Source organism: Amphiura filiformis, chromosome 13, assembly GCF_039555335.1.
Source record: "Amphiura filiformis chromosome 13, Afil_fr2py, whole genome shotgun sequence".
NCBI classification, from domain to species: domain Eukaryota; kingdom Metazoa; phylum Echinodermata; class Ophiuroidea; order Amphilepidida; family Amphiuridae; genus Amphiura; species Amphiura filiformis.
In genome coordinates this window covers 59,735,315-59,986,927 of record NC_092640.1, presented here as the reverse complement: position 1 = coordinate 59,986,927, position 251,613 = coordinate 59,735,315, and the positions used below count along the sequence as shown (strand labels likewise).

At 37.0% G+C, this 251,613-nt stretch overlaps 3 protein-coding genes across 5 annotated transcripts; 1 reads left to right on the top strand and 2 right to left on the bottom strand.

Moving 5' to 3' along the window:
- Nucleotides 1-2,666: 2,666 nt before the first annotated feature.
- Nucleotides 2,667-4,324, bottom strand: LOC140167347 (histamine H2 receptor-like). Its single transcript, XM_072190663.1, has one exon. It carries the CDS (start codon nucleotides 4,322-4,324, stop codon nucleotides 3,356-3,358), a length of 969 nt encoding a protein of 322 aa, XP_072046764.1. The 3' UTR covers nucleotides 2,667-3,355.
- A 3,982-nt stretch (nucleotides 4,325-8,306) lies between these two features.
- Nucleotides 8,307-197,639, bottom strand: LOC140168593 (epsilon-sarcoglycan-like). 3 transcript variants are annotated; one of them, XM_072191996.1, is made up of 13 exons: nucleotides 197,335-197,639; nucleotides 196,648-196,767; nucleotides 196,034-196,185; nucleotides 194,896-194,968; nucleotides 190,758-190,956; nucleotides 186,495-186,624; nucleotides 179,608-179,813; nucleotides 175,074-175,100; nucleotides 45,204-45,371; nucleotides 26,330-26,449; nucleotides 22,198-22,340; nucleotides 17,174-17,237; nucleotides 8,307-12,421 (listed from the first exon to the last, which is right to left on the bottom strand). In XM_072191996.1, the coding sequence occupies exons 1-12, from the start codon at nucleotides 197,351-197,353 to the stop codon at nucleotides 17,194-17,196; spliced, it is 1,401 nt and encodes a 466-aa protein (XP_072048097.1). In that variant the 5' UTR covers nucleotides 197,354-197,639; the 3' UTR covers nucleotides 8,307-12,421; nucleotides 17,174-17,193. The 3 variants fall into 3 exon arrangements, with proteins under 3 accessions (XP_072048097.1, XP_072048096.1, XP_072048095.1); XM_072191995.1 differs by lacking the exons at nucleotides 17,174-17,237; nucleotides 175,074-175,100 and adding an exon at nucleotides 175,170-175,196; XM_072191994.1 differs by lacking the exon at nucleotides 17,174-17,237.
- Nucleotides 197,640-206,993: 9,354 nt separating this feature from the next.
- On the top strand, nucleotides 206,994-231,945 carry LOC140168592 (uncharacterized). The gene is made up of 2 exons (XM_072191993.1): nucleotides 206,994-207,199; nucleotides 230,673-231,945. Exon 2 carries the CDS (start codon nucleotides 230,698-230,700, stop codon nucleotides 231,814-231,816), a length of 1,119 nt encoding a protein of 372 aa, XP_072048094.1. The 5' UTR covers nucleotides 206,994-207,199; nucleotides 230,673-230,697; the 3' UTR covers nucleotides 231,817-231,945.
- Nucleotides 231,946-251,613: the final 19,668 nt, after the last annotated feature.

Here is a 251,613-nt window from a genome sequence, read left to right as displayed (position 1 = left end):
AAGTCCAAAAACACGTACGTTTCAAAACAATAAAAACTATTACTAATCTAGAGACAGAGGTCTGGTTACCACTCTCTCAATTTTTTACACAGGTCTGAAATGTTTTATGGCCAAAAATATCCCAACTAAAAAATGAAAATATATGCATATTTTAACCTATTTCGGTCATTATTTTGAAAAATAAGCAAAATTTTACAAATTTGATAAAGTAGTAACTAGATTGGTTAATTATAGACAATAATATGCAATATTTATAATAATATTTTTCTTTGTTAAATTGTAATAAAAGACCATCGTTCCAAACCAGTTGATCATATGCCAAATTCGGGATACACATACGACGCGACACCTTGTTTGTTGCAATGGTCTAATATTGATTTCGCAGCATACATTTAAATGAAAGTAACCCAAGATTTGACAATTGCAGCAAATTCCTATTGCATTGTATTCAGTATCGATGAAAAGAAATGTTTTCGGCTCTCGTTGGATTATTGGCCGGGATTATTCTTGATTCGTGAATTTGGAGGAGGTCAAAACATGTGAAAAGGAATTATTCACATCAGTGATCATTGTTTACTTAATTCCATATTAAAATATGACAAGTTCAATGTTTTCTGGGATTAAGGTCACAAGAAGTGGTAGACTAAGGGTTACATCTGTTACACCTCCCAATCAGGTCATTTTGAATCTAGCTTTCCCTCTGAAACAACCATTTGTAAGTATTATACCTTGTTGGTCAGAAAAAAATATTGAAATCTTCATGTTTCAATTTGAAATTACGTGAATAATGATCTCTAATGTGAATAATGACAATTTTTATTGATTATCATATGTTTTGATCCCCTCAAAATGCATGAAACAAACATGGTAATCCAGTGAGAGCTGAACAGATTTCCTTCGATGGTTACTGAATACAAGGCAATAGAATTTTACTGCAAATTTCAAATCTGGGTTACATTCATTTAAATGTATGCTGTGGCATCAATATTGGGACCATTGCAACAAATGGGGTTTCACAAAGCGCAGAAATAAATTTTACTTCGACTGCATATTCCTTCCAAATCTGGTATACCATCAACCGTTTTGAAACAATGGTTATTTACTTTAGGTGTTTATATGTGACAGAATTATGAAAGTTATCATTTTTATTCATTATACCAATACGTGAAATTGTTTTTTTTTGATATCGTCTGCTTCGATACTCCCCGAAAGGTTTTGTTTTTGCTACACGCTCAAGCATTATGGGGCATCTGGAATTGCATCAAATATGTTCATTGTTGTAAAGCAGAATATTATGTGGTGTGATCAAGCAAAATGAGTCTGAAGTCGGGCATATTTAAGTTTCGGTTTGATATATGATGGTATCAATCTCTGGTATCAATCATTAGTAAAGCAACATTTTGCAGAAAACCCCATTGAAATTTAGCTCCAAAGATATGAACAGTTGAAGTGTTTCCAAAACAATTTAGGCAACAAAAGAAATTATTTCCTTTGTTTGGCTATATCTGAAAATCAATATTTCCGACTTCCGATTGATTTTGCTTGATCACATCACATATATTGGTCATTATCATTTGTTTACTGGAGTTAAACCTACGTTATGTGACACAAAACACTGACAAATAAAAGTTTAGCTTTGTGAAGAAACTTTTATATAGTAATGACGGAGATAATAACATGAATAATACAAACTTTTCGCCTTATCCTTAAGGGCTGGGGTATGAACGTTTGGACAGTATTTATTTTGGGACATTAGAGCACATCAGACATATCGAATTGCATTCTGAATACGAAGAATGTCATTCTGATATCAAATAATTTTGATTTTTGAAATTCGCAATTTAATACACATTTTATGGCAAATCATTAAAATTGATATTTTTGATATTTAACAGTACTTGAAGTAAACTTTATAAATCTGATGATTTATACTTAAAGTGTATGTAGGTGGGATGAAAAGCCGACGATCAATTGAAAATTTTGACCTTTCGTATTGAAGATATGGATTTTTTCCCCAAAACACCAAAAAAAAATTAGGTCTTTTTGGGAAAAAAAAATCCATATCTTCAATATGAAAGGTCAAAATTTTCAATTGACCGTCGGTTTTTCCTCCCTGCTACATACACTTTAAGAATATATCATTAGATTTAGATAATTTACTTCGAGGACTGTTATATATCAAAAATTTGAAAAATATCAAATTTTTATAATTTGTCATAAAATTTGTATTATATTGTGATTTTCAAAAATGAAAATTATTTGATATCAGAAAGACATGCTTCGTATTCAGAATGCAATTCGATAGGTCTGGGGTGCTTTCATGTCCCACAAAAAATACTGTCGAAACGCAATAAACGCTTATTTTAGATCCCTTAATACAGCTAGAGAATCTACAACTGACGGGTAATGACGGAGATAATAACATGAATAATACAAACTTTTCGCTGAACAAGGAATGATCTTTGACCTGACCTACGGTCAGGTCAACACTAATTTAATTAGTCTTAGACCTCCAGTCGTTTTGTTAACCTAACTACAGTGAGTTTTGGAAAGCCCATTAGCATCAAGTTTGTATTGCTGGCATTAACGAATAAAACAGACTTCTGTGAGTTCTGTATTAGTCAGACTTATTTGACTACTTCATATATCTTTGTAAGAGAACAAAGTGGTGTCGGCGGCATATCAAATAAATTGCAATACATGTGAAGTATAACAATATCATTATAATAGAAAACGTAGAGGTCTCAACATTGACCCTTGCAGAACACCACATGCTTTAAGATCATTTTTGAGTTGTAGTTTATATATTGTTTCTATTCTATAGTTAGCTTTGAAACTAGTCATGAACAACACCCTAGGGTGCCACACTTCCTGGGGGAGACGGTCAAACCCGGGACGCAAATAGAGAAGAAGGACCCCTAAATGGAAAACACAAGTGAAGATCAACTTCAAACAGTTCTCATGAAACTTTCATTAAACATATAGGTTACTGTATGACCTACATTATCTTGCACGTGTAATGCTCCATCAAATTCAAGAGCTCTCGCCCCATTATCAATATTTGAACATACTTGATATCAATCTATGATACTCAACATTCATCATCACTTAACCACTAACCCCCTATCAGTATATGATGTTAAATCCTAGATTGTAGAAGAGAAATGCACAAACTGATTCGGTGTCCAGCACACTACGAAAGATACAAACATAAGAAGAAGCGTCTTAAAAGTATTTCTTGTTTTCTTCGAGATCGTTTGATGCCTTCTTGAGGAGTTTCTGAGCGCAAGGTGTTCGATCTATTTTAATTTGAGCGGGTGCTTTTGTTCAAGAAGTGTCTAAAAAGTATACCTATTTAAGTTATTGAGTTTTGCATCGCTGATCCTGAGTGAGGTTCTATTGACATCGCACATCCAAATAATCGTCTTAAACCTCTTCTAAACTGTCTATATTTGAATCCATAAACAAAAACGTTGATAGCTGAATTACTTTGAGCCATTATGACCGTAATTGTATAACCAATGCTCCCGTATGTGATGTTAAATCCTAGATTGTAGAAGAGAAATGCGAACTGATTCGGTGTCCAACACACTACGAAAGCTAAAAACACAAGAAGCAGTGTCTTGAAAGTATTTCTTCGAGCTCGTTTAAGACCTTCTTGAAGAGTTTCTGGACGCAAGGTGTTTGATTCATTTTCCGTTGAGCAGGTATTTTGGTTATCGATGGATGTGTCATTGTTACTTTTTGATAGAACAAAGATGATATGTCCATATGCGAATAACATCACTGAAATTGGCAGAAAATATTGCACGGAAAATTGAATAAAGCCAAGAACTTTTGACCACTTTAGTTCTTTTATTATGCAGATAGTATCTTTCACGTCGTGACGTCGCATGTCGAGAAGTTTATAAGAGAAAGCCAAAATCCAGATACAACAAATAAGAACGACAGTCTTTGTCCGAGTGAACAGTTTAATGTAGTGAAAAGGGAATATTATAGCCACATATCTTTCTAATGTTATAACAACAAGACTGAATGTAGAAGCTACGAGTAGCGCAAATAAAGCTATCGGCGTGTCCCACAATTGGCAGAATAGGTGTCCGGCTATACCTGACGATGGCGGTCCAGAGTCTGGTATGTTAGAATGGAGAAATATGAAGATACAAGATAAGAAATCTATAACAGCTTGATTAAATATCAAAGCATTGGTAAGAGTGTGCATTTCGTGGTTGTGGTGTATGACTAAACAGACCAGCGTATTTCCAATCATGCCAAAAAATCCAATGATGCTTTTTGCTATCCTCAAGTAAAGAACCGACTCCATTGTGGATTTTCAACAAATTCTACACAACTAAAATGCTTTTTAACGTTTCGGACAAAATGATGAAACTATTGAGCGCGTATAGAGCTCATCAGCTTTTATCATGATTGATATGACGCATTTATCATTGTCAACTTACGATTGACATCTTGTCGCTTGCGACGACCAATTTATGACCAACCATGCTCATCGATATTTCAAAAGTAACTAAAAATAGTATGCCTCATTAGTCAGATTGTAATCGCTCATCGTATAGCGAGTATTGTAGCGACATAAGTGTAAATGAATTCAGAAATTTCGGCTCAATGCTACGGTCAAATACAATGAGCAAACAAAATAGGAGTGGCTCAATTTACTTTCCAGACTAAACACATAATATCTATTGGTCAAAGACAACAAACGGACCTGATCACACATTAAGAGGAACCAATCGAGCTAATTGTATTTGCTCTCTCTGCCGATTCTGAAGTAGCCCAGAGATGAGTTTTTCCCGGACGATTTGCACAATCACAACTCGGCATTCTCGACATTTCCATGTCTATTAGTTTCATTACAACGAATGAAACAATCTAGAATCTGACCAACACCGCTCCACATGTTAATACAAAAATGTACCGGAGTGAAGACCCACCAACTAAAATTCTTGACAGATTATGCCCTTTCTGTTTATGGGAAGAGGAAACCAGGAAGACCACCCACACTGTATTTGCAGTATGTTCAGCACCTCCTATGAGGAACTGGGGGGACGCGGCAGCCAAACAAATTGCTTTGCTTATAGCTCAAGATCGCAGCAGTTGAAGAAAGCTTGTAGTCCTCTGCTCCGCAGCCGAAACTTGCAATAAATAATACGTGTATTTACATTGAAGTGTATATAACGCTAAATGATAAATCTTACCTTTATATTGAATTTTTATTTTACACGAATGCGCCTCGCAATCTTACTAGTATTTAATAGGACGACCAGGGCACGGGCATATAGTTCTGAAGCTATAGGCGTATTCATAACGGTCGTATAACTTTTAGTGAAGTCTTTTACCTGAAATGACACTTTCTACGGTAACGACGGCCACGTTATGGAAATCTAAATTTCCATATGCATAGGACAGCGTATGAGCAGTCAATTATTGGTGTTTTGAGAACCTCGTTGTGCAGATGTATGATAAAAGAAGATTAATTCTAAGTCTGGCTGATACAGATGCTTGAAAAAACTTTCCAAACTTTTGTTGAGGAGTTTATCTGTCTGTATCTCAAATTATTTGTGACATATTCATATCGTGTTGCATATCAATGGATAGCTACAATACTCCGCTTTACAATGACACCCCATTTGAAACAATTACATTTTTCACGGCTGAGTACACGCCTTGTGAATGTAGTGGAGTCTCATACAGAATTTGCCAAATTGACCATTATTCTGTGCTCAAACAACGCTAGCCACTAATCTCAATAGCGGGTGGAAAACCACAGGCAGCCACAATAGTCAGTCACCTTCTACTCATGCTGCTCACCGACCTGGTTACACGTTACTGTGGGATGGAATTCCATTCTTTTGCAAGGATTCGTCGCAGGTCATTCAATGTGATTGCATATGGGCTTCTCTGGCACGCACAGCACGATCAAGCTGGTTCCACAAGTGCTCAATCGGGTTAAGTCTGGCCCCCGAGTCTGGCCTGATGGCAGGCCATTTTGGATCGAACTCCCATACTCTGAAGGTAGTCGTTGACTACCGTGGCTCTGTGGGGCGAGCGTTGTCATCTTGGAGGATTGCATTAGGTCCCAGATTGTGAAGATATGGGATTGCAGCTTGCGGCATAGAATAATGGTCAATTTGGCAAATTCTGTTTGAGACCTCACTACATTCACAAGGCGTGTACTCAGCCGTGAAAACTGTTGTTTCAAATGGGCTGTCATTGTAAAGCGGAATATTGTAGCTATCCATTGATATGCAACACGATATGAATATGTCACAAATAATTTGAGATACAGATGCTTGAAAACACTTTCCAAACTTTTGTTGAGGAGTTTATCAGCTATGAAGTTTCAGTATTGGGGGTGTTGAAAGTTTTGGTGCCCAGCAAACACAAAAACGTTAAAACGTTTTAAACAGGATTTTGGGCAGTATCGTAGCCAGGGGGGTCACATTGAATGACCTCCCCTGACAAAAATGAAAGAAAGGGTGCCCTCTGACAAAAATTGAAAGAGAAAATCAGGAGGGCAAAGGAAAAGAAAAAGGGCAAGGAGCCCCTTTTCTAGCAAAATTCAGGGCCAAAATGGTGTAAAATACAAAAAAAATTTGCGCACATTGTAAAAATAAAGCCCTTTTCAGCCGGATAATGGGCGAAAATAGTGTAAAATACCATTTGCGAGAAGAGAGAGCATTATTTGTCAGTAAAGCATGCTCGAAAATATAGTCTCTTTGTATTGTATGATGCAACTGCAATTTTTTTCTCCTGTGCCCCAAAAATTTTATTTTGACCCCCTGACCAAGAAAGCTAGCTACGCCCCTGATTTTGGGTTTTGGTTAGATAAAAACGTTTAAATAACAATAAATGTTGGGAAAGTAATGAAAACGTTTAAAAACGTTCTGTATAAAAACACACTACAATAATATTTTTAAATGTTTTCAAAATGTTATCTATATAATAATACGCATCGTCTGTCTGTCTGTGTCTGTCCGCCTATTTTCTCGGAGACTAGGGGTCGCACGTTCCTCAAACTTGGCGGATGGGTGCTTCTTGACCTGAGACAGAACAAGTTTGTATTGGTTAGTGGATCAAGGTCACCCAGGGTCATCCAGGGGTCATCTGAGGTCAAATTAGTAAAACTGTTTTTCTCGGAAACTAGGGGTCGCACGTTCCTCAAACTTGATGGGTGAGTGCGTCTTGACCCGAGGCAGAACAAGTTTGTATTGGTTAGTGGGTCAAGGTCACCAGAGGTCATCTAGGGGTCATTTGAGGTCAAATTAGTAAAAACTGTCATATGGGCATGCAACTTGGTGGGTGGGTGCATCTTGACCTAAGACGGAACAAGTTTGTATTGGTTAGTGGGTCAAGGTCACCCAGGGGTCATCTGAGGTCAAATTAGTAAAAAACTGTTTTGGCCAAATATTTTATCAACACTTATATAACATTATGTTAGGATATTTTGCAGTAGGTTATCAACAAATGTTTTTGAATGTTATTAAAACTTTTTGTACTCTTTATATGCCCTTTATATAACCCGACATTTCAAACGTTTTCTGGCAACCTTTTCTAACCTTTTGCGAATGATGTCCAAAACATTTGGTGCGTTTACTGGGTGGGTACGGAATTTTCAAAATATGGACCATTTTCCAAAAAAACATTGCATGCAAACAAGCCTCCCTAACATGTTTAGTGCTACAGTAAGCCAAAGAATTAAGGTACCAGTTATGTTCACCCCTGTATATCCTAAACAAAGATAGGTATGTCAAAATTAAAACCAGCAGCCAATACCTGTAGCTTTTAGCTAAAACCTCACTTGTTTAAATTGGTTGAGAATGAAAGAAACAGTGATCTAAAACACGAGGAAGTAATGAAATCAAAAGTTGCACTTTCTTGTTCTAATCAATGGAAAACATGCAGCTAGTTTAATGTGCTAATCAATGGAAGCACGGCGTTGTGAACAAATCAATAGGGCATGCAATGGAGCAAAACTGCAACCGATTTTAATGAATGAGGTCTTAAATCCGAGCTAAATTATGCAGCTACTGGCTTCTGTTCTAATTATGACATATCTGCTTTTGTTCAAGATATGCAGGGGTAAAAATAACTGGTACCTTAATTGTTTTGCAGACTGTATTTTGAACAGTTTGACTCTTTGTTAAATTTCTTTGTAATTTGTACCATCTTGGGTACATTTAACATGATATTTATTCAGGAAAAGTGGATATTTTTGTCCAGGGGGCGAGGTGTACCCTCTTACCACCTGCAAACAAACCTGTAAAATTGTAATATTTTGACGGATATCTTTAATTTCATATAAACCTTTCAAATTATATCATTTTCTAAACTGATATTAAAATTAACGTCATTAGAAGACAAATGATACAAAAACTTTTTTCTCAATAATTTCATCACCACATTTATTGCACGACACATACAAATATCAAATAACTATTTCATACAATGCTCATCCTATAGCTAACATTATCCCAAACGACAACAGTATTCTATACTATTTTAAAAGGGCATTTTGTGATCCACAGCCTCATCAACCCACTTTTCTCAAAAAAAGTTAAGATTTTTATACTACTGGAAACCTCTAACGTTTATGTACAAAAAATCTTCCAGATTAATTCATTTAGCAAAAATATTATCAAATTTGATTTACGTTCTGGTATACCAGAAGGAAATTACAACACTGGCCTATGGAGCAGTGTAATACACAAAATCGTGCATAACTTACAAATGCAAAATTGGGATCAACTGAAATTTCGGGAATAAGCTTTTTTCGTTGATATCTACTGAAAAATGTCATAAAAGAGGATGCTAGGATCACAAATACTCCTTTAAGATCAAAGATATTTAAAAGTGGTTGATTCAATTCCTTGTTTGTTTTTTATTCTTCTTTAACCTGGATTTCTCATTCAGTGGATAATACACATAATCCTCCCGTCTTCCATGAGGCCAAGGGAACATTGTAACATCACATTATTAAAGGCCCATAACCCAAACATTCTTATTCCACATTATGAGTTAAATTGCTCCAGTGGCAGAAGCAAAAATGTGTATCACAGTGACCTATAAACAGTATATGTATGACTTCCTGGGTGATGTATTTGTTCATGCCCCGGGGTTCATGCCGGCTTAAAGAAATATATTTCAGTCCTATAAATAATAAGCTTTCATCTGAACTGCATTTTAATGGTCGAGGTAAAGTAGGGGATGTGGCTGTCATGCGGGCCACCAACCCATAACTTCCTTTTGGATCACCAACCCTTAACCTCCTTTCTTCAAAGTTAAAGCTGCTGCTGACCCCTGTCCTCCTTTCCCTGAAAAATGGGCTATTCCAGTTGAAATCCATACACCCCTCTTTGAAAGACATAACCTTAATCTCCCACACAGGAGGTGTAGATTTCAAATGGAGTCACCTATTCAGGTAACCATTTTTGAAATTCACACTTCCTGTATGGAAGATTAAGGTCATGTCTTCCATGGGGGTGTATGGATTTCAACTGGAATATCCCAATAATGCTTCTTCTTTCATTGTGGAGATTCGATTAATCAAAGGTGTGGGGTGATCATCCACTGCCATAATAGCTGAAGGTAAGAAAAATTGCTACAAATACTCTGTTCTGCCAAAAATATTAATTTGCAGAATGGAAACTCCATCTTGCAAAGTAAAGCTACATCAGCAGATGGCTTTAAACCCAGCCAGAATGACATCCAGTCATCTCTTTGTTTTAGGGGACACCAGTTGGTTTTGTCTGCTAAAAGTAGTAGTGCCAGGAGGGAGGGGCAATGAGGGGGGGGGGGGCAAAATGACAAATGGCGGGCGAGAGGCCCCTATCTGAGCATTTGCCTATTTTGCTCAAAATAAAGGTTTCAAACTTGATACCTTTTAAATCTCTAAATATTCTAAACTTAATATAAACACAAATTCAGTCTTTTTAAGACTGAATTTTATTTAAATTTTTTACCCATTCCTGATATATCTCAAGAACAAGTTTGTTTGACAATATTTTCTCAATTTTCATAAATATTATACCACATGATCAGGCTAATGAAAGTCAATTCCTTGTTTCCTGTTACCCTACTCCGCTCAAAACAATTTGCTGGCTAAATATTTCATTATTTGGAATAAAATGTTGATTTCTAACAAACTTTAACATACAAATAAATAATTGTGGCTTTAAATATATCATAAATCTCTTTCTGTTGATTTTCATGGATTTTCTTTGCAGTAGGAGCATGGTATATGGTTAATAATGAATTAATAATGAATACCTACTCAATTCTCTTTCCCGCATTTTTTGATCTGCTCTAATCTCATCCCATAAAAAATATTGTGAAACTTTTGATAATAGTTATACAATCACCTTCATGTGGTTGTACTAAACTACAAACTGTGATTTATCACATATATACATAGGTAGTTATTGGTTTACACCTGTAACAGATGCAATAATGAATGGTATAAAATAATGAATAATGAATAATGAAATGGTCACCTACACAGTCATGAAAAATTATGTAATGGGAAACTAGGAATTGACTTTCATAAGCCTCATATAACAGTCACACAGAAAATTTACTTAAGGTTTCAAACTTGATCTCTAAATATTCTAAACTTAATATAAACACAAATTCAGTCTTTTTAAGACTGAATTTTATTCTATTTTTTACCCATTCCTGATATATCTCAGGAACAAGTTTGTTTAACAATATTATCAATTTTCATATAAATCACATGATCATATAACAATCACACAGAAAATTTACTTAACGTTTCAAACTTGATCTCTACATATTCTAAACTTAATACAAACACAAATTCAGTCTTTTAAAGAGTCCAATATGAGAACCCAATACTGCATTTTCCAATAATATTGCACTTCTTTCAATATGTACAAAACCATGTATTCTGAAAAAGTAGAAAGATTTAAAACTTTCATCTGTACTCACCATATATTTTGAGTAAATCAGGGGTAGAGGTATGCCGTAACACCTGCTGCACATCGCAGGTGGGGGGTACTAATTTTTTTTACAGGGTGTGCACCGCCTGAGATTCAAAACCCTACCCCATTTCTAAGGATAATTTTAACTAAAAAACATGCTTAATTGTGCTTAGGACAATCGTTTCAACACTTGGTCTTTTTTGTTGTAAAAATCTACCCCATTTTGCCATTTTTTAATGATTTTTCAAAAACATGGAACAATGTCTATGGATTTTCTGTGAAAAACCTACCCCCGATCTAGGTATCATTTTATTTTGAAAAAGAGACCCATTCGGGCAACATGTCCCTGTATACTTCAACATGAAAGTACCCCCTCCCAAGCAGGTAACTTTGCTCTAAGAGCTTGTAGGTAAAAGCCCAAGCAAAAAAATATTTTTAAACAGTCCAGTCCAGCTGCCTGCCCAGGAAACACTGCCATACTAGGTAGCATGTTGCCTTCGCAAGCTATATATGCATTTGTAACTCTTCCAAATTCGACAGAGTAAGCCCTGTATTGTTCATGGTGACCTTATCAAAGATCAGGGAAAATATTACTTTTAGACACATGAATTACATCTAATTTGACCATTTTCCACCAAACAAATATCACCTGATAAATAAGAAAACAATGTCTAACACTTTTTAGAAAATTTGATTTAAATATGCAAATTACCTTTACTTTAATTAAATAAAGAAATAATGATCTGTTAAAGGATACTCTATTTGAATTAGAGCATTGCATTATGGGATACCATGTTGCCTGCACAGGCAACATGCTACCTGGTCAGGAAGTGTTTCCTGGCTAGGCAGTCTGACCGGACTGCTAAAAGGTGCTTTTTGTTGTTGGTCAAAATGTCAGGTTATATGTTTTGTGTGAAAATAAAACACTACAATGTTTTTTAAATGTTGTAAAATGTAATTGTAGAATAAAATATTTTTGCAAATGTTTAAACAAATTTGTTTGTCAACACTTACATTAGAATATGCTTTGCAGCAACTTTTAAAATATCCATTCGTATAACTTTTAAAAATGTTTTTAAAATGTTATTTTACATTTTATACCCTTTATATAACCTGACATTTAAACATTTTCTGGAAAAAACCTGTTAACCTGATACAATAAAGTTTGTGATAATGCATTTCCAAAGCTGTTTAGGCATGCCAGTCACAAGTACTGCACATGACCAATCTATTCAAGCATCTATCCCCTTTGCATCATTGTGACATTCAAGCAAAGCCAGACAGCCCATTGGCTAATAATATCTATTTTGATGGTCCCCTGCATTCTTTTCTTGCTTCACATCTCTACTAGAGTCCAGAATACTGAGAATATGTGCTCTCCCTGACTGGTATGGTTCCTCCCCCATAGCCATAGGTGCTACGTATGAACGGCGGTGGGGGTGGTTGCAGAGTGGACGATACCTCTGTAAGAAATAGTAGTGATAGCAATTAATACCAGGAAATTCTGGAAAATAATAGCATGATTTAAAATAGAATCTTGTTTTTAATAAACACCAATTGCAGCATACATATATATATTCTCATATTTTACATACCCGCTTCTCATTTCCAAATATAACCATCAAAATCAACAAAAAGAGTGAATTTTAAACAGTTCTAGATTATTACATGTTTGGACATGGGCAAAATTTCCTTTTTGTTCTGGTCATTGTAATAAAACATGCATAATTCCTAGATGTTTTGACCATGCTTGACCACATTAACCAAATATGAAACATTTATTTGCAATTATGTCTCTAACTACAGGGTATCTATTCCATTGGAAATAGAATTTCTGTCATTTTTATTCCTTTAAATTTTGGGGAAATATACTTTGGACTCACAACTAATATTATGCACATCACCTTTAAAAAGCCCCACCAACAATTCAATGTAAATCTATTGGTCCCTTGCACATTACTACAGAATAATTCCTTCTGCCCTTTTCCAATGATGTCTATACCATTTTTAAACCTTAGTGAGGCAGTGATGTCAGTGCGTATATTATTGGGCACAGCTCCAAATGGCCAGCATTCACTCAAATCGCTGGCATACACACGCATGCATTTCAAGACACTACATAGATACATGCAGGCAAGAGCCGCCTCAATGTCACTGCCTTGCCAAGACAAAAAATGGTATACATGTATAAGAAAATAAGAACAGTTAACCAACCCAAAGTGTTACAATTAAACAAGACTGCAAATACAACCAACCCAAAGTGTTACAATTAAACAAGACTGCAAATACACACAAATTCCAACCGGCATACAACCCAACTTGGAAAAAACAAAACAAGGGTACAATGTTTGTGATGGCTATAAGGTAACTTTGAAGGTTCTGAGGGTTTGAAAAACTGTAGAATACTACAAAAACATCTTTAAAGTTCCGTAATTCATGTTGCTTAAGCTCATGCTGCTTAATTGCTAGAGCTCTATTATTTTGTTTATATTAGCTTAAATAAAATATGTGCCTACCTGCCCCATCAATTGATCAATAAGCACCAATACATTAACTTGAAGATATATACCATAGAATTATGTGCCTCTAAATGAGGGTTTTGTTGATAAAAAAAGACGATAGGCAGACACCCTCCCAAAAAAATTATTTCGAGTTTGAGCAACTATACTACTGATACAGGTGACAGTACAAATATGTATTATTATAAGACCAATCTATTGTAATGTTTTGTGGAGGGTTTCTGCCTTAAGTTTCTTTTGTCAACAAAAGCCTCATTTAGAAGCATAGTAGACAGAGTACATAGATCATGCCCAGTGTCCAATGATTTGTGCAGAAAAATAAGTTGCAAATTGCGTGGGAAAAAAGTTGCACATTGCACAGAGAAAAATAGCCAATAGTGCGGGAACTTGGTACTCTCTCAGGGAATTGTAGAAAATGGCTAATTTTGTGTGGAGTTTTGACCACATCACAGGTTTGAACAACAGTGCAAGATTTACATCAAGGTTGTCAGAATATTTTAGTGAGCAAAATGGTAAAAAGCAAGTAGAAAACCCTGTATTTTGCTGAAATTTGGCATGAAATTTAGTGTATTACGCAGAAAAAGTCAAATTGCATGGACCAAATCTTATTTCGAGAAGGGTAATTTGCAGAGGCTTGCAGAAATTTGCACCCTGATCTGTCTCCATTTGGTTCAATGCATGATACACAAACATCAATGTTAATTTATTTTACATGTATACCACATCAACAATATTATGTATACAGTAACAATTAAGTCAGTTAGCCATTCATTGTTTTCATCAACTAGAAGCAAAAATAGATCATCATTCTGCCACCATTGTAAACAAGCTAAAAAAGAATAACACACATAGGTTTTAGCAAAGTTTTTAAACCCAAACTCTAACAGTAACATGAAATGCACATACTTACTTGCACACCCCACCACAGCTATCACACACCCAAACAAACACCCTGACACACCCCATGCAAACACACCCCAACAGACACATGCATAATCCAATCCATAAATTAGATTTTGATGTGACAATACGACAGCAAATTAATAGCACCCTTTCCCATAATACGCAATCCCTATGGAACTACTTTGTGCCATTTTACCATATCAATCAATTAATGTTTTTATAGTATAGACACATTTTGCATATATTGTATTCAACCCCCCCAAAAAAATAAATAGGGTGGTTGAAGTCAAAATCATCAAACTCCAGAAGGGTTAGAAGGTATTTTATTTAGACATTTGACAGAACTACATGTAAATTCTGTCAAATGTCTAAATAAAATACCTTCTAACCCTTCTGGATTTTGATGATTTTGACGTCAACCACCCTAATTTTGTTTTGATTAGACATTCCTTTCATCATTTAATAAGCACCCCTGAAAGTGACAAACTTAAGTACCTGTCTAATTGGGCTGAATACAAAATGTGTCTATAAAAACATTAATTGATTGATATGTAAAGCCTGATTCACACCTCAGACATTTTCCACATCAAAATATTCAAGATGACCTTATCACAAAATCAAATGTAACTTACACTCAACATATTCTATGCCAAATATTTACCCAACTTAAATCACTTTGTGAGGTTGGCATTTCCTTAGCACTGCCTCTAAGCAACCAATCAAAAACATTTATGGCAAGAGTACTCAAGTTGAAGAAAACTCAACTTGCATGAATTACTTGTGCCAAAAGCATTTTATCGTAGAGGTTGAAAAATTTTAGTTTGAGGTCTTGTGGCAAAACACTCATATCCGTACATCTAAGAATGAATTGGGCTTAAACAGCTCAAGACAAAAAAACATCAAAAATTAATATAAAGACTGCACAAAAAGTAACACAGCCCTTATAAATATGCTTATTCACTACTTGCACTTGAACTATTAATCACATTCACAATATGTTAACATAGAAAGGGTGGTTTGTTTATGTGCATTTTGATACCCCATTTGTCAAATATTGTTCAATATTAACAACACAGTAGTACTTTTGGTAAAATACCCAAATTTAAAAGTTGTAGTTTACAGGGATCAATGGTTATTACGCAAGCATTGTGGCACATAAAATCCGCCATTATCTTCACGCTAACAATCCAAATAGCTGCAACTTTTAAATTCTGGTATTTTTCTTTAAACACACTGCAGTGCTGTTAATATTAAATGAAATTGGATGAATGGGGTGTCAAAATACGGGTAAAAAAATCGTCCTTCTTTGTATGTTGCAATATTGTGAAAACAATTATTAGTTCTGAAGCTATAGGTTTATTTATAACAGCTGCATTACTTTTTTTGCAGTCTTTATATTGCTATGATGAGCAATGTGAGTGGCCTTGTACATTCAGGTTAAAGCATTATATTGCACAATACAGATACACAAATGAACATACAAAAGAAATTTGACCCACATTCCAATTTACCAAATTATAATTATATATTAAAAAATGAGCAAAAAATCTACATTTGAAAACGGATGAAGGGATGACATGTGGATGAGGCTACTTACTATCAGAAAAAGTGAAATACAAGAAACACATGCAAACCAAAAAAGTATCAGATTTGTGGAAAACGTTAGAGAAACATATTTTGTTCGGAAAGGATTGGCATAATTCTCATTCAATGAAAAAATATAGGGTCTCCAAGAAAAAGTAGGTCCCAACAAAGAAATTAGAATGGCAGAACACAGGCTCCATTTAGCTCTGTGGACAAGCCCATTGCCAGGATTTATTCTGAGGGGTGCAGGACCTCCAAAATGCTTGCATCTAAAATGTGGACTTTTTAAATAAACTCCCAAAGTTATTTTTTTCATTTTCATCACTGAAGAAAGTGAAGTTCGTACAGGGTACAGATGGTACATCGGGAGGTGGTTTTCCATTTTTTACTCCAATTTTGACAATGATTTTTTTCAGTTTTCCGTAAAACAGAAAACTTGCCACTTTATGCTAGGTGCCATGAAGAAAAGATCTTTTGGTACAAGTACAGAGAAGATATCTTACCCTTCCCAGAATCCTTTGCAACATGATACATCCCCTCATCAAATACCTCTCCAATTACTTTGTAAAGATTCCTTTTGTTTTCATTTTGAGGATAGACTGGCTAAACATGAGTCGATAGTAAAGAAGTAAACATAATTTGCCAGATCTGGATGTCATTAAGGTACATTTTGTCACTATCGACCCATGTTTCACTACATAGCAGATCAGTACACAAAATTGAAATGGATGAAATGCATTATGGGAAGTGTAAGGTATCTTCTCTCATACAAGGGGTTCAAGGGCACAGCAGCTGAAAGGAGTATCCCATCATGCATTGCAGTTCATCTGCTTGCTCCATAGCAAATGTATACAAACTATAAACAAGAGCCGCTTAGATATTGAGAGCTATTAATAGATTCACAATACTCTATGGGTGATATTTTTTCAAACAAAAGTCTAAGCTTCCCTGATTTAAGAGATTAATTGAAAGTTTAAGTGTGGGATTTTGTGTACATTTTCTATGGCACAATCAGTTCTATAATGGTACTGCAAAGCATAATGGGATACTCCTTTCAGCTACTGTGGTTCAAGGGTGTACTCCACAAATTTGACACAAAATACTTAATTAATTCAAAATAAATAGTTGGTGTTAGTAGAAAACAATGTGAAACAGAACAAGCAAGATGCAAAACAAAAAAATCTGAAGAGTTAATATTTGGATACTGACCAGTGGGTGAAGACAATGGATTAGTTATATCGTGGTGATGATGAAGAGAGTTTGGGGCTACGTCCTTGACAAAGGAAAGGAAAGAAAGAAAGAACAAGATAAAAGAGCCAATTTTCATGGTATTGCAAGCTATCATAATAGCAACAGCTGCTGCATGATGAGAACAAATTACAGCCACACCTGTTTATCTGACTTGTCATTGCCATTATTTACCACAACAATGCTGGTTAACAATATGTAGACTATTGTTCTCATTTGGGAATCAAAGGCCTCACACATATTGTTACTGTGCGTCCATCCACGGTTTGCTTTGTAATGGTGCATCCAACTGAAGTTATAATACCTATAGCATCACAACCCATAGCGATATCGCACAGGTAAATCAGACACATGTGTTTGTGGACTTAAAGCCATATTATAACATTTCTGTAAAAATAGATTAGTATTCATTTTCCATAAAATGGTAGCTTTTACTGTCAGATATATCCCCTTATAATTTTGAGCCGAACAAGTGAGGTAAAGCATAGAAAATTGTAATCTACTACTAGCGCCCATGCATGTTAATCCCACGGTTGTTTTACGGTACGATCCTCTGGGTGTGTATGTACGCCGTGTACGTACTGTGCATACATGTTTGACTAATATTTCCATCGTAATAATAAAACACCGGTTCCATCGTTTTATTCAAAATCTCGGATTTTGACAAAACTACAGCACCTAAAGTCTTGATTTTTGCAGAGTATCTTTATTGACTAAAGTACATTACAATCGTGTAAAAACCAAAATGTTGAGGGCATTCTCCTCAGCAAATGTTATAATATGGCTTTAACACAGTTTGGAAGTAAGCTCTTCATTTACTGCATTTTACATATTTGTATTGTTCTAATTTAAGTAAAACTGTTGAATTCAGAAACCATGGTATAAATGGGATAGTACAAACAATTTGACTGTGCATGTAGCAGCTGTTCTATACAACTTCTTGCAATCACATGACTGGTCACATGACCAGATGAGAAAAAACAAACAAACAAAAACAGTGAAATAGTGAGTAGTAAATCAAAAATCAAAATAGTGAAGCAATTATTTATAATTCAAAATAGCGAAGACATATTGAACAGTAGAGTAACTAGTAAAATAAAATTAACCAGTGTTATAAGATCTTAAGATAATTAAAGACATACTTAGTAGAAGTAACATTTTTTAAAACAGTAAATTCAAGTTGTTTTATTGTGTTTTGTATTGTTATTTTATTTTTATCTGTTTTATTTGATTTGTCTTGCAATAAAGAATAAAAGACACAAGTAAAAGGTCACACCCTGTTATTCCATCTTACTGTTTGAAAGGCAACATATATGTGACCGTTCACGACGAATGAGCCGTAAATTCCTCCCCCGGTCAATTTTGTTTTATTTCGTGTTTAAAAAATAAACATCATAAAAATGGTATATCATTTGACTTCAAACGATATCCAGAAGTGGGGTTATGGTTTGTTAAACTTTGCTCCTTCAACAAAATTATAGCTTTTTACGTTTTTACATGTGTCTCTTTTTCCACATTGCTGGCAATAAATATCAAACAGTCATAATTGCCGGTCATTTCAAATCATCCCCAAGTCAACAAGGTTTAAGAAAGTTCTCTCATTGTTAATTGTTGGTTATGCATACCTGTACAAAATACAATGCCTGGTAACCCACCACTTGAACAGGATTTAGCAAAAGCAAACAAAGACCAGAGCTATTAAAAGCTCTGTAGCCATCTAAGGTAGAAGCTTATTATCCACTTCAACAATAGGATTATTGATTAGTTTTTGACTATCAAAATGAGACAGATGTCGGGCCAGCTTAAGTTACCGATGAATACGACCTTCGTACACATTTTACACCGTAACTCAGAATACAATTTAGGGAATTTACGGCTCATTTGTGCTGCCGGGTCACATATAGCATTTTTAGGGAATCTTGAAATAGCTGGACAAAGCATGGCAGTAAGTGTACTCTGTAAGCCTCCCAATTTGTCGTGTTCACATTTTGAGTTACACCCAGCGTAAATTTACGCTAACAGCAATAAATATTTCACAAATATTTTCCATACTCCTACCATGTGTCCACACCAAGCCTACTCCAAACACTATGCCGACCAGTTCCTCCAATCATTCACTTCTGGTCGGCGTAAACATCAGCTACCACTTCCTGTGTTTCAGTGACCTTTTTCAACTATGTGAATGCAATTTCTTAGCTTCCGAACAAACAAAAAGGGTCCCACTTACACCGGATACTAGGTGTAGCAGCATTCACATTGCAAAATATGTCTGGTGGAGATTACACCTAGCTCGCTACTCCTGACCTTTGTCACCACCACCGGTTTTACGCTTGGCGGAACATAAGCTGATCATCGTTCACACTGCTACTACACCTGGCTGCACCTACCACTACTCCTAGCAACTTGCACTGACCAAGTTCTACCAGGCGTACATCCAACAATGTGAATGCAACCTTTGTCATTTAGCAAAATGTCAGTGCAAACCACAAGACCAGTATTTTGAACTAACAGATTTATCATTTCCTAATCCAAAAAAAGGAATAAAAGTTTTCTATTAAAGTTGACGCACCGGAATGCAACCTCCAGGGACCTCAATATTGCAAAGTGACTGTCCTAACTACTATAGTTCACCAAGGGGCACAAGATATTGATAATCCAGAAACTTTATTGAACGATTAAGTGTTATTATTATAATACAGCTACCCCAGGGGGTCTTGATTTTGGATTGGGTGGGGACGTTGAGCTGGGATTCTGGAAACTTACCTGAAAATATACACAATTTTAACCAAAAAAACCCCAAATATTATACTAATTTTCTGAAAATTCTGGTAATTTGCCAAATTCTGAATCCTCACAAATTTGGTTAAAAACCAATGAAAAACTAGCCACTTTTTCAGACTTCTGGATTTCTTTTTGTAAAGGCACCCCTCCTCTAAACCAGGCTATTGAAATTTACATGCCAATTTTGAACCAAAGAGCCTCCAAATGCACTCATGAAGTATATCACGTTCCCACATTTCCACAAAGACCCCTAATACAGGGATGCTTCACCATGTTTGGCTATTAAATAGAACATATCTATCCCATGGCTTAAATTTTAATTTCAAAATAACCATATACCACTTTGCTTGATTAATTTACCTTTTTTCAACGGACCTATGTGTAATTTGCATTAAAAGAAAACTTCCATTCATTGTGTGTTTCCTATTTTAGTGCAGCACCTCTACAATTCATTACTTCCAGATGGAAATCAAACCGCATGACCGTCACGGGAAAAAATTCAGGAAGACTCAATTTGCATCATGTTTCTTTAATGTTACGTTCAAGATTAGTGACACGTATGTTGACTTTATCAATTGTGTATGTGTGTTTGTGTGGAGAGGGATGAATTGCATAAGGCAAGAAAAAATAGTACCGTATTCATTCCATTAAAAGGGCATTTCATGATCCACAGCATCATCCCTCCACTTTTCTCACAAAAAGTTGATATATTTATACCACTGGAAACCTCTGACTATACATACATGCAGATTAATTCGTTCAGCAAAAATACTGTGAAACACATTGTCTATGGAGCAGTGTAATACGCATAATCATGCATAACTCGCAAACGCAAAAATCAGAATCAACTGAAATTTTAGGAATAAGCTTTTTTTGTGGATATCTACAGACATATGTCATAAAAAGAGGATGCTGGGATCACGAAATACTTCTCAGGGGTGTGAGAGGCCACAGACCAGAAACGAGGAAAAGCACTAAAAACAGCGTAAAATCAGGGTAAAAACGCCAAATATGGGCTGAAAATAAAAGAAAAACACATAAATTTTGGCAACAAAAAAAGAGGAAATCATCTGAAAAGAGGAACTCTCACATCCCTGACTTCTTTAACTGCCTAGGACACTTAACAAAGTCATTTTGGATGAGTGCTTATTTTTTACATTGTTTAGGCCTACAATACGTAAAAAAGGGCAAAATATTCATCCATCATCATTGGGTGGGCGCTTATAGGGGCATGGGCGGTTACTGGAATGAATATGGTAATATGTGTACATCCATATCTAAACGATGCACTTGTCGGCTGCTACATGTGTCTCATTTCACATAATAGCTAGGAATAAATACCAGACTCATCACAAGTGGAGGTCACTTCAAATCATCCCCAAGTCACATGCTTAAAGAATGTTATCTGTTTTCCTAAACCATGTGACATGGGGATGATTTGAAGTGACCTCCACTTGAGATGAGTCTGGTATTCATTCCTAGCTATTATATGAAATGAGACACATGTAGCAGCCGACAAGTGCATCGTTTTGATATGGATGTACACATATATGCTTTCTCAAGCTTGTAAAGATTTTCAAATCCACTCCTGACTCAAACCCGTCCAAAACAAGTATGAGATACTTGAAATTGACCTTCTTATACACATAATGAAAATTTGTCACTAATTTAAATTGGAATCGCACAATCTTCCAACAAAATGCTTTCATATTGTTTACCGAAATATAGAGGTAAATGCACATCGCAAAGTGAACATGTATGGCAGATTTGAGGCATACTATAATTTTACCTTAGCATTATCCAAGGTAGGTTTAGAATTCCAAGGGTAAATATTTTCCTCTGAGGGTACCAATTTCTTCATTGGTGCTGTGTTTTTCTGAATTTTCTTTCTTTTTTGTGTTTTTTTCACCACAAGGAGGATTCTTGCAAATAATTTTGGCTAAGAACTTTCTGTTGCAGATCCAAACAGGAATTCATCAAGTTTGGTTCCTTTGGTTCCTCTCAAATCATATATATTTTCAAGCTAAATGGGCCACTTGTACCAGAAATCCTCCTTTAGGATCTCTGCTTGGAGTTGCCCAGTTGCCCTTTGTGTGTTGTTTATGTTGGATTTGTTTAATGCGTTTGTAGGTGTGTGTGCGTGTGTGGGGTGTGTGGAGGGAGGGGGTATGTTTGCACACACACTTAATTTAAACACTTTGTACCTCTTGCAGGCTGTCCTGGAGATTGATACCCCCTTGCCGGCTGACCTGGAGACTGATACCCTCTTGAATGTTGTCCAGGAGACTGATACCCCCTTGCAGGTCGTATTGGAGATTGATAACGCCCACTGCCTGGAGAATCATGACTGAAAATAGACACAAACCAGACCATAATAATAGCAAGATAAATTTGACTATGAGCCAATGGCCTCAATGCCAGTGGCAAAGTTCTGCTACTTATATTAAAACGAGTACCGTCGGATCCGTAGCGGTCGCTGCGGGACAAGGAATTCAATTTTGCAGTGTTGGTGTCTTTGAAGCAGGTTCAAGTTTGACCCCTATTTTGACCTGTAACCCCTCTGTGAGCTTAACCTTTGAGGGCGCTCATCTTAAAATAATGCCAGAAAGGGTATTTCCATCCACACCAAAAAAAATCAAAATTGAGTTGAAAAATTGTGTTCGGAAACCAAATTTGGAAACTTTTGATGTCCAAACGATTTTCGGGAAAAAAGCGTCCTGACATCAAAAGTGTTCGGAAACTGATTTCGGACACTTTAGATTTCCAAACAATTTTCGGGAAAATGCGTCTTGACATCGAAAGTGTTCGGACACCGATTCCGGACACTTTTGATGTCCAAAAGATTTTCGGGAAAAAAGCGTCTTGACATCAAAAGTGTTCGAAACTGATTTCAGACACTTTTTGATGTCCAAACGATTTTCGGAAAAAGCGTCTTGACATCAAAAGTGTTCGAAACCGATTTCGGACACGTTTGATGTCCAAACGATTTTCGAAAGAAAGCGTCTTGACATCGAAAGTGTTCGAAACCGATTTCGGACACGCTTGATGTCCAAACGATTTTCGGAAAAAAGCGTCTTGACATCGAAGTGTTCGAAACCGATTTCGGACACTTTTGATGTCCAAACGATTTTCGGGAAAAAGCGTCTTGACATCGAAAGTGTTCGAAACCGATTTCGGACACTTTTGATGTCCAAACGATTTTCGGGAAAAAGCGTCTTGACATCGAAAGTGTTCGAAACCGATTTCGGACACTTTTGATGTCCACACGATTTTCGGGAAAAAAGCGCCTTGACATCAAGTGTTAAATCCCTAATTTCCTTAATTCTTGTCAATTTCCTTAATTCACCAGAATTTCCCTTAATTCTCTTCAATTTCCCTTAACTTCCCTCAATGTTCCCAATTTCCCCTCATTTTCCCTCTATTTTCCCAAATTTTCCTTAATTCACCTGAATTTCCCTCAATTTCCCTTAATTCTCCTCAATTTCCCCAAATTTCCCTCAATTTCCCCCAATTCCCCTCAATTTCCCTTAATTGCCCACAAGATCAATTAATTCACCTGAATTTCCCTCAATTTCCATTAATTCCCCCAAAATTGCCCTGAATTTCCCCCATTCCCCCCAATTTCATGTTCCCCACTTTTCCCAAATTTCCCTTAATTGCCCTATTGGCCCTCTCCCTCACCAAGTAGTACCATAGCCATGCGACAAACGATGTTGACGTAACAGCATTTTTTAGAAATTGTTGAAAATCGTGTAATGCCCCTTTAATGACCTAATTAGCATATTTCAGGACTAAACTCTTTTCCAGTATGGGGCCGGTACCTGCCTTCCCCTCACCAAGTACCATAGCCATGCGACAAACGATGTTGACGTAACAGCATTTTTTAGAAATTGTTGAAAATCGTGTAATGCCCCTTTAATGACCTAATTAGCATATTTCGGGACGAAACTCTTTTCCAGTATGGGGCGGTATAGGCCCTCCCCTCACCAAGTACCAAACTCTTTTCCAGTATGGGGCGGTATAGGCCCTCCCCTCACCAAGTACCATAGCCATGCGACAAACGATGTTGATGTAACAGCATCTTTTAGCGTTTGTTACTAACGGACGGACGGACGGACGGACTAACAGACTAACGGACTAACGGAGAGACATGGTGACTTATAGAGCTGCTACCCGCAGCTAAAAACATTGACCTCAAATTGTGGAGTATGAGTTTTTTGAACCCAACATAAGCAAAGTTCAATGGTTGAATGTGCAAACATATTGAAGTGGAAGAACTTTGTCCTCACAGATGAGCTTGTTACAGATGAAGGTCTGTATATAAGATATGATTGAAAACCAGTCTGACGTATGACAACGCACAAAAATGGCGGCCTTGTCTAGGTGTGATTCTTAATTTCTTATGTATACAAAACCCCACCCTGATGTAACCTGGTATGATTCATAAAAATATCCGACTTGCCTACAATAAGGGAGTTCTCAGAATATTCAATTGAACTTACAAGGCTTGAACTTATCCCTAGACAAGTAACAGTTGTGTCAAAACATCTTGACCGACACATTAACAAATTAAAGATTGGAGACCCAATTGACAGCCTCATCCCTCACTTTACAATGTACACCATCAGAATGCCAATTTTGGTATCAGATGAATTTTTCTTATAACCCAATTGAAATATTTATAGGCCTAAAATAATTATGCATCATTTTACAGTAAGAAACAAAACATAGTTTGGTGGCTAATCACCCTGGAAGTCAAAATTATTTGATATCAGAAGGACATCATTCCTCATATTCAGAATGCTATTTGGTGTGTCTGATATGCTCTCATATACATATCCCACAACACACAAAATACTGGGCAAAAGTGAGCCTTTCAAGATAGTGAATATGGAATAAAATTCACACTCAACATTCTTGAAGTGAGTGTTCCATTGGTATGATCACTGTAAGCGACCAATAAAATAGTGGAATCTCACTATTTTACCCTATGAGAGTAGTCCCTACAATTCGCTAGTCTGAAAGGTCCATGAAAAAATGAAAAGGAGTTGCTAGTCCAAAGGTAAGGGTTAGGATTAGGGTTATAGTTATAGTTATATGTATTAGCAAACTTTCGGATTATAGTGAATCTTAGCACTGACCAGCCTTCGAATTACAGAGGACCTTAGAACTTGAACCTTGACAAATTTAGGCTCTAATGATGCAACAGGGTTTTTTTTTTTTTTTGAACCCTGTCATCATCTCAGAATTGCCTGTAGTTCCTCAAGTCATGTGACAGTTCTTATCTTGAGGGTACGGTAATTGAACACAACTGCATCTTGTTGGTACCGCCCCGGGGGCACCGCTCCCACGGGTGAGAAGGGAACTTGTTATCCAGGTTTCACAACAACTGAACCTGATCTAAAACGTATTTCTCTTTCTCCGAGTACCCAAGGAGAAGAGACAGAGATTATTGTTCAAGGGTTGGGCAACTGAATCATATCAGACACTTGTTCTCAGTTTCCCTTGGGTGAGGGGAATAGGGCAACAAAGGATGGGGATGATTGAAATTTACCTGATCTAAAATTTCATTATCTTTCTCCGAGTCCTGAAAGTGAGGATGCACCCCGTGACGGGGATGTGCAGCCACATTGACCCCCATTTTTCAACTCGCTCTCACCCAATGACCCCCTTTTTTGTTTTACTGAACTCCTTCTCACCCAATGACCCCCTTGTTTGTTTTCCTTTCACCAAGAGGACCCCCTTTTTTCAAAACTTTATGAGGAAATTCTGATAATCTCTCACTGAATGACCCCATTTTTTCATTATTTTTCAAAAAATTTCACATTTTTTCAAATTTTTGAAATTTTTTTATCAACTTTTATACCTTGACCCAAAATTTTTCCCAGTCTCACTGAATGACTCCCTTTTTTGGTCAGAATTTCGCCAGTCTCACGGAGAGACCCCTTTTTTGGAACCTTCTCACTGAAAGACCCCCCTTTTTTGGTGTCTAGGCTCTCACCGATAGACCCCTAGTTTCGAACTGCTGTCCGCACATCCCGTCACTTCCAAAGTCGAGTGCCCTCGGAGGATGCAGAGATTGTTGTTAGTGGCTTGGTGTTCTGTGGTCCATTGATGGGCAGCTGAACCATGTTTTTACCTTTCCCTGGGTGAGGGGAATGGGGCGACGTGGGGTGAGAATGATTGAAACTTGCCTGATCTCAACTTGTTTCTCATTCCCTGAGTCCCGAAGATGGAGATGCTGAGATTGTCATTATAGAGTTGGGCAACTAAATCGGTATCAAAACCTGCTCTGGTTTTCCACTAGGTGGGGGGGATAGGGTGATTAAAACTTACCTGAAGCTTGTTTCCTGCAGGCCCCCTGGGTGTGGGGGTAGACGATATCCCGGGGGTGGCACCATCCTGGGATGGCTGGTTGGGGTACTACTTGCTGACCATGACGATGTGTCTCCAAACCTATTAAACATACAAAACAATGAGAAATACCAGGTTTTATTTATTAAGGAGAGTACTTAGTATACGTTAACAACACCTCAGCTAGAAATAGAAAGTTGCCCATCATTCATGATGTGAAATGGAATAGTGAGCCCTGTGCATTTAGTAACGACACAGACACATGATCCATAAGCGCATATATTTATGTGCCACACTCAGAATATTTGCATGTGGCAAATTTTCTGTGTAGCTATGTGGCAAGATTAATTCCCTGTTAGGTTTTTAAGGCCACTATAATTATTAAAGTCCAAAATTTAAAAAAAACTATAGGTCTCCTCTGACATTCCTGTCAATCAAACTCCAAGTGGCCTATGATTGGTTCATACCATAGTGTAGGCACCTACCTGGGGCACCACCTTAGTTACCTTATTTTAAAATTAACATGGATGTTTTTCTGACTTTGGTTATATGGGAGTTACTGGTTGTTGTTTGACATTTTAAGCATTTGAACCACTTTTATCAATGAGCATATTACTGATGGATATGATGTTTTTGATGTTCAAATGACATTATATCAACACATTTGCAGTTTAATTTTGGTGTTTTATCTCATTGCCCTCTAATTTCATGGCCATTCATTGTTCCGCTAAAATAAAACTGTGCATGCATTGATATGTGTCATTCAAATCACATCCAAATCTTACCTATTTATTAAACCATCTAGTTCATTACTTCAAGTTAGAAAAAATACTCTAAAACACATATTTTCACTGCGCATTAAAATTTCGTGTTTTGGAGAGAACCCACGTTTCTGCGATAAGAAATGTTCGCAAATTCATATAAATTCCTTTGCAAGCCCTATATAGAACGAACCAATTTATATTTGCATGCATAACAAATTTGTGAATCAACTGTGCTTGCGACATTCGCGAGATTTTTCATGCATGAAATATTTCATGCTTTACGGATTGGAATCCGGAGTATTGATGACCTTTCATCCAACTGTCCCATATGTATGGCCAATCTTGCCATGGGCTATAATAGATACAGAACTGACCCTCACACATACATAGGCGGCACAAGGGCTGACCACCATGTCATGCTTCACTAAGCATGAACTTGACTTAGTATAGAGCCGCCAGCTGCTGACTCATGACATCATGGGGGAAATCTTAAGCCTAAGACTCTTGTGTTAATTGAATCAAAGTAATGACAACTTTGACACCTAAATAGATAGATATTTTTAATTTAAGGTGGTACTACACCCATTGATAAATTTGTGACTATTTTTGCATTTTTCTCAAAACATAACAACACGCTGGTAACAAAAGTTATGTATATCATAGGGGCAAGGAATCCAGATACTACACTGGAATTTCAGTGACTCAAGACAAGTGGTATTTTATTTATGATAAGAAAAGAGGTACTGCTAGAATATACCTCATTTCATAACATATATGTGTACATCCATATCAAAACGATGCACTTGTCGGCTGCTACATGTGTCTCATTTCACATAATAGCTAGGAATAAATACCAGACTCATATCAAGTGTAGGTCACTTCAAATCATCCCTAATTCAAATTGTATAAGGAATGTTCTCTGTATTCCTAAACCATGTGACTTGGGATGATTTGAAGTGACCTCCACTTTGAAGACGAGTCTGGTTTTTATTCCTAACTATTATGTGAAATGAGACACATGTAGCAGCCGACAAGTGCATCGTTTTGATATGGATGTACACATATTATAATGAACCACTTGTCTTGACTCACGGAAATTTCAGTGAAGTAATTGGATTCCTAATATACATAACTTTTGTTACCAGTGTGAAGCTATTTTTTGGGAAAACGCAAAATTAGTCATAAAATATATCACGGGGTGTATAGTACCACCTTAAGGAGATACTGACCATTTCAAAAAATAGTTTAATCAATTTTCAAATATTGTGGTTTAATTTTTCATTTTCCAAAAGCCATGAAACAATTGGCTATTCCGGATAAAATCATACACCCCCTATGGAAGACATGACCTTAACTCCCACACAGGGGGAGTGGATTTCAATTGGTGTCACCTGTTCAGGTAACCCCATTTGAAATTCACATGATAAAGGTCTTCCTTTAGAGGGTGTATGGATTTAGACTGGAATACAGTGTATATAGCCAATTGCTTGTGCAATTGGAAATTATAAGTGAATGATGTTTTGAGAATATGGGTTCACTTTCCCACAATATAGGTCTATTTCTGAAAGTACATAGCTGCCATGCAATTCCAAACATTTTCGACTGTTTTTCCAATAAATGTTCAATTTTGCTTTTTCTTACATAGTTCAACCTCTTCCCATAATTATGTTCGATTTTCCTTGCTTTTTAAAATTTTGATTGTAGCAGCAAGGTTTTACAGCCAAACCGATACTTATGTCTCAGCACTACCTTAATCTAACATCCAAGTAAATTTGCATCAAACTTATAACAAGATCCATAGTTCACTTTGAGAGCTAGGAAAGCATGGTCTTAACATGCTCTATGATATCGATCATGTTAAATGACTTACATGTATGAATATGACACATGCCTCAATGAATTTGCAAGTATGGAGAAGTACACACATTTTCTCCTATATTGTGACATCGCCATTGTATTCCAGTTGAAATTCATACACTCTCTATGGAAGACATGGCCTTAATCTTTCACACAGTGACACAGGGAGTGTGAATTTCAAATAGGGATACCTGAATGAGTGATTCCATTTGAAGTATGCACCCCCTGTGTGGGAGATTAAGATCATGTCTGCCATAAAGGGATGTTTGGATTTCAAATGTAATAGCCCAATGATGACATATAATTTGCACAGTCCATATATTTTGTATGAAACCTTGCTCCATTTTGTAAAGAGACTGACTCAGTATGCATGATCCTTATCAAGGGCTGATCGAGGGGGTGTTCGCCTGCCCCATCCTCCCCCTAAAAATGGGTGTAAAATTTCCACCCCCTGAGTAGCCAATAGAATCACATTTGCCATCAAATTTGGGCATGTAAAGAGAGCTGGATCCACCCTTGATGCTTATACATTCTGTAGGGACCCATGCATTTTGCATGAAACATGCACTTTTTACAGGTTACAAATAATATGCTAAACCTATTGTGTTGTGCCTTAAGAAATTATAAAACTGCATGTACAATCAAGGAAATATGTTATTAACATCAATTGCTTACCCCCCCCATACAATGTTGAATGTTCAGTATAGCCATATTGACACCAGACATGCAAGACCCCTCAATATTGATTGATGGGGTGGAGAATGGAAGTCCTGCATAAAAAGGAGGTGTCATGGGTGTGATGTCTGCTTCAAATTCATGACAATATTACTCAACTGCACAGTTGTGATATAGTATCCTCATTTGAAACATATTATATTTAAGTGTGCCAACTATTTTTCCTTGGGATTGTAGGAAAGTCTGCACACAGCCATGTTTGCATGTTCCCTTGATAAGGAGGGGAATTAAACTAGTGCACCTCAGATTATTTGTGCCAAGTGCTAAGGCCAAAAAAAGGGTCTGTCTCTACTTCCCACACATAGGTTTTAAAATTAGCACGAATGCTTTTTTCTTCATGTTTTTATGGGTTTTTTTTAAATTGGGGAACAATTGTAAAAAGGTTGGCCAAAAATACAATGAAAACAAAATTGTGTGTGTGTGGGGGTGTGTGTGTATAACCTTATTTTACTAAAAAAAACCAAGAAAAACACATAGCACTTGAGAGTTTTTGGCTGAAGGAAGGACAAACCATTTTTTTTGCCTTGGCAAACTTTGAAAATGCATTTGTTTGGCATATATGCAAGTAATGCATATAGGCATATTGATCAGGGGGCAAGTGGCAGGGGAGGAGCAAGTTGCCACTGTCTGTGGCTCAAAATACCAAGACAAAATTTTGATGTGCCCTTCCCTTCAGCCTGTTTTATGCCAAAATTAATCTAATTCGACCAGTTTAAGATTAAAATTTGCAAATTTTCATGTGCTTGTCCCGTTAAAATCATTTTGGTAGCAGGTCATCATCAAAGTCATTTTGGTAGCTGATCATCGAAACAATTTTGTAATCATGCCCCGCACACTCACTTGTATTGCTTATATGTCCGAGGACCTGCAAAAAATGGTGACATTTTTAAAAGTCAAAATGTCCTCATTTCATTTCATTTTAATTTAATTTATACACGGGAAAGCCCAGATCAGCCCTTGAGCTGGTCTTCCGTGGGGCTGTGTTGCTCAGTGTGTCGGCGTGTTGTCATGTTCTCAAAAAGTCAATAATACTGAACAAGAGTTAAAAAACCGTTAATGGTTTGAGGATGTGAGCTACAGAGAGGGGTTAGGGTATATAACCTCATTTTTCAACATTTTCTGAAGATATACATTGTAAGGGGCTGTGCAATAATTATGAGCCCCATGGGGGGAAATTTTCGAACGGCTCGCCAAGAATCGCTTGCCCCCCCCCTCTCGGCCTGCCAAAAATCGCTTTCCCCCCCCCCCTTACACATGCCAAATTTTGGGATCCCAATTTGCAAACCTTAAATGGTCTAGATATATGTTGCAGCGAGCGAAGCAGGAACATTTGCATAGGCCTATTAAAGCGCTTCCGTGCTGTTTTCCTAGAGTGTTTTATTTAAAAGGCGCCCCATGAATGTGTGCCAAATATTGCTTGCCTCCCCTCTCGGCTGGCCAAAAATTGCTTCCCCCCTTTCAGCTCGCCAAAAATTCTTGCCCCCCCAATTTTACCCTCCCCAGGGCTCATAATTATTGCACAGCCCCTTAGAAGGAGGCACATCAGATACGCACATCTCTATATGCACAAACCTATGTAATGTTATAAATGGTTTAAATAAGGTCCCAAATAGTTTTTGCTTTCAGGGCATTAATTTCCAAAAAGTGCTGGATGTACATTATTTTATAGTCACATATTCACAACATTGAATGTGTCACATCATTACACACTATCAATCACACACAAAAACATCCTTGCCCTTTACGTTTTTTCAAGTGACAAGGAAAGAAATCAGGTCTCACTGGAAATTGTTTTAAATATTATATAAAGTTCTGAATAGTTATCAACCTTGGAAAAGTTATACAACATGAATGTCTAAGCATGTTAGGGACGCACCATTAGACTTCAAGGGGGGGGTGGAGGAATTTGGGGTCGGGGCAAGATTTTTTTTTTCGCCGCCAAAGGCGGCGAAGTTTTTTTTTTTTTCGCCAAAGGCGACAAGTTTTTTTTTTTTTAATTTTCATGCATTTATAAAGTTTGGTGAGGAAAGGTTTTTTTTTTTTTTTTTTAGTGTTGGTAGGGAAAGTTTTTTTTTTTTGCTCATGTAGTGGGGGAAGTTTTTTTTTTTTCAAAAACTTCCTCCCCACCCCCTTGAAGTCTAATGGTGCGTCCCTTATAAAAGACATAATACAGGTGCACCAACTCTGACAGCAACTACTGTAAAGAATGAAATGTTCGCACATTTGAAAATTTCACGAATATCGCCAATGCAGCTGATTCCCGAAATTTGCATGCACACAAATATGTTTTCTTCCTATTAGACCTCTCAGGAAATGTAGAAAATCACAAAAATTTCATGTTGAAGAAACATGGATTTTCTCCAAAATGTGAATTTTTTTAAAAATATCACACTTTACAGAATAAAGTTTATGTGACAATTAGGACATAAAAATGCTGACTTCATGCATATTGCAATGTTATATCATCTGTCATGTTACTGGAAAAACTGCATAAGATTGAGTAAGAATGACATATGCTACATTCTATAAATGTCGACATCATAACCTAAACTGTTTTCTTAAGCAACTAAAACCCAACTATAAGCCAAAGATTTAAGCTGAAGATACATGTATCATGACTCTCTGTATACAGGACCAATTTGGCCCTGTAAAGTCCCCTCCAAATGATGGAGTACTTTCATGATTCATTTGTATATTGGGCTATTCCAGTTGAAATCCATACACCCCCTACGGAAGACATGACTTTAACCTACACGGATGTAGATTTCAAATGGATTCACTCATTCAGGTAACCCCATTTGAAATACACCACACTCCCTGTGTGGAAGATTAAGAACATGACTCCCACAGGTGGTGTATGGATTTCAACTGGAATAGCTAGCCTACTGCTTAAGGGCTGGGGTATGAATTTGGACAGTATTTATTTTGGGACATCAGAGCACATCAGACATATCGAATTGCATTCTGAATACGAAGAATGTCATTCTGATATCAAATAATTTTGATTTTTTGAAATTCGCAATTTAATACACATTTTATGGCAAATCATTAAAAATTGATATTTTGATATTTAACAGTACTTGAAGTAAACTTTATAAATCTGATGATTTATACTTAAAGTGTATGTAGGTGGGATGAAAAGCCGACGATCAATTGAAAATTTTGACCTTTCGTATTGAAGATATGGATTTTTTCCCAAAACACCAAAAAAATTAGGTCTTTTGGGAAAAAAATCCATATCTTCAATATGAAAGGTCAAAATTTTCAATTGACCGTCGGCTTTTCCTCCCTGCTACATACACTTTAAGAATATATCATTAGATTTATATAATTTACTTCGAGGACTGTTATATATCAAAATTTGAAAAATATCAAATTTTTATAATTTGTCATAAAATTTGTATTATATTGTGATTTTTAAAAATGAAAATTATTTGATATCAGAAAGACATGCTTCAGATTCAGAATGCAATTCGATAGGTCTGAGGTGCTCTCATGTCCCACAAAAATACTGTCGAAACGCAATAAACGCTCATTTTGGATCCCTTAAAGGGTGACTTGGGCAATCACAACATTTATGCCTTACATGTTAGAAAAACAATTATCAAGCACAAATCACTAGGTTTGTTTGTAACAAACTCATATTGACCATAAAAACGAATAACCAGCCGGCTCTCAACACGCGATATTCAAAATTCCCACGCCAAAATTGTCCAGTGCAATGACGTCATGGTTACTTGTGTTCAATTGTTATCAGCCTTCATTGTATTACTAGGACGTCATTGCTCTGGATAATTTTGGCACTCTGGAATTTTGAATATCGCGTGTTGAGAGACGGCTGTATTAATTCGTTTTAAATAAAAACATGTGATTTGTGCTTGATAATTAATTTTCTACCATATAAGGCATAATGTTGTGATGGCCAGAGACATCCTTCAATGTACCATGGGGAGAGCAAAAGTCTGCTCAATCAATAGTCAGTTAATAATATAAATCTGTTACCATTTGAATTTGAACTTTATTTCCTAGCCAATGTGTACCTCAGCAAGTCGCTACTACCCGGAATTGAACCCAGGACTTCATGCACATGAGAGAGGAGTACCCTACACATACTCACACTTTCAACATGTTTAGTTTAAGAAACCGGGTTAACCAATCTTACACATGGAGGGCATGGCAGCTATCACTTCTCTACAGTTGCATCATTGTTGCTCCGACTCCACAAGATAATTATACAACAAATGCCAAGGACTTCCTGGACGTACTCATGACATAATATCATTCTGACAAGATATAAATATACAAAAATGCTACTTTTGAATGTCAAGGACTTATCATACCTCATACCATAGTAGCACTCGCAGCACATGATTTAAAAACATTGGGCTGTTCCATTTAAAATCCACACTACCCCTGTTGAAGATTATGGAAATATCTTTCACAGGGGGAGTATGAATTTCAAATGGAATAAACATGTTAGCAGCTTTATTTGAAACTCACACTCTCTTTGTAGAAGATTCCAGTTTAATCTTTAACAGAAATGAAATTCAAACGGAGCTGCCCAATGTGTTCATTCCATTGGTAATTAATACTCCCCCTGTGGTAGATATTTCCAAAATCTTCCACAGGGATTGTGGAATTTAAATGTCCTGGCTAGCGATGTAATGTCAATGTTGCCTTGAAGTCTACTGTTTGTGACTTAAATCCTATGGCATGCAAGCAACTTATCGATCAGATATCGACAATCACTTTTCCCATAAGGGATGGAAGTTACATCTCACACGAAACTACGCTTCTTACGATTGCTTAGTAGTGTATGATGCTGTAGTACTCCCCATTACATAATTCTAGCTCAGTGTGACAGGATACAACTTGAAAGTCAAGGTCTTACTCAGCCCACATAATTCCATTAACAGGAAAACAACATTTCATGTATAGACTCTATTGAATACTCATCTTCATTTAAATAAAATTGTGTCCACCAAAAGGCCTCCTTGGAGCAATTTGCATGATAACAAAATAAAACAGGTATGAATGGATGTTGAAGAGAACTAGAGACCTGTCCCTCTGACACTTAGAGGGCTGCCATTTCAATTGATATACCATTCCACTTGGTTTATTTGATAGGGTCTATAAAAGTATACCATCAAGCATAGCCAAGTGTAGCAAACAATCGGGCTTGTTACCCTGATTGGAACCCGAGGTCTTTTATCATGGGTCATCTGCCCTGCCTTTACCAGATGAGCCACGGGGAGAGCGGAAGATTATTTTTTTTGGTCCTGCGAGGAATTGAACCCAGGACCTCTTGCACCCAAGGCAAAGACCTTAACCAGTGTGCCACGCTGCTCCCCCATTGGCAACGATTTCTAGGAGCTTGGTTATTTTCACATTTAAATGCACACAGAATGATCTTATAAACAATTCTTTGTTTTACTGGTAACCAGCGGAGAGACAGCAAGAGGCCATCAGAAGACTGATCCAGCAAATTCTCATCACTCCAATATCTTCAAATACAAAAAATATGGGGTCTTTGGGGGTGCCAGATAAAAATATAGGAGTCTAAAGCCAGAACCGCAAATAATGCAAACCTAAATATTGAGAAGCCCCTCTCGGTTCATTCAATACAGGTCAAATTAGCCTTGGGGTTCGGACATTTAACACAAATCTACATGAAATCTCTCATTTCCTTGAATACCTCGATGCAAATAATCCAGGTTTTGCAGAGAAAATCAATTTATAAAAGTAAATTACAAAAGCTTTAAATTTGGGTGGGTAAATCTAAATTAAATTGAATTTTCTGACGCTTGGACCTTTTTGTTAACGAATTATGTCCTTTTTGATTAAGCCATTTTATAATATTCACCTAGTGGTCATTTCCTCTATTGCAGTGTCGGCATACCTGTGAACAGCATTGATTTTGTATATAGCCATTAACACTTTAACCCTAACTCCCCCATGTGTTTTTTTACTATTGGAAAGAACAAACAAAAAGGAGAGAAGATGAACAAAAAAGTCACTTGGTACCCCAGGGGTCCATTTCACTAAACTTTACGAAGCTTCGTAAGTCTCAAAATCATTCGTAACTTACGACGATTCGTAAGTTCCATTTCATAAAACATACTTACGAATGGTACCCTTCGTAAGTAATAGGGGTTTACTACAGAGACCCTTCGTAAAGTTACGCCTAGTATTGTGTATTCGTAACTTTATGAATGGTTACTTGAGTTACGAATGGTTAAAAGTTTAGTGAAATGGTCCCCAGGACTTAGAACCTTAGACCCCTCGTGTGCAAACCAAAGGATCAGCGGCCTCTAGCTACGAGGGTTTTGCTGGCTGGGCCAGCGACTCCGTGATATATGACTTAGAGTGATTGCTTGACGGCATCACGTAAGATGCATGTATGTGCAACAGTTTTTCCTTGTTGGATTTGTACGTGTTAGGGTTATTAATATTTATAAATATATATAACCCTAACTCCTCCACATGTTTTTGTATGATATCCACCTCAGAAAACAAGTGGCCCACCTGCCTAAAACTTCAATGTACAGAATGAGTCAAAAAATGAAGATTTGGTTGTTTTGTAACATGAATGTACTACATGTACATGGTATTGATTCAGATTTGGTTTTTGGGTGGTTTTTTTTTGTGGATAAGCAGTTTCCAACAGTGTAAAAATGTAAACTTAGGGACCGTTCATTATTTCTACCGGAGGGGGGGCCGGAGCAGACAGAAAGTCACTGCCGAAAACTATATGACCCCCCCTTCTCTGATAATAAAAACCATATGACCCCCCCTCCGAGCTACATGAAAATCATATGACCCCCCCCCCAACCAAAATAGAAAGTATTGCTGCGGAGGAGTCATGGGGTCTTTGTAATTTTGGTTACAGGGATGTGCCACACAGACCTTTGAATTCTGACTTTCTCGCATCTGTACCATTTTTCATCACCATGTAGCAGTAATGTCAGTGTGCATTTCATTTAATAGGCACAGCTTCAAGTAGCTAGTGGACACTTGAAGCGCTGACGTATGCACACGCGCAATGACGCGCAATAGATGAGCGCATGGTTCAGCTGCCTCAACGCATCACGTCACTGCCACATATCAGGCTGAACAATTATGCCTTTACTGTTTTTGCCACCCGGCTATCAGTATACCAATTTTTTTTTTTTTTCTCCTAAAATTGACCATAATTGCAGTAATTGGGCACTTTTCTCCAAATATTGGTCTTTAATGAATAGCCACCCATCAATATACCAAAATCGCTGAAAAGGACCCCAAAATCGTGGCACATCCTCATATACCTTCAACTAGGTAGAACCCCACAGGGTATTTTAACTTGTTTTATTTATTTTTCTAAAATATTATTTATTTCACATGCATGTACACAGTTTTTGGTTCAAACTGCCACCCTGTGCTCCAGCTACATATACATGTACATGTATTTCAATACCACAGGTCCCTGAACAAACCACAGTGATATTATCCATACAACTACAGTTTTTTGTGACATCTTAACATAAATCAGTGATGTACAGTGGCGTAGATTTCTTTTTGATATTGGGGGGGATGGGGTTGGAAAAAGGAAAAAATTCTTGAAGTATAGTGAATCCAGCACCTTTTGGTGACAAAATAAGTTTATGGTACAAATGCGCGCGAAGCGCGCTAAAAATTATGATATATTCCTGATAAAATATGGTGCAAAAGTGGAATAAATGCGCGCAAAGCGCGCGGAAATTTGCACTTTTAGGGCTAAAAAGTGGCAGTCACTGCACATTTGTCCGGAACATTTGTCCATCACACAACCATAATATAATTTCTGAAAGGGTGAATTTCTATTAGTATTATGATAATGATGATGATGATGATGATGATGATGATGATGATGATGATGATGATGAACAAAGAAGAGTCTGACCACAGCATTACTGTGCAGCAGTTTGATTATTCTTAATTCTCTATTACGAAAATGGCAGTGTACATGTATATTTAATATTTAATATGGTTCAAAATTCTCTTATTTCAGCAAATTTGTATTGTTACATTTGGCAAATTAGTAGCAAAATCTAGAATTTTTCTGCATTTTTTTTTTGTTTTTACCCAATGACCCATTTTTTCAAAATGTTATAATAAATTACTTTTGGTGCAAATTTCTGTCAATTCACACCGTGGCAGGTGAAAAACAGGTGAGGCCCGACTTAAGTCCGGACTAGGACCAAAGTGTCGGCCGACATGCAAAGCACAAATCTAATGGGCAGGGGTCCAGGGGCAATGTTCCAGATGGGGGTCCAGGGAGCGAAGCCCCCGGAAGCTCCAGGATTTTTGAGATGAAAACCATCTGACCCCCCTTTCAATAACTAAAAACCATCTGACCCCCCCTTTTGCCTGACAAAACCATCTGACCCCCATGTATTCTCCTGCCCCCCCTCCGGTGGAAATAATGAACGGTCCCTTAAGGAATTTTGATTTTTCTCAGAAAATAACTACACACTGGTAACAAAAGTTATGTATATTATAGGAACAAGGAATCCAATTACTTCACTGAAATTTCAGTGATTCAAGACAAGTGGTTCATTATATATGTTTTAAGAAATGAGGTACATTCTAGTACCTCTTTTCTTATCATAAATAACATACCGCTTGTCTTGAGTCACTGACATTCCATTGTAGTAACTGGATTCCTTGCCCCTATAATATACATAACTTTTGTTACCATTGTGTTATTATTTTTTGAGAAAAATGCAGAAGTAGTCACAAATTTATTAAGTGGTGTAATACCACCTTAAGAACTGGGAAAATTATTCCATAGAATGTCATGGTCATGTTATACATACAGGCTGCATCAAAATGGCTGTTCTCCATCAATTTCCAGTTGTGGACTAGACTGCCACACCCAAATTCAAGATAATGCTATATGGTTTCATGTCATATCATTTGCAAGCAATATATATAATTATTATTATTATAAAGCACAGAACAGGACATACCAAATAACCACAAACTACAAAGGTTTAGGCTATATGAGGTTTTGTAAAAACTAATTTTCAAAAAAAAGGTACATACTGCTCTCATTGTCCAAATTCACATTGAAAATTAAACATTAAATAAAAGTACAGCAATTTAATAATTGTTTTATTAATCAGCTGATTTTAGTTTCTTTTTTGCTATTTTTAAATAGTTGAGACACAAAAATAGATGCTATTTTATAGACAGGAAATTGGCCTTCAGTCATATTGATATGAACACTGTAATGTGTTAAGGAAAACATAGTCCCATTTACTCATCTCCTTTATGGCCAAACTCTAAAATCAACATGACATTTGATATTTAAAATTCTCCCCCTATGTGTGTTTCATTTAGCAGGCAAATTAGCTTTAAATAGGATCAAATGATCCTGTGCCAAGTGCGGTGATATCCCATGGGATGAGAGAAAACCCCGACATATGGAAGCTTGTTGTAAGGGTGACTTCTTGTGACTCATTGCACACAAATATTGACAAAGTTGAAGCTTTTAACTTCTGTATGCCAGATGTCAAAACTTACTCAACTTGTTGGGGAATGAGCGGGGATGGCTAGTCAGGTGTCTATAACCTTGCCCCCAAGTTGGGGGAGGGATAGGCAGTTGTCAGAAATTGCCCCAGGTTGGGGATGGATAGGCAGGCGTCAGAACTTGCCCTAGGTTGGGGAGGGATAGACAGGTGTCAGAACTTACCCCAGGTTGGGGAAGGTATAGTCAGTCATCAGAACTTGCCCCCCAAGTTGGGGAGGGATAGGCAGTTGTCAGAACTTGCCGCATGTTGGGGATGGATAGGCAGGGGATAGTCAAGTGTCAGACTTTTTCCCAGGTTGGGGTAGTGACAGTAAAGTGTCAGACCTTACCCCAGGTTGAGGAGAGCAATCATACCCCCAGGTTGAGGGATGGGTAGTCAAGTGTCAGACCTTACCCAAGGTTGAGGAGAGCAATCATATCCCAGGTTGAGGGATGGGTAGTCAAGTATCAGACCTTACCCCAGGTTGAGGAGAGCAATCATACCCCAGGTTGAGGGATGGATAGCCAGGTGTCAGATCTACCCCATATTGGGGTAGTGATAGTCAAATGTCAGACCTTACCCCATGTTGAGGGGAGCAATCATACCTTAGGTTGTGGGATGGATAGCCACATGTGAGACCTTACCCCATATTGGGGTAGTGATAGTCAAATGTCAGACCTTACCCAAGGTTGAGGGGAGCAATCATACCCCAGGTTGAGGGATGGGTAGCCAAGTGTCAGACCTTACGCCATGTTGAGGAGAGCAATTATATCCCAGGTTGAGGGATGGATAGCCAGGTGTCAGATCTACCCCATATTGGGGTAGTGATAGTCAAATGTCAGACCTTACCCCATGTTGAGGGGAGCAATCATACCTTAGGTTGTGGGATGGATAGCCACATGTGAGACCTTACCCCATATTGGGGTAGTGATAGTCAAATGTCAGACCTTACCCAAGGTTGAGGGGAGCAATCATACCCCAGGTTGAGGGATGGGTAGTCAAGTGTCAGACCTTACCCTAGGTTGAGGAGAGCAATTATATCCCAGGTTGAGGGATGGATAGCCAGGTGTCAGATCTACCCCATATTGGGGTAGTGATAGTCAAATGTCAGACCTTACCCCATGTTGAGGGGAGCAATCATACCTTAGGTTGTGGGATGGATAGCCACATGTGAGACCTTACCCCATATTGGGGTAGTGATAGTCAAATGTCAGATCTTACCCAAGGTTGAGGGGAGCAATCATACCCCAGGTTGAGGGATGGGTAGTCAGGTGTCAGACCTTACCCCATATGTGCCCATCCACCACAAACTGGTCGTAAAGTCGGCATTTTCCATTTTGAGATACAATCAAAAACAGTATATGGATTTCTATGTAAAGTATATTAGGAATTTGACCTCTGATGAACCATAACTTCACTTCCAGATGTCCGATGAAGCTGGTTGAGGTGTCATTTTAAAGCTAAAAGCGCATTCTTTTAAAATCTGCAATAAACAGAAAATGACTTAGAGCCGACTTTACTACCACTTCGTGGTGGATGGTCACATATTGGGGTAGTGATAGCCAAGTGTCAGACCTTACCCCATGTTGAGGGGAGCAATCATACCCCAGGTTAAGGGATGGATAGCCAGGTGTCAGGTCTGAACCTGGGTTAGGAGCACTTATACATGAGAGTGGCATTTGTGTATGAGAGTACGCTCATATTATGACTAAATTTCTAAAAAAAAAAGAGGTTATATTAAACCCACAGCTTGTAATTCTCAGGAAATAATCCCCTGTAATGAACAAAATAAAATTACCTGCATGCTTATAATAAAATATAATCCAGGAACCACCTGTCTAAGTAATTGGTCAGGTATGCCTACCTGGTTTTAACTTCATTATTTACAGAAATAGAGTGGTCAGAAAGACTTACACTCTAAGGGTCAATGGGAGACTTTCTGTAATAAAATAGTTTGGCCAACTGCTTACCTGCAATGTGACTGAATGATCTGCAAGCATAAATGGGTCTATTTGATCTTATCCCCTGGACACTACTGGTCATCTAAAAGCAGTTCTGATTGGTTGATAACTGGAAATGGTCATTTCAATTGCCAATTATGACTAGGCTTTAAAAACTATTTATGGTCAGACTTGCATTTGAGGATGATCTTATTAATACCCTCCTTGATTGGTTCAAAATTGGACACAATATTTATTTTGTCCAATCGGCAGGTAGTTCTCATCGGGTTAAAACCACAGATTGCTATTTCTTGTTTCCCAGGAAAGTGGCAAGAGAGTAACATGAGTAGGTGTTCACCTTGAGCACATAGATAGTCTTATAATTTAGGGTCTGATTTCCCCCTAGGCCCTAAACAAGTATTTTTCAGGGGTTTCCATAATACCCTAAATACATATTTTGGTCACATACCCTAAAATGGCGGAAAACAGTAATTATTGTGCAATATTCCATGTTTCAAGCTTGATGTTCTTTCAAACATACCTTGAACGATGTACACACGTACATCGCTTGTTCATGAACTTGTTTTTTGCAAGAGTATAATATCCACCTTGGAATACAATACAAGTCCCCCCCAAAAAAAAAAACCGGTTTAGGTTAAAAGACTAACAGGGTGAAATCTAATAGATTTTCATTTCAAGCTTTGTGGTAAATTGGATGTTTGACATACTTTTATTTGAATGACAGGCAACCCTCAATTTCTGACCAAGACGCCGGTCAAGACCAAACAAAATACTGGTCAACTGCTCTCAATCTGCTGCTAAAAGACCATGTCCAAAGACGTGTGAAGTTATTAACCATCTGGTGGACTAGAAACATCTTGTCAAATTTCCTCCTACAAGATAGATGGAGTGATAACATCAACATCACTTACAGAAAGTCAGATGATATTTGGTTCAACAGTATCAGTACTATCAGCATGAATGACAGGGTTTTCTTTGTGGAGTCTACATCAGATTTCAAGGTACCATATTCTACCTAATTTGTGTCTTGGATACTTAAGTAATGTCTGAGATGTCTGAATGACACATTTGAAAGTCAACTGCTCAGTGACAAAAGTGGGCAAGTGCAATAGCTGCCCTGTGAACATTTGGCAATTTACACACAGCATATTGCACTCATCTACACATAGCAGCTACATATGGTACCATTTTGCACTTACCCACTTCTGGCACTGATCAGTCGATGTGTCCACATGGCATAAACATCCAAGTTCTCTGATCTGAGTGCATTTGGAGGACAGGTTCACTGAAACACCCTTAAATAGGGGTTTGTGGTAGGTCAAACCTCTCAATTTCCCGGCCATGACAAAACTGTTATTATGCTGGAGTCAACATTAAACCATGAGGTATCACATAGACATGCTGCCAACACCTATCTGCAAAATGTCATTGAAATCATTCACAAACAGGTAGTCAAATCCTAACCCATAATTTCCTCTTCCATTAACCCTCATTATGGACCACAATGGCTTCATCCTAATGGCATAGTCCAATAACCTCAATTTATAAACAATCATAGTCCAAAATTTGACAACAAGTTGCAGAGTATGAGTTTTTGTACCCAAATTTCCAAAGGTCATTCAATGAATGTACAAATGTATTGGGGTTAAAGAACTGTGCACTATTAGATGAGAATGTTTTGGACCCTAGTGCCTAGGCACATTTCTATGCTTGCATGTTATAAGGTTGTAAGTGCTTTCTGACTGCATTGAACTGATGAGTTCTGATTCACTGCAAAACCCAAATGGCTGAACTTAGACAACTAGAAAATGTGTTGCTCATATTACTCATGCCTATACATGTAGGTCACAGTAGCACATGCATGCATAATGGTGAACAATAGCATTCACTTTGAGTTGGGGATGATGTTGTAGCTGAGAGTATGCTATGATCATGATAGTACAGGAACAAACATTAGGCTATTGCAGTTAAAATCCATACACCCCCTGTGGAAGTAATGATCTTAATTTTCTACACAGAGAGTGTGAATTTTGAATGGGGGTTCTCTGAATGAGTGACTCCATATGAAATTTACACCCCTGTGTGGGAGATTTAAGTTGTGTCTTTCAAAGGGGGTGTATGTATTTCAACTAGAATAGCCCATAACAAGTCAAAATGGTCTCACTCCAATGGCATAGTTCAACAACCTCCATTAAACAGTATATGACCTAAAAGTTGACCTGGAGTTGAAGAGAATGAGTTTTCATACCCAATACATTATAAAGGTCATGCTTTGAATGTATAAGCATTGGGTTTAAAAAGAACTGCGCACTGACAGATGAGCTTAATTCTGATCCTAGCCAAAGGAGTGACAAATTATTCAGCACTTAGCATGACCTTGTTACAGATTAAAAACTTTTACAAGAAAGTTCAACAAGAGCTTAAGAAGACTTAATAGATAGTACGAACAGAACTAGATAATTCTGCATCCTTTCTTGCTTGACTGCAATACTGTTAACATCAAAACTTAAAAATATAGACCACAAGATATTTTAGTCACCGCTAAAAATGGGATCTTGAGGCAAATACTGGCTCATGCATGGAGTGTATTTGTATCTCTGATAGACAGTGACGTTATTGTTATTGTCAAACGACGTCAACTGAATCTGTTTTCTTGCATTCAGCAATGAACTTGTGCTGCTACTCAAGGGAGAAGCCAAAAAAAAACCCTACTCATTCCAGGAATATAAGATTGGCTGTGCAAAGTGGAGGTCTTAAACCATTGACTATTGCCTTTTGGAAGTTAATGCTGACAAATATTATTGTACATGTATACAGTAGAGTTTTGCTCTCACTTCTGTAAAGTGTTACATTACAATTTAACTGTGCGATGAAAACTCATGGGAATGTGTGACTAAACAGTATATACTTGCTGCCACCTCATAAGGCTCCGATGACCATCTTATAAAAAGTATCTGGGAACATAACTGTGCTACACTGGACTGGAGAACTCCTTCTTCTAGCCTCCATGGAAGTTGCTACCTTGCAAGGAAATTCTTAGGGAAGTTTTATCACAATTGGGATGAGTTGTTTTATGCAACGGAAGAATTGTGTTGAGCGTCTTCGATCTGATGAAAGTTGTTATGTCACAAGGATTGTCAATGATGTTACAGAGAAACTTCTGACAATTAAAAGTTTTATGCCACACAAGAATAGGAGAGCTTCTTCTACCAATTATCTGAAAGTTGTTGTGTTACAACGATCTTCTTTATTGACATTTCATTAAAGTTATCACAGAAACCAGAAAGTTTTATCACTCCTACAACAAGTTTTATGCTACGGCAAGCGAAATACATCCATGCAACTCATGCTAAACTGTCACCCGAACACTTTAATGAATGTTCTGCCACCTTGCAAAGGACATATCATGTTTCTTCAATTGGCTCATTACAAATTGTCACTGGAAATTACTACATGATACATGTCACCACCTGCACACATTTACATGGTGGATTAAAGCTAAGCTCAACACTTTTAGTGAAGTTATATGAACCATGCTTCAAAGTTTTGCCACTGCACATGAAAACTTCTGAGAATGTGAGATTAAACTTTCTATTTAGCGAAGATAAAACAGGAATCATATGGTGTATAAATAAGCCGACTTTAACATTTTAGATACAAGTGTAACATGGAAGATTCACTACAGGTACCAAAGGTCATTAATAGCTGAAAGCTCAACATACAGGAATTTTAAGTTTACCAAACTTGTTAGGAATAACCCACGGATCACAAGTTAAGTGCTAAGCCAATAAAGTTATTAAAAATAAACTTTTGAAGGATTTCTTGATAGTAATCTTACTGCAGACCGGCCGAGATTGAAGGCGGCCTAGTCATTGCAATCTGAATTGCTGTTCAGCCGAGTGCAATACTGTTAACACAGGAACTAGGAGGAAATCCATGAGTGCCTGAATTCAAGCTAACTCGCAAGCTACGGCTGCCATGCATTTATTGCTATTAGTACTACTACTACCTTGTTCTGTGCCGTGGAGAAGGACCTCCGCTACTGCTACTGGCCACTGATTCTCCCGGTCCGGGATTTACCCTACGGCTCACCGGAGTGGCCGGGTCTCGTCGAGTGGAAAGTTCACGTAAGTCTCGGCTGGCGTGCCGGATTTCGAGGTGATGGGTCAACTGCAATCTGTACGAGTGGAGGAAGGAGAGAGGAAAGAGGAACAAATTAAAAAATGGATTCAAAAGTAAGTCACATGAAAACATTCTACTGATATTAATATTTAATTCAACTTTATGTGAAAATAACCATTAAACAAAATTACACTTGCTTGGAATTTTTTGTTGTTGGAAGTGGTGACTTTTATTCCGACTTAGGTTAACTGGGGCACAAAGTCAAAATTTTGGGGGAAAATGCCCCCTCAGGTGTTACGACCTGTTGAGGTGCACTGAAGCACATCAGCAAATTTATATAATCATCAAAACAGCTCTAAATAGCATTTTTACACAATTTGCGACCTGTTGCACCTAACCGGAAACTGAGGACATCTGTGGCTTAGTGTCTATCCACAGTTGTGATCAAAGTATCATAAAATGTCCTCCTTTGGAAATGCTTACATATGAACAGGTGCTGACATAGGCATAAGAACATTAAAGTGTTACAAGATCTTCAAGCGTTAATAATCATGAAAATTGTATAAGTCATGCAATTAAAACCAGCATCTAGTCCAGATCAGCATATTATGTAAGTTAATCTTCTTTAAGCCATAGCTAATCCCATAATTACTAAATTAATGTGTGTTTAATGTTGAATCATTTTAAGATGTAAAGAAGTAAAATGAAAGAAAAAGAACTCATTTATCTACAGTGTCTTCCACATACTGTAAAATATAACTAAAATGAAGACAGAAACATTACTGTGCAACTTTTCCAGGCAGGGTTTTCACTCAGATGTTGCCATGAGGGGAACGGAGGATGCAACCCCCCCCCCCCCAACCCCCAACCCCCCCATTCAAATGCAAGAAAAAAGTCCACTTTGTTCTGTAAAAAAACACTGAAAAGCAACCCTTTTATGAAGGAAAATTTACAAAAAGGTCCCCCTTTTTCAGAAAAAAACATTGCAATTAGCCCTTTTTTGAAGGAAAAATTCACCAAACATCAACTTCTTAGCACCCTGCACCCCCAAAATAAATCTTGGCTACTGGCCTACTTTCACTCCTTATTTTACATTTGTTTTGTAGTGCCTCAAGACATATGGGTCCATTTCACTGCAACATGGCTTCATTTTTAACTCATGATAGTTGAGCTATATATTTTAACTCATGATAGTTCAGTCCACTTTTTTTCAGGAAAAACATTGAAGTTAGCCCATTTTTTGAAGAAAAATTCACCAAACATCAACTTTTAGCTAGCTGCTCCCCGAAATAAATCCTGGCTACTGGCCTACTTTCACTCCTTATTTTACATTGGCTTTGTAGTGCTTTAAGACATATGGGTCCATTTCACTGCAACATGGCTTCATTTTTAACTCATGATAGTTGAGCTATATATTTTAACTCATGATAGTTCAGTCCACTTTTTTTCAGAAAAAACATTGAAGTTAGCCCATTTTTTGAAGAAAAATTCACCAAACATCAACTTTTAGCTAGCTGCTCCCCCGAAATAAATCCTGGCTACTGGCCTACTTTCACTCCTTATTTTACATTGGCTTTGTAGTGCTTTAAGACATATGGGTCCATTTCACTGCAACATGGCTTCATTTTTAACTCATGATAGTTGAGCTATATATTTTAACTCATGATAGTTCAGTCCACTTTTTTTCAGGAAAAACATTGAAGTTAGCCCATTTTTTGAAGAAAAATTCACCAAACATCAACTTTTAGCTAGCTGCTCCCCCGAAATAAATCCTGGCTACTGGCCTACTTTCACTCCTTATTTTACATTGGCTTTGTAGTGCTTTAAGACATATGGGTCCATTTCACTGCAACATGGCTTCATTTTTAACTGAAAGTTCAGCTATATTTGTTCATAAACACAATGAAATGCTTTACTCCAAAAGAATTCCATTAAAAACTTCCAAAACTGTGTTTTCCCTTCAGACTTTTTTCTCAAAATACCATGAAAAAAGTCGGGAATAAAAAAATAATAAAACAAAAAATCGCATTTCGTATTTGTTTTTAAATTTCTTGTGAGCTTTGAGACAAACCTTTTTTTTTTGGCCTTACCAGACAGAAATAAATGGTACTGTTCTTGAATGACTTAGTTAAAATTTAAGAAAAACATAGCGCATTGGTGACAAGTAAGATATAGGGGCAAGGACTACAACTACAGCACTGGAAATTTTATTTCAGCACAGACAACAGTTGTGGAGTTACAGTCAAAAATGAGGGAAAACCAGTATTTGATCAATAAATCAATAACTACTTGCCTTGAGTTGCTGAATTTTCAATGCAGTAGTTTTAGTCCTTGCCCCTATAATATACATATCTTACTTGTCACCAATGCATTAAAATTTTGGAGAAAAATGCAAAAATATGCACAAAATTGGGCAGGGGTGTAGTACCCCCTTAACAAAGTAGATAGCTTACACGTTGTGTAAAATGTGTCCCTAGCTGCGAGAAGAGTAGTTTTTATATAAGTCATCAGAAAAAAATAAAACAATTTTGGCCATGAAGCAACAACAAAGGCCCAAACTTTTACAAAAAATAGGTAAATAATTAAGGTTATTCAATCAAGCCTCTGCCCCAAAATTATTGATGGGGATGATCCCCCCAGCCTACTGGTTCCTAAGCCTATGATGTCATTTCAAAGCATTTCAATCCATCATTCATAATCATATGAACACAACAACTAAGCCCATGATTTGATTTGATTTGATTTGATTTGATATCGTTATAAACAATTAAATGTTGTTTAACTGCATCACTGCTGGCAAATATATGCATTAAACTTAAAAAAGGCAGGGTGGAAGCATGACCTAATGGTGTTTGCAAACATTGCAAACTCAAACATTGATACATATAAAGCTGACACACAAGAGGAAGGAATGGTATGGGTTTTATATGTAAAGGAAATACCAAGGTGCATATAAGGAGTATCATTTCTGCCCAATATTCATAATCATTCTCATGGAGGAAAGCCCAAAACCTTTGTTTTGATATATTATTGGCCTTAACTCAAGAACCGCAAGACCTATGGATATAAATGCAATTAGTAGCTTCTTAGGCTTATTCAGTATACAATGCATTAACCCTAACATGGCTAGAGACCACAGAATACCATAAGGATAACCACTGCGCATGCATGAATCCAACATGATACCATGACGCAATCACTCTTAGTGCTATATGCTCAAGGAATCACTGGCCGGGGCAGCGAAACCCCTGTGGTTACCGTTTGGCACACAAGGGGTCTAAGGTTTGAATCCTTTTGTTTTATATTGTTTTCAGCGATTGATAAATTGACGTAACTTCGCAAAGAAAAGTCATATCAACATGGGGTTTTCAGTTTCTGAAAGCTCTAAATGTCCTCTTTAAAAACATAAGTAAAATTCATTTTCGACCAGGGTTAGACATGTGACTCGTTCCCTTGATCATGTCATATATAAGTACACATTGATGTGCATTAACCCTAACATGGCTAGAGACCACAGAATACCATAAGGATAACCACTGCGCATGCATGAATCCCACATGATACCATGACGCAATCACTCTTAGTGCTATATGCTCAAGGAATCGCTGGCCGGGCCAGCGAAACACCTCTAGCTACTGGTCGTTGATCCTGTGCTTGGCACACAAGGGGTCTATAAGGTTCGAATCCTGGGGTGCCAAGTGACTTCTTTGTTCATCTTTTCTCCTTTTTTGTTTCTTCTTTAACTTCCTATAGCAAAAAGCAATGTTCAGTATTACGGTTAATATTACCGTAATAAGCAATGTTCAGTATTACGGTTAATATTACCGTAATATTAAGAAGTATACTGCCATTTCTTAAATGGCTAAAACTAGAAAAATATTGTCCTTGCCATCCCACTCGCCTTAAGATCAATTAAATCACACAGCACAGGAACAGTATGTTAAGTAAACATGAAGGTCAATTTGGTATCAACAAGATCTACATGTAGAAGGGAAGTGACAAAGGGGAAAACAAAAATGTGAACCAAGGTGACAATTAACGGTGTATAACAGTTTAGTTTGGTCAAATTTATTAGTTCAGTGCATGTGAAATCTTTGGTTTAACCAATTCTGATGAAAAATGGAAAGTTTGACTCATATTTGTGAGGTATATTGGTGCTGTTTTGAACCAATATTGACTTAATTGTGACTCTTGAATAACTCTAATATATGTACAAAAAATACATAAGGTGTATGTTTAAAATGTTTTTAGCCCACTTGTGGTCCTCAAATAAATGGAGAACCCAATTTGTTACCCCTACACATGCCCTAACCCTAAGAACATCCTTAAACTTAACCCTTTCACAGATCCTACACCCTAACACTACACCCTAACCCTAAACCGCACATGACCTGTGACCTTGGATACCACCAATACATCGAAGCATAGACTCTAAATAAATAATCTAAGCAAGCTGTGAACCATGCACCTTTGGTTGCATCTTTATATAAACTGTTCATATGAGACCAAATTTTATCCAAAAGTCTTAATGGTATTTTACAAGTTGCCCTCAAATGACCTTTGACCTCAGTATATGACCTTGAACACCACCAATAGATGAGGGTTCCTATAGTGCAGCTATGACACAAGTTTGGTCGCAATAGGATTTGAACACCACCCAAAAAAAAGTTTCTGACCACAGCCCATATCTTGACAATCTAAAGTCAATCCGCCTACCCATTCACAAGATGCAGCAGCCGGAGGGATTGATTGTCACAGCATTACAAAAAATTCCCTAAAAACTTCATGCTAGCCCTAAGCCCTAAAAACTATATTTTCAAAAATTGATGCAATATTAAAATTCTATTTCAGTGTTACCAATACATCTCTTAAAATTCTATAGAACATTTATTAGGTAAAACAAAGGTAAAGGGTTTGAACCTGTGTTCACCATGTTCACAGACAAGAGCGTCTATCTCTCAATTGAAGCAACTAGACTCCTCAATATAAAGTTGCTGCTGGGGGATCGCTGCACATCCTCCATAGCGAGTCTTGTACCACTGGACCACCATGCCGGGCTAAGGATGTGAATTATTGAGGTCAAATAAAGCATGCTTGCTTTTGGTTTTTTATTTCAAGTTAAAGAAAACTTAAAGATTCACCAAGTGAACTGTCACCTTCATTATATGTCCTGTACATGAACCATGTACAGAAAATTTAATAAAAATATCATAATTTTGATCTTAATTTTTATGACATGTGAATGGTCAGCTGAGTCTTGAGAAGATGGTGAGGTCAAATGGGGGCTGCAGCAACACAGAATTGTCACTATATTAAAATTGGGCTGTTCCAGTTGAAATCCATCACTCCCTATGGAAGACATGACCTTAATCTCCCACACAGCTACAGGGGGTGTGAATTTCAAATGGAGTCACACATTCAGGATATACCCCACACCAAAGTATTTATCACATATTTGGTTATTTGATCATCCCGAGGATTGCAAAAATCATCAAATTTGATCATCCTGAGGATTGCAAAAATCATAAAAATTTCATCTGCCTGCTAGTGGTTAGGCCCTTCACAATTAATTCTTAGTTTCCTGTTTCATGGTTGAACACCAGGGATGAGGCGACTTTTAATTATTAATTGTCTTTTTTTTTTTTTTTTTTTAAATAAGTGGTCGCAACCTACATCAAGCCATTTTGACAAGGAGCATGCATTTAATTATTTTACTTCTATGTTTGATTTTATACATAAGTAATGGTACAATTAAGTTCTATGTTTATTCATCATTATAGATGATATGATCAAAGTCAGAAAGTAGCAATTGGTAGTCATTAAAAGTTATTTTTAAAGAGAAAATCCAAAATATAAATAAAATAATTAAATATTTTGCAATTCTCTACTTTGGAAGCGGGCGGGAAACAGGAAACTAAGAATCAATTGTAATTGGCCTTATAATCCAAAAGCCATTTATTAAAGGCAAAATAATACATTTTACATGAATCTGTAATGCTACATGTATTTGAATGGGGCTTCAACTTTGTCAATACTACTGTGTTTTTTTGCCCTTTTTTTCCAAATACCTAATTCGACGTTTTCGACGTAATAATTACGATGGGAAATATTAGTCGAAAGTGTACGCATTTTTCATAACCTAGTACATACATGGCGTGCGGAACAGTCATCATACACACATCAAACTCAAGGTATCGTACTGTAGCATGACCGACAGTGTGACACACATTGGCCACATCAGTGCTGGTAGTAAATTACAATTTTCATTGCTTTAAACTCAGTTGTTTGGCTCAAAATTAAAAGGGGGCATATCTGATAATAAAAGCTAACATTGCAAACAAATACTAATCTATTTTGTATGAAAATGTTACAATATGGCTTTAAGTAGGTGCTATTACCAGATCTAGCAAAGAAGTCAGAATCTTTGACCTTCTCTCGTAGCTCGATATCTATGATAAAGTCAAAAATCTGTGACTTTTCCATGATTTTTTGCAATTTTTAAAATAGTTTTGCAATTTTTAAAATAGTTCTACGATTTTTACAGGAAGGGGTTTCGCAAAAACCTGGGTACCCAGGTAATTATACATCTTTGACCTATACGGGACCTAAACTCCCTCGTGAACTCTGTGCAGTTAAAGGTTTCCGGATTAACGATTGACTGTTTTGGTACTATTCATGATCCATATCCTGCATGAATATCCATAAATGTGCCAAGAGTTGATGCTAATGTTGATAAATAATCACATGGAATTGATGTAACTGATTTATTGCAACAGTCTGTTGAATTTCAAAACAGTTATCGAAAACTGTCATATTGAAAGAGGTTCCGCAAGGTGACAGTGTCACATAGTTTTATATGACAATACTGAATTTACATATATATATTTAACTGTATGGGGGTTTCACTGTATTTCTTACTATATTTACATATTTATTAAAATCTACTGAGTTGACAGATGATGATTATGATGATGATCATGACTACAGCACAGCCGTTTAATATGACCAATTTTATCTAGGGCATCCTCAATTTTTAAGGCTCACTGATATAACAGCCATATAGGGGCTTTCACCACAGCAAAGGTATAAACCAAGGGGGTGGGGCAAAGGGGGCAGCTGCGGTCCCCTATATCATATGACATCTTGCCCTCACTTTCCCCCAGAAAAGAAATAAAAAAGTTTGGATCAGGGTTTTTTTTTGGGGGGTTAATAATCAAACATTTTTTTAAAGTAAGGCCTGAATGGCAACGCTTCAAGCTTGACAGCAGCCATTAGATCTAGGCCTATATGCAATCAACTGAGATTATTTTGTCAATCAATCAGCAGCGACTTGTCACTCAAATGCTGTGACTTTAAGATATGACGCCATTATCGTAATAATAATAAAAAGATAAAACAATATATATTTTGGCTAAGTTTTAAGTTGATGCAACAGTCTTGGGCAACAGTTGCAACAATTAACAACTTTCCAGAAGTCAACCATTTTCAGTGCATCTCAATTTTGATGGAAATATTCGCAAGCTTCAAATAGGCTATATGCCAGTTGAAATCATACTATGGAAGACATGACATTAATAATCTCCTGCACAGCGGTGTACAGATTTCAAATGGGGTCACCCATTCAGGTAATCCCATTTCAAATTCAAACCCCCTGTGTGGAAGATTAAGGTCATGTCTTCCATAGGGGCTGTATGGATTGCAACTGGAAAATCTGAATCCCTGCAGAAATGGGACATATTTGGATGACTAAAATGGGTTGGGGTCACAGTGTTCCCCATCGTGGAAGTCATCACTGTAATGGGGATATAATCACAATGCAAGTTTACTCAGAGACATATCCTAAAGTATTAACCCTGCTCCATCACTATATAAAAGACTTCCGACATATGCTTTTGAATAACTTCTCAAAATCCAGAAAGAAGGTACTCTTTTCAATTGAAAACTTGAAATTGAAAAAAATTTTGTCCAGGTTTGTTTGTCAGAAACCATCGTAATTATACAATCTTGGTAACATTTCTTCATATTCACATATTTGTTAGGTCTTAAGGCAGACATTTCAAAAATAAAAGAAATTTTGCCTACAAATATTTGTTACCATGGTAACGCCAAAAACAAATTTTAGCCCATTTGCCAGAGCTATAAAAATCCCCCAAAAGGCCAAATTCAACAGGATGTCCCGGATATAAGGGACCTATATTTTTGTAGTGAGTAATATACCTCAAAGGGATGCTCTTTACACTGTAATTGCAAGTTGCCCAAGATGCAAATTCATATAGGGATTTACCAAGGACCAATATACATAATATCGTATTATTGTAACTGACTCACTATCATAGCTGTTGTATGCCATCAAAGTTAGGCATAAACAACCATTTTTGAAAATCTGCCAACATAGCCTTCCATTTCATGGTCTATCATTGGCAACAGAACTAGCAACCCAATGATTGGCAGCATAATGTGTAGTGCAAAGACCACCCCTTTGAGGTATATTACCCAGTACAAAAATATAGGTCCCTTATATCCAGGACGACCTATTGAATTTGACCATTTTTTTTAAATTTTCACAGCTGGAAAATGGGCGAAAATTGAAAAACTGTTTTTGGCCGCAAATATTTTAGGCAAATTTTTTTTTTTAATGTCGGCCCAACACCTAACAAATATGAAAATACAAAGATTTTTTTTTTATTCTGGACACGACCAGGTGATATTACCACAAACTCAGTCTTAATCATAAATGTCAATTTTTTTAAATAATTTGTCATAAAATTTGTTTTATATCACAAATTTCAAAATATCAAAATAATTTGATATCATCAGGATATTCCTCATATTGGGAATGCAATTTGGTGTATATCTGATGTGCTCTCAGGTCCCCCCAAAAAATAAAGGTGGGTGACCGAGCCCTTAAAGGAATCTGGAATGAGCGTTTTGAGCGTTTCAACAGTATTTTTTGTTGGACATGAGAGCACATCAGACATATCGAATTGCATTCTGAATACGAAGAATGTCTTTCTGATATCAAGTAATTTTCATTTTTTGAAATTCCCAATATAATACAAATTGTATGACAAATTATTAAATTTGATATTTTTCACATTTTTGATATATAACAGTCCTCGAAGTAAATTTTATAAATCTAATGATATATTCTTAAAGTGTTTGTAGCTGGGAGGAAAAGCCGACAATCATTTGAAAATTTTGACCTTTCATATTGAAGGACACGACCATATTGAAGATATGGATTTTTTTCCCCAAAAAGACCTAATTTTTTTTTGGTGTTTTGGGGAAAAAATCCATATCTTCAATACAAAAGGTCAAAATTTTCAATTGATCATCGGCTTTTCATCCCAACTACATTCACAGTAAGTATAAATCATCAGATTTATAAAGTTTACTTCGAGGACTGTTAAATATCAAAATATCAATTTTAATCATTTGCCATAAAATGGCTATTACATTGCGAATGTCAACAAATCAAAATTATTTGATATCAGAAGGACATTCTTTGTATTCAGAATGCAATTTGATGCCTGATGTGCTCTAATGTCCCACAATAAATACTGTCCAAACGTTCATACCCCATCCCTTAAGGAGATCAAATTTGTTATTAAAACCGTTCTAAATCCTGGGGTGCTATTTGCTCAAAATGGCAAATCCTGTTTAGGGTATGTTTAGTACACTATGAAACTTGAACAGCCCTTCACAGGATTATTTGCCTACTACCTGCAACATGCAGTTTGTAAACACAACGACACTTCTACTACTAGTACTAGCCAACAATTTGGAGGAAATATTATAAATAATTTCAATCCAAAATCAACAATAAAAACTTGACCATTTATAGACAATAATACGCATTTAGTCGATGATTTCATCCATTTGAGGCATTCAACAAGTACAAAAATGACAAATCCTATGCTGCTTCCTGCTGAAATTTCAAATTTGAGGCCAACTGCACGGATTTCTCTTGTCGTCGCATTAAGGGCTGGGGTATGAACGTTTGGACAGTATTTATTTTGGGAAATTAGAGCACATCAGACATACCGATTGCATTCTGAATACGAAGAATGTCATTCTGATATCAAATAATTTTGATTTTTGAAATTAGCAATTTAATACACATTTTATGGCAAATCATTAAAATTGATATTTTTGATATTTAACAGTACTTAAAGTAAACTTTATAAATCTGATGATTTATACTTAAAGTGTATTTAGGTGGGATGAAAAGCCGACGATCAATTGAAAATTTTGACCTTTGGTATTGAAGATATGGATTTTTTTCCCAAAACACCAAAAAAATTAGGTCTTTTTGGGAAAAAATCCATATCTTCAATATGAAAGGTCAAAATTTTCAATTGACCGTCGGCTTTTCCTCCCTGCTACATACACTTTAAGAATATATCATTAGATTTATATAATTTACTTCGAGGACTGTATTATATCAAAAATTTGAAAAATATCAAATTTTTATAATTTGTCATAAAATATTATATTATATCGTGAATTTCAAAAAATGAAAATTATTTGATATCAGAAAGACATGCTTCGTATTCAGAATACAATTCGATAGGTCTGAGGTGCTCTCAGGTCCCACAAAAAATACTGTCGAAACGCAAATAAACGCTCATTTTAGATCCCTTAAATATATCCAGGAGAAATAAACTGACACCAATATCACTCATTGAATAACAAGGCGGTTACAAACGTGTCTCCATGAAGCGTGTCGTACTTAATAGTTCACGGCAAAAATAGCACATTTCTTAGGAAGTTATTACTATTAATTAGAAGGAAGCAGGTTATACAAATCAAAAATATTATTGATCTTTTAGTCGTTGAGCTACATAAGGCAAAAAAAAAGTTGTTTGCTTGCCCTCAACCGACCGACCCTAATTTTGGAAATCAGAAAAAAGGTGTTTTTTTTATTTACTGTACAAAAGAATACCGACCCTATTTTTGGAAATTCCTGAAAAAGTTTTTTTTTTCTTTTCAAATTTTTGCATTCTGGAGATGTAAACAAAAATGTATTTTAGAGCTTATGTTCAACATTTTGGTTGTTTTGTAATGTTAGTTGATTCATTTTAACAACAAAATTGTCTGATTTGTCATATTTTGAGCCTTAATTAATACAACAGTAGAGTTTGCTAGTGATTTAAAAAAAGAAAAAATAAAAATAAATACAGACGGACCGACCCAATTGTTAAAATTCATTTGAGGGCAAGCAAACAATTTTTTTTCTTGGCCTAACTATAACTTCCTTTATGTCCATAGTTGAGGACTCTTGTTCAGGAATTACTATGCTGGTAACTAATGTTTAATGTTCTGCATGCTGATAGCCATATACTTCAACATGAAAAGTCCCAAGATTTGACATATTTTCTCAAAATATCAAGAGCTATCTCAAAAACCACTGAACCAATACTAGGCTTGTTTGTACTCATTTTAATGTATTTTTCATGCTGATTCCCAATATGGTCATGAAAATGGTCAATTCTGACATTTTAAAATTTCTACAGAAAATTTGGGACTTATCGTCTGCATTTGACACCCATGAGCAGAGAGTTAGCATTTCAATATATGGATATTGGTGAGGATATGAGCCAATCAGGCCAAAGGAGGCAAGTTTGAAAATTGGTTTATTATTTATCATCAACTTGTCCAGTAAAACAAATGTATACAAATAAATTTTAATCTTTCCCGAAAGCAGCCAGTGCACATAAATATTATCAAACAGTCTAAACTTCCTAAACTTGTCCGATGGCAGCGGACCCGCTAAAAACTTACTAATTGTTATGAACTCCTGTTGTAAAAGCCTTCTCACAATAAACATTAAAAAACACAAGTACATCTGGTTGATTCAAGCCAGCAACAGTGGCGTACCGTGGCCGTTCCTACCCCGGGGGCTGGAGAAAATTCAAAATTCAAAAAAAATTTCGCCCTTATTTCTTTACTAATTCTTTTTGCTGCCCCCTTCGTTTTTGCCGTCCCTGTTTTTGCCGCCCCTTCTTCTTCTGCCGCCCCTTTGTTATGGCCGCCCCCCTGCTTTTACCGCGGGGGGCTCCTGCCACCAAAGCCCCCCAAAATACGCGCATGAGCAACCTCTTGCACCAATCATGATTCACAGCCATAATTATTGATCATGGCTAAGCATCTGAAATGCATGCACAACTTTTTAAAGTTGTTAATGCCTGTAGACACACATCCATTGTTCGGAATTTTGGTTGTCCGTTCGCCCAGGACAACCAAAACATGCACCGGACAACTGAAAATAATGCTCTAGTTGTCCGGTGGACAACCAAAGATATACAGCCAAAAGTCACTTTTTCAGCATGTTATTTTGCTCAAACCTGACACAACTGATGAATTGTTAAATATTTAAGAGTAATTGTTCATAAATTGACTACACTCACTCCACTTTATTGATCACATGTAGTTGTTTCAGATTGTGGCAGCTTACGGACAACCAAAAACTTTGGTGGACAACCAGAAATTACAACCTGGTTGTCCGTGGGACAACCCTTTTATTTTCTTAATTCGGACACTGCACACATCCAAACTCCAATTCCAGTAGTGAAATTGCCAATTCATGAGTTGACATTAATATGACTGAATTCCTTCCTCTATAGCTCTGCTTTTAGATCCATCTTATCTTATAGCTGTTCAAGTCCATTGGTGCATTCACTTACGACATTAATCACTGACTGACTAAAGAATGTATCTACTGCAGAAAAATGATAACTTTTCAACTTTAATTTAAACGGGTCACATAAGAACTATTTCCTCATTGGGAACATAAATTACTGTACTGATTTTTTTCTGAATACGAAGCAAAAACAGAAAATCTTGTTAAAGTCATTCTTTCAAACAAATCCAAATTTGAACAATCTCTTTGCTGGCTGCTTCTGACCTGCAGCTGTTTTTTGTGTTTATTGATCCCTGAATTTATAAATTTGATATTTTTAGAAGAAATTTGTACATGTGTAACACATAATTATTTAAATTTTTCCTTGCAATTCTCATTCTTTTCTTTTGTTTTTCCTTACTCCCTTTCCTTTATATGCCAGGCTAACTATCACTGTCAATCAAATTCCCCATATCCCTTGATTGGTTAGTAGCGTCTAAAAGGAAGGTTGATTCATCTGGTGCCGACTGCTGAAAAGGAATCGTAGAAAATTGGCGAAAATGACAATACTTTTACAAAGCAAAAAGCAACATTTCTAGGCATTGTTGTTCCATTAGTAAGTCCTCACTTTTGAGATGATTTGTATACTTGAAGATGCAAAATGAACCACAAGGCACACTGTTTTACCACTGCATTCAGAAACTCAATAATCAAGATACTTGTAATCAAACCGTGTCCAAGTTTGATTGACAGATGATGGCAGACGCAAATTAGTTTTTAAAATTCTGTTTTTGATTATAGCCCTGACTTAAACAATAACACAGTACACGCATTTTTCAAGCTTACACATATTTCAAAAACCTTTCAGAAGGAGGGCACATTCCGCATTGGATTTTTTTAATCTTCACAAGCTTCAATTTTTAGACATACTGTACTCTAATTAGTTGATTGACCCCTAAATTATTGAACAGTCCCATATGTACTATTGCATACTTACTCTAATTTTGTTTGTAGACAAGATAAATAGTGGTGGTGCTACGTTGGGGGCAAAAGGGCATTCCCCAAAAATTGTATTGCCCCCCACACTTTTGAGGCAAACCCCCAAAATTATGTAAATTTCAGTTTTTGTGACAATTTTGCTCAAAATTTGTAAATTTTGCCCCCCCCCCATCCTGAAATTCACTTTTCCCCCCCTGAAAAAAATTCCTGTTGCCGCCACTGAAGACAAAACGGAAATGTACTGAATCTATTCGCTCTGTACCAATAGTTACATAAAATAATTGCCGACTTATCAACACCTCTCTTAAATCTTGGTCATACAAACATGAAACTAGTTCACTGGGAAATCTTTCATAACATTATTGGATATTGCAGATGAATTGCTTTGATATACAAAGCAAACTAGTTATTTGAGAAAACTAATCTTGATAACCTTTTCGATTATATTTCCGCTAAAGTATACTTTTTACTGTGCATGTATGAAATAGATCACAAATGAAGTTATAATCACAACATAAAGACCTGCGTGCATATTCAAGTTCAAGTTAAATTAGTCATATAACGTGTTTCTATTTAGCTCGTTCACGTAGCGTTTTCGTTGTCCCACTGGCCTACTACAACTTAGATTGCCTGGCGATCGGAGTGTTATCGTCAGAGCACCTCGGACTAGTTTCTATTGGGACCCATTTTCTGGAATAAACCAACTAAGAGATTAATTTTGCCGAATAGAAATTAACGTTCTCCACCATTAGTGTTTGGAGATGAGCTAAAGAAAATGATTGTTATTAATAATTTTAATATTAAGCATCACACAAAAGTTACAAAACCTTATCATATTCAATTTATACATCATTATCAAATCATGAAGAATTCAACAATCACAAACAATGATAAGTCATTCTATCTAAAAATAACAACCTTAGTGATTCTTGGCCATATTTAAATTCCTCTCACAGGAAATGGATGTAACATACAAACCTGCTATCCTAAACCTGTTTGAAAAGTTATTTTTGGAAAGAAAATTCCTCAGGGGAGGAGAAAACAAGCATGCATGTTGGAATTGACTGGATGAAGCCATTAAATTGTTTATCACTTTAATCAATTTTGAGCTAATTGCCAAAAAACTGGTCATTATTCTTCTAAACTTCATTTATAGTCCGGCTGCCAAACTCTATTTTGCCACAGAAGCTTGTTTTGGTGTCCATAGTTTTGTTTTTGATGGATATTGCTTCTCAAGACCACCAACTTCAAAAATAAGTTTACTGCACTTCTGCCAGCATTGAGCATTTTGAGATATGGCTGGTCAAAGTTCACACAGATGTCAAAATTCAAACTGCTCAAATATGTTCAAAAGTTCCCCAATTATTCCTCTTGTCATGGCAATCCAGAAAAAATAAACCTTTACCTATCTGTGACATACACTTCTGGAATTAAAGCCATATTATAACATTTGCTGAGGAGAACGCCCTCCAAAAAAATTCAAGTTCTGATTTTTACACGATTGTAATGTACTTTAGTCAATAAAGATATTCTGCAAAAATTTAGGTGCTGTAGTTTTGTCAAAATCCAAGATTTTGAATAAAACGATGGAACCGGCGTTTTATTATTACGATGGAAATATTAGTCGAACACGTATGCACAGTACGTACACAGCGTCGGGATATACATACACACACATCCCGAGGATCGCATCAGTATTACAACCTTGGGAGTAACATGCATGGGCGCTAGTAGTAAATTCCAATTTTCTTTGCTTTACCTCCCTTGTTCGGCTCAAAATTAAAAGAGGACATATCTGACCGTAAAAGCTAACATTTTATGGAAAATAAATACTAATCTATTTTTACAGAAATGTTATAATATGGCTTTACGCAAAAAGGTCAAAGGTTGATTTCTCAAATGCTCAATGCTGACAGAGGTAAACTTATTTTTCTGGTTGGTGGTCTTGAGAAGCAAAATCCATCAAAAACAAAACTATGGACTATTGGTTTTGTCAGCAACATGATAATAATATCAATAAAAAAGTACATTTCCTGTAGGTTGGGCACAATTCATTTTTGGAGCAATTTCCAATTTGAAATTTTAGGCAAAATGAAAAAGAATAAATCAACCCTTATAATTTGTTATTTATAGAACCTACTTACCTAGTTTACACTTGACATCATTGGGTTATTCCATTTTAAATCCACACTACCCCTGTGTAAGATTTTGAAAATAGCTTCCACAGAGGGAGTATAGATTTCAAATAGAATGAACCCATTAGGCAGCTCCGTTTTAATTTCATACATTCTCCAAGGAAGATTCAACTTGAATGTTTCACAGATGGAGGATGAGTTTCAAATAGAGTTGGTTAATGTGCTAATTCCATTTGAAATTCATACTCCCTCTGTGGAAGAATTTTCTTGAATCTTCCACAAGGTTACTGCAGATTTTAAACGGAATAGCCCAATATTTAGGAATATATCCAGAGGGGGGGGGGCACTCAATAAAATGGGTGACCGGGATGTGCAGCCATATTGACCCTCACTTTTCACCTCGCTCTCACCCAATGAACCCCTTTTTTGGTAAGATTTTCCCCAGTCTTGTGAAAAGACCCCCTTTTTTGGTAAGATTTTCCTCAGTCTCACTGAAAGACCCCACATCCCCATCACTTCCAAAGTCAAGTGACACCCCCCCTGATATATCCCTACTGAAATTTTTGTACCCCAGATTTCACTTTCACCAACTGCCCTCTGAAATCAGTAGGCTGTAATGTTTTGTAGTGTGCAGTGAGGTTAGGGTTAATGGGAAAATATGCTTTGCAAATAAAAGCACTGTCATGCAAGAAATGTTATTCTTTCAAATATTTAGCTATCTGACCTAGAGTGTGTGGCAATGGCCCAGGGGCAATGGGGACTTTGCCTTTTAAAATTAGGTTATATTGATCAAATTGATTCAAATGTAGGAATGCCTTTAAGCCTCCTCTGCTGACCTAGAATTCCCCCCAAATGTTATTTTGGTTTTCTCTCAACAAAAGCATATATCAGTAACTTATTCTTAGCAACATTACTCATTTCATGTTCGGATTTTACTTCTACCATCACTTTTTGAGAAATTTGTTATGTTTTTCTTTATATCTTTATTTCAATTTGGTCATATATTTGTATTTTGGCTGCCCCACATTTGTTATGGCCGCCCCACATTTTACAACCTTGCTACGGCCCTGACAGTATGTTATGTTCTGTATTCATAATACAATTTGTTTAATGTTAGCAGTATTCATTTTAACCGTGACATACAAAAATCTTGCAAAATCTTACAAAGCAAAGCCAGTAGCCACTGTACATGCAAGCATCCCATGTGATGAGATGACGCAATCAGCCCAAGTCATCCCAGTTGCATAGGCTTGAGAGCATACCAAAACACTCATGGCTAATGGTCTCTGATGGAAAGCTTGGTATTAAGATTTTGCCATAATTCAATTCAATCAATCCATGGAAAGGTGATTTTTTATTATTTTTTTTAAGAACCATGCAAAGTCAAATGTCATCAACCTAACCATTACCGGTATTACTTTGGGGCTTTGCAATAATTTTGAGCCCTGAGGGGGTCAGTAATACTTGGTTGGGGATGTTTTTTGGCAGGCTGAGAGGGGGGGGCAAGGAATTATTGGCACACAAAGCTATTTTCAGCATGCAGTTAGAGCCCTTGTAATAAGACAGAAGTCCAGTTTAGTGACTAGGGCACAAACCCTCTGATCACCACAGGTCCTGAGACTGCCCCTTCTCTCTGATCTCGAAATATTTAATGACCACCCTACTGCCAGCCAATTCACTGGCACATCTACATCAGTTCAGAGAGGGTAGGTCATGGTTTTCACATTCTGTTTTTAACATAACACTTTAGTGAAGGACTCACATCAAGGCTCAGAATCTGAGCTAGACAACTTTACAAGTTATATCCCAAACCAAATCAAATCTTTTGCCACGTCTCTATATATATTAGTATTTATACATAATTAATTAATAAACACTAACACCCACAAATGACACTTTGGATAACTGGGCAGGATACTAGCATATTAAGAGGTATTACGTTTGGCTGTGTTTCAAATACCTCCAAGGTCTCCCATTTCCCCCTCTCTAATAACCTCTCAGAGTAGGCCATGAAGTCCAAACAGAAACACTAGGATCTTTTCAGGACACAGTTCCTAAACCCCAATATGCTTTTACACTCAAAGAATGACCCTTGGATGTCTTGAGGTCAAAATTTGCCCAAAATAATGCAGTGCTATAGTTTTTCAACAGGGAGCTATAGAAATAGTATAATATTAATTTATTCCTTATTTATTCAAAAATGTACTGTTTTTCATGGAAGATCTGATATATGTATGGTCTTTTTCAGGGTTCGTTTCAAAAATTAAATGTCCATCCAGTGGGGGATCATTGAGCTATGCTAATGGGAATGTATTCATTATGGCACAGAGTGAGATGTAAAAGTTTGGTGTGGTTGATTTGTGATACTTAGTGTGTTTTTAGTTTCTACTGGTAGTTGATTTGTGATACTTAGTCTGTTTCTAGTTTCTACTGGTGGTTGATTTGTGATACTGGTATGTTTATTTGTGTGTTTCTAGTTTCTACTGGTGGTTTATTTGTGATATTCAGTGTGTTTCTAGTTTCTACTGGTGGTTAATTTGTGATACTCAGTGTTTCTAGTTTATACTGGTGGGTGATTTCTGATACTCAAGTGTATTTCTAGTTTCTACTGGTTAGTGGTGTCCGCAGGTTTTCTCAAGTGGGGCCACACGTCTCAATTCCGCCGACTGTTCAGAAACTTTTGGCTCGCTTCACTGGCCGTAATTGGTAACCCCAAAATTACCCCCGACTGGGTGCATTTTAACCAACTGACTGACAAAAATACCCCTACCCCACTGCTACTAGTGATACATGATTATGTAAGCATGCATATGACTAATATCAAGCAAAAATAAGTCATATTTTTTAGACAGGATAGAATCTACAGATCTAAGTTTTCATCCTACACTTCTTGTGCATCTGTAAATAAGACCAAGTTTCTTAATGGTCAAGGGTTGTTAAGGGTTGTTTTTAATCAACCAACCCTCAATCCATATTATATAACCTTGTTTTTTCAAGAATCATCATTGTTAAACATATAATCTTGTTGATGGCAGCTTTCTGAAGTATAAAATAGAAATCCTGACTACTTTTTTGTACATGAGTGGCTTCCACCTGATACCACACCTTTTATTTCAATAGACAAGAATTACTATAGACTACTACTACTACTAAGGTGGGTGGTTTACCCAAATCATAATGGCTCTCCACAGGTTTCTGTCCAGCATCATCTACCTATATTGACTAGTTATACACCAGGCACAAAAAGAAACTTGTCAGTTATATTCATCCTTGCTGTTCAATAACTTGATACTTTTGGATTATTCTGAAATATACATCTTATCAATTGGACTTTGCTTTCTCATTTGACACCCTGTTCGTGAAAAACGAACAAGAATTTACCAAGATATGCGCCTCCAAAGCCTCAAACCCCAAAATCAAAAGTTGCATTTTCAACGATTTTCAATGGGAACGTGTCATTGTATTGCACACAAGCACCACGGGCCAATCAATAAAACACACAGTGTAACAGGCACAATTGAATCGTTAAAATTGCAACTTTACATTTTGGGGTTTGAGAGTTTGGAGGCGCATATCTTGCTCAATTCTTGCTCAATGTTCACGGACAGAGTGTCAAATGAGAAAGAAAAGTCCAATTAACAAAATGTATATTTCAGAATAATCCAAAATTATCAAGTTATTGTACAGCAAGGATAAATATAACTGACGAGTTTCTTTTTGTGCCTGGTGTATGCTGGTTTTCAGCATGTTTCTACTGAGCAATGGGTTGACGGATAATGCAGGGTGATGCCAGGTAATAGCCTCAGTGGGTCCACGGTAGCGTGCCCAGTAGAAACAGTACAAGTGACGATTTAGTGGGTGGCACTATACTGCAGGCACTCTGTCCACTTCGCACAAAATTTAAAGCATGCGTGCAACACAATCTGTGTTTCTACACAGAAAGGTTGCCTGGTTGCTGGGGAAAGGTTGCCAGGTAATGCGATTAAGTTTATAGTGTTGCCAGTTGTTACAGTGGATTAAAAGATCGGTTTGGACACCTGACAACCATTAACCACCTCATAGACCATGCTGTGTGACATCTGGTATTTTTGCCATTACAAACACAACAGGTTTACATTTGCTAGGTGTTGCACTGTATAATTTATATCCATTTTATGTATCCCATCATGACCTTAACAGCAGCTTGGGGGTCAAGAAAACATTTTCAGTACGTCCAGTACACACCACAACCCTTATTTTACGCATCAGTACAAACAGTTGTTGGTGAATCGGATTGTGGGCTACCAGGTGAATAATTGGAACCCAGCAAAAGCAATCTGTTGGGCTGTGAATGTGGTCCAGGAAGGTGTTCCAAGTCAGTGCATTTTGCGTTTTGTTACTGACCAGTGTTTAGAGTAGAGTATTGAAGTAATCCTGTGTGCAATTTTTGTTCATTTTTTGGAGAGGATTTTAAGATATGACCTTGTGAAAAATTATAAGTTTCTTTTTGAGGCCAGTTTATGTATGAAGGTTGAAGGACTATTTAACTACATGTAATTATCAACCTAAATAACTTGTCAGATCTCCTTGTTAGAGATGACTGCAATTTCCTCTTTTAATTTTCTGACATGTTTAAACAAAATGTTATTATGTACGGTACTTGTGCGATATGTTATGTAAGTTTAGGAACAATTTGTGTTCGTATCCTGGTATGATCAGTGGCAGCGCCACGGGGGGAGGGGAGGCATGGGGGAAAATGCCCCCAGACAGAAGCTCTGCCTCCCCGATTTCCGCCCAGAAAAATTGAAGAGGGGTGAAAAGCCACTTTTTAGCCAAAATTAGGTGAAAATGCCCCCCCACAAGTCGGAGGCTCTGCCCCCTTTTGCTCCCCCAGCCACTGGTATGATACAATCAGATAATCTGTCAAAATTATGTGGAGAATTTACTTCTCTTCAAGATTAATTTAACTTTAACATCCAGTATTATGTGTGCTTGCAAAAACTCTTCTAAGCTATTCAATGGCTTCCTATAGTTAAAGACAGAATTAAAAAGACTAGTTTGCATCTGACATCACTGTCAATCAAACACCCTACGACTCTTGATTGGTGAGTAGCGTGTAAAAGGAAACTTGATTCATCTGGTACTGATCAGAGAAAAAAGTAATGCAGCTGTTGTAAATATGCAACTTTCAAATTTGGGTATTTTACTTTAAAGACGCTGTTGTCTTGTTAATATTGAACAACATTGGACGAATGTGGCATAAAAATGTGCGCAAATAAACCATCTATCTATGTTAAAATATTGTGAATATGATTAATAGTTATACACACATTTATAATGACTGCATTACTTTTTGTGAAGTCTTTAGTACCTATAAAAGAATAAAATTCTAATTTGTGTGGAGTGCTGATTATACCTAACCCCCCCCAAGGAAATCCAACCAAGTTCTATGATTTGCTACTTTTTCACAAAACTATTTTCACATAAATCACAGATTTTTCTTTGTGCCTTCATTAAGTGACAAAGGTGATGTATTCGTTCCAAAAAGCTCACGCAGACAAATGATAATTCCTGGGATTTTGCGGGGGATTTTGATTGTAATTCCAATTGCTATATAGTTACAACTTACAATCAAAGTCTGCATGGCTCTGCAAATTATAAGTATTACTTTGTAATAGTTTACTAGAAAATACTTGTTGTTAAATGGATATCCTTGTCACAAAGAAAAACTTGCTCACAAATATTTCTAAAAACTACTACAAAGTATGGACAAAATGTCATAATGATGCCCTGTGATTTCAAACCACATGAAATGTTGCACTCCGATCAGTATCATCAAACCCAAACTGTATGGATAAAAATGGAATTTTAATTGGACCCTGTGGACCAGTCCAATTACTATCACCATGATTAGACAAAATCAAGTTTATTTTTACACTTTTTTGACAATTGGAACTTAATAATGGCCTAGTAACATTAATTCTTCTAGTTGTCATGGCAACGATGAAAATATTGTATAATTATCTGGAAATAAGCATTTCCATAATTTGGAAAGCAAACTTTATTGTTGAGATTTCCCCCGTTTTTGATTGATTTTGAAAAAAAAATATTGAAGGTTGCCAAATCATGTCCCTGAGGAGTAAATATTTCCAGAGTGAACCTGACACATATGGACAACTAACTCTCTATGCAATTAGTCACCAATTGGGCAATTAGCCACCTCTCATTTGTGCTCAGATATTTGAAGTTATTAACCATTGTGTTATCAATTTCTGTAGCGAATCTTAAGTTAAGGTATAGGAGATGAATCTGTTTTCACAGGCAGGAGTGCTCATCTCTCTTTCAAAGTGATTGGGCCAGACTCCACCATGTAATGTTGCTGTGTGTGTGTGTGTGGGGGGGGGTAACTATACCATCTCCATGGCGAGTCTGTTACCTTTCCAGCATTGAATAAAGCCAGTACACATTTGTGCACCTGCACGGGGAGAGGCGATAGGTGTAAAGAGCCTTGCCTTACACACTAAAAACTACGGGGTTATATTTTCCGTGGTCATTTTGAATTGACCACGTTTGGGGTTGTTTTGACCCTTCAAGGGGGTTGTACTGTTTTTATTCTACCACATTCACGAGGTCATTTTAGCCACGACGAACGTGGTCAAAAACTTAGTGGTCATTTTGCCGATACCGTCGCACATTGATATCAGTTTCAATCTTCCGCTTTGAAAATCTCAATTCATAAATGAGTTTAAACATGAGCTGCAATTAATGTTTGTTGATTAATAAATAAAACTAATTTTTTGACCGAAGTTACCCAATTTGTCAACTTTATAATGACTTGTATTTCGGAACTATTTGCACACATGGTGTGCATCGGCTCACATGGTCACATCAGCGCCATATTTGTTCTGATTGTGCAGCTCAGCGGATTGTCGTGTGTGCTTGTCTGCATGATGGAATATGAAAAGTTAGTTGAAAAGTGAGACTGCAAGGATGCATAGACCCTTGTCTATGCACGCAGATTCATTCAATTTCATGCTGTCGTGGCTGGTGTCTTGGCTGCAGTTGTTAGGCATATAAGCTTATATCATGTAAGCTTATAATACGTGAACTGTCATAGGCGATGACTGACTGTGTGTGAGTGTGATACACAGACGCATTTTGCAGTTTGCTGTTTATGTAATGCTTTCTCTGTGCAGAAACACACTTATGTCCTGGTGGGACCAGCATGACCATAGGCCTACTAAAAAATCCAAACAACCCCTAAATGTGGTTATTGAGTAACCCTATAAAACAACCCTTTCAAATGGGTCATTTCATTTGACCCCGAAATGAGGTCATTAAGTAACCCAATAAGGCAACCCTTTTGAAGGGGTCATTTCATTTGACCCCGAAATGTTGTAATATTTTGACCCCAATGGGGTTACTATTTGACCCAAATACGTAGTCATTGCAATGACCCCGACCAATGGGGTCAAAATGACCCCGTTAGTGGTATGGTGTTTAGTTGATAACTATGCTGGGGTTAAAAATGACCCCGTTTGGGTCATTTTTTGACCCCGTAGTTTTAAGTGTGTAGTGTACAACACATTGATGCCACATGGATTCAAACACAAACTTGGACTATCTTGTGATTATGAGTCGCAGTTGTGCCTCACCGCGCACATTTAACCAACACATTGACGCTGCAGGGATTCGAACCCATGACCTTGGCCTACCTTGTGATTATGAGTCAAAGTCTAACATCTAACCAACACATTTTAGGACCAGATGGCCAAGTGCTGTATAAGAACTTCACTGTTGGACAGGAGTTCATATGTGCCCTGCTCCTCTTATTTAAAGTGTAACACTACATTGTAAAATTCAGATAAGGGGGTAACCCAAGATAGGTTTGGTGCGATCGATAATCTGAAAATGAACCCATCAGTATAACCAATTTTCCAAGAAATTTGAACCCATCGTTATACCAAAAGTTTAAAACAAATTGGCAGTTTTTTTTACCTTTCAAATTTGGACAAAGTTGGCTACAATGAGGTCAAATTTGTCTATTTTCCTGACAAATTTGAGAAAATTAGAATAAAGAAAAATTACCCATATACCAAAATTGAATTAGAAAAACTGTCATTGATATACGAAATGGGCGAAAATGTGACCCATGTTTGCAGCATACCCCAGTAGTCATTGGTACTGAGTACCCCCTCTCCATTTAGAATTAAATCATGACCAAGTCAAATTTGATTATGACATGCTCCCGTGAAAGAAATCACATACTGTAGTTAATATCTTAATGATTAATTTCACCCATTTGTGACAGATACAGTAAAGCTAGCTTGAATATTTCACTTAGAAATGACACATTATTTCCTCTGTCCAATTTACTATTTCAGTGATCTACTTCATCAAATAAGGCTGTGACAGAGAAGGTATCATACCCTTCCCAGAATCCTTTGCAACATAATGTATCACCTCATTACATCAAATGACACTCCAACTACTTTGTACAGGTTTCCTTCCTTTGTTTTCTTGTTGAGAATAGACTGAATAAACGTAGGTCGATAGCAGGAGCATAGCCAGGGTTTATGGGGTGGGGCCGATTTTGAAAAAGTGGGCTTTTTTTTTTACCTTTCCTCAAAATGTTGGACCTATTTGACTAAGAAAGCATAAAGAACCTAAGTTTTTCCCTCACTATGCAGGCAAATTTGGACCTTTTTTGACCAAGAAAGCATAAAAAACCTTTTTGGCCTTCAGTGATTTTTTTTGGTGGGGGTTCAACATTTGAATTGAATGTGGCATTCATCTTGCAGTCAAATATATTGAAAATATGTGCTGAAATGGGTTGTTCCAGAGGGATTATGCTTTTCAAAATTATGGAATTGGTTATGGTTAATTATTTTGAAACCCATACGCCCCCTGTATATGCCTTTTTCATGGAGCATATTGACAAAGCCAAGATCAGTATGCTCAAACTATTAGTAGGGATGCCCACTGTCCATACAGTTTCCACTAGAACGATTTTTCATTTACTGTGTGCGTGCACTCACACACATATTGTCTATGGAGAAACTGATCGATACAAGAAATCCCAGGCCTGTTAAATGGCGTACATACTTGTTTTTGATCCAAATGTAGGCCTATATCAGGGTGTTTCAAGAAATTCCCGACATTAACCAAACTTTTTCCTGATTGGTCAGTAAATAGAGAGGACCTTCCTCCATGCAGAGATCAACTTTTTTTAATGAAAAATTTAATGAGATGAGAACTACAACAGGTTGAAGTGACACCATTCCGTGCATCACGTGTTCAAACGCAATTATTTCCGAATTTGGAGTGAATCAGACAAGCAAACTTACATAGTCATAAAATGTAACTATTTTTGAAGACAAAATGTACAGGATGTTAAGAAATTTAAGAATGTTTAAGCCTACCACGGCCCATCTCAAATCATGCACTTCTCACTACCATGTCCATTTCATATGCTATCCATCATGGCCCCGGGATCATGGCTTCCATGCACACACAGTGTATTGCTCAATGTATTAAAGATAACCTTTGAGTTGGAGCAAATTTCTCAAAATTGGTAGTGATTAATATTACCAAACTTATGCCATGATGAAATATAATAATTTTTGAAGATAAAATGTGCTGACCGTAAAAGATTGAACAATGTTTAAGACTACCGCCATTCATTTGAAATAATGCACTTATTGTTCATCTCCTCTATGGAGATATTTTCCATGGCGACCATCTATGATCATGCTTGCGGTTTCACCAAACAAACCATGGGTTTTGAGGTCTTATATTTTTTGTTGTATGTCAACAAAATCGATTAAATTTTCAGGATGATCTTATTTTCATGTTGTTATAAGCAAATATAATGTTCCAGATAACACTAGTTAATAAATACATTAAGAAAAAGTACCTTAAAATTGCACTTTCTGTTAGTAATCCTTTTTGGACTTTAACTTTTTAACATGTTCTAGCAGCCCTATATAAAACCGTAACACTCAAAAGGCCATATCTCTGGAATGAAACGTCCGATTAAGATTATTTAAACGCCAAAATGTTTCTTTCATCAATTCCCAGCCAATAAGTTAGGTCTGAATCAATTTAAAAGTACTTCAATTTTTAGTGGACATGCCTACTATTAGAACACAAACCTTTTCCTTTATCCTCCACAACCGGAGTGAGTTACCCCATTGTCTATTCGATTTGAAACCCATACTCCCTGTGGAAGAGTGTGGATTTCAATAGGAATAGCCCAATCAAGGCTTTTATCAAGCAATCGGTGAGTCAATTTTGAGTTCTGACTGACAAAAAAAAAAGAAGTGACTGGATGCTTCTGGGGGTAGCTAACATATTTCATCCAAGCAAATAACTAAATCATTATATCTACCAGAACATTTTACTAATGTAAAAGCATCATCAAAGTTCTTCATTGCATATTCATCCTTTTCAAACTTCTGAAACTCTTAACATGCACATGAATGACTCTTTCTGAACACTTCACATGACTTCCTAAAGTTCCTAACCACAAGTCGCTGCTACACACACTTCTTACACCTGTAAATGCTGAACAGTGTTTGGAATGAGAAGAAATTCTTATCATGTTTGGAGAAACAAACCCTGAATACCTCACCAAACTTGACATGATTGCAGGATTTCCAAACTTGAACATTTGAACTAATGAGTCAAAGCTTGCCAAGTCAGCCCCGGGGTCAGCCCCAGGTGATAGAGATCAAACTCAAAATTAATAGAAAACAAAGACATTTTGCAGGAAATATTTTTGGAGGTTAATCAAAGTGCAACCATTATAGTTAATCATAAAGTGAATTTTGTGAATTTATGCTAATTTTGTGGGCAATTTCTGGGTGAAATTAACACTATAATACCAATTACAAAATGCTTCAGATTAATGCTGTATGCCTCATCACTCTTGCCAAAAACATAAACACTCATCGACTTAAACTATTAAAAGAATGCACTGAATTTTTGCTTTCGTTATAATCTCTCCATAGACTTGTTATACAGCACATTCTTCTGATCTCATTCAAATTTCCAATCCTCAATGCTCTGGACTCCGCTCTGCCTATCTCCTCATGCTTCATGAATCCACATCTCATAACTCATTCCGGGAAAGAGCATTCCCTATCTTCCTAATCACATTAAGAACAGTACTTTTAAGACTGCTATTAAGACTAATTTGTTCACATCTGCTTTTAAATTTGATTTGTAGTTGCCTTGAAGTTTATTATTAAGGGTAGACTCAGTATTGTTGGTTGAAGCAGCTAAAAAAAATCAATTTTCATTTATCCAAATCAATATATTATTGAAAAATACCACTTTGATGTTTTGCAAAACTTCATTCTACAAATCATATACTTTGAAAACTTGCTTGATTTATTGCCGTTAATGAGTACATGTATGTACGTTTTACAAAAGTTTTGTTGTTTCAGCCCTCTTTACAACATAACTCAAGAACCACAGGACCTACTAAAGTATAACTGTGATATTTGAATTCTTCTGCACACTCCCTATGAAATGATCAATGCAATTTTTGCCGAAGCTCACTACGCATTGCAGGATGCTGTGAACTACCAAATCGCAACAGTTTAAAATAGTTGCTAACCTTAGCAAGTTTCCTTAGCTAACCTTAGCAAGTTATTTAATTTATTTATAACAAGAAAATCAATAAGTTTGTCAGGTGGGGAAATTAGTTCTGCAAATTCTGATACCTCATATCCATACAACCTGATTTGAGCAAGATTTGGCAAGTTAAATATGCGAAAATGTAAGATTTCAACATGGATTTCAAAAATGACATTATATGAGCTATTCGCTACTCCAAAGCAAACAGGCTCATGGCGGCATAACGATTAAAGAGGCTTTATGTTGTGTTCATTATTGGCATGTTGGAAGGAAATGTCAATGCAAATGTAATTTATTGCATCATCAAATTTGTGTTACATATACCCTATTTACATTAGCGTCATTTACGCTCTTCCATGGATACTACTCGGCTCTCCATTCCTCCCACAATCAAATTAGCTGGTGATAACGCCTTCACTTCCTTTGGTCCTCGAATTTGGAACAACCTCCCATGCAACATCAGGGAGGCCCAAACACTGGCCAGCTTCAAAAAGCTTTTAAAAACCCATCTTTTTCCAATTTGATCCATTTCTTGTTATTGCTATTTCTTTCTTTGTTTTCTCTTATTGTAATGCGCCTAGAGCTAAAATTGTATAGGCGCAATATAAATCGATATATGTATGTATGTATGTATGTATGTAACAAGTCGTAATTCAATTCCATTCAATTCAATTATATTATATTCCCTTCCAAATATTTGTTTGCGGGTTTGTTTATTTGTCATTTCAGAATTGTCCAATATGAAATGCAAAAATTGATTGACAGCTAACGGCACATAAGGGGCCATTCACAAACACTTGTTAGAGGGGGGGGGCTGATGCCAAAAGGGGGGCCTAAAAATATTTGACCCTCCTAAGGGGGGCCCTGAAAAATATGACCACAAATTTTTCGGAGAAAATTGAGTTTATATGTTTTTCTATGGGGTTGACCCATAATTTTCATGTCAAAAATGGGGGCCCTGAAATTGTTGAGATCTGAAAAAAAATTTGCGATGAATTTTTTTTGCATCAGGCTCCCCCTAACAAGTGTTTGTGAACAGTCCCTAATGATTAAAGGCTCTATATCCATTTCCTGTGTTTGAATTCACTATAGGTGTTACTACCAAATGTCACACATACACCTGGGGGACACCATGTATATATGTATGTCAAATTCACATCCATTATTAAATGCTGTAAGTGCTTTATTATCATTATCCACTTACTTCCTTCTTCCATTCCACTGACACATGAGCTGACATTCAACATGAAATAGTGTATATTATGTGTCACAGTAACCAGGTTAAGTCATAGCCCTAGATATCTACTAGTCTTGCATGACAGATGACACAATTACCTAGTTTTGTAGATATTTTTACTTAACATTGATATCTTAGTTTATAAATGTTTATCTGTGCTTAAAATAGTGAATTCATTAGCATCACAACATGTATCTGAACAAACAGCAGCAGATTAAAATGCCAAAAGTGCATTTCTGACTTGCAGCAAACTATACCTCTGTGCTTACATATCTACGTATAAGGCAATAGAACCAATTTAGTTCAATCTTGTGATCGACCATCGATGCTTGGTCCATCCTTATTATTTACACAATCAATCAACTGACTATTGCTAATTGTGATTACATATGAACCTGGGCATGTAATGATATTGACCAATCAAATTTAACAGGAATTCTGATTAATTCATTGATAGTTCATTCAGGGCCGGATTTACCATAGGGCCAGATGGGCCCGGGCACAGGGCCCCCAAATTTGCCCTGTGCAGTGTGCATCTTCCATTTTAGCCAAAAACACCATGTTTTGGGCAAAAATAGGGTACAAAAATTGGCCTAATATGTAACAAAAATCAGCTTCAATAGTCTAAAATAGTCTAAACAAATATACAAGCAAGTTCTCAAAACATGGCCACTTGCCTTCCTCATGGTGCGTTTGAGGGGCCTCCAAATTTTGGCCTGGCCCAGGGCCCCCTAAAAGATAAATCCGACTCTGAGTTCATTAATAATTATTACAAACATCGAAGCAGCATCGCTGGTTGGTCCAAAAATCAAACAAATTTGGTTCTGGTGACTAATTGACAAGCAAAGTTTGTGACCTACTTTCTTCCCAAGATAAAAACAACATCCTCAAACTCTTTGCATAGCACTACTTTCAGGCCTGCTTTCAGGCTCTGTTGCTTTAGGATACTATCCAGGCGCTCGGTCCAGCACTTCGGTGGTGTGGGGTAAAGCTGTGAGGGGCACAGACTGCAGCTCTATACGATATGCATATGAAATATTATCAATACAATATGATTGAAATTTATGTTTAATCCAAACACAATTTCCTTTCTCCATACTGACAGATGTCACTCGACCTTTCAATGTGGTTATGACCACTCTACATCTATACTTTGATCAGCAGGTATAAATCGGCGGGAATTGTTAGGCTTTTACCACTACGCCAAAAAGTAGACCCATGCTAAGAGTGACATATTTGACCTGTCTGGTCTACATTGTGCATATTAAAGAAAGTATATAAAGTATAGGACTTGAATTATTAATTTGGGGTGAAATATATTGATATTAATCCGCGATCTTATAAGGCCTGCCAATTACGAGCTGATCAAACTATAGCAAGTGCAGACTTTCTTCACATGATGCACATTTAGGGCTGTTTTGAAAGACCCCCTTTTAAAAAAGGGAAGGTTTTTTATTTCAAACTCTAATGGTGACCCGCAGGTCAAATTGCTAGAATTGTACATTAAATACACCTAAACAGACACAATGCAATTTGCAGGCAGCAGCTTAATCAGCGCCAATATTGCAACATTGAAACAAACAACTATACAAACATCCAATCCAACCCAACCACACCCCCCAGTAGGCAATGAGGATAAAGTGCCTTGCCCAAGGACACAACACGTTGGCACGGGCGGGGCTCGAACTCACAACCTATGTATTATGAGTCGGGCGCCTTATCCACTCGGCCACACAGTTGCAGGAGGGGCCAAATACCAAACCTTTTCTTACAGTAAAATGGTGGGGGACACTTCAATATGAAATGGATATGTGTAGGGGCGATACTTTCACAGTAAGGGTTCTTTGGTGAGAGTAAACTGTAGCAAATATGTGGTCATTGGGTTTGAGCATGATTTTTGGCATTCAGTGAGAGCAAAATGTTAAAAATATGAGACATTGGGTGAGAGATTTTCAGCTTTTTCAGCTTAGGGCTGTTTTGAAAGACCCCCTGTTTAGGGCTGTTTTGAAAGGGTGCACTTTTTCAGCATCGCTGTCATGCCCAAAGAATTCTTTTTTTTTTCTCAAAACATATGTCCTATCACCCAAAGATCCCATTATTTTTCCATTTGATTTGTCACCCAATTTGAACAGCAATTTTTATTTAACACTTATTTTGTTACTTATTACTTAGGCCTACTATGAAAAAAGCCATGAATTTTGAAGAAATTTAGAGTTAGCAATTCAATGTTCAAGGCTTCTTGGGGACTGTTTTGGGTCTCACCTAAAAATCCCATTTAAAAATAAAGTAATATTCTCACCCAATTCCCCCTAATTTATGTCCAAATGGACCATCTTTCACCCAATGCCTCATATTTTTAACTCTCACTGAATGCCAAAAATCATGCTCAAACCCAATGACCACATATTTGCTACAGTTTACTCTCAACAAAGAACCCTTACTGTGAAAGTATCGCCCCTACACATATCCATTTCATATTGAAGTGTCCCCCACCCCATTTTACTGTAAGAAAAGGTTTGGTATTTGGCCCCTCCTGCCACTGCTAGTGATGTTAACTACCTCTCTCTTTTTACAATGTTTTCTTTGCAGACACAGTAGAAACACCAACAAAAACAACAAATCATCCACTGATAATCTACCAAAGTCCTTTAGACCAGTGTGCACCAGCAGTTTCAGGTAAGATCAGTATTGAATTACAATCTAGGTGTAGAGAAATAAATAGTTGGCAATGCCAGTATAGGCATTAATAGAGGTAGGTTAAGTTTGATAGCCAAAAATTACCAGTTCCAAGGCCCACAGAAGTTTTAAACCTGTAAAAAACCACAAGGATCAATGGGAATACAAAAGTGCACTAAGTGATGAAAATCACTGTGCACATTTAGACACAAAAAACTAAACAACCAATGTAGGCACAAAAACAGGCCAGGTTTGATAGCCAAACATTGCCAATTCAAGAGCCCACAGAAATGTCAGCAAAACAGTAGAAAAGTACACTAGAGACGAATATGAGACAAATAAAACCAAACTGACAAAAAACAACTGACGTTTCGAGCAGATAAACTGCTCTTCTTCAGGGACAGACAACAAAATATAAAAGTAAACAATGTTGGATCAGGAATGACTGAACTGTTGAATTTGGTTGGAATTCCAAAGTTGTTTCGTCTTCAAGGGGGGAGGGGGGATAAAATGGCATACCCTTTTTGTGGGGACTCGGAGCAAAAGCAACTGTGCTTCCATGTTATCTGGGTTCTATAACATCACTTATCTCAACCTTAAGGAAACTGTTAATAATACCAGATGAAAGCAATGATTAGGTCACAAAAGGCCTTTTTTGTATTGTGCAAGTAGGGTAATTATAGTTACGAACCCTAACCTACATTCCTTACATTGCTTTGAATCCCCCAAGATCTGGAAAAAGGCGCTATATAAATCTGAAATGTATCATTTATTATTTTTATTTGGGACACTTTAGTACTATGCTTTAAAAATTACTTTAACTACTGACTGTGCCCCTCCCCCTCCCCAATCCTTGTCGTAACTTCATTACTGGAGTACATTTCATTAAATTTGCATGAAATTGTTATAAATGTCAAAACAAATTGACCTGTATATAAGTTAATTCTAACCCTTTCCCAATTGACTACAATTTGTGTGAATGACGTTTAAAGATATATTTGAATATAATACATTATTGGCATGAAGACATTTTAAATTTTCATCGTCAACTTTATGATATGAAGTGCTAAAATAAAAAACAATTTTTGGATCATAATACCCTCCTTTAGCATCATCTCCCCATGTTGTCAGTTTGGCTTGACTAGGAAATCCAGTGTCATCCAAGGTTTGCACACATATTCAGTACATGCGAACTATCCTTCACTGGGAGAGACAACATTCTGGTTGATTTCAAATGGATATGATGCAATAAATTCATGTATGCTGAGACTGTTTTAACAAATAAGCTAGCGAGTTGCACCAACCACTGCTTGAATCTTTAGTCACTATAATGAAAGGACAGCAAGTGGGGAGTGTGGCCTAACGGTTAAGACGTTAGACTGTGAATCCAAGGGTCGAGGGTTCGAATCCGAGGTCCGCCTGAGCTCGGCTGGCTCTTTGTGTCCTTGAGCAAGACACTTCACTCAACTTGCTTAAAGTGCTTTACAGGGCACTTTAAGCCGTCAGTCCCATGTACATGTATTTCTGACATTAATGCAGTGTGCATGTTAAAAAGAACGTCACAGGCTATTCGAAAAGAGCAGGGGATCATCCCGGTACTGTTGACTGTACTTCAAAAATACACTCATCTACTCTAGGTTCCAGAGTAAAAAATAAGTACAGCTTGTCTGTACGCAGTGTGAAGGCCAAGAAAAAAAAATTGTTTGCTTGCCCTCAAATGAATTTTAACAATTGGGTCGGTCGGTCGGGATTTCTTTTTTTTTTTTTTTTTTAATACTAGCAAACGCTATTGTTTGTATTAATTGTGGCTCAAAATATGACAAATCAGACAATTTTGGTGTCAAAATGATCAACTAACATTACAAAACAACTAAAATGTTGAACACAAGCTCTAAAATACATTTTTATTTTCATCTTCAAAATGTAAAAATTTGAAAAGAAAAAAATAACTTTTTCAGGAATTTCCAAAAATAGGGTCGGTATTCTTTTGTACAGTAAATAGAAAAAAAAAACTTTTTTTCAGATTTCCAAAATTAGGGTCGGTCGGTTGAGGGCAAGCAAACATCTTTTTTTTTTTTGCCTAATACTCATTTATATGAGGGAGGCACTAATAAGGAAGACGGCAGTAGAAGTTGCAGGGCCAGACCAGCAAAGCGTAGCATCATACCTTCCTACTTTCTGTTTCATGTTCCAGTTGCTAAATGCCTCTTAAGGCATATGAATATATGGTGTCATCTTTGGAGCAAATCAGTTGCAAAGTTAGTTTCAAAATATTGCACCTGTTATGGCAAAGGAAAGTATGTTAGTATGACGATGCAATCTCATATCGAACACAAACCTTGATCTAATAGTATACTTTTATAATTGATATGTTTGACAAAAGGGAGTATGTGTTAAGAAAATCAAAGTAGGATGCACCCTTCTGCCATGTGAAACCCAGTCAGGTTACACTCAGTAGTCGATAATAGACATGCCTCTATCAAGTCACACTTCAATGACACAACATTAACGTAAGAATTCCCATAACGGCGCGGAAATATTATCTTAACGGTGAAACCATTTGTGTAATTTGAGTGGAAATCATGACATCAGGAAATATTATCTTAAGAAAAAAGGAAAGAATTGCCATCCAAATATCCAATTTAGATCATGACAAATGTCCGTGTCTTCAAGGTCATCCGTGGTCAGGATAAGCCGAGCAGAAAGCGATGCCGTGCAGTGATTCCCTCCGAGTGCGTATACATTGCTCATATCCTGCGCATATCAACAAGTTGAAATAGAATGAGTTCCACAAATCTAATTAGTTATGATTGAATTGATGATACATTGCTAACATAGCTTGTCTTAGCTTATTTTGCTCTGACATAGGTACTTAATAAGGGCAAGGCCTATCATCGTATCGCACAGGTGTAGTTAGGTGGAAGGACTGGGTAAACAAAGTGGAAATTTTCTAAATTTATTATTTTGACTGGCGGGACAGCTTCCAAATTTATAAAAACTATTCCATCATGTAAAGTAGTATAAATTTGACTATCTCAATCTACATTTATCTTGCCCACTCCACATGAGTGCCTAATTTACATTGACAACATCCGCAACAGAACATTTTTGTTCTTTTAACTTTAGCACACTATACCACAGCTGCAATGACGTTGAGTGGTTATTTTCGCATACAGGCATGATTTTTGCGAAAGGGGACCTTGCGTGTGTTGTCATTTTAATGAAATGTTTGTGTGTTGTTAAATTTGTGACCTCTATTTTGTGAAATTCAAACTCAGCGAAAATTACCACTTATACAGTACACAATTTGGTATACTACATTTTCTGCAGCATAGTCTGTAACCCGGGTCTGTAACTCTGTGACGTCAATGCATCCGGTAGCTTTCTTGAATGTACACCTGTTCAGTGTCTGTAGGGTAGGGGTGTGTATGTGTGTGGGGTGCGTATGTGTTTACTGCCAAACGCACCCCCACACAATATTGTTCACCTTACACAGTGGACATTTCTACAAGTGAGGACTGTCCATGGTTTCAATCTGCTGCAAAAGACTGTAAAATGCATGCTAAATGAATTTGAGTGATACTTGCTCAATACTGCGGACCATACGTGTTTTTGGTTTGTATTATACAGAAAAATTATAATTTTAGTCCAAGGTTAGGTGGTGAAAACACCATACACACATCCTCGGTTGGATTGCAATACACAATGTCTGCGGTTGGTGGTGAACACACACCGGGGTGAGGTGTGTTTACCGACAAACAAGAACACGCACATGACTTTCACATTTAAACCCTGGACCACTCTGCAAAAGGGGACCGTCCTTAGTTTTGGTGGTCTGCAAACAACCATAAATGCAGGTTATATGCATTTGCGAGATATCTATTGTGCATACCATCCGCGGTAAATACTAAGATTGCATCTTATACACATACACACAAAAAATGGCGAAAAACATCCTTGGTATGTCGCTTGCGAATACTTGTAGGGGGTGGGTGTGTCTGAGCAAACCCTCACATTTTGAAGTTGCACCCCACTGAATTTGTTTATTAGTTCACTCTTGTGCTGATGAAACCCTATACCTTCAATGGAGTAGTATATCACTAGTCACTCAGAGAGTCACAAATCTAGCTACAAAATAGACACAAAATGTGAATCACACCTACATAGTGCATGGGCAACAATATAAGTTAGTGAAACAGCCCCCTCTATAAATTTCAAAGTTGTAATAAATTGGTTCTTGGATGAAGATTTCCTTACCAAAGAAACCCCTCTATATTGAAGATTCAAATCAAGAAATAAAATGGATAGCACCCTCTCTCTCTTTTATAATAGGCATAATTGTGGTACTGACAAACTGCCAAGTTAAGAACAAGGCCCTCTATAGCTACTTGCAAATTTAATGCCATAAAAACATTTTACACAATATTTTCTTACTGTATATACTCAAGATAAAACAGCGAACATGATGATGATCAAAGTAATGTAATATGTATGTGCTGTATCTTTAAAGATACTGAAAAAAAAAAAAAAAGTCCACTTTTCTCTGTTCTGTAAAAAAACATTGAAAACCAGCCCTTTTTGAAAGAAAATGTTAAAATTAGCCCTTTTTAGGAAAAATTCACAAAAGGTGCACTTTAAAGCTCCATGCACCCCCTCCAAATCGATCTTAGCTACCGGCATGTTTACATTCTTAATTACTCAATGGTAAGGAAAAGAGTCAAAAAATCTAAATATAAACACATGTTGCAAAATAAACCATTTCAGCAAAAATCTCAGAATCTATGGGAAGTGGTCTAATATTTAATGCAAGAGCAAAACCGGAGCATCAAAGAAGCTCACTTTCATCAATGCAGGAATCGAACCCAGGACGCAGTGTGTTGAGCGGCGGAATCCAGTTCACTTATGGTATTCAGGGGGAATCAAGCGCAGTGGTGCGAGGCAAGTGCTTTGGTCTCCATGCTCACTAACAGCACTATGGGGAATCGAACCTGGCCTGCAGTGGTGAGAGGGGAGTGCTATGAGCTCCATGCTCACTTACAGCAATTTGAGAATCGAACCTGGAGCCACAGTGGTGAGAGGGGAGTTACAGCTATGACCTCCATGCTCACTTACAGCACTGTGGGGAATCAAACCTGGGACTGCAGTGGTGAGAGGCAAGTGTTTTAGCCTTCATGCTCACTGTGGGGAATCGAACCTGGGCTGAAGTGTGAGAGGCGAGTGCTTCGGTCTCCATGCTCACGTCACTGTGAGCAATCGAACCTGGGCTAAAGTGGTGTGAGGCAATCGAACACGGAGCCACAGCACTGTGGGGAATCGAACCTGGGACTGCAGTGGTTTGAAGCAAGTGTTTCAGCCTCCATGCTCACTCACAGCAATGTGAGAATCAAACCACTGTGGCTTGAAGCAAGTGTTTCAGCCTCAATGCTCACTTACGGCACTGTGGAGGGTCGAACCTGGGACCGCAGTGGTGAAAATTGAGTAAAACAAGAGTGTTTTTTCATACTAATAATAGAAGTCTACCCACCTGAATATGTTGATACAAATACAAATTGCATTAATCTACCGATTATGCGAAACACAAAAACCCTCTCACACAGAGATTTTTCTGACCTGTCCCTAAGACCGACCTATCGGCGCCTTTGAGTTGAGCGCATGCGTCAACGATCCCTGTTCACTCCCCACCGCCCAGAGAAATAACATACCGCAAGGGGGTTAAGGAGGCGGGATCAACATATTCAGGTGGGTAGACTTCTATTATTAGTATGAAAAAACACTCTTGTTTTACTCATACTTATACATAGAACTACCCACCTTCAATGTTGATACAAATACAAATTGCATTAACATTGACTAGCACCGCTAATAGGTGGTAGAGGTGCGGTCTGTTATTTAGACGCGAGGTCAGGAAAATCCCATTTTGCTTAAAAAGCAAGATACCAAGAAGATTGCTTAAAAAGCAAAAACCCTGAAAATTGCTTGAAAAGCAAAAAGAAGAATTGCTTAAAAAGCAAAACATAGACTAAAAAGACAATAGGATTTCAAGAATGTCTACAAGTAAAGTTATTCAATACACTTATGACCTGGTCATTCCTGAAAACAAATAAGGTTAGACAATCAATGATTAAGACATTAATGCTAATTGTTATCTTACCCTTATTGTCTGTTAGTCGAAGTCCTCGTCAAGACTGCTTTAGCGAACTTGACCCTGGAGTCGACCTCTCCGACATTACGCAGATATGTATCAGTAAACGTAGAGGCGGTGCTCCAAGATATAGTTTCGCAAATCTCGTTCAGAGTGACCCCTTTCTGAAATGCCCACGAGCCTGAAACTGCTCTAGTAGAATGTGCCGCAGGGGCACATGTTCCTTCGAACGCTTTAGCATCTACTATGAGCGAAACCAACCATCGTGCTAGTGTCTGTTTCTAAGCTGCCTTGTTAGGCTTAGCATGGGTTATAAAAAGTTGGTCAGTCGATCCCCTAATATTACTGGGCCTATAAATATAGTGTTCGATAGCCCGCACAGGGCACCATAGTCTATCTTCTCGTACGGATGACTTAGTGCCAATCCTTGGAAGCAAGATGGACCCGTGTTGAAACGTCTGGCGTTCATTTTTAGCTATGAAACCTACTTTAAAGGTCATAGAGACGCCATTGCGTGAAAAAACAAGAGTTTTGAACGATAAAGCTTGCAATTCCGACCTACTACGGCCGGTTGCTAGCGCTACCAAAAAGACCGTTTTGAGAGTGATCTCTCGTAACGTGGCAGATTTCATCGGTTCATATGGTGCTCCTTTAAGAAGCTCCAAAACTATGATTAGATTCCATGCAGGAACGATTCTACGTTTAGGGGGCGAAATTGTACATGCCATTGAGGAGAAGACGGATGTAGTCATTCTTATATAGAGTTGATCCGTCCTCAAATCCCCTATGGATCGCTGCGATAGCCGATTTATAGTTGCTAACTGTGGCTACCTGTAAGCCAGAGTCGAACACTTCCGTGAGGAAGTCGGCTATCTGAGACTGAGTTGCTCTGGCAGGAGAGCAATTTGTCTTTTCGCACCACTTGTAGTATCGACCCAGACGTCCAGAATAGATTCCGAGTGTTGAGTCTTTTCTACCGTGGGCGATGAGGTTAGCAGCTTTTGTGAAAAGCCGCTCTCCTCAGCGTTGCCTGATAACGCCATGCAGTTAACCTCAGATGACCCAGCTGAATGGTCGGCACCACTGTCTCCAGATCCTGCTGTCTCAGGAGGTCTGGTAACTGTGGAAGAAACCGAGGTGTACCTATGAGAAGGTTCACCATGGGCGAAACCATAGATGCCTTGGCCAAAAGGGTGCTATGAGTATTATGTTGCAATCTTCGCTGGCTATTTTCTGTATTACTCTCTGTAGCAGCGAAATTGGAGAAAATGCGTAGCCGTCATTCCTCTCCAGTTCAAGTGTAGTGCGTCTACCGCCAGTGCTCTTGGATCTCGCATCCTGGAGCAATATACTGGTAGTTGGTGGTTGCTTGCTGATGCAAACAGATCCACTGTCGGATAAAACATTACTCGGAAGATGGTTTGGACCACCTGAGGAGACAGTGCCCATTCTGTCGGGCCCGCACCTTTTCGACCTCGAGAGAGGTCGTCCGCTAGAATGTTTGTGGGCCCGGCTATGTGGATAGCCTTGAGTGACATTCCTCGATGGTGACACTTCTTCAACAAGCGAAGAGTGTGCATGCACAACAGGGGAGATTTTGTACCTCCTTGTTTGTTGATGTATGCTACCACCGTCGAATTGTCCGACTGCACTATGAACTTGCAACCCATCAACTGATCTTGAACGCCTGGATCGTTCTTTCTACCGCCCAGAGTTCTAACAAGTTGATGTGAGACTTGGCTTCCGTTGGGGACCACAGGCCCGAAGCCGTCTGATCCTGAATATGACCCCACCAGCCCATCTTCGACGCGTCCGTCGTGATGGTAAGCTGAGGGAGGGGGGCAGGAAATCTGACCCCTATGTTCAGGTTGGCCGTCGTGGACCACCACTTGAGTTTGTCGCGGATCAGTTCCGACATTGGAACCATCCTGTAAACTGGTGGCAACTGGGTCTGTAAACGCCAGTAGGTGCAGCTGAATTGGTCTCATATGCATCGACAATTCGGCACCAGGTCTACTAGACTGGCCATGAGTCCTAACACTCTTAGCCAAGCAGTGGCTGGGCGTGACTTTCTGCACTGAGAATCTTGACGCATTGTATTATGTTCATAATTCTCTCCGGAGAGGGCCTGGCCAGGCCCTCCGATAAGTGCAGACGGGCCCCCAGAAACTGGGGGATCTGTGTCGGGACGAAGTTTGATTTCTTCACATTTATCACAAAACCCAAACTCGTCACGGTCTCTTGAACCATTTTTATATGGTGCAGAGCCTCTACCAGCGACCGACTGTATATCAGCCAGTCGTCGAGGTAAACGCTTGAGATTGACGCCCTTTAAGTCTGAGATAAGCCGCCACTGTCTTTACTATACGAGTAAAGACCCGTGGGGCTGTGGAAAGACCGAATGGAAGACATCGAAACATGTATGTCTGGTCTTTCACCCTGAACTTGAGCCATTTCTGGTCGTTCGGGTGGATGGGTACATGAAGGTGCGCATCTTTCAAATCTATTGACGTTGCCCAACAATCTTTGATTGGACATGTCAGAACAGTTGCCAGAGTCTCCATCCTGACTCTTCGTGGTTTGATATATTTGTTCAATGGTTTGAGATTCAGGATGGGGCGCCAATCTCCAGTCTTTTGGGAGCCAGAAAGAAGCTCGACCAAAACCCCCCTTGAAAGGGGGGGAAGACTGGGACTATGGCATTTTTCTGAAGTAGATTTGAAACTTCAGAGAGCAGTACCTGCCTCTGAACTAGAGAGGCTGGTAATCTTGTCTCCCTCTGCAGGTTCTGCGACGGAGGGGTTGTGGTAAACTCTAACTGATAACCCCTGCTCACTACCCCAAGCACCCATGAGCCCGGGCTGATGGTTTCCCATGCCCGGCGTATGTCTGTAGCGCCGCCCACCTGTGGGGAAACCCCTGGTGGAGGGTTCACCAGTAAAGGTGAACACGCTGACGCCGTGCCCTCAGGTACGAGACGACTTTCCCCAGCGAGCGTATTTGCTCTTGGAGGATTGCCGCCGCTCCTGTGCCTGCTCTCTTCTTACCCCGAGGGGCGGAAGAGGAGGCGCGGGCAGGTGCTTGAGCTTGTGGCGTCACAATGGAAGAGGCTTGTCCGGTCACCTTGACTTTGGCATGACCTCTTGACCTCCTCTTCCTAGACTTGCCTTTCTTGGTTAAAGACGAAGTCTTTTCCTGCAGAGCTCTCTCTTGGGTGAGTTTAGTTGCGAGTGTATCAACCACTGAACAAAACCCATCACCAAAGAGTGAGGCTTGTGCCACCGAGTCTCTTTCAACTTTTCTGACAAGTCTTTGTTGAAAACGAGATTCAACGAGGCACAAGCGTTCTCCCGCTTAAGTAGGACTGCTCTGCGAGTCAGTAGCATAGATTCCTCCATGATAGTAGAGGAAAGCTTTGCCGCTAGCTCACAATCCCGATAAAGATCGGAATCCTCCCCACACAGCTCCTTCACTTGATTACCTACACTCGAGGTCAACAAAGAAGAAAAGGCTGAAAGTCTGGTAGATACTCTGAGAGAATTATCCACCGACTTTAATTGTTCCTCCCAATATGGGGAGAACGATTGTGGGTGGTTCTTATTCACTTGGTGAGGTAAGAACTTAGCAACGTCCCCTTCTATACCTGGGCACCGGAACATTCCGTTATAGTCCTTCTCAGACACACGGAACGTTTTCCCGTAGGCCGGCCCTCTATAAGACAAGGATCCACAATGATCTCCTTTCTTATCAAGAGCCTGCCAATAGCCAAGTATTTCGGCAGGAAGAGTGACACCAGATAATGTGTGTAGTCCACTACCTACCCCAAGCCTCCTAGAAGGGCGCTTGGTGTCTCCTCGGTTACCTCAGGACCATACGTCAAGTCTAAGTTACGAGCTAGACGACGTAGCGTGTCCGGGTCTCCTTCGAAAACCGGGTGGTATAGAATCTACTCCACTAGACGTCGACTCACTTGCGCCCTCAGTACGGGCCGGAGGAAATGACGTCATCTCATGTGACGTTCCCTCCTCGCCAGAGTCTTCCTCACCCTCACTGGTATCTGAATCCGACCCAACACCGATCTGTGATTCATACTCCTGTGTTTCAGAAGTGTTTGTCATGGTCGATCCCTCAGTGTAACCTGATAGGAGACCCGACATAACACCAACTGAAGGGGAGGACACGCCTGCACCTTGCGATGCATTAGGTGTCACTGGGAATGTAGGCTCGCTAGTTACCGTTACCGGTGTCGACCGCCTACTCGGCTGCTGTCGCACTGGTACCGACCTAGGTGCTCTCGTTCCCTACCAGCAATACCCAGTATTCTGAACTTGAGTCTGTCCAAGTCCGAACCTCTGCGGGTTAAACCAAGGAGGAACACATCCCCACATTGCTGCGGATTCATCCACGGCCCAGCATTGGGGAAATTCCCTTGATTAACGGGTATACCAACTCCTGGCACCCCCATGCTTGTTGCCACTGTCCGGTCTGTGGTACAGTAGTATACAAGTTGGGATTGGGCGCGAAGTTAGCCGCATGGTTGGCAACTCTCGACCTTGCGGGAAAGTTGAATGACCGCTGGGTCCCTGCTGACTAGTTGATTGATAAACACTAGTATAACCTCGAGGATTATCGACCGTATTGGGAGAATCCGAGGTCAGCGCTGCTTGATTGAACACTTGATGTAGTGTACTTGGGGAGTTATTCATCATTGAATAATTCGACCCATCAAGCATGACCCTAGGTGATCGACTATCAAAAGGATGAACATCCTCTTGAGACCGCTCATGAGTAACTTGAGCAGTCGGATCAATACCTGATGATAATAACTTATCAGGGGGCTCCGCCCATGTCCACGCTACCCTGGATATCCCGGGTTGCATGTAACGGGGTGCCAATGATAGGCTCGAGGTAGCACCTTCCGCATCTACCGATCCTTTCATTACTGATCTAGTCTCGTTCACGGGGGACCCCGTTACTAGAAATTGGGTCTACCACTGGCTCCGTTTCTTTCGAGAGGTTTCCCCTGTACTCGAACTAAGCCTAGTGGGTCCCTTGTCACTTTCGGGATCGCTCCCTTACTGTGTGGCAACACTAGATCCTGGCCCCCGTGTTCAACAGAACATACTGTTTACTAGCGAGAGAACCAGTATCAGATCCTCCTATTTTCCGGGGGTTATTCACCCCTGTACTAATGGGTAGATCTTTGGAACCAACCACTTTCCGGGGTGACCCTGTACTCATGAGTAAGTTCGATGAACCCTGCACTTTCCTGGGGTTTCCCCTGTACTAATAACTGGGTTCATTGTATCGAGACCAGCTGTGTTCCCGGCACTTGCGCACCTGTACTAACTGCTGGTCCCAACTCTGACATTTTCTGTGGCACTACAGTCGCACCCCTACTCGTGTCTGAGCCTTTAGACCCCAATTCAGGATTCCCGGGGGAACCTGAACCAGAGAAAAGGGCAGGAGCCCTAGCATCGGTAGCCCCTTGCCGCCTAACTTAAGCGGTAGCGGCCTCCTTGCTATCACGCTTCGTTTCTCAACTAACTTACCCGACTTACCACCTTTTGAAGGTCTCTGCTTGGATGGTCTAATTCCCAACTGCTGACCTCGCTCCAAAGCGTCAAACTGCTCCTCTGAAATCCCTATACATATGGTACATCTGGCGGAACGCGAACACTCACGATGAACATAACAAAGTAAATGAGGGTCCCAGCCAGGAACCGGTGATGGGCACTTAGCACATCGACGGGAAGACATAATATGGTGTCCTCCACGGGAAATCAAACACTATATATAAACAAGACCAGTTATATAATATATAGAGGATACAGGTCACTTCAAAGTACTAGCAAGATGGTATAATCTTTATTATGGTAATTAGATTTCGATTAAATTTTATTCAATCTACACAGAGAAACGGCACAAAATAGAGATTATATAGAATATATCTCTATAAAATATGACTATAAAAACCCGTCACTCGACAGATATAGCTTCACTGATAGTAGCAATCCACCATCACACAACTTTCACCTACTGTACGTCTCTGGTATGTTGTCACTAGTCTAATTCTAACAACTGCCAAGAACAACAGGGAAAACGCTATATGAGTATAACAAGTTACGGATATCATATATAGAATAATTGTGTGATTAAACTATACAGCGGACGCTCTAGCAATGCCTTCCGAAAAGCTAGGCAATCACACGGTAACAAAGGGCGTATCCTTAGATTAGCGACCGCCATGTTTTGGGCGATCGCGGGAATCGAAAATTCGACTAAAGGACACATCCCGATAGTTTAATGAGTTTAAAAGTTCCCCATGATACTTAACACTCTCCGCTATAACTGCTATCCTTCCGATTGCAATACACGGCTGTTTTTAGTACACAAAATCGTTCACCAACAAGCACGACCGTCGGAGCTCATAAGCAACACATCTTTCTTGGGCGGTGACAAAAAATTTTGAACAGGGATCGTTGCACGCATGCGCTCAACTCAAAGGGCGCCGATAGGTCGGTCTTAGGGACAGGTCAGAAAAATCTCTGTGTGAGAGGGTTTTTGTGTTTCGCATAATCGGTAGATTAATGCAATTTGTATTTGTATCAACATTGAAGGTGGGTAGTTCTATGTATAAGTATGGGTGTTTTGGGTGCTTTACTGCATTGTGGTAATTGAACCCAGTCATGACAGGCGAGTGTTTAATTCAGCCTACAGGCTGCATTTAATTGTGGGAATCGAACCTGTGCTGTAGTGGTGAGACTACACCAACCAACCGACCACCTTCTTCAATAAATCACAATGATCTGTGCATCTTACAGTATCTGTAGTTTTAAACACACTGACACTTTGTTTGGGTTTTAGAAGTTTACTTTGCCGACCCTGGAGCTGACTTGTGTAATTTCCTCTTGTTTAGGTGTATTTCCTTAGGAATCTGATCATTTTGGAGCCTAATTTATTACGCATTATTATGTTCATATGAATTAGCAATATCAGGGGTGATATAAAAGAATAGAGGGTTATCCCTAAGTGTTATGCTGCTGCTGCTCATATATAACAGAATTATTTTCAAAAGTGAAATTAACACCTTTCTACCAGGAGTCAGTTTTGGAAAAAAGTAAGTCCTTGTTCCCCTGAATTAAGCACATGTAAGGACTTGCTTTGGACTTACTAGGACACACTTTTTTCCCCTGATTTTAGGGATATTAAAAATATTGAGATTATATTATCTAGAAACAAAATCGATATGATAGCTGGAATTCAAGATGGTCTTCACAGTGAAAAATCTGAAAAATGCCCAAGTAAACAGACAAAATACCACCAAATTATAACCCTATAAGGCAAATAACATAATTATTTGGTACAAAATAAGTGTTAGCATTGCATTTTGTTGAAAGAACATTGGAAATGGCCAATTTTGGAGTGAAAATTAGGGGTTTTTTTTCAGTTACCAGCTGCTTCAGTATAAAAGTGTAGCCTGCTCCATTTGTTTAGTCACTCATGAGTGACATACAGTAAGCACAAGAATTAAGGTAGCAGTTGTGTTCACCCCTGTATATCCTAAATAAAGACGGGCAAACTTCGCTATTCCGAAGGTTCGCTATTCCGAAGGTTCACTATTCCGAAAATTTAAAAGGTTCTCTATTACGAAGGTTCTCTATTCCGAAAACAGAAAAGTTCTCTATTCCGAATATGAAAAAGGGTTATCTATTCCGAATATGAAAAAATGGGTTCTTTATTCCGAAAACGAAAGAAGGTTCTTTATTCCGATATAAGCCACCGTGTTCTCTACTCCGAAAATGAAAAAAGGTTCTCTATTCCGAATATAAAAAAAGGGTTCTCCATTCCAAAATATGGGGCCCGTGACCTTTGACCTCTGGGGCCAAGATGGGCAAAGGATAAATCTACAGGGTAGGGCCCATTAGTGACCACATATGGGCCCTGGGGCCTTTGTAGTTTTAGCACTAGCCTTGACAGAATGATATGTTTAATGACGGAGGAAAAGGCCCTAAAAGAAACCAAGGGTTAGCCATGATGTTACGAATTCCACTGCATATAACATATTCGAAATAGAGAACATTTTTCATATTCGAGTAGAGAACACGGTAACTTGTTTCGAATAAAGAACCTTTATTCGCTTTCGAATAGAGAACCCATATTTGAATATTCGGAATAGAGAACCTTTCTGTTTTCGGAATAGAGAACCTGTTTGTGTTTTGGGAATTTTCGAATAGAGAACCTTCGAATAAAGAACTGTTTCTTCGAATAGCGAACCTTTAATAACATTCGAATAGCGAATGGTAAAATTACACGCTCGAAAAGCGAACCTTCGAATAGCGAACCTTCGAATGGCGTACCTTCGAATAGCGAGAGGACCCCATAAAGACAAATGTGTCAAAATTAAAAGAAGCAGCCGATGCCTGTACTCTTTAGATCTGATTTAAGACCTTATTTGTTGAAATTGGTTGAGAATTAAAGAAACGGTGATCCAAAACCTAATGAAGATATCAAATAAAAAGTTGCACTTTTGTGTTCTAATCAATGAAAACAAGACGCTAGTTTTTCGTATCAATGAAAGCATGGCGTTAGTTCTCTTGTTCACGAACTATTGGATCATCATGTCTTTATTTCTTGAACAATTTCAACGAATGAGACCTTAAATTCGAGCTAATAGATGCAGTTATTGGCTGTTGGTTCCAATTATGACACATCTGCCTTTGTTTAGGATATACCGGGGTGAACGTAACTGGTACCTTAATTATTTGGCTTACTGTGAGGCAAGTCACAGGCATGGCACCATGCCCATCGCCCGTTAAATTTCACCCTTGAGTATTATGCTATACTGCCGACTCTGTTTGGCTACCTAAATCATTGGCTCATTTTTAAAAGTATAAAACAACTTTAGCCCCCTGTCCACTCATGTAAGGACTTGACCACATCTGTGAACCATTTATGTATCTTTTGATTGCTAAAGTTACCCCTCAAGAGTACTGTGGTGCCATCTTAAGTAATCCATGGTTTCCTTAGTACTAGATCTGACCATTAGATGTAGGTTGGCATTTGACCTACAAAAATGAGTATCAAAACAAACTCTCTGAAATGACCCATTTCAAGAGAAGATGTTGAGCACTTCCCATAATGCATTTCTTCCTTGCACTAATTTGCTATTCAGTGCAACATAATGACCAAAAATACCTCAATTAACAGAGCTCATCCAGATTTCTTGTTACTATCAACCCATGTTGCATTGAATAGTAAATCAGTACAGGGAAGAAATGCATTGTGGGAAGTGTAAGATATTTTCTCTGCACCCATTTATATATTCTTTTGATATCAGTGGTAACTAGGACTAACTAGTAACGCTACAAAACAAGAGTATTTTATATTTCAACCATTTAAAAGGAACCCCTGATTGAGTAACATAAAATTTCTATGAACAAAAAATTGAGCACTTATAAGTTAACTTTCAGGTATGATGCATTTTGAGAAAGAAAATGCTCATGTGTGGCCTAGATTCTCACATGTTTGGGTCGGTGGGATGTAGTTGATTACCTATATGCAAGCAAGAAAGTACCATATCAAGTATTCATTAGATGGATCATTTTGTTCTGCGTATTTGGATACCTCATTTGACATTACGCGACATAATTTTCCCAAGTTATACTAATTTTAATAAAAAAGAGCATTTCAGCGACAAAATTTACATAGACTTTTTTCTCAAAACATGTTAATTATGAGCACAGCGAGTGTTGATCTGTCCCCATTAGAATAGACATCTAATGATTACTTTCGGTTAAGTGTCTTCAAGATATTGCTTTTGTTTTAAGGCCAGAGTAATGGAAGACACATTCGTCCACGGCCGAATTTGAGATTTTTTGATATTTATCAACACTAAGATGTATTCTTTCACTTGAAACTGATAAAAATAATACAACTTGCTAATATTTATTCGTATTTTTGCTTGATTTATTTCACTCCTTTCAACTCTAAAAAGTCACATGGCTCAAGACAGCTTAGTAAATTGGCGGAAATAATGAGTCAGAAATGCGCGAATGCGAATATTGTGATTACGCTTCGCGTCAAGGTGACGCGTGGCGCAACTCTGCGCGTATGTCCAACGCAGTCAAGGCGCATTCGGTATGTTGTTAACGCCAGCAAATGTGGTGTAAACAAAACAAAAATTTGCAGTCAAAATGCCACTTAGATTTTTTAATTATTTTGAATTTTGGCGCACTGAAAGCAGACATTATAGATTCATTGGTGCAAAAAGATGCATATTTAGACCATGCACCAGATACAGCTTTTACAAGTGTGAAAGTCTTACCGCTTTTAAATTTAAGGACGTTTTGTGCATAATTTTGACATTTTTTACTAAAACATCGATTTCTCAGAGTTCACTTTTGACAATATTATGCGATTTTTGTGACAAGATAACTCGAAAAATATGCAAGCAAAGGGTAAACTTTTTGCACTATCCTTTAGAGTACATCAAAGTCTAGGGAAGGTTTTTTCATTTTTTCAAAATATTAGTTTTAAACAAAAAGATACACCATTATGTGCAATTTTTAGCTTAATAGAGTGACAAAATGGCTTTTTTCACATGTTTTTTGCAATATTTCGAAAAAAAAAGACGAATTTCAAATAAATAAAAAAACCTTCCCTAAGTTCATGTCTCTTCTTCATGAAAAGCTAACTAAATTTTTTTTTACTCGAACGGATTTTTTTCTAAGTTGTCACAAAAAAAATTGGTGTAAAAAGTGAATTTTATGATTTTTTCAAAAACTTGACATTTTTGAACAAATCTGACGTCACCATGGGATTCCTTGACTCATTTCCTTTCCAAAAATGTATAGTTTTATATACTTTGGACATACAATTCAGAAATAATGAAGCTCGAATAGGTCCATGTTCTCTCCCATTACTCTGCCCTTAAGTGCTCGGATACTTTTTGTGCGCTGTATAGAGTCAGTGCCTCTCTTCAAATGGTGAAAGTCAAAAACAAGTCATTTTAAATATGTGTTTATGGCAAAAAAATTAACCTTGATTATAACAAAACTAGTAATATTTGTGTAAATTTTTGCTCCATGCACAATTTTTTCAAGAGTCATTAGAACAGATAAGCTGTTGCCCCCCCCTTGAGTTTGTGGCGTCATTTAGCCTATCCTTGCCTCGGGCACAAACCCTATAGCTACGCCCCTGATCAGAGTACTCCATGCTCAAAGCTTTCCAGACTTTACTTTGTCAAAAATATTACTTATTGCAATCTAGAGTTATTAATCATCTACAATTATACAGTCTTAATTTACTGATGATGAGTTACTGCTCTCCATGCTAGCCATAGGCTGCAACATAAAAGGTCCAAGTTTTGAGATATTTTCTCAAAATATCAAAAGCTATCTCAAGATCCACTGAACCAATACTAGGCTTGTTTGTACTCATTTTAATACATTTTTCATGCTGATTCCAAATATGGTCATGAAAATGTACAAGTCTGAAATATCTGAATCAATAAAATAAAATTTGAAACTTTTCGTCTGCAGTTGACACCCGCGTGGTGAGGGTTAAGTAGCCAACACTAAGATCTCCTCCTCCTTTATCTGCTCCCGGATCTGTGATGTGATATAGTTGGCCTACATAATGACACAGATTGCCTCGCTCTAAATGGTACAGATAGATAATATTGTACTTAATTCATTTGGTTTGCCCAATGTCTGTCTCTTCCTCAGGAAATACTTCCTCTTCCTTATGAAGTGTGTCTCTTTTTCTTGCCTCTTCCTTATTAAGTGTGTCTCTCTTTCTTGTCAAATACATGCAATAGGAATATAACTTGCAGAGTAAGTTTTTTAAAAATGTAAAAAGTCATCTAAACTTAAAAAGCAAATTAACACAATTCAAAAATATGCGGCTACCTCAAATATTCTAGGAAATAAGTGCCTTCTTCTCTATTCATAGTCACATATATGGGTTATTCCTTCATGTAAGTGTTAGGATTAAGGTTAGGATTATGGTTAGGGTTAGGATTAGGGTTATGATTAGGATTAGGCTTAGGGTTAGGGTTAGGGTTAGGATTAGGGTTAGGATTAGCTTACACGAAATAATTACATGAATGATTGACCCATATATGACCCACTTTTGAAGTCTGGAGGACACTACACACAACCGGAAATCACAGTTTCCTGGGAAAATGATTATGTTCAGATCTGATAAAGACCTCTGATGAGATGAACAAAATATTATTAAGTAAAAACTTACTGGTTTTGTCAAGTTAAACTTGTTATTTGAGATTTTATTCATTTATGACCAGGTATTTTTTAGAGCGTAAGGCTGCTATAATGTAAGTGTGCTGTGCCTGTCAAGCTACATCCCTAACTGAAATGGTTTACAGAGTGTGCTTGCTGTAGGGCTCTAAATTGGACTGAAAATAATATATTAAGGGATGGGGTATGAACGTTTGGACAGTATTTATTGTGGGACATTAGAGCACATCAGACATATCGAATTTCATTCTGAATACGAAGAATGTCCTTCTGATATCAAATAATTTTGATTTTTTGAAATTAGCAATGTAATACACATTTTATGGCAAATGATTAAAATTTATATTTTGATATTTAACAGTACTCAAGTAAACTTTATAAATCTGATGATTTATATTTAAAGTGTATGTAGGTGGGATGAAAAGCCGACGATCAATTGAAAATTTTGACCTTTCGTATTGAAGATATGGATTTTTTTTTCCAAAACACCAAAAAATGTAGGTCTTTTAGGAAAAAATCCATATCTTCAATATGAAAGGTCAAAATTTTCAATTGATCGTCGGCTTTTCCTCCCAGCTACATACACTTTAAGAATATGTCATTAGATTTATAAAATTTACTTCAAGGACTGTTATAATATCAAAATGTGAAAAATATCAATTTTTTATAATTTGTCATAAAATTTGTATTATATCGTAAATTTCAAAAAATGAAAAATATTTGATATCAGAAAGACATTCTTCGTATTCAAAATGCAATTCGATAATTCTGATGTGCTCTCATGTCCCACAAAAAATACTGTTGAAACGCTCAAAACGCTCATTCCAGATCCCTTAAGAAGTTGAATTATTCTTCTGCCCATATTACTTCATCAACTTCTTTGACACCTTGTTATACTTGATCACATATATTGATACATACATTACAAAAAAATAAATATGTAAGGAACTAAAGGATTCTTATAATTTGGATTGGATTAAAACTTGATGATTTCTTGGTAATCCACTGAATCTCTTGATCCTTGGAAAAAAAATGTGTATTAACTGAAAGGAAGAGCACTGATTTCACTAGTGGAATAATTTAAGGTTACACAGGGGAATTGTGCGCAATATGTGTTAGTTTCTCAAGGGATATGATACTGCAGATTTCCACCAAACATCAGGAAACTTTACATACTATTTATACACTAACTCTCACTTCAGAATTGATTTTATTAGCCTTGTGTTTGCCCCATGTTGCATTGATAATCTATACATCTGTTAAAGAGTAAGACCCAGTCCACACTAGTATGCCAAAATGCGTACACACAGGTACTTTCATCGGCAATTACGACATGATCATGCTAGAAACCAGCCCAATGACGGAAACTTTCATCATTCGAATCGAATGATGACACGATAGTAGTATGCAGACAACATTGAGCTAATATACTAATATTATAATATGATTATAACACAATCGTAATCGATGAGGAAAAACACACTCATGTGGACCGGGTCTAAGGTAGTGCTGTCAAAATGATACACTTGGATTGGTATGAAAACAAAATAAATACGGTTCCTTAAATTTGAGTGCAAATTTAAAATAGCGGTTGCTAATAATCGTAACTCTAATCTTAACCCTGATCTTATATAACCTTAACACCCTAATCCTCTTACACAATTATGTTATTTTGGGAGTTTTGGGATTTGGGAACTATTGTGCAGCTCATCATGATGCAGCCTATCATCCCCTTGTGTCCAAATTAATTAGAGAACTAGAATTTCACAATTCTTGGCTTGCGATGCCATTGTTGTAAAAAATTTGTGACTTTCTTCAAATATTTGAATCTTTTTTTATATTTTGACAAAAGGTATGCAAATTAGCTCATTATCATAACAACAAATATGCAAATTAGACCCAAAAAAAGTGAGAAAGAAAATATTTGAAATTTTTTACAAATTTAAAAACAAAACAGCAAAATAGTTCATTATTATTATAACAAATATGGAAATAGGGCCCAAAAAATTAGCTGGTGTTTCTAAAAGCGCCTACCTATCCTAGTAATCTGAATCAATCCGCCTATCCATTCAAGAGATCCGCCGACAAGGGGGGTTAAGGGGTGCGTTACCCCCGCGCCAAGGGTCCTTACGGGCCCGTAAAAATAAAGAAAACGTATCTTTAGGAGCAACGAAGAGAGACCTCAGGGGGCCGTATAAAAGGGGGCCCTGGCGTTCATTTAACCCCCGGGCCCGTAATAGCTCTCGGCAGCACTGGGTGCAGAGTAACGGACATTGCAAGAAACAGTATGCCTCATCACTGTGGAGGCATAACACTATAACACAAGATTATTGCTAGCTTTTGTAGAGAAGCATCGTAATGGCTTTAAACCTACTTGGGTCTCTCATCGCTTTTTTGCTGACCAAAGTTGTATATGCAAGTCAGCACTTTCAGATAATTCAGATTTATGAATTCTCTGCATCCTAATCGCCATCAATGCATAACAGCGTAGCCTAATGCCATGCAGCACCCCACACAACCAACCTTTCACCTGCCCATTACACCTATGGATCCAATGACCCCCTTAGGCTAGGTGTGCGAGCCCATATGAAATCTGTCAAATCATGCATCATAAGTCTGTAAAGGGTACCGTATTTGACCTATCAGTGACGCGGGTGCTTAAGTCAGCGATTTTTGGGGGGCACGTATCAAACGATGCAATGAAGGGCAAAATGGAAAATTTACCAATGGAATCCTTCAAAATACAGTGCATTTGAAGTCAAAATCAGTCATAATCTCATTTGACATTTGACCGTTTTTATTTCAGGCACATCAAAAAGGGGGTGCTTATATAGTTGTCACTTGAAAGATTTTGTTGGGCGCTTATTAGGGGAGAGGCGCAAATTAGGTTGAATACCATACCAACTGCAAGCTTCACAGCCCCCTCCAAAAATGCTATTATCGTTGCTGATGTGTAAATTAGCATTAGTGCCGGAGAGAGTATACCAGAATATATGACAGTATTAATTTAGCACATCACCCTGGAGTGAGTAGGGAGGTGTTAGTGAGAATTTTAAAGTGTTCCCATCCATATACCAATGTTCCAAGAAATTATGTCATCGTTATACCAAAAGTCAACATTTTTTGCCAAATTTAATGCAAATGTTTGTACAACTTTTCCTACATTTTTTTGGCTAATTTAGGCTACAGTTAGGCATTATTGGGCTGGGGATTATGCCGGGGGTTCTCAGTACAAATGACCATACGGGACGTGCATAAATATGGGTAGCATTTTCAGCCTTTTGGTATATCAATGACCCCTTTTTCAAAGCCTATTTTGGTATATAAATGGGTCCTTTTTCAAAATTTTCTCAATTTTTTTCGGAAAATAGCCCAATTTTTCCTTAATCTCGCCAAAATATAAATGGGTCCAAATTTCTTGAAAAATTGGTATATTTATGGGTCCACTTTCAAATTCTCAGCTGCACGTCCCTACCAAAACCAAACTTGAGTACCCCGGGGATTATGACAAATGACCCATTTATATACCAAATTTAGCCTTAAAAGGGTCATACATGTATGTAAACCAAATAAGCAACCCATGTTTGCAGCTCATCCCTGTATGTTCATTTGTACTGAGTAGTATCCCCCTACCCCTGGATGCAGACATTACAAGCCCCTAGTTTTCAAGAAGAGCATTCTATCCACACTTCTGTTTAAGGATAGTGTCAAATTAGAACACTACATGCAGTGTACACACATACCCCTTGTTATATTTCTCTCTTCATTCATTTCCTACACATTGCTTACATTTCCTTATGTACTGACAAATAAATCTTGCAATTCATCATAAAATCTATAAAATCTCTTTTATCTGTCTGCAAAATGTTTGCCAGATTTTGGCTTATCTATATGTTTTTATTTTGTTTGTTCTGTTGGATAGTTTGTTTTTTTCTCTCATGTTATTTGGATTGTTTTTGCTTTCTCATGCATACCTCAAAGATGTTCATTTCCCTATTTTGATACATCTTGCTCTTTGAACAGGAACATTTTATCAGCCTGGAAATACTTGCCATAATTTATTTGCAGGTAAAATGCAAGACAGTAGTTTTAGCCATCTGAATATGTTATTTTTACTTTTGTTGATATAGATCTTAACATTGGAGATCAAGTGCTCTTCTAGTTCCTCTCCTCATACTATCTTTTTTTATCTTCTCAATTTTAATTTTCTCTGTTTTTCCCATACATATTGCCTGGGATGTATCCCTCCCCTTTCTGTCTGTCTGTCTGTCTGTCTGTCTGTCGGGGTGTCTGTCTGTCTTTCGGGGTGTGTGTGTGTGTGTCTGCCTGTCAGTGTGTATGTCTTATTGTTTCTTCCTTGCTTCTATATCGTGTCCAGGGAGATTGGGCCATTCCAGTTGAAATCCATACAATCCCTAATGGAAGACATGGCTTTAATCTTCCACACAGGGAGTGTAGATTTCAAATGGGGTTCCATTTGAAATCTACACCCCTTATGAAATAGTGATTCTATGTCAATATAGAGTCGATATATAGTTTCCTTTAAGTTTAATAGCAGCGTGCACATAGTAAGAATAATGTCTCAATTTAATCATAAAGCAATAAGTTGACACATATGGAACATCAATGGTGTGGTTACCACACATCAACTGTTTTAAAATGAGTTCTCTGGAAATACATGGAACATCAGATTTCTGAATGCTAATTTGACCCTGTTGATCAGGGCACTAATGATCATCGAAGTAAGGTTTTTCATAATGTGAACTGAGTCTATGTAAGTCTTCATCCTGCATCTGCATGATTTAACACCTGCCTAGGTACACAAAGTAATTTCAGCAGTCTCAGATAAACTTTCACTTAAAAATCAAACAGGAATAACAGAAAAACCCCAAATGTCGTGAGAATGAAATGTTTTGATTGGCAGGGAAATTACATCTTGTGATGTCGTCCCACCCTAGGTAACTCACTGGATTTCCCATCTGCAATGACAAATCACTATCATAGAAATGCAATCTTATTGGTACCTCCTTGTACCTTGCTACTCTTTCCTATGGTCAAGTATCAACCTGTTACGGTCAAAAAGTACAGGTATTGGAAGATCAAGGTCAGCAGGTATCATCAAGCATTTCATCATATTTGCTCATGATTTAATGCATGTGTATATCACATTATTTGAATTTTTATATAGTTTAAGGGGTACTACACCCTGCCCAATTTCCCAATTTGTGCCTATTTTTTGCATTTTTCTCAAAAATTATAGTGCATTAGGGACAAGTAAGATATGTATATTATAGGGGCAAGGACTACAACTACTGCACTGGAAATTTTTATTTCAGCACAGACAACAGTTGAGGAGTTACAGTCAAAAATGAGGGAAAACCAATATTTGATCAATAAATCAATAACTACTTGCTTTGAGCTGCTGAATTTTCAGTACGGTAGTTGTAGTCCTTGCCCCTATAATATACATATCTTACTTGTCACCAATGTGCTATAATTTTTGAGAAAAATTCAAAAATAAGCACAAAATTGGGCAGGGGTGTAGTACCCCCTTTAAAAAACTAGATGAATCTCACAATGTTTCTCTCTGCTGCATTCTCGATCTCAATTAATTTCAAAAGATGCGCCAATTATACAGAACTGACAGAACTGAAGTCCTATGCGCTATTTTTTTAAAAATTTTACAGTCAAGGCACAATGTTTATGTATTTTGTGACATTCAAAAACAGAAACATAGCAATATACATATACAATGAATAGTTTTCTTTGTTTTGTTTCCTTTTATTTGGAATTTGAATTCTTACAATCATGGCAAAATATGTACAAAAAACAAACAAATAAACTGCAAAACTGTTGCGATGGCGATAGTCTCTAGTCGCAACTAACACCAATTTTATGGAGAGTATGAAATATTACGGCGACAAGCTGTGCGATGTACTTGATGAAACAAAGGGCGAGTCAGTGAGTGAGCCACGGTGGTGGAAAAAACACTGAATTTGAAGGCCAATAAGTAGCGGTAAGCGTAAATTTCACATAGCAATGTGCGCAAGTGTCTGAGACATTTATTTCTTGGCTAATGTCAAAATGTGTATTTTGTTTAGTATATGACAGGTTGACTGATTTGAAAGTAATATGTTTATTCATAAACATTTGGTCACAGTGCATGTAGTACAATAGTGGTGTGAAAATGTATGGCGAAATTAAGCCAAGCTTCACGACTGATGGCAGATGTCAACTAACTCCTTTGCTTTATCCAACTGTGTTTTCATCATTATATGTTCCACATCATATCTAAAGCTTATTCACACTTATTAACACTCTGAAAACACAAACCACTTTCTTAACTATTCACTACGATCACAGTAATGAGTGGATTTGTAATTTCCTGTGTCCGTAATTCAGTTTATCCAGTACATTGCAATAGAGCGTCGCTATTACAAGTTGATACGCATAGATACGCAGTGTTTCCTCTGTGGCTCATCATAGTGCGCTGGTCTGATAGGATATAGTGTTTGAATCATGGACGATACGGCCTGCATGCTGATAAGGCCAAAGCACTGTGATGAGACTATCTCAAGGAGGCGTATCTGTTTTTATACGGACTGGAATGAAAGATTATTAATGTCATTAAGACTGTTCAAACTGATACATTTTTGAAAAAGACATGTTGGCACCAAATTGTCCTATCAGTTTTCACTCAAAGTTTTCAGTCCAATAAGTTCACTCCCAAAGTACTTACTTAACTCTGGAGCTTTTTGTGGATGGTACTCAACTTTAATTGGTACTTTGATGTGTGGAAATGTATGTTAAGCCCCATACGTCATGCTAGCTTACTTATATTACTCTTAAGCAATTAAGAGAATGAACTACAATCCCGGCCAAAATGGTTGGAACACTTTGATACAGGTACTTCAAATATGCCCCCCCCCATTCCCCCGGTCAATGTTGCCAGTTGTTTATTTGGTCATGCACCCCTAGAGACACTCAACATTGATTGGTGGGGAAGAGGGAGGGCTGTTGTAGTAGGCAACCGCTCAAGATTTTACACCAAAGAAAGCTACATTTCAGTATGTCAAGTATAATTAAAATATGGTTTAAAACAATCCTATTTTTACTCAAGTGTTCCAATTACTTATGACTGGGATTATAGTAGCTTGAAATTCTCCTACACATAGTGCTATTGCAGATTGTCCCAGATTGCCTTAAAAAAACCTTGATCCTGGCTGCAGCGGTTATTCTAAGACTATCTATCTTCGTTCATCCCATTTCTAGCAGATTCCACCAGAACACTATTTTATCTAATACAAGTCACATTGATTAGATTTAGATCAAACCTAAAACTGATAGATTTAATCTAACACTTCAACATTCACTCAGTAGTGCTTGTGGCTTAGTGGTCAATGTGTTGGTCTAAAAATTGAAAGATATAACTAGTTCCAGTCTGCCCGAATCCACATTTCAACATTTATGTGTGCTGGCCACTCTGGGGAAAGATAAACGTGTACAAGCTTCTCTGGGTCCCTGTCAGGTGGACCTGCCAAGCATTGCTGTGGTCTTCACCAGAGTATGCCTTTTAGCTCGATCTGATGTCAAGTGTGTTGTGTTGCACCATGCATTCCTTAGTTAGAATCTAGCTTAATATATCATTAGTTCAAGATGCTGATGGACATCTTATTCCACACCAGCCTAGCTCCTTGCAAAACTTGCTTCTCTCCAAGTTTGCTGACAACATGGCCAAAGTACTTACGCTTTCTTTCCATTATGCCATTTTGAGCTTTTACAATACAAATTTTGTAATGCATTTGATTGTTTTTACTCCCATTCTTTGCTTGTATCTCAATTCTACAATTGCCACTTTTGACCCGGTTGGATCAGACCAGGGTCCATTTCAATAAACTTTATGAAGCTTCGTAAGGCTCAAACTCATTCGTAACTTATGACCAGTTATAAGTTCCATTTCACTAAACACACTTACGAATGGTACCCTTTGTAAGTAATAGGGATTTACTACAGGGACCCTTCATAAAGTTTCGTCTAGTTCTGGGTATTCGTAACTTTACGAATGGTCACTTTAGTTACGAAGGGTTAAAAGTTTAGTGAAATGGACCCCATGTCACATAAGTGTCTTGATAGTTTGGCTAGTGGCAGAACCAGGAAATACAGGTGGTACAGATTTGTCACTTGTATCAAATGTAATGATATACATTCATATGTCTCATATCCTGAGTCTTCTTGATATTTGCACACTCGTAAACAGGAAAAGCATAGTAGCAATTGCGCTTACTACGATAGAGTTTAATTCAGAGTCTGCACGCATAAAACATTATCAAGTTATAATACTCTGATGAAAATGGAGATGATGGGTAAATCATTGGTGATAAATCAATCATGTCGCTTCTCAGGTATCATTCTTAGTATCACTTTTGACTGAAGCAATTTTGCACTGAAATGCACATTTTTCTTGCAAAATTTTTGCATTAGGCCATTTCAACAACATATTCCATAGACACTGAGAAAAAATTAAACTATGCAAACCATGCTGAAAGCTCTTAGTAATACAGTACCGCATGAACATTGTATCCAATTTCAGGGGGTACAGCCATCCACCACCTAACTTATTAGGGGCAAAATTCACTTTGTGAAATTTACTTTACCCCTCTTGTGCCACTGCACAATTTGGAAACAAGCAGTCTGGCATATTTTCCAAGATCATTAAAGGTGTAATGTATCAACAACATTATCAAGCTATCATTGAAATCCAATTGGACCATACCAATGTCTGGCTCTGGTATGAATACCAACTACTACAATACCCTCTATCCCCAAACCTGCTTCCACCTCAGTCTCTTTCTGATGCACTCACTGGACCACTTTGTTATTTAAAGGCATCATGACACGAGGGAACAGAGCTCACTCTAACTAGAACTGGTACCAGTTCCTCGAAAGGGGGTAGGCCACAAAGTGCGGCCGGCCATAAAGCGGCCTTCGAGTGTGCTTGCGCGAATGCGGGTGAGACTGATGGATTTTAGTGTCTGAGAGGGCCTGACACAGTTCCATCCTCAATGAACAAGTGCTAGCTCTAACCAATGACATAACCTTACAGATTTGCCCATGTTTCAACATTATTATGTTTTGATGGATCCAAGTTGTGATAATATTGGATCCTACACATAATAATGATAAAATTGGATGCTTTACGCCCAATATTTATTGGTCTCGCGATGATTGGACTCGTCCAATATTTTAGAACTCATAGCTCGACTAATAAATATGGGCTCAATCGATCCAATTTTATATCAATATTTTTCAATTGTTTACTTTTTTTTCATTAGAAGCGTACCAATATTTTTTTCTAACTATGCTTGAAATGAAACAGACCCAATATTGAATCAGCAATTCTTTGTACACCTTTTAATGTATAATGAACCATACAGAACTCTATCAGTGATATTTTAAACTGGCACACTTCAGCAAGTTAACACACCTAGAACCTATATTTTAAAAGTGCAGTCTTCAGCAAGTTAACGCACCTATAAAACTGCACACTAAAACATGAAGGAAATGCCGTTGGAAGTCCTTTGTTTTGGAGTTGTTCTTCATCAAGTAGCCCCGGACAGACAGGGGTTTAAATGAGACGTGACAAGCAACAGTTTAGCGTTAACTTCCCCAGGAATTATAGACTATTGAACAAAAAAATCCCCAGGAATTGTTATGAGAGGAAACTGACAGAAGTGATCCCTCATGGCTGAATGATGTGGGTATAACGAGGAGGATTTATACTAACTCTCTCCATGTGGGTGTCGACTGCAGACGACAAGTTAAAAAAAAATATCAAAATTCAAAAAATTTAAGAATTGTTCATATTCATGACCAAATTTGGAATCAGCATGGAAAATGCATTAAAATTAGTACAAACAAGCCTAGTATTGGTTCAGTAGTTCTGAAGATAGCTCTTGATATTTTGAGAAAATATTTCAAAACTTCAACTTTTTCTGTTGCAGCGCATGGCTAGCACGCAGAGCATTAAAGACAGAATCATACAGGCACAGTAAGATGTATGTCCTTTGTTATGACTACAGTGGGGGAGTAGGGGCAGTGTCAGGGTAGATTTATAGGTGTGGCAAAATCAACCCGGGGCATGGCTCCGTGGTGGGGGATCAGAAGCTATTAACTTTTTAACATTTGAAACATATGTGATGTTGCCATACTGATCCCACCTCTGACAGAACTAACCTATCCTGGCTGGCTGATGTGGGTCTATGGATTTGTGCTATAAGGACATACTATATAGGCCAGAGGATGATTTAAGCACTACCCAGCAAGTCTTGCGGTTAGCACAGCTGCGTGAGTGAACATGACACCACTGCCTGCCCACTGCATACACATGTGCATGGTTAAATTTGAATTTGGACAGATATATTTACAATAAAAACACCTTCAAAAAGTTGGTCGAATTCACATTTTATGTTATCTACAGAAGGTGTGAATTATCCTTCATGCATACATCACTTTAGATCTGAAATCGACCAAGTAATAATGACACACACACAATTCTAAAACAACATCTTTTGCACAGAATTCAATGGGATTTGAAAAGTAAAGTGGCAGTTGAAACTCTAGTGATAACACTTTTACAGTGCATGATGGGGCTTACTTAAATCATCCTCTGATATAGGCACAATAAGACGCATGTCTTTTGTTAGGTCTACTGTGGGAGTAGGGGAAGTGTTAGAGTAAATATACAGGTGTGGTAAACTTAATCTGGGGATCCAAGGAGCAGCATCTCCTGTCAGGTGCCCTGGGGTAGGGCTCCTTAGTGTGTGTGTTTGTGTTGGGGGTGGGGGTCCTGCAGCTAGTACATTTTTAACAATTAAATGTATGTGATGTTCCCATCTTTTTTTATAAACTCCGCCATCCAATGACTCCACTTTTTCTTTTGGTATCACCACGGACCCGTTTTAAAATATTTCTATACAAATATTTCAGAACAAATATCTCACTAAATAGCACACTTTCCTCTCGAATTAACAGATTTTACCCTTACCCAAATTTTTCGCAATTTCAGTACATACTAGATACTTGTGACGTTTTTGGATTTTTAAAAATATGTTAAATTGTGCATTTCAACATTGATAAATTTTCAAATTTTCACTGAATAACCCCATCTCATTTTAGAGGCTTTCATCCAATAAACCGCATTTTTTGGCAACAAATCGCTTACCCAAAGATCAAATGTTTCAAACTGTTAGCTGCATATCCCCCCCCCCTCCCTGGCACCCCCACACTAGCCAGTCACATGCAAGTACCAAGTTTTGTCTGATTTTGCTCAAATGTGTCACATTTGTCTTCTGGCATGGATAATATTTGATGGAAAGACAATGAGTTGAATGGATCCAAACTGTCATGATAGTCATCAAGTCATTTATAAGCCTACAGCAGCATATACGCATGGGGGACATACTGTCAATATCAATGTCTTGTTTAGCATGTTTGCGCATCACATAAAAGGTGAAAGACCGTGAAATACTGAAGAGAAGAACTCAAACTGCATTGCATGGCAGAACACCGGTGATCATTGCTGATTTGATTTGTCTTTAAACATTTCCAACTTAAATTGTAAAACACTTGTGCATAGAAAAGTATAATACAATAATCAAGGAAATAACACAGTTGGCACTGGCAATATGTTGAAACTTTTCATTGCAGTTCTGCTAGTTCATTGAGTTTAGTATAACTATGTTTGATGAGAAGTACAAAATCCTTGCCTTTTCCCTTTCCCATTCCTCTTCCCTTTCCCATTCCATCTCAATCCATGTTGGGAAGACTGGAAAGCCCAAATGTCAAAGAGTGCTTTCATCAACATTGACAGGAGAGAGGGGTGATGATTTACATTTACACAATGCCAGAGTGTGTGCCAACATTATTTTCTTTGATTGCAGAAATGCTCAACGCACAGTTTTGCTGCCTAAATTTGGAATCCTTCTTTATTTACACCCGCCATTTTGCTCCCTAAGACAATACTTCAAATTGCACACTCCTACCAATGCCAAGTAATAGTTGAGTTCCATACCAAAGGCAACCACCCCTAAAACTTAATTTTGCTTCTTCAAAACAGGGATGTAAATAGGCAAAATATCCATTTCCTGAAAATCCATCTGGTCCATGAAGAGGTGGCCATGGGCTTGCGTGCGTTGTGGAACATTTCAGAGGGGTTTGTCTGGGGAATGCACTGCAGGGTATCACCCCCTCTTAAACAAACAATTTTTTTTTTCGCTCTTTTTATGATGAATTATCATCGCCCAATTCCGTAAATAAATAATAATAATTTTTTTTTCATGGCCAAATTTCCGGAATTACAGCAATTTCCGGAGGATTTACATCCCTGTTCAATAACATTACTTCAGTCACATAGCTGCCTGCACAGGTACACCGTCATCACCAAGTACCACTTTGAGTACCAGTGTAGTACCAGTACTGGTGGGTCTAATTAGTTTTATTAGTCTAATTTTACTTAAAGAGCAGACTGATTAAAACAGGTGCTTCCCACACCAAAAGACAGCATCTGCTGTGGTATCTATGATAAGGATAATGAACTGAGTGCAATGCATTCGTCAAGATAATCGCACGCGCCGTGGAGTTATTGCATTTAGCTCGAGAGCCGATAGGCTCAAGAGCTAAATGCAATAACTCCATGGCGTGTGTGATTATCTTGACGAATGCATTTGACACGAAAGTACATATCCGTCATACACTTTGAGTGTAGGCCTATTAAAACAATAGGCAATATTAATTGCTGCATTCATTATATTAGTTTTAATATTAGGGAAAATATCTTACATTTTAAAAACACCGTCAGGACATTGACCAGCTACGTAGCATTTAACTGGTAAAGAAAATCAATCCCTGTAAAAGTTAGCTATCAATAGTATCGATTGCGCTATACGTCATACTTTAGTAACTTATTCACGCATGGTTTGTAACCAATTGACTTTATGTTGTGATCATTTAGAGCAATGAACCGGTTCACCTGGAAACGATCGATTTAGATGTCCGACTAGTACTACGGTGAATATCAACTGGACTTTATAGCTCTATAATTTGAACTTTAAAATCTACTTATATTAAAACACACGACATTGGGATTTAACAATTTGTTCAGTATTATCATAGGCCTTCAAACACATGTGTTTGAAGGCATATGGTATTATAAAGCATGATCATGATATTATGCGCTAGTGTGTGTTTCCCGGGCCCGGCTATGTTATTTTAGATATAGGCCTACATGTATTTCATTTGTAAAATTCTGAATATTTTGCAATGGTGTCATCTTGTATAATTATGATCCACCTGTTTTTGGCCCTTTTAATTAATAGAAGCTCGATTATTCTCATTTGATGTTTGATTTATTTGAGGTCATTAATCATAATTTATGACAATGATATTTGCAGGGATTGCGAATAGGGTGCAACTCTACTAGTCTTATTACAAGACTGCCCTACCCCAACCCTAAACCCTAACCCCAAACTCCGTGAACGAGGACTGGACTCAAGTCTAGCGAGTTGCACCCTATTCGGTAATTGTACCCTATTCTAGAACACCGTTTGTAACTATACCATTTTAACACCACAGAATGTATATTCGTACTTTTTTGATGGTATATATATCAAACAGACAATTATATAGTTATGTGACCTCTGTGTCGAAAGCGTCACCTAACTCTACTATATGGTTATGTGAAAGTAGTATTTCTAGTATTTGAGCGTGCACGTATTATCTAGAATCTATTGTTTAGCGTGCAGGTTTTAGATAATGCATTGTTTAGCGTGCAGGTTTATATAATTTGGGCTGTGAAGGGTAGTTCGCGAAAATAATGCACGGGAGAAGAATACATAACGATGAATAGAAACGGGCACTAGAAGTGTATTTATAGATACTACCTTTCTACCTGATAAGGCAGACATGAACCAAAATGATCTCACCTCCAATGCCATAGTTCATTGTTCCTCATATAAGAATCCTAGCCCCAAATTTGATCTCAAGGTGCAAAGTTTCAAAGGTCATTCTATGAATATACAAATGTATTGGGGTTATGGAACTATGTCTTGCCCAATGAGCAATGTTTAAGATCCTAGTGCAACCACCTTAACCCCAGGTGTAATGGGTGTGTACATTGCTACTTCAATAATTTGTATCAGAGCCTAGCACATGCCTATCTATGATGTATCAACATATGTTACATGTCATGCTTTGCTAGCACTAAATTTGCTGCAATTACACAAATCAAAAAGTTTAAAGGGCCCAACAGAGATTTCCTGTGTAGTGTATGTTAAAGCCATATTGTAACATTTTCATAAAAAATAGAATTGTATTTTTTCCACAAAAATATGTGAGTTTTCACTGTCAGAGATGTCCTATATTAATTGGCCCAGAAAATCACTATTTAATACCAGTGCATATAAACTCATCCCAAAAAGAAAGTATCCAGTTTGATTTTATTCCATAAGTCACAGATGTGGCCTTAAATCAAAACCTGCTAAAAGTATGTTACAGATCATTTTTCCCCACACAGCTTGATACCTCATTTGTTCAAATCAATGCAGAATTGATGACACAGTGACCATTTGAATGCAATCACCTAAATTTTTAAAGTTGCAGTAATTCCTATTGATTTGGTCCTGCTACTCAATTATGGGCAGCGATAGATCAAGGGCGCATCACGTCTCACTGAGAGCATGCGCCGAAGATGTCTGACAGTCATTGATGCAGCAAGAGGACATACCAGATATTGCCTGTGAAGAGTGAAGGGCAAAACATTAAGGAAGGAGTAAAAGTGTATCTGTATTCAATAAACACATGAAGTGAAGTCAAACAGTCTTATTTCGTCTCTGTTATTGTGTACCTTCATGACGAATCTTGAGAAGCAGGAAAACCACATCAATAGGAATTACTGCAACTTTTAAAATTGAGGTCGTTGCATTTAAAAGGTCACTGTATCATCAATTCTGCATTGATTTGGACAAATGAGGTATCAAACTGTGTGGAAGAAATTTATCTGTAACATACTTTTGGTAGGTCTTGATTTATGACTCCATCTTTGACTTATGAACCAAAATCAAACTGGATACTTTCTTTTTGGGATGAGTTTATGTCGTCAACATGAGCCACTCAGTCAAATGTGACTAAGGTCAGTCCTTTTGATGTGTTCTGGTTTAGCAACTCACAACTGTCTCTTTAAGCTTCAGATTTCACTGTATTATGTCGCCTTGCCTTACCTTAAAGGTGCATTCTCTAATAATACCTAAACACACAGACTTGGCAAAATCAAAAGGATGACGTGTAGTTCCTACGCTACTTAAAACAAATCATCCATTGTAGGGACGACGCCTGCCTACTTAGGATACATTTTCCACAATTTGTTTAAAATAGATAAAAGATTGTAATCAAGTCTCATGGGTCCATCTCTGAATGACTAAACTCTTGGCACACATTGAATGCGAGAAACACCGAGGTTTCGTCATGACATAAACAGAACATTGAAAATGTGTTTTTATTTTCTTAATGAGCTATGATCCCATGTTTATGCTGTGACATACGTTGACATTTCATAAATTGGTTTAGATCTTACGCAGATAAGATATCTTACCCTTCCCAGAATCCTTTGCAACATGATACATCACCTCACTACATCAAATGACACTCCTTTTACTTTGTACAGGTCCCGTTGTTTTTATATTGAGAATAGACTGGCTAAAAATGGGTTGATAGTCAAGAAATTAACATATTTTGAAAGATTTGGATGTGCTCTGTTCATTGAGGTACTTTTTGTCACTATTGACCCATGTTGCACTAGATAGCAAATCAGTACAGAAAATTGAAATGGAAGAAAATGCATTGTGGGAAGGATAAAATAACGTCTCTGGATCTTAGGATTATAAGAAATCTCTGGGGTATGCTGATGTCGACTTAACTTGTTAGTCAATCTGTAGGCTATTGAACTGGGAGCTAACTTGGGTAAAAAGTGGCAATTTTTGCACTTTGCCAATTGGAACTGTTCACTTGTTTTTGAAATCATTCTTTTAAGCTTCCTATTGGTCAGGGGCTCCAGGGTACTTGTCATCAAGAAGTTCTTTTACTGATTGCATTGATTCACTGATCACAGTGATCACACAGAACTTAATACAACAAAATCCTGACCAAAATAGCGAAAAAAGAAAAGAAAACATCCTAGTTTGTGGGGTCACAGTGGCATGTGACAATCCCTACCTGGGCCAATTGTTGTAGGGGCCCCTACCATCAGGACTATACAGCATAGAAGAGAAGAACAAAGGGTGACAGTTGCCTTCAGTTCCACACACCTAGCTAAAACAACCCATCCCCGCGGAGCCCATCCCCTATGCCTAGTGAAATCCAGTAAACTTGGAGGTCTTTTGTGCAATCCAGAAGAAATCCTCATGGATTGTAGTGTTTTAAAATGCCTTTGTAAGGTTTGTCTCTTTCTTCCATGCTCATGCTAATTTCCATGAGAGTCCAAATAATTTTGTCTGCCATAGAGCAGTACACACAGTATCATAAAGTATACTTGTCTCAAAACATAATTGAAAAGTTCCACATGGGTGTTGTTAGTCTACAATGTCACACAACTTAAGTCGCAGCTTAAGTGAGGTTTTTAAGCAGCTAACCACATTTGCCGGTAGGAAGTGAAAACAAGCCCAGAACATACTTTTTCTACCCAGCAATTCTTTTTTTTTAGCAATTATTACGCAAGAGCTTCACAAAGAAGTTGTGATCAAATTAATTATGAAATTAATTGACAGTAATCATTGGACATACACTTGTATTAAATCTAAAGACTGATATTAAACATGGTTAAAAGTAGCACTGGTTTAGTGCTACATATACCCTGGCAATAACCAATTGAACACCTGGTGCCTAGAGGGCGCTTTACAGTCATGTGCGCATAAGGCTTATTCAGACAGGAGCTTACCTCTGTGTGTAAGTGTAACACAGAGGTAGTGCGAAGTCACCATTTAACACTGATAATGGTCCACATGGTCCTTCCTCACGGTCATTAACTCTAACCACTCTGTATTAGCTGCAGCGATCACTTTGTGTTAGTGCACTACCACAGAGATTTCTCAGTGGTATATTCTGTGTTAACCACAAACTTAACTCTAAGCCAGTCTGAATAAGGCTTAGTAGCAAATACTTTATTCTGCTGAACAATTTTGACAATAGTATTCATATAAATGTGGGATTTAAAAACATAAGTAATCAATCCCAGGGGTTACTTAAATACAGAGATGTGCTGGGTTGGCCACTTGGTATAGCAATGACCCCTTTTAGGCCACTTGGTATATCAATGACCCTTTTTTTGGCCATTTGGTATATCAATGACCCCCTTTTCTGGCCAATTTTGGTATATGGATGAGTTATTTTTTCAAAATTTTCCCAATTTGTCCCCTACTAAAATAAAATAGCCCAATTTTGCCTAATGTTATTCAAATTTTGATATTTGTCAAAATTTTTAGGAAAGTTGTAAAGAATTTGGCAATTGGAGTTAAATTTGGAAAATTGGTATATGGGTGGGTCTACTTTTAAATTCTCAGTGGCACATCCCTACCCAAACCACACCTGAGCACCCCCTGGGTAATCGATTAACTATATAACACTATTAACTAAAGCAATTAACCATGCTTTCAAAAGTGAAAAAAGCCATTTCACTCTGACAAAATCTTTGAAACACCTCCTGAGAAAACTTATTTGTAAAATAAAAGAAGCAAAAGAGGTTTATAGTCGCAATGGGAACACATACAAAACATGTTCTGGACACTCAACAATACAACACAAATTAAGAAAGGAAACCGTTTCAAAATAAGTGAAATTCAACACCTTCGTAAAACAAAAAGGAAGCGTTATTTTTTATCAGTATAATGATATACTGTAAAGTATGATATTTTTACGGTATTAATTGTTCACAATTTGAACCGTTCAGGGCATTTTTGTGGTGTCTTATATTCGCAATTACAAACAGTGACACATTAAAGCTTAAGGGTACAAAATATTTTTGTGGGTTTTAAATTTACGATTCTTAAATTAAACGTGAAAATAAAAAGTTTGTGAAAATTTCCCGTTATGCAGTACAAGGTGTAATCACCACTCCAAACGAGAATCTTGTAAGAAGGGGGCAAGGCCTAGTCAGTCTGGTTTCCTCAGCAACAAGCTGAAAGACTCATAGCAGAAAGTAGGAAATAACCCAGTTTGGCTGCTTAGCGCTTGAAACCATCGTACGAGGCTATGCCGTTGGCGCTATGGTATATTATACTGGTAACCTCACACATGTATGTGTATACACACTCATCGCACACACACACTGGCTGTAATACATTTACACTTAGTTGAGTGAACTCCGGTGGCACACAGTTCAAACTTTGGTTGTGATGTAACTATTCCTGTGTAAGCTTAACCTGGATTCAGCAACCAGAAGCTTGAAACTTATCTTCAAACTCCTGCTGCTGTATGGTGTCTACAGAATGACTTCATCGCAACAGAAGTAGAAAACTTTTTTGTAAAGTTTTATATGCTTGTTGGAAACTTGATAAGGTCGAAGTCAACAATTTTGTACAAAAAAGGAATTTACTGGATGTTCTATTGTACAAAAAGGAATGATTTATAAACTTCTTCTAACTTCTTACACACTTGTGGAATTGATAAAGATTGGAAGTTCGCTATCGGCAAACTTTGATAGTTTATACTTCAACATAAGATGCGATTGAAGTTGTTTCCAGCTTTTTAAACCTGTTTGGAATTGATAAAGCAAGACATCATCTCCTCTTCCAGTTTCTGACAACTTTTGTTTTGAAAAAGGAATGATTCCATCTTCCCCAACTCCTCACTTGTGGATGGATATTGTTAAGGAGCTGCGGAATTTTTAAAAAAGCCAACTTTTAAACAATTTGGAGCTATATATCGAGTGATTAAGATATCAAGATGGTTGTTCATTACGAGCTACAGTCGGACCTGAAGAGGATAGTACTCAAATGGTGGAGTCCTGAGAATGGCAATGGCAATGAAAATGGGTAAGATACATCATGTACTTTCTGCTGTTTGATTATATATTTTGTAGTTTGCTCCCCGACGAATAGCAGTTATCTGCTCGAAATGTTGGTAGATATTTTTCTGTCTGTTGGGTTTAGTTTTTATGGTTATATGGCCAGTGATTTTCATCAGTTGTTCCAATGCACTTTTGCATTGTTTGCCGCATTCATGATGCCCCCTGTCATTTTTGCAGGTTTAAACTTCTGTGGGCTTTGGAAACTGTCATTTTTGGCCATCAAACTGTATCTACTTCTGTGATTCTATTTGTTGTTCTTTTTTGGTTTCATTTGTTTGCTTATGTGCACAGTGAATTTCATCACTTGTTCCAGTGCACTGTATTATTTTGTTCCACTATCTACTACAAGTTTATTCTTGTTGGTGCCTGTTATTTTTGCAGGTTTTACATTTCTGTGGGCTTTTTTGAATTGGTTACTTTTAGCTGTTGAACTTCTACCTCTGTGACTATATTCAGTGGCGTAGTGTAAGTCATCCTATTGGGGGGGAACCGGGCCTGATATGGGGGGGGGGGGAAAAAACCATATTTCGGCAATTTGCCTATGAGATTTTCTAAATTTTCAAATCAATTGGGGGGGTATGTGCCCCAGTGCCCTTATGATGCTACTACATTTGTTGTTTCTTGTTTGGTTTAATATGTCTGCTTTTGTGTACATTAATTTTCAAAGTTTGTACACCTTTTACTTTCTTTTTTTAAGCTATCTTTTGTTTTTTATTTTTGCCAATCAATTAAGTCGGATCTCAGAGTCACTTAGATATTATTTTTTATGTTGCATAGAACAACGCAATAAAAGTAAAGTTCAACACCAGGGAGGGGGTTGGTACTCAGTACAAATGATCATATTCTGGGGATGTGCTACAAGGCATTTTGACTTATTTGGAATATCAACGACCCCTATATCTGTTGGTATTATGGAGGGGTCATTTTTCAGAACAAACAAAAATTCTTCAGAAAACATCCTTATTTTGCCTTATGGTAGCTAAAGAAAATTTGCCAAAGATTTTGTTGAAAAGTTGTAAAATCTGTCCATTTTTGTAAAATTTGGCCCAATATTTGGACTATTAGTATATAGCAATGGGTAAATTTTTCTTGGGAAATTGGTGCAACCATGGGTCCTCTTTCAAATTCTCAGCAGTATATTCCTACCCAAACTGAACTTGAACCCCAGGGTCCAATGCTTCTTTTGACCATAATCAGTGTTGGCCACAAATGACTCACATTGCTTACTGTAATTACGTCACTTTAAATTAATAAATCATTAACAAGTTAACAAGTTGTCAAACCTGAAAGGTTGGTTGACAATGTCACAACAATTTGTTCCATTTTTTCAAAGCATTCAATTTCTTGTAATTAAACCAATTGCAATCATCAGTAAGCTTACAACGGCAGGTATTTTGTCAACACCCGCCAGTCCAACTCACCTTGGCATGCAAGAATGAGAACTCACAGGAAATATTAATTCCATATCCTAGGAACCAAGCAGTAGTTGGTTGAAATGTTTTTGAAACCATGGATATTGAGGATAACTTCATTACATCAATTTTAATTACATGTAATTACATCAGTGCATTTTATAGAAAGTCACATCTGCATGTACGTCTGCCAGTAAAAGGTCCTTCACCTACTTGAGCCTCGTCCCCCATTTTTCTTCATTACCCCCGTCAAATTTAACGCCCGAGATATTTTTCGTTTAAATAGTGTGAAAAAAAACTTTGAGATCTAACTGAGGTAACCACACCAGACGTGTATGTGCTATCCTATGCGGCATTGTTATGCACCTTTTTGCTTCTCATATCACAACTGCTGGAGCAATATGCCTACAACTCAAAATTTGGAGACACATTCATTTTAATAATGGTAGGCCACAATGGTAGATAGAAAACAACATGAAAATCAGACCACACATCTTTAGTGATTGAAGTCCTTGGATCAAAAAAATCCTGAAATAGGTATTTTCAGTTTTTACCAGTTTATTTAAGTGTATTTTCAGTCTTTTCAGTCCTTTAAAAAGGAAGGTGACCTGATATATTTGGAAAATCAAATTCTTTAAAACTTACGTATAACATAAAATGTCATCACTTTCAAACATTCATGCAAAAAGAACATGTAAATGTTTTTTGTAAATGTGACTAATTCCTAATGGAATTACCGACATTTATACAGCGTGATATTGGTAGTCTAAACTGTTTTTATTAATGATAATCATCATGATCATGTAATATATTTATTTGAAGCGAAAGGCCCTATTTTTCTCATAAACATATTGAAATTAGAAGTTCCAACTCAGTGTATTTCCGAAGATATCATCAAAAAAAAACTGCCTAATTAGTCTCAAATATGGTGTACCATATTTATAATTCAACAGTTTTTTGATGATTTCTTCAGAAATATAACAATTTGGAACACCAAATTTTAATATGTTTATGAGAAAAATATGAGCTTTCATCTGATACCAAAATCAGCATTTTGATGAGGTAAAGTGGGGGGATGAGATTGTCAATCAGGTTACCCACCTTTAACTGAAGTGTATCTCTTTATGATAATTGAATCTTCAAATGGAATGAACACATTGGCTGTATACTAATTCATTGTGTTCCTGACTGTTCAATAGAAGCAAAAGTAATCAAAATGTACAACTTTATCCAACTTTGTAAAATAAAATTGGCAATTTTTTTTTAAGTAGCAGTATTTCTATGGTTTCCAACCTTGAATAACAAGTAATTTAGGGCCTATAACTTGCTTTTTTGGACAAAAATATTTTTGAAAATTAAAAAAAAAAAAAAAAAAAAATTTTGTTAGAAAATCAGATTTTTTGGGAAAAATACAAATAAATCGGAATTCTGATTAAAATCGGAAGATTGGCATCTCTGTTAGATAGTGAGAACCAATCAGAGCAAATGTTAGTAAATTACTACCCATGCATAAATATTGTATTATTGCACGGGAGCACACTCCACGTAGTACGCACAGTGCTTTCAGACATGTTTATTTTTCTTGTGGGTGGCTGCACTGATATTTGTTTGTATTTTTCACCATTTTTAGTGACAGTCTTGTTATAAAAATAACAAAAATCACAGGATTTTTTCTCGTGTATGAAATAGGTTAATAAATGCGAATCACTTGTTGCTCGAGAAATTGTACAAAATAATGCACTTGTACTGAGATGTTGATGCATCAACATCTCGGTAAGCGTGCATTATTTTGTACAATTTCACTACCAACAAGTGATACGCATTCACTAGCCTATAATTCAACCTGAATCTTTAACGGAGGGAGATTAAGTTTCAAACAGAATTGGCTAATGTGCTCATTCCATTTGAAATTCATACTCCCCCTATGAAGATATTTTTGACATCTTCTACACAAGGAGTGTGGACTATAAATAGATTAGTCCAATTGATAAGGCTCTGGTATGCAACTCTTTGCGCAGCTTCTTTTCCAATTAAGAAAAAATATGTAATATAAAGTAACATATTTCCAATCAGATGATGTGCTTTATGGGAGTTGTCTATTTCCCCACAGTCTAACATCTTCATTTCTGCTTCCTCCATCAGATACTTGTATTTACGTAAAAAACACGAGTTTGAACATGAGCAAGCATGAAGAACAATAAATGGGCTATTCCATTTAAAATCCACACTCCCCCTGTGGAAGATTTTGGAAATATCTTCCATAGGGGGAGTATGAATTCCAAATGGAATATACACATTAGGCACCTCCATTTGAAACACACCCTCCCTTGGTGTAAGATTCAGGTTGAATCTTTCTCAGAGGGTGTATGATATTCAAATAGAGCTGCCTAATGTGTTCATTCCATTTGAAATTCATACTCCCCCTATGGAAGATATTGTCAAAATCTTCCACAGGGGGAGTGTAGATTTTAAATGGAACAGTTCAATAGAGGAGTGTTCTGAGAGTTTATACAGTCTCAATCAGATACAGAGAAGACAAGTTTAATAAAATGTACACTTTTGAACATTAAATCTAAGGATCTAATATGTAAACCACAATGATATACTTAGAGTCCAAGTTTGTGAATCATGTTAAGTCATCATACCACTCTAGACTGGATTTAGCACTTGAGCTGTAATTATCATTTAACACCTAATTAACATTGGTTAATTAGTTTCATAGTCATTAAAAATCATTACAAACACTTAACTCATATGCATATTTCCATTTTGCTTAACAAAACCAAAGTGAATTTTTACTCACATACCTTTCGTACGCAAGGACCCCTCAATTAGATTCCTCATTTCCTTGAACTTCAATCTGGCATGCTAAATAGGCCTACCTCTCCCAGTTACTAAACCAGCTGTACAGGAGACTTAATCTCAATTAGAAAAGCTTAATTAGCATAGAGAAGCTTGTAAACAAGGCTCCTTTACAACCATGTTTATAGGCTTAAGGGTAGACCAGGTATTGTTGGTCGAAGCAACCTAAAAATCGATTTTCATATACCTAGATCAATATATTATTGAAAAATAACACCTTGATGTTTTGCAAAAGTTCATTCTACAAATCGTATACTTTGCAAACTTGCTTAATGTATTGTTGTAAATGAGTTATGTACGTTTTACAAAAGTGTTGTTGTTTCAGCCCTCTTTACAACGTAACTCAAGAACCGCAGCACATATAAAAACATATCTGTGATATTTTAATTTTCTACACGCTCGCTATGAATTGAGCAATGTAGTTTTGCCAAAGCTCACTACCATTCGTAAGATGCTGTGAACTACCAAATCACAACAGTTTAAAATAATTAATAACCTTAAGATATTGTGACATATTGCTGGTTACAGGTACTTGGATATTGCAGTATTAAATATGGGATGGACGGATTGGGGTTACTCTAACACAAAAATGCTACCCACATGCGCCTGATACACCCTGAAATGCACCCTAAATGGTCCACCATTTTGAAATAGGTCATCAAATGATGAAAAGTACCCTTTTTCGATATTATTTTTGGATGTGGGTGCATATAGCAAGTCATAGTGAGAAGGGGGCTATAAATTGCACCTATGTTTGCCTTATAAACTTCTCAAAAAAAAAAAGTAACTAACCCCCCTTAAATAATGACCCTTATTAAAAAACAGGTGATTGTATTACAAATCTGTCAAATGTGTTGGAAGCAGAATTTATTTCTGCACATTTTGACACCTCATTTGTAGCAATTGACTAAATATTGACGTCACAGCGTACATTTAAATCAACGTAGCCCAAGATTTGAAAGTTGCAGTAAATTCTATTGATTTTGCATTCAGTGTAATGGAAGGAAATCTGTGTAACGATATCTGAGTGTTTTTGTATTGTAAAAATTTGTATGTAAGTGCAACTTTTAAATCTGGACCTTACTACATTAAATTGAACGGTGTTTTATTGTTTTCTGGGCTATCGTATCACATGAGGTGTCAAAATGCGCAGAAATAAATTCTGCTTCCAACGCATTTGACAGTTTTGTAATACAATAGCCCCTTTTTGAATAATGGCCATTATTTAAGAGGGGTTAATTACTTTTTTTTGAGATGTTTATATGTATAGTATACTTTTATAAACCTGGGATGTCAGTAGGGATCAATGGTCAATCGGATATCATAGGATTTCAATATATTTCCTGCATAGATATTACATACGATTAGCAGTAGACCTGGTCATTTTGTAATGTAATTGCTGCTGACAGGATAGAGCAATGCTACTGTGTTAAAAGATAATAAATTGGACCTAAATGTTGTCGAAGTTGTTGGGACACCTATGGAAAAGTGTGCGATGTGTTATGGTCTGGGATGCAAGTGGCCTGAAGTGATTTTGAAGGAAAAGCCTGAAAAAGCGTGTAAATTAGGGCTATAAAGCCACGAAACGGGCTGAAAATAAATAAAATGTGCTGAAACACCACTTGCTTTGGTGTCAAGCCTACACCCTTCTCTAACTTGCCCCTTCCCCACCAACCAATTTTCACTGTTGATATCAAATAAATATTTGTTTACAAGCAACAAAATATCAATGGGTGCACCATTATATTAGATTGGTTGTCAAGTTTTCGTCAGGTGTGACTCGTTGACTTCCTTGACAACCTAGATGCAATGGGCTATTTCATTTAAAATCCACACTACCCCTGTGGAAGATTTTGAAAATTGCTTCCACAGGGGGAGTATGAATTTGAAATGGAAAGAACACATTAAGCAAGTTCATTTGGATTTCATACACCCTCTGAGAAAGATTCAATCTGAATCTTCCACTGAGGGAGGGTGAGTTTCAAATGGAGTTGCTAATTTGTTAATTCCATTTGAAATTTGTATTCCCCCTGTGGAATATATTTCCAAAATCTTATACAGGGGTAGTGTGGATTTTAAATGGAAAAGCGCAATCTGGCGGCACACCAGTTCAAACCTTGTTGCATCCTATTGATTCCTGTGATGAAAGCCTCTCTTCTCATTCAATACTTGCTATCTTGGCCCTTTACAACTTTTTATTTTAATTCATTTCATTTCAAGCAATGCTAAATCTTGATATCAATACTATAAACCAAACAAACATATTATTTTTCAAGCAATGCTAAATCTTGATATCAATACTATAAACCAAACAAACATATTATTTTCTAAGAATACCTTAATAAAAATTGGTAAAAACCGTACCCTAAAGAAACATAGACAATAGGCAAAATAAAAAATAAGTAATTGTATAGTTTGTTATCTGATTATAACCTAAGCTATTAAATACCAATGACTTCCTTGGGTACACAACCTACGGGCAGTAGGGCTACTTACTGCATCCAAGGTAAATTTTAATTGCTTTTATTTTTGTTGTTTGTGCCTGTTATACCTAGTTATGATTTGCTCAAATTATTTCAAATATTATGGTTTTTAGATCCCTGACAAATAATCATCTAAATTGTGGTCCAATTTCACAACATTTTCAGCATATTTGTAAGGAACATACCAAAAGTTTGATGGCATTTTGTTAGGGGGGAGTGACAACAAATCTGATGTTTGTAAAAAACTAGTTCAAATATCGGTTGAAGTTCAAACTCGCATTACAGGGAGGGTCAGCGCTTTCATTTATAGGACAGCGAACTGATGGGTTGTTCCCTAAAATAGATAGAACTTCTATGAAAAACACAACTTGTAATGACTTATTTCTCTCGTTCACATCAAAACCAAAATCTACCCACATTTATCATGCATGAATATTGTTAAGCCTTGAATAAATAGAGTTTTATCCTATAAATGGATTTTCCTTTTTCTATGATTGGCTAAATTGTAACTAATCCACAGAACCATATCCATGGGCTATTAGTATTTCCTGGTTGGTCCGTTTTAACAAAAAAGATGTATTGGAGATGAGCTTTCCCTATGATGTACTTTCTTTTTACTAGGGTGGGTATGTGGCCTTTTCATTCATTCATATGCCTTTGTAGCGCAAATAGATGTATGAATTCATATGGTAGTACTATTATTCAGTATTGTGAGGCAGGGTTCCGAACTTGAAATGTATCTAGTGAAAGTATTATTCAAGATCTATTTTCATTCTGGAGAACCCCCCCCCCTATTTAAAATTTCAGAGACTTTTGGCTCAAATGTTCTCCAAATACCCCAAAATTAGCTTCAAATTTTAGCTCACAATATTTCTCAGATAATTCACATAAAATGCAAACAAGACCACATTTTATGTCCTCAAAATCTTTTTATTAAAACATGAACAATATCGAAAGAAACGCACAAGGCCTACATATACAATTTACAAATACAATTTTGAAAATAATAAGTGAATGATTGAATATGCATATTTATTTTATTTGATTCATTGATGAAGAACACCTTTTTTCACAATTTTACAAATATGTTTTGAAAAATGACCCCATATCTGTGTGTTCCGTGAATCACTTTTTGTCAGCAGAAATCACTCCATATTTCACGAAATTTTCAACGAGCATGCATACCCACGGATACAAAGAGAGCAGGGGCCGGGACTAATACATATCTACCAAAAAAAATATCTGAGTACCCCCAGGAATATAACATTACACTGAATGTCAAGATACAACTGTATGCCTTGAAAATATAATTATGCTTCCCTGCGTTCAATGATCCATGTAATGCCCACTGGTACATAATCCAATGTTAAGTATGTTATTTTAAAAGATATAATCTGGTTTTATATACGGCATTGACATAATTGCATAATCCAGTGAAGCTTATCTGCGAGCTATAACTTCCTATATTCAAGAAATAAGTTAGTTTTGACTTCTTTCACGGATGAAATACCAAGCATGAAATGTAAGTTGATCTGTTTGCATAAGTTGACTTTGAATTTCCCCTTACTGGTAAGGGTCAAGGTGACTTACAGCGATTTTATCCATTTCCACTTTCATTATCATTTTATATTCTTTGTCCATGATATGGCCAGCATAAAATGAAAATTTTATGTGAAGCTTATTTTGAAAATTGAAATAAATTTTCTTCAAGTATCCAGAAGGTTATCACAGTACCAGTGCAGCTGATCCCTGTGTGAGCGGTCCAGCTTTTTGTGTCGGTCCTGATGAAGTCCGAAACACACCTGACGAAAGCTCGACCACTCACACAGGGACCAGCTGCACCGGTACTGTGATAACCGACAGCGTACTTGTAGAAATATTATTAACTTGTTTCAAATTCCCGTCGAAAAAAGCTTATCTACTCACTTATTCAAATTCAGAATTTTTTACTAAAAAAATCCTGTATGAAATTGTTTCTTTAATGATAACTTTAAAACATAATTAAGTTTTCGAATAAGTTAACACTTGAAATATTTGAATTATTAAATTGTGCCTTGGCAAGTTAGCAGCCTTACCATGGTGATCCTAATCATAAAGAGACTTTCAGAAATCCGTCCAAAAAAATCTGTAAAAATTCACTTAACAATAGTTGATAAATCAAGGAAATACCCTTAACCAATTTCCTTTTCAGAAATATCTACACTATATACAAAGAAAACTGACAGGTTATGTACATCCATCTTTGGGATCACATTTCCCATTGTATTTGCACAGGAATTCCTTATGCCGGCATAGAGAATTGAGATTAGCCTTTCTTGACATGAAAACACAGTGTCTAACTTATTCGTTCATGAAGTGGTTAGTTACTACACTGTAAAAACAATGGATAACACTTAATAAACACTAAAATGTGTTTATATTTATATTCTACACATAAAAGTATAGGAGACATTGCCTACGATTAACACTATAACATGTTTAGAAGGATGTATTGATGGATTATTAACACTTAAACATGTTTATATTGGTGATATAAACGTGTTGGAGTGTTTATATTTTTATCACAAACACCTCTATAAACATGTTATTGTGTTAATCCTATACTTTTACGACTAAAATATAAAAATAAACATGTTTTAGTGTTTATTAAGTGTTATCAGTTGTTTTTTACAGTGTATATTAGTAAATATTCTGAAAGTCCAAATAAAAATGACATGTGTGAAGAATAGTGTAGTTTGGGACTGACACATCTCCGACTGTTCCTTTAAACCAATATGAACACATCTAAACTTAGATTGTGCTTTACTGCTATGATTCAACATCATGGTATGCTACACTCATTTACCACAAGAGGAAATGGACCTAAGATTTATTGAGGTTTTAGAGAATTTAGATTGAAACCCTATCGCTTTGATCTATACCTGAATAATGGACCCTAACCAGGGGACCCTAACGATTCCATGCATTGTCAGGGATATCCTTCTGCACATAGATGGCAATGATAACACATATTCTTCCTTGTTTAACTATTTTATTGCAAAAGTACACTACGCTACGGACCACTTGCATACATTACGTATATTCTGGTCTGTGAATGATTTGTTTCAATTTTCACTGTGCATCCAGACACATAATTGAATTTGGTGTGTTCACAACTGTGTCACAGAGATTAGCTGCACAATTGGTTATCTTGATAAGAGGAAGGGGAGGGTGGAAGCTAGAGGGAGAGTGGAAGCACACAGCATAAGTAGCTGGAAAGAGTGCAAGATGGAAGAGGGAATCTTGGGGGGGGGTGTTCAAGTTTGGTTTAGTAGGGGTGTGTTCCTAAGAATTTGAAAGTGGATCCATCAATATAGCAATTTTTCAAGAAATTTGGACCCATCGATATATCAAAATTCAAACTTTTCAGCCAAATCGTCTTACTTTTTACCAATTTTCCTCCAAATTTCGGGAAAATTTTAAACATTTTGGCTATGTGAAGCACAATTGGGCTATTTTACAAACAAAATTGAAGAAATTTTGAAAAAAAGGACCCATCCATATGCCAAAATTAGCCTAGAAAAGGGGTCATTGATATACCAAAAAGCCGAAAATGCTACCCATGTTTACAATATGTCCCCGTATGATAATTTGTACTGAGTACCCCGAAGAGAATCTGTTGGGCTCTTTCATTTATCACAAAAGACAGGATCAAATTTTGCATGTAGACATGGTATATAAATGTATGACGTTATTTGGATGTGATTCAAGAGTGCTGAGTGATATCAAATGGACTATCCCATTTAACCCCCTGAGCACTACCTGCCGATCTAACATTGCCTCTGATTGGTCAATTACATGATATCTTCATTTTAATCACCAATCAGAATGGAGTTTCGCAAATAATTCACCCAAATTTTTTTGTGTGGTGAAATTATTCTAACAATGTTGCTGATTGGGCCAATTGATAATTTTGGCCAATCGGGAGGTAGTTCTCATGGGGTTAAATCTGCCATAACCCTGTGGAAGATTTAAGAATGGTGTTCCACAGAGGGAGTATGTTTTTCAAATGGACTTGGCTAGGGTTGATTATTTTGAAACCCAGACTCCCTCTGTAAATGACTTTACAAAATAATATCTTCCACAACTGAGTGAGTATTTCAAATTGAAGTTACCCAATTGTCTATTCTATTTGAAAGCCATACTCCCTCTGTGAAAGACTTTAGATGGGTCTTCCATAGGGGTAGTATGGAGATAGAGAAAGTGGGAGTGAGAGAGGAAAAGAGAGAGGGGAGAGAAATGACTCAACCAAGATTAAATTATGATTGAAATACTAAAATAAGCCTTTGAAATTTTATTACCAATTATTTTGTTTAAATGTAAGAAAATCAAGATAAACATCTTCAATCAAAACGTAAGGTCTTGTTCCAATTTTAAATTGTTATCACTTTTCACATTTTTCCACCCAAACCATGACCATGCATTTCATTTTCAAGCAGTTTTCTTCCAGACATCAGGAAGCTCTTGATGTCTGTTAGTCCTTAACATGGTTTCCTGATGTACCCAACCTCAAGTACTGCCTATCTGACTAAAACTCACCTTTTGTGAAGTAAAAGAATGTACTTGTCTCCAATTTTGTTGAAAATTTACACCCTTTTACTATGAGTAGAATGTTACCTTTTAAAACCAAAAATGTTTATTAAGTTGCACAAAATATTGTTTCTGTACTCTAATATGACAGGTTCTTAACATGAGCCAAGTTATTTTTACGAGATGAAGAACAGGGTTACACTATCCTCATGATAATACTAAAAACCTGTTTCCTGGACAGAATGCATTGATAAAAATGTCTTTAAAAATATTATTATCATCTTTAGTCTCTTTCCAGGTGCTTTATTTGCCTGTTTTTGTACATAAAATGTATTTTCATAATGTTCATTGTACTCATAAAAAATAGTAATGATGTCTAAATGTGGCACGTTGTTCGAGTTAGAAACCAGGATTTGTGTACTTTGGCAAGAGACATTTTACCACTTTGTGCAGTATATTTTAGGTTTTCAGTGACCTATGTAAAACACAGCGTCTGGGCCCAACATTGTGAAGCTTATTGAAAAATTGACCCAATTGGAATAGAACCCATATACACGTATTCAAATTAATGCTTTACATTTTCTTAAAATATCAAGAGCTATCTCAAGGACCACTGAACCAATACTAGGCTTGTTTGTGCTCATTTTACTACATTTTTCATGCTGATTCCAAATATGGTCATGACAATGTACAATTCTAACTTTTTTTAATTTTTATAAAAAAATTTGAATTTGTCATCTGCAGTCGACACCTGCGTTGTCTGCAGTCGACACCAGCGTGGAGAGGGTTAAGACTTCTTTTATTCATGAATAGAGATGAAGGCATTTACAACCTAAGTTAGGTCTATGAGCCCTTTTCTTGAGAAAGTCTAACAAAACTTTAAGCTTAAAAATATATTGTTTTATGCTTATTATTATGTACTAAGAAGCATCATAATGTTTCTTTTCAAGATCAGAACGTGAAAAGCATCAAATTTAAAATTCAGTTAATTTTATTCAAATTATGAATTCTGTCTGCTTTTGTTGAGTTAAAATTGGCATCCTTGCTGCATTGAATTCATCGCTAGTGTTATGTCATGTTCAACACTTCCTTTCAGCTTGTAAATGCTACGTTGACAAGTATCGTCTGCTACTTCAACGTGTGAAAGATTTCATGATATGGCATTAAACCTCAAAAGACAAGCACTATACATGTGAAGATTTGTTCTTGTGCAAGTATAAAGCTGAATTTATACTCCATCGCTGAGTGACTAGTGATTAGTATTTGACCAATGAGGTTGGGCGCTTTTCCTAATGCAACAAAAAGCGTGCTACTCCATTGGCTAGAAATCAATCAACATTTTGAAATAAATCCACTAAAACTTAGTACTTGGCTTTTGCAGATTGTCTGCTTCATTTTATGAGCTAAAATGGCCTCAACCCAAAGTCAAAGTCCAATATGCTCCATTTGATAGCATTAACTCTATAAATAGTCCTAATGTTGAGGAGTATGAGTTTTTGTACCCAGTGGCAGTGCCAGGTATTTTTTTTGGAGGGGCATGAGGGGGGCCAAATTTCAGGGGGGGCAAAATCAACAAATTTGGCGCAAAATTGCTGCAAAAAGTGGAAATTTTCATAATTTTGGGGTTTTACTGGGGGGGAGGGGCAAGAGTTCTGACTGGGGGAATTTTCCCCATGCCCCTGTGGCGCCACCACTGTTTGTACAGTATTGCATTCAAAGGTCATGTGCACATTCAAGATTATGCCTTACCCCCTGGAGGTCCCTGGTTGTAAAAATCAATCTCTGGTATATTTAGAATGCGAGGTTATAGGTCCCTGTTTGGTGTGAAAAACACACAAAAATGTCCCCCATAGACAAGAAAAACAGATGCACACACTCACATTCACGAACACACCCCACCCCATGTTACTACATGTAAGCCATGAACATATTACGTGTCCTCATATCTCTATGATTCATATACCACGAAACCCAAATCCTTTGCAAATCCTTTTCACTACTGCAGACATAATAAATCAATAAAAGGTAGTAATTTTGTTGAGGAAACTCTTAATTCGGAATGATATTCACACATCATGTTCTACCGGGTCATATTTCAAATTACACACCACCTGTAAGTCTCAACTTTATCTCTCAATTAAACATCGCTACTTTCATTTCCATCCATGATATTATTTTATTTTGGTTTTTGGTTTTGTAAAGGCAATACACCTCGTCATATTTCATATTCATAAACACCTGAGAAACTTCCTGCAATTTCATTGGTTCCTGACCATGTTATATGAGATGATATGAAATTTTGTGACAAGTGTGTTTATGAATGAGACTAAATGCATTGTTTTCTATTGTCTCATATAACAGGATGATACCATTATTTTTTGGGATTAACAACTTGGCATTTAGCCTTGTTCTCCTTCCCTGTGATGTGAACTATACCTTTATTTTCTAAATACAAAGAACAGTATTCCTTTCCAAAACTGTCAACATCACTGAACCAGTAATAGGCATATTTGTACTCATTGCCAAATATGTTTAAAATATGGTAATAAAACTTGAAACATTGTTCTTAAGGGATCTGGAATGAGCGTTTTGAGCATTTCGACAGTATTTTTTATGGGACATCGGAGAACATCAGACATATCGAATTGCATTCTGAATACTGAAGAATGTCTTTCTGATATCAAATAATTTTCATTTTTGAAATTCACGATATAATACAAATTTTATGACAAATTATTAAAATTTGATATTTTTGATATATAACAGTCCTCAAAGTAAATTTTATAAATCTAATGATATACATGTATTCTTAAAGTGTATGTAGCAGGGAGGGAAAAGCCAATGATCAATTGAAAATTTTGACCTTTCATAATGAAGATATGGATTTTTTTCCCAAAAAGACCTAATTTTTTTTGGTGTTTTGGGAAAAAAATCCATATCTTCAATACGAAAGGTCAAAATTTTCAATTGATCGTCGGCTTTTCATCCCACCTACATACACTTCAAGTACATATCATCGTATAAAGTTTACTTCGAGTACTGTTAAATATCGAATCATTTGCCATAAAATGTGTATTACATTGCGGATTTCAAAAAATCAAAATTATTTGATATCATCAGGACATTCTTCGTATTCAGAATTCAATTCGATATGTCTGATGTGCTCTAATGTCCCACAATAAATACTGTCCAAACGTTCATACCACATCCCTTAATGAAAATGGAATTGAGCTTTTCTTGCTCTCAATGTATGATTCCACATAGTTTCACCATAAATAAACAACAAGCATTTCAAGTACGTAAAAATTGTCAGATTTCTCCAAAAATAAAAAGTCTCTTGCATGAAACCACTATAACTGCAAGTTCATGAAACATTACATTGCAATTTACAATATATAGGACAAATAAATACAAATTTTCTGCAATGCCCTGAAATGCTAACATAAAAGAATCATCATTCATAAGAGAAACTGATTACTCATTCTGCAACTCCATAAATTTTAATTTACCTTAAAGAGCTAATAAATCATCTCATACTAGTGAAAAAATGCTGAGCCCTAGTTACAAGTACACGCCTTATGCATGCTAGGTATGTGGAACAAGCACTATATTTCTGAAAATAAGTAGGCTCTTAGCCCTATGATTTAATTTGCATCTTTTATACAGCCAGACCAAAGCCATTTCCACACAAAAATCCTACATTTATTCAAGGTATCCTCTTGTATCATTTATTGATCCTTGATGTGTTTTGTGTCCTCGTCCGTTGGATTCACCATTACCCATTTTTTCTACATTTATTGTTTGTTTACTATTTTAAAGGCATGCATTACACTGTCACAAATAGCAAAAACAGTATACTATTTTTTTAAAGTTCATGACAAGAAGAGTCCTAAAGATCAAATGTTTTACTTCAGTCATTACGGAATGACCCATATGTATAAGCAATCAGCAGATAACTAAAAAATTGTACAAATACATGTAGAACTTATACCAATCCATGTGCAAGTGAAAATATTAAACTTGAGATTTCGCTCAGCCTAAAGTGAGGGACTAGTGTTATACTAGGCGCGCCAAATTTAGAATATTGCCTAACCCTTTGCCGAGTAAATTTTGAGCAAACCAAGCAAAACTGTCAACCAGGAGAAAATATCACTCTGCACCGCTTATATAGAAAGCTAACATCAGTACATGCTCCTTTAAGTCAGCAAATACCAAGCAAAATCTTCTGCCATAAAAAGGCTGCTTACTCATTGATTTCCCGCTGCCGCTTCTACACCTTGTTTCCTGGTCGAGGAAGCGCACCGTTGTCAGAATCAAAACACACGTAATGCCATAGCACACCCGAGTAACATGTTCTGCTTCAAGGCGTCCAATGCCACAGTTGAGGATGACCCTTGGTACGCCCGTCACAACAATTTCAAGGAGTGCTTGTTGTTGCCAAGAACCGCAGTGCCCTAAAGGGTCTATCTGATGTTGGATGCGATTGATTATCATCTGTGTAGGGGTAATGTTCTTATGATATTCATAGTTTAGTGTTTAACTTTTTATCTTAAAAATGTCACTTTGACCTTTACATTTTAGAAATAAAGGTTTTAAAAAGTCCACCCCTTGTATAATTTTCTGATGATATTCATAGTATAGTCTTTACTTTTTTATCGTAATTCCACTTTAATCATTACATTGTAGAGAAAAAAGGTTCCATGGTTCTTAGCTGTCCAATTTATAGAACCTTTAAGGTTCTTAAAATAAGACAGAACAAAGAGTTCTTCACAGAACCAAAAGAATCTTTATCATCTTTGCAGAACCTTTTTGGTTCTTTGCAGAAATTTTTAAGGTTGCACGCACAAGGCAGATCAAGAACCTTTTTGAAATTGTGTGGTTTGTGTTTTTTCAAATTGTTTAAATGTTCAAAGTGAATAAATTCCCCTTGATACTGAGCAGAATCTTTTTAAACTGAAATCCCTTTGTGCTATGTGTAAGAAATTGAACCTTTGAATAAAATTTCAAAATTCCAAATTTGTTCAAAATTTTGAATTGTGATTCAGAAACATGTCTGAAATGTTGACTGTGCTTAGTATTAATCCCATTGGTCTACTTTTGCAAGCCTTTGTTCCATTGTGACATATACAGGGTGTCTCAAAATTACTAGTATTAGTGTGTGCCACAACCTCTTCAAAGACATTGTAGTATACAATTTATTACAATTTTACTGTTCAATTTTTTCAAGTTTCAAGACGTATAATAATATGTATAATAAGATACAAACATGTATCTTATTATAGTTTGTTTCTTAATCTCACAACATTTGGTGTGCTACCAACTTACCAAGAAGGGTAGTCCCTCTTTTTGATGAACAATTCACCCCAGCTATGTCACTTCCACAAAACACAGCTCATTCCCATACTGCCCATAACATTTTTCAGATGGGATCTCATTCTGAACTTGTAATCATTGTGAGATGTATGAGTTGATACTAAAATATAAATTTCAAAAAGGGGGCTATGATGTAGACTACAAAAAAGAAAACTTTTTCCTTACAAAAAAGAAAGCTTTTCTCTTGGACATCATCAGCCCCAATCTGACATGTGAAGGGCACTGTTGGGCTATTGGCTCGGAATGGCATTGACACCGTACAGGGTATACTAGTTAATTGGCTCAAAATACCATCGGACGGAAGATGGTACCTCCAGGATACATGTTGTGCAAGTTGAGGAAATTAATATGGTCGAAACTGTCAGTCAATAATCTCCTGGTTTATGACAAGATGGAATGTATATTCATACATACTCACGATATAACGACGTTTCTGATTGGATTCGCGTCCTTTTTTGCTGGTCATAAATACCGTTTATGACCAGTACGCAGGGCATAAACAAGCTGCGTCACGCGCAGCGTTGGAACCCAATTAACACGATCCACGATTTGCTAGTGTTGCGTACATCGCGCATGTCACCAGCGCCCATCTCACGCGGAGCGCAAAAGATGACGCGTATCACGCGTTGACTCCCGGCCGTTGACCTCATGAGCCGAGCTGCTTCCTGCAAGTAGGCCTACTAATTTTCTTCAATTTATGAAGGAAAATGGTATGGAAATGTTATTTAAACTTGTAAACCCTTATTATTTTTATCTGTATTGAATTGCTAAGAATGTTGGGTATATGTATGAGCGGGGTTCATTCATAGGATTTTGAGCATGATCGCTGTTTATGCCCTCGGCTCACGCCTCGGGCATAAACAGCGATCATGCCCTCAATCCTATGAATGAACCCCTAATTTATGAGATTCTATAAACCTAATGAACCTCTTCAAAGAATACAATAATATTATTGTTTCAATATTATTGATTTTAAAGCAAAATTTCAAACTACTATGAAAAAAGTCACATAGGTGGTTACTAATAATTGAGACACCCTGTACAATCACATAAAGAATTACTTTTCATGTATGTTTTGATCAGAGATGACAGTATTCAAAAACACATTGGGGATAACATCCAATACATTAAACCTAAAGTCAAGTTAAATGTGCATGACATAATCCTTCTACTAATACACAAAAAGTTACCATGGCAACCAGTATAAACAACTCAGACCAAATTATATGAATCAGGCTTAGTACCGTTGACTAAATCACCTCATACCCCTCCCAATTGTGCCTGACAGATGGATCAACATTCAATATAGAGGTATACATGACAGTTGATTTGTGCCAGCCAATCTGTATGAGATTAATCTTAATCCTATGATCATTTAGTCTCAAGGCTAATAATTATGATAATATAAAAGCATAGTCATTCATTAATTTGATTTAAGCTTATGTATATGGAGGTTTAAAGAAGGTCGTTGATTCTTACATTTTCAAACTATAAAATTCAAATTTCAAATCTTGAAATCAACAAAAAGTGAACATCTATTTCCAATCTTGAAATCAACAAAAAGTGAACATCTATTTCCAATCTTGAAATCAACAAAAAGTGAACATCTACAAAGTCTATAAAAACAGGGTCAGAATTTTGTTTCACAGTGCGAGAATCAATCTTGATTCTTGCAGAATAAATTTGCGGGAATCATTTCATTCTCGCAAATCAACTTCTGTGTAAACTACAAACGTTTGCGGGAATCAACTTTGATCATGCGATAATTTCACGCCGAATAAGTACCCACATGCCTATTGTAGTTTAGCAGTTCTTCTATTATCTGCTTGGATTATCCCAAACACAAAATCCTGCCTTTTTTCACTGTGATGTTAGAATCAGAGACAAAGTTTAAGTCAATATGGCATGACTCAGTTGCAGCAGTAGCCATCACTAGGATCCACAACATGTTCATCCATAAGGGCACAGTTCTTTAACCCCAATACATTTGTACATTCATTGAATGACCTTAAAAATGTGTGTATAAAAACTCATACTCTGCAACTTGAGGTCAAATTTTGCACTATGATTGTTTAATTGAGGTTATTGAACTATGCCATTGGGATGAGGCTATTGTGATCCATAGTGCATGCATGTTCATATCTTCAAGTATCTTGAAGTAATGAAACATCTATCCTATGTGATACAGGATGATTCCGTTCACCCGAGTTGAGTTCACATTATTCTGACCTCGACTAGCCCACCCTACACCGTGGGGCCACAGCCCTGTTGTCCGCAAGTCACAGGTAATAGATTGGCTGGGGCATGTATTGTGGGGTATTGTGTAGACCCAAAGAGCATGTATGGATAATCACTGGACACGATCATAGTCCATGTCAAATAAACCTCCAAAGAAACCCAAAAAGCATCTGCTCATATGAAGCTGTTTAAAATTTCCCTGACGTGCAGATTCACTCAAAGCTTCAACTTAACACCCTTTTCTCAGGTGTTTGAGCTATTTTGCACCTAAGGGCCTAGCTAGGAGTAAGGAGGACCTGTGCCTGAATGCAGTTCTTGGAGGTACTGAAATGGGGCCCCTGGCCCCCTGGTGCTACAAAACCTACCTATGCCCCGCTTTACCCCTCTTAGAAGGTAGCAGTACTAGAAAATTTGACTAGGGGCAAGGTGAATTTCAAGGGGCAAAATCCAGAAAATTTGAATTTTTGGGTAAAAAAAAGAGAAATTGTCATGATTGTTCTTTTTCCTAGCCTAATTCTGAGGAGAAAAGTGGCAAGTGTCCTCTGCATGCCTCCATCCACTGCCACTGCACTTAAATGTCAACACTCTTATTATGTACCCTCACAGTCTGAACCCCAGAGTGAATCTCCAAGGATTCACCCTTATATGTGTATACAGCTATTCACATGTCTTTTGGGGTTATGGATACTTCTCATTTAAGCTAGGAATTTCAGATCCAGACATGTACAAATCATTTAATCCGTACGATGGTGTTTAGGGTGTTGTATCATCAATTTATTAATATATTTCTCACTAACTACATGTATATTGTCAAACTTCATATTATAAAGTTTTGTAAATTATTTTGATGAGGCTCAAACTTTGAAAAAAAAAACCCACTTGATTTTACTCAATTGTCTGACCTTCATATTATAGCGAATCCACATCTCTCTGGGAGTTCTTTGGATTTCAAGTGGAAGATTACTCAAGATATTTAAGACCTGTACCGTGTAGGCATTTTATCCGCAATATTTGGGGATATAAATATATATTCAGAATTCACCACCCATTTGTCCGTAAGGTGACAAAAATTAAATATGTGATGTGTCATGTCAAAAGCAGACACTTTTGGGCAGGTTATCAATTTTGAGGTTTTTACATATCTTAAATATAGAGATATTTTTCTCCACAACGCTGTTTTCCCCTATGAAATTGGACATTCCTAAGCGAAGATACTGAGTTCGTAAGTTATGGTAATATAAGATTGGAAATTGAGATATCAGCCTTTAAAAATATTATTGCCAATGTTGAGAATAGGAATGTCCTTGAAAAAATGGCTCAAAAAATACAAGATGGCAGTTATATTCCGGTCTGAAACTATCAGACAATATTTTTAACATTGATAACATCACAAATTCAAGCAACAAACACAAATTGTGAAAAAATTACCCCCGGGCAGATTTTTGGCTATTTCTCCATTTACGATCCTGCCCAAAAGTGTCTGCTTTTGACATGACACGTCATTATGTTCTACAGGACCAACAAACCCAGATTTTTCATTTTGGTGCTTTTTTGTTTTTAACTGTATGAAATTAAAACACAGCTATTCTTTGGTTGAAGTGACAATTTCAAGCTGTCTATGATTTATTTTTTTTGGTCATTTAGTCTCTTCCAGAAAACTAGAATTACACGGTTCGTAATTAAGGTAGCCCCTACACAAAGGTGCGTAAATACAAATAATATACAATATGCAAATAAGCTCATTAATATTCATAAATATGCAAATAACACAGCACAAAATTGTACAGCACATTAGGCCACCATATCCAATCACAATACCAAGTTAAAAGTTGATCGGTTATTGTGTTTAAGCTGCAGAGTAGATTTATGAAAATGTAGGCAAAATATGCAAATTAGCTCATTAATATTCATAAATATGCGAATAACATGACACAAAACTATACAGCACATCAGACTACCATATCCTATCACTATACCAAGTTTGAAGTGGATTGGTTATTGTGTTGGAGCTGCAGAGTGGATTAATGAATTCGCTTCCGCCCGGACAGCCAGGCAGCCAAACAAACAAACAAACAAACAAACAAACAACCAACCAGGCAACCATCTGGATGATAACATAAGCCCCACACATATGTGTGGGAGCCAAAAATGACAAGTCCGTCTGCCCATAGAACAGGGTTTTTTGTTGCCTTAGAACTAAATTTACTCTTCAAAAATGACAAGCTTTTCATCGTTGGGCAGGAACCGTCTGCTATGTGTCATTGGCCCCTGAACAATTGGCCCTTCCAATGTAACCTTTTGGCAATTTTGTTTTAGACATGTTCAAGGGCCACAAGTACATGTACATAGGATGTTTCTCCTGCTCAATGACATTTTACCAGTGCCACAATTCATGAATTTGGTTTTGACAGGATGCGTACCTGTCGATCATTGTGAAAATTTACCTTGAAGAAATTTACATTTAATTTACCTTTAAAAGGTAATTAAATTTACCTAAACGGTCAAAATGAAGCCCATCTTTTAGCCACTCCCATGTCGCCTGCCTTTCCACTAATAATCTCCCTGAATTAAAAAGTCACAATAGTTTCATGTACAGATGACAAATACTGTGTAGCTCATTTCAATTTCTATTGCTTCAATAAAAAAGAATTAAATTGTTTTAAAAATATATTTCAAGTTTCCCCAGAACTTGATGAGTCAGCTGGCTATTTAACACACAATTGCCATGGTACAGCCATAGATTAAATATCAACTAAAACAAATAAAAGAATTAATGGCATTATTATGACAAGTTGTCTTAATCATCATTGTTAATGCGCTTAAAACGCACTTCGGTTAGATAGAGATAACTAAACAAGTCTTACAGCTCCCGATTTCAGCGGCAAATGGGAGTGGAGCCAAGTCAATTTTTCCACCGCAAATCCCCGACATAACATGAAATGTCATGCTATAGTTGCTCAAAGTTCCTTCTAACATATCTGTTAATGTGGCCTGTTTTTAGATACATGCATGACTTGCAGATAGCTAAATGTAATGGTGCATTGAGTTGCGCCTTCTATCAAGTCAGACCATCTCCGATATCACTCCTTTTTTTCTCTCTTTCAATTTTATGAATTTGCATTTTGCATCAAAAATTCTGGAAATCTGACTCACTTCCTCATCTTACAGTTAGCCTCACCTCAAGGTGCAAAAGTCATTATCTGCATTCACTGCCATTATTAACCTGATTAACGGGTAACTCTGGAAACACTTTACAATACCCAAACTACGCTACCTCAAAATATGAGTACACAGGTTGATAGGTATCACTGAACTGTGACTTTAAAGATGAATTGTATGTAATACTAATAGTTAGTCTCACATCAAGGGGCAAAAGTCGCTATCCACATTCCCTGCCCTTACAAATGGGTACCTCTAGAAACACTTTACAATACCCAAACTATACTACCTCAAACTCTGAATACATAGGTTGATAAACATCACTGAAATGTGACTTCAAAGACTGTGTAATACAGTAGCGGTAGTTTGAATAGTTATTTAACAATGCTTGCAATCCAGCCCTAACCGACAATATCCTGTATTAACAAAAAGTTGAAAATAATGGGATGCTTGATTCAGCAGAACAAAAGGAGGTCAACTATTATGCAAGGTCACTCTGTGTAGGCACTTTTGTCAGATGCAAATCAAGTCATTATCATGCATACAGAGGCGTGCCCAGATATCTCCAACCCTAGGGGCTGGGAGTTCATCCAGGGAGTGGCAGGTGGAAAGGGGGACCAGGTCAGTTGGGATAAATGCATCCAAATTTCTAAATTGGCAAAGATTGATGAAAGAGTATAATGAAAGTTGATGCATTTTCAAAAGTATCAAATTCGAACGATGCACAAGGTCAAATTTGCTAATCGTGGTCAAGCTTGCTTACCCGCAATGAGCCATATCCCAAATGCCGATACAATGCAGGGTTCATTCAATTGTTAATTGGAAACGCATGGATGAGAGATATTTAGGGATTCAATCATGTTTCACCGTTGTCCATCACCGATTAACAACGATGCATCCGCGTCATCTGAGTGGTTTACTTCGCGAGGGCAGCTTTATCTGCCTGAGCGAAGTAAACTACGCAGACGCGCCAGATGCAAAACAAGCTAAACAACCAAACAAGCTAAAGATGTCTAATTCACATGATTCTTTCATTCGGAATGTCCATTTGTCATTGCCACTCAACCTTACAAGAAGATCACAGAGTTTCTCTGATGATATCGGCATAAAACTAAAGAATAAAGCGGTAATATTTAGCTGCTACCGTCAACATAAGAGAGTTCATGTTTACGCATACGTTCCAGGCATGACAAATTTTACACGCTCATGCGTAACGCGTACACTTAACCGGATTAACAACGGTTGGCTCCTGTACAAAGGTATAGGAAGAGTTGTTGAAACTGGTATCAATCTTTGTCAATTTGTAGTGTTTGGTAGCAAATTTGGTATCAAATTGGAGCTAACAAGTTTCTGCGCATGACCTTATCAATCAAATTGGTGTAGGACGGGTTAGATAAGTGCGGACTTTCTTTATTTGAGGTATTTATTTTAGTTTATTTGTCTCTTTAATATCACAAAATGAGACCTGCTCCCAAAAAATGAATGAGCATAAAGCCACAAGGGCAACATTTTTTTAAAGGAAATGTCCATTTTAAAGACCACAGCAAAAAGCAACACTAACATGTTTGGTATGATTTTTAAAGCTTATGAAATAAGAATTTTAAATCGGCAAAAAACTCAAAAGTTCATTTTGTGCTCATTTTAGTCATGTCCAGATGGTCATATAGTATTCTTGAGGATCGTTGTGCTCGAGAATTGCAATTCCTTCGTCAATCCCAGAATGTGTGTGGACCCGACTCAACTACAGCCAGGCCTGTATGCACGATTTCATTAGTGGGGGTGCTGATTTTGAAAAAGTGGACTTTTTCCAAGGGGGGTAACTTTGTGAAAAGTGGACTTTCTTTCCAAAATTTGGACCTTTTTTGTCACACCCCCAAACCCCCCTGCATACGGGCCTGACTGCAGCCTGGAATCCTCAAGTTTCGCAATGCCTGATGATGTCAGCTCTGGAATTACAACCGGAAGCTTACTGTTACCCATCTATTGGCACGCTCAATTGACTTAATTGAGCCATATTTATAAATATATTTAAATCAAGGTCACAGGTTAAGCTCGGCACTCGAGAATCGCAAAACTTATCGCTCACATGGCGATAGCACTCAAGGACCACTCAAGGATCACCCAGGATCCCTTAAATTTCTTGGGGATAAATTTGGGGGCAAATTTATAGGGATATAATGCTCAAGACAGTGCACACGGCAGATTTCCCAAGTTTTTGCTTGACGTAGATGTGCCTTATCTATATATTATCTATATATCATATATAGTCAGTGGCTATGGTTTAGCTTTAAAGCTGAGTTTCACTGGTTCCTGAATGTCGTTGAGGAACATGCTCGTCAAGGTATGCAGTCACTGCGCGGATGTAACACGTCATAGGCATAGTACGTAATATATGTGACTGGGGTACGCCAATTACACAAAACTGTATTTGTAAACAAGTTACGTTAATTTTAGAATTTAGGGAGTTTTCATGATGTTTATTCTCTATTGATAAATCAGCTTAGTATGTCTCATTTTAGCCATACATCCCCAGGTCCGGGCCCCAGGTGTGCCACAGGGGTTGTTAAAGGTTTCTCGCCACAAACAGCCCTGTTTTTCTGTCGTTTAATGTCAGCACATTTCCCTTTCTTCACATTAGCAGAACAATCAATAATAGAATCCATTTTTTTTCCATCCATGTAGGTTTTTCTCCCAAAACATGCAAAATGTAATTGACTTGTTCAGATCTTAATCAACATGCAGCTACAAACAGCCATAATTGACTATAGCTGCCTCATGCTCTTATTTTGGATCTGGAATGATAAAAGTCCCTTCACTGCAAGCAGTTGCACCAGAAACGCTAAGCGCCAATATATCGATCACTCCACCGCTTTGCCCAAGCAGCAGCATCGCTAGGAGATTAATTCAAGTCAACTCGGACTGCTCTGATGTATGAGAACAAAATATGATTTTGGAGTGGTGCAGAGTAGCAACAATGGCTTTCAGAGTCATGCAGCTGCCGCTTAGTGGCGTACCGCTCCGCTTGCAGAAAAATACAAGCGGCATGATGAAGCATCACACTGCTCAGCGGCAGAAAGTATGAAACCAGCATAAGCATTAGCAAAGTTACAACTGTGTCCTGCCATTGTGGTTCTTAAGGTAGTTCCTTGGGAGATCATGTGATATGTGAGAAATACCCATCAATCCTGCCATTATTTGTATTTCTGAGCACCCTAGTTTTTCACAAACCTTGAACCACCCCTTTTTCTCCCTCATTTTGTAACATTCTGGAGGGAAAAAACAACAACTTTTGGAATTTTCAATGTTTTATGACACAACAATGTTGTATTTTGAGTCTTCCCAAAAATATTCTGGAGATACACATTTAATTCACATTAATAACAATACAATATGGCCATTTTTCTGTGAAAGCAGGACATGTCTCCTTTAGCATTGCATAAAGATGTCACATTTATATCAGTGTAACATATTTTTCTGTTCTCAAAATATGTTATACGGATATCATGTTAAAAGGATGCTATTTCATCCATAGAGGAAGAGCACATAATTATTGGTGTAACATGAATCTGTTTCTACTAGTACGCTACATTCCACATGAATATCATTATCATTATTATGAAACATAACTTTATCATTATTATTATTGCAATACAAAAGTCATCAGCATAGCATACCATGAGTGCCAAGTAATTAACTACTTCTCGTAACGACTAACCAAAAATGTTGATCTCATCAATTGATACACTGTGCAGTGCACTGATGATACATTCACCATATTAATGAGTTATCACATATTAGGTCATTTTATGTTAATCATAACTGATACATATATCATCAACTGACTCTATGTTCATGATACATTCGGTCACATTAATGAGTTATAACATATTAGGTCATTTCATGTAAAATCATAATTGATACATATATCATCAACTGACTCTATGTTGATGATACATTCTACTACATTAACAAATTATCATATATTAGGTCATTTTATGTTAATCATAATTGATACATATCCATCCAATTCAAACTAAACACTATAATTGACTCTATGTTGATGCCACATTAATGAGTTTCATTACATTATTTTATGTTAATCATATTAATTAACACACATCTATTCAATTAAAACTGATCACTGTCATCAATTATGACTCTATGTTGATGATACATTGCATTAACGAGTTTCCACAGAGCCATAGCCAGGGGTACTGGGGTGCGGAAAAGGCCCAAAATTTAAGCCAAAAAAATCAGATTTTAAAAGTTTTTTTGGTCAAAAAAGGTCCAAATTTAGGGAAGACAGTCAACTTTTCACAAAATTACCCCCACCCCCTTGGAAAGGAGTCCACTTTTTCAAAATCAGCATCCCCACAAAAAATCCTGGCTACGGGCCTGAGTTTCCATAAATTAGATCATTTTATTTGCTTAAAAAGTTACCTTTTTCAGAGTCTTCATTGAGCAGCGACGTAGCTTGCGACACCATCACGGCGTCTTCATTCAGCGTAGTGATGTTTTGTTTACAATCCTCCGGTCACATGACCACCCGATGGGTGGTCAAGTGTCAGCAGATCATTCTGCTAGATCATTTTATGTTCATCAAATTGCTATCTGGCCAATTGATATCAATAAACACCACTAAATGTATAAAAGTACAAGTTTTGTGAAGCATTTATATAGTGTTAGCAAGCCAAACTGGACCATAGAATTCAACCAGAAAGGCAAATGGCGCCACTGGTACCACCTAAACAGTCTTAGGGATAATTAATTAATGCAATTGGTGGAAAATTCCTCTACTACATGCAGTCTCATTAGGCATCTATCCATAAATATTCAAATTTTGTAATAAACTAAGTTTTACATGTGTACTTTGATCAGCCCATAATCGGCGGGCCTTATAATATCGCGGATTAATATCTATATATTTTATATATAGAATATTGTCTTGTGACATTTCACCAGAAGCATCACAATTTATTCATTCAAGTCCTATAAATTGTGTATTTTCTTTAACATGCACAATATAGACCAGATAGGTCAACTATATCAGTTTTTTACGGCGTAGTGATAAAAGCCTAACAATTCACTCGATTACGAGCTGATCAAACTATACTAAGAACAAGCAAACTGAGTTGAGCAAAGTATCATATCAATTTTCATATTCTTGCCAATTTGAAAGATAACATCCTGAAAACCTCATCAAAATTTGACGTTAAATTCCTGTGATATGAATGTGTTCATGCTGTAGACAACAACAAAAGATACATCACAGTTCAACATCTCAAAACTAATATCCGTAAGTCTGTTTGCAGGTGCACGCCCAGGGGTGGCTATGGAGGCTCAAGCTCTCCAGGTTATATTAATACCAATTCATATATAGTCAGTGGCTATGGTTTAGCTTTAAAGCTGAGTTTCACTGGTTCCGAATGTCGTTGAGGAACATGCTCGTCAAGGTATGCAGTCACTGCGCGGATGTAACACGTCATAGGTATAGTACGTAATATATGTGACTGGGGTACGCCAATTACACAAAACTGTATTTGTAAACAAGTTACGTTAATTTTAGAATTTAGGGAGTTTTCATGATGTTTATTCTCTATTGATAAATCAGCTTAGTATGTCTCATTTTAGCCATACATCCCCAGGTCCGGGCCCCAGGTGTGCCACAGGGGTTGTTAAAGGTTTCTCGCCACAAACAGCCCTGTTTGTAAAATTATGCTCAGAGAAAGTAGCCCTGTTATCAAGATTCCTCCAACTTGATCAATTTCATGCCAAATACATACACAATCTGAGTGATTTATGTATAACATTAATGTTTTTCTGTCGTTTAATGTCAGCACATTTCCCTTTCTTCACATTAGCAGAACAATCAATAATAGAATCCATTTTTTTTCCATCCATGTAGGTTTTTCTCCCAAAACATGCAAAATGTAATTGACTTGTTCAGATCTTAATCAACATGCAGCTACAAACAGCCATAATTGACTATAGCTGCCTCATGCTCTTATTTTGGATCTGGAATGATAAAAAGTCCCTTCACTGCGCAGTTGCACCAGAAACGCTAGCGCCAATATATCGATCACTCCACCGCTTTGCCCAAGCAGCAGCATCGCTAGGAGATTAATTCAAGTCAACTCGGACTGCTCTGATGTATGAGAACAAAATATGATTTTGGAGTGGTGCAGAGTAGCAACAATGGCTTTCAGAGTCATGCAGCTGCCGCTTAGTGGCGCATCAGCTCGCTTGCAGAAAAATACAAGCGGCATGATGAAGCATCACACTGCTCAGCGGCAGAAAGTATGAAACCAGCATAAGCATTAGCAAAGTTACAACTGTGTCCTGCCATTGTGGTTCTTAAGGTAGTTCCTTGGGAGATCATGTGATATGTGAGAAATACCCATCAATCCTGCCATTATTTGTATTTCTGAGCACCCTAGTTTTTTACAAACCTTGAACCACCCCTTTTTCTCCCTCATTTTGTAACATTCTGGAGGGAAAAAACAACAACTTTTGGAATTTTCAATGTTTTATGACACAACAATGTTGTATTTTGAGTCTTCCCAAAAATATTCTGGAGATTTAATTCACATTTAATTCACATTAATAACAATACAATATGGCCTACTTTGGGTTGCATTAAAGGATTTCTCCTGGTCTTATTTCCTTGTCGAATATACACAGTGCTATAAAGGAACAATTGCAAATATGAGATTGATATACTGCAAGATGAAATCAGCTGTTACTGAGTCACAGGGACATTAACTGATATCAACATTGCAACACATAAGCATAGTCTTTTTCCTGAACATTATATACTTCATTACCAACAATTTATTGATTATGTAAAAAAAACATGCATGAATCACTAAACTAAATTTGTTTTAAACTTCTTTTTATGCAACTGCAGAAAAACATGACACTTTCTCTGTTTCTAATGTATTCTTACAGAATTCATAACAGCAACGAAAAAAAACAGCAAAATTCCAAGAATGGAATTGAATATTTTTTGTGAAAATATTACACAATAAAATTAAAATTGTCATATCCATATCTGATACCCTCTGGGCATGGTCTGTTTATATATCGTCTTATCGATTCACAACTAATCCGTTCTGGCAACTTCCATGACAAATGCGGTGCCAAATTAATCCTATAAATTTCTTGGTTTCCCATCAATGACATCACTCTTATCTATCTATCTAACAGTAATTGTGTTTTACAAGTTCCACACCAAATTTAGTACCCGACTAATCCGATAAATGTTTTGACTTCCGAATATCATATTAAACACTGTTTGTCCTAATTCTTGCTAATTTTTACATAAATCATTCTCAAATGGTTGAAATAAATCATTCTCAAACAAAGTTGTAAAACTGCTTGCGTAGTTTTGTTGCCTGTGTACTTTGTGGCGTGTGTATTTACATGTTGATTTCAGTTGGAGGTAACAACTAAACATTGCTGTTTTATTCTGTAGTTTTAATATCGATCGACAAACAATCTTCTTGTAAGAAGTTGAGTGGCAATGACAAACTGACATTCCACATTTGATTACATTTTAAGGTTGAGTGTTGTTTAGTTTGCAGGTTTTCAAAGTCATAATAATCTGATTGAGATTAAGCAATTCAACGTTCCTCTCACACAGGTGGAATTTGGATGACCTATATTTATATCATGCAAAATATATTAAATCTATGGTGTCACGGATGGATCCAATTCCATGACTTGCCCCACATTTCACATCATAGGAAATATTCCACATGTTCTATTTTAGGACATCTGTATAACTGTAGCAGGATATTTTAGGAATTTTTAAATTCAGAATGGATAACAAAAATAATAGTAAAGATCTGTCATCAAATAAAGCTTTTTTCAACCATATACAAAATGGCATTACCTCATTAAGAAAATATCCTGAAATGCCCCTTTAAACCACTACAAAAACACTAATGTGCCAAGCCATGCTTTCCATGCCTTGCACTTGTGTGTTATGATTCCAAATATTTATTCGCACTTTCTAAAAAGATTCAAATTTCCTTGCATCTTAATTTAAGGGATGGGGTATGAACGTTTGGACAGTATTTATTGTGGGACATTAGAGCACATCAGACATATCGAATTGCATTCTGAATATGAAGAACGTCCTTCTGATATCAAATAATTTTGATTTTTTGAAATTTGCAATGTAATACACATTTTATGGCAATTGATTAAAAATTGATATTTTTGATATTGAACAGTACTCAAAGTAAACTTTATAAATCTGATGATTTATACTTAAAGTGTATGTAGGTGGGATGAAAAGCGATCAATTGAAAATTTTGACCTTTTCAGATTGAAGATATGGATTTTTTCCCAAAACACCAAAAAAAATTAGGTCTTTTCGGGAAAAAAATCCATATCTTCAATATGAAAGATCAAAATTTTCAATTGATCGTCGGCTTTTCCTCCCAGCTACATACACTTTAAGAATATATCATTAGATTTATAAAATTTACTTCGAGGACTGTTATATATCAAAATGTGAAACATATCAAATTTTTATAATTTGTCATAAAATTTGTATTATATCGTGAATTTCAAAAAATGAAAATTATTTGATATCAGAAAGACATTCTTCGTATTCAGAATGCTATTCGATATGTCTGATGTGCTCCTGTCCCACAAAAATACTGTCGAAACGCTTCAAAACTCCATTCCAGATCCCTTAACCCATTCAAACTTTATCCTTAAGTCCTAAAACCACTACATGGTAAATGGATGTATTGAATGAAAACTTTAACAGATATATAGACTTTTTGTCAAAGATTCACAACCAAATTGAAATATTTCCCAACAGCCAAACTCTAAAGAGAAGATAATATCTTTGAGCACTTTCTGAACAAATTGTACCCTTTAACTCTCTACACATGGGCGTCAGCAGACGACAAGTTTGACATTTTCATTTAAAAATTCAAACATTTCAGATATGTAAATTTTCATGACCATATTTGGAATCAGCATGAAAAATGTATTAAAATGAGGACAAACAAGTCTAGTATTGGTTCAGTGGTTCTTAAGATAGCTCTTGATATTTTGAGAAAATACTTAGTATCTAAAAACTTCAGACTTCTTTTGTTGAAGCCTATGGCCAGCATGCAGAACATTAAACACAAAGAGACACAAGCGAAGGCATAAGAAGTATGGTGTAAATATACAATATACCAGTTACACCCTTCTGCCCTACAAATTAAAGGGGCATTGTAATATATCCCCGCAGATATTTCCTACATTGATTTCCATTACTCATAGAGTTGTACATTCCCTAATATTGTCTTGATAAATAATAATAGTGTTAAGATGTTGTTGTAGGTGTCAGTGACAGGTACGGTCTAATGCTTACACCTAGAGCAAAAACAGCCTCATTTCCAATGCCAGAGTTCAATAATCACCATTCGGTAAATGATAGCTTAGAATTTGATCTCATGTTGTATAGTATGATTTTCATACCCATTGAACCCAAAGATCATTCTGTATGAGTAGATGTATATTGTGGTCAAAGAACTGTGCATTGTTGGATGCACATGTATGGGATCATAGTGTTGAGGTATTCATACTATGAGCTAGAATGGTCTCATCTGCAATGGCACAGTTCATAACCTCCACTTACTAATCATAGAATAAATGTTGACCTCCATTTGAGGGATATGAATTTTTGTACCCAACACAATCAAAGGTCATTCTATGGATGTATAAACCTATTGGGGTTAAAGACCTTTGACCTGATAGATGAGCATGTATGGGATCATAGCGATGGGTACACCTCAAGGGATAGGGGTGAAGAGAATAAAAATGTTTTGTTGAGGATATGATGCACATATCCGTACAAATATGATTGGATTCTAATTATAACTGGTAATGTTGTGCCGGACATGTGAAGTCTGTGAATGTTATGAACCAAGGTCATTACTAGTCTCATCTAACAGTTTCAGTATCTGGATTGGTAAGCTGAAGTACAGTACTACCAACCCAGCAGTGAAAGATTAAGTAACTGAGCCATCTATAATTATTGTAAGCATTTATTTAGTGCCTTTTCAATTTAATCAAAGCGCTTTACAATTATTCTGCTGCCACTAGGATATATCACACATTGTGGCTGCAAACAACAATAGCACCAGTATAACTACACCTATCAGCTCCCCATTTTACACCTGGGTGGAGTGGGATAAGTGAGATATACATGTAGTGTCTTGCCCAAGGACACAACATGTTGGTCCTGACAGGACTCAAATCAATAACCTTGTAATTTGAATGCTGTAACTGTTAGGCCACTATGCTCTTCCTTTTATCAAGATGTCTTATGAAGGCGTTATTGAACATACCAAGCCACCTTATATATAACTGTATTCCAAACCTCCAAACCCTCTCCTGCCCTTTATTACTCAATGAAGTGGACAAAGTAACAAAAAAGTTCAGCATGTGGAAATACATCTGTATGCAACTTCTTTTTGGCATGTCTTCCAAAAACGAACTTTCTCCAAAACTATAAGAGATACAGATTTACATATTCCAACAAATAAACAACACATACATGTATAAAGCTGCAATTTAGAAAATGATTTGAATACTAAATATTTTTAACACTTCAAAGTTATCCCGCCCTTCATTCCCTTTATATCTGACTCACTTTGCTTAATCACAACACACACACTTTATTATTAAAAGAATTTAGATGCAATTTAAACTTTACACCCCAAACTCTCTGCAAATCAGAAATCATAAGATATTTCAACTTGTTGACCCTCTTCCTGATCAAAATCCCATCAAAGACTCCTTTTGTTAAGACCAGACACTCTCTCATCAATAGGAAGCTGAGAGTCCGCAGCTAAACTAACTAGGAAGGACTGTGATACAATGTAAATTAAAAGCAGATTTATCAGCGTGAACGTCAAATTACTTCACAAGATATCAGCACCTGCATCTCACACCTGAGACTTTAATGCTTGTCTTACATAGTACTATACCGTAAACGTTCACCTAATGGCGCTATGGGCTCCCTTGACATAACTGGAATTTTAGACACTAAAAAACAGTGCCCTCCCATAAAAATCCCACCAGCAAATAAGGGCATATACCCTTAATGCTTGTTGGGATTTTTAGAGGAGGGAGCTCTCTATCTGTACATGAAATTTATCCCAAGGTAAAGGAGCCCAGGTGCGCCATTAGGCTAACGCTTACGGTATATCTACATTTACGCATATATTTTTTCGTGATTTGAGGGTTTTGAAGAGAATGAATTGCTTATTTTGTGGAATATATGACTAATGGATTTTTTTAATCAATATTTTTATAAACAATTGATCAATTTCAAACTAAACAAAATCTACTATGTTAATTTGGCTCTTCCAGTTTAAATCCATACATCCCTTATGGAAGACATGACCTTAATCTCTCACACAGGGGGTGTGAATTTCAAATGGAGTCATGCATTCAGGTAACCCCATTTGAAATTCACACTCCCTGTGTGGAAGATTAAGGTCATGTCTTCGATTGGGGGCATATGGATTTCAACTGGAATAGTCCAATTACAAACTTGTTTCAAGCAGAATGAACTAAGACATTAATACATGTTTTTTTACAGTTGATCTGAGTTGTCATTGCATTTATGCATCACATCTTACAAAACATCTTAAAATATCTCAGATAAGTTATCGTGCTTTCCACATCAAAGATATGTTATGTTTATCACAGTACATGCCAAAGATGTAAAAATATCTGCAATTTCCCATTTAACCTTTATTTAGAAGATACCAGGAACAAACATCATGAATTACAATATAAAAATAGAGATGAGAATTGAGGTGTTAAACCCAATTAGGTCTTTTCATAGTTGATTTGAAAAAGTCACAACCTGAGGAACATTGGCTCCAACTCAATTAGAGATATGGTGCTATACCTACTTTTAATGCCCTGCATGCTAGCCATAGACTTCAACATAAAAAGTTCCAAGTTTTGAGAAATTTTCTCAAAATATCAAGAGCTATCTCAACAGCCTCTGTACCAATACTAGGCTTGTTTGTTTGTTTGTACTCATTTTAATGCATTTTTCATGCTGATACCAAATACGATCATGATAATTTAAAATTTTAATATTTGTGAATTTGTAAAAAATATTTGAAACTTGTCGTCTGCAGTCGACACCCATGTGGAGAGAGTTAATAAACTTTATCAGAGTAACATAACCTGAAAGTTTAAGGTGTTGGCTCACCGTTCAGCCATGCCATGCTACCTATGTAAATGTTTACATACCGAAAGCATCAAGGTACCAGGGCTGAACACAGAATGTGTAAAAAGGTGCTGGCGTCACATCGACTAAAGCAAGTATGGCGCAGTTTAGGCCTGTAAGGTGTTTGAAGAAGCTGAACCGTAATAATTAAGTAACAGCTTAACTGTTGAAGGGTGGAAAAGCATATCATTGATATTTTAGATGTTTGTTTCAAGGTGAATGCAATTGGACATGTTTGGGAGTTATTTTAGTATGTTGTATATAAGCATAACATAGATACCATGTTGAAGGTGTTGAGCAGTGTTGAACCATGTTAAGATTTGCTGTTGAAGGGTGGAAGAGCATATCTTTGATGTTTTAGGTGTTCGTTTGAAGGTGTTATTTAAAACCAAGGTGTTGCCGTAACATTGTGTGAAGAAAGCATAGCTTTGCACAAACAGGTGTTAGGTGGAGTTGGACCATGATTATCTTGTAACACTTGAACTATTGGAAAGATGAAGAGCGTATCTATATTTTAGGTACTCACTACTGTAAGCTGCAATGTATAGCAGATCCCACTAAATAAGCAACATGATGGCTCAGCTCAAATTGGCTTGAAGCTTAAAAAATCACAAAGTACTCAATTTCAGATGTTAAATATACCTAGCTTCATTTTCAGGGCTACTGAAAGTTGATCAGGTCCTAGCAGTAGAAGGAAATTTAGAGTCTTGTGCTTTTTAAAGAATTTTTTCTGTCAACCCTGACATTTGCTACCCCATATTGGTAATTCTGGCTATGATCAAAAGAACTTGTTGTCTATTTCATTTCAGTGACGCCACCAATGTGGGGTGGGTTTTTTTTTTCAGGATTAATGGGGCAAAAAGTGAAATCTCTAGGAAATCAGAAAAATTACCTAAAATTTGGCACTTTTTGTCCACAATAGTATTGATTTCCAATTATGTTTGGTTCTGAAGGAGAGGGAAACCAGGGAGGGGAAAAGCCCAAATTTGGTGGGATGCCACTATTCAAGTTGTTGTGATTACTAGTTTCCCATAGAGGATTTTACCTTGTAACATAGACATATCAATTTAAGATATTTTAAGGTGTTGGCACAGAATTCAACCATAGAACATCTGAAGCACAGCTTAACTGTGAATCCATAAGAGCATAATATTCAAGATAAATTTAGATAAATTTAATATGTGTCTCTTAAGAAATTCAACCTTGTAAGAGCATCGTGGCATGAAAGCCAAACCATATATTTATTTTGAACCATGTTAACTCTTCACAAAGCTAAATTAAGTTTTTGAAAATTCCATATGAGTTAATCTGATTTATATCTTTGGGATTACCTGCTGCCTTTTTACATCGACTCCTACTGGTTAATTACATGATACAACCACCTGAGTAGCCAATCAAATTACAGCTTAATCCCATTCAGCCCTTCTGATATTCTTACCATATCCCTGATTGGTTCAATAGATGATATAGCTCTCTTTATAAACAATCAAAACAGTTCTTAGGGAGTGGTAATTTGGCTAATAGTTCCCATCTAAATGATAGTTGTGCCAAGGTCTAAATGAAAGTTAAATTCCAAATTTGATTGGTTGAAACTTAGAACTCTGCATATCCTGGTCGAAAACAACAAGTTCAGGAATGGCATTCCATATGCTTACAGAAAAGAGAAACTTGATCTCTTGTGGCTGACCAAGTCTGAGAAACTTCACAGCACATTTATGTGATCTAACGGAATGCCAAAAGCATTTTGATAGAAGGCCAGGTTCCCTTTTATATCATTAAAATTTCAAATTTACAACTTCCTGACTCTGTCAGGATTCTACTTGATCTGATTGCGACCCAATAAATAAAGACATTTCTGCCATGTCACTCTTGTGAGCCAGTATCAATTCACGAATCAGCAGCACATTTTTTTTAATCACCACATTACAAAATCACATTAAACATAGGATACATTAACGCCAGCCCTTAACTTTCTCCACCCAGGTGTTGACTGCAGACAACAAGTTTCAAATTTTGTTTTAAAAATTCAACAATTTCAGAAATGTAATTTGTCATGACCATATTTGAAATCAGCATGAAAAATGCATTAAAATGAGTACAAACAAGCCTAGTATTGGTTCAGTGGTTTTTAAGATAGCTCTTGATATTTTGAGAAAATATCTCAAAACTGGCTTTTTATGTTGAAGCCTATGGCTAGCACACAGTGTATTAAGGATCAATGTCACATAAAACACTGTGCAATCTGGCTATGTACATCAATGTTTTAATGTCAAAAAGACATACAACTTTATCCATTAATTAATCTCTGAGTAATCTAGTAAAAATAGTTAATTTCTAAAGTGATCAGGAAATATCCTTAGCATTTTCATTTTATTGTGGCTAAAAATAGAGTCAATATGAACAAAACAATTTGAATATATTTGACTATATTATTAAGTATGACTTATATACACAATTTTTGTCTCATTTTGCAGTAGAAGCTTTAAAATGGTGTCATTTCCCTTACATTGTTTGGTACACCCTTTTATTGACAAGTAATTACAGGTGCTTAATGCTCTGTGTGCTCTGTGTGCTAGCCATAGGCTTCAATCTAAAAAGTCCAAGTTTTAAGATATTTTATCAAAAATATCAAGAGCTATATTAAGAACCACTGAACCAATTCTAGGCTTGTTTGTACTCATTTTAGCACATTTTTCATGCTGATACCAAATATGGTCATGAAAATGTACAATTAAGAAATTTTTTAATTTTTAAAATTGTTTTAAAACTTTTCACTGCAAAGATTATAAGATATATGACACAAAATTGTTGGGGTATTTCCCCAGGGTATTTTGTGATTTTAGCAGCCTTTTTTATGGTATGGTTCGATAGATAATTAGATATCCACTAAAAAAGCTGATTTCCAAAAATTCAGTTGAATCAGACATGGTGTTGTAATTTCAGGCTGTCGACAGCCAGCCCGGTCTACGAGTACAACATAAGACTGAATCTTTAGAGAGCTTTATCACACAATCAGGTTTTTGATGGAATACATATTTTGAAACATGATGGTATAAAACTTTTTGGAGTAAGTTGGGGAGATGAGGTTGTACAGTGGATCACAAAGTGCCCCTTTAATACAAAGAGGACAATAAAAATTAAGAAATTTTTACTAAAAATATCAAAAATGTTTTTAAAAACTTGCATGAGAAATATGGCTGCTTTAAAGTGACCTCAGAACCTGTTTGACTTTATACATGTTATATGATTAGAACAATGGACGATTAGGCAGGATACGAAGTATTTTTCCAAATTTGAACCACTTATTTTTGTTCAGACTCCACTGGGGCCCCCTATCGATCCAGGCACCTAAATCCCATAATTCCATAGCAGTCCCACAGGTAAATTTAAAATTCAAATGCAATACAATAAGTAAATGTCACTGATAGGCCTACAGTCACATTAACAAATCCCTTGTACGAACTGATAAGATCTTTCAAATACGACATAAAGAAAAATAGAAACCTAGCCTTTGCAAAGACTATCCCATAGTAAATTGCAGTGTGGTAAGTTAAATTGATACTGTTCTGGGATTGAGTCTAGTCATTTAGGGGCTCAATCTACTGCAATCTTAAATACACATGTGCAGGTAGGTTCACCTTATATTTCCTCTTAACTGCCAAGTTATATAAAGTTCAAACATTCACAAACATTTTCCAAGATCATTTTATTTCTTTTTTGTTCTCAAACATGACTTTGTGGCGGAAGAAAAGGAAAGAAGGAAGATGAAGAAGAGAACATTTTTTTCAGGTGCGGTTTTGAACCCTCGACCATTCAGGTGCTAAAAACACAAACAGTAATAACACGCCAGGGGGAGTACCTTGGCTGGCTAACCATTCCATGTCCATATGTGTTTGCATGATGATGCAATCGGATCACATGGGACATGTGGCCTTTTGTGGCTTTTCATTGGGTTTGGGCTAAAGATTAACAACCCATGGATGTGACTTACCGGGTGACTGAATATTATATTAAAGATTGGCCAAATGCATGGGGTACACCATTAATTGGTGTACTGGTCTTTGGAATGGATATTAATCATGAGACCAATATACAAAGAGTTCTCACTTTTGAAAAAGACAATTTGAACCCCCCGCCCCCTGCTGAGAAGTACAAACATGATCTACATGAAAGGTTGTATTTGTGGAGGAAATGAACTGATAATGATATTCACTATGGTAACTGGTAACAGCACCATATTATATAATATAATGTATTGTAATACAAGCAAAAAATACTCGTGTAATACACAAAGAGATGGAAGCAATTCTGTGTGACAGTTCCATCCAAGTTTAAACTAAGGGAAAGTTCTCATGACAGCAACTTTTTTCTACAAAATTTAATATTTAAGTGATAAAGAATGCCTTTAGTCTTGTGATGCTAAAGCTTTCAGGCAAATGAATAAGTTCTTCTAGTGAAGCCAAGCACACTAATACCAATCATAAGCTTATTGACATTTCCTAATTAATCTACTGTATTACCAAGTATTCAACAAAAATGACTTGTTTACCGATCCCCGTAGCAACCCCTTTACCAACGCTAATTGCCTGCTATTTTATCAAACTTACAATCTACTTTGTCAGAAGTACCTGAAATCCTGAAAAAATTACATTTTCTTGCAATTAAAAGGAGAGTTACCCATTAAACTTGTTTGGTGATTTGCTCCAAGAAAGTATTTTAATATCCATCAACAAATCAGATTTATAAACCATTTTGGACCAGCGCACATATACATGTGTTATCAAAACATCAGCTGACAATTTCATGAAGATACAATCTTACATTTAAGCACAATGCAGATTAAAAGTATTAAAAGATTATACTTTTATTTTCGCACGTAAATTATTTATTTATTTAACCCTTTTCCTGATGTTAGAAAGTGCAATTGGACATCAGATTTAGATCACTTGTTCAGGTCATGTATGTATGTACTTAATTTGTTAAGGAAAAAAAAAAAGGTTTGTCTCAAAGCTCACGAGAAATTTAAAAACAAGTGCGAAATGCGATTTTTTTTTTTTTTTTTTTTTTATTCCCGACTTTTTTTTCATGGTATTTTGAGAAAAAGTCTGATTTTCGCCGATTTTTCTGGAAATCGTGGGATTTTACAAACGCAGCAAGCTTTGAGACAAACCTTTTTTTTTGGCCTAATATCAGCATCATGACAAATCAGTACAACCAAGGGTTGACACACCACTTGCTCTACTCTTTTTGAAACCGACTGCCAGGAATATTTTACACAGATATGGCTTTGTGTATACGAGACTGACAGCTTATCACCTCCTCCTAAGAACAAAGCACTCTTATGGTTCATTTACCTACTCCTAAATGTAAAATGGGAGAGCAAAAGTCAGAATATAAACTCTATAGATGTTACCAATTAAATTCAGAAATTTTCTTCCAAGTTAATACACAAACTAGTAACTATTAATCACCACCAGGACTTCATGTCCCAGATGGGAGTACCCTTGTCCTCATGCCATGCTCGCCCTCTTGATGTAAGGCAACAATATCAATTGATTGCCTTATAACACATTTTCTTCCAAATCAACACCAAAATGGAAGCAAATCAAGCTAAATATATATGAATAATTTTAATCCATAACTTTCACAAACACTCCTCCCATGAAAGGTTTTCTTACTATTATTAGCAATCAAAAATGCCTCACTGCCATTGTCGCAGTTCAATAACCCCCATACAACAATATTACCCCAAAAAGTTGACCTCAAGAGATGGGTATGAGTTTTTGGTCCCAACACATTCATAGGTCATACTGTGAGTGTACACCCATATTAGGGTTTAAAGAACCGTGTCCTCGCTATTGGAATATTTGAGATCCTAGTATGCTGCAGTTTACCTGTAAACTCTAGAGAGTACCTACTAATTGAACTCCATCAAATCACTAATTAACAACCTAAGATCCCATGATAATCAATCAGCAACTAATTACCAATTACGCCATTGACATTACACCAGGGATTTTCCACGCAAGGTCGCCGCTGGTAATGCTGGTGCCACACCTACTAGGAACCATTACTGGTCTGCGTACTTCCACAAGTAAACACGCACCGCTAATCTGACTTGAGTTAAATGGGAGTCCCACAGGTATTGGGATGGGGAAAAACTAGCGTAACAATCCATAAAATTAAGGATGTTAACAGGAGCGATATGTACTAGGTAATTTGATGGGATGGGATGGGTAGTAGCTACTGCCTAAGGGGTTATGATTATCTATTTAATAAAAGTTATATTGAAACAATCAACTTGTGCTGAAGCTTGCATAAGATAATATTCTATATCAGAGAGAATCAAAGAATTGACTTTGTTGCAAGAGTCAAAATTGATTCTCCTTATATCATGCCTACTCAATTATGTAGTATAGACGAATCCAACGAGCCAAGTCATGGTCAGGATTTGGTCGGCCATCTTTGGTTTCCCGCTAGCACCAACCTGGGGTATTGAGCGCTCGATTGTGCAAATAAAAGCCGCCTAACACCTGGAGAAGATGCAAAGACGAGGAGGGTTAATATAATAATATAGAGGTAATCCTGTCGCATCTATTCATACATATAGATATTAAATAAAATGTAGATATTTATATAGTGCTTTATGCAGTAAACAGCCTCAAAGCGCTTTACATTTATTCCGCCGTCATTAGAATATGTCGGAACCACGCTTGCAGCCTACAAGTGGCGAGGGTCCATCAGTACAACGACTGTGACTACCCCTAACAGCTTCCCATTGCACCTGGGTGGGGTGAGGCAAGCGAGGCAAAGCGCCTTGCCCAAGGGCGCAACACGGTGGTGGGACGGGAATCGAACCCACGCACGCCGAGCAAGCTCTCAGATTATGAGTCCAAGGCCAGTAACCACTGAGCCACCGTGCCCTCTTTGTAGTCCTTTTGTTCATCCATTTGTACATCTATGAATACATGCGACGGGATTACCTGCGGAATTATCTCTATTGTATTATTCTATTAACCCTCCTCGACCTTATCTAGGTGAAAGGCGGCTTTTATTTGCACAACTGTTGGAACTGTATAATGTGTTGTAAACTTAAATCAATCTTTTGTCTACCTGTGATTTCGCGGATGGTGTAAAACGGGTGATGGAATGCAGTTTAAAATTTCCACCAAGGCCGAATCATTTCACATTTTGGATGCATTGTAGCCGGCGGGGACCCAACTAAAGGCTGCTAGTCAGGTGTAGGGATGCGTGTATTTGGATTCGTCTATAGGTTTTAACTTGATTCTCAAGAGAGGAGTTTGGTGAATGAATTTTGATTCATGCAAAGAACAACAAAATTGCACCCCATGCTGAAATTATGTAATGCTGCAATACAGGGCCGAGTCTGCTCTTCACAAACATGACAGATTTGTTTCACTCCCATTCATACTTTTGATACAACATACAATTTTAAGAAAATGCACCATATTTTATTTCTGAATGATAAAATAAATGCAGCAGAAGAAGATAAACAAGCCGATAGTCAAAATACAGGTATGCGGCCAAAATATTGTTTCAAAATGGCACCAAAGTGCATCAAAATGATGTTAAAAATGTCTGAAACCCAGGATTTTACTGGGCCCAGCCAAGGCATTTATAGCAGCCTCTGGACCCTGGCTAATGAGCCACAATCATTCGCAGGCTTCATCATCTGTGGTGATAAATCCTGGATACACCCACATTGTGAGCAATTTCAAAATTTGAACTTTCAATTATTTCAATCATTTTGGGCTGTTATTGTCCAACAGTTTTGCAACAATTATAAACATGGCTTTCAAAAACTTTAATTTGTGTATTTTATCAATATTAATTTGACAATTAAATATTGACAGACATTAATTAGACTTGTTTTTGTCAATATATGTGTTCAAAGGTTAATAAAATTGAGAGGGAAAAGAGAAAGCTTAATTTCCAAAGCTATGTCAAGCTCTAGGGTGCCAAATTTTGACACCTATTTCCACTACAAGTTCAACTATAACTCAGTTTAAGCCAATATATAATTAAAGATTACAGCTAGAACGTGTACTAATAAAATGCTATGCAGTCTACACACATACTGGGTTTAAATTTAACCATAAGCCATTACTCAAATCAAATGCTTCACTGAAAAGTTAGGTAAGGTACAAACTTCAAAACTTCTTTTTCACCAAGAAATAAAGAACTGCAAGCTTGCTTTTGTTTTTTCAAAGCCAGGGTCTTTGGACTAGTCATCGGGATATCCCATTTGAAATCAACACTCCCCTGGAAAGATTTAGCTAAAAGTCTTCCATCGAGTGCATGTTTCAAACAATTGGGGAACTTCAATTTAAAATCATCACTCCAGTTGTGGAAGATATAGAGGTTAAACCATTATAGAGGATAAGCCATATATACAGGGGGGATATGGGCGACAAAATAATTACACTGAGGCAATTCTATTTGAAAAACATGGTTACAAAGAGGGCTATATAATGTATTAATTAGCCAATCGATTTTCATTATCTAAATCAATATATTATTGAAAAATAACACTTTGATGTTCATCCTACAAATCATATACTTTAAAAACTTGCTTAATTTATTGCTGTTAATAAAGTTATGTACGTTTTACAAAAGTGTTCTTGTTTCAACCCTCTTTACAACATAATTCAAGAACCACAGGACCTACAAAAGTATATCTGCGATATTTTAATTCTTCTACACACTTGCTATGAAATGATCCGTGCAATTTTGCCCAAACTCACTACCATTCGCAAGATGCTGTAAACTACCAAATTGTAACCGTTTAAAATAGTTGCTAACCTTCAGCTTAAAATTGCTCTAAGAGATGTAACAACTCTATTTTGATTGGTTATTGAGATGATTATATCATGTAATCACCTAGACTATGCCATAGTCGATTTTTGATAAATAAAAATGTTATTAATCATGATGAACGCATTCAGTTGAACTCGAAATTATACTGATATTTAGAAGGCCTACATCAAAATACTAGTATAAAATGGTTATGAAAAAGTTTAGGCTATATAATTATATTTGTGACAGTAAAAGTAAAGTATAGGCCCTACGTAGGCTTATATTATTGAATGCAACATATCATAATGGCATAATTATAATGACACTTCAATACTGAACAATTCTAATTTTAGAATCTGCCAGTTTATTATCCGAAAAACCGACTATGGACTTTCACTTTTAAGCAGAACTTTACCCCGGACTCACACACTGTCAATCATACTTGTTTATCAATAAAATCTAACCACAAGACTAAGCATGGTGGTACAATACGCGCTAGATGCATACGCTCATCCACCAGCACAAAAGCGCCCGCATTCCTAGATAGTTGTGTACCATGTATAGTTATAATGGTACCAGTACGCGTCGGGAGGATTTAAACAATAACGATATCTGGCCGACCAATCACAAGCCAGATTCATTTTTAAAGATGCATTACATCATCACCAATTTTAGTTAGGCCAGAAATTGGCCTAACTCTCAAGGCAAAGTCAGTAGTCCACTTGGGAAGCTAACAACCAGAGGGCATACGGTGACTGAAAAGATCAGTTGTGAAAATCTATCGATTGTGCACTCATTAATTAAATCAGAGTTTTAAGCTTAAATGTAATAGCCAGAGTAGTGCACAATTGGCAAGTGGACTACGGAGAAGTCTAGTAATCACCCAATCAGAGGCTCTGTTAGAGTTATAAATATCTACAAATGATATAAGACAACCTCTGATTCTGTCAAACCTCCGTCTTCTGTCTGACTAATTTCTGATTCTATCTTATCTTGATTTTATGAGAACAAATGTTTGTCAAATGATTCTATCAACCTTCAGTCTCAAACATTTGATGAATTCTGACAACCAATCAGCAGCATCCGACATCATTACCATTTTGTTGACTGACAATTTTGGTCATAGTATATAAGTATAGGCAAAAATAGCCTTTTATTTGACATCATAATTGTCAATATGACATAAAGAGTGATTGGTTGACGTGACAGAAATAAGAAAGGTTGATCAGTACTCACTAGAAGTGTTAATCAATTGGTTTTGTCTTAGGTTTTGTTTGTTATTAAAATATAAACAGTTTGTGCTGCAAAATAACCCGGGCAAAATAAATATCATGGCAACATAGCTTTAACCTCAGACTAATTCCACACATCTCACCACTTGCCTCCACTGGGATGGGGCGAGCCGGTAACACAAAAGCGCCCCACCCTTTTGGGGTTAGGGGTAAGTAAGGTAACTATAATAATTGTTTTAAATGTTTTTAGATGTAATATGGCCCTAACAAAATTACAGTCTGCTGGAAATTAAACATAATTTATCAAAGTTAGGTTTGCAAATATCATTTAAAGTTTTGTAAATGTTGGGTTAATTTATCAAAGTTGGGTTTACATATCTGGGTAAGTTTTGTCGCATTACATCCTTGTAGGGCGTGGACATCTACAAAATATATTCATGAAGATATCAACAATAAGTTGTACTTAAGTTTGATACTATCCACAAGGTCATAGGTCAGTTGTACCAAAAACTGAATATCGTATGAGATTTGTATTCATTAAAAAAACAGCCGAAAAATAAAAATACCATTTTTGTTTTTTTCTTCAAATATCTTACCGATGAAGATGAAAGTAGTGACCTCAATATAAATAAATGAAGAAAAAGTAGCAACATTTTTTCAGCAAAGTTTTGGACAGGTAAAGAGAGTAATTTTGTAAGTGTAAGCAATGGATGGTATTATCGTTAAACTTCTGCCTCTTGAAAGACCAGTACTTTGAATTAAAAGAGTATCCAGAATAAAGACAGACGGAATAATAATTAATAATAATAATAACATCTGGTAGTTCCCACAATGCAACATGATCTCATAAAATTGAACTCACTTATCAAGTCACTTCATACTTTGCGCTAACAGCCCAAGGAAGCACATTTTAGGTCTTTCAAATATCGGGTACATTAGGTATGATATAAGATACATAGAAGGGTAAAAATATACAGATAATTTGTTTGAGAAGATGTTACATTATACAGAGCAGAACGGATATCAACCGTGACAAACTCTAGAATGAAATATGGAACAACAGGAAATTACACTGGAAGGTATCTAGTCTCTCCCTTTTTTGGTTTGCAATGCTTCACCGCATTGATGTATCAATATTCTACTCCCCATTCCAGAAAAATACAGCACTAATTTTTTTGGGATTAAAAAATATTATCAAGTTTTGCCAAATGAAACAGCTCAATCCCAATCATTAATTTAGTCCTAACTGGAGATAAAAGAAAAAGTTCACTATTTTACTAATATTTTGCATGTTTTCTGACAATCAAGTCACAAAAATCACAGACTTGGAACAAGTCTAAGCATATAAAATCTTGAGTATATGCCAAAATTTTGCTCTAATTTTCACTTTTTTGTGTTACTGTCACATCATACGAAAAACACCCTAAAAACGCATGTTTTTGGCCCCTATCTCTAAATATTGGCCAAATATTAAAATTTGACTTTTATTACTAGTTACGACTAACTAAAGGATTATGATTTTTTTATGTTTCATTTGGCAAAACAGGATAATATTCTTTTAATTCCCAAAAATTAGTTCTGTATTTTTCTGAATGGAGAGTAGGGCAGGGGCTCTCAACTAAATTCCTTTTAGTGCCACTTTAGAATGTAGGGAATTCTAAAGTGCATTCATGAGAGGAGAGCTCTGCATAGTGGAGCAGTAGACTAACAGGTGGAGCGTATGGGCCTGCCTCAGAGCCCCTTGTGGAATCCAGTGCAAGGGTAACTATCTGGTGGGATCCAGGAAGCTTCTGGATTTTAGCCTTTTTATATGGCTTAGGATGGCTTTCCTTTGACATGCTTTCTTGACATGAAATCAAGGTACAAAAACATTTTTCCCCTTACTAGCCATTGTGCAACACTTGGAATGCGGCAATGCACCACAAGTTGTGCATGTGCTGCCCGTTGAGGTGCACTGATGAGCTAGCTTAGTCACAATCTATCTTTTAAGAGAGTTGGTGATTCAGTAAGCTCATGTTAAAACATATTCTTCATCATGAAGGATGTTATCATTTATCAAATTCTCTTGGTAGTTCTACAAGGTGTCAAGCCCTATGTCCAGTTCAATCATCTATTGTTTTTAATTATAGGTATCAATGATAACCATCATGAAGTGGGGACAGAATGGCCAATTCCAGTTTAATCCACACACTCCCTATGAAAGATATGACCTTCTCCCACACAAGGGATGTAGATTTCAAATGAAGTCACTCATTCAGGTAACCCAATTGTTAAATTCACACTCCCTGTGTGGAAGATTAAGGTCATAGCTTCCATAAGGGGGTGTATGGGTTTCAACTGGAATAGCCCAATTCTTCTCTTACCATGAGCCGTAATAGTCTCACTTCCAAAGTCACAGTTCATAAAACTCCATAAAGAAACATAGCTCTAAACTTAACCTCAAATTGTGGAGTATGATTCTATGAATGCACAAATGTATTGGGGTTAATGAACTGTGTCCTGATAGATGAGCATGTTTACAATGGGCTATTCCAGTTGAAATCCATATACCCCCCTATGGAAGACATAACCTTAATCTTCCACACAGGGAGTGTGAATTTTAAATGGGCGCTTACCTAAATGGGCGACTCTATTTGAAATCTACACCCCTTGTGTGGAGAATACGGTCATGTCTTCCATAGGGGTGTGGATTTCAACACTAATAGCCTAATCTCTAAGAGATTCACTTTAGCGGATTGACAAATGCTTAAGTGAATTCTTTCATAATGTTTAACATCTGTTTTCAGTTTTAGTTTTTATGGCAGCCTCAGGCAGATAAACAAAATGACACTAAGTTATGCTATGGAATGTGACGACCTTGACGGCACATTTTTGTATGTAAACTTTTGAATCATTGACAAGTCACATCAATCATGCTCATACCAGCAGTGTTCTGAATTGTAAAGTTGTTGTACTAATGGGTATTAAAAAATGTTTAGATCTATAATCTTATTCCTCTGACTAAAGATAAGATTTTATATCAAAGACACACACACACATGAAATACAAATCTGTGATCAAATGTGTTGAAATATTTACTCAAAATTCAGATTTCATCAAATCTGCGATCAGAGGTAATGACAAATTTACTCAAAATTTAGATTTCACAAATTCTGGGATCAAATGTAATGAATTTTCACTCAAAGTTGAGATTTTGCCATCTTGGTAATGGTTTACTAAAAAGTGATCAAGTCACCAATAATTTTTCCATGGAGAATGACCACTGGGTATATTGTCATTATTTCCCCATATTGGCAAATCCTATGATATTACTACAAAACATCCCTTTGTAATCATATAGATTGTAGAGGGCAGTATTCATATTGACAATTTCGTAATGCAAAGCTGCCATGGTCGTTACCTCAGCTCAGCGAATTGAGTTTGGCGCTTTTTAACATTTTTTTTATAAAATGCAAGGTGAACAATAGCCCAATGACTATATCAAGCACTTATATAGGCAATAGGGCACTATATTAGTAATCCTTAGGGGCTAATCAATGGTTCACAGCAGCTTAGGAGAGTGACAAGAATCCTCTACAATATCATAATCCCGAAAGATATTGATGGACATGGCTCTTGAAGGACTGAGCTCCATAATCAGTGATCTCTCGAACTACACGTTCTAAAAGTCCATTCCAAATGCAAAATGGATGTTCTGCCAGCTGACAAGGTCCTCGAGACTGGCCCAGTCAGTGCATGACTTGGCACAGAGAGACTGATGCGAGTGGCTCATTTGATCACGTAAGGCTTGGGAAGCAATGCCTAAATGTCTGGCAGGCACAAGCTGGTGTGCATCTTGTAGAGCACAGGTTGTATATAGTTATCTGGTACGTAAGAGTATGCAGACATCATTATGTTTGATATATACGACACTTATGTCACAAATGCAATGAAACTTTTCATTTCAAATCAATATTTCTCTATCTTGGATAGTAGAGTTCCCTAAACTGACACAGTTCACCAAATCGTCCGAGGAAACTGATGTTGTATATCGAAAGGAGACACTTTTGGGCAGGATCGTAATGGAGAAATAGCAAAAAATCTGCCCTGGAGTGATTTTTTTACAATTTGGATTTGTTGCAAATTTGTGATGTTAATAATGTTTAAAATATTGTCGGATAGTTTCAGATCGGATTATAACTGGCATCTTGAATTTTTTGAGACATTTTCAAGGTAATTCCTACTCTCAAGATTGTCAATAATATTTTTAAAGGCTGATATCTCAATTTCCAATTTTATAATACCATAACTTACGAACTCAATATCTTCGCTTAGGAATGTCCGATTTCATTGGGGAAAACGGTGTTGTGGAACAAAATATCTCTATATTTAAGATAGGTAAAACATTCAAAATTGATAACCTGCTCAAAAGTGTATCTTTTGATATGACACATCCCATATATTTCATACATTATGACAATGTAATGGAAATTTTTCACTAAAAAACAGATTTTACCAATTTGGATGAAGAGGTTTTTCAAAACTGACATGGTTTTTTACCAAGGAATCAACTGATGACCATTGATCCTATGCTTGCTACATATGGCACCAATTTGGGTAGTACAAGACAAAACTAACTCAAAACATCCTTGTGTACATCCACGACACCTGCTGTAAGCATCATGTGAACTGTCATATCAAAGACATATACCAATATGTTATTAATATATCACTAAGATCCACAACATGCTCATCTAACAGGGCACAGTTCTCTAACCCCAATACATTTGTACATTCATTGAATGACCTTTGAAAATTTGAGTACAAAAACTCATACCCTGCAACTTGAGGTCAAATTTTGCACTAGGATTGTTTAATTGAGGTTATTGAACTATGCCATTGGGATGAGGCTATTGTGGTCCATAGTGCAAGTGTATGCAGCATTAATGAATACAGGTGCTTCTTGGATGTATGAAGACTTGTGTAGGTGGCTTAAATTTGTGTGGGTAATCGAAAGGGTAAGAAAAGACTGCTCAGTGCCAGAAGTGGGTAAGTGCAATATCTGCCCTGTGAACATTTTGCAATTTACTAACAGTATATTGTACTCATCAATACATAGTAGTTACACATGGCAGCTATTGCACATGCCCACTTCTGGCACTGAGCAGTCGAAATATGTTGCCAGAGAGACCACCGTTTTTTCCCCATATTCAACAACAGTACAGGCTTTTTCTTTTTTGCTCTATTTTGTCTAGTGTTTGTGTCTGTTTTTCATGTTGCCTGTCTTTCACTATTTACCAGTGTACCAATTTTCCCACGCAGTTAGACAAAAACACCATTTCATGTTAAAATCAGGAAGCTTAACAGACAAAATTGGCGATCGAAGCGGTTGAATTCTGAATTATGTTTACGATTATGCACAACTAGACACTGATAGAGTAGCAAAGTGGAACAAGTTCTTGTTTTATGATCAAATAGACCCACTAATGCTAGGAGATCAATTCATCAAGTGGCAATTCGCCATCTTAGTGAATACATTGTATATTAGTTACTGGGTCACACATGGTTTGCAGTGACTTTGCACACCTGTTAGCAACCCATTGACTTTGTGTTGCGATCATTTTGATCATGGTCCGAACACAGATAGCATGAACCAGTTGACCTAGCAACGATCAATTTTGATACCACACTACGACAGCAAATAAAAATGGTTTGTGCAAAAAATTTCAGTCCCTTTAAAATATGATGTAAATACAAAATGCAACAAAGTGACTTATATCAATTTACAAATATAGCAACAATGAATGGGTACATATGGCTTGAATCCAAAGCAAGACATGAATATTTCAAAAAAGGATACACTTAAATATGGTATAATAAGAGCTCAGATTCTAAAGTGGATATACACCATTGTAGCATCGCTGCCTTGTGTCGTGGGATATTCAGAGATCCGGCAATCCCAAACTACACTGTTCCCCAAAGTCATTGTTTTGCACTTTTACAATACTTTTGGACATGTTCATTTTTCTTGCGGGTTGATATATTTACATATACGCATCAACATCTCAGCAAGCGTGCATTATTTTGTACAACAAGTGATATACATAAACTATAGGCCTAATTATATGACAGAGATAACACACGGCAGCCTTTGGATATATGGTGTGTATGCATACCTGAAATTCTACCTGCCATATCAATACAGTCTCTGTGATCTTTTATCAATGAATCCATGTGGCTTACATTTAAGAAGTAACAGAGGCTGTTTGCAACTACGATCTGGTATCACTGGAGCCACATGGCTTAAATTTTAAATTTAAGAAGCGATACAGGTTGTTTGCAACTATGATCTGGTATCAATGGAGCCACATGGCTTAAATTTAAGAACCACCGCAGGTTGTTTGAAATTGGATTCACTTAAAAGGGGACAATCTAAAGTAAAATGTCACATTACGGTGATCTCTTTATGTTGTTTCATGGTATCTGAGGCAAATTACTTCAATCTTTGTGGAGTCATATATGGTTCAAATTTCGCTATAAAATAATGAATGTAAAATGTCATATTATAGTGATTTCCCTATGTGAGTAGGCCTATGTAACATCAGTGCATGCATGTGTGCAGATGGTTTAAATCTAAAGAGGGCAAGGCAGATATGGAATATGCCATAAATACTTTAACAATTGTTGAATCCAAGACCAGGTCTACAAGAACTGATGTCCACTGGGCTATTCCGGTTGAAATCCATACACCCTGTGGATGACATGACCTAAATCTCCCACACATGGGTGTAAATTTCAAATGGAGTCATCCATTCAGGTATCCCCATTCGAAATTCACACCCCCTGTGTGGAAGATTAAGGTCATGTCTTCCACAGGGGGTGTATGGATTTCAACTGGAATAGCCCATTTCAAAAAGATTTCTAATCAGGTCTCCAAAACGGACTGCCTTATTACTAACAAAGTTGAAGCAAAAGTGCAAAAGGACATTGTTCCTGTTTTTGGGTTGTTGTTTTTTTTGGTTTTTAGACCAGGAAAGTTACCCAATTTGCAATGTTAAGGTTTGAAAAAACAGTGATTGGTAAAATCAAAGATTTCTTGTTTAGGACAGATTTTGGAATTTTGGTCACACATGTGTATACTATCATAATTTAGTGCCCCCCCTCCTCCCTGGGCAAGGCGACTCATTGCATGTCACTCACCAGATTTGATACCAATCTAACAAGCCAATATCTCTTTCCTTTTTTTCTATTTCATGTCTGACTTCTCATCCTAACATGGTTCATCTTAAACAACAAACAGGTAAGCATCAATATCAAAATGTATAATTTTTTTTTTTGGGGGGGGGGGAGAAATATTTTTTGGAAGAAAGAGCTCATTGATTTTTATTAAATGACATCATTTGGAGACTAGAACGATGCCCCTACACTATGGACCACAATGGCCTCATTCCAATGGCATAGTTCAATAACCTCAATTAAACAATCATAGTGCAAAATTTGACCTCAAGTTTCAGAGTATGAGTTTTTGTACCCAAATTATCAAAGGTCATTCAATGAATGTGCAAATGTATTGGGGTTAAAGAACTGTGTCTTGATAGATGAGCATGTTGTAGATCCTAGTGCTAGTTGCTCAACATTCTGGGTTGATGACTGAGAAATGCCAGACTCACTACTAATATCTGGAATTTGATTGTGCGCAGTTGTGTCTAAATTAACCTTTTGACCACATTTGTTATCTGCAAATGGTGAGATAATAAGGATTCCCGTTCTGATCAGATACAGACAAAATTCTGTCTGATTCAGGAACTACCGACGTACTTATCATATCATGTCATCACTGATTTGCACATCGCAATTTTCTCCTAAGACTATGACAGATGATCAAACCATAAATATAATGATTGAAATAGTGGAAAGCAAACATCTATTATTTACACTGTATTCTACGAGCTGGCCATCAAATGCAAATTTTTGACTCTTGTATCAAAAGGGGTTGAAATATTGGTATGACACTTAGTTAGGGAATGGGGGTCAAGGTTATTAGGAACTGGGGTCAAGGTTATTCAACCAGGGTGGAAATTTCACTTGGTGAAATCAAACCATCCTACTTTAAGGCCAAAAAAAAACCATTTGAACTTATTGAACAACAAGCTATAGTAAAAATTTCATTTGAATGAACACAGCTGCCAACAGTGTGTTGATTATCTATGTACACTGTGTATAATGCTCATGCTCATCGCACAGTGAGGTGCACGCATGTAACGTGGCAGTTAATCAACTCGCTCATGGTCATGGTGATTGGTTAGTTTTTTCATTAAGTATGCAAGGTTGTGGATTCACATTGTATTTTGTAACATGATCACAGTCGTATTGTGTACAGCTGTTAATGGCAGCTGTGTTCATTCAAATGAATTTTTACTATAGTCAAACACAACTCCATTTTAGTTGAAAAGTTCAAAAGTTTACATGAGCACATTCAAATGACAACTGCTTGTCAATTTCTAGTTATAGATAACATGAATAATAATAACAAATATGTAACTAAAAATGAGACAGGGAAGTAACCAAAATTGAGGAAAATGTTGTCTCCAGAGGCATAGGCCTGTATATCCCCAGGGTACGTCTGTCCTTCCCATGGGGTATGACCTTCAAGATCAACACCTATAAATCAAATGGCCCAATCTATGTGAAGTTGAAGTGAAAGGAACCATGTTCAGATGAGATATGAACCTCCAAGGGTATAAACCTTCAAAAGTAGAAATGAAACTCTAAGTCACTCAGAGCTGGGTCCATAGCTGAAATCTCTGTCACCCTCTACATAAGTGACTATAATCCTAGACAAAATTAAAAAAACTAGTTTGCATCTGACATCACTGTCAATCAAACTCCCCACGAGCCTTGATTGGTTAGTAGCATGTAAAAGGAAGGTTGATTCATCTGGTGCCAATTGGAGAAATTGAATCGCAGAAAATGGTGAAAAATTATGGTGCTTTAACAAGACAAAATGTAACTTTTCTAGGCATTGTTGACATGTTGTCTTCAAGAAAGAAAGTTTGCTATTCCTAAGACCTAACTTTTGAGATGGTTTGTTTATTTGAAGGTGCAAAATTAAAGTCATAATGTACGATCTTATAATATGAATTTGGTTAATTTTTTCAAACCTGATTTTTTTCGCATATTTGTAATGTTTACACATGTCACAACTTGCACCTAAATGGAATCAGCCAAATTTGTTGTGTTTGTAGGTAAACAGAGCAAAGTTCGACATAAAGTCATAATTCAAGAAATTATGACTTTATGTCCGCCCATAGAACAGCGTGTTAAACGGCCAAAATAACAAGTAGTGTTTCTTTCACGTTACCTCGTTATTTCAACTCAAAATGGACAGAAACCATTCCCGATCATTATTACTAGTATTATTTCAGCATTTTGAGTATATAATGACAAATTTAAAATTTGAAGGAAATCGTACATTAAGCCTTTAACCATAAGGCACACTGTTTTACCACTGCGATCAGAAACTCAATCATCACAAAACTCGTAAACCAATTTTGATTGACAGATGACGTCCATCTTTGATCATAACATGTGCAAAGGTAACATGAATTGGCAAATTACTAGACATGATCATACAGTGAACTTCTAAATGGAATCCTCAAATGTATCAACATGACATAAACCTCCAAGTTTCATCTAAAAGTGCTTCCAAGGAGGGTCACATAAACCCCCTAAATATTGTTGGGGTTTGAGATGGGTCAATCCTTACGTATCCCTTGGAGTGCCAAACCTCTAAGTGCATCCACACAGGTGAATTCTGATACTCTGTGTTACCACCCAGTGTTTGCCTGCTGTGTGGACACCCCTTTTTATGTTTCCCTTGGAGTGTCAAACCTCTAAGTACGTCCACACAGGCAAATCCTCTGAGTGAACCCTCAAGGATTCTGATCCTCTGAATTACCTCTGAGTGTTTGCCTGCTGTGTGAACGGGGCTAGAAAGTGTCTACTTTATGTGTTAAGTTTGGTTGCTATCAACACCTGGTCTTAACACCTGGCGTTAATTCATTTATCACGCTAACCTTGAATCAGATTCCATTAAAAATGAAATCCAATCTCTCTTCATTTCTCTTTGCTATTAAAATAAATGCCTATTATTGAGTAATTCAATTTGGCTCAGACAGAGCAGGACGTGAGTCCATTACCTGCTGTCATGCCATGAAAAGGAAAAACAGATATATATGGTTTAAAATTGAACTAAATGACAAATAAGTGCTTCGAGAAATCCCCAATGTTATGTAGAACATAATGCATTCATGTCTTATCAATCATGTCAATTTGTATGTAAGTATTGGTGCAGCAGTACGGGCTCTGCCTTGAAATCAGTGGATTGCGAGTTTTGAGCCCCGGCGGTGCCATCGTGTTGTGCTCTTGGGCAAGGCACTTTACCTTACTTGCCTCTCTCTACCCAGGGGTGAAATGGAGACTGTTATGAATATTGTCCATTGAGCGCCGCCTAAAGGTATGAGCATGCCTTTGGCATTGTATGGCAACTGGCATATTCTAACGAGAGCGGAATAAATGTAAAGCGCTTTGGTACAGGTGCACATGTAAAAGGCGCTGTATAAATACCAACATTTATTTTATTCATCTTTTATTAAACTAGAGAAATTATTTAAAGAATCAAAGCACCGTGCAAAACCTTTAAAAGTAATTTCTGGTAACTACAGGCTAAGTTGGCATTAAAAACATACAAGCCTTGCCAAATAGGTCAACCAGTAAGTTTTTATATCCATAATTGTAGAACATTAGTGGTAGACAAAAAGGAACCCTCTTCATACGACTTGTGCCTTTTGCCAATTTGGCAAGTGAAGAATGATTAGCCACCAAAAATACACTTGTGACAAAATTTTGCCTGGAAAGTTAAGTTCACCATCTTTGAGGCTATTACCGGTACATAACAATTTTCACTGCATACAAAATATTAGATGAGAAAAAACAACATATTATTAACAGACCAAATTTATCCAAAATATATAATCAACTTTGAATAAAAGTTATAGAATGAGCTAGCTGTATACTGAAATTGACTGCTAGAGTTTCTTTGTGATTTCAGAGACACAATTAAAAAAATTTTAAACCCCTCTGCCTTAACTAATTTCTGACATCCATTAAATGGACTGGTCTCCAAGATGACCCTGACACTGGACCAAAAGAAAAGGCCATTTTATACTGACCCACTGCTGGACCAGAGTGCTAGATAAAGTGAGCACTAGCCCTGGACTAGACAGTCGGCCACAACTGATCCAATATGGTGTGGCATGGACTTCCTATTGCAGCAAGAGCTGGCCCAGTTCTGTCCAAACTTATGTGTTGCACAGTGCTGAGCCTGACCCTTACTTCATTTCAAAGTGTGGTCCATTCCACCCCACTATATATTGCCCAGCACTGGTCCAGTACTAGGCCACATCAATTAAGTTCCATGTGTATCATTAATTTTCTTAGAATCAAAGAGATTAGACTTAAAAGAGTACAGACTCAGATTGGATTGTCACGCCAAAAGAGTGTAATTCCAGCATTTATTGACAAAAGCCCAAAATCAAACAATAATTGACTTCTTCAAGCTTGAGCGTTAGAAAAGATTTGCGTATGTAACGCTTAGCATGTTATTGACACTACGCACAGAATACAAACTGCTACACACTACAAATTAAAGTTTGCACACCGGGCGGATGGCAAATAATCCAAAAGCACAATATGTTGCCCTCCATGAGCGACACCCAAACATGGAAGAGTTGGTACTCTGTAAGTCAAACCTCTATGGTGCAACTTTGAATGTCCACTATGTGACGCAAGTGATAATAAGAATACCTTTGTGCTTGCTTACAGACAGGGTGTTAGGGACAAGAAATTACAAGAAGCAATTCATGCTAATTTTATTAGGAACTCCCAAGTGAGACCAATTTCCTCCATCGTTATTTATTTAAATTGAATCATAAACGGTTTCATGCTTATGTCAGATTCTCCCTATGATGTAAAACTTTCCTATTGTAAACAAAAAGAAATTCATGCCTGATCTTCTACTTTTTAGTTTTATATATCGTTGGATGCATTACATATTAACGGATGTCAAACCCAGGGTACATTACATAGTGACGGATGTTGATCGCAAATTTATCAAAAAATGGGCATCGGGAAAACGTTGAGTAGGTAAATTGTATTGGGCATAGATTATAAACTTGCCATTAATTTTCAGCAATTCATGTGTCTATTAAAAGTTGACCCTTGAACGATATTTTCAAAACATTAAAATGTAGTAAAATCGTACATCTCGCTTTAATAGATTGCCAAAGTTATCTGTCACTATGTCTTGCCAATCATTTTGAGAGCTAAGGCAAAAGATCAAAATAGTGTTTCCAACTTGAACAACTCTAAATCTTAATTCTAATCATAAATGTTAGCCAAAAATCCTAAAAGTATTAAGAAGACAATCCTTGTTTGTGTATCTTGCCTTAATTTTTGATATTATTTTGATACCGATTATAACCATGTTATAGTTAATTAAACAACTAAATGTATATTTCTGAAGAAATTTAAAGCAGGGTGTGGCCATGGTACATTTCCCCTACACAACCAAAAGGCCCACTTTTTGATACAAATAATCCACTTGCTGCAAACAATTGAAAAAGTTTAAACTTCTCACCATCATATTTCAGTGTATGCATGGGTTAGCTTCAACTTATTTGCAGGATTATGTTCACCTTTATTCATCTGTTAACACCAGACATCATTTGCTTCGTTCTTCTCTTGATACAACCAGACTTCACATTCCGTATACAAACCGCTGCCTACAGGCTTTGCTGGCCCACGGATATGGAATACTCTTCCACAGCATATTCGTGAGGCCCCAAAGAACTCCTCAAATCACATTTATTTCCCGTTTCATAATATTGTTTTTGTAGCATAAGTCTATTGTAGTAAGTCTATTGTAATGCGCTTTGGTATTTTATGATACAGCACAATTTAAATTCTTATATGTATATGTATGTATATATGTAAAAGAAAACTGATTATTTGGTGCCATAGAGTCCACTTTCTTTGTGCTAATGTGCATAGCCATGCAAGCCCATTTTGTTTAGAGCAATTTGCTGATTCCCTGCACGCATATAGTATTATTATAACTTGTTTGGCGTCCAGATGTTATACAAACTATTCCTTCCAGCAACATATCCATCATCCTTACCCTATTCATAAATGATGACAGGTATCCTCACCCTATTCAAAATGATGACAGCTATATGGTGTCATGAGTGCACTAACAATACAAAAAATATGTAGCCTCAGAGAAAGCAACATTAACAACTTATTGTCTAGGGAGACTAGCTGAACCTGAAAATAACTGAACCGGCAGACATGAAGACTTCATTATGATTATGATATCGCCATATTTCTGACGAATGCCTGAGGTGGGAAGGTTTGATTTAGCAGCAAAAATGAACTATGAGCTGCAAAATATTATGCCATGGTTCATATCTCCTTGACATATTGGAAATAATGTCAAATCATAGCTGAATACAATTATATAAATGTCAAAAGCATAACACTGTCAAATATGACGTCATAGATGTATATTACAAATACCAACAGCTGATATTGCCTCAAATAATTTGATGTGTCTCTTTCATCAGCAAAGATGAGGATCCTAGATTCCACACAACTCTATGTCAAGTTCAATGCAAATTATTTATATTATGGGAATAATAATTCTTAATGGAGAAGTGAATACTAAATACATACCGTAAAACCTCGTCTACAAGCATATATAGAGTTTTTGATTAAAGCTAAATTAATACGATTTATGCGTAAATATACCAATACAATAGATTGGTCTTACAATAATACTTGTTTGTATGTGCTTGGATCTATAATCTATTTGCACAAATTCCATAAGGGCGCTTGGATTAATTTAGCTTTCATCAGAAGCACTCTATATGCTTGTAGACGAGGTTTTACGGTACATCAGTCCAAAAACACTCTAAAGCCCATGTCATACTAGTTAGTAGTCGCAGCATTGATTAAAAAATTGCTTAATTGTGTGTTCAAAATGCTGGTAGCATTTGCACAATCGTGTTCAGTCGTTGCTTCAAGTCAACTGGTTGAGAGTAGACACTAGGGCATACTTGTGATTTATTGATCAGATATAGGCAATCACTATTCCGATAACTGACAAAAGTTACGTCACAAAAAAAATACCGCTATGCTCCTTGCAATTGTTTAATATGATATGGGCATAAATGTTAGTCAAATCACTTGTTCTTTATATTGTAAATCCATCAAGAATTAGCCTAAAGCCTAAAGTCAGTTATATTGATGGTATTATGTAGTTCCTACACATGAAGGAGTCAAACTATGAACTATCAGACAAAATAACAGTACAAAACAAATCCACAATGATCTCATCCATAATAGAATGATCTCTACTGTTAGAAATCACTTTTCTTATTAAAGGCTCTGATGAACCAGTAATATCTACTCAAAATTAAAGAGGATTTGCACAAAGTGTTCCAACACTACATAGATGCCTCTGATGTATCTCCAAACCAAGTTAAGTTGCAGTAATTTATTCAAACGCACATCACATAAAAAGAGATCACATGACTCTGTGACGTCACATGACTTACCTTGATTTGTTATCATCAGCTAAAGAATTCGCCCTTTACACAGATCCGCCATCTTGCTACCAAAACGAGGTTCTCCCAGCAAACGCATGCACACATGTACAGCATGCACTTTGCGGGTAGAACCTCGTTTTGAGATGACCTTGCGATCAGAGAATAGTCTTTGGATAATGGCATTTGCTATGGAATACTCAGCACCTTTGCATTGACACATTCTGTTGGTTTGGTGCAAGAAGATCATTAGTGCATTAAAATAAAAAAGCAGTAATGACCTTTTTATCTCCAACAATTTGTGCAGGAACCTCAATCTTGCCCCAATACCCCCAAATCTTTATCATGTGACCAAATACAGAATAAATCTAAAAGATTAGGGGACTTTGGCAAGATCAATGTTATTGCATCAATGTGTGCTTAGTTCATGAACCATGATACAGTCCTTCTTTGTGCCTTTCCATAGCTCTGACCCAATTATCCATAAACATTCCCACCTGGCAGACAACATCAGCTTACAGGAAGAAGACACAGAGTCTGTGGTCTCGTTTCTATGTGACATTTTCATAGATTCAATAAACAGAAGTTTAATGTCACTAGCCTTTCCTTTGCCTAATGGTACCCACTATGTGAACTTGGGAAACCAGCCAGAAACTAGTCATGCAATGTTTTTACACAGAGATGCAGATCAGTTGGTCTTTTTCTTGCGCAAATCTGATTTTATAAGCAGTTTTCCTTCATCACCTGGTGATTACATTCTATGGGAAAGACTGGTGAGCAGTTTCTCTTCCTTTTATTTTACCCATGAAGGTAGATTCCATAAAGAAAAATTCCCACATTGAATTGTCATAAATGGAATCAAAATAGTGTATCTCTGGTATTTTGGGGCAAGATACTCAGTGTTCTGAAAAGCGTGAGTGATACAAAGTGCTTTGTACATGATTGGCATAGACATACATATTGCCAACATGCCCACACTAAATTCAAAATTTGCCAGGCACAATCCAGAAATGCACTATTCTCCTCCCAATGAAGGGCACTTCAAATGTAGCCGAATCCATCTTTCTGCTTCGTTATGCTCATAATCATCTTTTCCCTACCCACACTCCCCAAGGCCTACCACCACATATACTGGGCTATTCCAGTTGAAACCCATACACCCCTACGGAAGACATGACCATAATCTCCCACACAGGGAATGTGAATTTCAAATGGGGTTACTTGAATGGGGGACTCTGTTTGAAAACTGTACCCCCTGTGCAGGACATTAAGAACATACCTTCCATAGGGGGTGTATGGATTTCAACTGGAAAAGCCCAATGGGTAGGGATATTCCAAAGAGATTATTTAGACCTAAAGAGTACTGACTCAAAAACTGCCAGCAAAACCCCAAAATCAAAATCAATTTGCATCCTTAAGCTTAAGCATATACAAAGGTTTGAGTGCGTAAGGCACACACACTTTATATCAGAGCATGGCAAAATAACCCAGAGATACCACAAAATTAGAGAACTGGGACTGGACCGCCATCTTGATACAGACATGGAGCAAAAATTGGGGGTATTCAGTTCCCTCAGAATGCTCTCGAGGCATTTGTTGTCATGTAAGCGCGACATAGCATACCAAGCGTAATTTCACACGCTTCATAGTGAAACACGTCGATTGCAAGATGCTAAAGATGAGATGCACCGTCGGCAGGGACCTGAATACCCCTCATTTTCTCCCCATAGCTAATGGCGCAATTGTACGTGGCGGTATAGGGAGTCCTGGTTCTCCTTCTCTAATTCTGTGGGAAGTATGCTAGTTTCCCTCCATGACAGACACACAAGCTTGGCAGAGTAGGTACTCTTTGTTTCCAATCTCTTTGGGATATTCACAAACACCTAACAGGTAATGGTACTTACGAGGGCGCCCTCTTTCTGCGTGCTTTGCTGTATTTGAATGAAAAAATAAAAAAAAAAAACATACAGTAAACAATAGCAATATGGTCGTGTACTTACGACGAGGTTCTTGACTCTCGAGTTTTCCTGCAAGAGAATTTGAACACAGACACAAAACAAATGAAAAGCAACATTAAAATATAACATGCTATAGACCACTTGACATGTGACGTCATTGCCCGGCAGTATGCGCACACATCGTAGTTAGCTCAGGGCATGTGCATTTTAAATCGCCCACCACATTTCATATAGTACAAGAAAGCCATTGAACAGTGTAGTGGTTCGATCAAGCATATCAATAGACCAGTCCCTTGCCTTTGTTGTCAAGTGGTCTATACTTTGTTCAACATGTAAAATAGGTAGGGTTGCTAAAAATATTCAGCCCAAATTGATGGTCAAATAATAAAAAAAGTCACCCAATTTTTCTTTCAACCATTGGTGTCTATGTGACAGGAAATAGTCAAAAGTCATGAGGAAGTCTAAAAAGTTGCCCGATTGGGCTACCAATTGCAGGTTTGGCAACTCTGGCTTGCGCTGGTCACAAAATATATACAAAACTAGACTTGGTATAGGCAATGATATTCTATATCAATCCAATTTTTGTTGTGTCCTGCCAATTATAAGTTGAATCAAGTATAACACAATCTACAAATGACTACTAAAATCACTTTACAACAAATTAGTTCTTAATGTATGTTGCAGGATATACATCAAGGGCTCAGCCCAACACTGGGCCTCATCTCCATTTTTGATGAAAACAAGATTTTGGTACCAAAAATTTCAGAAAAAATGGGACTTCCGGTGATAACAAAGACTTACAGTCCATTCCAACTGGAAAAAAGTCTCAGACTACAGTTTCTGCCAAAGAGGAATGGCAGTTGTTTACATTTTGAGAGTGTCACAGCATAAACACAGAAGTGGGGTTCTGATTGTCTGATTCAATTGTCTGATAATCATAACAACAGATGCGGTAATGTGATTGCTCGATTACGCTCATGTGCTCGTGTCAACCTGAGCAAGGGAATGCTGTTCTTCTCTGAAAAAGAGTGTAGTGAAACATAACATTATCTCCAACAGACATAACTTGTTAGTGCAACAACATGGATTCAAGTGGGATAGGCCAAGATAGACAAAATGGAGAAATGGCAGTGTAGCGCTGATTCTTGAAAAATACACCTTATTTCACACAAATTAATAATAGCATTTCCACCCAGTTTCAACAAGACTTCTGTCATAAAAAGATATAAAACAGATGATATTTATGGTCATTTGCAGTGTTGCTCATATCCTGTCATGAAAGTAATTGCAAAAGTACACATTGTGACCTAAATTTGAGAGAAAACAAAACTTTTATCAAATTCCACTTAGTTTCAATATAATTTTGTGTCACATATATCTATAAATGGCAAGGGTGAAAATAAGAACTTTTCTACCAGTTCTAGCATAGTTCAACAGTCTACTTTCAACAATGGCTCAAATTCTGACCTCACATAGTAGAAAGCCCCATTTTGGTTCACTATTTCCTATTTCTTGGGTATCTTAAATGTATAGACTGTATCATGATGGGCTAGGGTTCATGACATGAAGTATAACCTGGTGTTGTGATTTTGGGCTACAGTAGGCAACTCACGGGCCTGAAACAAGTCCTGTTGCCCGCTTATTTTCACCCTTGATAGTTGGGAATAAAAAATCTTTTATGGTCATTTGCACATATCTTTAATATATCATAGACAAAAAGTGCAGCTGTAATTCTCAATAAAATAAGACAACAATATGCTTATTTTCTTTATATCAATACCTACCAACATGACTATTAAGAAACATTTCCTGTACGCATTCACACTCTGATCATATCTTGACAGATTCACAGAATACAATTAATTTTGCAATAAATTTGTTTAACATTAAAAGATGTTTGTGAAGACATGGATGTACGTCAATAACAATTTGACCTAATTATGATTTGACTTAAAACTTAATTCACATTGCAAGGGTGACTGTACTTTTGTCCAACATTGATGTGTAGACTCTGAATGAACCTACATGTCTCCACCAACACTAGGCCTACTTACCAATACGCTAACAGACAAATACGCAAGTAGCAGGAATATTAGAATAACAGTAAAAATGAATAACATTTGCAATGTGTCAAATTTACTGTGAACTTTAAGGAGAAAATTCCCAGTACGGGCATTAGATCATGTCTGTCTTTGACAATCCTAATGTAAATCCTTAGAATGGTATCCAAATTGAAATATTTTTTAAGTTTAAAAACATCACCAGATATTCAAATTCAAAATATTGAGTTAAATTGCTCCCCCACTTTTACCAGTATTTACTTTTATCTTTGGATTTTACCAGTAGATATCTTGTATTGCCACACTTGGCACATAGAATAGATCATTCATACCATCTATAACAATAAAGCATTATTTCAGAAATATGAGCTTTTTTTAAATTCCAAGATCTCAATTTTGATGGGGTAAAGTGGGGGGGGGGGATAAGTCCTGTTAAGACCTGTACCATTGCCATAACATATATAATTTCAAATGTATGTAATATTGTATGTTCATGTATTGAAGGTCCCCTGAAGATGAAAACATTCTGTCTATAAACTTTTCTTAAACTTAAGTTTTTCTTAATATCTCAAAAACAGTTTTGATGGAGTTGGGTCCTTCTTCCACTCAGGTATTCAATTGTACATAAGTATTAAACTTTAATTCTAAGAGTAACACTACCCAGGGTCTTAGCTAACTTACCCGTCTGGCTGTCATTTTAGACGGCCAGTTTGCTTCTGGGACGGCAAAATTAATGCCTTTGACAGATGCTATATTATAAATTGTATGTTTTGAGAAGCTAATTGCCCTTTTAGAAGACCCAATTTGTAGAACAAGGCCATGCATATCAGCACATATTTGAACTCTTTGAACCCCCAATGGGTTATAGATGTCTGGTAAATGTTTTTAAAGGTCAAATTAGGACGGGCAATTTTATTCAAATGATGGGCAACCTTCAATTTCTAGCTAAGACCCTGACACTACCCTTATCAAACACACATGTACACCAAATTATATACTCACCAAAATGATCACACCCTTAAAATTGTCTACTGTGCAATTTTTGAACCTGACACCTGCTATTAGTTACCATGTCTGCATTTTACTCCTGCATAACATACTTGACCAATTAGTTAATATGTCTGAAGGATTTTAACTAACACTATGCACCAATATGGATGCTCTCACTTCTGATGGCACAGTTCAATTACCTCCATGAGCTATGATAGTTCATAGCCACAAAATTAAAAACAGAGAATCGGGACTCGACCACCATCTTGATACAGTCATGGAGCAAAAAATTGGGGGTATTCGGTTTCCCTCGGAATGCACTCGAGTCTTTGTTGTCATGCAAGCGCGACATGGATGAAGGACGCATATAAGAGACGGACTTGATGTGACCTGCACACGAGTACCAAGACGCTTCAGATGAGACGCAGAATTGTTTTCGTTCGTCTCCGCGCACCGTCGGCAATTGGACCTGAATACCCCCAATTTTCTCCCCATAGCTGACGGCGCAATTGTACGTGACGGTATAGGGAGTCCCGGTTCTCCTTCTCTAATTATGTGTTCATAGCTCAAAAGTTGACCTCAAGTTGGAGTATGCGTTCCTACACACGATACAATCAGAGGTTATTTAATGTATACAAGCATATCAGGCGGGGATATCAGGGTAAAAGAACTGTGGACACTGGTTTGTAGTATAATATCCTGGAGTTAATTCTTACCTTTTACAAGTAAATTCGTAAAAAATATGACACAATGGGGGTGAGCAAACCTTTCAGCATATTGCTGTCAAGATGTGAATTATCAACTACATCAGTAGATTTTATCTTACTCCACACCCTCCCAGCCAGTTTACCCAAGGGTTTAACAGACTGGAAGTGTTCACCCTTAAAACTCATGATAGTATATTGCACAGACCTTGCTTAAAATGCTGTATGTTACATTCACATTTATGATGCTAAGCTTTCCTTTTCCATGGTTTATTAGACTATGCTGGCTGCTTGTAAGTAGGCTCTGACTGACCAGGTACAGGGTGGTCGATGAAAGAAGTGTACTGTCTTGAAATTTCATTTTTATTTAAGTATTTTAAAACATCATAACCAAACAGGACTGAATAGTTTTTGTTATTGAGTGAAAAAACAGCTATCATATATATTTTTTTAATTTTGACAATTTTAGAACTATTCTCTGCACTGACTATCAATTCAAATTCTAGTAGATCTATAATAAGACTTTTGAGGTCACAGGTCAAATGCCAAAAAGAGTCAAAGGGTCAAATAACAAATACTTACAAACTGTCCCTTCTGCCATACACATTGTAGGATAACAGAACCAAACCAAAATGTATCTTTACTATCAAGAAAAATTAATATCAAGATTGTTGAGGTCAAGGGTCAATGCCAAAAAAAAGTCAAAGGTTATTACTAGATACTTACATTCCTTCCCTCCTGCCATACATGATGTAGGCCAAGATGAGGATAACTAGAAGGACTACTCCAAATGGTATCGCCACTATCAGGATGAATTCTAGCATATGACTGGACTCTTCCGCTGGCATAGGTGGTGGGTTGTACTCCCCTCCAAGGAAAATGGGTTCACCCTCTGTTGCATCTTGGGAAGGTGTTGTAGTACCTAAGTCAGTCTAGAATGAACAAAAGTGGTTTTTTTTAATGCATTTTGAAATCATTAATAAGGTATGACATGAATACAAATTATCAATTTTCATATTAAAAACACAAAACATTTTGAATTTTTTTTTTTTAGGTCAACCATGATCCTAATATCTAGGTCTAGGTCCAGGGGCACTCCAAAACCAAAAAAAAACACTTTTTTTACAATTTCTGGATTTTTTTGAAAAATGGGGGGTGGGACTATACTCGAACGTGGGACTATACTCGGACGAATACGGTATATAAATTGTGTTTACAATTGTATTTTTATTTTTGATTATTTGCTTCACACATGATTATTCAAGCTTTGTGATTTCTTGAGTAACGTCTGTCACTTTGATTATGGACAATCACAAGATTTAGCTAAGAGGTCAGAGGTGCAGTTCAGAGTGGTTATCAAACCCAGAGAGCAGTTGCCGTATTCACCCATGAAAGCAAGCGAGTCCAAAGTCCACTCGATCTATAGCAGTCACATACTGTGCATGGCATCCACTCTGCTCTCCACATCCACCTCTTAGCTAAACCTCCTTATTATGACTGAAGTAAAGTATACCAAGGCAAGGTGAAGATAGGGCCATGTTTAGTCCATGTGAGCAAGCGCGTCCACTCAATTTACAACAACTGCATATAATACTGTACATGGCATCCACTCTCTCTACCCCAACCACCTCTTATCTAAACCTCCCTATTATGACTTATGTAAAGGTCAGGCAAAGTTGGCAGGGTGCACAAAACTAATTTTTCATATTTGAAATGTATTTATTTATATCATAACTTCTGTCTATAGTAATTACGAATCACAGAAGATAAATTTATCTACAATAAGTCATTTTTCATCTCCAAAATAATAATCTATTTATGTCACAACTTCTGTCTATAGTAATTATAAATCAAACACAATATATTGAACTCAATTACAACACAGCAAAACAATGACGTCTAAAATCTATACAACATAAACAACATATTCCAGTTTGACATCTGTTGCACATTTCAGATGTTTTGTTCTAAAAATATTATGTGATGCGATCAAGCAAAATCAGTCAGAAGTCTGATATATTGATATTCAGATATAGCCAAACAAAGAAATTTATTTCTTTTGTTGCATATTGTTTTGGAAACACTTCAACTGTTCATATCATTGGAACTAAATGTTCAATTTCATTGGAGTTTTCTGCAAAATGTAGCTGTGCACATGCTTTATACAATCATGTAAAAACTTCAAAATTACATTTTTCAGGAGATTGTCCTAATTTTGTGAATTTTTTGCCAAAATTGCACAAAACACAAACATTTTGAGAGAGAAATTGTCAAACTTGTGTTAAATTAGGTCTAAAACCTGGGCTTCAGGTAAAAAAATGGATCCCATTTTCAGCACAAAATGTGTATAAATACAGGGCCCACTAGATTTCAGATGGCACATCCTGACTCAAACCAAATTTGAGTAAACCCTTACTCCCCCAGGACTACCTACCAAAATATAAATTGTGGATACCCTACCACAGCGATACAGTACGGCTGTACCTTGCATACCTAAATATACACTTTCACTAGACTTCAATATCATACATAATATCACTTCTACTTTCAAGTATTGAATCAAATCCAACAAGTCTGACAACTTCCTGTGAGGGCAGCAGCATGCCTTGCTGGTGACAGTCCCTGAGGGTGTCAACACGTATCTCTTCCATGACACTGTTGACAGTGTTTTTTAAAGGTTGAATTTTTTATGTTATTTTTTTTTCTTGGTTTGCTTTGTGATCACTCTGTTGGTACGCAAGCAGAAACTCCAACTTGGATGCTGGTATAAATGACAAAGGAGCCGGCACATGAATATTTATGAAGCTTAAAGCCATATATTATAACATTTCTTTAAAAATAGATTAGTATTTATTTTCCATAAAGTGTTAGCTTTTACTGTCAGATATGTCCCCTTTTAATTTTGAGCCGAACAAGTGAGGTAAAGCAAAGAAAATTGGAATTTACTAATAGCGCCAATGCACGTTACTCTGGCGGTTGTAATGCAGTACGATCCTCTGGTGTGTGTGTGTGTGTCCCGTGTTCGACTAATATTTCTATCGTAATAATAAAACACCGGTTCCATCGGTTTATTCAACATCACAGATTTTGACAAAACTACAGCACCAAAAGTCTTGACTTTTGTATATGAAACTCACCCTCCCTCTGTGGAAGATTATGGTTGTATCTTCCTTAGAGGGTATATGAAATTCAAAATGGAGCTGCCTGATGTGCTCATTCCATTTGAAATTCATACTCCCCCTGTGGAACGTATTTCTAAAATCTTCCACAGGGGTAGTGTGGATTTTAAATGGAATAGCCCAATTTCCAGGTACTCATTTTGCTTTACTTATACCTAACATTAATTCAAGAACTTCATGACATGCTCATTTTTTAATCCAATTCAGTTTTGGTTTTCTTTCATGTCTCCTGCGAGATCTTTATCAAATTTATCAACATCGTTTAATTTCAAAGAAAATTACGATAAAATGAAGCGCAGCCACTTCACCTTAATGTAGTTAGGAATGGATCTAATCTTTGTTATGTTCAAACACGCAGAACATCCCGTAACTGATGCGTATCTGTCATCTACGATGATTCATTGTTATGGTGCGTAAACATTAATCCACAGCTTATCCTACAGCGTCACTACCAAGTTGTGACAGCGACTACTTATGACGTTTGTCCATCTCCTTCTGGTGTTAACCTTATCTGGTAGTAGCCAGCCAGGCTAGTTGGGTGCCCGAGATAAGGGCAACGATCAGTCGCAGATTTGAGACGGGAAAAAAATGTTGCAATTCTCAGGAGTTCAAGGTGTCAAGACAGACACATGCTTTATGTAGATTATCAGTGGGTACTGTCAAATAAAACTGAGAACCAGCCAAGTCCTTTTCCTCTCCTTCATTTCAACAGGAAGTGCAGAAATTATTTTTAGGAAATTCCAATTTTATTTCTTTTTCTGCTTGTAGTGTTGGGCAAATTGATATCATATAGTCATGGAATTATAGTGGTGAATATAAAACTGTCCTAGGTGTAATGAGGTATCAGTTAGTGTCAGATTAACATGATAATAGTCACACTTGATACATTAATCGTCCGCATTATATTTAATATGTATTTATTTCCAATGACTAAACTTTGATCATTTCAAGGGCTAGAAATGTTATTGCCCTTGTCAAATGTTGCCAAGTGTCACCTGAGACACATTGTATTGGGCTGCATTTAAATTAGACTTGCATATCCCACAAGAATTATCATTTTCATTATATTTTTTTCTGTATATCATATTTCGTTTATAGTGCATAGTGTAGCCAGCCAAATTATAGGCACTGCCAGCCAAAGTATAGGTCTCCAAGAAGTATTTTGATGGGTAACAAAGAGGGGTATATCATGTATTGAGTAAATCAGAGATAGGGTAAGAAAAGTCAGCAGGGCATTGGTTATTCAGATGATTATATCATGTAATTAACCAATCGGGGGCTCTGTAAGAAAGACAGTAGTGCCCATGTGGTTAAGCTTTCCTCAAGAACTACATTATCTGTAGTACTGAATCAACAAGGGTTTCATCAAATGGACATGACCTTAATCATCATGACCTTAATCTTCCACACAGGGTGTGTGCATTTCAAATGGGTTTGCCTGAACAGGTGACTCCATTTGAAATATACATTCCCTGTGTGGGAGATTAAGGTCACATCTTCCATTCGGGGTGTAAGAACTTCAAATGGAATAGACCAATGACATTAGCAACACCGCCCATGTCTACCCATGTTGCATTATCACCAATAAATAGTATTCATGCACACTCATTCTATGGATTCCCAGCCAAAACTCAGTCAACAATGCCAAATCACGCTACCATTTTTCTTCATTTAGATTTTCATCAACTTTTAGGTTTTAAGGAAATTATTTACTTACTCAACTTCCTCTGTAAATTGAGTGTTTTGAAAATTTGTTAAAATATTTATTTCTTAAATTTTTCTTGCAGTCCTTAATCCTCCAAATCATGCAACCACATTTTTTTAATATTCATGAAATTTTAAATTCTAAGAAAATCCTTCACTTAATCATGATTCCCCTAGAAATTTTGGACAATTCCCCAGACAATTCTAATATGTAATATATAATTTTCCCAGGTCCATATCCTTTGTGATTCCTCCCCTATGTACTGTTGCATTTAGCTATCTTACAACCTAGTGTGGTGAAGCATATGGGACATATATGTAATATTTTGTGTTAAAAATCTACCTCAAGATAATAATTTTGAGGTTAAAGTCAAATTTACAACAGAAAGCATTTTTCATAGAGTAAGGAGATCATCTGTCTCCTTTTTGAATGTTGACAAAAGTTTCAATATACTTTTGTTTCATCAGATGCCTCTAAAACATATTTCTTTGTACCAAGAGGCTTAGGACCGTAAATAGACCACTGACCACCCAACCATAACCATGGCATTAGGTAAAGCCACTTATCCATGGTGATTTTTTTTTTTTTTGAAGGTTTTTTATTTCAAACTCTAATGGTGACCCGCAGGTCAAATTGCAAGAATTGTACATTAAACACAACTAAACAGACACAATGCAATTTGCAGGCAGCAGCTTAATCAGCGCCAATATTGCAACATTGAAACAAACAACTATACAAACATCCAATCCAATCCAATTCCAACCCAACCCCATCCCCCAGTAGGCAATGAGGATAAAGTGCCTTGCCCAAGGACACAACACGTTGGCACGAAAGCGGAGCTCGAACTCACAACCTATGTATTATGAGTCGGGCGCCTTATCCACTCGGCCACACATGCTCCCAAAAAATCTGGGATTTTGACGAAATTATCAGAGTTACCATGCACGGAGAAAAAGAAGCCCCTCAACACGTACATGTCTAAAAAGAAAGACACCCTCGTTTGCATATTTGCCTTAATTATTGCTATGCAGTTTGAACTTTACTACACACACCGAAGTCAGTGGTCTAGATGCTTATTGATCTGGGCTTATGACTATGTATCAATTGTTTTCAGGGTATTCTGAAATGATTTCAATATTATGTTATGTTGGGGGTAGTACCAGATTTTTATTCCCTGGTGGGAGCGAGGTAGGGAGCAAAATGTACCAGAAATATGACTTCTGATGCTTTACTCAATCTTTACAAATCTCTTATTTTGCCTCATATGGTTTATTGTGTCTGTGTCTGGTCTCCATTTCAAAGGAATCATATTGATAGGTTAGAAAAAATCCAGAGGAAAATCACTCGTACTTTGTTCTACAAAGATTTTCCTGAAGTTGATTTTGAAGATCGTCCTTCTTATTCTGAGAGGCTTGTAGACCTTAAATTGATTAAGCTTGAGGATGTTTACAAGTGTCAAAGATTAGTCTTTGGATTTAAAATAATCAATGAATTAGGGCCTGCTTCCTTTAGTGCTCTGGTTCAAAGAAGTATTTTGGATAATTCTAGGCTATTGCACCAAACTGCCAAATCTTCTTCTTTCTTTAATTCTATGTTTGTTTCACTTCCACGTCTTTGGAATGGAATTCCCTCTGAATTACATCATGTTAACAGCCTTGTCGTATTTAAGTCTGAATGTAAATCATTTTATTTGAATATGCTTAAATGATTTTACGGTGTTACACGTTTTGGCTTATGTATTTTCAAATGCCTGTATTTTATTTATTTATAATATTGATTCAAGATAATGGTTATATTATTTTCCAAAATGTTGCTTTTCTATATTTTATGTACCGGTACTTTTAATTTTAAAATATTCTTTCATGTGCAGGATGAGTGGGCACTTCTGTGTTTGGACTTTTCAGCCCATTCACTCATCCTGAATTACTTGCTTTTGTCATGTGTAAGAAATGTAGAGTGTGTATAAATGTACTGTTATTTTGTTACTTTTGTATTTTGCAAGTAATTCAAATAAATATTATTATTATAAAATGACTAAGGGATGAATTTATTTACCGACTAAGGGGGGATTTTAATATGTGCCTAAAATTATGCATTTTTGTGGAAATATCCCCAATTTTCTATCTTGACTGGAGAGAGGCAAAGCCCAAAATTGGAGGATATTTTTTCACCCCATTCACCCTCCCCCGTTTGTAACAACACCACTGTATGACCATAATTAACTTCAACTTGATATTACATGGCAATTTAATATATGAAGCTGCCTTTCAAATAAGTATTATACAATTAGTATAGAGAACATCACCTACGGTCTTCAGTAGCAGTGAAACCGGGGGAGGGGGTAAATGCCCCCACAATAAAAACTTTAAAAAATACACAATTTTCTTGACAATTATGCGGAAACTGCATGATTTTTTACCCCCTGAAATTGTCTTTAAGAAACACTGCAGCATATGTGCAAAGTAACAGACTCAATCATGCACAGCGCCTGATAATAATTCTCTCTTCCTGATCGTCCCTCTGTATTGTTTACATGTCAAAATAATATTCCAATGTGTGCATCATGACTAATAGCAGCTAACAAGCCCCAGTCCCTTTACGACACTTCTATCAGGGATAGCACAGACCCTTAAGTTATATAAATCCGACTAACTATTGACAATTTGTGGTTTAAAACCTTTTGACAAGTATCCATAAAACCTAAGTTGTTTATATAGTAGCCAACCTACCATGTTCACGTCACACCAGGTTGCGCTATATCCTTGGAGCACGACACTTTGCGGGTACTTGGTGCAGCGCCCTTTTGCCTCTTTCAGATCAGACGAGAACGGCTCCCTGGAAGCTACCACGACAGCAACACTGTAGTAGTCAGGAAAACAGTAATAACTATGTTAGAGGGACACTAGTGGACTTAAAGGGGTTCTGAGAGATTTCACAAAAAATCAAATGAGAAAACATTGCCTTAGCTTGATAGATTGAATGCTCAAAGAGCTTACTGATGGTAAATTAAAGACAGAAATCTTTAATATTGAAAATAAGACACATATTTTAAACGTCGCATTAAGCTTATCTGCTATTGAACTGTGTTGTGGAATTAAGTTCCGGATCTGAAACTTTATTACAAATTCACAAATTTCAACATGAAAGACACTGAATTAAGCTTAACTATTTGAAATGATGATTATTATGTGGACAAACATTGCATACTTCTTAAAAACTGGACTTTGACCAATATTGAGGATGCAATTTTTGTGAAATCACACAATGCCCCTTTAAGTCTTGTTAACAGGTTTGAAAAGTAAAGGGATTTACCCAGTCAGAAATAAAAGAATTACTAGCTCTAGTATCAATTACCTGCATGGACAGGAAAACAGTAATAACAGGATTAAAGGCACATTGTATCACTAAATGTTAACCACAAACAATATGAAATATTCACATTGCCTTGAGATCAGGACTCAAATTTGGCACTTGGCCTTGGTAATTAATGGTTGCAAATATGCCGGGCAAGTTGTAATTTGCTATTACTGGGCATGGTGTCCAATTGTAATTTTTTTTTAAGCATTGGAAGTTAATGCCCGCCATAGGCACTCATTATCAAAATCTGTACAAGGTGAAATTTTAAATGGTAACTTCACCCTAATGTCCAAGCTGCTTTTTGCCTAAAGTGGAAGGAAAGAATGAAGGAGGAAGAAAGAAGAGAAAGTTGTTTTTCCTAACCCGGTTTTGAACCACTAATCCCACTAGGGTAGCTAGCAAGTCATGCGTGTGACCGTCACCTGGTCAACACTTTTGTGCGTATAAATGTATGTAGTTTGGCCGGATTACACAATCGGAACACGTGGGATGCATGCATTGCAGTCCTTTTGTGCTGTATGGTTTTGTATGGTCTATAGACAAAATATCTTAATTCTCGATCATGAAAGGATGTACCTTCTGCATACTGTTGCGTCACCGTACTTTTCGTAGATCAACACGATCGCGCGACCAAAGACCGTGATTGGTCAATTCTCAAAAGATGTGTTTGCACTATAAGCGCGTGGTATGCTCAACGCCAATATGGTGACTATCCACGTTGGTTCTCGTGATCAAGAATTTGATATTTTGCCTATAGTAGCTTAAGGTTTATCATTGTTACATTCCCTCTTGTCTTACCAAGGAGTTGCACAAGCCCCCTCCCCAATTTTGCACCCAATCAAATAATTTGAACTAATCATAACTCTATCCCTTGACATCATTTTAGCGAATCTTTTGATCTACCACCTCACCCAATTTTGCGAAGATTACTTAATGATGTCATAGGGACATCATGTGGAGACTGTTGGTACTTATTCTGGTATCACTATGAGACCCATAGCTATACTTTGGTATCAAATAAAGCAGTGTAGGGGGTTTGGTATAGAAATTCACAAGGGGTTGGTACAACCTCCTCCTCCCCCCAGTAAAGTATGTAACCAATAATATATGTCAGTAATACGTTTTAAACACTTCACTTGAATAAGTAAATTGCAATTCATAAAATATATTAATCAAATTGCTACTGTAAATTAGTTTCTACAAAGTTTATTTGACATTTGACAACCCCCTCCCCCCTTATCATGTAACCAATAATATATGTCGAAAGACGTTAACACTTCACTTGTAATGATGAGTAAATTGCAATTCATTAATATAATAATCAAATTGCTACTGTAAATTGATTTCCCCCAAGTTCATTTGACATTTCGTTCCACCTAAATTCAATTACCGCATCATCATGAAATCATATTTTCAAGGTTCATTCCATTAATTTCATGTCAGATCTTAATCCCTTTAAACACTTTAACTGTTAATCAGTCCTCAATAGGAACGGGAAATAAAATGATTTTATAAATTGATATTGATAAGGTCAAGGGTTGACGACTCAATATGAAGACAGTTAGACAATTAAGGAAGCTTCCTTTTAGATGCAGGATGAGCGCCTGTCAGTTGTGACTTATTTGCAGAGATGCCTGTGACTTACCAACAAAAATTCTGGAAATAATACAGATAAGTGTGAGCCATAACTGCCATTATACACGGTAAAGTATAAGGGCCTGTATTATACCATTTTTTCACCCTGATGTGGCAGTGACATCAGTGCGCATTTCATTGGGCACAGCTTCAAATCACTAGCATTCCCTCAAAGCACTGGCGTACACGCGCACATGATTAAAGACGCCACATAGATACACAAGTGAAACGGTTTCCTCAACACGTTGACGTTGTGCATTAGGGTGGTCCCATGAGCTCTAATCTATCTCTTCATGAAGGTCAAATGTTCAAGTTCAACTAAAGTCATCCATGTTTGATGTTGATAAGCAGCTGTGCTTCTCGTCTGACTCCTAACAGCACTTTCACTTTCCACTAAGAACAGGTATCTACCTGGCACACCTCAGCTCCCCCTACTTACAACATACATACACACCTATCACCATCGCTAACAGGTAGCAACCATTCATGCACTGCTGAAAGTTAAGTAGTCGTGTTGAAGCAAAACAAAGTTAAACATGTACATGGTGTAATTCACTCATATCCAATTTTAATGTAACCACTTAATGTAGCCCCATCTGTAGCCCATCCCCTACTATTCACATACCATACTGACCTTGGTATAGCCCCGCCAATTTTCAACTGAAATATACTGAGAATTTTGTGTTGTGATTATGGGAACAGCTCATAAGTCCAAAGGATTGTTTGTCTGAAAACTTAGCATTCGTATTCGTGTCGGACTCATGAAAATATTCCCACACGATATTTTGTCATGCGCCATAGTGCGACATCCAAGCAGCACATTTATCCTACCACACCATTGTGACAAAATCGCACTCTACTGTTCGAAAAATATGTGTTCAAAAACAAACACGGTCAAAAGGTTAATTTGGACACAACTGTGTAGTCTCAGACCACTAGGTGGTAATTCCAACACAATTTTAACACATAAGTTTCTCAGTCATCAACCCAGAACATTGACAAATGAGGGCATAAGTCTACTGAATAAAAACCTAGTAACATCACTAGTGAACTCAAGGTAAAACAGAATGTAGACCTATTACTCCTAGGTGCTGAAATGTTGCAACATTTAGCATTAAACCTAGCACAACATATTAACATCATCTTAATTCCCATCATCTAATAATTGAACCAGACTCCTACCTTGCCCCCAACTAGTGAAGAAATCTAAAAATAGTATGGCTACTGTCTACCATGCTTAAGGTGGCACTAACTGGAGTTACTACTGTTACACAATGGCAACTTGGATGAATCATGGAAGAAAGAGATCTTTCTTCCATGGATGAATCTTATGTGGAGACATAGGTATACCTATGGTGGAGAGCAGTAATCTAAGCACCTTAGTCCAAGCAGCTAATTGACACCCGAAGTGTTTTTAAGCCAGCACTGGATCCAAAACATTCTCATCTATTAGTGCACAGTTCTTTAACCCCAATACATTTGTACATTTATTGAATGACCGTTGAAAAGTTGGGTACAAAAACTCATACTCTGCAACTTGAGGTCAAATTTTGCACTATGATTGCTTAATTGAGGTTATTGGACTATGCTATTGGGATGAGGCCATTGTGGTCCATAGTGCAGTCATTTTCAAAGGGAGAGGCATTTATATCCTATGATATGGAAGCCAAACTGGACAGTTGCAAATACAAGATCTGTGATCCTTGTAGAATTCACAAAATTAAAATACCTGTGAAGATTCATTTTTTTACATTAACTACCGTTCTCAGCACAGTTCTTTCACACCTACCGACACATGCGCCCTGATTATTGCATGCAAAGAACCGCATCACATCAGAGTCCTATGATACAACTTTGCTTGTTTTTGGGAATGAGGTGATGTTACTTCATGAGGTGGTTCGATTAGCTGGTCAGAACCCCACTTGTTTATGCCAAATATAAACTGCATCAAAAAGAATATGTGAAAGAACTCTGACACATAGAACATGTAGTTTGTTTACCCTTCCGCTTGATTGGCGTCAGTTGGTAGCGGCCGTGGTAGCCCTAGCTCTCTCCCTGTCTGTAGTTTATAGATGTGTAGCTCTGCATTAGGCCAAATATTGGTGACAGATGATAGGAATGTGGTCTGTGCTTCTTGATTCAAGAACTCATCCACTGATTGATCCGCTAAGAAAAACGATGCTAAGTATCGAGGCGGTGCTGCAATGGTAAAGGGAAACATTGACTGTTTGAGGGTGATTGTTAATACACACATGATAAACAGGTGGTACTTTTGTACTCTTTGGTGATTCTTCAAATAAGCCAATAACAAGTCTAAGTGTTGTGTAACATAATAATAGTAATAAAACGGCATTTATCCACGCTTTCTGAATACTCAGATTCCTCAAAGCGCGCCACGGGTCGATATACTGCCAAGCCCCAAAGGGCAGCGCAAGTTGACCTCAATACTGAGTGTGACAGATAACAGGCCCGGCCGGGCTGATCCCCTGCTCTTTGCGAAAAGGCCTGCAACTTTTACATGTCCAGATATTGCTCTTCTGGTACATGGGACCACGTAACGGCATGTGTTATATTTTCTGAATGCAATTTGTCCAAAGACTGCCAATTAAACTCCTTGAATCAGGACCTGAGCCCTACCTTTAGTTAGCCAATCCCTTGCGCACAGGTTCCCAATTTCATTTCACCCCTCACCTTGGCTCCTGGAGTCCCTCAGAGTCAGGACCTGAGCCCTACCCTTTAGTTAGCCCCATCCCTTGCGCACAGGTTCCCAATTTCATTTCACCCCTCACCTTGGCTCCTGGAGTCCCTCAGAGTCAGGACCTGAGCCCTACCCTTTAGTTAGCCCCCCTCCCTTGCGCACAGGTTCCCAATTTCATTTCACCCCTCACCTTGGCTCCTGGAGTCCCTCAGAGTCAGGACCTGAGCCCTACCCTTTAGTTAGCCCCCTCCCTTGCTTTGGGTTCCCAATTTCATTTCACCCCTCAGCTTGGCTCCTGGAATCCCTCAGGACCTGAGCCCTACCCTTTAGTTAGCCCCATCCCTTGCGCATAGGTTCCCAATTTCATTTTACCCCTCAGCTTGGCTCCTGGAGTCCCTCAGAGTCAGGACCTTAGCCCTACCCTTCTCGTTAGCCCCCTCCCTTGCGCACAGGTTCCCAATTTCATTTTACCCCTCAGCTTGGCTCCTGGAGTCCCTCAGAGTCAGGACCTTAGCCCTACCCTTTAGTTAGCCCCCTCCATTGCACAGTCACAGGTTCCCAATTTCATTTCACCCCTCAGCTTGGCTCCTGGAGTCCCTCAGAGTCAGGACCTTAGCCCTACCCTTTAGTTAGCCCCCTCCATTGCACAGTCACAGGTTCCCAATTTCATTTCACCCCTCAGCTTGGCTCCTGGAGTCCCTCAGAGTCAGGACCTGAGCCCTACCCTTCTCGTTAGCCCCTCCCTTGCGCGCAGCTTGGCTCCTGCAGTTTCTCATTTATGACAAGTCTAGTTATACGACTGATCGTATCTTTTATTTTTGAACTCAGTGCCAACTGTGGTTAACCATTACCGTGATGGAAGGATATTTTGGGGAGACTTTTGATACTTTGCCAGGCGATGACTATACCTGGTTACAAGCCTTTATATTAATACCACAATATCATATTGTAAACCTCATATGTGGGTGGTTCTATGAAATGAACAGAAACTGTGTCAATGTCTCCAACTAGCGAGTTTGGTCAATGTGCAACATTTCACACCAAAAATTAATTCTTGGCAAGTTTTACGTTTGGGTTTCTCTATGGTTCAGAAATTAAAAATCAAAAGATTTTGGACTGTGAGACTAAATGATGAAGCACTCAGGAACCATGCTACTTTTGACTTTAAAAAGTATGTATCAAAACTTGTGAAGATTTTGAAATCCTATGCAGACCCCCCCTCCTGACTGAAACTCAGTCAAAATAAGCTTAAGATTTATCCGGCCTGAAGATTAGATCTAGTCAGAGTTTTCAAACTTACATAATGAAATATTTTCACTGATTAAAGTGTTGCTCACACAATTCTCTCAACTAATGCTTTTAAAACATATTTTTACCAACAATTAGGGTATTTTCATAATTTTTTTTTTAATGGGAGGAAAACCAATTAAATGAGTTATGCGCACAGAACTTTCGAGACATACTTTTTCTGCCTAATAAAGCCCAGCATCAGCGATCTTCCCCAGACATCACAAAACTAATCAGAAGAGACATCAATCCATTGCCCACCAGCATTTCATCACACACTTTTGGATAATTTTAAACTTGTCACCAAATCAACATTGTCCAGATACTGGTCACTCTACAGGTAGTAGGCAGATGATATAAACGTCCCATAGAGAGTCTGGGTTGTATCCCACAGGGATGGATGGCCATCAATAGTGTTGCCATAACATTTCAATGCCAAGGCGCTTGAATTGGCTCGATAGGGACGAATGAATGACTTTCAAGCAGCCCAATTTTTAAGATTCCAAATAAGCGTCCAATACTGGATATTTGGGAAGTTTTATCCGAATTTAAAATATAAATCATGTAATTGGGCAGAAAAAGCAGTAGACTTAAACATTGCCGGCACTTGATGGGAAGTTACTGACTGATCAGAAGTGGTAAAAAAACTCACTGTTTTTGCAATCACAAGCTCAAAACCTTTATAATTCGGCTAAATTGAAAGGAAAATGCATCAAATTACTGCCGCCGCCTGACACTTGCATAGTAGCCCAATTTTATTAAAGTAGCAGCAAGGTTAATTGGCAAGTGGTTGCCAAGTAGCCCAATTGTGCGCCTAATGTGCAGTGTTAGCATCACTGGCCATCAAGGAAACAGTAGCTGATATATGATGGCTGTTTGAAATGATTACAATCAATCAAAAATTGTCAAAATTGACAAATTCTTGATTGCCAAGTGTCTTAATGTGAGTCATTTGATAGGGTTACAAAGAACCAAGGGCCAAATTTGAAGAAAAAATATTTGATTTGCTAAAAAAAACCCGCTAAGATGATATCGACTACTTAAAGTACAAAAAGGCTAACTGCATGGGCCATCTGGTGCATAAAAGGTTTAACCACCTTTGTTTAACCTCAGCAGTTTAACCAAATATTTGTGCACCAATCAGTTGATATAGAAATGCATGAAGTTAACAGAAGCCGGGACATGTACTGATCTTAATAAGTTGTCACATATTGGAAATTAGAAGTAATTGTTTATCAGGTTTGTGTACTGTCTTGATGTGAATCAGTGAGTGTTACCCCGGAGTGTTACATCCCTTAACAGTAATTGACCTGGATCAATCAAAAGTAATGAAGCTGACCAAAGGTATTAATGTACATACTATAATTGAACAAATTAGGCCTATTAATTTCAGGGGTAATAGCGGTGAGGACCCGGGGTGAGGATAAATCTGGGGGTGGAACTTAGTTGAAAGAGGGTACCCCGGGGATGTGCGGCAGCTTTGGGTGCATTTTCAGGATTTTTTGGTATAACTCTGCAGATGCAGAAAAAAAATCTGTTGTTATTAAGCAAATTTTAAGAAAAACATTTCCAGAATTGGGCAAATTTACTGTATTTTTAACCAGAAATAGTACATATTTTTCATCAAATTCCGGGGCATGATTTCAGAATCCCCCAGGTGAACATCCCTAACTATCCAATACAAAATGAAGTACCCCCCTTCCATTGATCAGACAGGTACATTTGTCCAAACATTAATAGCTTTAGATTTATATGTATCCCCAGGCCTGCAAAATATGTTTTCTGGCAAGAGATACATTTCCCTTCAACTTAACAAGATTTCCCACCATTATGTATCTCCAGAAAAGCAAAATTTCTCTATAAATGACCAAATTTCAAATGATTGCCAAATTACCTATTTTTTCCAGGCCTGCATATCCCTAGATCTGGTAATGTCACCATGGTAACAACTGAACTGAGTTTCTGTCTGTTGACAGGTAACATATTTCATATCCGTAAATGACTGACATGTTGAAATCTTATTACTTATCTGATATATTTGTTTTTTATAAGTCGTTTATCCAGAATGTTGAAGATATGATCCCCTCCCTGGATTTGTGAGTACATATATGTGATATAAGGAAGAGAATACCTTCTCGCATATTATAGCGTACCTGCATTTTCCCTCACAGCAATGTCCAAAAGAACTCTTGATGTTTCGTATGTATAGGTATTCAGCCCAACAATCTGAAATCAAAATTTGGAAGATCATGGAGTGTAATACAACAATTGCAAGCATTAGATAGTACTGTGATACACATCTTTACGAAGGAGAAGGGGAGACTTGGGCATGACAGTGTATACAATTTCATACATGTAACAATAATTTTCATAACAACCCTCTAACAAGTGTCTTCTACATATTGTACCAACAAAATGAATCCCTAAACAATAACATTATGTCAAAAGTTTGCTCCACAAACATTTACAACAGAAACCCAATTAGACTAAATGAACATTTCTTCATATACACACAGCCAAATTAAAAAGTCCCCACTAATTAGATCCCCATTTAATTAGAGTCTGATGAGTAGTATGGCAAAATAATTTATATAATAATTTTCTATACACTTTCCTTCGAAGGTTGATACCAAATTTGATATCAAAAGTTTAAAAGTGGAAATTCGTGCAATTTAAAAAATGACATAGGGAGTTGTATCACGCGGGGGAGCCAAGAATTACATCCCCTGAATAGGCCGGCAGGTTAATCGATAATAAACCACCTCTTCTCAACATCAACACATTTACACGCATCTGAGAGGTCTAATTTCATTGTCATTAAAGGTTTACCCAAGCATGTCAAAATGCAAATCAAATACCCTGCTTATTTAATTGTGCACAGGCAAGTGTACAATGATTCCTGTACGGGTTGCTTCGGGTCACATAATAAAGCTGATACCATACATTTGCTTTTGCATGGCCTATTCGTAATTTGTCGATTTTAAAATTGCACAAATTTCAAACAACGTTTCCTATGCACACGATGATTAAACTTTTGATATCAAATTTTGTATCAACCTTCGAAGGAAAGTGTATAGAAAATTATTATATAAATTATTTTGCCATAAACTCATCAGAATCTGATTAAATGAGGGTGGAACTAGTGGCGACTTTTTAATTTGGCTGTGTTTATATTAAGGGAACAGATAGCAACATTTGCACAGTATACACAGGGTTGTTCACCTGCTTGAATTCAACTCTCTGGTTAGGTTTCATGTCAAAATCAAATCTACACACTCACAATGAACTCACCTCCAACTCTAAATTCCCTACATTATCATTACTTGGTGTTCCATACACATAACCTACACCCTCTGAAGGATCAGTCTGTCTGTAGTTCAACCAACCTGGCAAGCCTGGTTTGCCAATTAGGGAAGGCTTGAAAACAATTGGATGGGCGGAAGCTGAAACATAATAAAATGTAGATAATGGTAATGATATAGCTGCTATTCATGGTTACCTGTTACATGGGACATCTGGGTTTTAAAGTAGGCGATTTCAAAGAGCATAACATGGAAAAGTCCATCAGTGTGGGAGGCTGGAGCACCAATAGTACACAGAAAATTAATCAGGATGCATTTCAATTAATGAATTCTGATTCTATTTAAATTATAAAATACACAAGTTAGTGCCCGTAATTTGGCTTTACATGTATGAAAAAAACATTATAAACAATATTTCAGTGCAGTGGTTGTAGTCCTTGCCCCTATAATATACATATCTTACTTCTCATCAATGCGCTATAATTTTTGAGAAAAATGCAAAAATAGGCACAAAATTGGCCAGGGGTGTAGTACCCCCTTAAACAGCTGCTTTTCAATAGTCAGAAGGTGCAAAATCAGCAAATACAGTAAGATCATACAAACCTGGTGAATACTTATCAAAATAGTTGTCCTTGTTCAATGTATGATGGAACAATAAATCTACAGAAGCCTCTTCACATAGAACGCATTGTAGTAGATGAACTACAATCAACCAAGGTGTCGCTGAAAAACAAAGGAATGTGGTACAATATAAAATTTAAAACCTCAATTTAATCAACTCATAGGTAGATCACAAGTCTTTTTGTAGTAGTCTATGATACTCCTCTATGTGGTTTATCCCTTATAATCTTTTTTTTTCTTGATATACGCGATGTATAATTAAAATACGCGCTCATCAAAGGTTTACTGCATTTGACTATAGTACAAGTTTAGTTTGTATGTGTGTAGATTGCAAACATAATGGGCGAAGTATGAATGAAGGGTATTAGAGTCCCAGGTTCAAGCCCCGGTCATTCCAACATCATGAGGCTTTTTCATGATAATCATAAATAAATTATGGATGTGCACTTGATTTATTATTTACGATCCATGCTCGCTTTTGCAGGTTTTCTCTGGGATCTCTGGAGTTCTGTTTCCTCCTGCTTTCAATGTTTCCTGCTTTTAGTTGCAATGCAATATGCCATTTGAAAACTTTAATCTTTATAGGCCCTAGCAAATCTTTAACTTTCACTTTCATGGCCCAGGCCAATCAAAGGTACACATGATTGTTGTTTTAAATGCAAAACTTACCTTGTTTAAGAATACACATCTTGAATTCTTATTGTTGAGTGGAGTTGTCAAAATTGTTCTGCAGAGTGCAGCAGTGCAGCATGCATTTAATTTTGTTAAATCATGATTGAATGCATCAGCATCACAAGTTACGTCGGCTCTATCAATTAGCTATCATCTCTTGTCCGTCGGACCAATCTTATATATTTCAGGAAAAGCTCATTATATTTCACAAGCTTCCATTGGCAGTGATTGGTGACTTTTCATTGCCAAAATCCAATTCAGCATCAATGTTTACATTTTCATCTGCATCCGAAGTGTCAAATTCAAGTACCCACTCACTCGCACGGCAATGTTGCTAGTATATTGTTCAAAATTTATATTATTTTGATGATATACGTTACCAATTTTCATTCAAATCCATTTGTCTAAAATGGTGTTACTTAAATCTTGTCAATAAAACATTTCAATTTGTAAAATAGAAGCATTTTTGAGGACAATTAGACATTTAATTACTATCATTATTTCAAAAAATAAAAACGACGTTTGTTGACTTGACATGACCTTTTCATGACCCAAGGGGCGATCACACAGGCGATTTCATTTGAATGTAGGAGAGTGTACATATATAATAGACTCGAAGAAAAATCTTTCTTTAGCTTTAACATTCTTACGACTAAATTATATTGCAGAATAGCTAATTAAAGTAGTTAAAAGTGTTTCAAAATAACAGAAAGCAGTTCAATTTTATAAATTTTGGCCATACATCAGTAATAGTTTCTTCTAATCACCTATTTTAGTAATGTAAAAATCCACCTGCTCCTTCATCCATATCAATTATCGGTCCAGTTTCAGAGCAATTGTTGTACAAAACCTGATAAAAGCCAATTGAAAAATGCTAATTTTAATTATTTCATCATCATCTTCTTTTTCCTCCATCTTCCTGGTTTGTGAGAAGACAAATGTTTGTTCTTCTTGCTAATTTAGAGTCAAGAAATTACCATACTGGTCAATAAGCTTCAATAATGCCACCCAAGTTTAAATGTCAATAATTTTTGGTAGACAATTAGCACCTTTTACGCCCAATCAATACTGATCATTGTTTCTGCTGGTACGCGTCTAAACAATTGAATCTTCTTTTTGGGCCATAGTCCTTCTTTCTTTTATTCATCCATTTTTCTTTTCCCTTTTCTTTCCATCTCCGGGCTTTCTTCCTTTTCCTTCTTCCTTTCCTTCCTTCCTTCTTTCCTTCCTTCGTTCTTTCCTTCCTTCCTTCTTTCTTCGTAGAGTTCCTACCTCTGCAGCTCTGTCTCTCTATATAGGCCTATGCATATCTTTCTTCAGTTTCTTTCTTCTTTCTTCCCTTTACTTGTAATTCTTTCTTTCTTGAATTTTTCTTTCTTTCCTAGCCTAGTTCGTTCAGGCTTTCTTTCATACTTTCTTTCATTCAGGCTTTCTTTCTTTCAGGCTTTCTTCCTATCTATCTTTCTTTCTTCAAGTTTATTTCTTCTTTCATTCCTTCCTTGGGCCCGCTTCATTCATTCATTCCTTTCTTCCTTCATTCATTCCTTCCTTCAATCCAAAAGCTGGTTTGTTGGGTTTCATTTTGGGACCAAGTACCAATGATTTTCATCTAAACATAGGCCTACCTTTCTTAAACGTCTTTTGGTGAAGCATTTCATAGACTTATAGGACAAACTTTATCACTAGGATTTAGAACTGCCCCAAAATATAACTGTAGGAATGGCAATGTGATTTGCTCTGAGGCGCCCTTCTAGTGCGTTTGCATCGTTGTAATATGGGGGGGGGGAAGTGGGGCAAATTGGTCCACCTAATGTCCCATTTTGCCCCACCAGATTTTACTCGGCTATAATATTAATACCCGACAACTTGCGACAAGTAAAGTGACCACTACAAAACAAAATAACCAAGAGACTTACGTTTCACAAAAATTGGTGCCCGTCAGCCTCCAGCTTCATTATTTTATTAAGGTGTCTTTAAGGCGTCCCATTTTACCCCACTGCAAAATTTTTCTGTAATTGAAGCTGGGGTAAAATGGGACAGCTGGGGTAAAATGGGACGCCATTGATTTACTATGGGACTTTTTTGTTGGGGCAAGATGGGACAGTGCGAGTTAGCACACAGTAAATCAATGGCGTCCCATTTTACCCCAATTTGGAATATTTCTAAAAGAAAGCTTTTCTTATAATTTTCGAAGAAAAAAGTTACAATTTTTGTCTTATTTAATTGAAAGGGTGGCTTAGAAGTTATTTTTTAGTTTGAGAAACACTAATCCGGGCCATTGATTCAGATATTGAGCCACAAGTCGTGACCTCTGCTTAGACATGACAAAAAAATGGAATACTTATTTTGATGTGTTAAGCCCTCAGAAGTTCCTGTTTAATGAAGAATGGTACTTTTAAACGGTTGGAAATATAAATAGACATTATATCAAAGTTCTTTTGTTGCAAAAATGGGCAAAATGTGACTATTTTAAGGTATAAAAGTATTTCCGAAATCACTGTCCCAAATTACCCCGTGTCCCAATTTGCCCCAAGTTACCCTACCAAAAATACACTGTGAAATATTTAGTATGAAGACTTGATGAAGTGCTTTAATTACATTAAAATTTCAGAGCTTTCCTATAATTATCCCGGGAAACCTTCTTAAAAGTTACTATAAGTATAATATCATGATATTATGTCATATTTTTTTGGTAAAGAAAAATAAAATTTAAATTTGACCGAAATCATATTATTATGGCTTTAATTTAACTAAATAGCTTTTGATCTTTTCAAGAAGTCAAGCCATGACAGAGCACGATGAATAACTGAATACTGACAACATGTTTTGCCTTTAGTTATTAAATGAAAGCCTAGGCTGCAAGCTGATCTTCAATCTCCTGTTCATGTTGACACGATGGTTGCGATATCACCTTGAGGTGTATATTATAGGTCATTTTCAAAAGTATAAAAAGTCCCAAAAATCAGGTTTTTACGCTTCTTTGGGGGGGGGGGGCGTCAAAAAAGGTCAAAATTTTGACAAGAATGTCCTCCACATTCATGTTAAAAGGTCCACTTTTTCAAAATCCACAAACTCCCCTCCCCCCAGAAAAACCTGCAAGTTGGTGAAAATTTGAGTATACGTTTAATCAACTTCATTAGGCTACATGGACAACTCTCTGCAACTTTGAAAAAAGTGTAGAGGAGCATAGACATGTACCTTTATGTGAAATTTTGAGCAATTTTATTAACGCATTTTTGCCATTTTTGCCAATGCCAACTTTGGTCATTTTCCAAATTGACATGATGGGATTTTGGCCTTCAAATCAACATAGGAGAACATCAGTCAGCCGTTTTTGGCACCATTTTGGGGGGGGACACCGTGGTGTTTAAAGCATTGAGGTAGGGTACATTCAGCGAAGATATGGGCCTAGCCTATATTATTGCAAAGCAATCGGTAACTTTTTGCGGCTTCGCCGTCGGTCAAGTTTAACTTTTGTCACTGAGGAGTAGCTCTGATCTCTTACCTAAGAATGAGACACTGTAGGCCGCCCGTTGTCTACTGGCTCTGAAAGAGCCGTTCACTGAAGACTGCCCTTGTCAACAGAGAACATGCAGACCGGTCTGCTTGTTCTCTGTTGACAAGGGGCAGTCTTCAGTGAACGGCTCTTTTCAGAGCCACCAAACCTTTTACATTTACAGATAGGAGCTGATAGGCGAGGTCTGCTTGTTCTCATGCTACTAAGTATATATTTCACACTCTATTTTTGGTAACCCCGTACGATGCAAACGCATTAAGATCTTCTAAAAAAAATTAAGGGCGTCTCTACACTCTAAGAAATAAAGGTTCTATAGAACCTTTTTTTGTCCTCTCAGAAGAACCCTCCTTCTTGAACCTCTGAAAAAGGTTCTTTAATTTTTGAGTACCCTTAAAAGTTCTCTAAAGAACCGAAAACGGTTCTGTATCACGTTTTTGGAGCCATTTTCGATGGTTTTGGAACCACTTTTGGATCTATAGAGAACCTCCAAGGGTTCTCCTGAGAGGACAACTTAAGAACCTTTTGAGAACCTTTATTTCTTAGAGTGCAAGAGCAAATCGCGCATTATTCTCTGCTTGTTCATGTCCTGAAGAAGTCAGAGCTACTCCTGACGAAAGCTTGACAGTTCTAAACTTGTCCGACGGCGAACCCGCTAAAAACTTACCAATTGTTATGAACTCTCGTCGTAAAAACTATCCCACAATTTATTGCAAAGAGTTTGAGTAGGCCCTACTTTAACATAATGTAAAAGCTAACCATATAATACACTATTGGAAGAACTACTAAATTAGCTTTGAAATATTACGGGGAAAATTGGATAGGCCTACCTCATACGCGTACGGTATGTCTTGTTTCAAAATGAAGTCATATTGAAGGGGCCCAAGATCAAGATCAATAGTTCTCCTATATGAATCCATGGCAACGTTGTAAATTTTTCCAAAAATATAGCATTTCTACTAAAATATCGATTAAATAATCCTCACACGACATTTTAATCTAAAAATCCAAGCAAAATTTAGACCTACTTGGGCGGGCTAACTAGTCCTTCTTCGCTAAATGAACATTATTTTATTTTTTGAAGACTATATAGGTCTTATCAGAGAAGATGTAATGAAGCTGGTCTTATTAAAGCGAGATACCCGGGGACTATTATAGGCCCACCCTATGTTTGAAGCACAGTCATATTTTGCATAATTATGCTAATTTTGGTGAAAAACAAAAGCTCGATTTACTCCATTGTACACCTAATAATAGTAGGCCCACACAAGCCTGAATTAGCTGCCGTAGTGCACGTTAGAATATGACCGTTGCTAGGTCAATTGGATCACGCTTTCTTTGTTACGAACCACTGATCGAAATGATCGCAACACAAAGCCTATAAATGGCATATAAAAATTCGGAACAAGTGTATGAGCCCAGGCTTGGAGCAGTAACCAATGTGCACTATACGACAGCGAATAAAAACAGAGTTAACAGCGCCCTCACTGACCACTGTCTCATAGTGCATGCATACTACTTTTGATGCAAGCCTATAACATTTTCACAAAAACGCTCACAAATTAAACGAACATTTTGTTTTTCATTAAAAAAAGTTGCACATTGTGTTTACTAAACATACAGGTACATGTAGGCCTATATGTCATGCAATAAGACATTATCCTTTGAATTATAAAATTTGTGTTTGATGGAATTTGAACTGTATTGGATTTTAACTACTCCTGATTCCAGAAAAATTATATCCCTTTTGGAATTAAATTATCTTGATTTGCCAAATTAATCATAGCTAAATCCTAACCCTTTAATCACAAAATTCTAAGAATTGGCACAAGTCTAAGCATTAAAAATCGTAAGTAGGCCTATAGGCTAAGAGCTGGCTTATACCGGTAATTTGAATATTTTATGTTAATTTTGATAATTGGTTATGAAAAAGATTCGAAAATGTGTTTTCCAAAAATTAGGATGCATAACTTGAAATTATTCTTTGGACAATTCTTTAGGCTTGATTGTCACAGCTTACGAAAAGGCCCTAAAACGCATGTGGGCATTAGCGCCAATCCGGCTTCAATGTGAGTGGGGGGGGGGGGGGGACAACCCGCCTTGGATTGCCAAAAAGTGGCTGAAAAGAACAAAAATGAAACATTCCGCCGAAAGGTTGGGGGGCACATCCCTCTGTCCCCTGATCGGATACCCATGATTGGCCGCGTGCCCCCGTGCCGGTCATGTCCCAATGGGCTATTCCAGAAAATAAATGCACACCCCCTATAGAGGAGTAACTTTTTAGTCAAGGAAATGTCTGGATTTCCAAGTCTGCTTTATGAAAACGACTGGAATTCCAGTTGCCAATGTTGCTTGAAAAAGCTTGGAAATTAAATAAAAGAGAAATCGCGGAAATGTCTAAAATGAGCTCTCAAATTCAGGATTTCGGACTTTGGGCTATTTTTCTGCTGGATTTTTTCGCCTTCGGACACTTTAAAAGTCTGGATTTCCAACAGTCAGGACTGGACAAAAAGTCTGGATATCCGAACTCCTCTATAGGGGGTGTGCATCTATTTTCTGGAATAGCCCAATGACACATTGACACTACGCCAAATTATGTCAGTAGCTTATTGGGGGGGGGGGGCTTATTGGGTCATCATATGGGGCACAGTGTCTTCGACCCTATATCTTCATGGCAGGAATCGCCATGGTAGGTTAAATCCACAGCCACGATTAGCCATTTGGTTCAAACCTTTAAAGCTCTTTTAAACTAATAATTAGTCGAGGGACATAACTAAGGCTACTCACAATAGCCGGGTAATCGATCTTGGTTGTGCGTGATTAAGCTTGTATACCCCATTGAGGTCAATGGTCATCGACTTTTATACTGCCTACAGTGAGTGCAGCTGTACTACACGCTGCACGCTGTAGTCCATAACAGGACCAACGCAATATAAAATGGTCAAATTTTGAGTTCAAAGCGCACGGCCAATTTTCAAAGCGCATTCTAGCGACTATCATATCTGTTCAACACGTATTTCCAAGTTTATGAGACCAAATCTGGTTTCTTGAGAAAAAATCATGACGGGAGATATTCATCATTTTCTAACCCGGTATCAGAAGATTTTCGTCTGATATCAAAATCGTGCATAGCAATTCACGTGTATCGATCCCGTGTATTCATTTTAGTGTCCCTTCTGCACCAAATAATTATTAGCCAGGCAGTGTCGGTGTGTGGGGGTACCGACCATGATTGGGGGCACCAGGTCTGACGGAGGGGGAAGGGACCCCGGGAAGGGACAAACCATTTTCCGGCGATTTTCCAATGAGATTTTTTATGAGGGCACGTGCCCCCCTGCACCTATGACGCTACGCCTGCAACAAGCTGTACGGTACATTTCTAATATTTTTTACTTTAGGTCTTTGGGGTGGATAAAAGTAAATCCTTCCCAAGCCTTTCGGCCCATTGGGCGGCGCCTTTTTTTAAGGCGTAGCTAGGGGTGGGCAGGGTGGGCGACTCGCCCACCCTGGAAAAATCTGGGGGAAAATTTTGGAGCGAGAAGGGGAAAAAGAGAAAGGAAAGGGGAAAGAAAAAAAGAAATGAAGGGAAAAAGGAAGGGAAAAAGAAAGGAAAGAAGGGGAAAGGAAAGGAACTAAGAGAAAAGGAAAAGGGAATGGGGAAAGAAAGGGTCAAGAGGGAAGGAAAACCAACAGAGAGGAAACCTAAATAAATAAAAAAGAGGGAAATGAAAAAAACAAAAGGGAAGCATAAGAGAGATGGGGGGAAGGAATAGGGAAAAGGGAACGAAAGAGGGGAAAAGAGGAAAAAAAACAACAACTTGCATGCGTATTATGGGGAAGCAATTCATGCACAGGGGAAAGGAGTGTATAGGGAAGAAATTGAAGAATATGAAGAAGGACAGGGAATTTAAGGAAGGGAACGGAAAGCGATTTGAGGGGAAGTAATTTAAGTGAGTGTAATGGAAGGGGGAGGAATGAGAGAAAAGGGAAGAAATTGAAGAATATGAAGAAGACGGAAAGAGAAAGAATGGAAACTTAAGGAACAGAAGGGGAATGGAAGGGGAAGGAATGAAAGAAAGGGGAAGAAATTGAAGAATGTAAAGAAGAAGGAAAGTGAACGAAGGGGAGGAGGGGGAAATAATTTAAGTGAATGTAATAGCTGAGACGAAAATACCTTAGGTATTTTCGTCTCAGGTAATAGTGAATGTAACAACTTGTTAAACCAACTCAAGAATATTAGTATTGTTTTATTGTATTCTTCTTATATACATTGTAAATTCATTTTTGTTTCCTTTCAGATATTAATTCTAAAATCAAATTTTTTACATGCCAACATTTTCACATAAAACATTACAAATGTATGCAAGTAGGCTTCTCCTCATGGTATAAAAATGCCCAAAACCCATTACCCATTAGGGGCCCTAAAGCGGGCCCTTTCAGATAATTTTAAAATTAACACTTTACATTTTTACATGCCAAAATATTTTCACATAAAAATGTCACAAATGTATGCAAGGAGGCTTCTCCTCATGGTATAAAAATGTCCAAAACTCACGAGCTTCCGGGGGCTTCGCCCCCCCCCCCGAACCCCCACCAGGGACCCTAAAGCGGGCCCCTGGATCCCACGCCATGGTGGTCGCCAGGGGCGTAACCAGACCTGACCTTCCGGGGGGGCAAGATTGAAAAATTCCCCAATTTTTGACCAAAAGTAGTAGTATTTATGTGCGCATCGCGAGCGGCTTGCCGCGAAGTGATAAACGGGTGGGGTCCAGGGGCAAAGCCCCGGCGGGGGTCAGGGGGGCGGAGCCCCCTGAAGCTCATGGTTTTGGGCATATTAGAAGCTAAAAATCCAGTGTTCAGAGTAGTATAGATCTTCTTCCTCTTTCTTTCCTTTTCTCTTCTCCTTCCCTTTTCTCTTTTCCCTTCCCCTTTTTCTTCCCTCTTTTTCTTTTCTTCTTTCCCTTTCTCTTCTTCCCTCTTTTTCCCCTTTTTCTCTTCTCCTTCCCATTTTTCTTCCCTCTTTTCTCTCCTTCCCCTTTTCCCCTTCCCAATTTTTTGCTCTTCTTCCCAGTTTTTTTGTGTCCGGGGGGCAGGGGGGGGCAGGGGGGCATGGAGAGGCACAGACTGGGCAGGCATTATGCACTAAATACATTTCACACCAACAAACTCATGGGCCCCAAATAACACATAGGCTCCAGAAGATTTTTAATATTGGGGGGGCAAAGTTTTTGTCTGCTCCGAGGTGCGAAAAAATTGCTAAATGGGGTGGGTGCGAGGGGGGCATCCCCCTCCTGCGCGATGCATAGATTTTTACATGAATTGTACCTTACATTTTGAATTATACCTAAAATTATGAATTTTATCCTAAAATGATGAATTTTACCATAAAATTATGAATTTTATCCTAAAATTATGAATTTTATCCTAAAATTATGAATTTTATCCTAAAATTATGAATTTTATCCTAAAATGATGAATTTTACCTTAAAATTATGAATTTTATCCTAAAATGATGAATTTTACCTTAAAATTATGAATTTTATCCTAAAATTATGAATTTTACCATAAAATTATGAATTTGACCTCAGATTATTGGGGCGGGGTACTTGGGCCCCCCCTCACCAAAGGGCCGCCCCCAGGCCCCCCAGTTCCGGAGCCACTGTAAGTGTAACAGATTTGTCACATTCCAAACTTGTCCTTATTTTTTAAACTGTTAATTTAATATGTAGGCCTGCTTATACTAAACCAAACTATTTGCAAGTTTGTAAACAATTTTAATATAAAGTTTGAACGCCTTAGTGAATTTTGAGCAATTTATTGCTTTGTTTTGCCAGCCAACTTTGTCATTTGTGTCCTTTCTCATTTTTACTCTCTTTCTTCCAGTTCTTTCACCTTTGTTGTCTTTTTTTTTTCCCCTTTCTTTCTGTCCTTAATGTTCCCTCTATTCCAAAATGGTTTTATATACCTGTCTCGATATTCTTCCTCTCTCTCTCTTCTTCTTTGAAATTCTCCTTTAAAATGTTTTGGTTTATTATACCCTGAAAAGTGCACGTGTGATTCATGTTCGTCGCTATGACTCATTTTGGGCGGATTCATTATACACTTGGGTGCTTTTCTAGCAACGCTCCCTGTTTCACACAAGATGGTGGGCAACACAATGCGGAAGGCTGAATAGCACAAACAGTGTTACAGTACTAACACATAAACTCTACGACTCAGAGCCCTAGTTTTTCCTGTTTGCACTACAGTACTATTACGGAACTGATAAGCTTCTACGGATAATTCTTGGATTTTTACTTGGATATATAATTAGCAGTTTTCCCGATTTTAAGCTTTTCTGCGTCACGGGTAAGGTTGCATTGATTAGGCGTGCCAAGTTGGTGATAAGACACACGTATCATTTGAGCACTCATTCAATCATTCATCGCAGACATGGGTGTACAATGATTTTACATGTGCTATTTATAATGTAGTAAGCTTATAAACATATTATCACTTTGCCTGTAGAAATAATAGACTTTCAAGGATACAAGATATGCATTTGATTTGGCTATATGTTTGCAAGATGGACACCCAAGAAATAGGTTGATTTTTTCCCACTGCAGTACATGCATCATCTTTCACACCATGGCCAATTGACCATGATGGTGATGTATGTTTTTATTTTACACTCTTTATACTTGGGCAAGTATTGAATCAAAAACCATAATTAGTACTTTTAAAGTATTTTTGCTTCAGATCCAAATATGCACTATATCAAATAAGCCCAATCGCCATTGTGACTTCCGGTTTTTGAGAGCACTTTTAGGACACTTTGACCTCTGACATTTCGGGAAAATTACTCGTAATTATTATTTATTTTTTATTATTCTAATAATGTTACAATTAAAAATATTTAAATAATTAATTTATATAACAAATATATTTTTTTGATTTGTTTTTATTCAAGTAAAACTTTTTTGATTATATTTTGTATACATGTACAAAAAACAATTTCCGTGAAAGGTCAAAGGACAAAGTGTCCTAAAAATGCAAAAACTATCCCACAATGCATTGCAAACTTCTAATGCCGATTTGGCTTATTATAAACCAGCTGGCAGAGCTGAGATATATGAAAACATTTGCAATTTTGAAACACACCTGTTAATTTCTCCTTGGAATTTTCCCAGGACAAGTTTCACGCTATAATCAAATTAACTAATTCTTGGCCAAACTGGAACACTGTTAATGCTAGTGGCTCCGCGATAAACACACGCGAATATAGCGCGGTACAGAAGAAAGTATGTATACACGTGTCTTACACTGTGTACACGCTTAGTACACTACATGGACGCAACGCGCATGTTCCAGTTTGGCGAAGAATGACTTAATTTGATTATACACATGGTGACCAGAGATTGTCAAAACATACCCAAAACAGGATTTGCCCCTTTGAGCAAAATATGCCCCTAAACAGTTCCATTTTATAGTCACAATTTGTTCAGCGCGTATTCATTGACATATGCGTACTGAACCAATCGGACGGAGGCGCATAGCAACAATGGGACTGATCGATTTTAAGCCCTAGCCTAGGTAATTCCTTGTAAAATGTAGGATTTAATTTGATTTAAATTGGATGAATTGAAGTGTTTATAAGAATGAGAAAAGTATTGTTTTTAGCTGCTGTCATGCATCTACCGTCTACATCACTTACAGGGGCGACATTATTTTTTGGCATGAAACAACAATTGGCTTCAGCTTGTTGTTTTACTTAAAATAATGATGTCGCCTGTGTGATATGAGACGATAGATACATGTACACAACAGTGGCTAAAAACAATAACTTTATTCTCTAATTGCCAAAAATGACAACGCTGATCTATGCTTGCTGCTTCCTTCGCTTGCTATTTGAGGGGGTGCTGCTGCTTTTTAGCTTGAAAATGACACCTTGCTTATCAGAGTAAAAATGTTTTATTCAGGCAAACAAGCTTAGAATTCTTTTTATTTTCTTTATATTTTCTCATCTTCTTTCATTGTTATCTGCTAATGAAGCCAGCCGGGAAGTGGTTGGTTTTGATGTGATGGGTCACATATGCTTGGCTGCCCTCACCTCAGCGACCAACTGAAAAAATTAGAAATCTTGGGTCTTTGTTTTGTTTGTTTTTTTCAATCATTTTTTTTTAAAGAAACCTAAAATTATGACAATATCAGGGACATTTTATATTTTAGGCCTTTTTACATGGCAGGAAAAAGTGGGCAATACGGGAAGCTCATTGCCGGGAAATTTTTGGTTCTTGACCAAAAAAATTTGGTAAAACTGGAGGAAATTCTGGATTGCTTGCAGGGAAAAAAACATTTTTTCAGCCTCGCTACATTTGTTATATATTCATTCACTTTCTTCATTAAATGCATATATTTAGTTAAAAACAAGGAAGTATTTCAAAAATTCAGTCCAAAAATGCACAATGTTTTACCTTAAAATGTTCTAGCATTTGTCAATATCAGCCTTTTCAAAATGGAAAAATGGAGGTAGAGTGCTAGCCCATTTGATTTATAAAAAACAAAAAGGATCAACCTACCGACCCTGCAAATTTATCTTTGAAGGGCAACCAAATTTATTTTTTTGGCCTTATTTGAGGACTCCAAATTCCTGATTTAATTTATTTAATTTAAGGGCTTTCTAAATGTGTCCTACGTTTTTTACAATGATTACTAGATCCAAAGGAGTGGCATATACCGTATATAATATAAAAATGTCAATTAATAATTTCTGGGCAAAAAATATTTCCGTCAGTACAGTAAATGGGTTACAGGTTTGATGCACCGCCATTTTGTATCCTTGTTCCAGGCATCTAAATCCTGTAAAAGTTGCCTTTTTTTGGACTTTTTGATCAGTTTGTCACCAAAAAGTAGACTTCTTGTCAAATTTATTTCACTTGTCAAATATCCTGACATCTGTTGAATGTCAGTGGAGCTGGCGGCGCCAGGAATTTTTTCCAGGGGGGGGGGATTGAGGGGTCAGAGTGAATTTCAAAATTACCGCAAAAGGTAAAATTTTTGTAATTTTGGGTTTTACTGGGGGGACAATGGGGAGAGTATTTCCCCCTCAGCAAAACAGCAACACATTGTACATGAATGAAAAAAAAACACTTCCCATTGGGTTGTCTATAACTTAGGGAGGCTAGTTAGTTACTAGTAGGCCTACCGGTAGTACATCTTTTAGATCAAACCCCATCAAACAATTATTGGAAAAAATTTCAGACCATAATGTGTTCCATTGATTCTATTGACTTCATCAGGACATATCTGGAGAATTACCATACAGTTGAGTTCTAACATCAAACAGACTAGCTGTGTACAGTTACCGCTAATCCTATTTATGACATTGAATCAATACAGCCTATATATTTTTGCAGTGTACTGGAGTATGTGAGTGCAGTCAATTGTCATAATGAGATTGGAACAATAACAAATGATACAATAGAAAGGTCATTATCAGGTCACATTTCCAGGTGATTATGAGGGTAACCTTGTGTACTGCCAACAGTCCATCCTGCAGTAGATAAATAATTACCATGGTTATTGTAGCATTATTGCATCTGTCTCTATCCAAAGGTAGAGGATCTCTGGTTCAACAGCAGCGTTCGAAATTTTGGTTGTCCGGTTGCCCGGGACAACTAAAAAAGTCGCCGGACAACCAAAAATACTGATTCGGTTGTCCGCCGGACAACCATAAATCTAGCCAAAAGTCACATTTGTAGGCCTACAGACAACTAAAAACTTAGACGGACAACCAGAAATTGTAATCTGGTTGTCCGTGGGACAACCATTTATTTTTCCTAAATTCGAACACTGTTCAACAGGGAATACATGGGGGAGGTGAGGGGTTTGGAGTAAGGAAACAGGTCTGACAGGGTAGTGTACTATAAAAAAATTATTAAATTTGTGTACATCGTGGAACATACTCTTTGCGTGGCTGTGCGTAGTAAGCTGTTGTACACAGATAACCTTGCTAATATGGACGCATAGAGTAGCGTTGCATGATTAGTCGCGGAGTAACAAGCGTAGTTGAATGTTCCATGATGTACACGAATTTAATAATTTTTCTATAGTGGATATGATTTTTTCAGTTGGTACACAATTTCCAAAATGTGGATTTTCCTAAATATTTGGACCTTCTAATCTTAGAAAATATGTTTACCTTTTTTGTCAAGGGGGGGGCATTGCACACAATATTAAAAAAAATTGTATGCCTTATCATTTATAATGACAATTTTTAATCTACCAGTCTGATATAAATGTCATGGATGTCGTATCCTTTACAGTTCTAGAGGCTAAGTTCACTGACCTATAATGTAAATTAGAAGTACAATATCAATTCAAGGTTCCAAGTTGGGATTTTGTACTTTTGCCCTGTGGGATGAGAAAGTGAAAGGCCTCCATGGCATCCAAATTAGTGCCTTCGGGAAGGTGCATACTTTAGTCAACAGGTAAAATAAACGCCATTCTTGGGGTCACAGGTAGACAAAATAAACTTTGGATACATGTCACATAGTGTAAATGTAAAAATTTTAAGTTAGGGATTAAGTCGGTATCAATGAAAAAAGGAATTGCAGGCTTATGTACTGTATTTCGAGTGACTTGGCTTTTCAAGGGAAATAGAAATTTAAGTGTGTGGGAATCCATGCAGAACATGGCATAGGACTGTCTGAACTTATTTTCTGTGAACTTGTTTTAAACAGCTACTTGTGTGGCTTTATCTTGGGCATACATTTAAGAGAATACATAGGCTACCTACCACTAAATAAGTTTCAGAGATAGTGACAGATTCTGACAATTAATTTTATTTTGCCTGCGATGTCAAAAATGATACTTGAATGACGATAAATATAAAACGAAAGAAGAAAAAGTAAAGAAAAGTGAATGAATTTTTTGAAAATTAAGTATTCATGACTGCTATATTTATATTTTCAAATACTGCATAAAATAGAGTATGTTTATCAGGCACCTCACATTACCATGATTTTATTCTTGTACATTTGTATACAATTTTTACAAGTTTACACATTTACACCGTTTTTACACGTATATTATTTGTATACATGTGCATCCAACCCCACCCACCACACCCTACACAAAATTATGGATGTTATGCTTGGTAATTTGGTGATTGTTAATTGATATATTTTTTGCAACATGAAGAATATTATTGTATAATAAAGTTTATGTTTTTATTGTTTTATATTTATTTTGTAAAGGGCCTCGATCTTACGAAGTGATGTAATATAATAAATGATATATATACATGTACTAATAAAACATTGATTATATTATAATGCCAAAAATTGCTTGCCCCCCCCCCCCCCTCCTCTTTACCTACCATATTATTACTTGCACTCACTGTACTAGGTCTGTAGCTATTGGACTTGCCCAAAATGTCTTGCTCCCTAATTTTACCCTCCACATGGACATGGGGCACATGAAACTTATTGTATAGCCCTTACAAATGTGGCGGGTGCTATTGGGTAGCATTACGTCACAATATTACTTATTAAAAGATTCAGCCAGCCATTGTGTGTCAACAGCCACTGTTTTCTTAGAGCTTCAATCCCTCACCACACATACATCAGTTAATTAATTATTAATCTAGAGTCTACTAGGTGTGTTCCCTCATGATCTCTTGTACCTGGCATTGACACATGTATGTATGTACTTTTAGCACTTAGTGCCTTGAATTTTCATCTTCACTTGGAAAATCAGTAGGCCTACATGATGAAAAGAGAGCAGATTTTTTTTGCTTAAAGGGGAATATTTGGACACCTTAGTTTTCAGCCTTAAATTTTAAACTGCTAAACCTGGTTGTTAATCATGTTAATTCCCATTGTAATCAGTTCAGGAGGTTTGAAGAGAGAGAGAGAAAAAAAAATCCCTTTAAAAGGGAAAGCCAGCTTCAATGTAGAAGATTTGGCGGTTCACTATCTGCCCTCCATGACCTTAGAAAATTTCATCATTCGACGAAGATAAGTTAATCTTGATTTTACTAATTATGATCGAACGAATTCATTGCCCTATGAAAATTAATGAAGCTATTAACGCCCGGCTATTATTAAAGCCGGCGAGGGTCACTTGTCACATGATCACTTTCCTTTGTCGAACGAAGCGAGCATACACATTACAAAATTAACTTTGTCGAATGAAGAATTCCTTCGTCAAAACCTTTTTAGCTTTGTTGAACGAAGCAGTTTTAATCTTCGTCGAAGGAAGAAAAGTGCGTACATATTAGGAAAAAATGATTTTTAATCTTCGGTCGAGGTTCGTCGAAAGAAGAAAATTTTCTAATATGAACAGGGTCCATGAGCATTACACATAGCCTTGAGCAATTTTGAGATTTGAGTCTGTATTCTTTGGGTATAATCTCTTTGTAAGGATACATTAAAAAAATCATATAATTGATTTTCCCAGGCCTTCTGAAAAAAAAACCAATTCAGGATACTTCACCGGTAAAGTTTAGAAAAATACGAACAAAATTGTCCATTTCCTTGAGTGTATTTCCTGTAAGATCTTAAAATAGGTTGAATTAGTATAAAAATAAGTTAAAATATAGCCTATAGAAATTTGTAGAAGGAAATGCTAAAGGCTGACCCCGACTGAATTTCAATGCAGGTACATACATGTAGGCAAATTGCTTTGAGTCTCACACCTTTCTGGCTCAGTTAGTTAAAGTTAAGAATAACAAAAGATCATATCATGGGTTCAGTGTTAAAGTTGGCAAAGTTATAAGTCACAGAAATAGAATTAATTCATGAATATTTCCTTCTTAAAATCATGTTTCATAAACAGCCAGAGAACATCCTCATTTCCTTCCGACCTTAATCTGTAATGGAGACTTTGGAAGACACCCCTAAAGGCTGAAATTAAGTAGGATTATGATACAATATTCGATTTACATGGGTGATTTCACTTGAAGATGTGTTGCAGTATGGGCTGGAGTAGAATTTCATTAGTTGTACAAAATGTAGTTGTGACCACTGCAGGGCTCAAAATACACAGGGGCCAGGCCTTGAAATATGGTGAGGATCCGAGAATCCATTTTCGCAGATTTAGATAAAACTGATTTGTGTGAATCTGTTGATTCTCATAGATTTTTGGAGACTATATTGACTGCACAAGATTATCATAAATGCTATTACCAGAATTCTCTCAATGTGTAACGAATTTCTACCTTTGGGGCTACAGGGCAATAAGGTCCCCTAGAACTAGTTCCTCTCGCTGAGGAGTGAGGGTGTGCACAAACATGAAGTGGCATTGGTGTGCACAGAATGTCAGAGAGGGCCTGTCAAGGTACCCTCCCTGCACTGAAATTGCTTAGCCCCCTCCCCTTGAATTTCACAAAATGCATAGCCCTTTTTAAAAATATTTGTCAATGCAATGGCAAAATTTACCCAAAAGGGCCACTTACAAATGTATGATAAAATATATTTAAGGTGGTACTACACCCCTGGCCAATTTTGTGCCCATTTTTGCATTTTTCTCAAAAATTATAGCAAATTGGTGACAAGTAAGATATGTATATATCTCAAAAATGAGGGAAAACCAATATTTGATCAATAAATCAATAACTACTTGTCTTGAGCCACTGAAATTTTAGTGTAGTAACTGAATTCCTTGCCCCTATAATATACATAACTTTTGTTACCAGTGTTTTAATAGTTTTTGAGAAAAATGCAAAAATAGTCACAAATTTATCAAGGGGTGTAGTACCCTCCTAATAAAAGAGCTTGCATAATTTTAAAAAAAAACCCTAAATTTTGAGCTATTTAGATCTATGTGTTCTGTACGTACAGTGTATATTGTACAATACATGTTAGGATCTGCTCATGAGGACTATACTGTCAAATGTGTCATTCATTATGCACTTATTGCTTAACGTAATTAGAATAATTGGCTCATAATATAGTAATTTCCCAATTTAAGATTTAATAATAGGTCTATTGTATATATTTTATAATATTTTTGTGGATAGACAGCCTGCAAATGGCAATTTAGTTAATAGGCATGCTGTGAATGATCTCATAATGTCTTTACATGATCAAAATTACAAATTGTTCTAATTTATCAATTGGAAAGTGTGAACTTGTCATTCTATGCCACATCAGGAAGTTTTTGGACTTGCCATGTAATTAATGGCCATGCCATGGCAATTGATCTCATAATCAAATTGTTCTATTTATCAATTTATGTTACATGTAGAAGTGTGAACTTGTGAATAGGTGAATGTAGTCAGTAGATAGTGTAGAGAACTCGCTAGCTATAGCTGTGGCCACATTGTCGGATGTACGCCCAGCTGAACTTGATCGGCTCAAGTTGCTGGCAGTAGTGTAGCGGTAGGCACTGTCAGGAGTAGTGCCAGTGTGAACGATGGTCAGAGTGAGTTACGTCCAATGATTTACTCCTGACAAAAGTAAGGAGTAGCGATCTAGTTTTAATCTCTGCCAAGCGTATGTTGCAATGTGAATGCTGCTACACACGGCAAGTTTTACCTGTTTTTGGTTGAAACTAAGAAATTATATTTTGTGTGGTTGAAGAAGGTCACGAAAACACCTTGCCATGTAATTAGTAGCCATGCCATCCATGGCAATTGATCTCATAAAATGGTGTAATGATTTATAATCAAATTGTTCAATTTATCAATTTATGCTGGAAGTGTGAACTTGTGAATAGGTGTATGTGAATGTAGAAGTAGATGGTGAAAGAGAATGTAGCTGTATACATTGGTGTATACACACCTGGCGGAACTTGGTCAGCTCAAGTTGCTGGGAGTAGCGTAGCGGTATGTGCTGCCAGGAGTAGTGGCATTAGAGGCAGTGTGAGCAATAAGTTACGCCAGGCGTACCGCCAAGCGTATGTTGCAATGTGAATGCTGCTATACCCGGCACCCGGTGTAAGTTTTACCTTTTTTGGTTGGAACTAAGAAATTATATTTCGTGTTGTTGAAAAAGGTCACAGAAACACTGGAGGTGGCAGCCAATGTTTATGCCGACCAGAAAGTAATTCTTGGTGGAACTGGCTGGTGTAGTGCTAGAAGTAGGCTAGTTGAGGAGGGGTTGTGCCATGTGGACATGTGGAAGGAGTAGGGAAAATATTTGTGGAAGTTTTATCAATGTTAGCATACATGTATAAGTTTACGCCGTGTGACAACTCAAAATGAACACGACTTATGATGGATATATCAGGAAGTTTTTGAACTCACCAGGCCATACCTAATGCTTTGTCCTTTTAATGGGTAATATTTTCATAACATTCCGATACTTAATGAAATAGATGTTATGTACACACATAAATACAGTATTCACTCATGGTTAGATAATGTACATGTGATAGTACTGGTAATTTATTTTGATTTGATATTTTGTGGGAAAGTACCTGTTCATACATGTACCAGAATCCTGTTGGTTAAATGAGTCAATGAAAAATGTAGAGACCGAAATATAGTAATTGGTACAATATTTAGTCCTAGTGAAGTACTTCCTCCCATTTCCTGTACCCTGTCAAATCTAGATTGGTCATGGTCTTGTCAAAATTAAGTGGCCTACATCACAGATCTGTGCCTACGTATATAGATACATGTACTTTAAACACAGACCTTAGAAAGAAGTGTGTTTATACTCCCCTTCTATTAAATGCCCCCATCTTTTTTTTTTCTTTCATTTTCCTCGAAAATTCACTTCTATATGTGACATGATCGAGGGGAATGAGTCACATGTCGGCCCAGGTCGAAAATGAGTTTTACACATGTTTCTAAAGAAGACATTTAGAGCTTTCAGAAACTGAAAACCCCATGTTGATACGACTTTTCTTTTTGAAGTTACGCCAATTTATCAATCGCTGAAAACAATATAAAACAAAAGAATTTTAACACTTTCTTTGCCAATATCTCAAAATCAATATTAACGACATCCGACTCATTTCCCTTGATCGTGTCACATATGCCCCTTTTCGAAATTGCAATGCTCAGGGGCATTTTAACAGAATTTACGGTATGAGAAATGGTTGTAACATAAGGGTCCACATGCATAAACGACAGCCAGTGGAAAAAACACTGACAATTCAGGATGTGAACCTGGGACCTTCAGGATTATCAAGGCTGAATTGCCTAACATGCTTAATATGGTCTCTTGTATTTAAATGATGGTCAATCAAGTTGTGGTCTGCCGAAGTGGATGATTTCATTGCTGAAATTTGTATTGGTAAATGAAAATTAGAATTAGTCTAGATCAAGCTGGTAAAAAGGACTGCAATCCTACATGCATGATATTAAAGAAAGAGATCATTGAAGCAAGACCTGATATTAAGTGTACCATGGTGGAATTTATGATGACTGTTTGTAGTCTGTACCCTGGAGCCTGTAGAGGGTGTACACCGGCGTGTCCGGGATCTTTTCCTGCGGGAGGTCATAGGGGCTCTCAGAGTTATGTGCTGGGGGCTTCAGCACCCAAAGCCCCCCTGGACATGCCACTGATGTAAACTGATTTATATTCTGAATGTGGGTGAAGTTACTGTAAAACTGCCCAAATAACTTGTATTGGGTGCTGTTTGGAAGAATTGGGCTACTAGAGAGGCACTCACCATGGCCTGACAAGTGGCTGAAATGTTTTTTGCAACACTGGACAGTAGGCATCATTGTACACTGTATGTGGCTGATGAGCATTAAAGTACATACATGTACACGGTGCACAAAATGTTACATAACTCTGTAAACAGAAATACTATAGATAGTACTTAATTATCAACAAGGTCAATGAGAAACATAAAGAGTTCTGCAGATGGAGAATATTATCTTTATCAATTGAATATGATACCAAATATCACTTCATACATGTATGAATAGCTCTGAAAACCCCATCATAATTAGACTTACGGTTCCAGAGATATGGCCACTTTAGTGTTGCTCAGAACAGTAAAATACAAAAAGTTGAATACTATTATTGGCTATATCTCAAAATCAATATTCCCGACATCCAACTCATTTTGCTTGATCACATCACATGATATAGTCTTTCAACAAGGCTTTTCCTGGAGCACCGTGGTGGGGCGCCGACGCTTGGCAGCTTGCAGTCGACCGCTCGCCCCCTAGGATCGCAAGGTCTTTGACAAAGACTAGCACAAATATTTAGTTTTTCCATTTTGTTATGGGATAATCAAACATAGATTTGTTAAATTTAACAGGTTGAGTTGCAATATGACAAAATCACGCACCAAACCTCAAAATTTTACTCCATGTTCAATATATGTAAGGGCTTTTATGATGATACACATATGTAAGCGGCCTACATTCGTGCTTATTAAATGGCAATAAATGTGAGTCGTGACTTTGATGAGTTCATCAATGATGTTGTTATCAATCAAACAAACTGTACATCAATTACTGTCAATTTTGAGTTTGATTTGGATTTATGGTGGATACATCAGGGTATGTCTATGATGATACATTCATATACCAGAGCTCAAAATACATTTTTGATTGCAACACAAGGACCATTTTGAACAGAATTTTGGAAACCATGTATTTACTTTTTGTCATTGACAAAATATTTTTGAACAGAATTTTGGAAACCATGTATTTCCTTTTTGTCATTGACAAAATATTTTTAAAGCACTTTTTAAAATATTTTTAAAGGTGCTTTTTGTCGAGGGGGAATAAAGAAGGAAGGAAGAAAGAAAGAAGAAGAGGAAACATTTTTTCTTTTTGCAGTTTTGAACCGCAGACCCCTGGGGTGCCAGACCATGTTTTATAGTGGACCTTGGTTTGGTAAACTTGTTGTATGTTCGCATGATGACGCAATCAGATAATATGGGATACTTGCACCTGTACTTCAAGTTCGTTGCTTTGTGTAAGTTTTTTAGGGTTAGGTAGTCCTGCAATATTTGATTCGACTGTTCATCATCTCTCAAATGAAGTGAATCATAATCTGTACTTAAGTAAAAAAGATGTTAAGGGCGAAGTCTTTTGACCTTCCCAATTGATTTGAATATTATATTTGTGCTTGCATAGTATTTACAGTACACACTACGCAGTGATATATTAATAGTGAAATATTAGTGATATTATAACATAAGTTATCTACCTTTATTGACATTGCACTCATCCGTAGTGGATTACTCATAAAGATGCAATGTAAAGTTCAGTTCACGACTGATTCAAAAATATTGTAATGTTAAAACCATACCTGGCTTGAGTTTTATTGGCATGGATCTGCCCTACATGTATAACTGCGGACATTGTTACGAAGCATTTTCTTGTGTGTGTCAGGGATTGATATATCGCCATATACACACACCGACTGCTCAGTGTCAATTGCTGCCTTGTGAATATTTGGCAATTACACAAAAGAGTATTGTACTCATCTACACATGGCAGCTACACATGGCAGCTATTGCACTTACTCACTTCTGGCACTGAGCAGTCGAAGTACCATTAACCGGTTGATTAAAAAGAAAAAACACAGATCTTGCTCACTCCCCCACACCCACCTCACTCACACACGTGTTACCATCAAACAAGTACCTTGCATTATTATCTAAGTGCGGAATTTTTGTGGGTTTTCAATCGCCATATAGAGGACATTTTCTGACCATTTTTGTGCAAAATTTTAGTACACACAAATGACATAATAGTGCAGGACAACCAATGAATGTATGCGCCTAGTATTAATCGGTAGGGAATTTATTGTCAAATGTATTTTTAAAGTGTTTTTAGTCTATATTGCATCATAAATTTGGAACTGAGGAAGATTTCTGCATTTGGAGGTGTGTTTTCATATATGATCATTCATGATGGAGGGAAAAACACAGAGTAACACCCCCCACCACAGAGGGGGAAAATACCCCCACCACAAAGAGACACACAATCAGGACAGTCTCACAACATTTTCAACAGTCACCTCCTTGTCCGTGCATGTACTGTGATTTTGCCAATGTCAGACTTTTACTGCGGAAAGCGGTATGATGTATCAGCCAATGACAAGCCTTGATATGCAGAGTTCCTGCCCACAATGCGATATGCGTATTGCATAACAAAGAATATTGATTACGCTCCCAACTGTATCTATTGTTATGCAAAATGCTTATTGCATTGTGGGAAGGAATTTCGGCACAAATTGACTTCCGGTAGAGAAACCCTAAATCCGCGTATTGTGTCCACTTGTCTGGAATGCATCACACACCGCTCAGTGGCAAGCGGCATGATAGTGTGAAATGAACGTTACATGTATAATATCGAACTGATGATAGTGTGTCACTCGACAATCATGGTCAACAAAATTCACCTACATTTTGAAAGCAATAAAACGGGGCTATGAATAGTCACACCAAGTCAATTGAATTTGTATTGAAATTGACAATTTACAGTATCTGTGAATTGAGAGAAACAAATGGCTACTCAAGTGTGTGTACTCAGGGATTGCTTCATTGAAGTCAAATGCACAAAAGAATCACGTCAGGGCACTGGTCTCTTCGTTTTATATCGCCTGACAACAAGATAAGATGGGCAGGGTTGCCAAAATATCTCATCCCATTTGCGGGTTGCAAAATTGAAATGTCGCACAAATTGACAAAATCTGCCCAAAATAACTAGCCGGAAATAAATTCTTTTCTGATCATTAACTCCGAAATCACCCAAAGGTCCTGAAGTTGCTGTGGTCATTTATAAGTGGCAGTATGATAGTTATGACTTCATTGTTGTCTAATTGGGCTACCAAATTGCAGGTCTTGGCAACACTGAAGATACATTGTAGATACTTGGAAGTGTCCAGGTCAAAGTCCTCTGTCAAGGGGGAAGGAACTATGGTCAAATGAATTTGTTGTAATTTTTATACAAGTACAGATTTGTTGTCAAATTTTGCTCTAGATACATGTACATGTATAAAGTTGGGATCTATGACAGAAAGTGAATTTCTTTTAATAATCAAATCAGCAATATGAATAATGCCCATTTTACGGATTGACAAAATAAGTGGACTGTAAAATTGGGAATAAAAAATGATGTAATTTCTTGTAATCCAGGGTGTTATCTTGTAGAGCTAAGCTTATAAAGCTTCTTATCATTATCATGGTCTATAGAAATCAAAATCTAAAAGGTAAATTAAGTCATTCAGTGTGTTCATCCACAGATATTCTCTAACAGGCATTTTGTTGGACAGTTTTAGATTTGTACCTTTATTGTGGGTGGCAAAGGAAGAGGTTTCAAAATTTGGCCAATTCTTCCTAGAAATTCTTGCAAAAATTATGAGAACACCAAAGTAAATTATGATATTTAACAATTGACATCGCACCGTTGATGGGCTATAAATAATGTCGACATTTTCATATTATGTATTGCTTGTTTGCAAGGCAGTAAAAAGTCATCAAATTGGTTGGAAAATCCTGTGTTTTTTATTGTTTTTGAGAGGTTCAGCTGACCATATCTCAAAATTAGCTCTGCAGATGCCATAATATTATTTAAAAAAACCACCCAAAAAACAACAACAGCAGCAATAAACAAACAAGAAGAGTCCTTAAAAAGGACAAGCTCACGGCTAGGGAGTGAGGTAAAGCAATTGTGAATGATATGAAGTAGGACGTGAATGTTAGGAATAACATTAGTGGGAGGTGCCGCATTTAGCGTTAGCTTTGGATATTTAATCGTTTTCTTTATTTTTCACCCGTGTAAGTCGGGTCGAAAATAAAGAAAAATAACTTACCCTCCACCCACCCTCTTGATAGTTGCATCCCCCTCCACCACTTGCCTGGAAAATATCGTGGCAATACCACTGTTCATTTCATGCCACCAATTTTTCATCTAAAAAGTGAATACAAAATGTGGCTGTGAACCAAGGTAAATAGAAATATTATAATAGAAATATTAAAAAAAGATACTTCTTTTTGCCATGTAATAGTATCTGTTGCTCGCAGTGACCGGAAAGTGGTTAGCCGCCTAAACTGGATTGCTACTAGAGTTAAGGTGGTATTGGATGCATTTTCTAGAAATTAGAAAATGCTTTGAGCATGTTTTAAACAGATTAATTGAGTAGAGTAAAGTACACTGATCAATATGCCTTTTGTTTGAACAAATCGGACATACGGTTTCCAAAATACATCAATTTATATTTTCTTTGTATCCTATTGTTTTTGTCAATAATCAATATAGTTAATGAGCTAAAAGGACTGGAAAGGCTCATTAATATGTAATTTTGCCAATATTTTGCTAAAAACCAATGCATAAATGTTCAGGGTACTTTTATTTTGCATACTTTTTCCCTGAAACTTGGTCAAAGTGTTTCTAATATGTACTAATGTATTATATAGTGAAGCCGCCCTCTAATTTGCATATTTGCATAATTAATGAGCTAATTTGCATAAATGCTAATTAATTATGCAAATATGCAAATTAGGGGCGGCTTCACTATATAATACATTAGAACATATTAGAAACACTTTGACCAAGTTTCAGGGCAAAATTATGCAAAATAAAAGTACCCTGAACATTTATGCATGGATTTGTAGCAAAATATTGGCAAAAATTATATGTAAATGAGCTTCTCCAGTCATTTTAGCTCATTAACTCATTGATTATTGATAAAAACAATATGATACAAAGAAAATATAAATTGATATATTTTGATAACCGTATGTCCGATTGACTCCAAACAAAAGGCATATTGATCAGTGTACTTTGCTCTACTCAATTAATCTGTTTAAAACATGTTTAGAGCACTTTTATAATGCCTCCATAACCACCTTAAACAGAGGGCCACAAGTAGGTCCTTTCTCCTTACTTGCACTTGTTTATGGCCACCACATGAATTCTTTATTTTGCATTGATAAAATCACTTACATGAACATAAAGTATGCTTAACATGTCCTGATATTAAAGTACTGTATCAGGATATGGAACTGCCATACATAATTTTGTGTCTGAAGCAAACGCTCATATTGCATAAAAACATCAACAACAACAACAACAACACATTACAAAAATATACTACTCTGGAACACTCACAGGACAAATTGTGGAGTGGACTCAAAAGATTTTTGGAAATGTGACCGACATTTTTGTACAAAAATAAATAATAGAATAAAAAGATGAGGGTCTTCTCTAATCGAATTATTCAACAAATTTTTCTTATTTTACAGTTTTACTATGTCTTTGTGTTAATTGCAATTAAAGCAGAAAAAATGTAGCTTTTGAATTTTATTATCCACCAGTATTTAAATGTTAGATGGTTTAATGGTTTCAACCCGAGGAAATCACCTCGTAAAATATGTACATTATGTAATCTCAAAAATATGTGAAAAATTAAATCACTTAAAAAATCTCTTAAACAGTCTCTGTCGTTAATCGAAGCATGCAAAATAACAAATTTCCTTCTCCGAGGAGTAGATAATTTTGTATATTATGTGATTATTATTCATTAGTAAAATGGGTCACATCGAAGTGGGTTCATCGCAAGGTGTTATAGATAGCTCTTAAACGCATCTACTCGGTCTTGGTGTATGTTTTTTTATCATAAAAAGTTGAATCTTCATTTTTTTGTTGCCTGGTTGTTATTTTTGATCAATAATTTAAATTATAAGCAGAAAAATGAGTGCATTTTGTTATGTTAGCCTAGATTTTAGTGTGAACTCTCTAGGTGGTGTACTTTTACCAATTATGTCAGTAAAGTATAGATCAAATTTCATTCCACTGTTAATGTAATATTGTAGGTTAAATTTTTGGTTGAAATTGGCTTTTTTATATGTATTTGTTTGTTTTTAAACAGTACTCATTCCTGAAAGGGGAAGTCTGCAAGCGGTTGATTTCTCACCCATATATTTTGGCCTGTACATTGCGTAGGTGTGGTGCACAGACCAGCTGTAAAGACTACATGAACACATGCTTGTGTGCATAGATCTGCCATCGGTAGGCATACATTACATTAGCAGGCTGTGTTAGATTTGTTAATTAATTGCCAATTAAACAAGGCCTGTGATTAGGCAAATAGTGCAATTATAAAACCTATCCATGTTATACAACATGTGGCAGTTTGCTATATTCTCTGCAGATATCTTTTTCTTCTGTCTGTGATTTGACAGATCAGATATGTGGTGTAAGCATAGGGAAAATACACAATTTTTGAGAGCAAAATGGGCACACCAGTTTTCGAAAATGCGCAATTTGCATTTATTCCCCAAAATGCATGAATTTTCTCCCCAAAAAATTTGAATTAGCAATATTTAAAAATATTTTTGAAAATTTTACTTTTTTTCTTCTTTAACTTACAATTTTTTTTGCGACAGTCTATTTTCTATATTTTTAAAATTTCAACCCCTTACATTTCTGTAACATGAGTATTGTAATAAAGGTACCAATTTCTCATAGGATTTTTTCTTTTTATTATTTGGAAGACTTAAATTTCATCTTCGTCATACTCGTAGCAATTGCAATAATAATGTAGAATTTGAAGAGTTTCAATTTATAATATTTTTCACAGTTGTACTTGAAGGATGTGAAGTATTCTGTTAGCATGATAATACTCTGGTGGTATGGATGTATCAAGTTGGTTTCAAATATTTATCTCATTATTAAGTGATATGTGATACAATTGTTGGATTCGGCTCATAAGATATGCATAAACTATAGCAGGTCTGTTTTATCATCTGAAAAGATTAAATATTTTTCAAAGAAAAATATAATACTGTTAAAGTGTAAATTTGTGTGGTACGTTTAATTTCATGGCTTCATGTTCACTTCCATGCATCTATCGCAAAATTAACAATCGCAAAATTAACAACGTGCGAACATATACCTTTTGTGTATGTGTGTGGAAGCTTAAAATATAAAGCAAATGAAACAGTTCAAAATTGAGAAAGAATAAAATATTAAGACACAAAAAACACACTTTATTTTCATTACCCCCCATTCAATAATCACACTTAACACCTTACTTTTCAAGCATTTTAAATTAAGTTTACATGAACATTAACAAAGTTCTTTTTCTTGAAACATAAAAATAGAACTGTATTTCACGAATTTAGTGAGGAGTCTGTATTTTGCAAATATACCCACAAATTAAAAAAAATGCATTTTGACAGATTTGGTACTAAAAGTAGTTCTTGTAAAATTTACAAAACTATTTGTTGTTACAATAAAGGCCCAAGTGTTTTGATAATATCAGTCTATGAAATTTAAAATGCTGCAATTTGTGCCTTTATTGTTACTCTAAGCCACTACAATATGCATCTCTCTCTTTTCAGAACTTGAGAACAGTTGTTGCAAAATATCCATTTTTATCGCTGTTGAAAATAAAAATTGACCTCAGCAGACAATTTAAAATTTGTCCTGCGGTAATGGTGATTCTAGAGCAGCACATCAAGCAACTTACTATAAAACTGGATTTATTTCATTTTACAGGGATAATTTTCATTACATGTGGTAATGTGAGACTTCTCTGTCCTCTATGGAGCAATGGAACATTTTGCTTTTAAGAGAAACACAAATATTTTATACTCTTACTCATTTCCTAAACTCATTTTCAAGATTTTTTTCCTGTTATTTAAAATGATATAACTATTATAATATAGTAACTATTGAACTAGAAAGTGTAAATTTTTACACTTGTAAAAAATGGCAGTGCTATTAGTACTTGGATGGTAGAGCTGTTAAAATGAGTCAGAAATTTTGGTTCTAAAAGCACGAAAATGATGGTTTTTGGTGATGAAATGACCCAAACAATAAGTCCCTTGAGACGGTATGATCTGTGAGAAGGCAGAATGATAGTAAAGTGAGCGTGGATGATTCACACTTGCCATTACGCAGAAGCACAATTGCTAAACACCCCAATTTAGTAGCCCAATTGGGGGACTTTTGTCAAGATTTGCCCTGTGACTATTGAGTTTCCTGCACTAAAAACCAATTAAGGAAAAATTGGGTGATTTTTCGACATTGGGCTCAGTAATTTTCATAAATAGTTTCCTGTCTCATAGAAACCAGTGGTTAAGACACAGATTGGGTGATTTCAACAGCGATTTGGGCTTATTTTTGCTGGCATCACTGCACAGAAGCAAGAAGCAGGCAGATGGTATAGTATGCACTACTTGCAGGCTCCTCACTGGTTTGGGGTTAATTTCTTTGATTATCAGAAACATGATCAGAGGATGAGTTAACAAAATTAAAAATGATGAAAAAAAGCAAGCAGCAGGGAAAAATTGTGTTAAAGATTTGATCAGGCAAGACGATCCATATGTCGGAACTTCTGATGTAATGTAGCAATTTGCTTTCAAAGTATTTTGTTCTTTTGTTTTCAGTAAATTGTGAAAATTGTCATATTTTTAGAGCATAAGTCCAATTAAGATGCAATTTATGTGTGATGTCTGCTTTGGCAACATTTGAGGGGTAAAAATAATGCGTAAAAGTATATTAGACATAGTAGGAGAAACAAAGAAACTAATAGATGTGCATGCAAGCATGGAAGAAAATACTATGTACTACTAGTACCTGGTTTTTACAGTTGAACATTTTATTTATTGGGTATTTGTCAGATATTAAAACTTATAATTAAATGCCCAAAAAATGATTTTCATATAATGCATGTACTCATGTACTTCCAACTGTAAAGGGAAAAAGAACAACAAAACTTGTTACAAATCTTCAGAGCAGTTACATCTACTGAAGATGCAGGTTGATCCGGTGAAAGCGCTCCAGTGAGTGTACCAAATTTGAGTAGCGTTGAAGTATAATTTTGCTTTCTATAGTTACAAATGACAATGATTATTTGATCTGCAGCTAGTGTTTTTTTTTTAACTGTCATAGTGATACATTGTAAGCAATGGCAGGTGATTGTTCATATAGTGTGTTAATTCAATTAAAACTTATTACCCACTTGAACACCTAGCTATAGAGATAGGTGTGTATCTATCTGTGATAGGAAGGCCATTGAATGTTAGCTTTATTGTCTTATTCACACATGGTTGCATAATTTGGAAGCTTGTATTTGCTTATGCATTAAAAACAATGTGACCGTTGAATGCTAGAAGGTAGTAAGTACTAAGGAACAACAAACGACATGCTTGAATGCTTATGTTATGGTACAATTACCGAATAGGGTGTAACTTGTTAGACTGGAGTCCAGCCCTCATTTACGGAGTTTAGGGGTAGGGTTTATGGTCGTGGTAGGGTAGTCTTGTAATAAGACTAGAATTAGAGTTGCACTCTATTCGGCAATCGCTTGATTCGCTCCTATGTTATTTATTGAATCACATCTTTTTAGATTGCCAAATCGAAATGCTATGAAAATGTATTGTATTGTTCGGTTACCCATTGTTATTTATGTACAATTATGTATCAGTTTTAATGAAATAAAATCTTTTTGTTTGATGCTAAAAATATCTTCTGATGAATTTAAGTGCAAATGTTATTGACACATAAAATGTGCATTATATTTTTTTGTTTCCCTTGGAGTGTGAGCAACCATCCAGGTGGTGAATCAAATAATAATATTGCAGATTCAAATAATAATAATAAGTACCAATAATTGTGAAGAGTTATTAAAAGAAATCAACCACACAAATAGATAACCAACAAACAAACAAACAAACACACAGATAGACAAACAAATAAATCTTTTACTTGTATATGGTTTGAGGAGGAGGGGTGCAACACAATCATTTTATGTTTTACTTGATCCTGCAAACAACAGCCATTAATTGGATACTATTTTGAAGAAGTGGACTCTAGACTTACGAGGTGTCTAAATGGGGATGAGCCCCCTCAAGGTTGACAAATTTTCAAAATGAAGCCCTGGCCATTAATGAAGTCATTTGGTGCACCATATTTTCCCAATGTGATTAACTTAAAGGTAAATTTGTGCGGTGAGATGGAAATTGGAAATTTTGTTTTGAGTTGGGGATGGGGGGGGGGTGTATCTTCCCCATCACCCCTCCAGTTGGGGATGGGAAGAGGGGCATCTTCCCCCCATCACCACTCCTCTACTGGGTTAGGACTTGCTTTTAAGGTTTGACTTACATGTATAGTTGTGATTTAAAATTAACATTTGAACTGCCAGCTGACATACATGTAGTTACCAAAATATTTCACACAAGGTGTAGAAGACCAATGTGCAACAGCAATAACCTGAATCATGACCATATCCTCCGGAATTAATGATTTGCCAAGTTACTCTGTATATGGTGCATTGGGCATGTTAGGGGAGATGGTCAAGATTTGTGGTCTGTTAAGATCTAAGCTATTGCTATGTAACTCCCACTCCCACAAAATTAGGGAAATATTGTCTGTGGTGAATAGTGGTTATTGTGCCATTGTCTGGCAGAAGGAAATTGCAAGCAGAACATGATGTCTTTTTTCCATAGTAAATGCAATCTACGTGATGATCTGCTGCATGCAAAATGGGTGTATCTGATTGGGAAGCTAAGTAGGAGGTACTGTCTATATACATGTTTGTACATCACACCACTATATTCCATTGCATTGCATAGCATTTCATACTGCACAATTGAACAAAGTTGATTTTTTTATTGACAGTCTTTTGATTCACTGATATCTATGCTGTACATGTATAAAGACTAGATATATGTCAATGTACAATGTATTGTATAACAAGAACTGTCTTTAAAAAAGACAACACCGTGGATGACGATCATGTTTCATTACATTGACAAGTAGGCCTACTTGGAATGCTGTATACAATGTACATGCAATATATATATTACAAAAGCTGAATGAAGTATCGTAGCACAGGTACTCAGTTTAACCATGAAAAGCATTTGATCAATCAAGTGTAATTTTTTCAGAAGCTAAATAGCCAGAAATTCATATAACCAAGCATGGACTGTACTATTAGCATCTTAAAATCAAAATATTTGTTAAGGCTCACCTTTTTCATGGATTTCCTTGTATGGCTTGTACTATAGCAGAGGAAAGTATCATCATAAGGGATGTAAATATGGAGTAAACCCTTTTTGCTTCACAAAAGGTTTGCGGTCGGATTAAGTCTTGTGTTAAATGTGGATGTCATCTATGGCTTTATGTACAACCTCCCTAGGGGTGTTGAGTCTCACAACGCACACACTCCAAGACCTGTATTATGATGGCGAGGTGCGCAATTGATTACGTTTATTGACGATTTCATTACTAGCCAATACCAAATTATGTATTATGGTAAATAACCGTAATGAAATGCTCAGACAAGCTTATCGCAAACAATTTACAAGCGGCATGATCACGGCTGAGTCAGCCTCGTTTGTTTGCGGATAATTGTTCAGACTTTGCCGCCATAGAGTAGGGAGATGAAATTTATATTTATAATGATAAAAATTGATGTCAAGTCTGTTGTATGAGGACAAATCAGAAAGGTAAATGCAAAAAATTTGGAATTACAGGAGCATGAAATTTAATACTGCATGTGAACTTTGATTTTGAAGTGTGGAAATTTGTGAAGGCCTGTAAAAAATGATATCGGAAATGATATAAAATGCCAAAATGGTGATAAATGACATTTTCAACTTTTGAAAATGAAATAATTATATGTTATATGTAATACATAATGAACATATTACACCACACAGATTTGATACTATGGTTTTATATGGTGTGTAAGGCTAGCTTCAGACTCCGTATTATGCGTACAATATTGTATGTACAATATATATTATTTAATCTATTGCCATTCTATTTCCAGTAATGTTTAAGTTCTAACGAATGTTTGATGACGTAAAATCGATAATATATTTCTGCTAGATATTGTATGTAACATATTATCGATTTTTCGTCATCAAACATTCGTTAGAACTTAAACATTACTGAAATAGAATGGCAATAGATTAAATAACGTATATATTGTACATACAATATTAATACGTACAATACTGAGTCTGAAGCCCGCTTAACTCTATACATGCATTGTATCTGAAGAACTTAGTCAAATCATATGTATATATACATATTTTGTGGAAAATGCTAGTTTTTAAACTAGTTTTTAAAAGTGTTCATCCAACTATTAAAATAGTTGGATGAACACAATGATTTCAACAGCAAAATGCAAAAACATGATGGTATTAACACTGGTGCATTCTAAAACATAAAAGAAGACTAACATGTATTACTGTGCATTGACATGGAAGAGATAGCTGATAATTTATGCATAATCTAATTAAACCAGCTTATTTTAAGATACAAATATTCCTGGGGGTGTCAAGACGCAGATGGTCTCTGATGGGAATCTTGTGTTAGAAAAATGATTGAGAAATTAGATTTTAGAGAAACAGTGAACAATTTGGATGGTGTTCCTTAATAATTTTAACAGCATCAGTACATCATGTTAGGAACTATAATTAGTTCGGGTGGGGTTCTTGATGATTATTATACCATTCTTACAACCAAACTTGCATTATAAAGGCACTATTAGTGATGGTGTAAACAAAATAAAATCGGTAGGAATTGATGGATAAATCAATCTTATAAATCACATTGTCATTAGGAGAAAGCAAAGAAAGCAGCAGCATTATTGGTGTATTATACATATGTACTGTATTCATTCCATTAACCACCCATGCCCCTATAAGCGCCCACCCAGCAACTTTACTACACATGATCCCCTATCATTAATATTGTGCAGGATTCAACTACACATGTATCAAACACGGAACTGTCTAAAATCCATATTTTGGGCCATTTGTTGCATATGTGAAGAGTAATGGACCTGGAGGAGCCTTCTTGGCATTAGTGTTTACCTAAGATGTAGGCTATACTCTACTGCCAAAAACATTATATTTCCAATACTTAATATTTTCCTATATTTATTTTATCTTTCAGATCCACCAAAAATGATGAGATAGAAATGGCTGCCACCACCGCCTCAAGGGGGACAAATTCTTCAGTCAAACGTGAGCGCCGCATCTCAGTCGGGCGTGAGATGCAGGTCCACACGACTCCCGGGAGCAATGTCAGCAAACTGCGGCATCTGTTTGAGGCCTCTAAGCCTGCTCCAGCAACACAACCGGCTCCCGTCCGCAGGACAACTAAACCGCCAACTCGCACCATACCAACAACAAATGGTATCGCGAATAAAGCGCCAACAGCTACTACAACTTCTACTACTACTACTACTACCCCAAGCAATACAGCTTACTTGAAGCAAATTACTCCCAAAACACAAGAGTTGAACAGCAACATAAAGAGTAATGTGCCCGAACAACTGAATACATCCATAACAGATAAAAGCGTAGATCCGCATGCACGATTTGCGTTTGCGCTCAAGAAATTTGAGCGAAGTAGTAGTCAAGAGCAGCTGGATGAGCATAGTCCTGAGCACAAGAAACCTAGTCCTCCAACCAGTCCACCCCCTAAAAAGCCTTCTAGTCGTGGTGGGTCAGTATCATCAGATGGTGAAAAGGAAAATAAACCAATCAGAATAGAAGCAACAAGTATAAGTACTACAAGACGTTCGCCCGACTTTAACCCATTCCCTCAACAGTTATCGGGAGGCAGCGGAGGGCGCTTTACATCATCAGGACCCGCTGTTATTACGGATTATCATTCAGAAACAAATAGCAATGAAAGCTCACCCACAAGAGATTTATCTAAGAACAGAAAGAACAATTCGTACAATGCAAATTTGGAGAACGAGAGGCTATCGCCGAAAACCTCGCCGCGCAGATCTCCTCCGCATCTCACGTCTCCGAATCACACAGCCTCTGATATTATTGCCTTGCAAAGAAATGTCGACCTGTCCAGAGAGTTAAATCTTGAACTAGAAGGTAGTGTTGATTCACAGAGTAAAGGCGACAGAAGATCGCCTTCTTCGCCGTTATCTCCGCTATCAAAGCAATTCCCTCACATGGGAAACCACAACCCGAAGTGCACGAAATCCGACGAGGATTCCGTAAACATTCTCAGGAACCTGAAGAGGAAAAAATCACATCCACGGAATCGGAAAGTACATCCATTTCGGACGTGACCGTGGAAGAACGCGAAGTGATAATCTCACCTAAAACTGTTCATGTGGAGGAATGCGCTCCTCCGGCAAGGCTGGATAATATTTCCTCGGAAGATATTGAATTCGCGGATGCAATCCCCGACCCTGACATTCCCGATGAAGACGACGATACATTCCAATCCCAGGAGGATTCCATGGAAGACTTGCAAAAAGAAACACTACTCCAAGAAGCCCTCCGTGGCGTAACTTATAGCGATTCTGATAATAGCCCGCAGAGGGTGATTGTTGGAGGAAGTCGTAGTGCCAAAATGGCTATTGCATTGTCCTTGGATGAAACCATAGTCGACGATGAGGAATACGAAGAAGGTGATGATTCGGAATATACAGATCAAGATATCAGCAAAGCTTTGGAGGATAGTATTGATGACGTGAAATACGAAGATGTCGGGGTCACAGTGAATTCACAACGATTTATTGAGCTATCGGATGTGGGACTTGAGGACGAATCTATGGAAGCCATGGACGAGGAGAATTCTGCAGACGATACTGTGGACACGGATACACAGCCGGTAAGTTTGTTTGAAATTAAGGCTTGTTGATGTTTTCAAAAAACTGAAAAATGAAGAAGGCCAAGTTCATGTTTAGCTTCTCAGTCCACTTCTTTTTTAGGGATTCTGACATATTGGCAATGAATTTGCTTTTGTCCAATAAGCATTTTAAAGCAGGATTTTGGGAAACTAACTTATCTGAACCATCAACTAAAAGATGTTAACTAAAAAAAACCCCAAACACAGTGATTTATAGTGTGTTACGCACAGGCACAACGCCTAGACGTTGATCCACACGCCTCAGCACACTTTCCAACTAGAGCTTCCCCCTCTTCCTCAAAAGACAAAAGCGTATTTCAATTCCCTGAAGTTACAGTTTATTGTTCAAAAACCTTTAGAAGTCCATTTCAGGAAGGTATTATATACTTGACTTTTACTTGCAAGTCAATTTCCCTCCTCCCCCCAACATGTCACAATGTCAAACTGGGTCATATTTTGTGCCCATAGTTACACAATGAAATGATTTGAATTATTGTCAATAGCCACTGCATCAGACCAGTGATATGAGAGTCAGACTTGACTGCCCGGCTGACCTTTTGATAGATGAATGCCGAGTGCATAGGTTGTCTGTGATGAGTATTGATTTAATTAAAACTGCACACTTGTACACACAGCGCTTCCCTTTATTTATTAAAACATCTCCATTTCCTTTTGAAATACACAATTGAAGTTATGGCTTAACCCCATGGCCACTACTGCCCTTCTTATAGGTGTGTCTCTGATTGGTTAATTACATGATATAATCCTCTGAGTAACCAATCAAAATATAGCTTTTAGATCTTGTGGTAATTTTAGGCTTAATCCCCTTCGGCCCTACTTACTATTCTTAACATATTTCTGATTGGTACAAAATATGATACAGCCATCTTTGTAACCAATCAAAACAGTTGTTAGAGGCCAGTAATTCAGCAGATGTCCTAATTAACATTTTTGTTTGATTCTTAAAATATTTAATTATTGAACATTATGATGTTGTAGATACGCTTAAGTGCACTTTATGAAAGGAATGACATTCCTAAGTTTGGGGTGCATTTTCACACTTTATAATGTAATAAAATGTGGATGAACTAGTTATCACTTGAGATTGGAGGAAATGCAGTGTGATGGGATAGGTTTATGGGCTATAAGAGGGACGATTATATAAATCTCTATGAACCTGCGCTCTCATTTCTTAATGGCCTAGTTAAAATACATTTAAAAGCCAGAACTCAAAATTTGACCTCAAGTTGTGAATTATGAGTTTCTATACCCAACATGTTCAAAGGTCATTCTATGGCTGTAGAAGTATATTGGGGTTATGGAACTGTGTCCAGACAGATGAGTATGTCGTAGATGAGAGTGAGAGAAGATTATTGAGACATTTGTAGGAGAAATGGCCATTGACAGGCGCTTGACCTACTAGTCACTTGTGCCAAGTGTGAATGCTAAGTAGGGATGAGCCATGTATGCCAGGCAAGCTTTCACTGCACACAAAAAGTTTCCCTATAGTCGAGGCAATTAAATGTTGGAAAGAAAAATAGTTATTATCATTTTAAACCCTTGGACAATCAGAAATTGCTTTAAAACAGAATCGTTGAGACTTTTTTCAGTAAAATTGCTTCACCAAGTGAACTTGTAAGCACAAAAATTGGTCATTGTTTGCAAATATCTTGTAATTCTTGTAGTTTTACGTTACATGTAGGCATTCATGGCTATCCCCAGCATCACTACTCAGGCTCATGTTAACCTTGGGTTGCAGAATTCAACAGCCTGAATTGTGTGAGAAGAAAAGTGAGATTTTTTTCAGTAAAATTGCTTCACCAAGTGAACTTGTAAGCGTAGTTTTACGTTAGGCATTCATGGCTATCCCCAGCATCAGTGATCACTGCTCAGGCTCATGTTAACCTTTGGTTGCAGAATTCAACAGCCTGAATTGTGTGAGAAGAAAAGGTGTGAGCATACAGAGTGTGAACATTCTCTTCTAAACTCAACATCTCTTAATATTTGAGTGAAAAATAGCCAATTGAACCATAAAATGCAAGATTGAATGTGAAAGAAATAATACATTATTTGCTCCCCTCAGTAAGTGACAAAATGGTCCATTTCCACATGACAGTTTTAGGGGCTTATACGCTGGCGAAGTTACGTAATAATCGGATTAAATACCATAGCAATAGGTGAAAACAATTTTTGAATATACCGCTGCACTGATACTTTCACGCGGTACCTCTGCATTGAACCATATCATGCTGATCACTTGCACCTGTAAGATTAGTATCTTTGAAAAGACCAGTATTGTGTTCAATCTATGATTGCAGACATACACAGGTGATTAGTTCAATCTGTTGTAGTGCAGCGATATGTTCAAAATTGTTTTCACCTATTGCTATGGTAGTTAATCGGATTTATTACGTAACTTCGCCAGCGTATACATAGGTTAATATTTCTATAGAATTATCCAATAACTATAATAGGCCTATAGTCTAAGTACTGTGTCAGTCTATTCCTGACTTAACCCTTTCGCCCTTTCTACTTTCTGACAAATGGAAAGGAAAGAAGGAGGCAATAAAGAGAGAAGATGAACAAAGCAGTTGTTTCTTTTCACCAGATTCGAACCTGAGATCCCTCCTGTACCAAGCACTAGATCGGCGACTGGTAGCCATGGGTATTTTGTAGTATTTTGTCCTGTTAGGGCTAGGATGGGATAGACATGAGTTACTTTAATATTTATACAATATATTTTATGTATGTAAATTACAGATTCTTGTAATATGTCTTATTTTGTTTTTACTACATGGCTTTCGGCTTAACCATTAGCAAGCAATGTTAGCTCATCTATGACACTAACAAAGGTGACAAAATATAGATTTTGAAGATTTTTTTACGATCCTCCGGATGAGCAAATCACTGAATAGGCCTTTAACTAAAGTTCTGTAGGTTATAAAGGATTTCCTACTTTTTGACATGTAATAACAGATTGCATCGGAGGTGCATGGATTATATTATTAACTGATGATAGCTCTGGATGGTGTCCAAGCAGGGAATTTTGTCAGAATATGCTTGTTTTAAACTAAATATTCTTGATAGTTTTCTCAAAAAAGGTGCCATGCGGGTGTCTTTAGCCTTGATAAATATCTCGATCTTGATTTAAATATTCTTCCTACTATTAAGGTAGTAGCAGTTTAAGCACTTTCTGTAATTGGTTGAGGCATGCCATGCCTATTATAATCATTGGAAATGAACTTCAAATTTTAGGGGGTTGAAATCAGGGGTTGAAAATCAGTGCAAAGTGCCCGGGCAAAGTGCACATTTCCGAAATATGGTGAAGGATGGATCAGTCTAGAGATTAGACCCAAACACTAGGATCCACAACATGCTCATGTATCAAGTCACAGTTCTTTAAACCCAATACAGTTGCACATTCATTGAATGTCCTTTGAAAATGTGGGTACACAAACTCATACTCTGCAACTTGAGGTCAAATTTTGCACTATGATTGTTTAATTGAGGTTTTGAACTATGGCATTGGGATGAGGTCATTGTGGTCCATAGTGAAAGAGAACCAACTCCGCCCTGTTTGCAGGGACTGCCTTTTTTAGGAGAGGGAGAGCAATCACTCTCTGAACTGCTCTCCTTATAGAAGAGATTTTAGCTCGCCTTAGTTGACTATTCTCTCCTTACATTCTACAGTAAATGCTCTAAACAGCTCTCCTTGAAGGCTCCAGAAGAGCTATTAATATTAATGCTCTCCTGCAAATTCCAAAAGACAGTCCCTGTGTTTTATTGTCATTCATAAATTAAGTGAAAAAGGTGTGAAAGATTTTTGAGTTCCAAACAAAATTGTCAAATTTTAAAGACAAATTGTGCTGGATAAGTAAAGTTGCAGCTGGAATTTCACTTTAACAAATCCTAATTTCCAGCTAGATTGAACCACAGAATGTAAGGTGTATTAAACTGGGATTGAGACGACAGTGAACTTTTCAACAGGGGGTGGGGAAATTAAATGGAATAGCCCAATGGCCTATTATTAGTATGGGTAGTGCATTGTGGAGCAGGTGGAAGAGTGAACTGTTATTGACAGGATGGGTAAGGCATAGTACATCACATGAACCACTGGCTCACATTAACTTTATTATATTAAACCATAATCGAGTTTACCATGAATTTTTATTAATCTTTAAGAAACAAGAACATGGCGGACTATGTTTGAACTCTATTTATTTTTGTAATGACTTTAAATAAGTATGGTAATAGGTTATTTTTGATATGGTTTGAGATAAGGTGGATGGGGGTGCCTTATTATTTTTTGAAGCCATTCTAAAGTCAATCTATGTTAATAAATGCTTTAATAATTAAAAAATACATTACCTCCTTCATCACCATCACACACACATGTAACTTCCATTGACCACTCCAGATAATATTAGTGTAACCATTTGTTTTACATCTTGTATCACCAAAATATATATTTGGTCACCCTGTTTAAAGGGGCGGTCATATTTTTCTGTTCTGTTTTCTATCCTACATTTCTATCCTACATTGAGGCCTACCATAAAAACAATATGTTTTCAAATTTTGAGTTATAACACAAAAAAATGTATATAACAATGTCCCCTGTTACACACTTGTGGTTACCACAATTCACCACATTTTTGTTCACAACATCTAAAGAAAACATCTTGGGCGTTAAATTTTACCGGTAATGAGACAAAATATGGGCTTTCTTTTGATACCAAAATCTTAGTTTTGATGCCGAAAACATTAGATGAGACTGCCAATCGGGTCACATCCCTTTAAAATATTCATGAAAGTTTTATTTAAAGAAAGGATTTAACATCTGGTGTAAAGCAGCTTTTCTTTGGGAATGAATAATTATTAAAGAGGATAGTATTAGTAACCCACCCAAATACTAAAATATTCAGCGCAGACCACTCCAAGTATTCCATCACTCCAGATATGGTGGGGGGGAAAAGAACGGTGCTCATGTGCAGTTCTGCTTTGCACACATAGCATGTGCCTCATTTATAGTGGTGGCTGATGGTACATGTAGTTTATAAACAGTTAATTGGGACATTTATTTCCCATTAGTTTGAATATTGGATTTTGCATGTCACAGTTGATTTTGGGGTGGTGATGAATGGGAAACAAAAATCAGGATGTTCTCGTTTTTTGTCAGAGTATTGGCAGACTATTTTTACTGTCTTAAATTTGGTTGGGTGTGTGGGAATTTGAAGTGCCCAAACAACTTGTATTGGAATTGAATTATTGGAAAAAAATTAATGTTTTAATAATATGGGAAAAGAAAGTCCCTACCCCATCTCCATCTCCATCTCCATCTCCATCTCCATCTCCATCTCCATCTCCATCTTCATCTTCATCTCCATCTCCATCCCCATCACCATCACCATCTTCTCATCTCCATCCCCATCTCCATCTCACATCCCCATCTCCATCTTCTCATCTCCATCTCCATCTCCATCTCCACCTCCATCTCCATCTCCATCTCCACCTCCATCTTCATCTCCATCTCCATCTCCATCTTCATCTCCATCTCCATCTCACATCTCCATCTTGCATCTCCATCTTCCCATCGCCATCTCCATCTCCATCTTTATCTCCATCCACATCTTGATCCCCATTTCCATTTCCATATTCATCTTTATCTTCATTCCCATCTCCATCACCCATTCACCACCCACTATCTTCATCACTTCTCCTGTATCCATCTCCATCTTCATCACCAACTCCATCTCCATCTTCATCTTCACCTCCTATTCCATCCCCATCTCATCTCCCTATTCATCATATTTCATACTCAATTTTATCTCTGTCTTCATCTTCGTCTTGTCTTCATCACCACCATACACACCATTTAGATTCTTTGTGGTAAACCATTTCTATGTTAAATTTGTGATGTATGTACTCATTAAATAGTTTCAGGCAGTAAATGTCAAATTTAATGGGAAAACTCTACATGAATACAAATTTCAAAGAAAAATAATACTCTCACCACACATTCAGTACTGTGTGCAAGGGTTAGTCAGTGAAAATAGGTTGCAAATCTTTGTTGTATGTTCATTTGTACACGTACAGTGTTTTAGTTTAGGGCAGAATTTAACCTGTGGCATATATTGATTTAGGAGTAATATAGGAGCGCGCAGTGAGTCAAAACTAGGATTGATTAGCGTCTTACTCATGGGGAAGTCATGACCATGGATTTCAATTTTGAAGAAAGCAGCCTTGTCTTGTCTGACACTTTTTTCCCTCACCAAAGTTTGGAGAGGGGCATGGTTGTCTACGTACTATATAGTAATATTTTGTGGCAACCACAAAACAATCATACAATCAGCGTGTTTCTACTGAGCAAACTATTGCGGGTTAATTCGGAGTAATGCGAGGAAAACGCGGTAACAGCCCCAGCAGAAAAAGATTGGGTGAAGGTGAATGCACGGGGATGCGGGTGAATCCATCAACCTTCTATTGAGGTGGTTAATTAAGTGTTGAATACGCGGTAACGTTCGCAGTAGAAACAGTTCGGGTGACGATTTTGCGGGTGACACCGGAAGTTAGCTTACTAAAATACAGTGGGAGCATTCAAAATCTGACCTTGAAGGTCACAAATGCTAATTTTTGCACTTCCGCCCCACTAAATATGTGGGTAGTGAAATGTTACCCTGCATTTACAGCGCAGTAGAAACGACTCAATAAACGTGAGAGGATTAAAATGCGGGTGAAAGGTGAAAGCGTGGTGATACAAGGTGCTCAGTATAAACACGCTGAAAGTTAAATCCGGGGCCAAATATTACACTCTGAGGCAATAATGTTAGGAAAACTTGTGTTTTTGGAAGGTTTGCTTTTCATTTGTGAGGAAGGAGAGAGAAAAAACAAGATCCATTTTCCTTAGCCCATGCCGTAGTGGGAGTGGGGTTCTTAAAGGAAAGGTGGGTATAGAAATGTGCTTGGCAGATTTGGGTTCATTTTCAGGCTTTGTGGTATAACTTTTGGTCGCAATTGTCAAAATACTGGATTAGCGTCTTATGGGTGTTTTTTACATGTACATTGTAGTCTCCAAATTGTGTTCCATACTTGGGCAAATTTACTTTAATTTAGGGCGGAAATTTTCATCAAATATGGTATTTGGTTTATATTGTCGGAAGCCCAGGTGCACATCCCAACCCGTACCAAAATCAAGAACCCCCATCAGGTAGACCCTGCTGCAAGTTATGATGCCGGGTTTGGAGCAGCACAAGTATAATTATGCTATAATGGCCCCCTCACTGTCTAGTATGGCGAGTATGTATACAGTAAAAGTGGAATTTTTTGCGCATGCAATTTTTTGTGCTTTGTGCTTTGATCTGTTTCACTTGCTTTTAAATTCTAAGTTTCCATACATTGACGTATACACAAAAGAAATATATTCGCGCGTTGTTATTTTTGCGGTAGCAGTGCTTTGAAAGGAAAAAAAAATGTGAAAATAAATGTAGTATGAAAATTGCCACTTTTACCGTACTTGCTTAGAGTGACAGAACTTTTATGATTCTAGGCCCCTGCCTACAGGCTGTTGGTTATTTAGGAAACGCGAATTGAGTACAATTGTTGCAACTAAGAGAGGATGTAAGATGTCATACAAATATGTTTTTTTTTAAATACAGTTTGTGGTTTTGAGTTTGTCTGTCACTACTGCTCCCATATCCTGGCACATTGGGCTATTCCAGTTAAAATCCATAACCCCTATGGAAGACATGGCCTAATAATCTTCCACACAGGGAGTGCAGATTTCAAATGGAGTCATCCGATTCAAGTAACCCCATTTGAAATTCACACTCCCTGTGAGATTAATGTCATGTCTTCCATAGGGGGTGTAATGATTGCAATTGGAATAGCCCGTTTTATTTACAGTTCTCCCAAAGTAATTGAAAGGTTAAAACGATATCCTGGAATTGGATTGATATGAGGAAGGAAGAAGTTGACATAATTATCTTGTCCATACATTGCTAATGCACACAAGGTATAGTGTAGGACGTGACAGTCATGACGATAGATAGAGCGCATCATTAATTTGGTGATATATAAACAACTCTGATGAACTTTATTTATCATTCGGTTGATGGAAATATGTGAGGTGAAACTATTATGCAAGATTCTATTTCTGAGTATGGCAGTTCTACATGTATGTTCTTGCTTTGGTAGTTGCCAGCTAGTGCAGAATTAATTTTGATTGTTTTAGTTCGGGGGTGGGGGGGGGGGGCGGGGAGTTTTGTTTTTGTAGAGATGTGCCACTGAGAAATGGAAACTTACCAACTTGTAGAATGGCTGCTAAAGCTTATAGAATCACAAAAATACAACATCTTCAGGGGCCTTTGCCCACTGACCCCCACAAGGCTAGGGGTTCTGTTCCTTCAAACCCCCCTGAGGGTCAACCCTATACCCCCTGCAGCCACCTTCCGTCAGACCTGAATTAACAACCAAATAATATGAACGAAAACCATTAGAATTGAAGAAAATGATGCAGAAATAAATTATGAAAAGCATAAATTTAAGGAAATTATACAGAAATATTAAGATTTAATTTGCCAACAGTCTTGAGGGAACTGGTTTAATTTGAGTTTAATTTGAAGTCAGGATGACGTGTTTCATGGCGTAAGCAAACTCCGGCAGGAGCACAAATAACAACATCTGACTTCCTGTTTCTCTACACCTTGTTCACACAATGCTTTGATTTTCAGCACATATAAGTATTTTTTCAACCCTATTATTATGGATGTTGATGCTATTTTTGATTTCTGTAATAGCACCTGAATGGTGCCGGACTGCTGCATTGTCCGAATTTGTAAACATGCCATACAGCGAATGATGAAATACGTCACTCGTCCAAATTGGATGGAAAAAATCAATACCCATTGGTCATGCAGATGTGTTTGACCAACGATTTGATTTGACGGCCATGCAGTGAAATTGAGGTCAAGGCATATATGAAAGGATATAGAATGTGCTATCTATCAATATAGAATCAAGTCTTTAATTAGAGTCTGAGGGGCAATGTGAAGGGGGTTCCTTTCAAAGGTTTTGATGTATACTTGTATAGGGTGAGTTAACCGTATGCGAACTACCTGTCTATTGGTCAAAAAGAAGTTTTCATTATCAATTGGACCAATAAGCAACATTGTTAGAATAATTTCACCACACAAAAAAACTGGGTTGAATTAATTGCAAAGCTCCATTCTGATTGGTGATTAAAGTGAAGATATTACATTATTGACCAATCAGAGGCATGTTAGATCGGCAGGTAGGTGCTCAGGGGGTTAAATGATCTGCACCCACGTTGACCCAACACAACAAAAATTGTAAAAATACTCAAAAAGTTCTATTATCAAACCGAGACAGAATTTAAAAAGGCGAACAACTGAAACAAGCCAGTCTTATATCGTCACCCTGCTACGATAATTGCCCTAGTCAATTTTTGTAATTTTGAGAACAAGTACAAAATATGGTTCAAGCATGCATTTAAACATATTTATTCACCAATCTTTGCACATGAACAAAAGATGATGAGACAAATTAAAGGGAATAATTAATCAGAAATAATTAGGGTGATTATGTAACTGATTCATGCTTGAACCATATTTTGTACTTTTTCTCAAAAAATACAAAAAAATGGCAATTATCGAAGCAGAGTGATGATAGTTATTTTGGCAGTGTGACGATATGTATTATGTTGTTTGCAATGTATTGGGGTTTTTCCTCAAAACTGGGGAGGCAAACTGGGGGGGGGGGGAAATATTGTTTCATGTGGACACAAAGTCAACATAGTTTTCAAACCTGCCATCAACATGATCGATTCAATGTATCGTACAAAAGTGTGCATGTGTTTAGAATATAATATGCAATAGTATACTGAAATTAACTTGGATGCCATGACATCATTGTCTGGCATCCAAGATTAAAAAAACAGATAAGATGTACTATTACGCATACTACTCTTTGCGTTGCATGTTGTCTATGTTCCTCATTTAGAGCGAGATGTTTCACTGCATTGGAATTAGAGCAACTCGAGATTTGTTTATGGTTTGCAAGGCTAAATGAAGGTGAATTTGAAGCAGCTTAAGTGTTACTGAATCGGATCTGTTACATACAAGCTATCTTGAGACGTGACAAGATGCATAATATATGCGTATGTGTTGGAAATATATGAGAAAATTAATATTTAACTAGTTCCAAGCACGGAAGACAAACGTGGCACTCAATTTTCAAGTACATTGAGTTTGTTTGTTGATAAAGTGGCTCCTGACAAAAATATTTTATCCTCTGCAGATTATAACAACATACATGTATGTAAAACAAGTCTAACTCACATACATCAGTATTGTACAGTACTACAGCATATTAGGGGAATATGGGGTGGTTTGGTGGGTGTCACAGCCTAAAGGTCCCCCATTAGAAGAGATAATTTCGGAAAAAAAAAATACTGGCGGCTGAAGCCCGCTTATAATATTCATGCTCCACCAGACACCTCATATTAATGTAGGTGCAGAGGAAATGTTTCATTGATCTCACTTGAAGATTGAAGTTAAGCAAAATTTATTTGTAAAGCCCATCTCAGATATGAAATTTTAGCCCCTGGTTTTCCTAGGGAGGGGACTGCTTTTGTTGGGTTGTATGGGTATGTGCTGCAGTTACGACACCCTTTTCCAGGCTCCTCTACTGTGTCTAAGAACCTTGTTTTCAGATAGCTCCATTTATAATGTCCAGAGCTATTTTGTATTTTCCCCAATAATTGTAAGTATTTTTACTTAAATTTTAGGCGCTATATATTGCAGTTCTGAAGACATGATTTTTGTTGTTGAACATAATCTGCACTAAAACATTGAATAAACTCCTAATGAATCAGGAGTTACTTTTGACAAAATGTTTCTATTTTTAGCCATGTCTAATTGTCTTTAAGGCGACAACAAATACCCTGTTCTACTGCTGGGCGAACCTTTCAAGTAGTGTCGGTAGTGCATTTTTTTTTCTGGAGGCTAAAATTACCCTAAATATTTACCAAAATCTGAAATATCTGAAAAAATTGCAAACATATTTTCTACAAATTTTCAGCCAAATTTTTGGCCCTAAACAGCTGATTTTACATGATTTTAGCAAAATAAAAAAAAAATTCTCCGAAATACAAATTCTGGGTTAGTAAAGGCCCGTACAAAATGTAGAAGGTTTTTTTGTCACCTAATATATAAAAATATATGACAATTTTCCATTCAGTTACAGTTGTAGAACTACTCAAAATATTATTTTGAGTGCAATGAGTAAACATTTGCACATTCCATCAAAGTATAATGACATAAACTGTCTGCATCTCACAGTAATTGTCTCTACTACATTGAACTTGATGCCTATGTTGAATTGGATAATCCATAATGTGAAAATATATAATCAGTCAAAAGAGTTGTATGTCTGCAAAATCGGTTTTGAGTTTACGGCCACAAAATTCTTACAAAAGTATTTTGTATGTTATTGTTTTTCTCTGGCATTAAAATTGTCATATCTCAGGAACTACGCATTCAATTTTGATGGGGTTTGCAGTTAAATTGAGCATTTTGAAAAGGCAAAGAATTGATCGGAAGTACCGACAATTAGTTCTGGTAGACATTGAGGCCTTGTTTTATATGGTTTTGTCATATTTTGTGATTAAGTGGAGCAGAAAGGCAATCTATACCCAAGAATCTTGAACAATCTCATCACTTGGGACCTATGGTTCTTGCACCCTATATGGTTTGTACATTTACGGAATGAACTTTGAAGGGTACAAACACTATGGACAGCAATAGCCTCATCTCAATAGCATAGTTTAATAACCTCAATTTTAACAAACATAGTGCAAAATTTGACCTCAAGTTGCAGAGTATGAATTTTTGTACCCAAATTTTCAAAGATCATGATTGAATGTACAAATGTAGTGGAGTTAAAGAACTGCGCCCTGCATAGATGGGCATGTTGTGGATCGTAATGAAAACTCATACTCAACTCCACAACTTAAAGGTTAAAGTTTGAGCTATGATTGTTGAATGAAGTTGAATGAACTTGCTATTGGAAATGAGATTTTTAGCTTGTAGCACTAATAGTTCTTGTATGTAATTGGGACACTCTAATGGGTTTGATCTATTTGGTGTTTTGGATTAGCTTGCATGTGCCTTGGATGAATTGAATTACGGTAACTAATCCGTAAGTCGACTAGCAGTAATTATCTTAAGTGTGTCATGTGTGAGGGGCGGTTTGCAGGCACTTTCGAAAGTGTGCTGTAATGAAAATAAATGGTGTACATGTTTAGTCTATTTGCGAATTGTGCAACTAAAGATGTAGTAGTTTTTAATTGTGAAGATTAGAATAGGGAAGAAAGAAAATTTTACTGAAGTGAGATTTGAACTGGTGACCTGGATTGTGTGTCAAATGTTATTTAATCTGAGCTATCTACTCTTGCAATTGACAGCAATCCTATGCCAATATCTTTTGCTTGGGTGCTGGTTAGAGCCAGTGGTGTAGCGTGGCTCATCATATTGGGGGGGGGGGGGCACCGACCACGACCATGGAAATTTTCCTATGGGATTTTGTAAAAACTGCCCCCCTCCCCTGTGCCCCTATGACGTTACGTCACTGGCTGGGATCATATTTAGGTTTCAAGGGGTGACATTTTGGGGGATGGTCAGCTAGCTTTCTGGGGTTCACAAAAAATGTGTTAGGCTAAGTAAAATAAATAACATATCGTCCCCACCCTCACTGATTTTTGGAGATTTTCAAATATTTTTGTTATTTTTCTTCTTTGCTGCTTTACTTTGTTTCTAAGTTATTGGTTAATAAACACTTTGCAAACACTCTCTTCAAGCTAGGGGTAGGGCTTTGGGAAAATAACAAAAATATTAGGGGCCTCTCCATTTTTATGATGTGTTGACTATGACTTTGCAAATGCAATTTTACACAGAAACGAATGGTAAAAAAATAACATATTGACAAATAACAAGGGCCCCTTCACCGATATTTGAAAAAGTCCGGATGATGTAAGGCCTACATTTATTTTTTAGCCAGTCTTATATGCACATTTATTAAAATAATACTATTTCCCTAACCTAACCAGTAGCCTCACTTTAAAAGGACATCAACTATTAAAGCCTTATATGCAAATTTATTGAAATAATACTATTATTAGCCTTGGTATAATATTTTATTGGTGTGTGTCAAGGGGTATTAACAGCAAAAATATTATGACATATTTGTTTCAGGAAATATGTAAATAAAAGATTGTTTCTAAGTTAATATTTTGGTAACATTTATATAGATGTTTTAACACAGTATTCGTATGATGGTACAACTTTTCTCTGTATTATGGAAAGGAATGGGCAAATTGCTGTTCTGGATCTTCTCTAATATCATGCATAATTTGAAGCTCAATAAATAAGACTGTTTCTGCATTGCCAATTGACCTGTCAGACTGATATTAACATGGTCTATTGATTATCAATGATATTAATACTATAATTTGTACCAAATAACAAAAGGGATATTATTGTAATTAGTGAAGAAAGAAAGAGAAAGTAAATGAATGACTGACTGATCGAATGAGTGAGTTACTTTTAAATAAAAAGGTAGATTGGTTAATAGTATAAGCTGCTAAGCCTGAAATACTGGGAGAATTGTGCACTTTGTGATAAAAGAATAAGGATTGTCACACATAGTATGGAAGTATATTCATGGTACATGGGCCAAAGCTTCCTAAGATATGGAGCCATTTTACATCTGTGATGCGATCAAGCAAAATCAGTCGGAAATCAGAAATATTGATTTTGAGATATATCAAAACAAAGGTAACATTTCCTTTTGTTTTTGGAAACTCTTTAATTGCTGCCTGTTCAATTTCAATGGGGTCTTCTGCAAAATGCAAATTTGTAAATGCCTTTTAGTATTCTATAAGAAACTGAAAATGTAATATTTCCGAATTCCGACTGATTTTGCTTGATTGCATCACATTTGACCGTGGGGGCATAGACTCTGAAAAAACAGGGTCTATGGGGGGGGGGGGGCACTAGCGTTCAAGTAAGGTCACAAAAGGGACACAAATTTAAATGCTCATATCTTGTTGGAAGATCCATTTTTGTACAATTACTTGTCTGATCTACCATGCTTTTATCACAAAGTGCACAATGCTTCAGGTTAGCAGCTGTACTAAATGGTGGCTACCGTATAGTGGGAAATTTTTGTGGGGGCTTAATTTTCATGCTTTTTGTATTCGAACAGGTAGCCACAAATATTTATCACACATATACTTAATGGGAAACGTGAATTAAACATCCACCAAACTGTCCAGAATTGATAAAATCACGAAAAAAATTAACACAGTGAAAATATCCCAGTATACAGTAGTTAATTAATGGTCATTGTGTACTGCACCTGTGTACTGTAATTTTCTCCTACAATTAGATTTTGTCAATGTTCTATATGCCAAATTCAGGGTGTCACAAACTTCCAGATAAATGTGCTAATAAACCATACAACTTGCAGATCAAAGTAACAGAGGCAAAATCTTAGAACATGAGGACAGAACAGAAGAATATACATGTACAAGTACATGGTACTTTTTCTCATGCAAAAAGAAAAGGCTGTTGAATTAGAGAATAAGGAAAACACTGGGAATACCCATCAACATCATCATTTGGTGGATAATCTATACTGAGCATCAAATTCAGGTTCACATTGTCTCTCTAGTGCTGATATAACTCACTATCACCATGGATGTACTAAATAACGCAGGCCTGTCCATCAGAACTGTTGCGGCAGGTGCAGCCATTCTTGCACCACTTTTTTTTCTTTTTCTAATGTCATAGTTTTGCAGTTTAGAGCTTATTAACTTACCGTTACAATTATACATTCATTTTCAAAAGTGCCCCCTGGAGGGGCTATGCCCCTTCAAAACCTGCTTGGGGTTTCACCCCAGACCCGGCCCCCACTTTTGGCCACACCACTTTCACATTCGTTGCAACGGGCCTGAAATAACGTCCATGCCATCACATACCAATTAGTAAGAAGATAATCAATAATATTGTCTAGAATAATAGTCCCCTGACTACATGTACAGATTAATTGACTGGTGTTATTGAAATCTAAATATTATATGATGCCGACAACAAATCAGTACTAATTGCATTATGTACTTGGGTAATTTGGTTAGATCTCTGTATCAATTTAGAGGAGGGATAATCAATAATGCAGTTGTCGAATTTGGAATATCTGATATGTGGGTAAACTATTTTGAGTCGGTGTTTTCAGCAAAGTGTGTAGATTCCAGTAGTGTAGCATAAGGGGCACAGGGAGATGGAATGTACTCCCAGTCAGTGAAAATTTGACATGTCTATAGAAAAATTACCAAAAAAAGACCAGTGACCAGTCAATCAGAACCAGTACCTCCAGTCAGATGGACTCAGCCCAATTCTGTCACCATTGTGGTGGGGTGGATGGGTTTGATTCACCTCACTATCTAGTCCACTTAAGGGATCTAAAATGAGCGTTTATTGCGTTTCGACAGTATTTTTTTGTGGGACATGAGAGTACCTCAGACCTATCGAATTGCATTCTGAATACTGAAGCATGTCTTTCTGATATCAAATAATTTTCATTTTTTGAAAATCACAATATAATACAAATTTTATGACAAATTATAAAAATTTGATATTTTTCAAATTTTTGATATATAACAGTCCTCGAAGTAAATTATATAAATCTAATGACAATGACATATTCTTAAAGTGTATGTAGCAGGGAGGAAAAGCCGACGTTCAATGGAAAATTTTGACCTTTCATATTGAAGATATGGATTTTTTTCCCAAAAGACCTATTTTTTTTGGTGTTTTGGGAAAAAAAAATCCATATCTTCAATACGAAAGGTCAAAATTTTCAATTGATCGTCGGCTTTTCATCCCACCTACATACACTTTAAGTATAAATCATCAGATTTCTAAAGTTTACTTCAAGTACTGTTAAATATCAAAAATATCAATTTTAATGATTTGCCATAAAATGTGTATTAAATTGCGAATTTCAAAAATCAAAATTATTTGATATCAGAATGACATTCTTCAGTATTCAGAATGGAATTCGATGATAGGTCTGATGTGCTCTAATGTCCCACAATAAATACTGTCCAAACGCTCATACCCCAGCCCTTAAAGAAAGAATATAAAAAATCTTTGTCCAAATATAAAAATATTATATTGAAAAATGTTCAGATGGGAGGGGCGGGATCTACATGTAGGGGCTACTGGAGGACAAGTTGTACACACCAATAGACAAGTTACCATGGTTACAGGCCAATCATCTTTGCAAAATTAGTTACGGAATACTGAAATTCAGACCTGAAACTTGTCCTCTTTTTAGCTGATTTCCTCTTTTTTTTCCCTGAAATTTAAGCATATTTGTTATTTTCAACCCAATTTGAGATTTTTTAGCTTGATTATGCACTATTTTCCTCTTTTTTAAAGCATTTTCCTGTTTGTGCACAAATGGTCAGTTTCAGATCTGGAAAATTATAGTCAATGTTTGATCTATTTTGATATCAACATTTTGTGATACGTTTATTGTATTGACCAGCTCTACGTAGACTTTGTAGGCCTTGACATAGATCCTGCATAATTGGGGCATGTTGAGCATATAAAACTGATATGCTGATAACTTGTAACTAAAATGTGTTCATTTTGAGGAAGTTTCATTTACCATGGTGATAAATCCCTAGACAAGTCTGTCACTTCAGGTTTGTTAAACATTTTCTGTTGAACATAGCAATTTAGCTAGTTTTGAGGAAGAAAATAAATCACAAAAGAATCACTTCCAAAACTTGGGCATCTCCCACCAAGATTCCCTCAGTCATAACAAATACCTCACCAAATATCAGACTATTTGGTGAGAGGGGATTTACCAATTTTGTGCACATAAAGGTTTCCCTCTCAGATTTTACTTCTCCCCCATGCCCCCCCCCCCACCCTGAAAAAAATGGTAACACCACCAAGTCGAGCACCCCTCCAAGTACCAGTACATCTTCACTACATGTACAGTCCTACAAATGGTGCAATTCAATAGTCCTGCAGACTGCTTCCCCCTGACCTTGGCACAGAAAGGGGGACTAACTATATTAAGTTTATGATATGTACTTGATGAGGTAGAGGAAAAAGCTGATATGACAGGTCCAAGCTGATAAGCAGCATTCCAAATTTAAAGGATGCATAAACATCTTCCCCGCCTCAACTGGAATGCTGACGCAAACCGAGTATCAGTGCAGAGACCAAACCCGCTTGACACAAGTTGTAATTTCACGCAAGTTGGCTGCCATTTTGGTAACCAGGGCTAGCTGGGCTGGTATGTTCTATTCATGTGTTAAGTTGGCATCTATGTTGATGTTCAGTTAATCACTGGACGGAGACCTTCATGAGATGTGATACAACATATTGGGGACTGCAGGCGTCATCGTGATATCTGTCATCGTAATATCTTTCATTCATGTACTCCTGTGTTAGTATCTACAGTGTATTTTGATTCGCTGGATATGCCATTGTTATGAAGAAGACGAAAGTGATATAAACTTAAATGATGAAATTATAAAAGTCATTCAAAAGTTATTCTCATCTGTCTGCTTACCACATGGGAAAATATGTTTTCCTATACATTGCTACAATGATTATGATAAGTTGTTGTAACATTCTTCTTACCAGATAAAATAGCTAGGCGACGAGACACGGTTGTGTGACAGCAAATCAACAAGACAACTAATTTGTGCAAAGACTTTGACTCGGATGAAGCCGAGGTATTTTGATATTTACTGATGAGCCATAAAATCTTCCTTCATTGATGTTTTCACTCATTGGTGATGTTTGGGGAAGTCTGAGCAAGTCGGTTGTCATGGAGTACCTTACGTATGGGACAGTTAACTGAGACTATCAGCCAAAATGGCCTCATTGTAGGTGACATAGTTCAATCCCACATTTAGCACTCTGTGCTCAAAATTTGACCTCAAGTTATAGAGTATGTGTTTTTGTACCCAGCACATATAAAGGTCATTCTATTCGTGTACAAGTATATTGGGGTTAAAGAACTGTGTCTGACAGATGAGCATGTTTGAAGTCTTGATAGTGATGATGAGGATGATAATCATGTTGTGATGAACTTCGATCATTATAGTGCAGTCTTGATTTGAGATTTGGTCTATCTACACATTGGGATACATGGTAATAATGGATCCCATCTGCAGATCGGTATACTATGCAGCAGCGGAAAAAGTTGTAGTAAACTTTTGAAGAGATCAACAGATGCGAGCATGTATCTCCGGACGTTGGATCAGAACTAATTTGGAGATAGGATTTCTAAAACAGGAAGTTAACTTGAACTTGAACTATATAGGCCTATATATGAGGCTTAGTGGATGTCAAAGGTCGCTATAACTACATGTGTATATGAAACCATAGCAACAGGACCATATGACAAGGAAGCTTATCCAGATTTGGATGATATACATAATTTTTGTGGGAATAATCTTAGCTTCCTGCGATGAAGACGTGTAGATGTCAAATTTATGATTTTCTGTAACATTTTTCACATTGATCAGAGTTCATATCTCGTAGAGGAAGTATAGCCATTGTTATAAATGGTGCATGACTACTACCAATTATCACAGAGGAAAGAGACCTTTCTTTTTTTTGTCATAGAATTACAGTCCGGGATTACATTGTTTTGCTTATGGATTTGAAGCACTTTGGAAAGGAAGAGCCTGTTGAGTAGAAAGAACACATAATCACAGAGTCAATGTCTTTAAAGAACTGAGATTTCTGTTCATTTGATTCTTTAAGATAGAAGTAATTTGCCAACTGTATTTCTCAGATACTGGATGTGTTGGGATTGCATACATTTGCAGAGTCCTGTGAACTTCTATTTATCTGCAGATGTGATATTGAATTGGACATTCTAGTTATGAGTTTGATTTAATGGATATACTTGTGACAGTCACATAAGATATTGCAGGTTTTCTGAACAGGGACTTCAGAAGGCTACTACTACTAGGTGCAGCTGATTGCAGAATTAGGTTGCAGTCATTCACGTGTGACCTGATCAAGCAGATATAAAGTCTCCCATCTTTTTACATTTTCTCCAGATGCATCAGGTTCCTTTAATCATTCCCAATCCATAATGACCTCATGTTGATGAGAGCTCC

What these genes read in the sequence shown, in the direction of transcription:
- LOC140168593 (XM_072191995.1), bottom strand. An exon ending in CCTGGTGTGACGTGAACATG is followed by an intron (nt 179,814 to 186,494) that starts GTAGGTTGGCTA and finishes TGTTCATTCTAG; the next exon opens with ACTGACTTAGGTACTACAAC. An exon ending in CTGCAGGAAACAAGCTTCAG is followed by an intron (nt 22,341 to 26,329) that starts GTAAGTTTTAAT and finishes GTCTATTTTCAG; the next exon opens with TCATGATTCTCCAGGCAGTG.
- LOC140168592 (XM_072191993.1), top strand. Translation starts at nt 230,698, where the DNA reads ATGGCTGCCACCACCGCCTCAAGGGGGACAAATTCTTCAGTCAAACGT.
- LOC140167347 (XM_072190663.1), bottom strand. Translation starts at nt 4,324, where the DNA reads ATGGAGTCGGTTCTTTACTTGAGGATAGCAAAAAGCATCATTGGATTT.